This window comes from Doryrhamphus excisus, linkage group LG18 (genome assembly GCF_037039965.1).
Source record: "Doryrhamphus excisus strain RoL-2023G ecotype Guam linkage group LG18, RoL_Dexc_Guam_v1.1, whole genome shotgun sequence".
In the NCBI taxonomy this organism is placed as follows: Eukaryota; Metazoa; Chordata; class Actinopteri; order Syngnathiformes; family Syngnathidae; genus Doryrhamphus; species Doryrhamphus excisus.
Genome location: NC_136374.1, coordinates 1,691,328 through 1,928,082, shown reverse-complemented (window position 1 = coordinate 1,928,082; position 236,755 = coordinate 1,691,328). Strand labels below are relative to the sequence as shown.

The window sequence follows — 236,755 nt, the reverse complement described above, 5'->3', positions numbered from 1 at the left end:
TTCGTTAAAAAAAAAAAAAAAAAAACAGGAATGAAACTGACTGAAGTAAAACTGTAACAAGTCATGGAAAATAAATGTGATTGGCTGACCACCAGTCCAGGGTGGACCCCGCCTCTCGCCTGAAGTCAGCTGGGATAGGCTCCAGCATACTTTGTAACAAGTAATGAAAAATCTAATAAAAATAAAAATAATGAAATAAAATTACAGACAGTACCAATACAACGAATGGGGGAGGGGGGCGTGGTGTCAGCAGCCACGATGCTTGTTTTGGTCTGACTGCGTTGCCGTAATTGCAATGTAGGTCGTGATGCTCAATCCTTGCAGACGAGAACGTCTGGACGTCCATCACGCAAACACGCCACTGTGACCTGAGAAGAAGAATCCCGACATCAACCGTAAACATGTTCCAAACGCTCCCGTCGGAAGAGACGGCGGCTTCGAAGAGAGCGGAACAAGTCATTCGTAAGAAATGCAGTCTTGAAAAGAGGAATTGAAATGTTTTATTCTGACAGACAAGCATGTGCTGCACGTCAATGGACTCTTGATTAGGTACACCCACCTACACTTCTCATGACATCCACACAAAGAAAACTATTTATTATTGTAGATTGACGCCGTAATCCCTCCTTTATCCCTCCTGAGTGGGCTCCACCCCCCCAATGTGCTAAGTAGGATTCCTTATTTATGAATGGATGGATGTTTTTTTGGAGTTAGGGCATAATCGTTTGCCTTTATGACCTTCAAAATATGCCTTTTAACATTATGAGAGACCTGCAGACATGAAATAACACCCCTATAGTCACCTTTACACTCCTATTACCCAATAAGAGAAAATATCAAGACAAAAAAGTTGTAATAAGTCGTACTATTACAAGAATAAAATCATAATATTCTGAGGAAAAATAACATTTTAGTAGTGTAAAGTTTAAATATTTGAAATCTATTTTTTAAAGGATGTAATATTATGAGAAATAAAAAAAAACAAATAGATTGTAAAATTATGTTGGGAAAATGGTAAAAAAGTTACAAGAATAAAGTCAAAATATTCTGGATTTAAGTCAGGATTATGAGAAAAATTAAAAAAAATTATTGAAAGACAGGGAAAATAAAAAAAAACAGCAGAAATAGAGCAAGCCCAGCAGTAAGCTTTAAGAGGAAAAAGTCAAAACATTAAAAGTAAAAAGTTGTATTCTAACAGGAATAAAGTTGGAATATTATGAAAAAAAATAATTTTAATACATTTAGATCATAAAAAAAATATGTATTTTTAAGGGCATAATATAAAACAAACAAAACAAAATAAAGTTGTCATTTTTTTGAAAATTAGGTTGGAAAAAATTTAAAATGGAAATAAAGAATGTGAATAAAGTCAAAATATTATGAAATGAAGTCATAATTAAATGTACAAAAATAAAGGTCCGACATACAAAGTCTCAATTTTTACGAGCATAATGTTGTAATATGAGGAAAAGTTATGTCATTTTATGTCTATAGACTTTCAATAATTAGGGAAAATAATGTTTCAATATTACAAAACGAAAAAAAATAAAGTTGTCATCTTTTGAAAATTAAGGCAAAGAAAAAGTAGTAATATTATGGGAATAAAGTCATAATCTCACCAAAGGAAAAGTTATGAATATTATTTGAGAAGGATGTTGAAATATTTGGAAAATGCAACCCCCCCCAAGCAAAAACAATAAACAAAGAGTGAAGTTAATATTTATGATATCACAACTATATTAAAAGGGAAGTGCACTTTTTTTTGGAATATTACCCATCTTTCCTAATCCTTATGTGAAACATGAATATATATTTCTTAGCCTTTTCTGTGTATAATAACAAGTGAAAACTAGTTCATATAAGCTAGCTTACAATGCTATCATTGGGATACTTGTGTGCTTATGTGATTTTTCATATAAGGATTGGGAATGATGGGAAAAATTCCCAAGAGAGTAAAGGTCAGCGTTAAGACTGAGGAGATGCTGTCCATAAATGTGTCTCATAATTCTCAATATTGTGTTTGACATGGAATACAAAATGAAATATTAGACCCCCCCCACCCACCCCCGCCCACCCCCTCCCCCAGCCAACCGTGAAAAGAATGTGGCGTGATTATCCGTTTTACGGGAAGCTTGTCTTGGATGTCATTGGATTGTGAAGGTGTGCCTAACGCTGGGACTTGAGCGAGGCCTTCAGGTACAAGCTGTAAATATGAGCTTTTACGAGATTGAGGTGCAATAAAAAGGAGGGAAAATTGAAAAGAGTCAGGATGACGTGACAGACGAACACTGCATCGTCACTCCTCGCCGCCGCCACCCCCCAAAGGCTCCTCCCTCTTCTTCTCCTCCTCCAAAATTTCAGCATCTTCTCTATCCCCGCCCCCAGGGACCTCCTCCTCGTCCTCCTCCCCCCCTTCCCGCTCCTCGTCCTCCTGAGCCACGCCCAGCTCCTCGAAGGACGAGCCGCTGCCCAGCGACACGTCCGAGCTGGGCTCGCTGCCGTCTCGCCCGCGCTTGCCGTCTCCGTGCGCCGCGTCCATCACGTCCCTCAGCGGCAGGGACGAGGCCAAGGAGGCGGCGGTGGAGGCGGCCAGCGAGGTCTCACGGCTGTCCCAGGGCGCCCCCCCGCTGCCCGAGCTCACGTCGCTGTGGGAGTCGGCACCTGCAAACGTCACGTAGAAATGTCAACGAAAACGCTCGACTCCGCGGCTGGCCAAATGTCCTTTCACAATAAAAGCACGTCATAAAAACAGCACAGAAATCAGCATTTTTAAGAAATAAAGTCAAAATATCAAGATAAATAATCTTCAATATTTCAATATTAAAGAAAAAGGTGCTATTTTTTTTTAAATCCATATATTATCCAAAACAAAACGATGAATAAAGTTGTAGTTTTGGGACACTAGTTTGAGGCCCCCGCCTTGATATGAAAGTTTAATGTTTGATACGGATGCTGTATGGTATCATGTACCCAGAAAAAATTATTACGTTTGATTAATGTTCATGTTAAAGGTTAAATAACTGTTAATAGTTATCCTCCCTATCCGTGTGGAAGTGGTAAGTTTTTGGCTATTTAAGTTGAAAGGAAATAACTTGAAGGCTACCGTTTAGGTCGCTAGCTCTCTAGTTTGCGAGTTAGCATGTGTCTCAAGACCCTGCAGTTGCGCAATATGTTGTAAATAAAAAGAGTATAAATGTGACTATAGTCGTGTTTTGTCATGTCTACAGGGCTCTAATAATGCTTTGTTCATTTTAATATGAAAAATATCATTTGTCTACCCACCAACTATATGTGCTTTCTTAAGTTTTTATTATTATTATTATATTTATTACTGATTTATTCTTGATTTGTTTATTTATTTTTCATCTTATTTTGTGCAGAAAAAAAATTCAGATATTTGAGAAAAGTTTATTCATTTTTCTGTTTTTAATAAATGTGTTTTTTTGTTTTTTTTGGGAAACCAGTCTCACCCAGACCCTAGCTCCAGTGGCCCCCAAGTAAATTGAGTTTGAGACCCCTGCTTTAAATGATAAAAACAAAAAAGGCGACTAAAGGCTAAAAAAAAAAGAACAACGGCGTATGAATAATGCATACATATTTTTACATTTTGGTGGTGTAGAAAAGTCCCAGGCTGAGTGTGAGCTGTGTGGGCGGAAGGTGTGATGCCGTGTGAGTTGTTAAGTTGATTCTTGTCTCCTGCATGACATCTCTCTAAGGCTGTTTATGGTCGCTGCTAAGTACGACTATATTATGCACAGAGTACACACATAATACACCGACAGCAAGCCGGGTCGCCCCCGTCCCAGGTCAAAGGCCAATTAGCATGGGGTCGAGTGTGCCGGCATTAGCAATCCCATCACGCGGCGCTGCAAATCTGTCATCAATTAGGCTAACGTACGTTCTTCCCTGACGCTTTAGGCGTGGTCATTGGGTGACAAGGCTTCCGTGTTCCGGCAGCCATCAAGTCGCGCCCCTCCCACCCACCGTGAACATGATCTCATCCTTCCTAATCCCGCTGCCCCTGCCCGGAACCTCACGCTCCGCTTTATGGACATCTTATCTTGCTTACTTTTCACGTATTTATACCTCATTTTTCTCTTGCTGGGAATCACCAACTCCAACCACTTCTGCTTGAGCTTGCCTACTGGGAACCATAGCTAACAACCATAAACATAGCAAAGCTATCTGGCCTACAGTCTGTGCTCATTTAGGCAAGCCCGGCTCACTGTGATGTCACAGGGGGCCAGTGTCTTTCAGCTTCCAAAGCACATACCTCATTATCTGAAACTTGTCATGGTTTAACACCAGAATAAACCATTTATCTACATTTATAGGGCAGAAAAGTGGAAAAAGTATCATAGGTCCCTTTTAAATCTATTTTTAGACTGAAAATCGGCCATCGTCAACCACAAAACAGCGATCATTTCTTCATGAAATTATTTAATTCCAGCCATTTTCTAAAAGACAACCCCTTCAGTAGCGACCATTTTAGACCATTTTGACTGATCTTCCAAGGCACGTGGAATATTGTGTTCTACGGCTATATGAACATGGAAGCTAACATTTGTCATCAGAAAAACAAGCTTGTTTCTACCTCTTCCCGTTCTTCGGTAATCAGTAGTAGAACACAGGTAAGTTTCAGGAAAATATCAGTTCCCGACTAAAAAGGGATAAAATCAGTTTTTTTTTGTGAAAAATAAATTTCAAGCTTTCTTTCACTTTGACACAAAGATTGTCAGCAGGGCACATATAGACAAACAACCATTCACACTCACATTCATACCTATGGACAATTTGGAGTGGCTAATTAACCTAGCATGTTTTTGGAATGTCGGAGGAAACCGGAGTACCCGGAGAAAAGCCATGCATGTACGGGGAGAACATGCAAACTCCACGCAGAGATGGCCGAGGATGGAATTGAACTTGGGTCTCCTAGCTGTGAAGCCTGTGTGCTAACCACTTGTCCACTGCGCAGCACTGGTTCAGTATATTTTTCATCAAAATAGTAGTCATGCCAAAATGATGTGTTGCTGCTGGATGTTCACAGTATCTGAGTGATACTGTGGTGGGGGTGCTGGAGCCTATCCCAGCGGGGTACACCAAGGACTGGTCGCCAGCCAATCACAGGGCACATATAGACAAACAACCATTCACACTCACATTCATACCTATGGACAATTTGGAGTGGCTAATTAACCTAGCATGTTTTTTGGAATGTGGGAGGAAACCGGAGTACCCAAAAAAAACCCACACATGCACGGGGAGAACATGCAAACTCCACACAGAGATGGCCGAGGGTGGAATTGAACCCTAGTCTCCTAGCTGTGAGGTCTGCGCGCTAACCACTAGACCACCGTGCGGCCTGTTTAAAGACATGTCAAAGAAAAACGTAAAAGACATGTAAATACGTCCTTGGAATTGGGCATTCTTTGCATTCAATGTCATTCAATGCATCTTTGGCATTGAATGATGGACGACTGGATACGAAAGTATGAAAGTGGCCCCTAGCATCCAAGGATTATTGAGTATGCGGCCCCCATGTACACTATTTATTTATATCCTATATCCTAGGATCTTTGGATGTATTTTGTACAGTAAAAAGAAAATGACGTCAAAGACTGCCGTCCGTAACTCGAGTCTCTCTGCCGTAGTGCCGTGTTGCATTCACACTCCCAATCAATCCCATCGACACGGCGTGTCAAGTGCGTCATCTGGGAGCACGGTTGCGTCCAATAAACAACACGTCCGCGCCGCCACCTCTTAGGTCAACTCTTCACCCGTCATCCACTTCCATCTCACCGCCGCACAACAATCTAATTATCACATGGGGTCCTGTCGGCACACGTGCTCGTCTATACGGGGGGACCGTTGTGTGATTTGCGTAGGTACGGGCTGAGAAAATGTGGTGTTGATTAGTCAACAGGCCGAGACAGAAGCCTCATGGAGGTGCGAATGCAGATGACGTTGGAATACTTCTACAAAGCAAGGAAGGACATCATCCATAATCCGGACTATCCGGAATATTGGCAGTAGACAGTAAATAGCCAAAAACTTACCACTTCCACACGGATAGGGAGGATAACTATTAACAGTTATTTAACCTTTAACATGAACATTAATCAAATGTAATATTTTTTTCTGGGTACATGATACCATACAGCATCCATATCAAACATTAAACTTTGATATCAAACTAGTGTCCTGCGGGCCACGTGTTTGAGACCCCTACTTTAGACTGTAGTCTAAAGGCTCCGATCATACCTCACCAATCGTCAACAGTTTGTGTACATAAATAGCTGCTCCTCCTCCATAGCCCCTTTACCTCAAGGTGTTCCCCAAGGTTCGGTGCTTGGTCCTCTTCTCTTCATCCTCTACATCCTTCCACTTGGCAATATCATGCATCGACATGGCCTCAATTTCCATAGCTACGCCGATGATATTCAACTATACATTTCCATCATCTCCATCAACTCCAACATCTACTCCACCCTCACCAACTGCTTCACTGATATCAAAACTTGGACAGAACAAAATTTTCTTAAACTTAATAGTGACAAAACAGATATTACCATCATCAGCCTTGGTATCCTCCTGGACCCCCACCCTTTCATTTGAACCCCACATTAAAAAAATAATCTGGACTGCATTCTTCCATCTTAAGAACATAGCCCGACTCCGTCCATCACTTCCATTCTCTGCCGCTGAATCCCTGATCCATGCATTCATCCCAACCAGAACAGTATTCTCTATGGTACACCTCAATAAATACAATATATTATACAATATACAATACAATATATATACATGACTGATGTGCCCCGCTTTTACTTATGTTTTAACTGTGTATTAACTAATCAATGTTGCACTTTTATGTATCTTTTACTTGCTTTTATTCCATTTTTCTGTAAAGTGTCTTTGAGTATTTTGAAAAGCGCTATACAAATAAAATTTATTATTATTATTATTACATAAAGCTACATTGAGACTATGTATAACAACTTTAGACTCTATTCTTATATTAGAAAAAATTGTATCCAGCCTTTTTACATAGGGTGCCTTCAGGAAAAGCTAGAGAAAATCAGCCTTTTTTCTGTAGAGAAGCAAATTCAAGCAGAACGGTGACTGATATTGTCCATATTTTATGTTTTAGTGACGCCTCAAACATCTGAAGATGAAACAACAACACGGGAGAAAAAATACAAAACAGAAAAAAACGACATTCATTCACAGATTTAGAAGAAAATAATCATCTGTTTACAGATGTTTAGAGATAAACTGTTTATAGACAACGGCGCCACCTACATATTCCCTCACCCTTGGCGATGGCGATGGCGATGGCGATGGCGACACATCCCCAGCCAGACGTCTTACCAGACGCCAGTGTAAGAATCCTGTATTTTTGTCTGTGCTGGAATCGGCGACAGTCAATGAGTTAACATTGTTACGCCAAAGAACTACTTTACTGGCGTAGTGACACCTCGCCACAGGACAGCTAGCAACTAGCTTTAGCACACGCTCTCGCAATGCTTTTTGTTTTTGACGTTGGGTGTCGTGTTCCTTTCTATGTTGCTATGTGAAATCAATGAAAAATGACTAAAATACAGCAAAATGATCAGGAATATGTCTGTTATATACTCCCAGCATGGATGTAAAACCATAAGGAGGTGTTTTAATAGCGGGATTCGGAGGTGAAATCGGTGTGCCCTATTACATGCATGAATTAGCGGCCTGGTTTTATTGTTTTTATATCTTCAAAATACAGAGTGTTCAAGTCTCAGCTAAGGATTACGGATGGAAAAAGTGCACTTTTCCGTAATTGGGAGGTGCTGGAGCACACTGCATGAACCTCCAACCTCCTGCCCTCAAAGTGCAGCAGCCCCGGTTGAAGCCGCCCGGGCCTCTGAAAGTCTTTTAGATGAAATTTGCCTAAATTAGCTGCTAAATTGGGCCCATCGGGATTATTATAGCTGGGAATGGAGATGGTGTTCCTCCAAGTGTTGGAGCCAAAGGAGAGGATGCTTAAAGAGATAATTGGACATGAGGCAGCGGACCAGAGAGGAGAGAACATTGTAAATAGTGGAGTTTTACACATTGGAGGAGAAAGTGCTTTAGGATCGCAGAGATGGACTCCTTGCATTTGGTCTTCTTTGTGAGCACATCTCATCACTTCATGAAATCCAACTTGAAGTCCATAATAATGCTCATATTTCATATTTCATCCAACCAAAATATTAGAAAATGCACTCAGAAAGCTGCAGTGCAGTTCTTTCCTGTATTTTCAGCCATTTGTCAGCCATTTTTACTCAAGAAAATGTTAAAAACATTGAGTGGTTAGCGCGCAGACCTCACAGCAAGGAGACCAAGGTTCAATTCCACACTCGGCCATCTCTGTGTGGAGTTTGCATGTTCTCCCCGTGCATACGTGGGTTTTCTCCGGGTACTCCGGTTTCCTCCCACATTCCAAAAAACATGTCTATGAGTTTATTTAGCCATGTTTATACTTGCAAAAAACACTAAACTCATCACACAGTAACTTACCACTCCAAAGGTGCACGTAAAAATATACAAAGAAGTAACAATATGAGTTCTGAAGTTTCCCATTGTGTCTGAGCAACGCAGTTTATTGGAGTACATGCGGCATAGAAAGTGGTTAGCGCGCAGGCCACACAGCCGCAGGAGACCCGAGTTCGATTCCACCCTCGGCCATCTCTGTGTGGAGTTTGCATGAATGAATGCGGAAAAATACAGATAATACATTTAAATTACAGTTCAATGGTGTATCTTTCTTGTTGTTATTTTATTATGTTGTTTTTGTTTCTGTCTTTCTTTCGGCTTTTTCCTGATTACAGATTCCTGATTTTCTTATTTATTGATTCATTCATTTTCAACCGCTTATCCTCACGAGGGTCGCGGGGGTGCTGGAGTCTATCCCAGCCGTCTTTGGGCAAGAGGCGGGGTACACCCTGGACTGGTGGCCAGCCAATCACAGGGCACATATAGTCAAACAACCATTCACACTCACATTCATACCTATGGACAATTTGGTGTGGCTAATTAACCTAGCATGTTTTTGGAATGTGGGAGGAAACCGGAGTACCCACGCATGCATGGGGAGAACATGCAAACTCCACACAGAGATGTCCGAGGGTGGAATTGAACCTTGGTCTCCTAGCCGTGAGGTCTAATTTTTGTAAATTATTTCATTTATGGGCATGCATGCATGAATGCAGGACTTTAATTTGATCAAGTTTGTCTGTGAGTGGGAGAAAACTCGCGCTCTCTGCCCTTAAAATGCAGCAGCTGTACCTTTACACCAGCAGGGGCTGAATTTTTTGTGTGTGTTTTTTGGTCATTTTTGCATGGACATCCCTCGTGCAAAATTTTGGGCTGACCATGGATTGTGGGTCCCTGCGGGCAGCCCTAATTATCTCCATCAAAGTAGAGCTTTTGACGGTTGAGATGCTAACCTCACAATGTACGGCTCCCGTTGTGCACTCCAGCAATAATGATGCTCCCCGACCAAGCGCTTCTTCATCCTAACTATAAACAGAATGCGTCCAAGTGATGCCCACCAGCTCGCTCATTCACAAGGGGGGGGCTCATTTGTGTCATCCAAAAGACGAAGAAGCTTCTCGTAGCGCATCATTTTGGCGCCGTGCCGAACTACGTGTTTCCGCCGTCAAGGCGGTCTATAATGGGGCCGGTGGGCATGAAGGATGTGGAGGCGAAGGCTATCTCCCAGGTGAACCCACAGGGATTCCCACGGCTGGTCGTCAGACTAAAAGCTTAGCGGTGCTGATTGATGTGTACCACCAGTATATAAAGTACATAAAATACACGACTGCTTCATGACTAGAAGTTTTGTAGGTGGAATACAAGCTGGATGTAATTGCTTGTCACTTTAAGTCCATTTAAGTTGTCTCCACCAGCGAGCATGAAAGCTCCCTCTGTGCCCTCTTGTGAGCACTAAAAAGCTTGTGGAGTGTTTGGGAAAAAGGAGCATAAACGCCCAAATATGCCTTTACGAGCCACGAAGAGTCATGTGCAGTTGCTTCACCTAACTAACAGCCTCCAGTGGATTGTTTGGCTTAACACACGCTGGATGGAAAAATGCTAGAAATAACATGAATGACCGAAATACAACATATTTAAGTTAAACAAACAGCATATTACGACAAACAGCCAATTAAGCCCAGCTATTGAAATACATCATTAGCTGTTTGAGGTTGCTCTGTGGCTACATAAATAAAATAAAAAAAATAAGCTGGTGCTGCTCAGGGTGGCAATCGCTTTTTCCACACATGGCGCCATTAAAGTTTTCACACAAATAATAAAAAGTTTCCTTTAAAAACTGCATTTTGTGTTCACTTGTATTGTCATTGACTAATATTTACAATTAGGTTTTCATCAGAAACATTTAAAGTCATTTTGGGTCTTTTGAATTCAGTTGTGGGACTCTTATTTGATTTATTTTTATTTTAACTTTATTTAACTTGGCAAGCAATTTAAGAAAAATTCTTATTTACAAATGCAGCCTGAACAAAAAGCAAAAGCACTTTGAAAAAAATAAATAAATAAAAATGTTGGGCCCTTTGAATTCAGTTGTGGGACTCCTGTAGAGCAGTTTCATACAATAACCCGCACAGAAAGCTTTCTAAATCTTCCAGAATCTGCACCTATTCCATATGGATTTCCTTTGATTTCCAAAATGGTCTGTTTTAATTTAAATTTAGTTCAGAGCCATCTCAAAGTTCTTTCAGGACTGATTTCCCAATGCCAAATCTCATTACCTGAAACTTTGGCATTGTGTAAAAGTGGAAAAAAAAAACAAAACAGGTCCCCTTTAAGTGTGACAAACCTTCCACATAATAAGAAATCACGCTTTCACACCACGGTGGTTAGCATGTTAGCCACACAGTCAGGGGATTGGGAAGACCTGGGTTCGATTCTCCGCTTGGGCATCTCTGTGTGGAGTTTGCATGTTCTCCCCGGGTACTCCGGTTTCCTCCCACATTCCAAAAACATGCTAGGTTAATTAGCCACTCCAAATTGTCCATAGGTATGAATGTGAGTGTGAATGGTTGTTTGTCTATATGTGCCCTGTGATTGGCTGTACCCCGCCTCTCGCCCCAAGACAGCTGGGATAGGCTCCATTTTTGTATTCTCAGGGTATGAATGTGAATTTTTTATCGTATCGAGATGCTTTCTACAATCCTGGGAACAGTTTGGGCCAATTTTCCCAAGGACCAAACCTTTTCCCAATCATATGCTAGTGAGTCAACAAACCTGACAAAACGTGTGCAGTCATCGAAAACCAGGAGTTATTTGTAGTGTGTGCAAGGTTACCGACTCCTTCTAACGTCTAATGAAAAGCAGTCAGCCAATAGTGTTTCTTTCTTCAGCGATTTGTGGACAATGACAGTCCATCCAGCGGCCGTGCAACCGCTACCCCCGCCGTGCGCTCCGTCAGACATACTTGCAGCGACAGAACAATTACAAAGTCTCATCTATCTTCATGTCCTCGGCCATCACGGCCAAGAGCGCGAGCGCTGTTGTGTCAAGCATTTCTTCTGTTTCTTTGCAACCTGATGTGAGCCGTCGGCGCCGCCAGAGCAGAATCAAACCTCGCTCAGCATCACAAATAGCACAGATTAGTGCGTCTTAAGCGTGTAAACGGGAGTCGTGTATTACCTGTGATGTCAGTTCCTCTGTCTTCATCAGAGTCCTCTTCTTTCACGTCTGCTTTCACCTCATCCCTCACCTCCGGAACAAAGAAATCAGTCTGGCGGGACAGCGGCACCATGTAATGGGTGACAACCGACGCACAAATCTCAATAATTGGGAAGGCCGACAGCTTCCTCTCCTGTGAACACAGAGAAAGACGGAGGATGATTTCACGGCCTTCTTTAGATTAGCTCCGTTCTTTGGATGCTAGGTCAACGAAAGCAGCACTTTTTTTGGGGGGAAAAAGAGAAAATAACTTCAAGAACCTCTCAAGAAGTTCTTAAAACCGAACCAACTAACTAACTCAATGACTGACTGATGAACAAATGAATCGACTGACTAAGAAACAGACCGGTCAACTAACTGACAACTGACCAACCAAATAATTATACTCGCTAACTGACCGACTAAGGAGCAGACTGACCAACTAAATCATTGATTGACTGATTAATGGTCTCACTCATTGACTGACGAAGCAACTAAATAACTGACCCAACCAACTAATGAACTGACTACTGACAGACTAAGTAACAGACTGACCGTACAACAAAATCACAGACCGGGTCAACTGATACACTGACTGACTGACCAATTCATTAAATAACTGACAAACTAAATAATTATACTCGCTAACTGACCGACTAAGTAACAGACTGACCAACTAAATCAATTGTCTCACTCATTGACTAACGAAGCAACTAAATAACTGACCTAACCAACTAATGAATTGACTACTGACGGACTAAGTAACAGACTGACCGTACAACAAAGTCACCGACCGGGTCAACTGATCCGCTGACTGACTGACTGACCAATTCATTAAATAACTGACAAACTAAATAATTATACTCGCTAACTGACCGACTAAGTAACAGACTGACCAACTAAATCAATTGTCTCACTCATTGACTAACAAAGCAACTAAATAACTGACCCAACCAACTAATGAATTGACTACTGACGGACTAAGTAACAGACTGACCGTGCAACAAAATCACCGACCGGGTCAACAACCGATACGCTGACTGACTGACCAATTCATTAAATAACTGACAAACTAAATAATTATACTCGCTAACTGACCAACTAAGTAACAGACCGACCAACTAAATCATTGATTGACTGACTAATTGTCTCACTCATTGACTAACGAAGCAACTAAATAACTGACCGAACCAACTAATGAATTGACTACTGACGGACTAAGTAACAGACTGACCGTACAACAAAATCACAGACCGGGTCAACTGATACACTGACTGACTGACCAATTCATTAAATAACTGACAAACTAAATAATTATACTCGCTAACTGACCAACTAAGTAACAGACCGACCAACTAAATCATTGATTGACTGACTAATTGTCTCACTCATTGACTAACAAAGCAACTAAATAACTGACCGAACCAACTAATGAATTGACTACTGACGGACTAAGTAACAGACTGACCGTACAACAAAATCACCGACCGGGTCAACTGATACACTGACTGACTGACCAATTCATTAAGTAACTGACCAACTAAATAATTATACTCGCTAACTGACCTACTAAGTAACAGACCGACCAAACTAAATCATTGATTGACTGACTAATTGTCTCACTCATTGACTAACGAAGCAACAAAATAACTGACTAATCAAATATATGATAACTTCCACGTACATTAACCTTTAATCACCGACCGACTAAGCAACCAACCAACAAGCTAAAAAATGACTGACTGCATTTAGACTGAGCACTGGACTCACTAACTAACCATAGTAAGTGCCCGACTTACTGACTGAGCAGCTGTATAACTAACCAAATAGCTGACCAACTACCGGTCCAGAAAAACGTACTAACTAAACAACTAGTTTGTTAACTGACTGACTATGCAACAATCTTACTAACTGACCGAAATGTACTGACTGTACGTACTGTGCGTAATACTGACAAAGTGGCTGACCAATTGAGAAAATAACCAAATAACTGACTAACTACTGGCCAGCAAACTAATCAAGTAATAACTGGACAGACTGACGTAGTAAGCAGCTGGCTAACCGACGAGTTAACGAACTGCCTGACTCACAGACCAACTGACCGAGCTGAGCTGACTATTCAAATGACTTACAAATTGACCAAACAATCAACCGACTAAGTGACTGATTATCTGTCCGACTGGACTAACTATCTGGCCAACCGATGATTTGGCTGAATGACTGACTGATTGACTTGAACAAACAACCGACAAAGGCTAACGAAGCGCGTCAACAACTGATACGCTGACTGACTGACTGACCAATTCATTAAATAACTGACAAACTAAATAATTATGACGCTAGGCAAGGCTGCCGGCGCTTGGTGTGAAGAAGTGGCAGTCACGGTGAGTGGAAGACAGATGAGGTTCTAGAATTTGCAACACTTCCTGACAAAATGACAGCTAGCGATGGCTAAAGTGTACGAGACAGGAAGGGGAATATCACATTGTCATACATGCACTCGCTTTGCCGACATTAGCACCGCGTCTTTGACACGTTCATAGATGCATGTACTGCATGCGCTCCCATGTGAGGCCATTAAACTTGCATCACCATACGCATCCACGCGCCCGTCTACGTACCTACTCTCCTCTGCCATATAGAATGTGGGAGGTTTATAAATATTAGACCATATTTTCATCAAAATGGGACATTAACCTCGCATATTTCTCCTTCTTGCTCGAGGTTCTCAGATGGGACACGTACATTTCCCTTGGATGAGCAGATGTGGTCATCCAATGATTTAGTGCGAAGGTATGCAAAATCATTACATCAATCCCTGCAAAAGTATTAGGTCACAACTAGATTTTTTTTTCTAGTAAAGCGTATTGAGCCGCTAAGTCAGGGGTGTCCAAAATGCAGCCCAGGGGATATTTGCAGACGGTTCATTCATTAATTTTTGTACCGCTTATCCTCACGAGGGTCGCGCAGGGTGCTGGAGCCCATCCCAGCTGTCTTCAGGTGAGATTATTTTTGCAGAAAACGAATCACCTCTGGAGGAATCGTACTCACAACTTGTACATTTCTCAACTCAGGACAAGTCAGCACATTTGTGCTACTATCTACAGCACAAAAATTCACACTTTTCTCAACATGCAAATTTTTCCCAAATACTGAATGCCTTTGATCTGATCAGATCAATGCCTTTGGTCTAATAGTAATATAATAGTAAAGAGTTTCAATTAGATCAAAGAAACTCAACAAAATGGAATTGGAATGTTGGGAACTTTTATAATATGGAGAACATCACAAATGTCCTGAATGCCTTTGATCTGATCAGATCAATGCCTTTGGTCTAATCAGATCAATGCCTTTGGTCTAATCAGATCAAAGGCATTCAGGACATTTGTGATGTTCTCCATATTACAAAAGTTCCCAACATTCCAATTCCATATTGTTGAGTTTCTATTACGAAAAGAAAATTTCATTGAAGAAGAAAGTTGAAAAATGTATGAAAAACAGCAAAAATTGTGTAAAAGAGTGAAGTTTTCTTGAAGTGCAGTATACAGTATATAACTTTTTTTTATAACAGTATATAGCAGGGGTCTCAAACTCAATTTATCTGGGGGCCACTGGAGCTAGGGTCTGGGTGAGGCTGGGCCGCATCAGGTTTAACATTTTTTTTTATTAAAAACAGAAAAAAATAAACGGTCTTCAATGCTTTTGCTTCTGCTATAGCCTACACTTTTTCAGTGTTTTGGTTCCGGGTTTTCACAATAAAAGCTCTGATAAAACATTCCACTGTTCTTCAATATCTTAATTTTTTATTTTTCTATACAAAATAAGTAAAAAAAAATAAAAAATCAAGAATAAAATAAATAAATAAATAAATCAGTAATAAATAAATAAAATAATAATAAAACAGCAAATAAGAAAAATGTAAGAAACCACATATAGTTGGTGGGTAGACAAATTATTATTTTTCATATTCAAATGAACAGTATTAACAGTTATTTAACCGTTAACATGAACATTAATGAAACCTCATAATTTTACCCAATTAGCAAGTTAGCATCGTACTCGCTTCCATCTGGGAGCAGCGTCGTAACTTTGTATTTACACTTTTATTCCAAATCATTTCCTACATTTATTTGAACCCAGCGTCATAAGCCTTTAGCTTCACTGCTAATACAATGACTTAGCTTTAAGCTGTCGTTTCTGAGTACATGATACCATACAGCATCTATATGAAACATTAAACTTTCATATCAAGGCAGCGGGCCTCAAAGTAGCTTCCTGTGTGCCGCATTTGGCCCGCGGGCCGCGAGTTTGAGACCAATGGTATATAGCATGCGTGGCTTTACAAAATATCAAATATGATTATTTGGACATCCTTAGGCACTGGAATGAATCACCTGGCATCACACGCACACTCACATCAGCCCTGCGGCCCACTATGCAAATTAGCCCCCATCTCCTTGAACCTGCCTCCATAATGAGCAGACGAATCAAGACAGTTGACTACATTGTGGACACAAATACACGCACGTGTCAGGGATGTTGTCACAGATAAGAGAAAAGCGGAAGGCGAGCGCCAGCGTATGGCGACATTCCACCCGCTAAGCACTAACTTGTTCAGATTTATGGCGTCCCCTCGGCGTAAGACCCCACAGCTGCGAGGGCCCGCAGGTACAAATTCCCATCAGCCGCAACAGCCAATCATCTCGCTCGTTAGCGCGGCATCAACCGCTCATTGCCGCCTCCTATTGTCGTTAGAGTTAGAAAGCTCCAGGTGGCTCCGCACCTCCGTGGCTGACCTTGCATGCTGATGATTGCATTTGGCGGATATGCAGCACGGCCGCACGTGCAAAATGCCCTCGTATGGACCTCGGAAAATCATCAAAAAAGGTTTCCATTTAGGTTTCCGAGAGGCTGCTTCCCGTAGTTTAACGTTGTTCTGCAGTTTGCTGATGATTCCTATTTCATGTACAATTGCCGTAAATGGGAGACAGATAGAGATACTTTCACAAATTCACGCAAAAATGTCATTCATGCAGTCATTTTCTACCGCTTTTCCTCATGAGGGTCGCGGGGGGTGCTGGAGCCTATCCCAGCTGTATTCGAGCAAGACGCGGGGTACACTCTGGACTTGCGGCATAGATAGTGGTTAGTGCGCAGGCCACACAGCTAGGAGACCAGGGTTCAATTCCACCCTCGGCCATCTCTGTGTGGAGTTTGCATGTTCTCCCCGTGCATGCGTGGGTTTTCTCCGGGTACTCCGGTTTCCTCCCACATTCCAAAAACATGTCTATTATAGAAAACAACATGTCTATGAGTTTATTTAGGCATGTTTATGCTTGCAAAAAAAAAAACTAAACTCATCACACAGTAACTTACCACTCCAAAGGTGCACCTAGAAATATACAAAGAAGTAACAATATGAGTTTTGAAGTTTCCCATTCTGCATTGTGCCTGAGCAATTCATTGGAGTACATGCGGCATAGAAAGTGGTTAGTGCACAGGCCACACAGCTAGGAGACCAGGGTTCAATTCCACCCTCGGCCATCTCTGTGTGGAGTTTGCATGTTCTCCTCGTGCATGCGTGGGTTTTCTCCGGGTACTCCGGTTTCCTCCCACATTCCAAAAACATGCTAAAAACTCCAAATTGTCCATAGGTATGAATGTGAGTGTGAATGGTTGTTTGTCTATATGTGCCCTGTGATTGGCTGGCCACCGCCTCTTGCTCGAATACAGCTGGGATAGGCTCCAGAAAATGAATGAATGAATGAATCTATTAACCAATTCCACTAATAATATGCACATTAAAAATGTACAGTTGATCCAAGTGATTGGTATCAGTAAATATGGCTGCCAATTTGCGCCTTCGGCCTTTCTGACCATCGAACCGCCAACCTTACAGTTTCTGGACAACTCCACCTCTGCTCTACCTCCTGAGACACTTCCGCCCAGTTAACATAACATAGTGTAAAGGGTGTAAAGGTGACCATAGGGGTGTTATTTCTCATCTGGAGGGCTCTAATAATGTCAAAAAGTAAACAGGTTTTCTGTGTTCTAACTGTGAAAATATTCCGTTTAAGAAGGAATCAGAAATTGACATATCACAATAGGGTCTGGAACCATATAACCACCATAAACGAGGATTAATGTAATCAATCTATAGGAGAAGGGAGATCGATTACCTGTCCTGCCTTCATCAAAATTCGCCTCTTAGTGGAATGTTTTAATTATCCAACAAGAATGAGGAGCTGTGTTTCTTCCCAGCCATTTTGTTTTAGCTAAGCACGTGTTGCTAACATTCGTGTTCTTTGTATGGACACGTGTGTTACATAGTGCGTTTTGTAAAAAAAAAAAAAAAGGTGGCTTCGCTACGCATCTTAAAAATACAGCCTGGATCTCCTCCACCAATCCATTAGTCAGCTACAGACGTGGGAGCTGTGGGAGACATGGGAATTGTAGTTTTTTCTTTAAAGAGGGTGGAATGTTAGCACACTGTAGCTATGCTAGCATTGCTAACATTTATTTATCTTTCATGTGAAAAGCAGGTCAAGTGGGTAGCGCTTGCTGGAGACATACACGTACAGGTAGCTAGCCGCTTAGCATTAACGCGGTTGTATGCGGTTGTATGTCGGACACACTTTGTACAAATTTGAACTTCAGGTGGATTCCAACACTAAGGCATCGATTTTTATGTCTGCCAAGGGACTGGAATTTATTTGGCATCTTTTCAGTTTGCGTTTGTTACACTTTCTGCCGAGCGTATCAATAAGAATAGCTCAGGGTGTTAATAACTCAGGAAGTATCCATTTTCATATCGAGCTCCCTTCCCAATGTTTGCCGCCTCAGTGAATGTTAAACGGAGCGTGTAAACTACTCCAGTCACCATTTTCCAATGAATCCAGCCGTCATCTCGTTGAGGAAAACAACACATAGCGGCAATCAGAATATGTCGTTGACTTAATAAGCAAGTTAACGGGGGTGGCGGTCGGGGGGCAAGGGGGGGGAGAGAGCGCATCTGTGAGATCATTTAATGCACGGGAAGGCAAGTATTGCTCTAACCTCGTCTAAGTGAGCTTGACCCGTGAACTGCAATAATTCGCCAGTAAATCGATGAAAAGCATTATGGTCGGGAGTGCGCCCCCCCCCCAGCAGAAACCAAAATGAGCCTCATGCTATGTTGCTTTCCTCAGATGCTAACACATGTGATGAAAGATAAAGGAGAAATGAAATGATCAAGCAAAGTGATAGCACAGTGGGGTGGGGGTGTATGGAGGGGCACATATATAGAAGATGAAGGTCACGGTGTCATTGACCCGGAGCAGCTGCTCTGAGCACGTGCGGCATCATTTGAATTACCAATAGCAGAAAGATCGGCGCTATAGTAACTCCATTCACGAAACACAAGCACACTCGGCGTCGGAAATGAGGTCTACTTTTAAAACAGGAAGCTTTTTCACGGGTCTTTTTCGTCTCGGCGTCTGTGCATCGGCCAGCAGATTAGCGCTAGGAGACGTGCAAATATCATCGACAAAGAGTCAAGACATAAAAATGACAACGCCGGAGGACACGGTTTGACTTTGTTTGCATGAAATCTAATGGGAGCCGTAACTCTGACGACTGAGATGGTATCAATATACCCTGAATGCTTCCTCACTGCTCTCTAATAGGGTTGTATTTATAGATCTGCTTCTTTTTTATCATATCGGAAATATATAAATCACTTCAAACAACCTGGATTAGCTGTCCAGGCAATGCTTTCAGTAATATTTGAACTCTTAATTCTCGTACAAGAACAATTAACCACTGTCTAATCACAGTAAATAAAACTAAAATAGAGTAAAATAAAATGACTTGCCCTTTCAGGACACCTGATGAACAGATATTATTACTTTTTTCTTGGGTTCAGGCTAATAACGCGTGGAAAAATACTGGCAAATACACAATGGATGCATTATTCTCAGTCACACAAGCTTATCTTTCACTTCTACACAAAATTAACTTTCACTTTCTACAGAGTGCGACATATATGGACGATTTGTTCTTTCATTCTGGGCCCCTTCTTTGATTATCCTCTTTGTTGATATAGTTCAGCACTCGTAAAAAGTAGAGCTTTAAAATGCAAAAAGACAAAATGCTCCTTTTTCTACCCTTTGTATTGAGTTGTGGACTCCTATAGAGCAGCTACACATAATAACTCGCACAGAAAACTTTCTAGATTTTCAAGAATCTGCACCTATACCAGCTGTATTTCCTTGGATTTGTGCTTCCTGCCAAAAAAAAAACCTATTTATTAAAAACAGAAAAATATGCAAACTTTTTAAGTGCTTTGGTTACGATTTTCTGCAATAAAAGCTCTGATAAAACATTCCACTGTTCTCAAATATCTTAATTTTTATTTTTCTGCACAAAATAAGATGAAAAATAAATAAACAAATCAAGAATAAAGAAAATCAATCAGTAATAAATAAATAATAATAATAATAAAAACTTAAGAAAGCACATATAGTTGGTGGGTAGACAAATGATTTTTTTCATATTAAAATGAACAAAGCATTATTAGAGCCCTGTAGACATGACAAAACACGACTATAGTCACATTTATACTCTTTTTATTTACAACATATTGCGCAACTGCAGGGTCTTGAGACACATGCTAACTCGCAAACTAGACAGCTTGCGACCTAAACGGTAGCCTTCAAGTTATTTCCTTTCAACTTAAATATCCAAAAACTTACCACTTCCACACGGATAGGGAGGATAACTATTAACAGTTATTTAACCTTTAACATGAACATGAATCAAACGTAATAATTTTTTCTGGGTACATGATACCATACAGCATCCGTATCAAACTTGCGCGGGCCGCACTAACATTAAACTTTCATATCGAGGCGGGGGCCTCAAACTAGTGTCCTGCGGGCCACATTTGGCCCGCGGGCCGCATGTTTGAGACCCCTGGTATATAGCACGCGTGGCTTTACAAAATATCAAATATGATTATTTGGACATCCTTGCCTTAAGTCAGTTGGACTTGAGGGGACGAATGAAGGCGTAATAACAAACAAGTCGATTTCACTTTAATGCTACTTAGCAATAAATTGCGGACTCTAAATTTCTGTTTCGTGAGATGTGGTTCGGAGATGTGACAAAGCGTTCATGCATTCTCACTTTTGCATTTACAATGTCCGAGTAGAACGTGACTCACAGCAAGACGGAGACGCCGCGGCCTCTTCAATCACTACACGCCTCCTGCACACCAACATCTATTTTTAGGCTGGGTGATTTCTCATCATGTACAAAAAAAACTAGAAGACTCATGGTGACAATTGGTGACAGCCCCCCTGTGTTCACCACAACACCCCCCCCATCTCCCTTAAGTCTGTTTACTCCCAGTGCGCCATGACAGCCACACACACACACACACACACCGTAACCTCCATAGCCTTGGAATACACGGAAAGAGACAAAACACTACTTCACACACCTCTGCAGAGGTGTCCAATTTAGACTCTCCCTTGTGGTCACACACTCCCCTGAACACGGTCCTTTCATTCTGCCTGCAATTGAGCTATTTTTTGACATCCGTCCTCAGCAAGCCCGGGCCGAGTCCGTCCCCTGTGTGGAAAAAGAGCTCTCGCTGGGTCCACGAGCTGAAAATGGCATTGCTATATAAAAGCTGTGGTGCTGAAAGACAGGAAAACAAGATGCTGGGGGGGTGTTGCAACCTCTCCATGCACCCCCTGCAATCAATACATGCAGACTTGATAAGCTTGTGTACAAGTATATTGTCTCCGTCAGCAGCGGCTGCACTCTCCAGGGGGGCCACCCCCATCGATTTGGTTAACCGGGGCAATAAGAGCATCACCCGGACATGCAAAAAAAAGGTGCCCGTTAGAATTGAAAAGTAGACAAACTGAATGAGTATGACCCGCCTGCCAATACGTCTCCGGGTCTCCGTTAAAATGCTGGCTTCTTCTTCTTCTAAGAGGCTGGAGGCGACCATTTCAGCAGGAGCTTTTACGACTCTACCTGGCAGTCGGCTCATTATTTAATATTCATGACTCACGCTGGGCTTTCAATATTCAAAACTAATCCCCCTAAATTGGAAATGCCTGGTTGCCGCCGAGTGGAATGTGTCCCACTATGCATCCTCCAGATCAGAGGCTCTCAAACGGCGTGGCGGCAGTCTCCGTGCCAACGCAAATTGGGAAACTTCTCAAATGTCTTATATTTGGAGAGAGCGTTTCCAATAATGAGATGCTTCCCACTCTTTGTGATGTCATCTTACTTTTACTTACATTATTAGGTGTATTAGGTATTACGTGCATCATTTAAAAATAAAAACAAACCTTAAACTGTATTATGGAAAGCAGGAAGTGAACAAATGTAACAGTTACTGATTGTTTAAAATTAATATTAAAATTAAAATTAAAAAACAACCTTAAACTATATTATGAAAGCAGGAAGTGAACAAATGTAACAGTTACTGATAAAATTAAAATTAAAATTAAAATTAAAATTAAAATTAAAATTAAAATTAAAATTAAAATTAAAATTAAAATTAAAATTAAAATTAAAATTAAAATTAAAATTAAAATTAAAATTAAAATTAAAATTAAAAAAACAACCTTAAACTATATTAGGAAAGCAGGAAGTGAACAAATGTAACAGTTACTGAATTAAAATTAATAAATAGATAAATAATTAGATAAATAGATAAAGATAAATAGTTGGGCTGGTTTTTCATGTGGCAAACGAGGGACAAATTAAATTCTTCTGCGGCTCATTTATTTGCATACGCCGCATATGTTCCTCCGCCTATGGGCGGCTTGGCCGTCAGCTCATTTGGAAATGAAGAGGTTGTTTAAGTCATTATTTATTTATTGGTCATATCACCTCGTACTCGTACATGACAAAAATAAAATTAAAAAACAAAACAAAAAAAATCTTAAACTATATTAGGAAAGCAGGAAGTGAACAAATGTAACAGTTACTGATTGTAAAAGTACCAGATGGAGGGGTAGGATTTAATAAGCTTTGCTTCTTCCTACTTCTTTTGGACATGTGGAACTGGGAACTGATTATGGGATGCACTCAATTGGAATCTGATGCATGTTCAAATGAAATTAAACCATTACCAATCTTCTCCAGCAGATATCTGCAGCTGTGTGTCAAACGGGCAGCGAGTTAAGTCGGACGTAAGCATGGCACGCACCTCGTGGCGGCATAGCAAGCTAAAAGTACAGCCAAGAAGTACATTTACGGACAGTGCATAATAATAATAAACCATAATAAGTAGAATAATAAGAATAATACATAATAAGAAGATACAGCCCTGCCATGACATGTCACTCCCCCCGTGGTTTGTTGTCAAAAGCTTTAAATTACATGCTAGCATAAATTTAACACAGATAGGAACACAGTTTTATAATAATTAGACAAATGGTTAATGACTTTGCCGAGTCCAACATTTTGCTTGATGGCGGCCATGTTGTTTGACCAACCTTTGCTCACAATCGACACCTAAAAGGTGTGTGCCAAATTTGGTAATTCAGCCATTTATTTATGTAGCTGTACAAAGTAGGGATCGAACGATACGTTTTTTGGGGGGCTGATGCCGATACCGATTTTTTTCCATCACTCTTAGCCGATGGCCTATTTTGCTTGGGCTGATACTGCTTTTGCTTCCTCAATTTATATGAAAAAATGACAATGATAACAAATATTACAGGTCTCAAGTTTAAACAAATATTTATTAAAATTATTTATTATTTATTAAAAATTATTTATTAAAATTATTTATTAAAAATATTTATTAACAATTATTTTTTTTAAATTATTTTTTAAAAATTATTTATTAAAAATTATTTATTAAAAATTTATTTAAAAACTACACGGTAGTATTCAGCTTTCTTAAACAATCATTTGAACAGCATTATCAATTTTAAACGGAGTAAATATTCAACCATGTGCAACACATTTCTGTCGTAGTTGAAGTTTTATCTAGCATCGATTTGATGACTGCTCTTCCAATGTTTTGCACTCTCTCCGAATCCCAAATTAAAATACTATTGACATGTAGTATTTCTATACAAACCAACGTACTGTAATATAATTTCTCTGTTTTGAGAAGCACCGCCTTCCACAATTGGTCCATCTATTCCCAAACCAAAAAGGTTGCTATCAATTATTTTGCTTCAAGCGTCTTCAAGAGCGGTGACACGGAAGTTCTCTTGGTCGTCTGCACTACACGGACGACAAGCCCACAAGAGTGTGAGTGGTGGTCGGTTCGGAACAGAAAGACTGTAATTGAGATTCCAATCTGAGAGTCTAATGTGCGAGATGTTCAGGGCGCTACGCTAATGAGATACAATTAGCACGAGGAGGATATGTGGTGAACGGCGGCTGTGAGATGGACAAAGTTGACTTCATTTCCGTCCTCCGGCAGGCCTTTAATGGTTGGACCCCGAATACGGGGGCGGGCCTGTGCTCTAATGAGCGTCGATGCACTGCACTGGAAAAACCCGACGGTGCTGTGTGGCGCGAAGGAACCGAGCCGTGAGTCATCATCGCTCTTGTGTCGCGTGAGTCGGGCAACTGAGGTGGCATTTTGTTAATGATGAAGCTCCCGATCATTATTATCAGATTTGTGTCGCCGTTCCCTCCCTGATCTTTACTGTGCCCGTCAATTACATTAAAAACATCCTGAGGCTCGTGGAACTAAAAAGTCATGCGGTAAACCCCATTGGCTGTCCGTCAAGACATGGAACCATACTGGGCCCAAATTGAGGTTGGTACTGGTGCCGAGCCAAATGTGGCCCGCAGGACACTACTTTGAGACCCCCGCCTTGATATGAAAGTTTAATGTTTTGATATGGATGCTGTATGGTATCATGTACCCAGAAAAAATTAGTACATTTGATTCATGTTCATGTTAAAGGTTAAATAACTGTTAATAGTTATCCTCCCTATCCGTGTGGAAGTGGTAAGTTTTTGGCTATTTAAGTTGAAAGGAAATAACTTGAAGGCTACCGTTTAGGTTGCTAGCTCTCTAGTTTGCAAGTTAGCATGTGTCTCAAGACCCTGCAGTTGCGCAATATGTTGTAAATAAAAAGGACTAATTATTGTATTTTTTTATTATTTATTTTAACTGCATTTGTATAATTCTTTCAGTCTGTTTATATCATCTACAAGACCGAGGCAGTGCACCAAGTCCACAAGAGCACCGACGGCCCTGTTGAAATCACAGGCCGCCTATTAAAGCCTCTCCAGCGTGGCGTTAACGACGGCCTAATGGTAACAATTAACAGCACCTTCTGCTAACAGATCTCAGTTTAGCCCATTCCACGCCCTAACGACCGGGCTTATACGTACGTGTTGCAGTACACCACAAACGCAAAGCGAGACGTGGCTTCCGAGATGGAGGTTGGAAACCATCAACTAGAGATGGTTTGGAAAGAGGAATGGTCGAAAATACCTTCAACCAGAATCCAAACCCTTATACTAAATATTGATGTCATTTTTGGAATAAGAGTTATGTTTTTTGACTAACACGCTTTTGTCAAGTTTACCTTTCATTGTTTGGCAGCTCGGTTGTCCCCGAAGCAAACGAGCAAATCCCATTTAGTATTTATAGCATCTATAGAGCATAAATCCATCTGTTCAAGCAACTCGCGTAGAGATGATTTGTCTGGGCTAATATCGTCTTTCGATTTAGGTTTACAAAAAAAAAAATCATTTAAAAAAAGCATTTGCCCTCAAGTTAACGTCATCCCGTTAATTGGATTTGAGACAGAAAACATAAATATGCGATGATTCACAAGCAGCTTCTCTAAGCTGTGGACAAAAGCATCTTGGGAGGAGGCTTTTCAAGATAAATATACCAAGTATTTTCCGTTGGCGTGGTGGTTCACATGTGAGACTCACAGTCCAGAACTGCAGGTTAGAACGCATGTTTCCATAACTGTTTTTGTAACATTTGTAACATTTGCTTTCCTAATATAGTTTAAGGTTGTTTTTTTAAATTTTAATTTTAATTTTAATTTTAATTTTAATTTTAATTTTAATTTTAATTTTAATTTTAATTTTAATTTTAATTTTAATTTTAATTTTAATTTTAATTTTAATTTTAATTTTCAGTAACTGTTACATTTGTTCACTTCCTGCTTTCCTAATATAGTTTAAGGTTGTTTTTTAATTTTAATTTTAATTTTAATTTTAATTTTAATTTTAATTTTAATTTTAATTTTAATTTTAATTTTAATTTTAATTTTAATTTTAATTTTAATTTTAATTTTAATTTTAATTTTAATTTTAATTTTAATTTTAATTTTAATTTTAAGTAACTGTTACATTTGTTCACTTCCTGCTTTCCTAATATAGTTTAAGGTTGTTTTTTAATTTTAATTTTAATTTTAATTTTAATTTTAATTTTAATTTTAATTTTAATTTTAATTTTAATTTTAATTTTAATTTTAATTTTAATTTTAATTTTAACAATCAGTAACTGTTACATTTGTTCACTTCCTGCTTTTCTAATATAGTTTAAGGTTTTTAATTTTAATTTTAATTTTTTTATTTTATTTTATTTTATTTTATTTTATTTTATTTTATTTTAATTTTTTTATTTTATTTTATTTTATTTTATTTTATTTTATTTTATTTTATTTTATTTTAATTTTAATTTTAATTTTAATTTTCAGTAACTGTTACATTTGTTCACTTCCTGCTTTCCTAATATAGTTTAAGGTTGTTTTTTTAATTTTATTTTATTTTATTTTATTTTATTTTATTTTATTTTATTTTATTTTATTTTATTTTATTTTATTTTATTTTATTTTAATTTAATGTAATTTAATTTAATGTAATTTAATTTAATTTAATTTAATTTAATGTAATTTAATGTAATGTAATTTAATTTAATTTAATTTAATGTAATTTAATTTAATTTAATTTAATTTAATTTAATTTTAATTTTAATTTTAATTTTAATTTTAATTTTAATTTTAATTTTAATTTTAATTTTAATTTTAATTTTAATTTTAATTTTAATTTTAATTTTAATTTTAATTTTAATTTTAATTTTAATTTTAATTTTAATTTTAATTTTAATTTCAACAATCAGTAACTGTTACATTTGTTCACTTCCTGCTTTCCTAATATAGTTTAAGGGTTTTTTTGTTTGTGTTTTTAATTTTATTTTTGTCATGTACGAGTACGAGGTGATATGACCAATAAATAAATAATGACTTAAACAACCTCTTCATTTCCAAATGAGCTGAAGGCCAAGCCGCCCATAGGCGGAGGAACATATGCGGCGTATGCAAATAAATGAGCCGCAGAAGAAAATGTTAATTTGTCCCTCGTTTGCCACATGAAAAACCAGCCCAACTATTTATCTTCATTTTCAGCCCAATATGAAAAAGTTCCCCAGACACGAGGATATGGAGAAAAATCATCTGCCAACGAGTCTCGGGGGAACGAGGCTCCAAATGAAAGCATTCCTCATAGCTGATCTTGTGCTGCAGAGAGGACGCCCATCAATGAAAGCGTGGCAGATTGTGTTCAAAGAGGGAAACGTGTCGCTTCTCGCCCACTGCTTGATTAAAACTGCAGCTTCTGCGACGGGCGACATCACGTCTGTACATACCTGCACACATCTTCGCAAGTGAAGAGCCCATCTAAAAGTCAATTGCGGATTTCCACTTCACATGTAGAAAAAGAAAAAGTCTATTTATAGAATATTCACTTCAATTAGCAACACGACACCAGAGAATTCTATGGCCGACGACTAAAAGAGAAGGAGGCATGGTCCACACCACCTCCATTAAAATGGCTTAACAGTTTTTAATCTGGTAATTAAAATTTAAAACACACAGGGGGCTGCACGGCGGTCGAGTGGTTAGCGCGCAGGCCTCACAGCAAGGAGACCCAAGTTTAATTCCACCTTCGGGCATCTCTGAGTTTGCATGTTCAAACAAAAGTTTTTTTTGTTTTTATTTTTTAATTAAAAATTTGTAAATTATTATTTGAAAAAATAAATTATTATATAAATTATTAATTTTTAAAAATGAAAAAATAAAAATTATTAAAAAAAAATGTTTTTAATTATTTTTGGTTCCAGATGATATGAGCATCCAATGCCATAATGGGTACCATAGTAAGTGTCAATATAGTGATATATATAGCACATCATGACTGGTTCAAGACTCTTCATCCTTGTATTTAGCAAATTTATTTTATTTTTTAATTTATTTTATTAATTTTTTTTTAGTTTTTAACATTTTTTTTTATTTTTTTTTAATTTTTTGTCTTGTACCAAAGTACTCGGTGATATGAGCATCCAATGCCATAATGGGTACCATAGTAAGTGTCAATATAGTGATATATATAGCACATCATGACTGGTTCAAGACTCGTCATCCTTGTATTTAGCAAATTTATTTTATTTATAAATTTATTTTATTAATTGTTATTAATTTTGTTTTAGTTTTTAACATTTTTTTTAATTTTTTTAAATTTATTGTCTTGTACCAAAGTACTGGGTGATATGAGCATCCAATGCCATAATGGGTACCATAGTAAGTGTCAATATAGTGATATATATAGCACATCATGACTGGTTCAAGACTCTTCATCCTTGTATTTAGCAAATTTATTTTATTTTTTAATTTATTTTATTAATTTTTTTTTAGTTTTTAACATTTTTTTTAATTTTTTTTTTAATTTTTTGTCTTGTACCAAAGTACTCGGTGATATGAGCATCCAATGCCATAATGGGTACCATAGTAAGTGTCAATATAGTGATATATATAGCACATCATGACTGGTTCAAGACTCGTCATCCTTGTATTTAGCAAATTTATTTTATTTATAAATTTATTTTATTAATTGTTATTAATTTTGTTTTAGTTTTTAACATTTTTTTTAATTTTTTTAAATTTATTGTCTTGTACCAAAGTACTGGGTGATATGAGCATCCAATGCCATAATGGGTACCATAGTAAGTGTCAATATAGTGATATATATAGCACATCATGACTGGTTCAAGACTCTTCATCCTTGTATTTAGCAAATTTATTTTATTTATAAATGTATTTAATTAATTGTTATTAATTTTGTTTTAGTTTTTAACATTTTTTTTAATTTTTTTTTATTTTTTGTCTTGTACCAAAGTACTCGGTGATATGAGCATCCAATGCCATAATGTGTACCATAGTAAGTGTCAATATAGTGATATATATAGCACATCATGACTGGTTCAAGACTCTTCATCCTTGTATTTAGCAAATTTATTTTATTTATACATTTATTTAATTAATTGTTATTAATTTTTTTTTAGTTTTTAACATTTTTTTTAAAATTTTTTTAAATTTTTTGTCTTGTACCAAAGTACTCGGTGATATGAGCATCCAATGCCCTAATGGGTACCATAGTAAGTGTCAATATAGTGATATATATAGCACATCATGACTGGTTCAAGACTCTTCATCCTTGTATTTAGCAAACATCAACTGCTTGTATTGTTTCTTGAATTGGCTCATCGTTGTGCATTGTTTGATTTCCTTACTCAATCCATTCCATAGTTTGATTCCACATACTGAAATGCTATGGCTAGCATAACGTAGTCCTAGCATAGAAGTGTTTCAAATGTACTTCTTCCCTGAGATCATATTTCTCCTCTCTAGTAGAGAAGTATTGGATGACATTTTTAGATAATTGCTTATTTTGATAGATGAACTAAGTATTTGTGATTTTAGAAATAAGGAGTTAGTATGTTCTCTGTAGGCGGCATTATGAATTATCCTTACCGGCCTTTTTTGCAGTACATTTAGCCAGTGAAGATTGCTTGATTGAATGTGAGTGTGAATGGTTGTTTGTGTATATGCTGTGATTGGCTGGCCACCAGTCCAGGGTGTACCCCGCCTGTTGTGATGCACCCTACTGTACAAGATCATACTGACCACTCATCTACATGCAAGCGTGTCCTCCTCAAAAAGGACATCTACAGCACAGGAAGTCCACAGTCCGCATGGCGACAAGGACTCATGCGCATCCGGTCGCCTTCACCGCGCTCGAGTGAATCTCATCAAGTCCTGCTCAGCGGCGAGAAGAAGTTAGTGGTGTTTTCGCACCGGGCCCCGCTTGGCAGGGCTCCTCTGAGCGACGGATTCCCAAATGGAATTAATAAACGCAATGGTCCTGGTAAGTCCTCCCGGTCTGGTTCACGGCGGAACGAGAACTCAGTCATGAGCGACCCCGGGTCACGTGCGTATAATCCATGCGAGGAGATGTAGCAGCTGCCCATTGTGATCTTACGTCAACAAATATACATAAGAGTAAAAAATGTCGACATCATTTCATTTTACACGCTAGGAGCTTCTATTCCTGGTGTTTGTGTGATGGCGTGCCAAAGCGCGTCTCTTTCAAGCGCCACATGATGGTGATTGTCAAAGGATTATCCCGGACCTACCAGCGCTCGGGAGGGCGGCGGGGGAGGCAAGAGGATGAGGAAGGATATCATATCTGAAGAAAAGCCGTGCCCTCTCCGGATCTTCCCGTTGCAACGTCATCAAACACGCACGTCACGGCTGAGGGCCACCTCAAAGAAGCTCACCTAGGCTCCCCATTTTATACAAATGAAACCGAAAAATTGCCCATCGTTTGTGCTAGGTTTCTGAGTTAGAAAATATTATTCCAAATCTCAGATGAAGTTCATCCAACCTCCCACAAATAATCACAATTGCTTCATTTGTGCTGTTTGTGCTAGGTTTGTGCCGTTAAAATGACTGTTTGTGCTTTTTTGTTTTTGAGTTATTATATAATATTTTAGAGGTCAAAGCTCACCTAGGCTCCCCATTTTATACAAATTAAACCAAAAAAATGTCCATCGTTTGTGCTAAGTTTGTGCTAAATTGTGCCGTTAAGATGACCGTTTGTGCTTTTTTGTTTTTGGGTTATTAAATAATATTTTAGAGGTCAAAGCTCACCTAGGCTCCCCATTTTATACAAATTAAACAAAAAAAGTGCCCATTGTTTGTGCTAGGTTTGTGGTAGGTTAGTGCTAAATTGTGCTGTGAAAATGGCTGTTTGTGCTTTTTTGTTTTGGGTTATTAAATAATATTTTAGAGGTCAAAGCTCACCTAGGCTCCCCATTTTATACAAATTAAACCAAAAAGTGTCCATCGTTTGTGCTAGGTTTGTGCTAAATCGTGCCGTTAAGATGACCGTTTGTGCTTTTTGGTTTTTGAGTTATTAAATAATATTTTAGAGATCAAAGCTCACCTAGGCTCCCCATTTTATACAAATTAAACCAAAAAGTGTCCATCGTTTGTGCTAGGTTTGTGCTAAATTGTGCCATTAAAATGACTGTTTGTGCTTTTTTGTTTTTGAGTTATTAAATAATATGTTAAAAGGTCAAAGCTCACCTAGGCTCCCCATTTTATACAAATTAAACCAAAAAAGTGGCCATTGTTTGTGCTAGGTTTGTGCTAAATTGTGCCGTTAAGATGACCGTTTGTGCTTTTTGGTTTTTGAGTTATTAAATAATATTTTAAAAAGGTCAAAGCTCACCTAGGCTCCCCATTTTATACAAATTAAACCAAAAAATTGGCCATTGTTTGTGCTAGGTTTGTGCTAAATCGTGCCGTTAAAATGACTGTTTGTGCTTTTTTGTTTTTGAGTTATTAAATAATATTTTAAAAGGTCTAAGCTCACCTAGGCTCCCCCTTTTCTACAAATTAAACCAAAAACGTGGCCATTGTTTGTGCTAGGTTTGTGCTAGGTTTGTGCTAGGTTTGTGCTAAATCGTGTCGTTAAGATGACTGTTTGTGCTTTTTTGTTTTTGAGTTATTAAATAATATTTTAAAAAGTCTAAGCTCACCTAGGCTCCCCATTTTATACAAATTAAACCAAAAAAGTGGCCATTGTTTGTGCTAGGTTTGTGCTAAATCGTGCCGTTAAAATGATTGTTTGTGCTTTTTTGTTTTTGAGTTACTAAATAATATTTTAAAAGGTCAAAGCTCACCTAGGCTCCCCATTTTATACAAATTAAACCAAAAAAAGTGTCCATCGTTTGTGCTAGGTTTGTGCTAGGTTTGTGCTAAATTGTGCCGTTAAAATGACTGTTTGTGCTTTTTTGTTTTTGGGTTATGAAATAATATTTTAAAAAGGTCAAAGCTCACCTAGACTCCCCATTTTATACAAATTAAACCGAAAAAGTGTCCATCGTTTGTGCTAGGTTTGTGCTAAATCGTGCTGTTAAGATGACTGTTTGTGCTTTTTTGTTTTTGAGTTATTAAATAATATTTTAAAAGGTCAAAGCTCACCTAGGCTCCCCATTTTCTACAAATTAAACCAAAAAAGTGTCCATCGTTTGTGCTAGGTTTGTGCTAAATTGTGCCGTTAAGATGACTGTTTGTGCTTTTTTGTTTTTGGGTTATTAAATAATATTTTAAAAAGTCAAAGCTCACCTAGGCTCCCCATTTTATACAAATTAAACCAAAAAAATGTCCATCGTTTGTGCTAAGTTTGTGCTAAATTGTGCCGTTAACATGACTGTTTGTGCTTTTTTGTTTTTGAGTTATTAAATAATATTTTAAAAAGTCTAAGCTCACCTAGGCTCCCCATTTTATACAAATTAAACCAAAAAAGTGGCCATTGTTTGTGCTAGGTTTGTGCTAAATCGTGCCGTTAAAATGATTGTTTGTGCTTTTTTGTTTTTGAGTTACTAAATAATATTTTAAAAGGTCAAAGCTCACCTAGGCTCCCCATTTTATACAAATTAAACCAAAAAAAGTGTCCATCGTTTGTGCTAGGTTTGTGCTAAATTGTGCCGTTAAAATGACTGTTTGTGCTTTTTTGTTTTTGAGTTATTAAATAATATTTTAAAAAGTCTAAGCTCACCTAGGCTCCCCATTTTATACAAATTAAACCAAAAAAGTGGCCATTGTTTGTGCTAGGTTTGTGCTAAATCGTGCCGGTAAAATGATTGTTTGTGCTTTTTTGTTTTTGAGTTACTAAATAATATTTTAAAAGGTCAAAGCTCACCTAGGCTCCCCATTTTATACAAATTAAACCAAAAAAAGTGTCCATCGTTTGTGCTAGGTTTGTGCTAAATTGTGCCGTTAAAATGACTGTTTGTGCTTTTTTGTTTTTGAGTTATTAAATAATATTTTAAAAGGTCAAAGCTCACCTAGGCTCCCCATTTTATACAAATTAAACCAAAAACGTGGCCATCGTTTGTGCTAGGTTTGTGCTAGGTTTGTGCTAAATTGTGCCGTTAAGATGACTGTTTGTGCTTTTTTGTTTTTGGGTTATTAAATAATATTTTAAAAAGTCAAAGCTCACCTAGGCTCCCCATTTTATACAAATTAAACCAAAAAAAGTGTCCATCGTTTGTGCTAGGTTTGTGCTAAATTGTGCCGTTAAAATGACTGTTTGTGCTTTTTTGTTTTTGGGTTATGAAATAATATTTTAAAAAGGTCAAAGCTCACCTAGACTCCCCATTTTATACAAATTAAACCGAAAAAGTGTCCATCGTTTGTGCTAGGTTTGTGCTAAATCGTGCTGTTAAGATGACTGTTTGTGCTTTTTTGTTTTTGAGTTATTAAATAATATTTTAAAAGGTCAAAGCTCACCTAGGCTCCCCATTTTATACAAATTAAACCAAAAAGTGTCCATCGTTTGTGCTAGGTTTGTGCTAAATTGTGCCGTTAAGATGAGTGTTTGTGCTTTTTTGTTTTTGAGTTATTAAATAATATTTTAAAAGGTCAAAGCTCACCTAGGCTCCCCATTTTATACAAGTTAAACCAAAAAAGTGGCCATCGTTTGTGCTAGGTTTGTGCTAAATTGTGCTGTTAAGATGACTGTTTGTGCTTTTTTGTTTTTGAGTTATTAAGTAATATTTTAAAAGGTCAAAGCTCACCTAGGCTCCCCATTTTATACAAATTAAACCGAAAACGTGGCCATTGTTTGTGCTAGGTTTGTGCTAAATCGTGCCGTTAAAATGACTGTTTGTGCTTTTTGTTTTTGAGTTATTAAATAATATTTTAGATGTCAAAGCTCACCTAGGCTCCCCATTTTATACAAATTAAACCAAAAAGTGTCCATCGTTTGTGCTAGGTTTGTGCTAAATTGTGCCATTAAAATGACTGTTTGTGCTTTTTTGTTTTTGAGTTATTAAATAATATTTTAGATGTCAAAGCTCACCTAAGCTCCCCATTTTATACAAATTAAACCAAAAACGTGGCCATCGTTTGTGCTAGGTTTGTGCTAGGTTTGTGCTAAATCGTGCCGTTAAGATGACTGTTTGTGCTTTTTTTGTTTTTGAGTTATTAAATTATTACAGACAATATGCAACTTAAAATTGATTAATCATGTCATGGTCCCTTTAAATCCCATATGAGGTATATCTATATACTAACGAGGGTTAGTGGGGGGCTCGGGTTAAGGTTAGGGGTTGAGGTCGATGTTAGGGTTAGCGCTACATAAACGTCAAGCTGGATGATCTTTCAACAGGAGGAAGTAATGGATGAAGTGACGTTTTAGCTGATTACGTTTCACCTTCTTTCTTTCAAAACAGCCCATTTCCCGACCACCCCATAGGACAAGAATGGGCCCCGGACGGAAGCTCGGAGCGTCTCAGTAGGACACGTGGAAGTGTCAACGCCACGCAGCCGTAGGACGCGGCTTCAGACATGCTAATGTGACATTTGGCTTCAGTCAAGTGAATGCGGTGAGGTGCAATAGACATGGACAGCGGGCAGACTTGACCGCTGTTATCTGCACACCTTTCTTACTGCTCAGCTATCGTACTTGCAACCAGCGCAGCACTCGCTCTAACGGGCAGGCAGCACCGACTACAGACAAGAAACACAAACCTGCTTTGTGCTGTTTCTGAGTTTGAAATATTATTCCAAATCTCAGATGAAATTCACCCAACCTCCCGCAAATCACAATTGCCTCATTTGTGCTGTTTGTGCTAGGTTTGTGCTAAATTGTGCCGTTAAAATTACTGTTTGTGCTTTTTTGTTTTTGAGTTATTAAATAATATTTTAGAGGTCAAAGCTCACCTAGGCTCCCCATTTTCTACAAATTAAACCAAAAACGTGGCCATCGTTTGTGCTAGGTTTGTGCTAAATTGTGCCGTTAAAATGACTGTTTGTGCTTTTTTGTTTTTGAGGTATTAAATAATATTTTAGATGTCAAAGCTCACCTAGGCTCCCCATTTCATACAAATTAAAGAAAAAAATTGGCCATCGTTTGTGCTAGGTTTGTGCTAAATTGTGCCTTTAAAATGACTGTTTGTGCTTTTTTGTTTTGGGGTTATTAAATAATATTTTAGAGGTCAAAGCTCACCTAGGCTCCCCATTTTATACAAATTAAACCAAAAAAGTGGCCATCGTTTGTGCTAGGTTTGTGCTAAATTGTGCCAATAAAATGACTGTGCTTTTTTGTTTTGGGGTTAATAAATAATATTTTAGATGTCAAAGCTCACCTAGGCTCCCCATTTTATACAAATAAAACCAAAAAAGTGGCCATCGTTTGTGCTAGGTTTGTGCTAGGTTTGTGCTAAACTGTGCCGTTAAAATGACTATATGTGCTTTTTTGTTTTTGAGTTATTAAATAATATTTTAGAGGTCAAAGCTCACCTAGGCTCCCCATTTTATACAAATTAAACCAAAAAAGTGGCCATTGTTTGTGCTAGGTTTGTGCTAAACTGTGCCGTTAAAATGACTGTTTGTGCTTTTTTGTTTTTGAGTTATTAAATAATATTTTAGAGGTCAAAGCTCACCTAGGCTCCCAATTTTCTACAAATTAAAGGAAAAAATTGGCCATCGTTTGTGGTAGGTTTGTGCTAAATTGTGCCGTTAAAATGACTGTTTGTGCTTTTTTGTTTTTGGGTTATTAAATAATATTTTAGAAGTCAAAGCTCACCTAGGCTCCCCAGTTTATACAAATTAAAGGAAAAAATTGGCCATCGTTTGTGCTAGGTTTGTGCTAAATTGTGCTGTTAAAATGACTGTTTGTGCTTTTTTGTTTTTGGGTTATTAAATAATATTTTAGATGTCAAAGCTCACCTAGGCTCCCCAGTTTATACAAATTAAAGGAAAAAATTGGCCATCGTTTGTGCTAGGTTTGTGCTAAATTGTGCCGTTAAAATGATATTAAGTTATTATTTTGGAGTTATTGAAGATGACTTTGTAGGTGAAAGTTGAGCTCACCCCCATCTGCTGCTTGAAGCTGTGGTGAACACATGGAGAGCTTCTCTACAGGAAGTGTTGGTCATTCTTTAACTTTTATTGATCCCACCCCTCGGTGCGGTCCACCTGGCCGTTCCTGCTCAAACGACGGCCGCATTAATCCCAATCTGTAACATCAGCCGTAATGTGCGCAGCATTATCTGCTATTAGCGGCGCTTTCCGATGGAGACAACGACACACTTACAATCAATTTGCTGGTCTAATCTCATCAAGCGGCTCACACGCGTCCAGCGTGGAAGAAATACAGCGAGGCTAACATGGCCGACACCAGCTCTGCGCTAACACCGGAAAAGCCAATTTACTGTACATGCATTGGGGTCTTGTGTCTCACCCACACTCATCACACACTTCAGGCAAAGAGCCGACAAACGATTGGGCGGCACGGTCCCTTAATCAACACCTATTGTGTCTCCGCCATGACTTTAGCAGCTTCACCGGCAGGTGAGACGTGAGCCAGACGGCCACCAAATTCACACGGAGTACACCCCTCACCTTGCAGCTACACCCATCTGTTGTTATTGTTATTAATCATAGCGAGTATTACTAATTCATACATAAACATGATAGTAATGATATGAATATGAATGGTACGCAGGACACAACAATCTTCATAAAAAGGAATTATTTGGATTATTTATTATTATTATTATTGACTTTGATTCGCCGCTTGGGCGGAGTTTGTATGTTAAAAATTTTAAAATAATTTCTCTACCCACCGACTATATGTGGTTTCTTATTTTTTTCTTATTTTCTGTTTTATTATTATTTTATTTATTTATTACTGATTTAGTTATTTTCTTTATTCCTGATTTGTTTATTTTTTTATTTAATTTTTTTGTTTATTTGAGACCAGTGGAATGTTTTATCTTTTTTTTTTAAAGAATGAATGAATGAAAAATAATAATAATAATAATAACAAAAAAAAGGGCTGCACGGCAGTCGAGTGGTTAGCGCACAGCCCTCACAGCTAGGAGACCCGAGTTCAATTCCACCCTCGGCCATCTTTGTGTGGAGTTTGCATGTTCTCCCCGTGCATGCGTGGGTTTTCTCCGGGTACTCCGGTTTCCTCCCACATTCCAAAAAAATGCTAAGCTAATTAGTGACTCCAAATTGTCCATAGGTATGAATGTGAGTGTGAATGGTTGTTCGTCTATATGTGCCCTGGGATTGGCTGGCCACCAGTCCAGGGTGTACCCAGCCTCTCGCCCGGAAAGAAAGAATGAACGAATAAATGAAAAATAATAACAAAAAAGGGCTGCACGGTGGTTGAGTGGTTAGCGCACAGCCCTCACAGCTAGGAGACCCAAGTTCAATTCCACCCTCGGCCATCTTTGTGTGGAGTTTGCATGTTCTCCCTGTGCATGCGTGGGTTTTCTCCGGGTACTCCGGTTTCCTCCCACATTCCAAAAAAATGCTAAGCTAATTAGCGACTCCAAATTTTCCATTGGTATGAATGTGAGTGTGAATGGTTGTTTGTCTATATCAGGGGTGGGCAAACTTTTTGACTCGCGGGCCGCATTGATATGACAAAATTTACGGGTGGGGGGGGGGGGGGGCAGACTATATATTTTACACGTAACAGTCCACCTGGTATTATTGTATCTGTAAAATTGTCATGCAATCTGCTATTATTATTTATTATTTTATATTTATATTTAAATATTATATATAAAAATAATAAAATATTATAATAATTACAATAAAATAAAAATAATAATGATTATATTATTATTATGTAAAATATGCAAATATAACAATCAGCAACAGAAACAAAAACAGCAAACGCGGAAACCTGAGCTGCGCTGTAAAGAGAGTCGTGTTTAATGGAACATTCCGCGTCATCCATCACTTCTTCGCTCATTCGCTCGCTCTTGCTCGCCTGGCAGGGGCTGTTTCCTGCGTGAGTTGGCGGGACGGGAAGAGTGTGATACAAACACATCGTCCACGTGTGAGGGACACCTGCCTACAGTACACCTGCTGCGCTGTCAAACACACTCAGACGCTGCTTTTGATATCTGTCCATCAACTCGGGATGACAGGTGACAAAATGAGATGCCTCGTTTATGGTGGCTAATTGGTTCCAGACCCGACCACGATAAACGAATAACCGCAATAATAGATTCAGTGTTAATAAATGGAATATTTTCCTAGTGCAGAAAACCTGTTTATGACTTTCTAAATACACTTTTAACATTAATAGAGCCCTGTAGACATGAAATAGCACCCCTATAGTCACCTATTATACGATGTTTACAACACATTGCCTAACTCTTGTGCTGCAGGGACTTCTTATAAACTTGGTTTGTACAATAATATATAATATATATTATATATAATATAATATATATAAATATTCATATTATTATATATTAAGCAATTATTACATCATACCAATAAATCCAATTACCGATCATTTTAAAAAATTGTTGGTGAAAGCTGGTGCCATGAACTAAAAATGTCATTTTACCGTTCTTTCAAAACAAGTCAAACAATGTAGATCAGGGGTCTCAAACACGCGGCCCGCAGGCCAAGTGTGGCCCGCAGGACACTAGTTTGAGGCCCCCCTGCCTTGATATGAAAGTTTAATGTTTGATATGGATGCTGTATGGTATCATGTACCCAGAAAAAATTATTACGTTTGATTCATGTTCATGTTAAAGGTTAAATAACTGTTAATAGTTATCCTCCCTATCCATGTGGAAGTGGTAAGTTTTTGGCTATTTAAGTTGAAAGGAAATAACTTGAAGGCTACCGTTTAGGTCGCTAGCTCTCTAGTTTGCGAGTTAGCATGTGTCTCAAGACCCTGCAGTTGCGCAATATGTTGTAAATAAAAAGAGTATAAATGTGACTATAGTCGTGTTTTGTCATGTCTACAGGGCTCTAATAATGCTTTGTTCATTTTAATCTGAAAAAAATCATTTGTCTACCCACCAACTATATGTGCTTTCTTAAGTTTTTATTATTTGCTGTTTTATTTTTCATCTTATTTTGTGTAGAAAAATAAAAAGTAAGATATTTGAGAACAATGGAATGTTTTATCAGAGCTTTTATTGTAGAAAATTGGAACCAAAGCAAAGTTTATTCATTTTTCTGTTTTTAAAAAATGTGTTTTTTTATTTTTTGGAAAACCTGATGCGGCCCAGCGTCGCCCAGACCCTAGCTCCAGTGGCCCCCAAGTAAATTGAGTTTGAGACCCCTGATGTAGATCATAATTACAAACATATTTAAGCAAAGTTGATGAATGGTGTCGTGAACCCTGCTCAGTCCAGTACGTATGTATTTGTCATTTCCACATGATCATAATATCATCCATGCGATAGTAGAAGACTGACTTCCACGCCCCGTCATTAATCAGAGCAAATATTTATCCACATGGATGGCCAACATGGGCCCCACAGGGTGGAAGACAATAAACAGAATCAATATTAGCACCCATGCACCATTTCTCAAGACAAGCACAGCCCAAGAGGGGGGGGGGGCTCATCTCTTTTAATGAGGGATGTGGCGGAGCAGGCATCTTTAACACATAGATTGCCCCCCCCCCCACTGCTGCTGCGACATGCACTTTAAGTGTGGTCGGGGGGGGTGGGGGGGGGGGGGGTCTGATCCGAGGAGCTATGTTGTCTGGGGCTATAAGCCCCTGGTAGGGTCTCACAAGGCAAACAGGTCCGAGGTTTGCATCTAGTCCGGATGCCTCCCATACACCTCCCTGGTGAGGTGTTCTGGGCATGCCCAGCCAGGAAAAGGCAGACCTAGGACACGCATGAATTTTGTTTTTTTTTACATTTATTTTCATTAATTTTCAACCGCTTATCCTCACGAGGGTCGCGGGAGTGCTGGAGCCTATCCCAGCTGTCTTTGGGCGGGAGGCGGGGTACACTCTGGACTGGTGGCCAGCCAATCACAGGGCACATATAGACAAACAACCATTCACACTCACATTCATACCTATGGACAATTTGGAGTGGCTAATTAACCTAGCATGTTTTTGGAATGTGGGAAGAAACCGGAGTACCCGGAGAAAACCCACGCATGCACAGGGAGAACTCATATTGTTACCTCTTTGTATATTTTTAGGTGCACCTTTGGAGTGGTAAGTTACTGTGTGATGAGTTTAGTTTTTTTTTTTGCAAGCATAAACATGGCTAAATAAATTCATAGACATGTTGTTTTCTATAATAGACATGTTTTTGGAATGTGGGAGGAAACCGGAGTACCCGGAGAAAACCCACGCATGCACGGGGAGAACATGCAAACTCCACACAGAGATGGCCGAGGGTGGAATTGAACCCTGGTCTCCTAGCTGTGAGGTCTCCGTGCTAACCACTTGATCGTGTGTAACCATACTTAGGTTACGTTGGTATAATCATCCTATTGCTGTCCTACCATGTTGTCAGCCTCCTTTAATGGAAGGCGTCCATCTTTGTCGCTTGATCTCTGTCTGGTGCGTAGTACCCTTGACCCCCCAGGTCAACACACGTGTTCCGGTGCCCATCGATCCAATTCCTGTCCCTCAAGCCCGAAATGAAAAAGCCGCACTTTCTTTGCCGCCGCGGGCGAGCAAATATTAAATCCATGTCAGATTAGGCAGCACGACCCCTCCGGATTGAAGCGATGCCAGATTATCTCCTGGCGTTGTGGACGGCAGCAGAGGTGTCACATGACATCAGTTTGTGACATTTTCTGAAATGTGGTTTTGCTGCCTTTTTGATTCGCGGCTAAAAGCTCCAGGCTGTTTCCTTCTTGTGTCTGTGAGTTTGTTTTCCATGCGATGCCCACAAAGATAGCCGTCTTATGTAAGGTAGCCACGCTTTTCCTCAGGCACGGCAAAGGATGCATATCGCAGAGGACCTCATTTGCATATAGCGCTCTAGTATTATGTTGTGAACTTTCATGCAGAATATATTTGGCCCTTTTACGGGAGATAATGAAAGTAGTTTTTTTTTCCTTTTAAACTAACATCCTTAATCGTCACAACGTCATGAGAAACCAGGCTACGCTGGCACGCCTGCAGAGCGACATGGGAGTCATGATGGGGTCTTGTTTATGGCCGCCTGCCAGACATACGCTCTCTACGCTTGCCGCTTTTATGGCCTCCTTGTAAATTATGCAGATTTACTGCTCTCACCGTGCGCCATTTAGCCTTTTACACATGCTACTCATCAAAGCCGCGTTTGTACGCCGTGTTTTTGTTGGACTTGGATTCTTCTGCAAAACCAAAGAAAAGGAAAATAACTAAAAAAATTAATTATGACATGAAATGAATCACATTGACGTACACAGATAGCGATCAAATGAAATGACAAATTCAGAAAATTCTAAAAAAAAATCTAAATAAATGTGGACAAGTGGTTAGACCTCACAGCTAGGAGACCAGGATTCAATTCCACCCTTAGCCATCTCTGTGTAGAGTTTGCATGTGACCTGTGATTGGCTAGCCACCAGTCCAGGGTCTACTGTATGTCTACTATATTGGGTAGTACAAGTAGAAAAGTGACTATAGGGGTGCTATTTCATGTCTGGAGAGCTCTAATAATGCTAAAAACAAATTTGGTTCAAGATTATGTCTACTATATTGGGTAGTACAAGTAGAAAAGTGACTATAGGGGTGTTATTTCATGTTTGGAGGGCTCTAATAATGCTAAAAACAAATTTGGTTAAAGATTATGTCTGCTATATTGGGTAGTACAAGTAGAAAAGTGACTATAGGGGTGCTATTTCATGTTTGGAGGGCTCTAATAATGCTAAAAACAAATTTGGTTAAAGATTGTGTCTACTATATCGGGTAGTACAAGTAGAAAAGTGACTATAGGGGTGTTATTTCATGTCTGGAGGGCTCTAATAATGCTAAAAACAAATTTGGTTAAAGATTATGTCTACTATATCGGGTAGTACAAGTAGAAAAGTGACTATAGGGGTGTTATTTCATGTCTGGAGGGCTCTAATAATGCTAAAAACAAATTTGGTTCAAGATTATGTCTACTATATCGGGTAGTACAAGTAGAAAAGTGACTATAGGGGTGTTATTTCATGCCTGGAGGGCTCTAATAATGCTAAAAACAAATTTGGTTAAAGATTATGTCTACTATATCGGGTAGTACAAGTAGAAAAGTGACTATAGGGGTGTTATTTCATGTCTGGAGGGCTCTAATAATGCTAAAAACAAATTTGGTTCAAGATTATGTCTACTATATCGGGTAGTACAAGTAGAAAAGTGACTATAGGGGTGCTATTTCATGTCTGGAGGGCTCTAATAATGCTAAAAACAAATTTTGCTAAAGATTATGTCTACTATATTGGTAGTACAAGTAGAAAAGTGACTATAGGGGTGTTATTTCATGTCTGGAGGGCTCTAATAATGCTAAAAACAAATTTGGTTCAAGATTATGTCTACTATATCAGGTAGTACAAGTAGAAAAGTGACTATAGGGGTGTTATTTCATGTCTGGAGGGCTCTAATAATGCTAAAAACAAATTTGGTTAAAGATTATGTCTACTATATCGGGTAGTACAAGTAGAAAAGTGACTATAGGGGTGTTATTTCATGTCTGGAGGGCTCTAATAATGCTAAAAACAAATTTGGTTCAAGATTATGTCTACTATATTGGGTAGTACAAGTAGAAAAGTGACTATAGGGGTGTTATTTCATGCCTGGAGGGCTCTAATAATGCTAAAAACAAATTTGGTTAAAGATTATGTCTACTATATTGGGTAGTACAAGTAGAAAAGTGACTATAGGGTGCTATATCATGTCTGGAGGGCTCTAATAATGCTAAAAACAAATTTGGTTAAAGGTTATGTCTACTATATTGGGTAGTACAAGTAGAAAAGTGACTATAGGGGTGTTATTTCATGCCTGGAGGGCTCTAATAATGCTAAAAACAAATTTGGTTAAAGATTATGTCTACTATATCGGGTAGTACAAGTAGAAAAGTGACTATAGGGGTGCTATTTCATGCCTGGAGGGCTCTAATAATGCTAAAAACAAATTTGGTTAAAGATTATGTCTACTATATCGGGTAGTACAAGTAGAAAAGTGACTATAGGGGTGTTATTTCATGCCTGGAGGGCTCTAATAATGCTAAAAACAAATTTGGTTAAAGATTATGTCTACTATATCGGGTAGTACAAGTAGAAAAGTGACTATAGGGGTGTTATTTCATGTCTGGAGGGCTCTAATAATGCTAAAAACAAATTTGGTTCAAGATTATGTCTACTATATCGGGTAGTACAAGTAGAAAAGTGACTATAGGGGTGCTATTTCATGTCTGGAGGGCTCTAATAATGCTAAAAACAAATTTTGCTAAAGATTATGTCTACTATATTGGTAGTACAAGTAGAAAAGTGACTATAGGGGTGTTATTTCATGTCTGGAGGGCTCTAATAATGCTAAAAACAAATTTGGTTCAAGATTATGTCTACTATATCAGGTAGTACAAGTAGAAAAGTGACTATAGGGGTGTTATTTCATGTCTGGAGGGCTCTAATAATGCTAAAAACAAATTTGGTTAAAGATTATGTCTACTATATCGGGTAGTACAAGTAGAAAAGTGACTATAGGGGTGTTATTTCATGTCTGGAGGGCTCTAATAATGCTAAAAACAAATTTGGTTAAAGATTATGTCTACTATATCGGGTAGTACAAGTAGAAAAGTGACTATAGGGGTGTTATTTCATGTCTGGAGGGCTCTAATAATGCTAAAAACAAATTTGGTTAAAGATTATGTCTACTATATCGGGTAGTACAAGTAGAAAAGTGACTATAGGGGTGTTATTTCATGTCTGGAGGGCTCTAATAATGCTAAAAACAAATTTGGTTCAAGATTATGTCTACTATATCGGGTAGTACAAGTAGAAAAGTGACTATAGGGGTGTTATTTCATGCCTGGAGGGCTCTAATAATGCTAAAAACAAATTTGGTTAAAGATTATGTCTACTATATCGGGTAGTACAAGTAGAAAAGTGACTATAGGGGTGCTATTTCATGCCTGGAGGGCTCTAATAATGCTAAAAACAAATTTGGTTCAAGATTATGTCTACTATATCGGGTAGTACAAGTAGAAAAGTGACTATAGGGGTGTTATTTCATATCTGGAGGGCTCTAATAATGCTAAAAACAAATTTGGTTAAAGATTATGTCTACTATATCGGGTAGTACAAGTAGAAAAGTGACTATAGGGGTGTTATTTCATGTCTGGAGGGCTCTAATAATGCTAAAAACAAATTTGGTTCAAGATTATGTCTACTATATCGGGTAGTACAAGTAGAAAAGTGACTATAGGGGTGTTATTTCATGCCTGGAGGGCTCTAATAATGCTAAAAACAAATTTGGTTCAAGATTATGTCTACTATATTGGGTAGTACAAGTAGAAAAGTGACTATAGGGGTGCTATTTCATGTCTGGAGGGCTCTAATAATGCTAAAAAATTAATTTGGTTCAAGATTATGTCTACTATATCGGGTAGTACAAGTAGAAAAGTGACTATAGGGGTGCTATTTCATGTCTGGAGGGCTCTAATAATGCTAAAAACAAATTTGGTTAAAGATTATGTTTACTATATTGGTAGTACAAGTAGAAAAGTGACTATAGGGGTGCTATTTCATGTTTGGAGGGCTCTAATAATGCTAAAAACAAATTTGGTTAAAGATTGTGTCTACTATATTGGGTAGTACAAGTAGAAAAGTGACTATAGGGGTGTTGTTTCATGTCTGGAGGGCTCTAATAATGCTAAAAACCAACGTTTGGTTTGTTTGTTTTTTTATTTCCATCATATTTAGATTTTCACCCAATGTTATTGGGTTATTGTTTTGTTTGTTTCTAAAATGAACTTTTTTTGTCAACATTTTTTATTTATTTTCATAAATTACAGCTGTTTTTTTTCCATATCTGCTGTTCTCCTTTTTCTGTAACTTTTATCTTGTAAACTTCAATTATGGCTTCATAATTTCCAAAAATTAGCTTTTTTTTTTTACAATTTTCTCTAATATTTCATCTTTATGATAATAAAATCATAAAATTTTCCCTATTATATTACAACATTATCACAAAATGACAACTTTTTCTTTGAAACTTAAAATTTAGTTACAGTTAGAGTTTTTCCAGATCTGCTTTTGTTTTTTTGTTTTTTATTCCAACGTTCTACTTGTAAATTCTCTTCTGGTAAATATGACTTTATTTCCACAATATTCAGATTTTATTGTTGCAACAACTTTTTCTGCAACCTAATTTTCCAAAAATGATGCATTTTTTCTTTAATATTTCATCTTTATGCTACAAAAAATTAGCAATTTCCAATTATTTTTCCTCATAATATCCCAACATTGTCATGCGATTGAATTCCACGCACCAGGAGAAATGTAAATTCATCGCAAACTGCTGCACAATATAAATGTTTGGTTTATTTCTTCGTCCCCTCGCGGCAGCCATTTTGTCTCTAACAGCCTGCTGGCCGTGCTAAACTTGACTGCTTGCATGAGTACAACACATGAGTAATGTTGTTGGGGGGCCTGAATGTTCATTTATCCATCGACTGCACATGAAAAAACATGAGCCAACTCCAGAAAATCCCAAAGCTGGCATGCGAGATGAAGTTGACGCCAAACGACGTCACACGAGTGTCTCCCTCGTTTTCAAACCCCCCCCTTGCACGCCGCTAAACCTCCTCAATTAATCATAGAGGCCGTACATGCACACATTTCTGGCACAGTCGCGTGGCACCCTCGAAAACCCGGCTTCCATTATTCATGACGCTCGCTGGAGCCGCTGTACACGTATACGGTACACGGCGTCGCTTGCCAATCCGCCCGTCCAAACGGATGGAAGTGTGTTATTAGCCCGGCGAGTGTACACAAGTTGCTCCTTAGTGACCTGACACGGCGCTCAGGTCAGCTGATGGATAGTGACTGCACGTTGGAAACAGATGCTTGCTCTGCGGTGACATCAGCCACCTTGACGAGATATACACAGACGCTGCCTGGGGAGGAGCCTTAACTAGATGATCACTAGATTGGTCCACGTTGTCATTTATACTGTCTGACCCGCCCCGAGCTAGATGAGAACACTTTATCACAACTTCATTAGGCTTCGCTACACGTCTTAAAATGCAGCCTGGAGCTCTGGCAACTACTCGTTTGTGGGCGCTGATAGTTGGATCATTTTGGGTTTTTTCTCAAGCGAATAGGCAAAGCTAGTTGAAATGTTGCCGTTGAAAGGTAAGTCAAATGTTAGCATCATATAGCATGTAGCTGTGCCACATGCCACTTCTTAATGTTACCATGTTGTATATGATTGAAGCTTTATAACGTGCTTGGATAAACACAGCCCACGAACACGAACGCTACAGACACGCAACAAACTATCAATACTTATTTACAATTGCTCATCGTTATTTCGGAGGTTCATTAAGAGGTTCTACTGAAGTGCAAGCCCAGCTGCAACATCCAGCTCTAATTGCGAGATGTGTCGTGATGTAACAAGGACCAAAGATTCCTGGTAAATGATGATAAATTCATGGAATCTGTGATAAATGATGAATAATCAATGGTTCCTTGAGAAGTCGGTGTTACATAATTGAAAAAGGGGTCTTTGGTGTCCTTCCTAGAGCATCTCCTGTAACGAGCTCCTGGCAAAAAAAAAAACATCTCATCCTTGTGACGTACACATTGGAGTACTGTCACTGAATTATACTTCAATTCCAGGCTGTGGAGCTTCTCGCTCAGCCAGGCAGTAATCATATAGTATATCCTTGTTGGTGTGTGAGAAGAGGTGTGGGTGGAAGCGCCTCAGGGCCGCTGAAAGGAAGCAGCTGGTGACCACCAAAGAGACACGCGGTAGTCTATGGTGAATTTGACAGCGTGTGTCCATTTTTGGTTGACCCTTCCTACGACTGCAGAGTTCCGACGCCGTATCATACTGGTGTCGAGAAGTGATCGATATCGGTCTGAAAAAAAGACTAGTAAGTATAAACCAGAGTGCACCTCGCAGGGCCAGGTTCCAGTAAGTAACAGTTAATCAACTGTCTTTATTTAGCTTGTCTGTGTAGCACTATAGAGTGTGCATACAGGGAGCGGGGTTTCTAATAACCTGTTCCCAGCACAATCAGTGGCTCTACTCAAATTTTTTTTAAAACACTGATAGTGACCACATTACCGGTACCGATGCTGTAGACAACGCTAAAATGCTAAAGCTACTTACCATTGAGAAATGCCTTGAAGTAATCTCTTTTCTTAAGAAACTTCGGACTGTCTAGTCCAGGGGTGGGCATTGATATGACAAAATTTACGGGGGGGGAGGGGGGGGCAGACTATATATTTTACACGTAACAGTCCACCTGGTATTATTGTATCTGTAAAATTGTCATGCAATCTGCTATTATTATTTATTATTTTATATTTATATTTATATATTTTAAAAATAATAAAATATTATAATAATTAAAATACAATTAAAATAATAATTATTATATTATTATTATTATGTAAAATATGCAAATATAACAATAATATTATATAATTAATATAATAATTAGCATTAATATAATAATTATAATAATTATAATAATCTAATAATAATAATAATTATTATTATTATTATGTGCTTGTGTCCCTTTTTTCAGGAGCACTTTGTAAACAACAGACCATGTCAAAAAAGGAAATTGATAAAACCATCAAAAGGTTGGTTCAGGCCATGATGCCAGGTTGTATGTTGACTATAAATGAAATACTTTGGAAAGATTGAGCGGGCCGTATTCAAACACTTGGCGGGCCGGATGTGGCCCCCGGGCCGTAGTTTGCCCACCCCTGGTCTAGTCTCTACTTCCGCATCGGATTACTTGTCCAACACATATGGCTGCATGTTAAAAGCCGTTCATATCAACTCCTATAAAGTCGGCTCCGTAGCTAGCGGTACAACAAGTACAATGAATTTAAACAGTTTTAGCAGGAAGCACACATCCAAGGAATAGGTGGAATAGGTGCAGATTCTGGAAGATCTAGAAAGATTTGTGGGTTATTGTGTGTAGCTGCTCTATAGGAGCCTACAACTCAATTCAAAAATAAATGATAATGATAGGTACCCTTTAAAGATCCAACATATTGATGTAAAAACGGCGCCTTCTATAGTCCGGAAATTATGGTAATCTGTCACCTTTAGCGCAAAGTTGATTTAAATACATAAAAAAAAATTTTTTAGCATTTGTGAAAAATTTAAAATATCTGCATCCTTTGATTTTCCATGTGTTGCTTTTGGTAGAAAAGGTTTGGACACCCCTACTTAGATATCACGTACTCACCTCAATGTAGGACGTGAGCTTGGGGTAGACTCTGAAAGGTGCCAGAACGTACGACAGCGGTGTCGTGGCGGGGAAGCTGGTGGTCACGGCGTGGCTCACTTCTGGCAGAGAGAACACCTTGAAGCCAAACTTCTCGTAGAGCTTCTGCAGTTCTTCGTCCGGCTTCTCTTCCCCTTCACACAGAATGCTGCCTGCGACGTAGCGGCACTTTTGCGCAGGTTTCTGAAAGGACAGGAATGGCAGAATTCAGAGAGGGGGAAAAAAATATACATGTTTTTGATTGTTCTATACTATAGAACAATGTCGAGTGCATTATTGCCCACTTTTAATGCAGTTCAGCGCAGGATCGGATATATCGACAGTCCGGTTATATTGATATTTTTTCCGACTCCCGACAATATCGATATAACGAGACTTTACTGTAGCTTGCATGCAAGGAGACAAATCAAAAATGTTATATAATATATTAAAACCACAGTTGCGAGGGGAGGGTCAATCTCGTCATGAAGGGCAGACTCACATGCCCAGACACCAAAGACCACTTGAATCAGGTGATAAGCATGTGGAGGACTTGTTTTGGAGACTGGAGCATCTAACCATAGCAAGTCAGTGTGACATGAACATGTATCTTTGCACAAAAACACGTACTATGTTAGCACATAGCTACGAAGCAATATTACTCAAACCAAATATAACAATGGAGGCCAATCATTTTTATCAGTGCAATAAGAAAGCATATTTCAGGTAGGATGGATTTGACCTTGATAGAGGTTGAACGTGCTGTACAGACGGTCAGCACAATGCTCAAACCGCAGGAAGGTAAATATAGAAAGCCTTGATGTTAATTGGTGGAGACGTTGTACAATCACATAGGCTGGACTGTGAGTGGACCGGAGAGGTGCCGGCTCTGCAGAGCATCTCCCTGGAGACCACGGAAAGTTGGGTCACAATCTGGAGCACGGAAAAGTACATAGAGTACAGTGCCGCTAAGGACCAATTAGTTTTGACTGTCATGTCCGCATCTCGGTTAACAAGACGAGATTTTAAAGAGGAACTATTGTGCTCATTTTTCAGATAACACACACAGAAAACTTTCTAGATCTTCCAGAATCTGCACCTATTCCAGCTGTTTTCATTTATACCGCCCACGGCCCGCCTCCGGTGGTAACGTGGGTTGGCTTTCATTGTGTGTCCAACATTAATGCATCTTGCTGGGGATCACCAACTCCAACCACTCTTGCATGAGCTTGCCTCGTAGAAAGATTTTGATACGCTACTGCAATGATAACTAAATTAAATTTATCTAATGGAATATATCAATCTTGGAAATTATTTTATTCCAAAATATATATATATATATATATATATATAGAACAGGACATGTGACCGAAGGGGTGGGGGGTGGGGGGGTATCCATGGGTCAGCAGTGCCCATGGCTATTATCAAACGATAAAAGGGATGCTCAGGTGCCTTCTCCAGCTTCACCTTTTTTTTTTTTGCATCAACACCTTTGCATTCAGACGCGACACAACAGAATCACAATCACAACGCCGCTTGTCAGTCACGAGGCGATGTGACGCCACATCTCCCACTCGCGTCTGTTTGAGGCGTCGGCTTCCAAGTTGGAGCTGCTGTGAAAGGACTGCGCCTTTGTTGGAGCGTAGGCATCCATGTTGCTTACTTTACAAAAAAAAAAAACACACACCCACACCGTCTAGGAGCTGGGCAGGAGCTCAACTCTGCTTCAACTTTTTTTAAACAATAAACACATAAATACACCACGTGATGACAGATTTGCATATCTGCTTCCAAAACTGTTTACAGTTTTGGATGAATTTTTTTTTCTCTTGGTCCCTCGCCTTATTTTTTTGACATTTGTGGTGCCCCCTAAGTGTGACAAATATACAAAGTAATAGGAAATCAGGAAGGGGGGCTATGGATCCTAGATGTTATATTTGGAATATTTGGGAATGGGGGAGAATACACAAAGAGTGAAGTTGACATCAATACCTTTTTCACCTAATTCACAAAGCTGATATGCATTTTTCTTGAAATACAGTAAAGTCTCGTTATATCGATATCGGTTATAACGAATTACTGCTTATTACGATACTATTTTCATTTCCCGGCAAATTTCTAGTCTTTTATGATATAATTAGTTCTGTTAGTACGATACCCGGTTATTATGATAATCCGGTTACTACGATGCCCTTTTCATCTCCCGCCAGCCAATTTGGTCTGCTTATATCGATACAAAAGCAGCTTAAATCAATCTTTGCTTAAGGATTTCAATACCAAAAAAGAACACGGCGAACGGCTGCTTCCAGTCAACTTTATTTTTCACACTTCCACCACACATGCCTGCAACAGAAGAACCAACAAACGCCAGCATGTACATATGAAAAACAGTGATTATTGCAAGCGATAAAAAGATATCTGAATACAACACAATTAAATACATGTATTTGTACGCTTGTGTCTTCGTTGGAATAGGTGTGTATGCTATGTCAGTTGGTTCTTCTGTTGCAGGCATGTGTTTGGCCAGCTATGTGGGGCGGGTTGAGCATGACCTGTGAACCAGGAAGTGCAGGAATCGGTGTGTGTGCTGCGCTCTGGTGGTGGAAGTGTGAAAAATAAAGTTGACTGGAAGCAGCCGTTGGCCCACTTTTAATGCAGTTCGGCGCAGGATCGGATATATCGACAGTCCGGTTATATCGATATTTTTTCCGACTCCCGACAATATCGATATAACAAGACTTTACTGTATATCTAACTTCTTTGCATATTGCTTTACAAAATATGGAAGTGACCCAAAGGGTAGACTGCAGCGTATCATCCGCTCTGCAGAGAAGGTGATAGGCTGCAATCTGCCTCCCCTCCAGCATCTCCTGTACGCCTCCAGGACTCTGAAGCGTGCAGGAAAGATTGTGGCGGACCCCTCCAAGTCTGCTCACAAACTTTTACAATCACTCCCCTCTGACAGGAGGCTAACCACTGGGCCAGTGTGTGGCCCTATATTTAAAACAAATACAAAATAACTGAATCAATAAATAATGAATACATGCAGCTCTTTATGGAGTCTGATCCTGCAACTTATGCCAAAGACCCTAAGTAGCAAAAAAATACTGTCGCTAGTGGTTGGTCATTTTCTGTAGAAACTACAAGTTACATGTTTATTGGTTCCAGAATGTTGATATTCAACTTGATATATATTTTATTTACATTTTTGCAAATGGTGGTTGCAGCAGAATAATGTGTTTTTTTGGTTTGTTTTTTTTATTCTGTTAACTGATGGTTCTGTGGAGTAAACGTGAACTGTTCAGTTGTCCATTTGGTTGTCATTTTTGTAGCACTTTTGCGTGTAAAATTTTAATTATTGTCTAGAAAATGTGTTTTGTGTTTACAGTTTTGCGTGTCTGGAAGGGATGAATTGGATTTCCAATGAGGTGAAATTGCCTTGGTTAGAGTTCGTTTTGGTTTGAGTCAGGCCTTCTGGAACGGATTAATGACGTAAACTGAGGTACAGCAGAATACTCTGGTTATTTTGTGTTATTTTTATATTATAATGGTCTTGTGGGTTGTTTTTCCCCAACAAAACGAGGTAAACTGCGACGTTAAATGTTCAGTTGTCCATTCAGTTGTTATTTGTAATTATTTTTGCAGCACTTTCTGCATGTCAAATTAGAATTATTGTCTAGAAAATGTCTTTTGTGTTTACATTTTTGGGTGTCTAGAAGGGATGAATTGGATTTCCAATGAGGTGAAATTGCCTTGGTTAGAGTTCGTTTTGGTTTGAGTCAGGCCTTCTGGAACGGATTAATTATGTCAACTGCGGTACAGCAGATTATTTTATGGGTAGGTAAACGTGACGTTAAATGTTCAGTTGTTATTTGTAATTATTTTTGCAGCACTTTCTGCATGTCAAATTAGAATTATTATCTAGAAAATGTCTTTTGTGTTTACATTTTTGGGTGTCTAAAAGGGAAGAATTGGATTTACATTATATCCGATGAGGAAAAATTGCTTTGGTTAGAGTCGGTTTTGGTTTGAGTCAGACCATCCCTTCTGGAAAAACTGAACGATGCTAACCGAGGCACCAGCATACGTGCTAATAGTGTACAGTCTGTTACTTGTAGAAATGTTGTGGCAAGCCAAGAAGAAAGATGAAAATGACACGGAGTATAAAACCAACCCAGGCAGCAAATAAGAACGTCTCGAGCAAGCGCCGAGCTGCACGATGATCAATTGCAGATAAACATCACACTGGCGCAGACGTGGTTGAAATATGGATCAGCTTCAAATTAGGAGATAATCTCTCAGAGAGGCCACCCTTACCAAAAATAATAGATCAAAATGCTGGTTGCTGCTCGGTGACGGAGTCCGTCTGCGGAGGGTTGGCGCTGAGGGGGCACAGATGGGAGCCGCCATCACTCATCCACACGTTCCTGGCATCTCTGCATAATTATCACATCTCAACACCACAACCTTCTCTTATTTAACGTCTCATTTGGCACTCGCATTGTGCTGCTATTGCACTTTGAGTATACTCTACATACAGTGAAGTCGCATTTGATCATAATAATTCCACTCGCTGCCTCCGAGTGTGTCGGATGCGTCTTATCAACACGGATGTTGGAGTTTATAGCGTCACCTGGCAGAGAGCCCCCAGCATGTTCTACAGCCTTCTTCACCTGCTTTTGATGGTCAATTATTCATTGGAGACGGCGTGAAGACAGCGTGACACATCCTCACTCTATCAAGGGCTGTCTGCATTGTCAGACCGGAATATATCAGCCATGGTGTGTCTGATATAAAGGCCAACACGGTGCTCACAACAAGCTCTTGAAGGTCGCATATTATAAGATTTTTCTCCAATTTTAAATACATCTCAAAGGTGACACAACGGTGTCCAAAATCTAGCCTTGCTTCTGCAAATGTAGACTTTCTGAGTGTCTGTAGCTTTAATGCTAATGACCTGCGTTTGTCCCGGAGTGTCCTCCTCCAAGACGTCCACTTTAGCCACTTTTGATATTCTATACACTTGACGCATTTCCATCGAAATAGATGTCATATATCACATATAATTATTAACATTAAGGAGGACACAGACATCCCATGTCTGTAGCTGACTGATGGGAAGTTAGCAGAAATCCAGGCTTTTTTTATGATGTGTAGCAAAGCCTGCTTGTTTACTCAAAATAAAAAAGTGCCCCCATCAAGATAGGGGCGTGGAACAGGCTCTCGGGACAAGAGTTAGACGGTATGGACTTTAGCACTCTTTCACACAAGGCCATGGTGACTCATTGCAAGTTATCCCAAAGGCTTGATTGCAGTTGTTGCTGCTAAGGGTGACCCAACCACTTCTTAGCTTTAGGGGGCAATCACTCTTTCACACGAGGCTATGGAGACTCATTGCAAGTTACGCCAAAGGCTTGATTGCAGTTGTTGCTGCTAAGGGTGACCCAACCACTTCTTAGCTTTAGGGGGCAGTCACGCTTTCACATAATTCTATGGAGACTCATTGCAAGTTATCCCAAAGGCTTGATTGCAGTTGATGCTGCTAAGGGTGACCCAACCACTTCTTAGCTTTAGGGGGCAATCACTCTTTCACACGAGGCTATGGAGACTCATTGCAAGTTACGCCAAAGGCTTGATTGCAGTTGTTGCTGCTAAGGGTGACCCAACCACTTCTTAGCTTTAGGGGGCAATCACTCTTTCACACAAGGCTATGGAGACTCATTGCAAGTTATCTCAAAGGCTTGATTGCAGTTGCTGCTAAGGGTGACCCAACCACTTCTTAGCTTTAAGGGGCAATCACTCTTTCACACAAGGCCATGGTGACTCATTGCAAGTTATCCCAAAGGCTTGATTGCAGTTGTTGCCCGCTAAGGGTGACCCAACCACTTCTTAGCTTTAAGGGGCAATCACTCTTTCACACAAGGCCATGGTGACTCATTGCAAGTTATCCCAAAGGCTTGATTGCAGTTGTTGCTGCTCAGAGTGACCCAACCACTTCTTAGCTTGAGGGGGCAATCACTCTTTCACACAAGGCTATGGTGGCTCATTGCAAGTTATCCCAAAGGCTTGATTGCAGTTGTTGCTACTAAGGGTGACCCAACCACTTCTTAGCTTTAGGGGGCAGTCACGCTTTCACATAAGGCTATGGAGACTCATTGCAAGTTATCCCAAAGGCTTGATTGCAGTTGTTGCTACTAAGGGTGACCCAACCACTTCTTAGCTTTAGGGGGCAGTCACGCTTTCACATAAGGCTATGGAGACTCATTGCAAGTTATCCCAAAGGCTTGATTGCAGTTGTTGCTACTAAGGGTGACCCAAACACTTCTTAGCTTTAGGGGGCAATCACTCTTTCACACAAGGCTATGGAGACTCATTGCAAGTTATCCCAAAGGCTTGATTGCAGTTGTTGCTGCTAAGGGTGACCCAACCACTTCTTAGCTTTAGGGGGCAATCACTCTTTCACACGAGGCTATGGAGACTCATTGCAAGTTATCCCAAAGGCTTGATTGCAGTTGTTGCTACTAAGGGTGACCCAAACACTTCTTAGCTTTAGGGGGCAATCACTCTTTCACACAAGGCTATGGAGACTCATTGCAAGTTATCCCAAAGGCTTGATTGCAGTTGTTGCTGCTAAGGGTGACCCAACCACTTCTTAGCTTTAGGGGGCAATCACTCTTTCACACGAGGCTATGGAGACTCATTGCAAGTTATCCCAAAGGCTTGATTGCAGTTGATGCTGCTAACGGTGACCCAAACACTTCTTAGCTTTAGGGGGCAATCACTCGCGATCATCCTGCATATATTTCCCACCGCTAAGCCATCTCATTAAAGCCAGACGACAGGCTAAGTTTAGCATGACCCGTCAGCTTCTAAGACGGCTTACCCTCACATGGCGCCATTCCGGCCTCGACCTGATTCCCCTAAGCAATGTCTCCGAGGGTCTGTTGGGAGAAAAAGTCATTTCAAAAGCAATTCTTTGCCCGAGGCTACAAGGGCCATTCTGATGGATGAAGGCTCTCAAACAATAAAAAGGTACGGCTGACATCGGTAATTCTTTATTAGCAGACACGTAATGAGGATTTACTCTCTTCATCTTGCCTGCTCTTGCCTGCGTCTCTTCCCTCCTGGCTATCAGCACTCGATGGCGGGGGAATTGTTTGCTCACTGAAACACTCGTGCTACCGACCAACAGAAATTAGCATCATGCGGCTAACAATCTCACTTTTACATGTCATAGTGAGCGGCTCGACAAGCTCCGGATAGATGACTGGATTTCTTCCAACAATCTAACAGATGAGCGTGTGAATAACCGCCAGCGCTCCATGGCCTCGGAGTACCTCAGGGTTCTGTACTGGAGCCCTTGCTGTTCAATTTGTACATGCTTCTATTAGACGTGCCCCGAAAATCAATCAATCAATCAATTAATAATGACAATAAATCAAAATGACATGTACATGTGTGTTTTCCTACTCTCGACCTAACAGGGTGGATGACAAGAGAGTTCACTCTGTGCATCTGACTCAACACCTCGGCGTGTTGGTTCAATGGCGGAAAGAACGGAGAGAGCGAACCCTCCTGTCAGTCATTCGGTCTCTTTGTCCCAGTGGGGAGAGGCGGGGCGCTATGTTTTATCAGAGATTTTATTGTAGAAAATTGGAACCAAAGCAAAGTTTTTTTTTAAATTTTGTTTTTAATAAATGCGTTTTTTTTTTTTTTTTTGGAAAAACCTGATGCGGCCCAGTCTCACCCAGACCCTAGCTCCAGTGGCCCCCAGGTAAATTGAGTTTGAGACCCCTGCTCTAGATGGTACTCAAGTACGGTGAGAACATGCAAACTCCACACAGAGATGGCCTAGGGTGGGATTGAACTTGGGTCTCCTAGCTGTGAGGTGTGCGCGCTAACCACTCGACCGCCGTGCAACCCTAAAAATGACTTAACTGTAAAAAATGTATCAAAAACAATAATGAAAAATTAATGTAAATAAAAATTAAAAATTGTAAAGAACAAATTTGTACAAAATATTATAAATAAATAAAAATGAAGTGTGACTTAAATTCAAAATTTCAAAATTGTTGTTATTATTATTAGTGTGAAATGATGTCTTTAGAACGTGCTGTGGCCTAAATAAAGAAAAGCCACATTGTAGACATTTTTTGCAGCGTGGATGGCGCCAATGAAGAGACATCATGATGCCTCCTTTGCTTTACAGCCAAGCTCGATGCTCCATTGATTTCCACATGATGGTCAGGCATGACAAATCAATGCAGGAATGTATCAAGTCCACCTGGGCGATTGGGGCGCTAGGGTCTGGGCGGCCTCTCCTTTTGTTCATCCCTCTTCCCTTGAGGCAGCACTCGGGACCGGGTGGTAATTACACCTCCGTACATCCTGGGGGTCATGGCGTGTAGAATTACTGACATCGACGAGCACCCAGGCGGAGGCCCGAGAGCGGCCCTCCTTAAGCCAGATGTGCCAACGCCGAGTGCTGGTTCCAGTTGAAAAAATTGGTCCCCCCGCTAATGTTTACTTCTCGTCATCCGCGGTGATTCATTTGAGGCCGTGTCGTCCATTTCCCCGAGCATCGAAGCAAAAAACGATATGAGCCGGGGGAGACATGGCGTGAAAGATTTAGAGATTCTTCAGCATCTTGTTTCCCTGACGAATGGCGCTGATGTCTGCGTTGAAAACAGATGTAAGGCCAATCCTAAAGCGTGGCGGGGAAACAAGACGTAATGGCCGCGTGCTCACCGTAAACATTCCATGGCTTCTTTACGACAGCACGGCGTGCATGCCATGTGGAATAACACGGACCCCGTGTGTTTATCTCCCGTTTTACGACCCCGAGCCTTTTACGTCTTCACTAAAATGCTAATAAATTGGACCGGGAGTGAAGCAGGCGCTGGTTGCTGTGATCAGAAATTCCCGATTGATGAATTGGCGGGCGCCGCCACCCTCTCAAGGTGAGTCGGAGCAATTTCGACCTCAACTCATCCCTCAATGCCACTCCCACACGCCGACGTGGCCGAGCTTGCTTCCCTCTGCAAGAACAACACGGGCCTGGATGTGTGGACAAATATATATGGAACATACATGATGACATATACATATTGTATACGTATATCATAATTAGGGATGTCTCATATGCCCATATTGTCCAACTCTACATTTCTAATACCAGAATCAGCCGATACCGATACCGATACCTGTAATATGACATCTCCTGTGGTGGAAAAAAAATGATGGGGAAAGCCCATATCACATTTTAATGCTGATATGTGTGATGATTATTGGACATAATAAAAATAAAAATAAAAATAAAAATAAAAATAAAAATAAAAATAAAAATAAAAATAAAAATAAAAATAAAAATAAAAATAAAAATAAAAATAAATTTATTAGTAATTTATTATCATTTAAGGCTGTGACATTTTTAAAAATACAATTGACATTTTCACTGCATTTGTAATTTTGGAGATATTTAAACTTTAACTTGTCTGTTGTCTTAAAAAGCCTGTTTATTTGTACATTATTTTATTGGTTTAAGTAACTGCCTCCAAATTTCACTAAAAAATTTTCATTTTAAATTACATCGCACATACTTTTTATGTTTTTGGCCTTTTCATTTGTTTGCATTTTAATTGTGATTTCAGCTGACATTTGTCGTTTAATTTTTTTTAATGGCTTTACTGGTTTTAGTATTTTAGTAATATCATTTTATTTGTATTTTTTTGTATTTTTGCTTTAATTTATGCAGTTTTTAAAGTTCAATGTTTTATGATTATTTTATTGATATATTAATTTAATGTTAATATTGAAGTATATGTTTTTTTATTTTAGTTTAGTTTAAGTAATTTTTTAAGTGATTCTGTTGTGAACTGGTTCAATATAAAAATCTAATTATTTCTATGTTTTTCATTATTTTATTAATATCATTTTTATTTTATTTTAGTTATTGTAATTATAATGCTTGTTAATGAAAACATTTATTATGATTATTGATTTATTTTTGGGTTTTTTTTTTTTAAATGTGGCTCAATGAGCAGGACATTTTCCATTTTTCCTTTTATTTTTCTATTTTTCTGTTAGTGTGTAGAAAAATATTATTTTCTCAATTTTTAATTTCAATGGTTCCTCTTATTTTCTTAACATTATTTGAGTATGAAATGTTGCATTTGCTATGTCATCCAGTTGTGGACTTTGCTGACCTTATGGTTACACGTGTGCCAGTTGGTCAAGGCGGCAGGATGGCGGCGGTCAGCCGACTTCCGTTTGCGTCTCCAATCACAGGAAGGTTGGATGAGCGCTGAAAGAAGGTAGCTAAGTCGTAGCGTCCTTATCCGTATTTGCAAAAGACAAGAATCACAGATCGTCCATCTCTGCTGAATGTCGGCTTGCACCCACCCAGACGGCACACCCGAGCGCCCCCGCGCTCGGCCGCAACAAGAGCTTGTGTTGTTTACAGAGTGAAACCTCTGCTCCCAGGTTGTTAACAGTACCCTCCAATGTGTCTGATCTCCGCTTTGTTTGCCGAACGCCTCCATCCCCCTTGCAGGCATCTTAATCACCGCCGGCAATTAGAAGCAAACAGTCCCATGCATGGATGAGCATCCACTAGCAAATGACGGGATGCTGCACTAATTGGCCGTGTGGTCTTTAAGTGGTCCTAAAGTTGCCAGCAGAGGAATATTCAGCACATGGAGCACACTGCAGGCCTCAAAACCTGCCGCAACACTGCCCTCTGGTGGTTGCTCGAGGGCATGAAAATAAAAATGGTTGGCAAAGGTCATAAAAACTGAGTTCTGTATTTATTTCAGGTATTCTGTTTCCTACTTGGGTTGATTTTCCACAACAACACAAACACAGGTGAACTTGTATCAGTTAAGAATGTAAAAAAAACAAAAATAAACAATAAATGTCTTTGTACGCCTGAATGAAAGATTTAAATATCAACTTGTATGACAGTTGGGAGTTGCTAAATGTCCCGAAAAAAATCAACACTGTCAACGCTTTGACTCTGGAACAGATTCTTACTGCTTCCATTGTTTCCGATGCAGGGGGGGGCACAGTGACATCCCAACAAATCCTAAGTCTGTATTATAAATGTATTACAAACATGTTCTATATACACAGATTGGTCGCCGTGTTCTTGGTGCTGATGGCCGAAAACAAAAAAAAACAAAGTTTAGTGCAAAAATACGACACAATCCACCACCTATAACTTGTTGCACAATGTGTGTGTGTGTGTGTGTCAACAGGAATTTCCATCCAACAAACACAGCTGCCCCGTGCACACACCAAGGAAAGATCAGCATAGCATAGCTAGCATTGCAAGAACCCCCGCCCCACAAAATCTGGTCTGGCCGAGCACTATTCCCAAATATTTATACAAATGACAAGCTAATGAAGAGTGCATCAACCCTTTGTTTGCACGGTGCAGGCTGAAAAGGCAACAAGGTCTCAGTGAGTCACACCAGGCATCCAGGCAGGCAGCCGGACAGGCAGCCGGGGCCGGGCGGGCAGGCTGCACATGAGGGTGGAAAATCATCAACAGTGCAACGTGGCATTTAACAGCTGACTGCTTTCACCGTTGTCAAAAACACGATTAACCCCTACAGGTCGTACTTGCACATGCAAATGATGCAGACTTAAAGTTTGGGCTAAAAGTTGCCATTAAAGTAAAGCCAAAATAATTCCTGTCAAAGGCCAAACTTATTCTGTTCATGTGACAAATTAAGACTCAGCAAATTTTACTCTTATTATTAAATTGTAAATATTATTTTTATTTTACAGAAACATCAATTTAAAAAAAAAAAATGAGATGGCGCTATCTGCATCCAGCAGAGGGTGCTCTCTCGCAATTCAATTCACTCAACATTTTCCAGCAGGAAGATATTTAAACTTAAATTTGTCTGTTGTCTTCAAAAGTCAGTTTATTTGTACATTATTTTATTGGTTTAAGTAACTGCCTCCAAATTTCATTAAAAAATTTTATTTTAAATTACATCGCACATACTTTTTATGTTTTTGGCCTTTTCATTTGTTTGCATTTTAATTGTGATTTAATTTTAATTTTTGTGGTTTAATTTTTTTAATGGCTTTACTGGTTTTAGGAGTTTATTAATATCATTTTATTTGTATTTTTTATATTGATGTATTTTTGCTTTAATTTATGCATTTTTTAAGTTCAATGTTTTTATGATTATTTTATTGATATATTAATTTAATGTTAATATTGAAGTATATGTTTTTTTATTTTAGTTTAAGGAATTTTTAAATGATTCTTTTGTCCAATTTCCATGTTTTTCATTTAAATATTATTTTATTAATATCATTTTTATTTTATTTTAGTTATTGTAATTATAATGTTTGTTAATGAAAACATTTATTGTGATTATTTTGTTTGAATTTTTTTTTGTTTTGTTTTTTTAACGTGGCTCAATGAGCAGGACATTGCCTTTCTATTTTTCCGTTGATGTGCTGGCAAGATGTGGCGCTAAGTGGTAAGTGACGTGGTAAAAAAGGCTAGAAAAAGTTCATAGTTATGACAAATAAACCCTGTTAACCATCATTAGAGCCCCCCAGACGCAAAATAACACCCCTATAGCAATGTTACACTCCTATTATTCAAAATAGTCAACATAATCAGAAAAACTAAGTACTATTAGACATAAATACGACAACACAGACTCATGTGAGCAGCTTTTCTGATCTGCGTACTTCCTTGCGGCTTTAAATGGCTTAATAATCATAGTATCCAGTACAGTAGACAGAAAAAAAGTGAATAAGTCGTGTAAGACATGAACGAAGACTTAAACTCCTGCCCGAGCAGTGTCACAGTAAACATGCACCAAACAATTACTGACACCTAGTGGCCAAATTGATTACAGCAATCCAACATCCAAATGAACAAAACACACAAATATTCCACACAATTATCATATCCACACTCATTATTATTGCTACATATTTGATTGTTATGATTTTCATTTGGTGTTGTTTTACCATTTTACCAACACGTGTACACGAGTCAAGGTGCCAAGCACAAATTGGACCATTCATCTATTGTAGCCTTTGTTTTATGTTGCATGACACAAATACTTCCTGTCAAAACTGACAGAACAAGCACATTTAGCATGACAGATGAAGCTCTTTTTCATTTTTTTGAAATAATTTTTAATGTTTCATGTTTAAGAAATAGTAATGATGATGACAAAATAAATACAACAAATAATATATTTTAAATGTTTTTGAAAAATAACATATTTTTTATAAAACAAGAGTATTTTATATTTTTTATTTCCTTTTATTGAATATAATTTTAAAACAAAAGATATCAAAATGTAAAAAATATATATATATTAAAATTATGTTAAAAAGTCTGCTCTTTAATTTTAGGTGTCTTTTATTTTTTTAATTTATATACTTTTTAAAGTAAATTATATTATATGTACATACTGCTTATTTTTAAAGTCAAATAAAAAAATTATAAATGTCAAATTTATTTTTATATAAAATATATATATATACACATACATACATACGTACATACATACACATATACACATACATACATACGTACGTATATACATACATACATACATACATACATACGTACGTATATACATACATACATACATACATACATACATACATACATACATACATACATACATACATACATACGTATATACATACATACATACATACATACATACGTATATACATACATACATACGTATATACATACATACGTATATACATACATACATACGTATATACATACATACATACGTATATACATACATACATACGTATATACATACATACATACGTATATACATACATACATACATGCATACATACACATATGTATATACATACATACACATATACATATGTGTGTGTGTATATATATATATATATATATATATATATATATATATACACACACACACCACATAAATGATAATATTTTCTGTCTGTCAAAAACAATGTCAATATCCCTGAGAGAATCCCAAAGGGATTAACAAAGTATTCGGTCTGCAAACACACCACACACCACATGAAACGATATGGAGGGACCAAATCTGGTCCACGGGCCTTGAGTTTGACACCCAGTGCACTGTAAATAATAGCTTGGCTAGGAGTTCCGGTTTGTGTTATGAGAGAAGTTGTGTGCGCCTGCGTGTTTTTCCTTACCTGCTTGGGGTCATCGTAGTAGATACCGATGGTTCTCTGCTTGGGTCCGATGCTGCAAGGCTCGGCGAAAGCCGCCCCGCACTCGTTGTACGGTCCCTCTTTGAACTTGTAAGCAATGGTGACATTCGGTACCGGAGGCGGCCCGGTCTTTATCACCACGTCCGCCAGCAGGCCGGAATACACCAGGAAGCCCACCAGTGTGACCAGCAAACACACCAGGAGGACGACGATGAGGAGAAGCAGAATGGAATCAGACATGGTTTTTCTTGGCTTTTGGAGAAATTGTCCGACTTTAGACGTCCTCTTCCGGGTTCATACGACGGTTAAAAGAACGAGCGGTTCGGGGAGAAAAGTGTTGAGTTTGGTGACTGGTCGCAGTTGCCGTACAGGAGCCGAGAAATGACAAGTTTGTTTACGCTTACAAATAGTTGAATCAGCTTCCTGGTTAAACCATTCCGCTTCAACCTCAAGGGGTGTCGCGACACAGATTTCCTTCAACGACGTCATAAATATGCATAGTAATCCAATTAAATTAACGTAGTTAATTTCTAACAATATACGCCAATCTTTAACAAGCCTCGATGCTCATAAACATTTTATTTGGTCGCCTTCGGGTTACAAATTTACCATAAGCTGCACCGTGGTTGTGTATAATGGTTCAGTCCACGTCTATGAAACGGCATCTGTCATATATAGGTGGGCGGGGTTACTACAAGTCAATATATAGGTTCTGTGTTGCCATTGCCAATACTTTTAAAATTAAAACGGGATATTTATACTGTAATTGTTCCAACACAACAGATTAATTTCCACAATCTTACCTTTATGTGACCCTTTTGTTGCCTACAATGGTTTAAGCAAAAATACTGTAGTGAAAAGTAAATACAGAAAAGCAAAAACTAATAGGTTTTGGGAGTGTGTACAATATATTTAAACACAACAAAACACACAAAAATGTAAAATAATCAGAAGGGAACTGATAGAGATTCACGACAGTCCACCTGGTATTATTGTATCTGTAAAATTGTCATGCAATCTGCTATTATTATTTTTTATATTTATATTTAAATATTTTAAAAATAATAAAATATTATAATTACAATAAAATTGTAATAATAATTATTATATTATTATTATGTAAAATAGGCAAATATAACAATAATATTATATATAATTAATATAATAATTAGCATTAATATAATAATTATAATAATCATAATAGTTCTAATAATAATTATAATAATAATAATAATAATTATTATTATTATTATGTGCTTGTGTCCCTTTTTTCAGGAGCACTTTGTAAACAACAGACCATGTCAAAAAAGGAAATTGATAAAACCATCAAAAGGTTGGCTCAGGCCATGATGCCAGGTTGTATGTTGACTTTAAATGAAATACTTTGGAAAGATTGGGCGGGCCGTATTCAAACACTTGGCGGGCCGGATGTGGCCCCCGGGCCGTAGTTTGCCCACCCCTGGTATAGAGGGAGGGGAGCCACCTGGAGTGGCCCGGCAAGGTGCACTGTATCTGGCCACAAGCTCTGAGCATCTGGGGTGCCCTGATACGGAGGTCAGGAGACCCAGAATACAGGGGAGGGAGCCACCTGCTGCGGCCCAGGAAGGTGCATTGCATTCGGGCACACACGCCGAGCAGCCGGTGTGACGCCATGGAGGTCTCTGGCAAAGGTTTTGCACTTTTCAACGGCCATGGTGATGGCTTTTCATACGGTTTGATAAGATATTTTGTAAGCTTGATGGGGATTTTTTTCCTCAATTGTGGAGCATTTAATATACCTAGTTTGTTAAAGTGAATGTTTGTTTACAATTGAGCTCTGGGGAAGTTAGGACAGGCCGTCACGTCGATATTCTGGTAGCAAACATGTCAATAAAGAAACTTTCTAAGGTGAGTGTATTTGGGATTGGACTCGAGCATAAAAGCAGAATTCCATCCATTTTCATTTTGTTAGTGGAATCACACCCTAAGAATCATCAGAGTCACCCGTGTCCTCCTGCAGGTCATTCTCCTCGCTGCCAAGCTTCCTTTTTGCCTCGCCATCGCTGTCGCCGTCTCGACCCTGAGGGGGAAAACACAACTGCCGTTATGAAGCCGTTTGCATAACGCACCGTGAAGGCAAATCTCCTTCAACGAGAAGGACCGGGTGTGGGTCTCATCAGGCACGTCGCCCTGTTTCGCTTGCAGCGGCGGGCGGCTGTTATTCGTCCGTCTTCCCTCCTGCCAAACTTTTAAGCCCCCACGTTGCTTGCTTTGTGTCACGCTCACTTTTCCACTGGTGTATTCCGCTTGCCGAGGCTGAGTGTTTTCTTCCGTTTCCACGACCCCGTTCAGCTACGAGGCCTGGAATGTTAAGTCGCTCAGCTTGTACATAAAAAGTCACAACGGGTGTGCCCACTTTTTCCAGCGAGAGGCACACAGTGAAAAATAGCACTTTAATATGTTATGCTAGGTATACAGTATATACAGGATTTCAAAATAAAATTGCATTTCAGCTTTGTGAGGTGGAAAGGCTTATTAGTATCAACTTCCTTCTTTGCTCATTTTCCCCTTTTTTATTTTTTTTTCAACTTCATGATAAATATACTTTTCCACATGAGTATTTTGTGTAAAATTGTGAAGAATATAACTTTTTTCTCTTTTTTCCATTTTGACTATTCTTGTAAAATTATAGCTATTTTTTCTATTTATGCAGTTTTTTTCAACTATTTTAACTTTTTTCTTTTGAATTTTCTTCTTAGTTACGACTTTATTCTTAGAACTTTCTCCGCAAATTCTTGTCCAAAAATGACTTTTTTTTTTAAAATATGACTTAATAACAATTTTTTTGCTTGCAACTAAAAATCACATTATTATTCTTCATTGTATTACAAGTTTATTCTAGTAAAATTTAATTGATATTTTTCTTCTTTGTAGAAGAGGATATTTTTCCTTTAACCTTTTGTTTGTTCTCGTAGAATTACAACTTTTTAAAATCATTTATTCAGCTTTTTTTCCCTACCGTTTTAACTTTGTCATTTTTCTTGTCCTAGTTATGATTTTATTACCGTAATATTTGGACTTCATTCTCGTCACATTGGACCTTTTTCCTGTCACCTAACTATCCAAAAACAATACCTTTTTGTTGTTGTGTTTTTTATATGATGGATTAAAAACATATTTTTTGCTGTAATATTTCGAGTCAATGCAACAAAAAAATCAGCTTATTATTCTTCATAATATTACAAGTTTTATTGTTATAAAATTGCATATTTTCGTCTCTGTAGAAGAGGACATTTTTCTCTCAATATTTTGACTTTATTGGCGTAAAAATTCCAGCTATTTTTTTCATGATGCAATTTTTCTCAGGTCCGGCTAACTTCCTGGTAGCATCGGTAGCTGGATGACTACCACCCCAAGATGTCTAAAAAGTGTCCATTACCTCCTCCTCTGATTGGTCCTGTGGAGGCGGCTGCTCGTCTTCCTCCCGTTCCTCATCGTCCTCCTCACTTTCTTGTGACCTTTGAGAAAGAATCTCCTCACCCTGCAGAGCACATGATCCTTACACAGCAGACCGTACGCACGTATGGAGGATTACCCGGTCACACACGTCCGAGGTGAATACCTTCAGGTTGCGGTTCTTGAGGTTGCCCATCCAAAAGGCGCCCTGGCAGTTGTGGAGGGTGAGCATGGCCTTCACCCTGTACACAAACAGCTCCAGGCTCTTCTTCACGGCCGGCACGTGGTTGGTCAAGCTGGTATCCTGGTGAATCTGAGCCATCCATGACAAAGCCGCTCGGTTACGTTTCATTCACAGTCACATTATTAGAGCCCGGTAGACATGAAATAACACCCCTATAGTCACCCTTACAGTCCTATTACCCAATATAGTAGACATAAAAAGAGAAAACAAAGACATAGAAAACATGTTTACAGCCTTCTAAATACGCTTTTTTTAGCATTATTAGAGCCCTGTATCCATGAAATAACACCCCTATAGTAAGCCTTACAGTCCTATTACCCAAAATAGACATAAAAAGAGAGAATAAGACATAGAAAACATGTTTACAGCCTTCTAAATACGCTTTTTTAGCATTATTAGAGCCCTGTATCCATGAAATAACACCCCTATAGTCAGCCTTACAATCCTATTACCCAATATAGTAGACATAAAAAGAGAAAATAAGACATAGAAAACCTGTTTACAGCCTTCTAAATACGCTTTTTAACATTAGAGCCCTGTAGACATTAAATAACACCCCTATAGTCACCCTTACAGTCCTATTACCTAAAATAGACATAAAAAGAGAAAATAAGACATAGAAAACCTGTTTACAGCCTTCTAAATACGCTTTTCAACATTAGAGCCCTGTAGACATGAAATAACACCCCTATAGTCACCCTTACAGTCCTATTACCCAATAAAGTAGACATATAAAGAGAAAATAAGACATAGAAAACCTGTTTACATCCTTCTAAATACGCTTTTTAACATTATTAGAGCCCTGTAGACATGAAATAACACCCCTATAGTCACCTTTACCGTCCTGTTACCCAATATAGTAGGCATAAAAAAAGAAAATAAGACAGAGAAAACCTGTTTACAGCCTTCTAAATACGCTTTTTAACATTAGAGCCCTGTAGACATGAAATAACACCCCTATAGTCACCCTTACAGTCCTATTACCCAATAAAGTAGACATATAAAGAGAAAATAAGACATAGAAAACCTGTTTACAGCCTTCTAAATACGCTTTTTAACATTATTAGAGCCCTGTAGACATGAAATAACACCCCTATAGTCACCTTTACCGTCCTGTTACCCAATATAGTAGACATAAAAAAAGAAAATAAGACATAGAAAACCTGTTTACAGCCTTCTAAATACGCTTTTTAACATTAGAGCCCTGTAGACATGAAATAACACCCCTATAGTCACCCTTACAGTCCTATTACCTAAAATAGACATAAAAAGAGAAAATAAGACATAGAAAACCTGTTTACAGCCTTCTAAATACGCCCTTTTAGCATTATCAGAGCCCTGTATCCATGAAATAACACCCCTATAGTCACATTTACCATCCTGTTACCCAATAAAGTAGACATATAAAGAGAAAATAAGACATAGAAAACCTGTTTACAGCCTTCTAAATACGCTTTTTAACATTATTAGAGCCCTGTAGACATGAAATAACACCCCTATAGTCACCTTTACCGTCCTGTTACCCAATATAGTAGACATAAAAAAAGAAAATAAGAGAGAAAACCTGTTTACAGCCTTCTAAATACGCTTTTTAACATTAGAGCCCTGTAGACATTAAATAACACCCCTATAGTCACCCTTACAGTCCTATTACGTAAAATAGACATAAAAAGAGAAAATAAGACATAGAAAACCTGTTTACAGCCTTCTAAATACGCCTTTTTAGCATTATCAGAGCCCTGTATCCATGAAATAACACCCCTATAGTCACCTTTACCGTCCTGTTACCCAATATAGTAGACACATAAAGAGAAAATAAGACATAAAAAACCTGTTTACAGCCTTCTAAGTACACTTTTTAACATTATTAGAGCCCTGTAGACATGAAATAACACCCCTATAGTCACATTTACCGTCCTGTTACCCAATAAAGTAGACATATAAAGAGAAAATAAGACATAGAAAACCTTTTTACCGCCTTCTAAATACGCTTTAACATTATTAGAGCCCTGTAGACATGAAATAACACCCCTATAGTCACCCTTACAGTCCTATTACCCAATATAGTAGACATAAAAAGAGAATAAGACATAGAAAACATGTTTACAGCCTTCTAAATACGCTTTTTAACATTATTAGAGCCCCGTAGACATGAAATAACACCCCTATAGTCACCTTTACCATCCTGTTACCCAATAAAGTAGACATAAAAAGAGAATAAGACATAAAAAAAACCTGTTTACAGCCTTCTAAATACGCTTTTTTAGCATTACTAGAGCCCTGTAGACATGAAATAACACCCCTATAGTCACCTTTACCGTCCTGTTAAGATTACTGCCACCTAGTGAGCAGTGTGCAATACTACATATAATTTAGTCTTTGGATGCATCTTCTACTTCATTTTTATGCTTGCAAATGCTGTGTAAAACGTGCTTAATAGTGCATACTTTTTAGCCTGTATGGAAAGGGATCTACTGCAGACTAAAGGAAGTGTGTTTGTGTGTGATGGGCAGCAACCTTGGAGTGTCCACACATGTGATGGAGCTGGCGGGTGCTGAGCTGGAAGGTCTTCAACAGGTTCTGAACGTCCTCCTGAGAGAAGAAACGCAGCATGGTGGGTGCGCCAGGGATGCTTCATGTTGTGCTGGACGCACCCCACGGCTGTGGGGTCTTTCACGGTGCCTCACCTTGTGTCTTTTAAAACTCAGGTCCAGGAGCGGCATCCCCAACTTCAGGAAAGTCTCCAGGAAAAGGCGTCCATACTTGAAGCCATAAAGATAAAGAAGGTGTGATCGGGTTCAAAGTACAAACACACCTCGGCGTGCAGAGGAAAAAAAGGTACCTTAAGGCACACGTTGACCACAGGCCTGGAATCAAACACCTGCACAGCAGAGTGAGCTTCAGTTGAGACGATAAAGTGCAATAAAAGTCATAAAAAGAAACGTGGGAAGAGCCAACGGATGAAGACACCTTGACGAGGTTGACCAGGATGTGAAAGTCCCGCACCGCCAGGTTCCATGTCAGCAGCTTCTCCGTCTGAGCCTGAAGATGGGAGGACACACACGGAATGTCACAAAAACGTCTCCTGGAGGCATCTTGCTTTAATACTTATATTATATACTTATATTATTGCTTTTAATACTTATTACTTAGGTAATAGATATGTCAAAGTAACTATAGGGGTGCTATTTCATATCTGGAGGGCTCTAATAATGCGATAAAATGACCTTTAAAATGTCATTCATGTCTTATTTTCTCTTATAATGTCTACTATATTAGGTAATAAATATGTCAAAGTAACTATAGGGGTGCTATTTCATATCTGGAGGGCTCTAATAATGCAATAAAATGACCTTTAAAATGTCATTAATGTCTTATTTTCTCTTATAATATCTACCATATTAGGTAATAAATATGTCAAAGTAACTATAGGGGTGCTATTTCATATATGGAGGGCTCTAATGCGATAAAATGACCTTTAAAATGTCATTCATGTCTTATTTTCTCTTATAATATCTACCATATTAGGTAATAGATATGTCAAAGTTACTATAGGGGTGCTATTTCATATCTGGAGGGCTCTAATAATGCGATAAAATGACCTTTAAAATGTCATTAATGTCTTATTTTCTCTTATAATGTCTACTATATTAGGTAATAGATATGTCAAAGTAACTATAGGGGTGCTATTTCATATCTGGAGGGCTCTAATAATGCGATAAAATGACCTTAAAAATGTCATTAATGTCTTATTTTCTCTTATAATATCTACTATATTAGGTAATAGATATGTCAAAGTAACTATAGGGGTGCTATTTCATATCTGGAAGGCTCTAATAATGCGATAAAATGACCTTTAAAATGTCATTCATGTCTTATTTTCTCTTATAATATCTACCATATTAGGTAATAAATATGTCAAAGTTACTATAGGGGTGCTATTTCATATCTGGAGGGCTCTAATAATGCGATAAAATGACCTTAAAAATGTCATTGTCTTATTTTCTCTTATAATATCTACTATATTAGGTAATAGATATGCCAAAGTAACTATAGGGGTGCTATTTCATATCTGGAGGGCTCTAATAATGTGATAAAATGACCTTTAAAATGTTATGTCTTATTTTCTCTTATAATATCTACCATATTAGGTAATAGATATGTCAAAGTAACTATAGGGGTGCTATTTCATATCTGGAGGGCTCTAATAATGCGATAAAATGACCTTAAAAATGTCATTAATGTCTTATTTTCTCTTATAATGTCTACTATATTAGGTAATAAATATGTCAAAGTAACTATAGGGGTGCTATTTCATATCTGGAGGGCTCTAATAATGCGATAAAATGACCTTTAAAATGTCATTCATGTCTTATTTTCTCTTATAATATCTACCATATTAGGTATTAAATATGTCAAAGTAACTATAGGGGTGCTATTTCATATCTGGAGGGCTCTAATAATGCGATAAAATGACCTTTAAAATGTCATTAATGTCTTATTTTCTCTTATAATATCTACTATATTAGGTAATAGATATGTCAAAGTAACTATAGGGGTGCTATTTCATATCTGGAGGGCTCTAATAATGCAATAAAATGACCTTAAAAATGTCATTAATGTCTTATTTTCTCTTCTAATATCTACTATATTAGGTAATAGATATGTCAAAGTAACTATAGGGGTGCTATTTCATATCTGGAGGGCTCTAATAATGCGATAAAATGACCTTTAAAATGTTATTAATGTCTTATTTTCTCTTATAATATCTACCATATTAGGTAATAAATATGTCAAAATAACTATAGGGGTGCTATTTGGCTCTAATAATGCGATAAAATGACCTTCAAAAGGTCATTAATGTCTTATTTTCTCTTATAATATCTACTATATTAGGTAATAGATATGTAAAAGTAACTATAGGGGTGCTATCTCATATCTGGAGGGCTCTAATAATGCAATAAAATGACCTTTAAAGGTAATTGATGTCTTATTTTCTCTTATAATATCTACTATATTAGGTAATAGATATGTAAAAGTAACTATAGGGGTGCTATTTCATATCTGGAGGGCTCTAATAATGCGATAAAATGACCTTTAAAAGGTCATTGATGTCTTATTTTCTCTTATAATATCTACCATATTAGGTAATAGATATGTAAAAGTAACTATAGGGGTGTTATTTCATGAGTGGAGGGCTCTAATAATGTTAAAAAGTGTATTTAGAAGGTGGCAAGGTGAAAGTATCCCATATGTAAATATCATGGGAACTTCCTTATCACAGTTTGTCACGGTTGGGTCTGGAACCAATGAACCGCCATGACGGGATGAGGGATCACTGTATGAGCGGCACGGCCAACAAGGAGCATCTCTGGTTAGTTTGTTTAGGGTGACACCTAGTGGCAGACCTCACTGCTGTCGCTGCTTTTGCCCGATGGAATCCTTCGGATTGATTTTTCCAGCTCGGTCATCAGGACTTTATAGAATACCAGGAAGGTCTGCCTTTAAGGAAAAGGATGGATGACAGAATATGAGACAGAATCCAAGAGAGACACAACAATGATGATGATGATGGTGGGTTTACCTGGTCAGCGTCGGCCAAGCGGCAGAACTCTCATCTTTGGATGCATTGATAATCTGAGGGAAGCCTTCATTGGCGATTTCCTCCACTGCCTTTAAAACATCGTCAATGTTCCTCAGGTAGATGCTGCAGGAGGGAAAACAACGTTTTATTGGGAATGTTTTATTCAGGTTTATAAAAACATAAAAAGTTCAACTAAATTCAAATGCAAACCTTTCTGTTAGATTAAAAAAAAAAATCTTTGGTAATAAAGAAAGCAACGAGGGTTGATCGTGTTAACCTTAGGACAGTCTGAAGTGCTTCATTGAATTTGGTCCCTCGTTGCTTCTCTCCGTCGACCGTCAGCCATGGCTGCCTCAAGAAGCTCAGAGCGAGCGAAGCTAAATCCACAAAACAACAATTGACACTAAAGTGGGAGCGGGGGGGGGGAGTTGGGTATACTGTATCATGGCTAAAAAGTGTGAGGACCCACCAGCCGCTTCCCTGTACGCGGCAGGGTTCCCCCCTTTCTCCGACACGGCGGACAGAAGCTGACACAGGCACAGAGCCGAGCTGAGATTGGGAATGGTGCTGCGGAAGTTCAGCAGGTACTCCACGCTGGATCTGTCCACAAAGAAGATCAGCTGTGTGTCCACAAAAACTAAAAAAATATGGGATATTATTTGGAAGTCTTCTTACTTAACAACCAGCTCCAGGTTCAGCTCATCTCCTCCATCTTTCAGACGTCCTGCCAAAACACCCAAAGCCTTCTTCAGTAAGCTCCGATGGCCCGGCTGGCTGAATCCAGACCTGACATGTCAGAAGGACGCATACACTCAGCTGCTTCATCGTGGACAAAAAAGCCCGATGTGACGTAGCAGCCTTCTACCTACCAGCTGAAGACGGCGTTGAGGACCTGCAGGAGAAGGTGGCAGCATGATGATACCAGCTGATGCTCATGAGCGTCCACAGCGGGCCCGTCCACCATGCCGTCATTCTCGGAAAGCACCGTCTGAAGATGGAAAAGGGCGGGTGAGAGTTGAAACACAGATGGGCGTGGCAATCGTCCCGTACCTGGAAGCGGTTGTGGCAGTTCTCCAAGTGCGAGCAGAGGGCGGGCAGCAGCTGGACGCAGAAGGTGGCCACATCCTTGGGGCTCTTTTGCTGCAGGTGGGAGAAACCCACGCTCCTGTCGGCTCTGGCCTGTCGGGACGAAGATGGCAAGAAAGCTCCGATTTGTGTGCAGATCTAAGTCTGACTAATGAAATAGATTTTACTTTGAGGTCAGTCAGACATTTTGCATTATTTTTATTGTTTGATTAATTTTTTCTCCATTATTATGTTTTTAAATCTGACTTTATTTGTATTTTATTATAAATATAATTTTGTTAATTTTTATAAATTAATAATAATATTTTAATAGATTTTTAAAAAACATTTTCAACTTTTATTTTATTCGCGTATATTTGAAAAAAAGGTTTCCACCATTTTTTCTTTACTTTTAATTCAGACTTTTTTGCTATTAATTTTAAATATATTTTTGTAATTTTTATAAACAAAGCTGTCTGATTTGGACTGAGTGCTGCCGGTTCAGGTGTGTCAATATACGTGAATATGCTGCATGAATATACTACAAGAATAAAGTCGTAATATTATAGTAAAAAAAAGTCATTAATATCGGGGGAAACACTGAAATAGAATATAAAAAAGAATAAAATAAAAATTAAAATGTCTTAAAATGTCTTATTCTAATGAGAAAAAAATTCACAAATTTATCAGGAAAATAATGTCATTTTAGTAGTTAAAAAATGTAGCTAAATAGGTGTAGAGAGGTAGATGGGTAAGATTCATTGCACAATATTATATGAGTCATAAATCATAAGGTCATAAATATAAGGTTAAAATATGTTAGAGGAAAAAATACATTTTACAAAATAAAGGGAAATATTTTACGAGAATAAAACCGGAATATTGTGATTTTTTTATTTTAAAAAAATTGTTTTTTCTTCTTTTTTACGCATTATTTATTTCTTAAATGTAAATACATTTCAATGAATTGTGAAAATAAAATATATAAAAATATTTGTTTCATTATAAATAACAAAAACAATTTAAAAAAGAAATATATTTTAAAACTACAATAATAAATCTATAAACATGGGCATATGAAACATAAAACATAAAATAATAATTAAAAAAATAAAATGAGGTCTGGGCTTCCCCACTGAGACTGCTGCCCCCACGACCCGGACAAAATAATATGGTGGGCCAAATCTGGCCCTCTGGCCTTCAGTTTAACACCCAGGCGGCGTACCTTGAGGAATGGCGCTCTCTTGGCCGGGGCGGCTGTCAGACAAAACTCCAGCTTGCGTAGCATATCTTCCAGAAGGAAAATCAGCTCTGCTGAGCCCAACAGAACCTCTTCTCGTTTCTACGGGAGTTGTAAAAGGTCAAAGTGCATGTGCACACAAAACCCGTTCAATTCCAAGTGAAGAGGATGAATCTCAATTTCACCCAAGTGGTTTGAAATCTGGATTGGACCCTGACCATGACTCCACCATCTCACCTTGGTTTGAAGCTCAGAGTCCAGCAAGGAGCGAGACAGCAAGCCGCACTGAAGCACGCTGAGCACCTCCATGTCCAGCTCCCTGAAAAACGACCTGTAGGACGGCAGGTTGACTCCCTGCCGGGTCTCCTTCTCCGGTTCCTGCAACAACAAGAACGTCTCATCAACTACGCTACCATTTGAATGCAGACTGTATAAGACTCGGGACTCCTGCATTGAGGCCATTTTGTACGAGTAACTATTTAAAGTGAAGTGAGGTGCATTCAGGAACACCGCGTGTCGTTTATCTCTTGGGGATTTGATTTCATATTGGTGCATTTCTTATTGAATTTATTATTTATTACATTATTCATGTTATTGAAGCTTTTAAAATATTATTGTGATTGTGAGGGAGCTGCCAATCATCCCTCACTGATCAGGTGTATGCCCCACCTAGACACTGTCATGTTTCCTATTTGTGTATATAGCTGGCTTTTGTTATTTACACATATATTCTGGTTAGTACTTTAATTATATTTGTTTGCTATTTAACTTGTTTAATTGCCACTTTAGTTTAGTTTAGTTTAGCCATTTTTTTCCAACTTAAAATCTTACAGTGATAAAGAACATTGTGGGACAAAATTAGTTGTTTTTCTTGTTTTTGAGAACCAGCGCCATTTGAAAAGTAGCGTAAAATAAAAGTTAAATAAAAGTAAAATAAAGTAATGTAACATAGAGATATTTATCTGATTCATCACTGTTCAAATTAATCATGATTAATCACCATTAGTAGCTGTATTTTATGTACAGAAAGAGACAAATGGCAGGTTGAAGGTTGGTTTGTTTCTTTATGAGCAATTCTTTTTGCCCATTTATGCCACTATATTTAATGTTTCCATTTTAGGATTTGTTGTGTATTAACATAGAAAGTGAATGAACACATGAAAACTAATATAGTTATCATTGTGAATTACGATAAATAGAAGAAAATGATGATTGACGAGTTTCCTGAACGTTTCTTCGAATATTTCAAGCTCACAAAAGTATCGTGGTAACTTGGTAAAATCCATTATTGCATGTAAGAATCTAGCTTTCAGTCACTGAAGTTGATTTTTGTCCTGCAATTTTGTCCAGAATTATGACGCTGATATCGAATGTGATTGTATTCTTTCATTTTTCCCCTCAGCGGATGAACTGGGCTGACTTGTGTTTCTATGAAAGTCGCATCTCTAACTGATTTTTTTATTTTATTGCTCACCTGCTGGGTTTCATCTTCCTCCAGCTTGTCCTCCACCTGGGAGTTGCTTTCCGAGGAATTCTTTCCAGGCGCCTTCCTCTTCTTTCCTGAGCCATCTTAAAAAGATGAATTGATGTCATCTTTGAGTGCGATCCAAATATCTGCCGTGGTGCGTTTGGTTTACTTTTCTTTGTCTTATGAAGAGGAGCAGCGGTGCCAGATGATATCACGTCTGTGCTCTCTCCATCAAAGTTAGCCACAGGAGGAACGTAGCCAGGAGTTCCTGGACAAGACAAGAAGACGTGGATGCTGTGCATGTACGTTATGTACGGCCACGCTCACCTGCCAAAGCTCTCTCCAACAGGGTCTGGAGGTAGGTGATGTTCTGCAGACGGGTCATCACTTTCATCTTCATTTCTGGATCCTTCAGCCTGCAGAAGGCATTCACCAGCTGCCACAACACGGAAGAACTTTGCTCAGAAGATGCTAGTACACGACCCGCACCCGTGAGCTGTGAAGCTACCTCTCTGAACCAGTTGATGGTGTGAAAGAGTAAAGTGCAGAGGAACTCCTTCTCGACTTTGCACAGGCTCTCCATTTTCTCCACCACCTCCACGTCTGTTAGGATGAGGGGGCAGCCTGGACAAAACGGACACCCAGATGTTATCCGGCAGCCACACGGGGGAACAGCGACAGGAAGCGGCTTCTCCTCACCCAGCAAGGCATCGATCTCTTCTAGTTCTCCCTGGTTCTGCTTCTCCTCGCACAACCGGAGCAGGCGGAAGAACGGGGACAAACACAGAGGACTCCTGCAGATGGGAGAAGATAAAAAAAAGAGACATTGCAAAGTCACAAAGCAGACGAGTGTGAGGTGACTGACTTGTTGTCCTTCATGTCGCGACCACGCCGCTCTGCCTTGCGGTGGACGTCCTGGGCCAGCAGGGGCATCAGGTTGACGGCGATGCCCCCTTGGCTCTCCTCCTCGTCCAGGTCGTACATGACGCGAGCCGGGAAGGGGAAGGACCTGAGAGCGGAGAACGGGACGCCATTAGCTCATCAAGGCACTGACGTTGTTGGCTCCGACTGCCGCTCACCCACCCTTGGACGTCTGGACCCAGGTCCACAACAAAGTCACCCTGGAAGTCGTCCAAGACTCTCATGCTGATCTTCTCCTGTGCACGAGGACGTTTCATTTCATCACCTCACTCGTTTAAGCAGCACAGCTTCATCACACAATCAACTCTTCCTCATAATAAACTATTTTTCTCAAAGATCAACATATTTGGTTTTATAGTCTTGCCCATCTGAAGAAAAAATGCCACTAGAAAAATTGGCAGTATATAACTTGAATCATATTGGATTGGTTTTAATCTTTTACAAAATGAAAAATAGCAACAAAATATCAGCAAAAATGCACAAATACATTTATTGGGTTTTTCAGCAAACGTAAAATGATAGATACTTTATCCCCAAATTAATTCATTTCATGTTCAATGTTATGCTAACAGTTGACATATTAGCATGTTAGCATTTAAGCCATTTTCATATGTAGAAAAACTTCTATAGAAAGTAAGAGTAAGTGCTCCTATGCCGCGTGTTAGCATTGCTAACAGTTAGCATGTTAGCATTGCTAACAGTTAGCATGTCAGCATTGCTAACAGTTAGCATGTCAGCATTGCTAACAGTTAGCATGTCAGCATTGCTAACAGTTAGCATGTCAGCATTGCTAACAGTTAGCATGTCAGCATTGCTAACAGTTAGCATGTCAGCATTGCTAACAGTTAGCATGTCAGCATTGCTAACAGATAGCATGTCAGCATTGCTAACAGATAGCATGTCAGCATTGCTAACAGTTAGCATGTCAGCATTGCTAACAGTTAGCATGTCAGCATTGCTAACAGTTAGCATGTCAGCATTGCTAACAGTTAGCATGTCAGCATTGCTAACAGTTAGCATGTCAGCATTGCTAACAGTTAGCATGTCAGCATTGCTAACAGTTAGCATGTTAGCATTGCTAACAGTTAGCATGTTAGCATTGCTAACAAGTTAAAATTAGCATGTTCATGGGCCTTTAAAGTTATAAGCTTATATTGACCGTGTTTTTATGTTTAGTGTTAACATGTTACCAGCAACCATGTTAGCATTACTAGTAAATTAGCATTTAAAAATGCTAATTAAAAAAAATTAGCATGTTAGCTTTTTTCTGGGCCTTTAAAGTTATAAGCTTATATTGACCGTGTTTTTATGTTTAGTGTTAACATGTTACCAGCAACCATGTTAGCATTACTAGTAAATTAGTATTTAAAAATGCTAATTAAAAAAAATTAGCATGTTAGCTTTTTTCTGGGCCTTTAAGGTTGTAAGCTTATATTGACAGTGTTTTTATGTTTAGTGTTAACATGTTACCAGCAACCATGTTAGCATTACTAGTAAGGTAAATTAGCATATTGGATTTTTTTTGTGCTATTTTCAAAAGTACAAACTTACATAAACATTGGTTGCTGTGTTATTGTGTGACAGTGTATAAAAAAAAAATGTGTCCAGTAACGAGTTCCACAGTTTTTAACCGATTTTAACCACTGATGCATCAAAAACGGCTCATTTGTGAATAAGAAATCCTTTTGAGAGGCAATCCGCAGGTGTAGTACTGTACAAGTACTGTACTTTCATGGTCTCCCACCTGCACTTGCGGGTCCAGGGTGGAGGTCTGTATCAGATTAGCCAGCTCATCGTAGTAAAGAGCTGACGCTTCGGGCGAAGTCTCGCTGCTGGACTGCACCAGCTCCAAAAGAGCCGACAACTGCAACACAAACGTCTTACATGAGGTGGAAGAACCTGAAACGAAGACCAGAAGACCAGACAGTTTACCTGTCTGAACGTCTCGGGTGATAACGAGCCGTCGTGAGCATCTGTGTCATTTGGCCTGGATGGTGCAAAGGGCATGACGGAGAAATAAAAAAGACATGACAGAACATCAAGTGAGGGCGAGCCCCTACCTGAGCGCCCCCATGCTGCCTATGATCATCACGGCGCCGATGATCCCGATCCGTTTGTACTTGGGCACGGTGCTGGAGAGCTGCTTGCGAATCACAATGTGCATATCATCCTGAGGTGGGAAGTGAAAAACGGTGGTGTTAAAAAGGCCCCCCCAAACCCGCCCGAGGACAATAAAGAGTGAAATGATAGCGGGGACCTGGATGTGGGAGCCTTGCTGCGATCCAAACGCCAGCCTGCTCAGAAGATGGAAAAGTCTGCGAATCTGCTGTGGGGTGAGGTTGTCCAGGTAGTCCAAAATTCCCTGCAGGAAGGAATTCATTTTACGTATGAATGGTATGTCGTACGGCGGATTTGTTTCAGGCGTGCCTCACAAGTCACATGTTAACATTAGCATTATCCATCCTACCCTAAAAGGAGTAGGAAGAATCAGATAATAATCACAACCCGTGTCTGCATTTTGTCATGAAAGAAACAAAAAAACTCTGGCGTTCCCAACTGACCTTGACAAAAACGGCATAGGCCCCCATGGCTGAAGCTTGTTCCGTCACCAGGCCGCAGAGCAGCTCCAGGGCCATGTCCACCTCGCCGTCGACGCCGCTGCACACGTGGGTCACCAAGCAGCCCACCACCTCCTTGGAAAAAGCGCATGGCAGGTGTAAGGTAGGTGTTTAAAACCAAAGACCAGGCGATGCTGGTAGTTGGAATTGAACAGAACATCCACCTGCTGGCAGTAGGAATCAAAAGCAGAGAATGAATGTCGATACATGAGACCGCCAAACGGCACCACGCAGGGGTCCGGCGAACGCAGCAAGCTCTGAGCCAGCGCTAGGATGGAGGGGAAATACACTCTCAGGACCTGGAAGCCCAAGATCAGACATCAGACAAACCGTACGTGTCAATCATAAGTCACATCGCGGGAAAATGCGCTTGCCTGCGTGTTGTCCTTAAAGGTCTTCTGCAGCAGCGTCTCGGGGATCTGACCGCTCCGCACTTTAACCTTCAACACCCGTTCGGCCCCCCGTCGACTCTGGTTGGCGTTGGTGGAGTGGAGGATGAAGAGCACCAGCAGATCTATCACCTGATTGGTTGATTACCATGGAGGTATTCATTTAACAATTAGTTATCTCATGTAGCTTTGCTCTTCCAATGTTGCAGCTTCACCTTATTGTATTGCTAAAATAGATTCCTTATATATCATGCGGTGTAGTGGTTCAATTATTAGCCAAAAATATTAATATTTATGTGTGTATTTTATTGCCGAAATTGAGAATTTATATGCCTAAATGATGTAAAATGTATATATATATAAGGCATTGAAATATGTAGAATTCAACACTGGTCACTAGATGGCAGTAATGTAACAGTCATGTGACAATGACTACCGCAGGAAGTAAATTTAAAGTCATTTTCCCAAGAAAAAAAGTTGTGATTTCATGAGGAAAAAGTCATTTTTTTAGAATAAGGTTCTAATCACATGAGAGAAAAAAAATAACATCACTTTAGTACCATAAAGTTGACATCCTAAGTAAAAAAGTCGAAATCCTATTAAAAATACACAAAACAACAAATAAATTTGTGAAATTAGACTGCAGAAAAAGTCAACAAAGTCAAAATATTATGGCAATAAGTCATCATTAGGAGAAGCAAATTGACCGGAGGAAAGTTTAAATAGTTGGGAAACTTAACCGCGGAAGTGAAAAAAAAATAGCTGTAATTTTACAAGAATAAAGTCAAAATATTCTGGAAAAAAAGCAGAATTTCAGGAGAATGAAGCTGTAATATGATGATGACATTATAAGTCATTTCAAAGAGGTTGGGTGTTTTTTTTTTTGGAAAGTCCTAATATGAGAAAGAAAGAAAAAAAATTATTTGGGGAGATGAAAAAAACAAAAATTGTCGAAGGAAAAAACAAATAATTCATACTAGTAATACGCTTTTTATTAACCACCACCTCAAAGCTAAAATGCAGTTTTTCCCTTGAAATATATATAACTTAGCATATCTACATGTGTAGTTTCAAATACCCAGCAAGTCCAGCATCCTGAAGTCGCCGTTGAGATTTTTAAAAATAGGTTCAAGACCCATTTATTTAATTTAGCTTTTAACTCTTGCTCCTAGTATACTCTTTTTTTTTTTTTTTTTACTTTTGAACTTGACTTTTATCTAATGATTATTTTATACCCTATACCTTTTGTTTTGGATCTTAACCAAATGGAAAAAAAAAATGTGAAAGTGATCCCAAACTTTTGAGCGGTAGTGTATATTGGGTAATAGGAATGTACAGGTAACTATAGTGTTGTTATTCCATTTCTAGAGGGCTCTAATGTTAAAATGTGTATTCACAAGGTCATAAACAGGTGTTCTATGCTCTATCTACAAATGTATAAATGAAGAATTCCACTTCATGGAATTCACTTATCACTGTGGGGTCTAAGCCAGTCAAGCGTCATAAGTAAGGGATTATTGGGGTTATTTTTACCTTGGCTGTAGCACCGCATTATTAAAAAAAAAAAAAAGCCAAATCAATAAACTATGCAAACGTCACATGAAATTCACCTTGTGGTCCTCCACTTCTTCTACAGACTCGATCGCCTGTCAAAACAGCAACCAAGTCACTCAGACCGCTTTGTGTATAAAAGAGGGAGGGCATAAATCCCAATTGAGCACCTTGAGCCAGGCTTCAGACAGAGTCTTCTGGAAGCGCACTGCCGACTTGATGGCATCCACGACCAGCGTCACGACGTCCTGGCTGCCCTTGTTTGCTGTTGGGGACCTGGACCTGAAACACAGAACCGCACCGGTCCCGACTGTGCTCCCCATGACGAGTTCATCATCATGCATCCGTGCTTTGTACCGTTTACCCGTGATACCTACGCTGCTGCTACTTTGTTCTTCAGGCGGCTTTGGGACGCTTGGAGTACAGGAGGGAGAACACACTGCTCCAGTTCTAGTTTCTTACGAAGGCTACACACCACCTGTCCACACACACACATAACGGTGAGACACTGCAACGGCTCCCAGTACGAATGCCCACATTCCAAAAACATGCTAGGTTAATTAGCGACTCCAAATTGTCCATTGATTGGCTGGCCACCAGTCCAGGGTGTACCCCGCCTCTCGCCTGAAGACAGCTGGGATAGGCTCCAGCACCCCCGCGACCCTCATGAGGAATGAATGAATATGGTAGTGAAAATAGATACTTTATCTCCAAAAGAATTAATTTCATGTTCAATATTAGCATATTAACAGTTGACATATTAGCATGTTAGCATTTAAGCCATTTTCATATGTAGAAAAACTTATATAGAGAGTAAGAGTAAGTGCTCCTAAGTGTTAGCATGCTAACAGTTAGCATGTCAGCATTGCTAAAAAGTTAAAATTAGCATGTTAGCTTTTTTGGGGGCTTTTAAAGTTATAAGCTTATATTGACAGTGTTTTTAAGTTTAGTGTTAACATGTTACTAGCACCCATGTTAGCATTACTAGTAAATTAGCATTTAAAAATGCTAATTTAAAAAAATTAGCATGTTAGCTTTTTTGGGCCTTTAAAGTTATAAGCTTATATTGACAGTGTTTTTAAGTTTAGTGTTAACATGTTACCAGCAACCATGTTAGCATTACTAGTAAATTAGCATTTAAAAATGCTAATAAAAAAAAATTAGCATGTTAGCTTTTTGGGGCCTTTAAAGTTATAAGCTTATATTGACAGTGTTTTTAAGTTTAGTGTTAACATGTTACCAGCAACCATGTTAGCATTACTAGTAAATTAGCATTTAAAAATGCTAATAAAAAAAATTAGCATGTTAGCTTTTTTGGGCCTTTAAAGTTATAAGCTTATATTGACAGTGTTTTTATGTTTAGTGTTAACATGTTACCAGCAACCATGTTAGCATTACTAGTAAATTAGCATTTAAAAATGCTAATAAAAAAAAATTAGCATGTTAGCTTTTTGGGGCCTTTAAAGTTATAAGCTTATATTGACAGTGTTTTTAAGTTTAGTGTTAACATGTTACCAGCAACCATGTTAGCATTACTAGTAAATTAGCATTTAAAAATGCTAATAAAAAAAAATTAGCATGTTAGCTTTTTTGGGCCTTTAAAGTTATAAGCTTATATTGACAGTGTTTTTAAGTTTAGTGTTAACATGTTACCAGCAACCATGTTAGCATTACTAGTAAATTAGCATTTAAAAATGCTAATTAAAAAAAATTAGCATGTTAGCTTTTTTGGGCCTTTAAAGTTATAAGCTTATATTGACAGTGTTTTTAAGTTTAGTGTTAACATGTTACCAGCAACCATGTTAGCATTACTAGTAAATTAGCATTTAAAAATGCTAATAAAAAAAAATTAGCATGTTAGCTTTTTTGGGCCTTTAAAGTTATAAGCTTATATTGACAGTGTTTTTAAGTTTAGTGTTAACATGTTACCAGCAACCATGTTAGCATTACTAGTAAATTAGCATTTAAAAATGCTAATTAAAAAAAATTAGCATGTTAGCTTTTTTTGGGCCTTTAAAGTTATAAGCTTATATTGACAGTGTTTTTATGTTTAGTGTTAACATGTTACCAGCAACCATGTTAGCATTACTAGTAAATTAGCATTTAAAAAAATTAGCATGTTAGCTTTTTTCTGGGCCTTTAAAGTTATAAGCTTATATTGACCGTGTTTTATGTTTAGTGTTAACATGTTACCAGCAACCATGTTAGCAATACTAGTAAATTAGCATTTAAAAATGCTAATTTAAAAAAATTAGCATGTTAGCTTTTTTTGGGCGTTTAAAGTTATAAGCTTATATTGACAGTGTTTTTATGTTTAGTGTTAACATGTTACCAGCAACCATGTTAGCATTACCAGTAAGGTAAATTAGCATATTGGATTTTTTTTGTGCTATTTTCAAAAGCACAAACTTACATAAACATTGGTTGCTGTGTTATTGTGTTACAGCGTATAAAATTTTTTTGTCCAGTAACAAGTTCCACAGTTTTGAACCGATTTTAACCACTGATGCGTCCAGGGTGTACCCCGCCTCTCGCCCCAAGACAGCTGGGATAGGCTCCAGCACCCCCGCGAACTTTGTGAGGAAAAAGCGGTAGAAAATGATTGAATGAATTATTATCTTCATTGTCTGGTTTTGCTGTATTGAAACAATGTATTTTCTATGTAGGCTCTCCAATGGAACGGAGTATAAGAAATGTGAGAAATGTCCACGATTTGGCTGACTGTCTTTAAGGGGTGATGGCGGCTCCAATGAGCTAGATCCAATGAGCTAGAGCACGTTGTGGTGTTTCCACCGTCAACCATGTGACCGGAGATCACATCGGGGATGGCGTTTCATCAACAGACTACACAGACAGCATGCGCTAGGCGTGGTGCTCCTGACCTCATACGCATCAGAGGCTGAGACGGAGTGAAGGATGAACTTGACCACCACGGGAAGGTCTTCCAGCTGCACGGCAGCCACGGTGGACATCACTGCTCCGCGAACCTGAAACGATGGGAACAATACCGTATATTCATGCCTGATCAAAATGTCGAGACCAGTCGGAAAAATGCAAGAATGGACATTTTGTCCTGTTGGATCTTAAGGAGGGCTGCACGGCGGATAAGTGGTTAGCGCAAAACAAAGAATGAACGTAGTAAGAAAGCCATTCCAAACTTCTGAAAAAAGAAGTGAAGCTGAGGCTCAAGGAACAAAAGGACCATCCTCGGCCCAAATGAAGGTGGTGGCCAGTCAACAACCATCTGTCCATCTGTCATAAAAGGTTTTTAGAAGAAAAAAGCTCTTCATCGACGCCACAAAATTGGAATGTTTGGAATGAGCAGGAGAGCACCAAACATGGGACATTGAAAGGTGGAGGAAAGTTTTCTTCTCCCTGGACGGTCCTCATGGCTTCCAAGGAGATCCCACCTGAGATGTTTTCAACCATCATGATCCTTCAATGGAACAGTGGAGCTTCATGTGGTGCAGGGGCGTCAAACGGTGGCGGGGGCTGAAGGCCCTGGTCCAACACTTGACAAAGGACTTCTTCCAGAGGAATAAGCTGACTCTTTTAGACCATCCTGCATCTTCCCCTCATCTAAATCCAACGCATCTTCAGCACCTGGAGCAACATTCCCACTAGCCTCCTGGAAACGCTGGAATCATATTTTTCTGGAGGTTTAGTTTTTTTTAATTTTTCAGCTAATTTCTCTCTAATGCTTATTTGCAATACATTCCTCACTTACATTTTTTTATTCTTTTGTGTTTTGAAGTTCTACCAAGAACCTCCTGAAGATCCAACAATGCAAAAATGTACATTCTTGACATTTTTTTACTTCAAAATTTCACTCAGGAGGGTATAATGAAAACCTAATTGATGCCATTGTATAACATATATCAACCATTCATGTAAAAATGACTAACTCTACATCAGAGAGTTAAGAGTTAAGTACCTCAGTGAGTAATCCAGAGCTGAGGTTCAGGCTTGAAAGGGCATCCAAGATGGCCACCGTCAACCGAGTGCTCTCCTTCAGTAAAGACCTGCAGGGAAATGTTAATGATATGCACGTCTGCAAGCATGGCTGGTACTTGACGGCACATACTCGAGCTCCCGGGCGATGTCGTTGTGCAGGGAGTCTTCCAGTATCTCTGGCAGGCTGCTAATGATGTCACGCTGCACGTCCACGGGCGCCGCAGACAGCAGCTCCATGAGCTTGGCTGCCAGGTCCTGAGATATAGTAAGCACATGGACACGACGCTGAAGCCCACCGGAGGCCGTCAGCTGAAGAACGGACGATAAAGTACCTTGCAGTCCACAACTCTGTCCAGCCATTTGAGCTGGTTGATGATGAGACGTGGAATACTGAGCCCGGCCTCGTCCGTGCTGAGACACACATGAAGGCAACGTTACGTTGAAACAAATGTAACTGAACATGAAGTACTGACCTATTGAGCATATATTCAGGGAGTTTCTCAAGCAAGGTGTTAATGATCAGAGTCTACAAGCGGGGAAAAAGCAGATTATTATACATTATTCCAGAATAAAGTCCACTTTTTTAATTCTATTTTATTTGTATTCATCCTGGTACCTGAAGCATCTCAATCCCCAACAACATGCGCAGCAGGCTCTCCTGGAAGGAGCTGACGGAGCTGCAAATAGAAGAAAACATTCATAATTAAAAAAAAAAACTTCCTATGTCTTGAGTTTCGATGTGAATGACAGCTACTGTATACCTGGAATCTCCATCGGACAGTCTCGGGACACAAGGAAGCAGGCAATTCCGAAATCTGTCAGCATCCTCAATATACGACTCCAATCCACTGATGAATTCCTGCACAATCTGAGCAACGCCTTTGTTACTTAACAATAATATACGTATACTCCTATAATAGGGATGCGCCATAATTATTGGCCCAATATGAGGGAACTATGACATCATTCCAAAAAATATGATAACATTAAAAATAGCTCAGATAACCAATAACCAATATAACCAAGATTACTCATACTGCACGGGTGAGCGAATCAAGCGCTCCTTTCTCTCCTACCTGTGACGTTAACGGCCCATCCTAACGCCCCCTTAGCTGAGCTCAGCATTCACTTGCACAGCAATGAGGGGGGGAAAAAACTCATGGAGCACAAAAAAAAAACCTAACAGACTCCTGAAACAACCGTGCCGCAGCGTTTACAAAACCCAAAACGTTTGCCAGAGACCTCTGTGGCATCACACGGGCTACTTGGGGCGTGTGTCCGAATACAGTGCACCTTGCTGGGCCATACAAGGTCGCTCCCTGCCCTCTAAATTCTGGGTTTCCTGACCTCCATAGGGGCACACTGCCTGCTTGGAGCATGTGTCCGAATACGGTGCACCTTGCTGGGCCACACCAGGTGGCTCCCTCCCCTCTATACTCTGGTTCTCCAGACCCCCGTAGCGGCACAACGGCTGCTTGGAGTGTGTACCCAAATACAGTGCACCTTGCTGGGCCACACCAGGTGGCTCCCTCCCCTCTATACTCTGGTTCTCCAGACCCCCGTAGCGGCACAACGGCTGCTTGGAGTGTGTACCCAAATACAGTGCACCTTGCTGGGCCACACCAGGTGGCTCCCTCCCCTCTATACTCTGGTTCTCCAGACCCCCGTAGCGGCACAACGGCTGCTTGGAGTGTATACCCAAATACAGTGCACCTTGCTGGGCCACACCAGATGGCTCCCTCCCCTCTATACTCTGGTTCTCCAGACCCCCGTAGCGGCACAACGGCTGCTTGGAGTGTGTACCCAAATACAGTGCACCTTGCTGGGCCACACCAGGTGGCTCCCTCCCCTCTATACTCTGGTTCTCCAGACCCCCGTAGCGGCACAACGGCTGCTTGGAGTGTATACCCAAATACAGTGCACCTTGCTGGGCCACACCAGATGGCTCCCTCCCCTCTATACTCTGGTTCTCCAGACCCCCATAGCGGCACAACGGCTGCTTGGAGTGTGTACCCAAATACAGTGCACCTTGCGGGGCCACACCAAGTGGCTCCCTCCCCTCTATACTCTGGTTCTCATATCAATGTTGAGAAGCAGAAATCTTTCGGTATCGGTAAAGTAAAAAAAAAAAATAGCATCTCTAATATCTAATTTATATTTTTTCACCTCAAAAGGTGTGGTTTGTTTGTACAGTTTTCAACACTTAAAACTTATAATTAATATCAAATTTGAGAAGTATCATACCTTGTATATTGACACTAATTCAATGACCTACTTGACATGATTTTAAAAATGTGAATACATATACCTTTTTTTAAATTATACACTATACTGTATAAGGATGTATTATTTATATTTTTCAACTACTCTCTTAATGGAAATTACTCCTTGTTTTTTGCTATCCAATGTATTGTTTGTAAGCAGGGCTACAAGTTGTAATGGCAAAACCATCATCCTGATCTGATCCAGATCGCAGTACCGCGTACACCTAACATGTCCCACCAAGGGGTCCCACCTTGCTGACTTTTTTTTCCAATGACACTAGATCCCAGTGGGGCACTGTAGTATACTGCTTTTCATAAAATACTCCAGAAATCTAGGGCTAAATCATTCTTCTCCTCGTGGTCAATGCGCTCGTATCCCGCAGCATCCTTTTCCCCGACCGGGGTCAAGATTGGGCTTCAGTCCCCCCAAGTAAAAATCCGTAAATTACATAGTAGAGAAGTACGTATACTCACACCGGGGTATCTCGGGCTCTTCTGTAGCTTTTTCTGGATCCTCTTTTGAAACACCACCTGGTCAACAGCTGGACAGAGTAATACACACCAGCAGAAATGAACGGTGGATGACATTTATCCAAGAGTGTGTGTTTTTTAAAAACTCACCGATCTCGTTGGCTGTGCCGCCTCGTTTCAAGGTGACACCCGCCTCTCGTAGAAACACACTGAATACACTCTCCATGCTCTCGTCCGGTGCAGACGCCTTAGTCTGACGGCCACCTGTGCGACTCTTCTTCGCCTCTGTGAACGCATAGATTATGGCGTTCAAGATCATGTGTTTTTGTGCACCATTTCTTTCATGTTCTGGGCTTTGAGGGTGTGTGTTGCCATGTGCAGCATTTCCCACATTTATTTCATTGTGTTTATTTCTGACGTTTGTCCCATATGGGCCACCGTAGAGTCGGCTACTGTGAATGGTAAGGTATGACAGCTGGGATAGGCTCCAGCATTCCCGCGACCCTAGTGAGGGAAAACTGTAAAGAAAATGTATGGATGTTGTCTTACTGGCAGCAGCGGGGGCGTGGGCGTGTTTCTCTGCATTGTCCACAGTGGAGCTTCGCCTTTTCCGCATCATCTGATGAGATACAATGTTGGAAAGTTTATTTTCTACACCACGTGACCAGGTTAATAACAGCCACTACGGTACTGGTTCCAATGTGCTATTGCTAACGTTAGCTTTGAGACGACAGCAGCTTATAATGAGGGGGTGTCATAGCTTTAACAACTCTAAGTTTGTTACTCTTCTGGTTATCAAAACTGTTACAAACCCAGCCGCATTACGCACCGTTTAAAAGTTCCGGTGGACCCACACCAACAAGGATCACGCCGCCATACACTAGTTACTAAACATAATTTCGCGCCAATCTGTTGTACGTCATCGGTCAGCGTCCGGAGAGCGTCTGCATTTGGCTAACACCGTAAAACGTGAAATGACAAAACTAAAGGTAGTATACATGTGATAAACGTTGATTATCTCAGATTCACCGTTGTGAAATTTAAAAATCAATTTTAACATCAACAAGAAGTTTACTTAGAGACGGTTTCTAACTTAAAGGAGCGTACTTTATACACACTGTGCTTTTTGTTGGACGGTGCCTAATATTTAACCCTCCTGTAACCCAACCGGTACAGAGTGTTTTTAAGCAAGCATACCCACAACGAGATGACTATGGAAGGACATTGACGAGTAAAATAAAATGAAACATTAATTTCCATAATTATTAAGAACATTACATCTAATGTTACAATGTCAAAAGTTAATATACTCATCCCACAGTGGTGTCTACAAGCTAAGCAGGCATTAAGCGTCACTGCAGTGTTTAAGCAGTAAGCTATCTTGACAAGTAGAAGATCTTTGGCAAAGCCTCAAGGTTGCGTTCAGTTTCCCCAGAAGACGGTCAGTCATTTGCGGCACTCGGAAGATCAACAATGGCTAAGCGATTCTACGATCTGACGGCCAAACTCCTGACGGGGGAAACATTGAATTTCTCTTCGCTGCAGGGCAAAGTGGTCCTCATTGAGAACGTCGCGTCTCTATGAGGGACGACGACCAGGGATTACACCCAGATGAACGAGCTCCATGAGCGCTACGCCAGCAAGGGGCTCGTTATCCTGGGGGTGCCCTGCAACCAGTTCGGCCACCAGGTGAGCACAAGAACACAATAGTAGATACTCTTGGGACTTTTTACATCGTATTCCTGTTGTGACATTTTCACTCAAAGAAGGAATTTCAATTTTCAAACAATTGTTTTTACTACTTTGTTTCATAATACATGTTTTAAAATATTAGTTATGCCATAATGTATTTGTCATAGTATTCAAATTTCCCCTTTTTTTGAAGATGATTTATTATATACATTATATATATTATATATATATATATATATATATATATTATACTCAACTGCCAGTCAAAAGTTTGGACACACACTCAAACATGAGAAAAAAAAATTGTGTGTATGTTGTTTGTACTTTTGACAGTTTTCAGCTACACAACCAGTTCAACCTTTTTGACACACCCTCTCCTAAATACCATGGGAACTGTCGCTGGCAGAGTTCCCCATTTTAACTTCCCTGTGAAAGGTTATAAAAAGGCACTTCCAACCCTACATCTACTTATTCTCCATATATGATTAGATTGTACTCTGCTGTGGAATGAGGGGGTAGTTGCCTAACCGCCCATGACCGAGTGACACCATTAGTAACTCATTCATCGCAAAACACACACTTTCCAGTCAACAGCGTCGACGAATCGTGGGGCTTGAAGTTAAGCATGGTGTCATTCTCGTCATTCTGTGGCCGTTGTCTGGCTAATGGTGGAGTCAAGACTGTGGAGCTGCACGAGTGCCCGCCTGCACTGTGGAGCTGCGGTTCAGAGAAGGCAAAAACAGCAGCTGAAAAAATATTTGTCGTAATTGTTACTTTTTTTCTAATCGGAATACAATTTTTTTCTTTTTTTTTACAATTTTTTTCTCATAATATTTTGATTTTATTATTGTAAAATTGCAGCAATTTATTTGGTAAATGTTCTCATAATTATAATTTTATACTCATAATATTTTTACTTTATTCTTGTGATATGACTTTTCCCCACCCTAAGTTTTCCAAAAAATTACAACTTGGTTTTTCATATAACGACATAAATTTTTTTATATATTTTAAGCATATGCTACTAAAATACAGTATTATTTTTCTGAATATTGAGTGTTTATTCTAAATAATAAAAAGCAATTTTTGTCTTTCATATATAACTTTATGTAAAAATTTCAGTATTTCAACTTTCTTGTAATTTTCCTCAATTTTTTCTCTTATTTTTCTCAATATACTGAAAATGTTGGATTTGCATTTTTTTTGTGCTGCAGGCCCATAAAAAAACAGCCCCCTTCTATATTTTTGTCTTTCATATATAACTTTATGTAAAAATGTCAGTATTTCAACTTTCTTGTAATTTTCCTCATATTTTTTTCTTTTATTATTTTTCTCAATATACTGCAAATGTTGGATTTGCAGTTTTTTTGTGCTGCAGGCCCATAAAAAAACAGCCCCCTTCTATATTTTTGTCTTTCATATATAACTTTATGTAAAAATGTCAGTATTTCAACTTTCTTGTAATTTTCCTCATAATTTCAATATACTGAAAATGTTGGATTTGCAGTTTTTTTGTGCTGCAGGCCCATAAAAAAACAGCCCTTTTCTATATAGCAATAAAATACGTAAAATACATTTTCAGCTGCGCTGAAGGCCAAGCGCATGACAACATTTTCCTCTCCGTGCAGGAGAACTGCAAGAACCAGGAAATCCTGCCGTCATTAAAGTACGTGCGACCCGGCAACGGGTTTGAGCCAAAGTTCCAACTCCTGGAGAAGGTGGACGTGAACGGCAAGGACGCCCACCCCCTGTTTGCGTTCCTGCGGGAAACCCTCCCGTTCCCCAGCGACGAGCCCACCGCCCTGATGAGCGACCCCAAGTTCATCATCTGGAGCCCCGTGTGCAGGAACGACGTGTCCTGGAACTTTGAGAAGTTCCTAGTGGATGCCCAGGGCGTGCCCTTCAAACGCTACAGCCGCAGATTCCTCACCAGCGACGTGGAGGGCGACATTAAGAAGCTTCTCAGCCAGGCAAACTAACGCGTCTCCTCCGTGTGATGACGTACGTCGGGGGAACCTGTGCTCACTTGTGCACTCGTACGCTGTTTTGTGCTATCTTAACTCCATGAAGGCAACCTCTGAAACCAAAGCGTTTGTGGGGGGGTTACCAGATGCACTGTAAAGAAGCATGACGCCTCAGCTGTACATGAATACATGGCAAGCACAGAATAAATCAATATTAATAAATACATCATTTTTCCTTCATTGCCTCGTCCGCCTGCTTTACTGGCAAAACATAAACTTGGAAATCATATACAGTATATTTCAACAAAATACTGCGTCTCATCTTTGTTGTAGACTAGGTGAAAAGGTCTATTATTAATATCCACTTTGTTCATATTGTCCGAGTTTTTAAAAAAGTTCAACTTTCTTATCTAACCTTTGCAAAATGTTCTTGTAATATTATGACTTCATTACCTCCACTTATACGAACACTATCATGCTAGGTGTTCGTATGCTAACATAGTAGCAGTATAAACACCTTTGGCATGCTGGGTATATACCGTAAACACCACTATTCTGGTGTTAGCATGTTAAAGTTAGCATTGCAAGCTTGTATTAATATAGTAGCATTTCTGTTTTTTTCATAGGCACATCTATAAACACTTGAGAAAATTATGATTTAAGCATAATGTTAGCATTGCTAGCATGCTAAGGACTTTTTGTATAGGATTTTGGCCGAGTGGTTAGCACGTAGCCCTCACTGTAACATCGGGAAAACCTGTTTTTTTTTTGTCAACATGTGACCTGCGATTGGCGATTTTCCAGCCAAGCTAATTCCTTAAAAATTACTTTTCTCTGAATTGTTTACAACCTGTAAAAAAAAAAAATCAATGTATTCTTTCATCTTTCAACCCTAAGCTACTAAAATGACATGAATAAATCAATTAATAGCACCAGATAGAAGTTGATAGGGTAACGATATGACGATACGATAATAATATACAGTAAAGTCTCGTTATATCGATATCGGTTATATCGAAGTACTGCTTATTACGATACTATTTTCATTTCCCGGCAAATTTCTAGTCTTTTATGATATAATTAGTTCCGTTAGTACGATACCCGGTTATTATGATAATCCGGTTACTACGATGCCCTTTTCATCTCCCGCCAACCAATTTGGTCTGCTTATATCGATACAAAAGCAGCTTAAATCAATCTTTGCTTAAGGATTTCAATACCAAAAAAGAACACGGCCAACGGTTGCTTCCAGTCAACTTTATTTTTCACACTTCCACCACCACCACACGTTGGCCGTGTTCTTTTTTGGTATTGAAATCCTTAAGCAAAGATTGATTTAAGCTGCTCGACATTGTTCTATACTATAGAACAATGTCGAGTGCATTATTGCCCACTTTTAATGCAGTTCGGCGTAGGATCGGATATATCGACAGTCCGGTTATATCGATATTTTTTTCGACTCCCGACAATATCGATATAACGAGACTTTACTGTATTGCTTCACGGGAAGGGAAAGTAGAACAGTACAATGGCGTTGAGGCATCCATTCTTTATTGTAGATACTTTCCCATTTAAGAACAAATCCTGTAGATACCAGCATGATAAATATGAGGACAAGAATGTTTACACCTATTTAAAATAGTGTGATTATTTACATCTCTTCAGTTAGGTTGGATTTATTTATATGGGCTTTTTTTTGTTTGTTTTGGATTGCTGTCATGATGGCGGGGGGGACGTTTGCTGCCTACCGACGTGTCGAGGCGTGACGCACAGCGTGAAATGGTACTGGCATTCCGTGACGACGGTAATTGTCCAACTGGGATGGCAAAGCAGGGCATTCTCTACATGAGGCATCATTTTACGTCCTTTTAACTGTCATTGGCTGGATGCTGCTAGCCCCGCCTCCATCTGACCAGGAAACGTGCACATCATCCACAATCATTATATGAGACATGAAAACTTGTTCTAAAAGATAGAAAAATAACTAAAAAGAGGCAGCTAATTAATGCACGTAATGGGACACATCTATTATTAGTAAACTTTCCCAAAATATAAACAGCAGCAGTGTGTGCTAGTACGTGGCAAAGCTAGTCACTAGCTTGCCAATAGCTAACTGGTGTGTTGTGGCGAGGTGTTACTACGCCGGTAAAGTAGTTCTTTGGCGTCACAATGTTAATAACGTCATCAAATGATGGGAATGGATGTTTATAGTCGGAATAGATGCCTCCCATTACCGGCATTCTTAGCTCCCTTTTTAGCTGTTTTATTATCTTTAGAAACACAGAAACCCGTGTGTGTTTTTTCTGTGCGCTTCTCCTTTTGGTAAAGCCCCATTTTTTCGCTATTTTATTTTTACTAGCTCAGGCGCGCTCCGTAGGATAGAAGGCCCGGGATGCTCCGAGGGAGAGAGAGCCATGAGAGTTTGATCTACGCTCGCAACAGGCTGCATGCTGCAATAGTACGAGCCACAGGTGATCGGCTTTGAAAGGCATTGATCGGCATATGACAGGGATGGTCCAACTGCTGCCCTCGTTTTTTTTTTTTTTTTTTTTTTTTTTTAAGGCATTCACCTGGAAGTGTATCTGGCCAAAAAGTGTATCTGTACAAAATATTGTACAGAAAAGCCATCCAAACAACACAAAGTAACGCACCATGTGGGAATACCAATACCCGTGTATGCACACATACATATATTCCCACCGCAAGGCATGCTGGGCAGCTTATGGTAGTCTTTCTCCCAACAGTTTGTTTGCAAAATATGCTGAGATCTTAACAGACATAAACAAGGGGAGTTAACATACTCTTGGCATCCAATTTATTGTTCATAGTTCATTCTGTGACTACCCAGCATGCCTTGTGGGTGTTTAGAAATAACAGAGGAAGTATGTGGTTTTGTTTCATAGTGGACAGGCGGCCCACTCCGCCAAATTGTTTAACCTCCTGCAGCCCAAGAGTCCAAAAGTTTGCCCATCCCTGGCGTATGCCCATCACAGGCTGTCTCACAGAACTTGTCCGATTTGGACGGGAGCATCCCGACAGACAACGTAACCATTTCAGCAGATTGGTGTTCGTAATCAGGGAGGCGTGAAGGTTTGGAAATGTCGGCCAGATGCCCCGCTGCTGTATTCATCAACAATTCAATGAGTCAGGCTGTGTTTGCATGTCGTCATACATACCTTGGCGAGCCGAGCGTCTATTTGGATTTTAAACTTTCCGCCCGTCCATATTTGTCCTCCTGGTTTCGAACTGATTCACAACAACCCACCCTCCCCCTCCTATAAATCAGAAAGGATATTGTTATGGCGGACTAATATGGATTTGTCTGGCGGCCTTTGTCTCTAAAGCAGCGTCTGCACGTCTATTGGCTTTTCCTTCAGTTTGTGTCCATGTGGTCGTCGGCAGCGTCGGGGGCTCCTCCCAGCGAGGCGGACGGCGGCGTTTTGGAGGAGTGTCCTTCCTCTTCTCTGCGCTGATAGAACAGCACGTAGGCTGCTTTAGTCTGTCGAGGGACGGCACAGATAGGGTTACACCACAAAATACGGGTCACTCGACACCGAGGTGGGAGATGCGAGATGGAATGCGCACTAACATACGCCCCAACAAAACGAGGACGCTGAATTGAAGCTTACCACAATCTGGTCCTCTGAGGAAGACGACACGCTGCTGTCGTCAAAGTAATACCACTTCCCGTCCACTTTATTCTTGCCGAAAGCTGTGTCTGTCAAACAGAGGGGAGACGAAGGTTAAGAGCGGATGCCGGGCGCAATTCCTAAATGCAGGATGCACACTACCCGGCTTGGCACGGGAACTATGCCCATAACTATACCCTAAAATGCTCATTTTGGTGTTTATTTCATATGTATAATATGGAAGCTCATTCAAAGCTGATGTATTGGAATCCTCCAACTCAATTGACACTTACATATACAGGAATATTTATATTTGGTTCCAGACCAAACATCAATTTCCACAAAGTAGGATTCCTCCGCCATATTTTTTTTTACATGAAAAAGGCTTTCAGTTCTATACAGGGTTTCTCCCAGGATTTTTGGAAGCTGTGGTGGTGGGCTGCATGTATATATGTGTATAAATGTATAAATCTAATTGGGTATAAAACTGTGTTTTATGTTTAATATAGCTGCTTTCAAAACCTAAAATATATCAAATGACACTTTCAAAAGTGAGTGAGTGACAGAGAGGGAGGGGCCGTGCAAGAGAGCAAGATAGTGACACTTTAGAAAAAGTTGTGCTGATCGATGATTGATTTATCACAAGAAGATAATAGTAGGCAGCCATGGAAGTGGAAAAGGGAGCGTATAAAGCGACTTACAGTGGCCTCCTCCCATGCCTCCGTAGTGGTTGGACACCGCAATGAGGTCGTAAGTGTGAGGCCCAGCCTTGGGGTCGCATAAAAACTCAGACATGTTCAAATCCCTGGAAGGTAAAAAAAAAAAATAAAGGAAGATACAAACATTACAGACATGGAACCTGCACTCGCCAACATCGCAGAAATGTGCAACGTTAAAAACTTAGTAGGCGAGATAAAACGATAGATTGTCATTCAGAGTGGCTGGACAGGAAGGCCAACTGCTTAAAAGCATGACTCAGCATTTAGGCAGGGTTAGTTCCTCTCCACCGAGGCACAAGAGGAAATGGCTTGCACCACAAACACTGAAACAACTTCTCTTTTTTTTTTTTTTTGAAAGGTTGCCTGAGCTGGAAAAATGGAGCGACATAGATATATAGACAATAGATACACATTGTTGCTTAGAGATGTTGGCCGTCTCGGATGACAGTTCATTTCCCAAAAGGGCAAAAAGAAACTTCCTCATTCTAAATTCTAAAGTTTGGAAGCCATCTATTGGCAACAATGACAACCACTTTGACACTTTCTGCCTGCAGACCTGATGGGAAAATCCACCACGGTGTCCAGTTTGTCCCTCCAGCATCTGTTGTAGGAGAAGCGCTTGAGGTGAACGACCAGAATGCGCGGCAAGGACCACAGGTCGAACTTTTTTGTGGCCTGCTGGTGTTTCTTGCACGTGGGACAGTACCTGCAAAATCAAATCATAATAAGAAACGTGACCAGGGTGGCCGGGAGGTGCAGGGTTAGAAAGGAAGCCGGGCTACGGTGGTGATGCTTTACCACGGATCGTGTTCGCCAAGCGTCTCCATGGTGGTGAAGAGCTCGATGCATTCTCTCAGAGCCACTGTGGCTTTCTTTTTTTGAGGCTGGAGCATGCTTTCGTGTTTCTCATAAGCCTGAGGAGCACATGAAGATGAAATACAATGCTTTTCACTTTGACAATAAATACAAATATCCCAAACCTCTGCTTCCTGTTCATCGTAACACATCTTCTTAGACTCAGAGTCCCAATCGATGGCCACAGTGGAATGCGCTGCAAAGAGAAACCACATCAGAACAAACCCTTCCAACAAAACAACTATGGGCGTGACTACAACTAACGATTAAGTTTGAGGACGTTTCCGTCACACGGCAGCGCGCTGATGTTAGCCGTTCCGTACGAGTTGACCACACTGAACGTGAAGAGCTTGGCCGGTAAGGAGCCCGGCTTGCCCTCGCCCTCTTTCGACCCATTCTCCAAGTCAGACGTCTCCTCCTCCTCTTCAGACTGGCCGTTTTCTGGCTCTGGGCTCACCTGGTGGTCCATGGCCTCCTCCTCCTCCCCTGGGAACATTTTAAAAAGCCCAAATTTGGTCCATAGAACAGGGCAATGAACAGAGTGAGACCTTTAGTCAGTTATACAGTCTCTTTGTCTAGGTGGGTGGAGGCGGGGCCGCGAGCATTCACACAGACCGCACAAGAGTTGAGTAGAAATTAAATTAGCAGAGTTCCTTGTACTTTTAATAGTACTGTTAAAATCTCGCCTTATCTTGTAGAACCAGTCCCGTCTACAGTTAGTTTCGTAACGCCTCTACCATTCACATAAAATTAAATACATAAAATTTCCCATCATTGGGCCTGAAAGTTTCCCAGTGGCAGCTTATATTGATGCAAAAATTGGAGTTTATGGTCTGAAAAAATGCTATGATGTCGACTGAAAAAGGACAGTAATTCCTCGCCTTTTGCGCTTCACTCTATCACGTTTTTAAAAAATGTATATAAATTAAGACATCTTTGCTCGATCTTGGTTGAATGCCGCCTACTATCAAAATATCCTAATTTAAGAAAATTGTACAAATATTTTGCCTAAATTAAACATTTTGAAGTATAAAAACGTTGAAGGTAAAATACAAATATAATATGTAGAGATATGTAGTATTCTGCAATGGTAACCATGTGTCTCCATTGTTATTATGAGACTAGTCTAAAAAAAAATTGATGTCTTAATACGTCTTATTTTGTCTACTATATTGGGTAATTGGAGTGTAAAGGTAACAATAGGGGTGTTATGTAAATTACAGAGGGCTCTAATAATGTTAAAACCTGTATTTAGAAGGTCCTTAACATATTTTACATGCTCCAACCATGAAAATACTCCATTTATAAAGAAGAAGTCCAATTCCGGAGATTCACTTATCACAGTTGGGTCTGGAAACAATTAAGCACAAAAAACGAGGGGGACCCAAATTGCAGAAATGTTTCAACTCAAATATATCAGATCTCTTACATTTAAAGAAAAGACTGTTTTTTGAATTTGACGCAGTGCAAAACAACACAGTGGGTTTACCCAGCATGCCTTGTGAGTTGTATGTGCGTCTACAGTTGGATCAGGCTGCCGGCCATGCGCACCTACAATGTTGACGATCAATAAGACAGCTAAGCTTACCATCATATAGGCCGTTAGTTTCAGTGCAGGCCCCAGAGTGGTTGCTGCCGTTACTAGAGCTGGCGCCGCAGGAGACCCTCTCCGACAAGGGACTACCGCAGCCGCCCAGACTGGCGCAGACACTCGATGATGTGGAACATTCAGGAACTTGACTGCAGCTGGCGACGGTGGCTGAAGCCGAGGCTCTGCTCTCGCTCCCTGCGCTCTGCGGCCGTTTTACATAACGTCTGCCAGAAGAGATAAACCAGATAAGTTCAATAAGTCACGCAGCCGGGCCTGCTTTTCTGGTTATCAGCAGTGTGGAGTATGTTCTCACCCGATCCTCTGTAGAACCCTGTCATAAAGGACGTCTGCGATGAGGTTTTGCTTGGGCACAGTGATGAGTAAAGGCTGGCCAAACAGCATGGTGCTGGTGGAGCTTCCGGCGTGCTTGGAGTGTCGCTCCCTGAAATACACGGGCAGGTTCATCCTCTCGCTGTCCTCCTCCTGCACCTCGTACCTGCAACGATGGCAACCACAAGCTATCACACAGCAACCACAATCACAGGGATTGTTGGATTAAGAAAAAGGCTTACACAAAGATGTCATCCTTTTCCATGATTTGATTGAGACCATCGTCCCGTCTATAAATTTTATGGAAGCGATGATTATAAACATCAGCCACCACCATCTAAGAAGAGAAAGACCATTTGACCACAAGTCATAAATATACTGTGATATGTGATGAAGGTGTACAGTCCACATGAATAAAAAAAAAAAAGTCAAGTCTAACATTTTCTGGAGGAATTCCACAGAGTCTGGACAAGGCGCTGCATAAGTCCATCACCGTACCCAGCTTGGGAACAACAACCCGATACTGTCAGAAGAGAAAAGTGCAACACAGAGCTGGGAATTATACATTGTAATGCAGGATTATGGTCATATTGTATCATTTTTAAACATATGCATCTATACCTATTTTGCAATTTTACATATTTTGTGACTAACAGTAATATTTTGATGCACAAAAACATCTCAATGAACTAAAGTGCAAATACTAGGCATTCAGACGACACATTGTACTCATGCATTCAAAGACATAGGCCTGAGTACGTGTATCAACGTACCATCAGAATCAAACGAGTTGCATTATTTTCACGGGTTATCATCACAGGTTAGTTTTCGTACAAACTGTGTGTAATTATAATGTACAAGTACGTATTGTTACTACATAAGTGTACTAAATTTAAAAAAAAAACAAGCTAGGGTGTGTTTGTGATATGTAGTATTCCACACTGCACACTAGGTGTCAGTAAAGTTACACTGACGAGCCAATAGCCACTCAGGAAGTACTATACAGGAAGAGCATGTAAGAACAGAACCAGCAACTCTCCCAATGCTAACAGGTGTCCGTCGATATTATGTCATGTGTACCATACTGGGTAACTATAGGGATGTTATTTGATGTCTACAGGGCTCTAATGTTAAAAAAACATCAATAAAAATGACATTAACAAATAAGGATGCCTACTTAGCAGAAGTTCAATAATCAATCGTCGCAATAAACAAAGGATCTCAAAATTCTTACTAGAAATGCTATATTAAAAACGCTATAATCCAGCAAGATTATGATGGTCAAAAGAGCGAGCTTATGTTCCTATTTTAACCTTGGTAATCTCACCTGTGTGGGTCTGGACTGCGGGTCTGATCGCACCAAAAAGACCTCCATGGTTCGATCTTTCTTCATGGGCAGGGGCAGAGTGAGGTAGCAGAAGGGATCGAAGGTCACCGACACCTTAGAGCACTCAGGACACACCAAAGTGGATTTGAAGAGGCCGTGAAAGATGTCAACGATCACAGAGTCGTTGCGCAAGCGATGGTTTTTCCAGGCCTCCTTGGCGACAATCTGGAAGGAAACGCGACAACGTGTGGTCATCTTTAGTCGTATGATCAGACACACGCAACCCGGTCATTTCTGCACCTCATCAGGACGGCCCTCAGCATCCCTTTGGGCCAGATAAGGCTTCTTTTTGACGCGGTTCAGATCTTCGTGGAGCCCGTCCAGTAAGAAGGCCAGCAGCTCTTGGGAGTCCTGCTGCTGATACCCCGAAAACTGAGGGGCAAAGCGGCCGACCTGGGTCTGGAAGCACAAACGCAGACGTTAGGATACTCTGTGTGGAATGCCGGGAATCTTTGACTTACCTTGAAGGTGCGCGGAGCCACAGAGCTGCTGCGGTTGAGCCACATCTGCTTCACCAGGTCAGCGTAGGCCTCTGCAATCTCACCCCTCATTCCCAGCGGATTCCCTCGGTTAATTTCCGCCTCGTACTGGTCGTTGAGGAAATACTCTGTGAGCGGCGACGCGTTGCTCAGGCACTGTGAGAGCAAATATAACCCAAGGGTGCGTGATGTCAACAGGAAATACACACATACTGTATTCCTCACATACACATTGAAGTTGTACCTGGAGAGCAGAGTTCATGAAGCACGTGTTGCCGAGATTACTGAGACCACACAGGCCAGGCTGCGACTGCGACTCTCTGTAGTTATAGGAGGAGCTGTACGAATTATAGCCCCCTAGTCTGTTGGGGGGAAAAAAAAGTGTTTAGCCCCTTCCTGATTTCCTGCACGTTTGTCACGCTTGCATGTTTCATAGCATCACACAAATGTCAATATTAGTCCATTTTTGTGTGCTTGGGATGATTTAGTCAAGTATGGTGTCAAATACTGACTCTTGCCTGCTGCCAGAGGTGGCGCTGTTGTTGAGCGTGTAACCAGCGCTACAGCTGCTGTTTCCATTGATGACTGCCGAGGAGATACTGGCTGACGAGTTGGAGGAGAGCTTCGGCGAGGTGGTGAAAGCCCTGGATGGCGTCGTACTGGACCTGGGGGACAAAAGCAGGAGTAAATGCATATCCACAATTAAGCGACAATAAAGTGAGGCTACTTGTTTACTTGGAATGGGAGGCTTGCCTGGGCCACGTCCCGTCGTCATTCTTACGCTCAATGACAAGCACCTGAAGGGGAAAAGAAGCTTGTTCACATATACCAAACCCGCACGGTGGTTTAGCGGTTAGAAAGTTCTGAATATCTGTGTGTTGGCCGCACTAATTATGTATGTGGGGTGAACGCGTGGCACATAAGGAGTCCACAAGTGCAACGAACCAAAAGAACTGACATTTTGGCCAAACCTAAAAAACACAGGAACGACATTGGCCATACAGACAACAAAGATGTATAAAGTGCATGCCCACAGCTGGTCTTGAGCATTTTTACTTGCTTAAGCAGCTCAGGTAGCTGGCGTTAGCCCATACATTGAACAAACAACATGACCTGAATTGAAGAGGGTGGGATTACCTGCCCCTGGAAGAGGCCAGCATCCTGTACAGTGCTATCGGGCTTGTTCAGCTGCTCATAGGTGTTGCTCATGTACTTGTTCCACAGCCGTATCTCCTTCTCTGGCGGAATATTGAACAATGTCCTCATCTCTTTCTCTATGGTATCTGTGGGCGGGGGGGGATATACAAAATATATTAATTCAAAGGAAGTGCACTTTTTAAAAAACTTTATTGTTATTTTGTCCATCATCCACAATCTTTATGTATTTATCTTTATGTTCAAAAGATATAAAAACAGAAAAAAAGAGGCAGGCGATCAATATACTTACTGGCACGTACTGGGGCAGTTAATCCACCCATGTAGTAAAACGCACATTGACTCCAGTATAACTTCCTTCCTGGGTGCACTCATTTCACATAACAACACAAAAAGGAACGCTACACCTAGCGCGACCTGGTATTATTGTATCTGTAAAATTGTCATGCAATCTGCTATTATTATTTATTATTTTATATTTATGTTTAAATATTTTAAAAATAATAAAATATTATAATAATTACAATAAAATTAAAATAATTATTATATTATTATTATGTAAAATATGCAAATATAACAATAATATTATATATAATTAATATAATAATTAGCATTAATATAATAATTATAATAATCATAATAGTTCTAATAATAATTATAATAATAATAATTATTATTATTATGTGCTTGTGTCCCTTTTTTCAGGAGCACTTTGTAAACAACAGACCATGTCAAAAAAGGAAATTGATAAAACCATCAAAAGGTTGGCTCAGGCCATGATGCCAGGTTGTATGTTGACTTTAAATGAAATACTTTGGAAAGATTGGGCGGGCCGTATTCAAACACTTGGCGGGCCGGATGTGGCCCCCGGGCCGTAGTTTGCCCACCCCTGCTCTAGCGTCACTACACCATAACGTAGTTCTGGGATGTACAATACTTAACATAATAATAAGAGCGTAGCTGTAGCTTGGTTAAGATGCAGCTCATATGGATGGAAATGAAGTGGAATAGGTGCAACCCATTGCATGCATTCTTAGCTGCCTCTTTTTACCTGTTTTTCTGTGTTTGCGACACATTGAAAAGAGAAAGACACGTGTGTGTGTCCTTGCCTCACACAATGACTGTGGATGGTGGTTTAAAAGTAGATTTCCTTCAACATCTTGCTGCCATCTAGAGGCGAAGCCAGTCGGTGTCTTACCAATAGTGTCGGCTTTACTGAAGTGGCGTGTGACCACATTGTCCATGTTGTCGTTCTCACACAGGTTGAGCTCCAGCAGGTAGACCTCCACTTTGCAGTGTTTGACAAACATGCCATGTTCAACAACCTTGAGGGGGGGGGGGGGGTCCAAAAAGAATCAAAATAGAAGCAAAAGTAAAAGCAGAGGCAAGAGTAAAGAGTAAAATTTACCTTCCTGACAATGGGTCTCTGGCCCTCAAGGCAGCCGTACCAGCTGACAAGCTTATTCCACGCCTCAGTGGGAACGAGGAGATAGTCCAGCTCATCTATCAGGTGCTCTTTCAAGACCTGCGTTTCCTGATCTTTTTAAAAAAAAGGGGGGGATGACTTCTAGAGAAGCAACACCTCATGCTTATGGATTCCACAGAAAGGAGACGACATACGACTGCGATTGGCAAAACTCATCGTCAGTTGCAGTCAGTTGATATCAGGCTGTCGGATGAGATGAAATTTGGGGGTATCAAAGTTGATCGTGCTCGCTTGTACCGGATCTTGTTCATATTGAAGATGAACTTAAGCCAAGGTCACAAGCGGTGGTGCGGGTTCCTATGGCAGGTCTACGTACTTTATAGCTGTAGACTGGCCACAGAGGTTCTTTGTCATATCAAAGAACCTCTAGGGGCGCTTATGTTTTATCTTATGGACTGTGTATGTCTTAGCGTGTCCTTCATACGGTCAACGTTGTGTCTTTTGTACTGCTGATGCCAGGTTTGGGCAAAATGTACATTTATTCATATGGCTCACTTTACAGAATCCTTTTCTGTTCATGTTTATTTTTTGTGTAGCTGAATAACCATTGTGTTTTTCTACCTAATTATGCATTTTTGGATTGTGCGACTTATAGTCCAGAAAATACGGTGTGTGTGTGTATATATACATATATATATATATAGCAATACGCAGTTATTTATGTGAATGGGTGTGACCTACAGTATACGTCTGTGGTGCATCTGTGCATGGTCACGGTTGGTGAATAAAGATGATCTACATTCTGGTCAAGTCTTTTATAAGTGTCACTAAGGAAAATAACCCACAATATATTACACATATGATATCGCAGCACGTGGCGTCGCGGGAGCTCTTGTGGTAAAAAACTGTGAAAAGTGGAAGTGACGTAGGTCTCTTGCATATTCAGAACCCACCATGTTTCCTACGTAAGATACGTACGTATCTTACGTGGTCAGCACGCACAATTTAGAGCTCACACGTCCAGTTGTGACCTAGGCTTTCCAGTACACAAATGTCCGTGTATATGAATGGAAGCTTACCGTAAAGATGATTTTTTTCTTAATACAGCTCTGTATTATTATATTTTAAATACACGCACAAATTTCCCGTGTTGATTGGCTGGATGGAGACTCGTGATAACGGCACTGCCACGCATCTTCCATTGAAAATGAATGGAGTAGCAGCGACGTCGCCTCCTGTGTGTGGCGCCCATTACCTGAGAACAGCCCCGAGTTGTCAATAGGTCCTGGATGGAGGCTGCGCTCGCCAACGTTGTACATGTCCCAGCTGTCGAAGCCCACGTATTTCTTCCACTGTTTGAACCATCGGCTGTCCACAAGATACCTATGGAAAACAACACGCACTCAAGTGGCTGGTAACCCACACGGATAGAGACAATCACAGAAGACTATATTACGATAGAGTCAATTCCCTTGACATTTGTGGATATCTACACATCTTGAGCTCATCCCCGTCATAAATCTGCTTTGCTTAAGAAGCGAGCGGGAAAGATGATCTGAGCCGGAGCCTATCCCTGCTGACTTTGGATGAGAGGTGTGATGCACGCTGAACTGGTCGGAGTTCACACCTACGGGTAATTTAGAGACAGTTGAACGGCAGGGAGAACATGCAAACTCCACAGATTCTAAGCCGGACCTCCTGACTGTGACGTGCTAACTAACTACTACCTCACAGTGCTGTTGCACTTTATCTCATCCGTTGACGTGCAACATTGCAGGGCCTGTAGCTGACGCTTCTAATTCAGGGCATGAAATAGGCTGACACATTCAATAATTGCTTGTATGTCTGATTAGATTAGAATTCTTTAACAGGACAAAGGACAAGGAGGGGTAACCTTCACTAATGGCTACATAATATACAATAGCACTGTCAGGTATACAATAACTCGGAGTCTTCTTGGCTCATCAACCGACTGATGGATGGACCCAGAATCCGGAAAGCAGGGCCCGTACTAGGAACCAGTGAGAAACGTGATCAAATGACTAGAATCAACGGCGATTTCTCACTAAAATACAAACAAGATAACGGTTACATGGGTGTAAATATGCTAGCCACCTTGTTAGTGGAGTATCATTTACTGACTAAAGCCATTAACGTTCTTAAAGGTTTTAACGCCGATTAAGAACATTAGAGACGGGCTACCTAGCGATAAACAAATTATACATATTGTGACAAAATTCAGTGGTACAGTAATGTTTCGTTACAGAGTATGAACTATAAGCGGTGTTAGCTTTCGTGTGGTAGCGAGTTAGCATTTCCGGTTTGGAGCTTAGCTAGTGGCTAGCAAGCTCTCGCCGAGGCGGTGTAGTCGGCCGCCGGCTAGAAATCCTCACCATTCATCGCCCTTTCTCAGAGTAGTTTTCACCAGCGAGCCGATAGTCTGTTTTTGGTTTTCGGTGGACGCGGCGGGCATTTGTGCGGCAACCGGCTCCGAGTCGGAGTCAGCCGCGCCGCCCGAGTCGGGTCCGCCTCCCTCGGCCATCATGCAGCGAATGTGCCGGTAATCGGGAGGAAGGGCTGGCTAGCTAGCAGCAGTGTGGGCGAGGGGAGCGTTCTTCCTCTACGGAAGCTGCGCGGCGGAAAGCAGCTGATCATCGCCGCTGTGTCGTCGCCTCCTTGACACCACAGAGGGAAATTATGCCCCGTGTGTTTGTTTGTTTTTTTAATTAACGTCATGTTTTGACATAAGTTCAACTCAAGGTACAACGTGCAAAACTCAAGTAATGCTATGTTCACACCGACGCCGAATCGATGGCGAATTAAATCGGCGAGCAAAGCGGCGGCAAAGCGTAACAAAGCTTAATGAAAGCGTAAAGACCGTAATACAGCATAAGAAAAGTTTGAGCAATTCGGGACATTCGGCAAGAGCGCCAAAAATGTTTAAACTGTTTAAAAATTTGAGGCGATCTGTCACGAATTGCGTAAAGCGGGGAGAGCGTATTAGAGCTTATCAAAGCGTCACAAAGCTTATCAAAGCTTTGCTCAAAGCGTAGGAAAGCTTAACAGAGCTTGGTTCAAAGGATCTGCTGCATCTTTATATATGCTCTGGATCAAAGGCGGGATGGAGTCGGGATCTCGAAATTTTCCATTGCTTAACAGAGCTTAACAGAGCCTATCAATGCACAAGAGAGCTTGATAATCGTATCAGAGCGTTATTTAAAGCGTGATAAGCGCACCAAAGCTTATCAATGAGTATTAAAGCGTATCAAAGCGTGATTTAAAGCGTAACAAATCCTGATCAATCGGCATCAAAGCGTGAGTTGCCGTAGCGATTCGGGAAATAATTTGTCGCCTAAAGCGGGAACGAATATCGTATCAGAGCTTATCAGAGCTTATCAGAGCATAAACATATCTGAGGAGATCGTGAGATTTTTTGAAAAATGACGCCGAATTCGTCGCCGATTCAAAGCGTGACATTCGGCGTCGGTGTGAACGTAGCATAAATGCTGTGCTATCTTTTTTCCATTTCCAGCTTTACACTAAGACTTCTTGTTCAGAGCGAAATAAGCTTCAAAATAAAGGCAATTCCACCGCTACGACAGAGCATTTCGTACAGCTCACACACAAAATGAACCCCTAATCGGATTGATACTAAAATATTCAGTATCTCAGGTAGTTTGTTTTGCTTTTCATGTTTTTATCTCCCAGCATAATTATGCTAATTAGACCATGACATCACCAACACTGCCACAAATAGATAGCAGTCCTGCTGGGAATAATGAATATGCACCGTAACAGATGAAGGTCACTTTCATCCAAACAGATTTTACTGTACAAAACAAACACAAGAGGGTGTTACAAATTAAAAAAAAACTTTTTACACAACATTAAAAATGACACAAACTGGTTGATGTGCCATACGCATACTGAAGAAGGTTAAATTAAACATCATTGCGGTATTCAAGTTGTAAGCTATCGTTGGTTGAACCTAAAGGTACAAACGAAATACAAGAAAAGCATAGTGAATAGGTCACATTGTTTGCACCTACTGACTGTTTAGCAAGCTATTTATAATGCATCTCACTATGTTCAACATCCATTGTTTTCAGTAGTGGAAAGTTAGTACAATTTGAAAAAAAAACAAAAACAGAATGTAAACATTGCATAAGATGCAGGGATTTGTTCAATTGGAAACAAAAACAGATCCCTGCATTGAAAGCCCCTCCTGCCCACACCCCACTGGTGGAAACTAGCAGGGACTCAGAAGATCCCGGTTGGCAGCTCCTTGCTGAACATGCCATCAAAGTTCAGCTCCAGACCCATGAGCTCCTCCTCTACACTCTCCAGCGCCCACTGGTGGTCGGTAAGTTCCAGTGCCTCCCATTCCGCCTGAAGATTGCAGACAAAAAAATCCCATTGAAAGCACAGTAGCCCATGTTTACATTATCCTAAAGATAAAAGTTATAACTATGGGATAGGAAAGCCATAATCATGAGATAGAAAGTCCTAATTATGAGATAAAAACTGAATAAAAATAAAGTAAAAATCACAACATAAAAAGTAACAATAATGAAAAAAAAGTCAAAGTTATCATTATTATTATGATAAAGTCATAATCATCAGATAAAAAGTCCAAATTGCAATATAATAGTCATAATCGAGATAGAATAGTCATAATTACAAGATAAAAAGTAAAAATTAAGGCAGTGTTTTTCAACCTTTTTGGAGCCACGGCACGTTTTTTTTTTTTACATTGGAAAAATCTTGCGGGACACAACGAACCAAAAATGTTACAAAATGCCACCACAACCTCTCACGTGCATCAATAAGTCTATTGGAGGAACGAAGCAATCAGGTACGCATTTCCACACGCAACAATATTACATTGTTCTGCCTGTCTTTACACCGCGGACAATATTTGCAGAAAACAATTAATAAATGTTAATTAAAAAAAAAAAGTGATATTGAATAATGCTGCCCCCACGGCCCGGACTTGGATAAGTGGAGGAAAATGGATATATATTTTTTTAATCAGTATTTATATCTTTAGAACACACAGAAAAGAGAAAGAGTTGTGATCTTGTCTCACATCAGGACGTACGAAGAACGTGAGTGTATGGTGATAACCTACCTTGAAAGCTTTATTTGTATCGGCGGGCATGGCCATGGCCGCCCCACTCATCTGCTCCTGCATGATCCGTGACTGGTCCGCGCCTGTTGGGACAGCAGCACACGAAAACTACTGACAACCACTAAAGGTAAACGCCAACACCGTCTACGCTGCTTTATTACCATTGTCTTGGCCCAGGATTAACGAGTACATGCTGCGCAGTCCGAAGACGTTCAGGAAGTACCACGACGCCGAGCTCACCCTGGGTGGCAAAAACACACATTAGGACAATAAACGGCCATGACAATCGATAAATAATGATGATTTCGTATCTTACCAGGAGGCGTCCAATGACAGCAGCTCTATTCCTTGTTGCAGCATGGGCTTGAAGCGCAGCGTCAGAGGGAAGGGGACCTTGGCTGGATAAAAGAAGCATAAAGATATCTCGTCTTGGACATCCGAGGGTCATTTGTTGACAAAAATCAATAATCTAACAAAATAAATACTAAAAATCAACAGTAATGGGGTGAAAATATTGAGAGAAAAAAGTTGCAATCTAACAAGAACGTCATAATTTGGCGAGAATTTTAAAAAAACATAATTTTAGTCTCATTAACTTATTAAAAAAACATGGTTGTTTTTAAGTCTGAATATTGTGAAATGGAAAATTTTATTGCGGGGAAAATTCCAAAATATGTGAATAAAGTCAAAATATAAAGTCAAAATAAAAAGTTTAAAATCAAATCAAAATTAAGATATTTTAAATTAAGAGAAAAAAATACACATTTTAACAAGACAAAAGTAGTAATTTGATGGGTATAAACTACTAATAAATTTGGGAAATATAATGTCATTTTAATAGCATAGGTTTGAAATATAAAAAAAAAGTAATTGGGGGAAAAGTCCTAATATTACAAGAATAAAGTCAAAATATTATGGATATAAAGTCATAATTAAGAGAAGAACATTTTTTAAAAATTGAAAAAGATTAAATGAAGAGAGTGTGCTGCTTTAGAAAATATCAACACCCCCGCCATTCTGCCATGGGTCGGTAATGCGCGGAATGAAAGTCAAATGATTTGATGTCCTTACTGGTTACAAATCCTGAGAAGGTCCAGTTGATCCAGCCCCCAATCAGGATCATGGGGAGCACGTTGGTCACGTTTCCTTTCATCATGTCCGTCAACATGCTGGGATCTGCCACAGTCAATCATTTAAAAAAAAGTGCCTAATCAATCATTACCATACATTAATCATACACAATTAATCATTCAACGTTCTGTTTCTTTACTAAATGAAACTACTGTCTATCATCACTTACAATAATGTAATGTAATAAAGAGTACTACATGTACTACATTCTATATATCTACACATTGACCCAATTACAAGACAAACCCTCTTTTTTGACGAAAATATTTTTCCGTGTGTGAAATAACATTGCAAGAAAATGAAATGTATATTTCTTAGCTTTATTGATCCCGACTGTTTATCTTAAAACTAGATATCTGGCAACAAGTCAAAAACCTGCGTACGATCTAAACACACTTTTTAACACTATTAGAGCGCTCTAGGCATGAACTAACACCCCTATAGTCACCTTTACGCTCCTTTCCACACAATATAGTAGACATAATGAGAGAAAATTAGGCATACATAAGACTTGTGCTTGTGTGTGTTGCTGTAAATGATTGGGAGAAAGCAGACAGGAAGTGACGTTTGGGACTCTCAATGAAAGCCTACTGTTCCACCCACCAAGTCTGGTGCTTGTGTGTCTCACCCAACATCAGAATAAATAATCCCTCATCATTATCAATAAGACACATACAACAGGGCAGTTTTACTGACACCTTGTGACCAATGTAGAGTACTACATATCATCACAACGTCTTTGAATGCATCTTCTGAATGCCATAGGTTTTACTTCCGTACCATTTTTATCCTCGAGGATGCTTTATTTATGTAAAAAATAATAGAATAGAGTAAAGCCATGAAATTTACAACACAAATGATTACTGTAATACAGTATGAATAATAATAATAATAGTAAAGCAAAAAGGCTCAATAAATATCAAAGAAATAGGAATTACCAGTCATAGGCGAGGGTGGAACCACCTTCCTTTTGGTTTTCTTGAAAAATCCATCTTCTTGATTATTGAAGTAAAACTTCCTCATTAAAAAGGACTGAAAGAAGGAAATATGATTTTATTATTGATGCAGCAGCCTTTACAAAGACAACCCTCTAAATACACATTTTAACATTATTAGAGACCCCTAGACATGAAATAACACCCCTATAGTCACCTTTACACTCCTATTACCCAATATAACCTTCTATCTACACTTAATGACATTATTAGAGCCCTCTAGACATAAACAAACACCCCTACAGTCGCCTTTACAACCCTATAGCCCAACAGAGAAGATAAAATCAGAGATAATCAGACATATTAGACATAAATAGAAAAATAGACGCACACATTTTTTTCTGTATTCTAATGGTATATAGTCCTGCTGGAGCGGTACCCAATCAGGAGTACACGTACCCACAATGGTACGCAAGCAAATTGCAGGGGGTCCGTGGAAACATTTAATTTCTAAGACGATGAGTAAATATTCTTTGTCGTTACATATTAGGAGGCTGCACAGCGGTCGAGTGGTTAGCACGCAGACCTCACAGCTAGGAGACCCGTGTTCAATCCCACCCTCGGCCATCTCTGCGTCGAGATTTATTATTCATTGGTAGTTTCCCAAAAAATACACAACAGAGTGAGGGAGTGATGTTTGAACCGCAACACAGGGAGGTATGATATACATTGATGTCATACAGAAAGCACAAATGAAAATAGCTTACTTGTTTAGGAATGTACTTCCCATTTTCTCTGAGGATTCTGCTCCGGATGAGTACCTGGCTGCAATGAGAGGCGCATCATCTCATATTGCAGTATGAAAAAAAAAAAAACACGATAATCGCATCTGGTCCTCACAGTTCCTGCTGAAAGAAATTCTGCCCTCCTAGACAAATGTAGTTGATGACCCCTGTCATATTCTTAGCTAGCAGGGGTGTCACAAGACACCACAAGATTAAAAAGTGACAATATTTCTCATTGTTGTGGGTAATAAATCTATGAATTAATCACACAATAAATTAAAAATGAGCTTGATAATGTGTGTCAGTTTTCCTTGTCTCGGGGCCATTTACAGCCCTTGGCTGTTTTTATTGGCCCTGGACATATTCTGAAAGTACAGTTAAACAAAAAAAACTAAAAAAAAAAAAAAAACACAGCAGCAAAAATTGATATTATTCATAATATATATATATATATATATATACATATAATTATATATAATATTATATAAAATATTAGGAAAACTAAGTCATAATATCAAGAAAAAATTGTATAATGTGTAAATATTAACAACCAAATTATGTCACTTTTTTAAAAGTTGCAATATTATGAGAAACAAAGAAAACAAAAATAAAGTTGCAATTTTGGAAAAATTTGGTTGGGTAAAAAATATAATATTACGAAATAATTTTTATAATGCGTAAATATTAACAACCAAATTATGTCACTTTTTTTAAAAGTTGCAATATTATGGGAAACAAAGAAAACAAAAATAAAGTTGCAATTTTAGAAAAATTTGGTTGGGTAAAAATATAATATTGCAAAAAAATTGTATAATGCGTAAATATTAACAACAAAATTATGTCACTTTTTTTTTAAGTTGCAATATTATGAGAAACAAAGAAAACAAAAATAAAGTTGCAATTTTAGAAAAATTTGGTTGGGTAAAAAATATAATATTACAAAAAAATTGTATAATGCGTAAATATTAACAACAAAATTATGTCACTTTTTTTTAAAGTTGCAATATTATGAGAAACAAAGAAAACAAAAATAAAGTTGCAATTTTAGAAAAATTTGGTTGGGTAAAAAATATAATATTACAATAATGAAGTCAAAATATTACAAATGCAAAATTTTTAAAAAAGGAAGGAAGAACAAAAATTAGTAATTGTAATTTTACAGGAGTAAAGACTAAATATTAGGAAAAAAATGTCACAATATTAAGACAAAATAGCATTAGCAGTTGGCATATTAAAGACGAAAAGCCCATCTTGTCCATCTATTAATTTTCTATGCCGCTTATCCTTACTAGGTCCCGGGGAGATGTTGGAGCCTATCCCAGCTGACTTCTTGTGACACCCTAAATAGCAGACCTCGGTCCGGATAGGGACCCATCGCCATTGTGAATGTGAACTATACTATAATCATATTAACATAAAACCATAAAAGAAGTGTAGCGATCGCAGTGGCAGATTGCGTGCGTAATGACTTCAGTTATTACGGTAATCTGACGGCAATTTAAATCAAAATGAAATACGGACCTGAAAAAATGTGCCCAAACGGACCTTACTCATTTCGAACTGAAGAGCCCTTATCTAGTGTAACGAACCGCAGTTGTTTGTCGTATTGTGTTGAGGCTGCGACGCCTTACCTGTCTGACACCTGCTCTAAAGTCAGCTTCTTGTCACTTTGAAGAAGAATGGACACATAATGACGTATGACCCCCACGAGGAAGGTGATGAAGACAATGGGTAACACCACCCAGAGTCGAATGTTGGAGTCCAGGAGGAGCTCCGGCTCAGCCATTCAGCCTGCTTACCGTCTCTGGCGAATGCGAAGGACACAGAAAAGGGATACGGAATTGAAAGGTGGACTTACATTTTCACAAACGTAAATTTAAAGTGGTCAAACCCCGGCATGGCTGGTGCATGAAGCTAGCAAGCAGCGTCAGCAACAACAACACAGATGATGCTAACAGTGTGCTAACATTAGCCAACCTTTCTATGCTTCCTGGTGACGGTTGCTTTATTGTCGAGTAGTCTTGACGCGGCAAACTCCACTGGTGACGTTTCTCGGTTATGAAATGTACAAAGCGTAAAGCAGTGGAATAATTTGTTTTGTAAAAACATCTACAACCTTTGACAGATTCCTAATGCCATTGCGGCTGAAGACAGTTTTCTGCTTCTACAAAGCAATCCGCATCTTGCTAGCTGCAGCACAGCGACACCCCGCGGTGATGGAGTAAATGTGCGCCCGGATCACGGTGTACTAGCAGGTTAAATCTTTTAAATCCTCAACAATGACACCCATCTATGTGTATATTTAACATTTTTTATCAAAACTAAACATTTATATATTTTAAAGGCATTCTTACATATCTTATTGTAGGTATCATTTAATTGCACGTGTACCTTTAAGCGTAATTTCCTGCAATATGCTCTTGCCCAGTAGGCGGTGATAGCGAGCATGCAATCTGCATACAGGTCAGAAGTAGACTTCCGCTCTTCAGACCGGAAGTGTAGTTGCTGCGTTTAAATCGTACATTTATTGAAAGAGGGATTGTGAGGGATTGAAGAGAAAATGAATTTATCGCGGACCCTAATAATTATGATAAGAAAATGTCAAAATGACAAATGACAAAAATGACAAAAGAAAAGAAAAAAGTTTAAATATTTGGAAAATAAAAAAACAACTCTAATTTTACAGTTCCAAAATATTACGAAAAAAACGTGGGATTTAAAAGAGGAAAAAATACATACTTCATGGCAATAAACATGATGAGGATAAATAATGCTATTTTAGTAGCATAGAGTTTAAGAAAAAAATATTTTTTTTAGTCGTAATGATAAACAAACAAATAAATAAATAATGTCATTTTGTTGGCATTAAGTTGTTGCAAGAGTAAAGTCATATTGGAAGCGAGTCATTACAATAAGAAAAATGATAACATAAAACAGCTGCAAAAATGTAAAAAAAAAACCAGCTGTATTTTTACAAGATTACAGTCAAAATATTATGAGAAAAACGAGATACTCCAACGAGAAAAAAGTTAGCATTTTATGAGAATAAACACATAATACCATGAGGAGAAATAGTGCAGTTTCAGTAGCATAGACTTGAAATATTCAAGAAAAAATATAGTAGGGATGTCCCATAATTATTACAGATAATTATCAGCATAAAAATGCAATATCGGTTGATATGCTGTATGTTGTATACAACAGCACAGGAGTTATGTCATATTACACATATTGGTATCAGCATATCAGTTTTCAGCAAAAAAAAAAAAAAAAAGCCAATATCAGACATCCCTATTTTTAGTTGCGATACAAAATAAAGTTGTGACCACTCCTGGGTGCACAGCTGGGATAGGCTCCAGCATAACCCTGCGACCCTAGTAAGGAGAGGTGCCCTAGAAAATGGATGGATGGAATAAAGTTGTGATTTTTGAAAAAAGGAAGTTAGGCAATAAGTTGTACCAAATGCTGCGCTGACGTTTGAAAAGTGTAATAGGTTTGCCAGAGACCCTAAAAAAAAAAGAAAATTGACATAAATGATCATGATTGCTTCCTCTCTACAGACTGACTCAGCGGCTTCATCTGTTAAAGTGAACTCGCATCCATATTCCACATATGCCACATCCGACAGAGACAAAGACCTCAAGGAGGGTGAAAGCGTTAAAATCACAGATTGGATCAAAATGGTTTTTTTTTTTTCATGACCTTCACAAGGTGATGAAGAGACACAGCAGGTGACGTGCAAGGTGTCATGAATATTCAGAGCATCGCCATCTGTTCACGTCTACCGGGTGGAATGATGAATGCTAGATGTACTGTACAGGAGGTCCAAAGACAGCCCAGGAACCCTTGTGCTATTTCTACCAGGGCTCCTACGTAAGTACAGTATGTCAGGTACGTCTGGAATAGTGTGGACAATGGGAAAATATTCACGTTTTGCTGGACATAATTGTCCTACAAATTATTACCCGTAAACGATATTATTGTTTATTATTATATTTACATGAAGAACATTGTAGTTCCGCTGCAGAGTGGATGTTTGCATTGAAACTTCTACTTAAAGGGGAACTGCACTTTTTTTTAAAATCATGCCCGACTTTGATGTTTTAAAACACTAGTCAAATTTCTTTCCTGGGTGCATTGATACACATACGTATGCTAGCTAAGTCAACAACAGCAGCATAGATACCGCCACAACACTTCCGATGTCCGCTCTCCTTGGAATGGCTGTGTCTTCCAGCACAAGACGTGCGCTCCAATCCTCAGGTCAGAAAATGCTGACTGCAACAGATGTCATGGGAATGACCTATTTTGACACTTTCATTTACATAACTGACTTGTATATTAGCCATGTTATTGCTGTAGCAGCTAACATTATTATCTGGCGGCCTAACGTCACGCGTACTCACCGCTCGTCTCAGCGTCATTCCCAGACGGAAAAGTGGATAGCTAGGTCTCCATTTTGCTACAGACTCAACAAGGTGCATTGTTAGCTAACTCATATTAAGTCTTTTTCTTGTGTTGTAATGCAAAGAAAAGGGAAAGAAATATGTGTTCATGTTTTGCATAAGGACTGGGAATGATGGGCAAAATTTAAAAAAAAATGCGCACTTCCCCTTTAAAAGCAACTTGCAACTCTTACAAAATGTACATATATATTTTTGAATTAATATTTCACCTTTATGCTATATATGTATATTTTTTCTTGATATCATGACTTTATTTTGCAAATAATTTTGTCTATCATTTTTTTCTGGAAGGCAAAGGTCTGAGGCGCCATCGCCAAGACTGTTCCCATCATGTTGAGTTCGTCCTGTCGACTCTCTGCACAGATGTCGGATGGCGGGTGTCGGCCTCTTCTCATTCCCTCACAAGGCAATTAGCGTGGCGACCTGGAGGCTGCTGCCGTGTGCACGCCACCTCCTCTCCTAACGTCTCCTTCACGTCTCCTCGCAGGCTTTTGGAAGTAATTTAAGTATATTTGGAAAAAGCACTGTCTCTCCAAATGGCAATATGAGTCTGCACATTATATACACCAGTGGTTCTCATTCCGTGGGTTACAGTTCCATTCTGGGTGGGTTGCAGAAAAAAAGTCCAAACTTGCATTAAAATATGGAATATTATCCCCATAACCCTAGTGAGGATAAGCAGCATAGAAGATGGATGGATGGATGGAATATTATACTCGTGTGTGACTTGAAGTGGAATTGTGGTCTTTTTGATATTTCATTTGAATTTATGCATTATGTGTATGCATGCACTTAGCATTTTTTCCAGACTAAATACCCTCATAAATGATTTCAATAAAAGTGTAAACAATAAAACTGACGAGTGTAAAAAAAAAAGTATAATAAAATAAATACAAATAAGAATGCCTTAAATAAAAGTGTAAAAAATAAATACAATGACAATAACTAAAGTGTGAAAAAATAAAAAAAATAAATTACTTTAAAATAACAAATAAAAGTAAGAGTAAAAACATTAAAATTATTAAATTAAGTGTAAAAATAATACTTTAATCAAATAAAATTGACTGAAATAAAAATGTTAAAAATAATAACATAAAAAAACAATATAAATTATGTCAACAAACCTGACCTAAATTTGCTTGTTTCTATAAAAGTGTAAAAAAAACGTAAATAAAATGAATAGAAATAAGAATGACTAATAAAGGTCTAAAAAAAAATTATTAAAATATAACTTTTAAGTGTATTTTTTAAAGAAATGAAAATGGATATAAAAATATAAATAATATTGTGAAATAGCTTAAAATAACTTCAGCGCCCGAGTGGTTAGCGTGCATGCCACACAGCTAGGACACCAGAGTTTGATTCTACCTTCGGCCTTGAATGAATGAATGAATGATTTTCAATGAAAGTGTAAAATCAAAATTCTTTAAAACAAAAGAAAATAATAAAACCGAACTACATAAAAGTGTAATCTGACCTAAATTCAAGTGTAAAAATAAAAATGATAAAGATGAGAATATGACATTTCACCTGTGAAGTATCCCTAATGGACTAACCGGAGCCAGTATAAGAGTTGTACCAAACCAAAATGATAGAGTTGATTGGATTGTTTGGGTGTGCCTAATGTTGTGACTCTCCTAGAAGACAAAGTCCAAGATGTCGTGTACCTTCATCGTGTGTCCCAAGAGGGCAGCATGACTTCTACTGTAGTCATCAAGCTTCCGCCAGAAACCAATAAGATTACATGCTCCACTTTGCAAACTGAGTGTAAGGTGAGTATAATTATGTTATTCCACTTGTATTAATTTCTACTCATTCCTATTATTTTGGTGCCATGCTCCTCGGCAACAGCCGTGTTTTAATGCATCTTCTCCCATCTTAAAGGAGCACACGGGCAGGATGGAGGAGGCCCATGCAGAATGGGACCAGGGAGACCCCCGTCTCCCTGTCTCTCTGTGGTCTGTGTGAAAAGTGTAGGCCTAGTGGTTTCCAAAGTGGACCAGTTCTATGGACTAGATATGACTATATAATATGAAAACAGAGAACTGTACCTTTACTGCATTTTCAGAAATGGAATCAGAAGCTAACTTCAGTGTCAACACTTGTCTATGCTGACTGGCTTTTCAAGCATGGCACCGCCTCAGCTTAGCAGAATCTGTGCCACTTGACTAAGCCGTTTTGCATAACAGCCTTGTCCCCGAGCAAACTGTACGGCACTGTACTGCATGGCGTTTGGCATCCATACTGTGGGGCATGTAGCCAAGGGACAGAATGGGGTCGGGTGCTGCCTTTACATCCCAGAAAGAAATCAAAATATGTTCCAGTATGCACGGTGGTTGAGTGGTTAGGGCGCAGGCCTCACAGCTAGGAGACTCAGAGTTCAATCCCACCGCGTGGAGTTTGCATGCGTGGGTTTTCTCCGGGTACTCCGGTTTCCTCCCACATTCCAAAAACATGCTAGGTTAATTAGCCACTCCAAATTGTCCATAGGTATGAATGTGAGTGTGAATGGTTGTTTGTCTATATGTGCCCTGTGATTGGCTGGCCACCAGTCCAGGGTGTACCCCGCTTCTCCCCCGAAAAGAAAGAATGAATGAATGAAAAATAATAATAATAATAATAACAAAAAAAGGGCTGCACGGCGGTTGAGTGGTTAGCGCACAGCTAGGAGACCCGAGTTCAATTCTACCCTCGGCCATCTCTGTGTGGAGTTTGCATGTGTGGGTTTTCTCCGGGTACTCCGCTTTCCTCCCACATTCCAAAAACATGCTAGGTTAATTAGCCACTCCAAATTGTCCATAGGTATGAATGTGAGTGTGAATGGTTGTTTGTCTATATGTGCCCTGTGATTGGCTGGCCACCAGTCCAGTGTGTACCCCGCTTCTCCCCCGAAAAGAAAGAATGAACGAATGAAAAATAATAATAATAATAATAACAAAAAAAGGGCTGCACGGCGGTTGAGTGGTTAGCGCACAGCCCTCGCAGCTAGAGACCAGGGTTCAATTCCATCCTCGGCCGTCTCTGTGTGGAGTTTGCATGTGTGGGTTTTCTCCGGGTATTCCGGTTTCCTCCCACATTCCAAAAACATGCTAGCTTAATTAGCCACTCCAAATTGTCCATAGGTATGAATGTGAGTGTGAATGGTTGTTTGTCTATATGTGCCCTGTGATTGGCTGGCCACCAGTCCAGGGTGTACCCCGCCTCTCTGGGATAGGCTCCAGCACCCTTGTGAGGATAATCAATTAATGAATGAATGAATGAAACTACAAGGCAGATCCTTATAAGCAGCTGGTGGCAAACCTCCTGAAGTCCTACAAAGCCCTTGACTGCAATATGTCACTTGGGATACACTTTTTTGCATTCCTGTCAAGATTTCTTGCCTTTCGAGTGTTGAGAAGTAAATGATGAGCACGGGGAAGGATCACAATCACTTTTTCACTTTCATGAGTAACATTTCATAAGTAGATTTATCCCAGGTCATTATGTAGTATATTATGTGCAGATGGTAGGATAGCGTAGCTGTCGGCATGATGTTTTCATAGGAATGCTGTGAAACGATCACTTGAGGTTGTGAGAAAAAAAAAGTATTATTATATATTATCAAGAGTGTGCAGCTGTTATGCAATCAGGGTGTTTGTGAGGCGTTTATCACAAGGAGACATCTGCCATACCACAGGGAGAATGCTGTTTGTTTTTCTCTCCAGGCTTCAATCATATGGGAATTTTTTTTTTTTTAAGTTCACAATGTGTGCGGGCCTCCTGTCCGGCCTTTTCTTTTAGCATCAAGGAAACACACACACACTTAATAACACATGGGGCATCTCATCTCAGCAGGAGGAATTCCCTGAAGGAGGTGACTCGACCTTCTAGGAGACACACCGAGGCCCAGAGAGAGAGAGAGGAAAATGGGATGTGTACAAGAGAAGAAAAAAGGGGGACACTTTTGGACAAAGGCAAAGAATATGAGCCTCTGGCACGGGACCATCCTGGGTCCAAATGAAGGTTAGTACTCGTGCTCGGTGTAGGCCCATAACCATCAGACATCTGCCAGATAAGAAACATCTCCAAAGGCCTGGTCTCCTTCAAGGTTTGGAATGAGCAGGAGAGCACCAAACATGGGACATTGAAAGGTGGAAGGAAGTTTTCTTCTCCCCAAAAATGACATTTGTCATTTATTAAAATACTTCATATTAATATATTTTATATTAACATTTATATATTTATATATATATACATTATATATTAACATTTTTATATTAAAATATTTGATATTAAAAATTTCAACTTTATTTTTATTATTATTATTTATTCTTTTAATACTGTGATTGGCTGGCCACCAGTTCAGGGTGTACCCCCCCTGTCGCCCGAAGACAGCTGGGATAGGCTCCAGCACCCCCGTGACCCTCGTGAGGATAAGCGGTAGAAAATGAATTAATGAATGAATTTATATATACACATTATATATTAACATTTTTATATTAAAATATTTATTTATTTTTTTGCTTTGTTTTTCATAATTTGATAACTTTAGAAAATATTTTTTTCCTGAATATGTCAACCTTAATTTTGCATTAATTATTTATTTATGATTTTTATAGATATGTTTTATCCCCATAATACTATGACTTAATTCTCCTAATATTCATTTGTAGTTGATGTTTTTATTTTATATTAATTTTTATATTTATCTATTCTTTTAATACTGTGATTGGCTGGCGACCAGTTCAGGGTGTACCCCGCCTCTTGCCCAAAGACAGCTGGGATAGGCTCCAGCACCCCCGTGACCCATGTGAGGATAAGCGGTAGAAAATGAATGAATGAATATTCTTTTAATAATGAGGATTTTCCTTATGAGAAATGTATTCTCATAATAGGATTTTTTTTCTCACAATATTACAACTTTATGCTCATGATGTTATGACTTTATTCTCACAATAAGTAACTTTAATTTTATTTGTTATTTGTATTTATGTATTATTTAAAAAAATGTCTTTTTCTTGATAATATTATGACTTTATTCTCATAATAGTTTTATTATTTTTTATTATTTATTCCCATAAAACAAATAGCTTTATTTTTGTAAAAAAAAAAAGATTTTGTTCACTTTCATGTGCCTTGGGCCAGTAAAAAAAAGCATGGCCCGCAAATGACCCCCGGGCAGCACTTTGGACACCCCTGCATTAGACAGTGTCCTCTCACATGAAAACAGCCTCATCCTCACTAAGTAAAGACAAGTAAGTAAAATACATTTTGTGCAAATTAAGGTGAATTTATGGATATTATTTTCAGATCAGGCGGCCATGAGCAGGGGTGCAGCCAGCAATTTTGCTTTTATAGTTATTAGCCCATATTTCCACAATTATCAAAACCACTTGTCAAAAACACTTTGAAAAATGTACTTTATTCACTCCAGTCATATCGGAATATTTTGACCTTCGGGTTTGTGACATCTGACCAAGTGACATGACGGCGGGTGACTCATGCTCGCAGCTCCCGAGGCGGCATGTCAAGTGTCCGCGTTGTCAGCCGATGGCGTACAAACATGACTCAGCAATTCACCATCTTTGGCCCGAGCTGGGAAAAATTGCATAAGGGCATCACTTCCGCAGCGTGGCGTTTCCACTTGTTGCACAGGACTTGGCAGACCTGCGCCACATGATGAATGTCCCTTGACCTTAATGAAGTGCATCTTCCACCACGCTCAGCAGAAGTGAATGGGTGTAGTGGTCTGTGATGAGACGTTCAATGGCCACCTTCAGAGACGCATGATCAGACAGCCGCTTGATGCCAAGAAACATGCTCCATGGAACCCTCCTTTGAAGGTTTTAATCTACTTAGTTTGCAGTTATGAGCTCTCTTGCTGACTGACCGCCCAGAAGCTACAAGCGCTCTTTGTTTCCTACAACCTGGTGCTGCCTTCATGGTCATGTGTGCCTCTCGCCTCAATGCACTGCTTACTGACTACGAGAGGTGCATGGCAATTATATCAGGAAATTATGAGTGGTTAGCGCACAGGCCACACAGCTAGGAGACCCGAGTTCCAATTCCGCCTCTCCCCCGACAGCTGGGATAGGCTCTGGCACCCCCGCAACCCTTGTGAGGATAAGCGGTAGAAAATGAATGAATGATAGCCAGTAACTTGAGGAAAGAATACCCTTATTGTGCAGGTGAGCAAATCAAGTGCTCCTTTTTTCTCTTCCCTTAAGCTCCCTTGTAAACAAACATTCATTTTCAGAGTTACTTGTGCCAAATTCCCAGCGGTGAGAAGAAAAAACAACCACACAAAAAAACGTTATCAGCCACCTGACACTTCAACGCCTCAACGTTTAAAAAGTGTAAAAGGTTTGCCAGAGACCTCCGTGACGTCACACCGGCTGCTTGGAGTGTGTGTCCGAATACAGTGCACCGACCTGGGCCACGCCAGGTGGCTCCTTCCCCCCTATACACTGGTTTTCCTGGTGATACTGATACTGGATTCGGACAAATAAACAGGTACACTTGATCAAATCCTTTATCTCCACGTGTGCACAAAATACACTTAAATTGAAATTTTAAAAAAAGTAAATAATTAACAATTAACATTTAACTTTATTTTAGTCCAACGGCCAATACTGGTGGGTCTTTCTCCTCCTGTGGGAGCTTTTTGTGATGTTCATTTGTGTGGAAATGTGTGGAAATATGGGCTAATAACTATAAAAGCAATCTTCACTGGCTAAATGTACTGCAAAAAAGGCCAGTAAGGATAATTCATAATGCCGCCTACAGAGAACATACTAACTCCTTATTTCTAAAATCACAAATACTTCAACTTGCTGATATAGTTCTTCTTCATCTGGAATGGATTGAGTAAGGAAATCAGCAAGGTGTACTGTATTCAGGCATATGCTCCGAGCAGCCGGCCTCTGGCAAACCCTTTCGACTTTTTGTTTAGTTTGTAAAAGTCAATGTTTGTTTACAAACTAGTATTGTTTTTTAGTCTTGTTTACAAGTGAGTTCAGGGGAAGTGAAAACAAGCCGGCAAAAGGAGCGCTTGATTTACTGACCTGCACAGTACAGGTAATCTCGCCCCATTAGAGCTACTTGGAGCTTCCTTATGAGGGTCACAGGGGGTGCTGGAGCCTATCCCAGCTGTCTTTGAGCGAGAGGTGGGGACTGGTGGCCAGCCAATCACAGGGCACATATAGACAAACAACCATTCACACTCACATTCATACCTATGGACAATTTGGAGTCATGTTTTTGGAATGTGGGAGGAAACCGGAGTACCCGGAGAAAACCCACACATGCACGGGGAGAACATGCAAACTCCACACAGAGATGGCCGAGGGTGGAATTGAACCCTGGTCTCCTAGCTGTGAGGTCTGCGCGCTCACTAATTAACGGTCTGATCATTATCGTGCACCAACAGTTTTTAATAAATATTTGGGAGTGCGTTTGCAACCCCATGTTACACCTGTTCACCAGTACCGGATACAAGTGCGGACATTGAACGCACCCTTAGAGTGTGTGATGTTTTTTAATGTCAATTTTTTTTTAAAGATTCAAGCATTCATGAGTTGCTTGTTCATAAATGAGCACACTTTAGGTCACGTGTTTCTCCATGATTGGGGGCGGGGTGCAGTTATTCTTGCAGGTGCGTGTTTTCCGTGACGAGCCGAGAGAACGGACTCAATAAAAATCCCCGGAGCTGCGCGTGCATGCTGACCTAGAAATGGAGCACATAGGGCGCGTGCATAGGAAGCGTGTGGGTGGGTGGGCACTGTGAACGTTGTTGATTGCGTAGCGCGTCAAGACGTCGCAATTGGGATTTAAAGGGCAAGTTTAAATCAATCGCACGTTGCGATTATCGCGCGTTATCACCAAGCATCGCGTTATTTGATGACCTTTCAACCTGTCAGCTCTATCAATGTGTCATTAGGATCAGCATTGATAAACCATTAGAAAGGCGCGCGGCGCGCGTGGCAAACGGAGGTGGGAGGGGTGCGCGTGGTCGTGTCCTCCATCAACATTCCCAACAATCATCTTTTTTCTTTTATTGGAGTGGTCCGCCGTGCGTGTGTGAGAGCGATAGGCGGACCTCTGTCCTCTTCACATCCCACTTTGGAGAAGATTACAGCCGCCATAGAGTAAAAAGGTTGGGGGGGGGGCACATGACATTAACGCAGGGGACGTTGGACGGGCAGGACCACACGCCACTGGCTCGAGGCGGAGGAAGCTCTCGTGTGGACATATTCCACAGTTGGAGGACACTTGGACTTCTCCGGTAAGACACCGACGAGCTGACTGTAAGTGTGTACACCCTGACGTCATGCCACGGGTCTTCGAATTAGGGACACGAATGCCATTTGTGGCCATTTTCTATCACGAGGTCGGAAAAGAAAATGTTTGCGAAAGACTCGCACGAGGACAAAGTTGACCGGAAGCCTTGACCTTATAAGGACCGTTAATGCTGCTAATGTGTTGTTCCAATGTCAGAAATGGGTTACAACAAGCGGGAGTTTATGTTCCTCAGGATGAAATACACACAATTGTTAGACAAGGTCACATTTTGTCATGTGGAAAACCACCGTTTTACCAGGGGTTTTCAAAGTGTGGCGCGGGGGTCATTTGGTGCCCGACAGTTTATTTGATATTATTATTTTTTTATTGTAGAAATAAAATTCAAGCAAAAAATTCAGCATCACACCAAAAATGGGCCAAATAGAGCAAAGATTAATAATGTAAAGACAAAAACCAGGAATGTTTTTACTAATTAAAAAAAATGAAGCTTTTTGACTGAATCAAAAATATATTTATATAAATATTATACGTTATTATATTAATTATTTCATATTGTCACATTACATATTATATATTATGAACTGTGATGCACAGTTGCGGTTGATACATTTTTATTTTATTTTATTTTATTTTATTTTATTTTATTTTATTTTATTTTATTTTATTTTATTTTATTTTATTTTATTTTATTTTATTTTATTTTATTTTATTTTATTTTATTTTATTTTATTTTATTTTCATTCATTCATTTTCTACTGCTTTTTCCTCACGAGGGTTGCGGGGGTGCTGGAGCCTATCCCAGCTATCTTCGGGCGAGAGGCGGGGTACACCCTGGACTGGTCGCCAGCCAATCACAGGGCACATATAGACAAACAACCATTCACACTCACATTCATACCTATGGACAATTTGGAGTGGCTAATTAACCTAGCATGTTTTTGGAATGTGGGAGGAAACCGGAGTACCCGGAGAAAACCCACGCATGCACGGGGAGAACATGCAAACTCCACACAGAGATGGCCGAGGGTGGAATTGAACCCTGGTCCTCCTAGCTGTGAGGTCTGCGCGCTAACCACTCGACCGCCGTGCCGACCTTTATTTCATTTTATTTTATTTTATTTAAAAATTTCTTGTAGATATATAAATCAACCAAAAAAGTATGCTAAAACACGAACTTTAAAAATATACAACTTTTTAAACCCTTTAACAAAAAAGTCTACATTTAGAAAAGTCCTTTAACATTAAAAGTTTTAAAAATAAAAGTTTTAGACACCCCTGCTTTTACCGTACTAATGAGCCATTGTAGCAGTGATGTGAGGATCGATACTGAAATATCGATACTTCCGATACCAGCTTGTTATGCGCCGAAATCAAAATAGTGAATTTTCACACTCCTCCACACTCATCCTCCTCACTTCCTTCTTCCTGTCACATGTGATTCCTGTCAAATGTACTTCTGCCACCTTGTGGCCCTTTCATGGCATAAAAGTGCTCTGAAATGTTAAAGGGGTCCTATTATGCTCATTTTTGGCCCTTTTTATATTGAGTTGTGGACTCCTATAGAGCAGCTACACTCAATAACCACCACCACAGAAAGCTTTCTAGATCTTCCAGAGTCTGTGCAGCTTCCTGTAGTGTTTCCTTGGGTTCAGGTACACCTCAGTTTGCATGTTCTCCCTGTGCATGTGTAGGTTTTCTCCGGGTACTCCGGTTTAATTAGCCACTCCAAATTGCCCATAGGTATGAATGTGAGTGTGAATGGTTGTTTGTCTATATGTGCCCTGTGATTGGCTGGCCACCAGTCCAGGCTGTTTTTCACTTTGCACCATGTTTGCTTTTGTAACTGTTGAGAATGAATCAACAGGCCCTCTGCTGGTTGCAGTGTGGAAGTGCAGTCCGTTTTGCTTCCATTCATTCATTTTCTACCAGTTATTCTCACAAGGGGGTGCTGGAGCTTATCCCAGCTGTCTTCTGGCAACTTCCTTACTGAAAACTGGGAAAAAAAGATGTGTACCGTTTCTTTCTAGAAATCTTTTGATTTAATTTCTGCTCCAGTCTCGATGGTGATGCAAGTCGTTGTTTATGCGGCAAGGTCAAGCAGTCTCCTCGATGCTTGACAGCCCTGAGGGGCCGAGGAGGCACCTGTAGCAGACAAAGTCCTCCAGTCCTGCCGGATGAGTCAGATGAGGGCCCTGAGGGCAGCAGGTGGCTGCTAGACTTGACATGCTGAGCCAGAGCCAGAGCCTCGTCTCTGTGGCTTCTCATGGTTTCTCCCTGTGTCGCCCCCACCCAACGTGAAAGAAAAAAAACCCAGAAGGAGTTTGTCATGTAAACAGGCTGATCCAGTCTCAGCTGGCATCAAGCGGGTGATTTATGTCTTGATTGGTGGGGTTTAGGCCTTTTCCACGCAAAAGTGGACTTTTCTTATGATCAAATGATCTTTAACAAAAACAAACAAAATAGCTGCAATGGCACACGATTAATGTATGTATACATAAATAGAAATCAAACCTCACTATAATGACTTCTATTTCATGTCAGGGAGTTGTGTACAGTACAGTATAGTACAGTTCTTCCTCAATTGGTTCCAGACCCAACCATGAAGTAGGATTCAATGTTCATGAAAGTGGCTGAACCGGACCGTCATGGTGGAAGGCAAAGCTCTCCATTTTCCGGTTGATCTATGTTCCCACTCTCACCTATGGTCATGAGGTTTGGGTCGGGACCGGAAGAACGGCTGAAAGGTGTTTCCTCCTTAGAGTGGCTGGACTCACCCTAAGACAAGGGTCTCAAACTCAATTTACTTGGGGGCCACTGGAGCTAGGGTCTGGGCGAGACTGGGCCGCATCAGGTTTTTGCATTTATTAAAAACAGAAAAATAAATAAACTTTGCTTTGGTTCCAATTTTCTACAAGAAAAACTCTGATAAAACATTCCACTGTTCTCAAATATCTTACTTTTATTTTTCTACACAAAATAAGATGAAAAATAAATAAACAAATCAAGAATAAAGAAAATCAATCAGTAATAAATAAATATAATAATAATAATAAAAACTTAAGAAAGCACATATAGTTGGTGGTTAGACAAATGATTTTTTTCAGATTAAAATGAACAAAGCATTATTAGAGCCCTGTAGACATGACAAAACACGACTATAGTCACATTTATACTCTTTTTATTTACAACATATTGCGCAACTGCAGGGTCTTGAGACACATGCTAACTCGCAAACCAGTGAGCTAGCGACCTAAACGGTAGCCTTCAAGTTATTTCCTTTCAACTTAAATAGCCAAAAACTTACCACTTCCACACGGATAGGGAGGATAGTTATTTAACCTTTAACATGAACATGAATCAAACGTAGTAATTTTTTCTGGGTACATGATACCATACAGTATCCATATCAAAACATTAAACTTTCATATCAAGGCGGGGGCCTCAAACTAGTGTCCTGCGGGCCACATTTGGCCCGCGGGCCGCGTGTTTGAGGCCCCTGGCTTAGAGTGACGGCCGTATTTCTGATTGCCGCATACGTCTGATTGGCTAGCAGATGTTTTTGTGTCTTATGGCTCAGCAACCACTTAACCACCGTGCAGCCTGATTGCTGAGAATGTTGACCACAAATTCAGAAAATCAGGAAAATCTGGGTTTGATTCTGCGCTTGGGCATCTCTGTGTAGACTTTGCATGTTCTCCCCTTGTGGGCGTGGGTTTTCCCACGGTATCATCTTCAACCTTGGCCAGATTTTAAAGATTGAGTCTGCTTGTTTCCTCCATCTCTTTCACTGTTCTCAGGGCTGTGATGGAGGGATGACACTTGGAGTTGTTACTGACCTTTGCTTTAATGGAGTCCCATTATGTTCTGGGAGTCTTTATGTTGTCCATATATTGCATCTATTACCCAGAAATGTCTTTAGTTTCATTTTAAGGAAGCTTTTCAACTGTGATTGAATCTGTTCTATCTTAGGCAGTGACCCACCCGGGTGCTAAGTCACTAATTCACGCTCTTTGGGACTAACTTGGTCCACTATTGTCACTTGGCTGCAGGATGTCTACATGGAAGCAGAAAGATTGTTCAAGATTGTTCATTCTATGAATGAAAGTCAACCTGTAACCATGCAGGTCTCTTGAGGTAAATTGGTGGGGATTCGCACGAGGGTGAGCGTGTTTACCCGCCAACCTCACATAGGGTGTGGCATGCACCCAAAGGTGTGTTTAATAGACCTGAGGGCTGTTGGAACTTGGGCACATTTTCACATTCACACAAGCGTCTTTACATATGTAAACAATCTGTCTTGACGTCGGACTTGACAGCTGATGGATACGTTTACATTCAGATCTGGTTTGGTGCGTGGAGACGTTTTGGTACCAGAGTGGGGAAGGTAGGTGATTTTTAAAATCAGAGGTTTTCAGCGTTTTCAACTTGATGGAAATAAAACATCTTTTTCAAACTAGCTAAGCCAGGGGTCGGCAACCCGCAGGGGGGGGAAGGTTGAAGGCTCCCTTTGAAATGCTGAAACGCCCAAGTGAGGAAAATGTTCATTTTTTGAAAAGAGTTAAAAATATCTGACTTTCTGTAAGACTGTGAATGTATCATAGTTGATTTATGACTGCTCACCGGATGAGCGCTAGGAAGGGACGGGTCATAAATAACTTTTTCCACCGCGGTCGGCGAACCATTCATTTATCCACAAAAAAGAAACATCTCAGAATGACTTCTGTTAGGGATGTTCTGATCAAGATTTTATGCTGCTGATACCGATCCCGATATTCCATGGGTGAAATTGAGCGATACCAATAGGGATCCCATAGATGCAGTGTAAATGTTTACATGTACTGCTAGCTATATTAGGGTCGCCAAGGTTATTTCCTGTGAGAGATACTTTTACAAAATGAAAATGGCCAACATTTATTTTCATAGCTTATTTCAAGCCAAACAAAGCCAATATTCTGGTTTTACCAGGACACTAGACATGCCGGTATCCACAACTCACCTTTTTGTATTCATTTCTATTCTTCTACACACGACCAAAGTTCCTCCTGCATGCTCCCGAATCCGTACTGAGGTGGTACCCATCCCCAAAGTACAGGGGCAGTACCAGGCCTTTATAGCTGCTGCCTGATGGATGAGACTCACCACACCCTGCCAAGTGCTCAACAATCTACAGCTTTTCAAAGCACCACCACGGGTGCTATGATGGGATCTGCATTTTAAAACAAGTATCATCCGATACTGATACAGATACCGTCCTTTTTCACTGATACTGGTGGCCGATTGATCGCAGCAGCCCTAAATTCTGCCATACAGTGAGTACATTATAGAGGCTAACTAGTTAGCTCATTCATCCCTGCAGAGATCCCGTAGTCTGTGCAATGTGATATAAAAAAGAATAATAATGTATAAAAGTGACTGTAGGGGTGTTATTTCATGTCCACAGGGCTCTAATAATGGTGAAAGGTAAACGTGAAGTCATAAACAGGTTTTCTATGCTGTAACTATGGAAAAATATTTTGTTGATTAGTATTGAATTCTAGTTGGTGGAAATTCACTTACCACAGTGGGGTCTGGAACCAATGAACCGCCATAAAGGAGGGGTTTGCTTGTCAGTGGGAGGTGAACCCAAACACTGGTAAATAGTCTTCCACTCATCGTGACTGATCATGACTCATTATGACTGATCATGACTAATCATGACTGATCATGACTGGCCATAACTCATTATGACTGATCATGACTAATCATGACTGATCATGACTCATCATGACTGATCATGACTGATCATGACTGGTCATGACTCATTATGACTGATCATGATTGATCATGACTCATTATGACTGATCATGACTGATCATGACTGATCCTGACTCATTATGACTCATCATGACTCATCATGACTCATCATGACTCATTATGACTGACTGATCATGACTCATCATGGCTGATCATGACTCATCGTGACTCATCATGACTGATCGTGACTGATCATGACCTATTATGACTGACTCATCATGACTCATCATGACTCATCATGACTGATTATGACTGATCATGACTCATCATGACTGATCATGACTCATCACAATTGATCATGACTCATTATGACTGATCATGACTCATTATGACTGATCATGACTCATTATGACTGATCATGACTGATCATGACTCATTATGACTGATCATGACTCATCACGATTGATCATGACTCATTATGACTGATCATGACTCATCATGACTCACCATGACTCATCACAATTGATCATGACTCATTATGACTGATCATGACTCATCATGACTGATCATGACTCATCATGACTGATCATGACTCATTATGACTGATCATGACGGATCATGACTCATTATGACTGATCATGACTCATCACAATTGATCATGACTCATTATGACTGATCATGACTCATTATGACTGATCATGAATCATCATGACTGATTATGACTGATCATGACTGATTATGACTGATCATGACTCATTATTACTGATCATGACTCATCATGACTGATCATGACTCATCACAATTGATCATGACTGATCATGACTCATTATGACTGATCATGAATCATCATGACTGATCATGACTCATCATGACTGGTCATGACTCATTATTACTGATCATGACTCATCATGACTGATCATGACTCATCATGACTGATCATGACTCATCATGACTGATCATGACTGATCATGACTGATCATGACTCATTATGACTGATCATGACTGATCATGACTGATCATGACTCATCATGACTGATCATGACTCATTATGACTGATCATGACTCATCATGACTGATCATGACTGAGTCTTTGCCATCTCAAGATGTTTTATGATGCTGGAGGTGCTTCCTTCCTTCGTGTGAACATAAAGCATCTCTGCAATGCCTGTGCTAAATGGAATTAGCTGATGAGAATCATGGGGTCAAAGGTCACAGCTCCCTCACAAAGGCTACACCCCCAGTGCACTCAAACAAACGCACAATGATTACCGTTAATATCCACTAGCTTCATATCAGTCACGGATTAGGGGACCCCCCCCCCCACGTGACAACCAGGCCAGGTCCCACACTGTGCTTCCATCGCCCCCATCGTGCACCCTTTCTTCTTCTTGCATGCGTGCGATGAGCGGGGGGGACCAGCGGTGGATGCCAACAGAGGGTGGCGCTTTGTTTTGGGTGCACATGACTGAGAGAGGACAGCTCTGGTATTACGCAACAGTTGGCAGGTTAAAAGCTCCCCCATTGTTGTGGCTAATACTTTCCTCTGTGGCTGTCACTGCTTTCCTTTGTGTCGACTCGCTGGTCATGCAGCCTTTGTCTTCGCTTCGCAACCTGGGCTCAGAGGACCACGTGGAGGAAACAGTTGCTTCTGTTGTTTTTGGTGGCCCTCAGGGCTCCAACAAGGGCTATCTTCAGTGTTGTGCTTTCCAGCGATGCTGTAAGGTATGATCTTGGCACACCTATGGCAGCTAATGGGGTCCAACGTGCGGCCCTGGGGCCACTTCTGACCTGCAGCTTGTTTTTCATTCACCATGGGAACGCATAAATTCATATTATAGGAAAATTCATTTACCTTTTTGTAGCATAGAGTTTAAAAACAGCAATCATTTTATAAGAATAAAGTTCAAATATAAAGGCAAAATATTGTAAAAAGACGTTGAAAAAAGTTTAAAATTAAAATTTTAATTTTACCAGAATAACCCCAGCCACCAGAAGAAAAAAAAACAGCTGTAATTTTTATGGGCATAAAGTCCAAATATTATGGAATAATATTATATAATATTATGGGAAAAAATTATTAGGAAAAACTGATGAATGAACAAAAGTGGAGGACAGCGCCCTGGGTTTGAACCTCTAGCCCGCGGACATGTGAGATTGGAGGCTTTTGAATGCGGAGAAGTAACCTTTGAGCTAAACCTCCACTCCCGTGTTGGTAATCAGTGATTAGCTTAAACACGCTCACGATCGCAACGCCACGCCTCATGTGTCACCAGGCAGCATAGGCAGATGCGCCACGCGTGGCCTCCCGGGGGCGCCAAAAAGTCTGGAAAAAGTTCACCTTCTGTATAATTACTGTATTAACTTTTCTAATGGAAAAGCTCACAATGATACAAATATAAAGCAATGCCCAATTAATATTACAGAAATCCTCTGTTTAAGGCACTTCATTGGTTCGACTAGAAAAACAGACCCCCACCAAGCACCATAGTTGCCCCCCATATACGCACATGCATGTTTCGTTCATATTTTGCACAACCTGATGGAAACTTGTCCTGAATTTTTTTTTTCCCAAGTGTTCTGACATTTTTTTGTAGAGTTATATGCACAAATGCCCTAAATGGTCTGATCTCAATGCAATGTTAAAGAATTGTTAAAAAATTCCTGGTTCCAGATCCGGATCACTCCCAAAATGTTGTCACTTCTTCATCCCATTTCCAAAGATTCCTGAAAAATTCATCCAAATCCATTCCAAACTTTTGTAGTTATTTTGAATACAAACAATCATTCATTCATTTTCTACCACTTTTTCCTCACGAGGGTTGCGGGGGTGCTGGAGCCTATCCCAGCTGTCTTCAGGCGAGAGGCGGGGTACACCCTGGACTGGTGGCCAGCCAATCACAGGGCACATATAGACAAACAACCATTCACACTCACATTCATACCTATGGACAATTTGGAGAAACCGGAAAACCTGGAGAAAACCCACGCATGCACGGGGAGAACATGCAAACTCCACACAGAGATGGCCGAGGGTGGAATTGAACCCTGGTCTCCTAGCTGTGAGGTCTGTGCGCTAACCACTATACCGCCGTGCCGCCCTACAAACAATCAGACAGGCAAAATTAATAACGTAATATCTTTGTTGTGAGAGCGCAGAAAATCTGTTTGACTTTCTCAATATGGTTTTTGACATTATTAGAGCCCGGTAGACATGAAGTAGCACCCCTATAATCACCTTTATATTCCTATTATTTACTGTTTGTTTACATCCAATTGTGCAGGCAATGGGATCACTGCAAGGACATGAGGAAGAAGAAAACTTTTACCACTTCCACACAGAGGAGAACCTTTTTTCACTCAACCTCAGCCATAGCATGTGGGCTCGGCAGGTTCGGTAGACAAACATAGTGAGGTAGCTATTTTATTTAGTTTTGTGTAGTTATTTTACTGTATAAAAATGTACCTTTTGTGTTTATTTATTAGTATTTTGTATTGTTATCATGTGCAAACTGGGGTTTCAGTCTAAATGGTTGTATATGTATTACATTCATTCCAAGTTTTAGCATATTTCCACAGCATTTCAGTCCAGCTTCGGCTTCCGAACAGCTCCTGTGTTCATTCTAAAGTGTTTCAGTTTCGTTTTGGCTTTTCAGCATTCACATGTAATATCTGATTTATTTATTTTTTAGATTGTATGTTGTACAAATTTTATTTTACTTTGGTCATGATGTAAATGGTCGATCGGTTTGAGTGCTCCGTGATGTACGTTCTCCCTGGCGGGAAGAATCATCAGACTGGAGTGTTGCCTGTTGATGTCAAGCGACTGCAGCGTTCATTAGCACATCCTTTGTGTGCGACACGTCGTGGCGTTAAAGCCAGGCTCGTCGCTCGCTTGTTGCTATTTTTGGTACACAAGAGATGCATCTTAATCTGATCAGCTCTTATCACCCAGAGCGTGCAGGTCTACGGTTTGAAGCCGGCGTTTTGCAATAAAAGGGAATATTCCCTGATGGATTCGATTAGCTGCTCATCAGTCAAATGGTGACCGTGTTTAATCTCTTAATCTGCAGGAAATCTCTTTCTGATCAGAGGCAGGAATTTGCACGAGTTGCCGTTTGGCGTCAGAACACTTTGGCGACTGTAGCGCCGTTCACAAATCTATTATCGGAATCGCAGGTGTCTGACTTGCGTCTGATTTGTCGTCCATCCAACGACAACAACAACAACAGCAATCAGCGATTGTCGTCATGCGTCCAGTGGGAACAGTCGTAATTTGATGATTGTCTTTGGAAGACCACACAGGATGAATCACAGTCTGCTCAGGTATCACTTGAGGAATAACAATCAACAAAACCGCCCCGGAGCTGACGTCTCTCAGCACAATAGCTTGCGTCATCAGGCCAAAATCGAAATGCGCTGGCAAACCCGAGTGAGGATTTGGATCACGGGGCTCGCCTGCTGCCATGAAAAGACTTTTTACTCCCACAAACGCCGTCACACCGTGTGGTTTACTCACCAAGGGAGAACACTGAAAGACCAGCTTTAGGATTTGGTGATGGAAAGGAGGTCATTGGGGTTGTCTCCTATTGGCTTGTGGGCCACAAATGCACGGCTGAGGAAGATTTATGCTCATCCTGTCAGTCTGCTTGTGTTCCGCAGCGTTCGATGACGCATTTAGAAAAGAAAACAGAGAATGACACAGAGAGAGAAAGAGAGAATGAGTGATCTTGGCAACAAGTTCCTGCAGACGTGCACGCATTTTAATCTCCACTAATCATTTGGTGCATTACAGATTTGCATTTAAATCACATACAGTCGTCCCTTATTGAAGTAGGATTCAATATTACATAGAAAACCCATTTATGACTTGCTAAATGCAAATTTTAACATTATCAGAGCCGCCCAAAATTACCACTTCCACATGAAATGAGAGAATTTTTTTTTTTTTTACTTAATTTCAGTCATCTCCGCTTGTTGTTGTTTCCTAACATTGCTGATGCCTAGTGACCACAATCCGACATACAACTTGTCTTTATTTATCTTTGTACAAATAATAGCGTAAAATAACCACCTGGTTTCCTTGTCATTTTCTGGAAAAATTAGGTTGATGAAAAAGTTCCAATATTAAAATCTTACAAAAAGAGAATAATTTAAAAGGGTCATATTATGCTAATTGGGTTGTGAACTTCTTTAGAGCAGCTACACATAATAACCCGCACAGAAAGCTTTCTAGATCTTCTAGAACAGGGGCCACATCAGGTTTTCCAAAAAAAAAACAAAAAAAAAACGCATTTATTAAAAACAATTTTTTTTTAAAAAACTTAGCTTTGGTTCCAATTTTCTACATGAAAAGCTCTGATAAAACATTCCACTGTTCTCAAATATCTTACTTTTTATTTTTCTACACAAAATAAGATGAAAAATAAATAAACAAATCAAGAATAAAGAAAATCAATCAATCAGTAATAAATAAATATAATAATAATAATAAAAACTTAAGAAAGCACATATAGTTGGTGGGTAGACAAATGATTTTTTTCATATTAAAATGAACAAAGCATTATTAGAGCCCTGTAGACATGACAAAACACGACTATAGTCACATTTATACTCTTTTTATTTACAACATATTGCGCAACTGCAGGGTCTTGAGACACATGCTAACTCGCAAACTAGAGAGCTAGCGACCTAAACGGTAGCCTTCAAGTTATTTCCTTTCAACTTAAATAGCCAAAAACTTACCACTTCCACACGGATAGGGAGGATAACTATTAACAGTTATTTAACCTTTAACATGAACATGAATCAAACGTAATAATTTTTTCTGGGTACATGATACCATACAGCATCCATATCAAACATTAAACTTTCATATCAAGGCGGGGGCCTCAAACTAGTGTCCTGCGGGCCACATGTGGCCCGCAGGCCGCGTGTTTGAGACCCCTGTTTTAGAATGAACACCGATTCCAGCTGTATTTCCCTGGATATCCAAAATTTATTCCACTCTTATTATGTCTACTATATAGGGTTATAGGGGTGCTATTTCATATCTTGAGAGCTCTAATAATGTTAGAAGGGCCTAAGCAGGTTTTCTATGAAAATCTATAAATAAGGAATTCAATTTTTTTAAATTGTACTTATGACGGTACCAAAAAAAGGGATTACTGCAACTTTAGAGTAGTCGTCAAAGTCGTCAAAACAAGCGAGTAGCAAGATAAATGCAGTCAAGCACGGTGGTGCGGGGTGCACGAGTGCTGGCGGAACTGCGGTTCATTGCGAGAAAGATGGATTCCATAAAATGTGAGACTTGTCATGGTGTAGGATGACGAGAGAGGCGTAAATAAATACCTGGCACGCACGCCAACCCGAGTGGCCGCGTCCTTACGGGTGAGTGACAGGTCAAGTATATGCCCGTAGGAGCTATGAGCCCCACCAATCAAGCTGTGTCGCCGGGGGGGCCATTGAGGTGGCACCTTGTCGCCGGACGGCCCATCGACTATTGTCCCGGAGCGGCCTCCCCTCCTCTTTCTGAGATTTGTAGACCCTGTGAGTGGCAGCGTGGTTCTGTGCTGTGATTTGTCCCGTGTGGGGGGGGGGGCATCGCTGGCGTCAGCAACTCCGTGAAAAAGAACCGTGGCATTTGCTGAGTCCAAGGTGGCGGCTTTTCAATTAGAGCCCAGCAAAATATTTTTTTTTTTTTCCGCTCTGGAGTGGCCATGCAAACCACAGCCAAAAGGGGGCCCCCGGCGGTATAATGATGCCTGGCACAATAGTACCACTGTTACCCAACCTGTTCCCAGGAAACGGCACAACATGCGCTATTGTGCCCTGTGCTTTGCCGCTCCACCACGTTGCCCGGGTTGAACCGCAGACACGGCGATCCTTGGCGATGCCTGGCGATCCCTGGCGATCCCTGGCTGTGCAGCACCGCGGTCGGTGGGACGCATTTGCAGGAATGATAAATGAAGCCTCGCTTGTATTCAGGTTTGCTGTGCTAATATTACACAAAGATACATTAAAGCAAATTCTGTGGAGCGGAAGAACCCCGCAGTGGCAAAGACGGCTGAGTGCTTGCCAGGAATGGTGCTACAGACCCCCCCTCCATTTATTCTTGCGACGTCGAACCCCTCCTCTATAAACAAGAGGACCTAGAGAAAAGCGTCAAGCGTAAAGACAAAGCGGAGACAGCTGAAACTGGTTGGTAGCTGGTCCTAGCTGGTTCTCCTCTTCGTGGGTGGGTGGGTGGGTGAGGGTGTGTGGGGGGGGTGGCCTTCAGGAGTGCTTATACAGCACACAGCAAAGGCTCCATTCAGTGGTAGCCAGCTGGGGGGGGGGCTGTGGTGTGAAGCCTGCAGGAGAAGCATGTCAGAGGAGCCTTTCTGAGCCCCACCAAGACACCCCCCGCGGGGCCCCCAGGAAATAGCCGACTTAAGTCAAAGTCTCTTCTTCCGTCTTGTCACTTGACATGTCAATTAGGATTGTATTTCTCTCTTTTTTCATGCTGATAAATCATTTTCATAAGGAAATACGTTTTGCTAGCTATGTCCATCCATATCCATCCATTTTCCTCCCTCTGGGTCCGGGAAGCCCAGACTTCCCGGTCCCCGGCCACCTCCTCCAGCTCCACCTGTAGGACACCAAGGCGTTCCCAGGCCAAGTTTTCCTATGAAAGTTTGTTATAGCGCTTTTCAAAATACTCAAAGACACTTTACAGGTTTCAAACTTGCGGCCCGCGGGCCAAATGCAGCACACAGGACGCTACTTTGAGGCCCCCCGCCTTGATATGAAGGTTTAATGTTTCATATAGATGCTGTATGGTATCATGTACCCAGAAACGACAGCTTAAAGCCAAGTCATTGTATTAGCATGTGTATGCGGCACTCTGCTCCCTGCACACCTTGCAATCCAACCTAACTTGGTGTTCCCGGCTTTAGCAACATTGTCGCTATGTCAACCAAGTGAAAGATTTGAGATTTGTCACGAAAGCAAAAAAATATTTGTGTCAAAGTGAAAGTTATGCTTGAAATGTATCTTTTCGCATATGCTTCTTTTTGTTGGGAGCTGATATTTCCCTGAAACTTATCTATGTTCTACTGCTGATTACTTTCTGATTAGGCGGCTTTGTTTTGGTAGGTTCCATGTTTTCATTTCCATAGAAGACAAAGATCAGTCAAAATGGTCTAAAGTGGAATATAATATTTCCAAGTAATTGCATTTGAAATGATTATTTTCTTCATCCAGCTAATTTGATCATTTTGCTCTCCCAGATCTCCCAGCTCCAACTGAAAGGGGTTTCTGCAGCCACCTCCTTTGCGTCCAAAGACATCCAGGCGGCAGAGAAGACGAGAAGATGAGTGAGGACAAACCTGCCGAGAGTGCGGAAAGCTCCCCTGCTGAGATGAACGCCATTCCTAACGGGAAAGGTCACGAGACGGGGGATGAGATCGCCGCTTTGGCCAAAACATCACCTGCAGAAGATGGACCCAAGTGAGTACGCGTCAGGGTCACGTGTGGGTCGGCTTATGATGCAGCCTCGTCACTATAGCAACCGGCAGGGTGTAGGGCATAAACCCTGGAAGAGTGAATACTGGATGATGGAACTGGGGGGCGTGCCTTTAAGTGATGATTAACCTTCCCAACGCACACTGATCGGAAACAGATAAGGGGTATTTACACCTTTTTTTCTTTTTTTTCAACTCTATGCTACTAAAATGACATCATTTTCCCTCATAATATACACATCTTTTCTTCTAAAATTACGACTCTTTTCTTGGTATATAACATTTTTTTATATGTACACTTTATTCTCGTAAAAATACAGCACTTCCCACTGATTTAAGTCAGTAAGACAAGTCCCAAGTCTTTAATTACAAGTCTCAAGTCAAGGCACAAGTCTTTAATTGCAAATCTCAAGTCAGGTCTCAAGTCTTTAATCGCAAGTCTCAAGTCAAGTCACAAGTCTTTAATTGCAAATCTCAAGTCAGGTCCCAAGTCTTTAATCGCAAGTCTCAAGTCAAGTCACAAGTCTTTGCAGATCTCAAGTCAGGTCTCAAGTCTTTAATCGCAAGTCTTTATATCATGACTATCATTATATCATGACTATCATTGTATCATGACTGCCATTGTATCATGACTATCATTATATCATGACTATCATTATATCATGACTATCATTATATCATGACTGCCATTGTATGATGACTGTCATTGTATCATGACTATCATTATATCATGACTGTCATTATATCATGACTATCATTATATCATGACTATCATTATATCATGACTATCATTATATCATGACTGTCATTATATCGTGACTATCATTATATCATGACAGTCATTATATCGTGACTATCATTATATCATGACAGTCATTATATCATGACTGTCATTATATCATGGCTGTCATTGTATCATGACTATCATTGTATCATGACTATCATTATATCATGACTGCCATTGTATGATGACTGTCATTGTATCATGACTATCATTATATCATGACTGTCATTATATCATGACTATCATTATATCATGACTATCATTATATCATGACTGTCATTATATCGTGACTATCATTATATCATGACAGTCATTATATCATGACTGTCATTATATCATGGCTGTCATTATATCATGGCTGTCATTGTATCATGACTATCATTGTATCATGACTATCATTATATCATGACTATCATTATATCATGACTATCATTATATCATGACTGTCATTATATCATGACTATCATTATATCATGACTGTCATTATATCATGACTGTCATTATATCATGACTGCCATTGTATGATGACTGTCATTATATCATGACTGTCATTATATCATGACTGCCATTGTATGATGACTGTCATTATATCATGACTATCATTATATCATGACTGTCATTATATCATGGCTGTCATTATATCATGGCTGTCATTGTATCATGACTATCATTGTATCATGACTATCATTATATCGTGACTATCATTATATCATGACTGTCATTATATCGTGACTATCATTATATCATGACTGTCATTATATCGTGACTATCATTATATCATGACTGTCATTATATCGTGACTATCATTATATCATGACAGTCATTATATCATGACTGTCATTATATCATGGCTGTCATTGTATCATGACTATCATTGTATCATGACTATCATTATATCATGACTATCATTATATCATGACTATCATTATATCATGACTGTCATTATATCATGACTGTCATTATATCATGACTGCCATTGTATGATGACTGTCATTATATCATGACTATCATTATATCGTGACTGTCATTATATCATGACTATCATTATATCGTGACTATCATTATATCATGACTGTCATTATATCGTGACTATCATTATATCATGACTGTCATTATATCGTGACTATCATTATATCATGACTGTCATTATATCGTGACTATCATTATATCATGACAGTCATTATATCATGACTGTCATTATATCATGGCTGTCATTGTATCATGACTATCATTGTATCATGACTATCATTATATCATGACTATCATTATATCATGACTATCATTATATCATGACTGTCATTATATCATGACTATCATTATATCATGACTGTCATTATATCATGACTGTCATTATATCATGACTATCATTATATCATGACTATCATTGTATCATGACTGTCATTATATCATGACTGTCATTATATCATGACTGTCATTATATCATGACTATCATTATATCATGACTGTCATTATATCATGACTATCATTATATCATGACTGTCATTATATCATGACTATCATTATATCATGACTGTCATTATATCATGACTATCATTATATCATGACTATCATTATATCATGACTATCATTATATCATGACTGTCATTATATCATGACTATCATTATATCATGACTGTCATTATATCATGACTATCATTATATCATGACTATCATTATATCATGACTGTCATTATATCATGGCTGTCATTGTATCATGACTATCATTGTATCATGACTATCATTATATCATGACTATCATTATATCATGACTGTCATTATATCATGACTGTCATTATATCATGACTGTCATTGTATCATGACTGTCATTATATCATGACTATCATTGTATCATGACTGTCATTATATCATGACTGTCATTATATCATGACTGTCATTATATCATGACTGTCATTATATCATGACTATCATTATATCATGACTGTCATTATATCATGACTGTCATTATATCATGACTGTCATTATATCATGACTGTCCAGAGAGATTCCCAACCGTTCCTTATTTCCTCCCTGACCTCCACACAGAAGCGAGAACACGGAGGCCAACCTCCCAGAGGGCCAGGAGTGCTTATCAGGCGGTGACAGTAAGAACACCACAACATTTACCGATGTAAGGTGGTCAGAGAGTTGAGTCAAGTCCAAGTCCAAGTCCAACACATGCGTGTTGCATCACCGGTTGTGTTGTCCCCTTCTTCTAGTTTGAGGGGAAAACCTCATTCGGGATGTCCGTCTTCAATTTGGGCAACGCTATCATGGGAAGCGGAATCCTGGGATTGGCGTACGCCATGGCCAACACGGGAGTGGTTCTCTTTTTGTAAGTATGTTTGGTCTTTAAGATCTATTTAAGGACTATTTAAGATGCTACGTTAGGTCATCATACGGGAGTTTGAGTTTTGAGGTTAGGAATGCAGTGTGTCGGAACGCTACGAGCCGGACAATAGCGACCCGAGTGTGTGAGATTGTCAGCTGATCTGTTCTCCCACTGCCACTCCACCCACTAAAGTCCTGCACCTCAAGTCGGCCCGGCATTCCTCCACTTTGACCCGCACGGAAATAACAAACTGTTGATTGTCTCAGCGTCCCTTACAGACAATAAGGACCGTGTTGATATTTCGGACTGCCTAGCATGCTATTTATAACCATTGGGTCCGCAATACACAATCAGCCCCTGGTGGTGTAAAGGTACAGCTGCTGCCTTTTGAGGCACAGGGACAGGTTTGGCGACATAGGTGGAACCGACTTAAGTGACTTCCAGTTTGTATGGAAATATATAACATGTTTACCACCATGCTAAATATATTTTGAACATTATTAGAGCCCTCTAGACATGAAGTAACACCCCTACAGTCACTTTTACACCCGTATTACTCAATGTAATAGACACAATAAGCATATTAGGCATTATAACTTGTTTGCCACCTTACAAAATACATTTCTAACATTATTAGAGCCCTCTAGACATGAAGTAACACCCCTACAGTCATTGAGTAACACCTGTATTACTCAATGTAGTAGACACAATAAGCATATTAGGCATTATAACTTGGCAACCACCTTACTAAATGCATTTCTAACATTATTAGAGCCCTCTACACATGAAGTAACACCCCTACAGTCACCTTTACACCCGTATTACTCAATGTAGTAGACACAATAACACACATTAGGCATTTTAACTTGTTTACCACCTTACTAAATATATTTCTAACATTATTAGAGCCCTCTAGACAGAAAGTAACACCCCTACAGTCACCTTTACACCCCAATTACTCAATATAGTAGACACAATAACACACATTAGGCATTATAACTTGTTTGCCACCTTACAAAATACATTTCTAACATTATTAGAGCCCTCTAGACATGAAGTAACACCCCTACAGTCACCTTTACACCCGTATTACTCAATGTAGTAGACACAATAACACACATTAGGCATTATAACTTGTTTGCCACCTTACAAAATACATTTCTAACATTATTAGAGCCCTTTAGACATGAAGTAACACCCCTACAGTCATTGAGTAACACCCGTATTACTCAATGTAGTAGACACAATAAGCATATTAGGCATTATAACTTGGTAACCACCTTACTAAATATATTTCTAACATTATTAGAGCCCTCTAGACATGAAGTAACACCCCTACAGTCACCTTTACACCTGTATTACTCAATATAGTAGACAAACTAACACACATTAGGCATTTTAGCTTGTTTACCACCTTACTAAATATATTTCTAAAATTATTAGAGCCCTCTAGACAGGAAGTAACACCCCTACAGTCACCTTTACACCCCTATTACTCAATATAGTAGACACAATAACACACATTAGGCATTTTAACTTGTTTACCACCTCATCAAATATATTTTGAACATTATTAGAGCCCTGTAGACATGAAGTAACACCCCTACAGTCACCTTTGCACCCATATTACTCAATATAGTAGACACAATAACACACATTAGGCATTATAACTTGTTTACTACCTTACTAAATAGTATTTTTTTTACATTATTAAAGCCCTCTAGACATGAAATAACACCCCTACAGTCACATTTACACCCCTATTATTCAATGTAGTAGACACAATAACACACATTAGGCATTATAACTTGGTAACCGCCTTACTAAGTACATTTTTAACATTATTAGAGCCCTCTAGACATGAAATAACACCCCTATAGTCACATTTACACTCCTATTACTCAATATAATAGACACAATAACACACATTAGGCATTATAACTTGGTAACCACCTTACTAAGTACATTTCTAACATTATTAGAGCCCTCTAGACATGAAATAACACCCCTATAGTCACATTTACACTCCTATTACTCAATATAATAGACACAATAACACACAATAGGCATTATAACTTGTTTGCCACCTTACAAAATACATTTCTAACATTATTAGAGCCCTCTAGACATGAAGTAGCACCCCTACAGTCACCTTTACACCCATATTACTCAATATAGTAGACACAATAACACACATTTGGCATTATAACTTGTTTACCACCTTACAAAATACATTTCTAACATTATTAGAGCCCTCTAGACATGAAATAACACCCCTACAGTAACATTTACACCCGTATTACTCAATGTAGTAGACACAATAAGCATATTAGGCATTATAACTTGGTAACCACCTTACTAAATATATTTCTAACATTATTAGAGCCCTCTAGACATGAAATAACACCCCTACAGTCACCTTTACACCTGTATTACTCAATATAGTAGACAAACTAACACACATTAGGCATTTTAGCTTGTTTACCACCTTACTAAATATATTTCTAAAATTATTAGAGCCCTCTAGACAGGAAGTAACACCCCTACAGTCACCTTTACACCCCAATTACTCAATATAGTAGACACAATAACACACATTAGGCATTATAACTTGTTTGCCACCTTACAAAATACATTTCTAACATTATTAGAGCCCTCTACACATGAAGTAACACCCCTACAGTCACCTTTACACCCGTATTACTCAATGTAGTAGACACAATAACGCACATTAGGCATTTTAACTTGTTTACCACCTTACTAAATACATTTCTAACATTATTAGAGCCCTCTAGACATGAAGTAGCACCCCTACAGTCACCTTTACACCCGTATTACTCAATGTAGTAGACACAATAAGCATATTATGCATCATACAGTACAGCTGTCCAATGCAAGCCAGTCAAATCGTGAATCAGTAAAAGATGGCCGCAGGTTGGGATGGCGCATAGAGGAGGAGGAAGATTACACTTGGATTTTCCTGTCAATCTCGGCGTTGCATGCGGGTTCCTTTTGAAAAGGTCCATCTGCCGTGCGAGGTTGACAATCCAAAGATAAAGGCGATCCGCCCTTGGGGGTGGGGTGGGGGGGGCGCGGGGCTTCCACAGCTGCGTCAATAGCCGACACGGCCAAGCGCGGTGCTGGCAGAGACGTACAGTACATGTGTCACGTTAGCGATGCTAACAATTCTCTTCCTTCTTTGTCTGTTTCAGGGTTCTCCTTACGGGGGTGGCCCTACTTTCCTCATATTCCATTCATTTACTGCTCAAGTCTTCCGGTATTGTAGGTATGTCTGTTTCCTGTTTGCTGCATCCTTCCTCTGACATCAGAAGATGAAAGGTTCAAAAAAATAAAGGCGGGGTACACCTTGGACTGGTGGCCAGCCAATCACAGGGCACATATAGACAAACAACCATTCACACTCACATTCATACCTATGGACAATTTGGAGTGGCTAATTAACCTAGCATGTTTTTGAAATGTGGGAGGAAACCGGAGTACCCGTAGAAAACCCACACATGCACGGGGAGAACATACTAACTCCACACAGAGATGGCCGAGGATGGAATTGAACTTGGGTCTCCGAGCTGTGAAGCCTGTGTACTAACCACCCATCCACTATGCAGCCGTGGTTCAGTGTATTTTTCATCAAAATAGTAGTCATGCCAAAATGTTGTGTTGCTGCTGGATGTTCACAGTATCCGAGTGATACTTTCATGGGGGTGCTGGAGCCTATCCCAGCTGTCTTCAGGGGAGAGGCGGGGTACACCCTAGACTGGTGGCCAGCCAATCACAGGGCACATATAGACAAACAACCATTCACACTCACATTTTGGAGTGGCTAATTAACCTAGCATGTTTTTGGAATAGGGGAGGAAACCCACACACAGGGAGAACATGCAAAGATGGAATTGAACTCGGGTCTCCGAGCTGTGAGGCCTGCGTGATAACCACTCAAACACTGTGCAGCCCAGAAAGCATATTTATACATAAAAATATATATTAATACTTCATATTGTAAACTAACCTTTAAATGTTCTGTGCAAAATAGCATTTCATGTTTACAAAAAATTTTTTAGAAGGGAACTTGTTTTAGTGGAGGGGTTTTCAAAGTCTGACGCAAGCTTTTCCCGGAAGATTCCAGGGAAGGCCGAGCAACCAGATGGAAAAATAACAAAAAAAAGTCTCCAAAAGTCATCTATTGCTAGAACATTTTTACAACTAAGAACTACGTTACTGGTGTAGTGACACCTCGCCACACCATAGCGGCTAGCTACTAGCCGTAACGCTGCATATTGTTGTGTAGCGTTCCTGTTTATGTTGCTATGTGAAATCAATGCACTTGGGAATGAAGTTTAGCTAATGCTTAAAATTAAAAACAAACTTCATAGCTGAAATGGGTCATCCCATTATGATCCTACTGGGCTAAATACCGGAAAAGTGGTACATTTCCATGTATTTGACGGCTAAACTGTGTTAAAGGTATCCGTGCTTATGAGCAGCTGGGCTACCGAGCGTTTGGCACTCCCGGGAAGATGGCGGCAGGCATCGCTATCACGCTGCAGAACATCGGAGGTGAGGTCACACACCTTTTAAAAACGTTCCTCCGGTTCTATCCCACCCTTCACCGTGCGCCTGTTCCCATTCCGCAGCCATGTCCAGTTATCTGTACATCGTCAAGTACGAGTTCCCGCTGGTCATTCAGGCCTTCCTCAAGGTGGACAAGCCTGCAGGGTGAGTAAAGAACCGTTGTTAGTTAGCATTTTGGCTAGTAGCATCACGCGGTGAACACCTCGCGACTTGTCCACGGGTGCGGAATGTAAACCGTAGGATGTCCCCGACTGTACGCGGGTGACCGTGCACGCAAACAAAATGGCGTCTGTTTCACTCTCGGCCCACTTAAAGCTCTGCTGGGCTCATCACACACAGTACACAAGCGTAGTACTAGGCTTCAACCACTAGAGGCGCTCTTGATTGGGTCTAGCTCTCAAGTACAGTGTATACAGTGTAGTATTCTACACTGACCACTAGGTGTCAGTAATATCACTGTAATGTTGAATGATTGAGACGAGCACAAACCATCCTAAAACTCAACGTGTTCGTAGACAACACGATGTCCGCAGCGGGAATGCCTTGGCACCACTTCTCCGGGCAGCATTCTTCTGCTCAGTATACGCCGCCGCCGTGGAAACAGGAGTTCAGAACATCACAAGTTTTCCCGTAAATGAAAAAGAACATTTAAGCCGTGGACTAGCCCAGTCTAGTGGTGGTAAGAGTTCAAGAAAGCAGTTGATTTAATACCGGAATACTGGAATTCTGGAATACTGGAAGTATCAGGCATGTATGTTTGAATCTGTGTTTTTATCACACGTTCTAGCCTTGTGTGTGTGTGTGTGGTGTAATCAGTGAAAGATTGTGTCCCTGGACCAGATGGCCAGAGGGCAGGATGTCAACGGGATAGATGAGCCTCCATGTTTTGGAGACATACACACACATGTGTGTGTGTGTGTGTGTGTGTGTGCACAGCAGAGACAAGATGGCGAGAGGCCAACAGATGTTGTATCTATGCAATTTTCCCACTCGGTAGAGAAGAAGAATGAATCACCCCCCCCCCCTCCAAGTGACGCAATCTAAAAATACCCCCTTGTTGGCAGCAACTGGTGCCACTTTGTGCCAAACGTTCCTTTTCCCTCCAAATGTTTAAAAGTGGAAGCTTTATTGGGTCTAGCTCTAGTGGATGCTTTAGTCAGACACGGTGTTTGTATTCCCGGGGGTCTTTGTCTTTGTGTGTCTCTCCAGGGAATGGTACCTGAACGGGAACTACCTTGTGGTCATCATATCTGTGGCTGTCATCTTGCCGCTGGCGCTCATGAAGCAGCTGGGTGAGTCGTCCAACACGCCATCACGGCGCACGCTTGCCTCCATCATGGAGGACAAACGGAAGGATGCAACGATGCAACGTTGACGCGTTCATATTTTGGACACACGCTAAGAAGTTAGATGCTGTAGATTTTATCTATTTATTTATATGCTGTAGATTTTATTTATTCCTATACTCTTATGACTTTATTCCCATTGTATTACGACTTTATTCCCATAATATTACAACTTTATTCCTATACTGTTGTGACTTTATTCCCATTGTATTACGACTTTATTCCCATAATATTACAACTTTATTCCCATAATATTACAACTTTATTCCTATACTGTTGTGACTTTATTCCCATTGTATTACGACTTTATTCCCATAATATTACAACTTTATTCCCATAATATTACAACTTTATTCCTATACTGTTATGACTTTATTCCCATTGTATTACGACTTTATTCCCATAATATTACAACTTTATTCCTATACTGTTGTGACTTTATTCCCATTGTATTACGACCTTATTCCCATAATATTACAACTTTATTCCTATACTGTTGTGACTTTATTCCCATTGTATTACGACTTTATTCCCATAATATTACAACTTTATTCCTATACTGTTGTGACTTTATTCCCATTGTATTACGACTTTATTCCCATAATATTACAATTTTATTCCTATACTGTTGTGACTTTATTCCTATTGTATTACGACTTTATTCCCATAATATTACAACTTTATTCCTTTACTGTTATGACTTTATTCCCATTGTATTACGACTTTATTCCCATAATATTACAACTTTATGCCTTTACTGTTATGACTTTATTCCCATTGTATTACGACTTTATTCCCATAATATTACAACTTTATTCCTATACTGTTGTGACTTTATTCCCATTGTATTACGACTTTATTCCCATAATATTACAACTTTATTCCTATACTGTTGTGACTTTATTCCTATTGTATTACGACTTTATTCCCATAATATTACAACTTTATTCCTTTACTGTTATGACTTTATTCCCATTGTATTATGACTTTATTCCCATAATATTACAACTTTATGCCTTTACTGTTATGACTTTATTCCCATTGTATTACGACTTTATTCCCATAATATTACAACTTTATTCCTATACTGTTGTGACTTTATTTCCATTGTATTACGACTTTATTCCCATAATATTACAACTTTATTCCTATACTGTTATGACTTTATTCCCATTGTATTACGACTTTATTCCCATAATATTACAACTTTATTCCTATACTGTTATGACTTTATTCCCATTGTATTACGACTTTATTCCCATAGTATTACGACTTTATTCCTGTAATATTACGACTTTATTCCCATAATATTACGACTTTATTCCCATAATATTCAGACTTTTTTCCCATTGTATTCAGACTTCATTCTTATAATATTACAACTTTATTCCTATACTATTACGACTTTATTCCCATAATATTACTAATATTACTAATTATAATATTATCCCGTCTTCTTTCTCCAAGAACTATGTAGGACAAGGTCATGTTGTGGTGAGCTAACGAGTTGGGAATGGAAGGTTCCGTGATCCTTGCTGTCAGACATTGAAGGAAACAGCAGGCCGCAGACTAGCAAAGTAGCACGTAGTAACATGTAGTAAAGCGTAGTAAGACGTAGTAAAGTGTAGTAAGACGTAGTAAGGCGTAGCAGAGCTAACAGAGCGTCTTGTCCTGTTTCAGGGTACCTGGGCTACACCAGCGGCTTCTCCCTGAGCTGCATGGTCTTCTTCCTCATCTCGGTGAGTCCACTTAGGACTCTGACATCTTTAAGCAGACATGGAGGACCAACACTGGTCTTGGCATCCACGTGGAATGTTGTCTTCTTCATGTCGTCTTTCATTCATTATTTCATCTGGTTCTTTAGATCATATTCATTCATTCATTCATTTTCTACCGCTTTTCCTCACGAGGGTCACAGGGGTGCTGGAGCCTATTCCAGCTGTCTTGGGGCGAGAGGCGGGGTACACCCTGGACTGGTGGCCAGCCAATCACAGGGCACATATAGACAAACAACCATTCACACTCACATTCATACCTATGGACGATTTGGAGTGGCTAATTAACTTGAATGAATGTATTTATTTATTATTTTTTACACTTTCATTTGTATTTTTTAAGGTCATTTTAAATTTTATTATGCTTTTGTTTACTCTGTCATTTTTATTTTTATTTTTAATTTTGTATTTATCTACACAAGTCATTTTTAGATGATATATTGATATATTGATATATTGATATATTGATATATTGACATATTGATATATTGATATATTGATATATTGACATATTGATATATTGATATATTGACATATTGATATATTGATATATTGATATATTGATATATTGATATTCATGAGGATAAGTGGTAAAAAATGGATGAATGAATGAATATTGGCCATGACAAGAAAATGACACACATGAGTCAATAATTAAATATTTTGAATGAATGAATGTTTGATTGAATATTTAATTATGATTTCACTGAATATAATTGTAAAAAAATTAAATAAATAAATTAAATAAATGACATACTTTAATTATTTAATTATATTAATTGACTCTCACTCTTTAAGTAATTAATTTCTGTCATGAAAATAAGGTGAACACATGAATGAAATATTGCGCCAATTGGAATAAGTCATTTTCCACGCGTGTCATGGAAATGAATGACTTGAATAAATGGAATAAATAAAATGAGATCATAAATAAAATAAATTTATTTAAAAAAAATTATAAAAATAAAATTAGATAATAAATAAATGTGAGATCTTCGGGATGAATGTATTTGTTTGTGATATTATCTTTTTCATGAAAGTAAATAAATCATTTCCTCATCTTCCTTTCATGCTTGCCTCTGGTCCGCTTCTGGTCCACCTCTGGTCCGCTTCTGGTCCTCCTCTGGTCCGCCTCTGGTCCACCTCTGGTCCTCCTCTGCAGGTCATCTACAAGAAGTTCAACACGCCCTGTCCCTTTGTGGACTTCGCCATCAACGGCACGGCTGCCGGGATCAACGTCACGCTTCCCGGCGGGGAGGACGACCCCGCCTGCCTTCCCAAAATGGCCAACCTCAACTCGCAAGTAGGTTCGGGCGCTCACGGCCCGCCACCCTCGCCCGCCAATGAGCATGCCGCCGGCGACGGTCACAGCCCGAGCATGCTCACGCTTGGCTTCGAACACGCTCACACCCGACGTCAGACGCCACTTAGATGGGTTGAGGTCGTACAAAAATAGGGTCAGCTGACCTTCCGGTCCCTACGTCCATTTGGACACGTGATGGCGGCCTTTCTATCGACCCATGGGGACGAGACCGCGGTTTATACTTTCTATTTGGATACCACTACTTCATACTACTTGGTCCTCATCAGTATTTTACAGTTTTTCAATAAAATAAGTCAGATTTTTCTCATAAATTGCAAATATTTTTTTAAAACTACTAACTACTAAAATAATTTGTGTTATTTGAAATGTATTCATTTTATTTGACTTTATTTACCGCTAAATTAAATTAAATTAAATTACATTAAATATTATAAATTTATAAATTATGCTTTAAAATGCTTATAAATTATCAACTATTTTTTAAAACTACTCACTGCTAAAATAATTTGTTATTTGAAATATATTCATTTTATTCGACTTTATGTACCACTAAATTAAATTAAATTACATTAAATATTATAAATCTATAAATTATGCTTTAAAAAATGCTTATAAATTATCAACTATTTTTTAAAACTACTCACTACTAAAATAATTTGTTATTTGAAATATATTCATTTTATTCGACTTTATTTACCACTAAATTAAATTAAATTACATTAAATATTATAAATCTATAAATTATGCTTTAAAAAATGCTTATAAATTATCAACTACTTTTTAAAACTACTAACTACTAAAATAATTTGTGTTATTTGAAATGTATGCATTTTATTCAACTTTATTTACCACTAAATTAAATGAAATTATATTAAATATTATACATGAAAGCCTTGTAATTAATCAAACAAGAAGTTAAACTTCATATATTGTAAATGTTCAGTAAAATAAGTCAATATTGTATATGTTTTTCTCATAAAAATGTAAATTATTTTAAAATTATTTTTATTGCATTTTCTAAAATTATTCGCATTATTATAAATTGTATTGGATTTTATGTATTTACCACTAAATGGTAAATTAATTAATTAATTTTAATTAATTTTAAAATATTTTTGTAATCAATTGAACAAGAAATGTATTCATATTTTCAGCAAAATAAGTCAATATTTGACATGAAATTGTTTTTTTAGTAGAATCCTTTTCATGACATTTAAGGTCATTTTATTTTAATTAATTTATTGACATACATTTTACTCATTTTTTTAATCATGAATGTATTTCTTAATATTATTATGAATGGATTTAATACATGTATTTTTATTTTATTATATTATTTGTATTTAAAAACATCAGTCATTTAAAAAAAAGGTTGTATTTATTATTATTATTTATATTTTTATATATTTTATAATAATTATTATAATTTAAATACTGAATTATTATCATTTTCAAAAATTAATACATGCATTTTAATGTTCTGATATTAATTGTTTTTATTACAAATGTAAAAATAAAAAATGGAAACTATGAGAAATGATAAAAAATAACCAATAAATGAAAAATAAAAATGTAAATAATTCATTACTTTACTTATTACTTTCATGATTTTTTTTAAATGAAATAATGAAATTTACTTATTTTCTATTAAATTGCGAACAGGGAAGTCCAACCTAAGCTCGGGTCCAAAGGGGGTCCAAAGAGGGTCCACTGTACTTACCTATATTGGGGTGGGCGTGGCTTAGTTCCACACAAACAGGAATTTTGTGAGCCAGTGTGGGCAGACCAGGTCTTTCTGAGGACTTCACACAAATAGCTCCCTGTCTGGTGTCTGGCGGCATACCTGATGGCCGAAAAAGAGCGAGGTTGCTGGGCGAGACGCCCGGCCGGGACGGCGCCGCTGTATCCATGGTGACCTTTTGGGGTTGATTTTCAGACCGCCTACACCATCCCCATCCTGGCCTTTGCCTTTGTGTGCCACCCTGAGGTCCTGCCCATCTACACCGAGCTACGCAAGTATGTGCTTACCGATGCCGATGCCACTGTCCCGTTTTGGCTGACACCCACACCCCCACACCCCCACACCCCCACACCCGTCCCAGCACTTTACTTCGGCGCTCCTTGAATGATGTACTAGCATGATGGCTTCAAAGCAGCGTTGCCAGTAAATGTACTCACTACTTGTGTACTACGTGTTGGTATTTTCAGCCCCACCAAGAAAAAAATGCAGCATGTGGCCAACATCTCCATCGCCGTCATGTACATCATGTACTTCCTGGCTGCTCTCTTTGGATACCTCACCTTCTACGGTAAGGCTGCCTGCCTGTGGCCATCACTGCCCTCTAGCGGCCATGCAGTCAACATGCCTGAAGATTCACCCGCTTATGACTTCACCCTTTTTCCCCGCCTTAAAAATAGTCACCAAAGGATGAACCGTGGAAATGATCGTTTAGAGCCGAGTGCTCGCCAACTGTAAAAACTTTGAATTATTATTATTATGAATTATTTAAATTATTTGTACAAATTACTGTTTACGCTGTACATTGTTGTTCATATCTGATTCTCTTCTGATTTATTATTTCTGATTTATTATTTATTATTTATTATTTATTATTTATTATTTATTATTTATTATTTATTATTTATTATTTATTATTTATTATTTATTATTTATTATTTATTATTTATTATTTATTATTTATTATTTATTATTTATTATTTATTATTTATTGTTTATTATTTATTATTTATTATTTATTATTTATTATTTATTATTAGAGCCAGGCAATGACATCTATCTATCCATCCATCCATCCATCCATCATCTATCCATCATCTATCCATCCATCCATCATCCATCTATCCATCCATCCATCCATCCATCCATCTATCCATCATCTATCCATCCATCCATCTATCCATCTATCCATCCATCCATCTATCCATCCATCCATCTATCCATCCATCCATCTATCCATTCATCCATTCATCCATCCATCCATCCATCTATCCATCTATCCATCTATCCATCTATCCCTCTCTCTCTTTCTATCTATCTATCCATCTATCCATCTATCCATCTATCCATCTATCCATCCATCCCTCTCTCTCTTTCTATCCATCTATCCATCTATCCATCTATCCATCTATCCATCTATCCATCTATCCATCCATCCCTCTCTCTCTTTCTATCCATCTATCCATCTATCCATCTATCCATCCATCCATCTATCCATCTATCCATCTATCCATCTATCCATCCATCCCTCTCTCTCTTTCTATCCATCTATCCATCTATCCATCCATCCCTCTCTCTCATTCTATCCATCTATCCATCTATCCATCTATCCATCTATCCATCTATCCATCTATCCATCTATCCATCTATCCATCTATCCCTCTCTCTCTTTCTATCTATCTATCCATCTATCCATCTATCCATCTATCCATCTATCCATCTATCCATCTATCCATCTATCCATCTATCCATCCATCCCTCTCTCTCTTTCTATCCATCTATCCATCTATCCATCTATCCATCTATCCATCTATCCATCTATCCATCTATCCATCTATCCATCTATCCATCTATCCATCCATCCCTCTCTCTCTTTCTATCCATCTATCCATCTATCCATCTATCCATCTATCCATCTATCCATCTATCCATCTATCCATCCATCCCTCTCTCTCTTTCTATCCATCTATCCATCTATCCATCTATCCATCTATCCATCCATCCCTCTCTCTCTTTCTATCCATCTATCCATCCATCCCTCTCTCTCTTCCTATCCATCTATCCATCTATCCATCTATCCATCTATCCATCTATCCATCCATCCATCTATCCATCTATCCATCTATCCATCTATCCATCCATCCCTCTCTCTCTTTCTATCCATCTATCCATCTATCCATCCATCCCTCTCTCTCATTCTATCCATCTATCCATCTATCCATCTATCCATCTATCCATCTATCCATCCATCCCTCTCTCTCTTTCTATCCATCTATCCATCTATCCATCCATCCCTCTCTCTCATTCTATCCATCTATCCATCTATCCATCTATCCATCTATCCATCTATCCATCTATCCATCTATCCATCCATCCCTCTCTCTCTTTCTATCCATCTATCCATCTATCCATCTATCCATCTATCCATCTATCCATCTATCCATCTATCCATCCATCCCTCTCTCTCTTTCTATCCATCTATCCATCTATCCATCTATCCATCTATCCATCCATCCCTCTCTCTCTTTCTATCCATCTATCCATCCATCCCTCTCTCTCTTCCTATCCATCTATCCATCTATCCATCTATCCATCTATCCATCTATCCATCCATCCATCTATCCATCTATCCATCTATCCATCTATCCATCCATCCCTCTCTCTCTTTCTATCCATCTATCCATCTATCCATCCATCCCTCTCTCTCATTCTATCCATCTATCCATCTATCCATCTATCCATCTATCCATCCATCTATCCATCTATCCATCTATCCATCTATCCATCTATCCATCCATCCCTCTCTCTCTTTCTATCCATCTATCCATCTATCCATCCATCCCTCTCTCTCTTTCTATCCATCTATCCATCTATCCATCCATCCATCCATCCATCCATCTTAGTATTTTTTAAAGCCTTTTGTGAAATCAGAGCTGGTAGGAAGAGCAGAAAATCATTTCCATAATCAACTCCTAAGACGGCATTATACTTAAAAAAATGGTGACATTTTCTTTCCTTTTTTGTCGTCATCTTTTGACTTTATTGTCCTAAAATGACGGCTGTTTTTTCCCCAATTTTGCAAATTTATTTTCCAACTCTTACAACTTGTTCCTTGATTCCCCTGATATTTGACTTGAATATTTCAACTTAATTTAATACTACTAAAACTAGGATATTTTTCCTTATAATATTATGAAGTTATTCTTGTAAAAAATGTTGCTGATTTTTCTAATTTTTTGCAGTTTTTTTCTTGTTAAAATGTTTAGAATGTGCTTGAATGTTACACATATCGGTATCTGTATCGGCTGATATCGGAAATTGGTAGTTGGACAATGTGGTTTTTTTCTGCCAAAAAGCCAATATGGGACATAACCGATTGTCCCTACCGGGGGTGATACGGTATTTGATTTCTCCGATATTTCCTGATGTGTGTGACGTTTTCCCATCACAGGTGAAGTGGAGGCGGAGCTTCTTCACACGTACAGTCGCATCGACCCGTACGACCCGCTGATTCTGTGTGTGCGAGTTGCCGTCCTCACCGCCGTCACGCTGACCGTGCCCATCGTGCTCTTTCCCGTACGTACCGTTGGCATCCCGCCGGAAAGACACACGGAAAATAAATGGTGGGATGATTTGCAGGTGCGGAGGGCCATCCAGCAGATGATGTTTCCCAACAAGACCTTCAACTGGCCGCGCCACATCGCCATCGCCTTCACTCTTCTCACCTTCATCAACCTGCTGGTCATCTTCGCCCCCAACATCCTGGGCATCTTTGGGGTCATAGGTTCGCCTCAGCCGGCCCGGAAAACGCCAACACGCCGGTGTGGCCTTCATTCATCAACCGACGTGTGTTTCAGGTGCCACATCCGCGCCTTGCCTCATCTTCATCTTCCCTGCTGTCTTCTACATTCGTATCGTACCCAAAGAGGAGGAGCCGCTGCACTCCACCCCCAAAGTCACGGTGAGACGCCCCGTTCCCGACGGGAATTCTTCGTATCCAGTATGTCTGGTCCAGGACGCTTCCATTGTTTCTAATCTTTGTTTTGGAACGTTTCAATTATTTTTAACACATTTATTGAAACCGTTCTTATTTGGAATTATTTTTACATTTTTTATTTTATTTGGAATTGTTTTTACATTTTTTATTTTATTTGGAATTATTTTTACATTTTTTATTTTATTTGGAATTATTTTTACATTTTTTATTTTTATTTTACTTCATTTATTTTTGTTAATTTTTTTAAACATAATTTGTTATGCCTTTAAGTCGTGTTTGTTTTGAAATATTTCAATTATTTTTAGCACATTTATTTAAACTGTTCTTATTTGGAATTATTTTTACATTTTTTATTTTTATTTTACTTCATTTATTTTTGTTAGTTTTTAAACACAATTTGTTATGCCTTTAAGTCATGTTTGTTTTGAAATATTTCAATTATTTTTAGCACATTTATTTCAACTATTCTTATTTGGAATTATTTTTAGAGTTTTTATTTTATTTTAGTTAAATTCTTTTTATTAGTTTTTAAAATTATTTCTTATGCCTTTAAGTCATGTTTGTTTCGAAATATTTCTATTATTTTTAACCCATTTATTTAAACCGTTCTTATTTGGAATTATTTTTACATTTTTTATTTTATTTGAAATTATTTTTACATTTTTTATTTTTTTTTTACTTCATTTATTTTTGTTGGTTTTTAAACATAATTTTTTTATGCCTTTAAGTCGTGTTTGTTTTGAAATATTTCAATTATTTTTAGCACATTTATTTCAACTATTCTTATTTGGAATTATTTTTAGAGTTTTTATTTTATTTTAGTTAAATTCTTTATATTAGTTTTTAAAATTATTTGTTATGCCTTTAAGTCATGTTTGTTTTGAAATATTTCCATTATTTTTAACACATTTATTTAAACTATTCTTATTTGTAATTATTTTTAGAGTTTTTATTTTATTTTAGTTAAATTCTTTTTATTAGTTTTTAAAATTATTTCTTATGCCTTTAAGTCATGTTTGTTTCGAAATATTTCTATTATTTTTAACCCATTTATTTAAACCGTTCTTATTTGGAATTATTTTTAAAAAAATTTATTTTATTTTAGTTGATTTATTTTTATTATTTTTTTTAAAATAATTTCTTATGCCTTTAAGTCATGTTTGTTTTAAAATATTCCAATTATTTTTAACACATTTATTTAAACTGTTCTTATTTGGAATTATTTTTATTGTTTTTATTGTATTTTAGTTCATTTATTTTTATTATTTTTTAAAAATAATTTCTTATGCCTTTAAGTCATGTTTGTTTTGAAATATTTCAATTATTAACACATTTTTTTAAACTGTTCTTCTGTGTAATTATTTTGTATTTAATTTTGTTATTTAATTTTGTTATTTTGTTCATTTTATTTATTTTTCAGTATTATTGTATTTGTATTATTCAATTTTTATTTGTATTTATTTTTATATTATTTTGCGCACTGTTATGTTAGTAATTTTTATTTTTCTTGTATTTTTTGTGCACATATATTAATTGAATATTTATTATTTGTTTCAAAATTCTCTCTCTCTCTCTCTCTATATATATATACTATTTGATCACGTTGTAGAACTAAGATTAAACAAAAAAAAGCAAAAAAAAAAGGAAGAATTGAGCAAAAAGGCCATTTTTAATAGCTTTTTTACAAAATGAAAAAATACATAAAATGGTAAAAAAAATATATAAAATTGAAAACTCTATAAAACAAAAAGTGGGCCCACATCCTTTAGTTTTCAAGATAAAATATAGTAATATTGCTGTGGTACATATGGTGTATATATATACATATAAATGTGATATATTCTCTCTTTCCTCCAGGCGGCGTGCTTTGCCGGGATCGGCTTCCTGTTTATGATCATGAGTCTCAGCTTTATCATCATTGACTGGACTTCAGGCACCAGCCAAGCCGGCGGGGGCCACTAACCGGCCAGGCCCCCATCCAGGCCTCCGTCCTCGCCCTGGTCCTCGACTCGTCTTTGTTTTAGCCGTTCCGTTTGGTGTTGATGGTTTGACTCCGGGTCACGTTCTATCTTCCATAGAGGAATCAGGCGGTGAGTTTAGGAAGACTCGGCGTCCCTGCACATGCAACTTTGTACTTTGTACTTTGTACTATGTACATTGTACTTTGTACTGTACGTCTCAGCACATGGCTCTAGTGGATAAAGATGAGGAGCCGCTGCCTAAAAGCAACAATGTAGGAAGCTGCTGTCTTTATGCACCCGTCACTGTGCTGGATGGCTAGTCATGCAATACTCTTAGCGTCCAAACCTGATCATGCTACCGCTACTACTGCTACTACTACTACTACTACTACTACTACTACTAAGCCACATCTTCCATCCAAGCACTCGTGTAGCACAACTTGGAAATACATTCCACAAGACATCAGCGATACCTGCCAAAAACAAACATGTCTGGCGTGTGGAAGTGGTCCACCGACATGTCGACATGTCACCGACAATATCTGGCGAGGTTAGCAAACATTTTGTCTTATATACGGTAGCTGGAAAGGCCGATTATTAATATCAACTTTGCTGTTTGATTTTTTTTTTTTAATATTTCAATATTTGGTAATATTATGACTCCAATAATTCCTATATAATAAGGAATTCCAATATAATTGCAATTGCAAATATATTCCAATTATATAAGCCAGCCTAATTTTCCAATTTTATTTCGTTTTTTCTTTAATATTCAATCTCCATGCTAGTAAAATGACATTATTATTCCTGGGAGTATGACGCGTTTATTCTGGGAAAATATGACTTTTTTCACATTTTTTCCCCACTTCCGCTAATTTATTTTTAATGTCAACATTCTTCTCTTAATTACTCCTAGAATATTTTGACTTTATTCGCATCAAATTAGAACTTTTTCGGCAACCTAATCATCTAAAACTGACAACTTTTGTTTTGATATTGAAAAATTTGAATTTTTAGCGGTTTGATTATCTTTTTAATTTCCAATAATGACCTATTTTTGGGGCTCCCTGACAGTCAGGGGACCTTGAAATTGGTATCGGAGCAATGGGAGGATCCCTATCCATTTTTGGGTCCGTCCTCCATTCAGGGTTGTCTTATATTCAGGCCATTACGGTACTACTTCAGATGAATACCTAATAGTAGTGTGTTTTTATTATAAATATTATTATGTTTGCATCTCCTGAAGACCTCAAGAAAAGTACCTCTGAGTGTTCCTAGTCCTTTTGGATTTTTTTGTGTCTCTGAGATTTTGGGTCTCGGCTGCCGTGGTGACGCTCGAACACAAACGGATCCAGAACCAAAACACACAAGCGGCATTTGCAACATGCTTAGCGTTTGCGTGGCCTGTCAGGCACCACACGTCCCTCATGTTGACATCCTGAGCAATAGACTGGATAGGAAATCTTGGAATCGTTAGCATCAGCACTTTCTTTGACAAAGCACAACTTGTAGCCGTTTTTTTTTGGGAAAAGTGGACTTTGTTTTGGAGTTTTTTGCCCATCAATGAGCACATGTCTTTCTCTGTCCTGTATGTTATAAAGATATAAAAACAGATAAAGCATCGTGAGCGAGTGTGTGGTGAAGCTAGCCCGGCTAGTAGCTAGCCGTTGTGCTGTGTTCTAATAATAATAATAACAATGTCGCTGTAGCGCTGTCGATATGCGGATCACATTATGGAAATGGGGTCTTGTCGCTGCTTTTTGGAGTTTTGTTTTGAATGGTTGCGTCCCATGACGGCTACTAATTAGCTGCCTCTTTTTATCTGCTTAAAGATTAAGGATTGTGTATGATGGGCAAATATTCTAAAAAGTGCAGTTTTCCTTGAAGTTTTTACCGTTCAAAAACCAATGTTGCGCTATAAAGTCGTCCCTCGCTATATTGCGTTTTTTTCCAAAAATGATTGAATGAATGAATGACGGCTGTTATCAGTGGGCAGGAATGACGCATAGCTAAAAACGTCAGCCATGACTTTTCCCACAGGATAGTGGAAAAGGGCTGTCCTCCCATTCCATGTGGAAGTGGTTTTTCTTCTTTTTTTTCCTTTTTTAGTTACTTCAATTTATGACCTTTTTCTCATAAATGTACCACTTTACTCTCAAAAATATATGACTTATCCTCATAAATTGACAATTTTTTTCTGCAGATATGAGTTTTTTCTCGTTCTCATAAATGTAGAACTTTATTTCTCATAATTATATGACTTATTTTTTATTGTGAATTTGAGACTTTATTCTCGTTGTATTACCAGTTTTTTGTGTAAATGCGCGACTTTATTCTCGTAAATTTACTCATTTTTACTCATAAATTTATGACTGTATTCTTGGAATATTGAAAGTTTTTTCTCGTAAATTTCCGACCTTTTTTCTTGACTTTATTCTCATAAATGTGCGACTTTGTTCTCGTAATATTACATTTTGTCTTTTAAATTTATGACTTTATTTTCATAAATGTATGACTTTTTTCCCTCATAAATTCACATAAGTTTAAAACTTTATTCTTGTAAGTTTATGACTTCATTCTCATAAATTTATGACTTTATTCTTGTGCTGTTACAATTTTTCTTGTAAGTTTATGACTTTATTCTCATAATTTTTTTTTCTCGTAAACGCACAATTTGATCATTTTGACTGTAAATTTACAGCTTTATTCTCATAATATGACAACATTTTTCTTATAAATTCATGATTTTATTCTTGTAGTGTTATGTACGACTTTTTTTCTCATATATGAAAGTTTTATTAGACCTTTTCTCATATATTTAAACATTTATTGTCATAAATTGATGGCTTTATTCTTATAACATTAGAACTTTTTTTGTAAATTTACGACTTTATTCTTGTAATATTACGACTTAATTCTCGTACATTTATGACTTTTATACTAGAAATCTTCCTGAATGTGGAGTAAGAACCAATTACCGCGATATAAACGAGGGACGACTGTATTCAAAAGGAAGTGTCTAGCACTAGGACCATGCGGGACAACGGCCGCCCAAGATGAAGCCTGGTTTCACTTTAAACTCCCCCCAAGCTCATCGATTGAAGCTCATCGATTGGCTTAACCTTTAAAATGTTTTTTTTGGGAGGGGGCGTGGTTCTAACGTGATTGGCTTTTCCCACTCTTGGACTTGAACGCGCGTTTTTTTTGTTCGCAGTTCGTCATCATCTTGCACTTTTGTAACTGTGCCTGTGTGCGCATGCGTACGTGTGTTTGGTCTCCCCTTCCCCTCCTCCAGGTACATTGTCATTTCCGTCATATTGGAATTCCCTGCGTGCACGTGCACCGTCAATGACTTCCTGTTCCTGATCGACTGTAGGTGTTGTAGTACGATGTGTTATCTTTTACGAACACAAACATTGATCATGTTTTTATGTTCAATACAGACGTAATTCCACTCCAAAAAGACAAGTACAATACTAATAACCGTGTGAAATATTGTGTGTCGATGCAAAATGACCTCTATATGAACCGTGACGTCACATCTCAGTGAGCCTCTTTGTGATTGGACATATTGGCCTGCGTTTATAAATAAATGTAAATACATGTATACCCTTTATATTCTATACGCATATCTAGTTTGTATAATGTACATAGCCGTTGTAGTTATTGTCCTATCAAATAAAATAAAAACTATATATGTTTAATAATTTTCAAAGTGCTTTTAAACCTTTTGTCCTTCAATTGGTGTCTATTTTTCTCTCTATTTTAATATGTCGCTGGCAGTATTGTACTGTAAACAGTGTTGCAATAAAGATAATGACGTCACACGTGTATTTCTTGTCTCCTGTGTATGAGAACTGGATCAACAATTTGGCTTTTTTATAGTTGCATTACTTGTATTAAAAATGTAGCACGTAAACATGCAATACTTACATACTGCAATACTTGAATATTTAAACAATATACATATTAACCGTAAACTGCCACCCCAAGTCATCAGTAATAATAAATACATTTATTTTTTTTATTTAAACCCTTTCACAGTATTGTTCACACTTGTTTATTTTGTTAGTGTAAATAGGCCAAAAAATCAACGAATGTAAAAAAATAATTAACACAAACAAAATATAATACAATATAAGTTGTAACAACACAATACAATATAATACAAAACCAAGAATAATAATAAAACTAAATATAACATTATTTATAAATAAATAATACTTTTTATTTATTTCATAAATGATAAATAAATTCTATTTATGAATAAATACGGACCTAATTTTACTCGAAAATAAATATTTATTTTATAAATGATAAATAAATTATATTTATGAATAATTATGGACCTTATTTTACTCGAAATAAATACATTTGCAAGCTGCAGTCAATCGGACTGCTGCTATGTAGAATTGTGTCCACTAGATGACACTAGAGAGCTATAGGACATTGCCATGTACTTACAGTATAGATTTTTATGTGTTTTTATGTTTCTGAGTATTAATCAAATAGAATCACATTTTTCGTGTAAGAATATGGCATAGAATCATCATACTGATTAATATTAGCGCCAATAATTTACTTTAGGGTGAGTATTTACCACGGAATGGTGCTACCAAAGCGGGGAGCGGGAACCGAGTGTGTATGACTACGTTTCCCATGAAACACCGCGCAAACCAAGGGGGCGTGGTGCATGTTTCTTGCCTTTTTTTCTTTTTCAGTGTGTGTGTGCGTGTGCGTCCACGGCTGAAGGCTGTCTCTGTTGAGTGGACGGTGACGCCGCTGCTTGTTGGTCTCGGCTGGAGGGGAACTTGACGGCGGCCCCGGGTGTGGCTTCAAAATCTGACAAATCTCCGAGAAAGAATGCCCGGAAGGACATTTGGACACATTTTGTGAAAGATCGTGAAGTAGGTGTGGAGTCGCTTTGACTAACCACATTCTCTCTTTTTCGACAGCTTTTACTTTTTCTTTTATTTTCTTTTCCCCATCTAGCGTCGTTTCCGTCACTTTATCATGCGTTGAAGGGATTTGTGCAACGTAAACCACCAGAAAGTTGTTGGACTTGCCAAGAGGCTCTCATGCCACTTGTGTGACCGCAAGTCGCTTGTTTTCTCGGCACAAATCAAGTTTTTTGGAAGAGTTCACTCCTGACTCAACCCCCCCCCCCCAAAAAACGGGAAGTCGCTTTACTTCACTTTTTCATTTTTTTTTGTCTTTCCAAGGGCTTGGAACCTTGTATTTTTTCCCAGGTGATTTTTAGCACTAAAGCAGCAGTCCTGAAGCGAGCACTGGGAAACATGGGCTGCACCGTGAGCCAGGAGGATAAAGCCGCGGCCGAGCGGTCCAAAATGATTGACAAGAACCTGCGAGAAGATGGCGAGAAGGCGGCCAGAGAAGTGAAACTGCTGCTGCTCGGTGAGTAGACCAAATTAGGGCCTCCCATTTTGAAACAGAACCCTAATTGGACACCGATTGCCAGATTTACAACCGTCATTCCTGTCCTTAAACGCCTCACCATTGATGGCAGTGCTTTTTGTGTTGGTAATCAGATGGCGACGGAGTGCCACCTTCACACTTGTGCTTTATGAGCTGCAATTGACATTTGACCCTCCATTGGTGGCCTTTGTGTGGTTGGGGAAGTGCTCTTACATGTCCATCTCTGGACGTGATGGAAAGTAGGACTCCATTGCAATGGGAGAGTTTCCCGATACAGTCGTCCCTCCTTTATAGCAATTAGCGTTTATTCCGCCAAATAAATTCCTTAATAAATGTAATATTTTCACATTCATTGCATATACACTTGTTTGTGACTTTATGAATTGGGGTTTTAACATTATTGTACCCCTTTAGACATGAAATAACACCTCCATAGCCACTTTTTTTTATCGTGTCATTAATTGTTTTCAACACATTGCACAACTCTTTCGACCGCTAGCTTGCAAGCTAACCAGTTAGCCTCGAATTTATTTCCTCTAAACTTAAGAAGCCATGTTGTTTTGGACTTTCTAAACATGTTTTCAAACATTATTAGATGCCTGTAGACATGAAATAAAACCGCTATAGCCACTTTTATAGCATATCATTCATTGTTTTCTACACATTGCACAACTCTTACAACCGCTAGCTTGTAAGCTAACCAGTTAGCCTCAAATTTATTTCCTCTAAACTTAAGAAGCCATGTTGTTTTGGACTTTCTAAACACATTTTCAAACATTATTAGAGGCCTGTAGACATGAAATAACACCCCCATAGCCACTTTTATATCATATTCATTGTTTTCAACACATTGCACAACTCTTACGGCCGCTAGCTTGCAAGCTAACCAGTTAGCCTCGAATTTATTTCCTCTAAACTTAAGAAACCATGTTGTTTTGGACTTTCTAAACATGTTTTCAAACATTATTAGAGGCCTGTAGACATGAAATAACACCCCCATAGCCACTTTTATATCATATCATTCATTGTTTTCAACACATTGCACAACTCTTACAGCCGCTAGCTTGCAAGCTAACCAGTTAGCCTCGAATTTATTTCCTCTAAACTTAGGAAGCCATGTTGTTTTAGACTTTCTAAACATGTTTTCAAACATTAGTAGAGGCCCGTAGACATGAAATAACACCCCCATAGCCACTTTTATATCATATCATTCATTGTTTTCTACACATTGCACAACTCTTACAACCGCTAGCTTGCAAGCTAACCAGTTAGCCTCAAATTTATTTCCTCTAAACTTAAGAAGCCATGTTGTTTTAGACTTTTTAAACATGTTTTCAAACATTATTAGAGGCCCGTAGACATGAAATAAAACCGCTATAGCCACTTTTATAGCATATCATTCATTGTTTTCAACACATTGCACAACTCTTACGACCGCTAGCTTGCAAGCTAACCAGTTAGCCTCGAATTTATTTCCTCTAAACTTAAGAAGCCATGTTGTTTTGGACTTTCTAAACACGTTTTCAAACATTATTAGAGGCCTGTAGACATGAAATAACACCCCCATAGCCACTTTTATATCATATCATTCATTGTTTTCAGCACATTGCACAACTCTTACAGCCGCTAGCTTGCAAGCTAACCAGTTAGCCTCGAATTTATTTCCTCTAAACTTAAGAAACCATGTTGTTTTGGACTTTCTAAACATGTTTTCAAACATTATTAGAGGCCTGTAGACATGAAATAACACCCCTATAGCCACTTTTATAGCATATCATTGTTTATTGTAGCTCGCAAGCTAACCAAATTTAGTTTCCCTAAATTTAAGAAGCCAAAAAACGTCCCGCTTTCACATGGAATAGGAGAAGCTATTTTAGACTTCAAATTATATTTGTAAACATTATTAGAGACCTCTAGACATGAAATAACACCCCTATAGTCACTCTTGTATCATATTCTTCATTGTTTACAAGACATTGCACAACTATTATGCTGCAGGGACTCGAGACGGTCGTTAGCTAGCTAACGAGTTAACCTCAAATTTATGTCATTATAACTTAAGAATCGCACAACTTACCACTTCCACATGGAACATGTGAACTTGTTTATGACTCACTGAATGCGGCTTTTAACATCAGTAGAGCCCTGCAGACATGAAATAACACCCCTATAGTCACGTTTACACTCCTATTATTCATTGTTTACAGTATATTTCACAACTCTTAAGCTGCAGGGACTTGAGACAGCCTCTGGCTAGCGAGCAAGCTAGAAAGCTAAGCAGTAGCCTCAAATTTATAACCTTGTAACAAAATGTACCACTTCCACTCAGAATGGGAGAACATGTTTATGACTTTGTGAATATGTTTTTTAACATCATTAGAGCCCCGTAGACGTGAAATAACACCCCCTTATTATTCGTTGTTTACAAGACATTGCTCAACTCTTATGCTACAAGGGACACGATACAGCCGCTAGCTAGCTAGCGCTACATATCATGTGTATTTACATGCGTTTTGACGTGACAAAGTTCTTTAATCTCTCACTTTTTGTTCCACTTGTGATGTTTCCTTTTGAAAGGAAAAGCACCTTGCTCGTGGATGATGCCGCCTTTGACTCACCCCGAGCTAGATGAGTCTGCCCCGTGTGTATGGGCAAGCCAGAAAACAAGCCAGGCTTTGCTACACGTCTTGAAATCATACTCTGCTAACTATCAGCTTCAGGCAGCATTTTCTGCAGGGAATATTCAAAGCTAAAATGGACGCACTTCCAACAGGCCATACTGCACCATGGGGCGTTGGAATAAAAGCTCCCTGGTTTGGGGCCAGAATGGGTGCCTCCCGGCAGGCGGGTCAGACAGGACAAGGTCTGCTTGATAATGAGTGTGGGCTGTTGTTTGGACAGAGGGCGAACAGCTCTGACGCTTCCCAGAACCGGCTCCGGAACGCCAGTCAAAACAAGTCAAAACGTGACGAGCGGCTTTGCTTTTCAGCTTTTTTTTTGTTGCTCATTTGCATGACGCCACGCTGCGCTCCGTCGTGTTCGGTCATCCTGATATGTCTCGTTAGCGCTCCCCCCACCGCTTCAAAGTTAATGCCTCGTGTCGCCTTGAATCTCACGCTCTCTACTTCAAGGGTTCATGACGTAACAACCGTGGGACATTCTGCTCATCGACACCCGAACACAACATTTCCTTGGATTGTATCCAATCCAGGAATTATGAGGATGGTGAAGTTATTGTGTCCGTTTCAAGCGTCAGGGGCACGTGCAGCTGGACTACCCAGCATACCTTGTGGGTCAGTGGCAGTTAAAGCTGTTGTGCTGTTTATTCTTTTGTGATTGTACAGCCAGTAACGTTGTTGTTGTTGTTACGTTGGATGATTGCGAAGTACGGAAGTATTGATACTTCCGATACCAGCTCTAAAATTGATCCCCGACTCCATAAACTGTATGGATACTTTTCATACTTTTCATGTCATTTTGAGTTATTTTGTCTGTTGAAATGTTGACCGATCGTTAACGGAGCCATGTGTGAATTGTGAATAAAGTTTTCAATCTCATAGTAGTTCTTGATTATTAATCATTTATTTTAATGATTTTATTATTTATGATTTTATTGCTTATTAGTTAAATTAACATATTAATAAGTCATTTAAATTGAGAATTTATATAAATGACTTTAAAAAATAAATAACTTAAATTAATAATGTATTTAAATCAATAATTTATTTAATATTTAAATTAAATAACAATTTAGCTTAAATTAATTATCACATTAATAATGTATTTAAATCAAACATTTATCTAACTTAATATAAATAAATAACTTAAATTGTTAAATTAAAATTTATTTTAAAAATGTGGTTACATTATTTAATATTTTAATTAAATAACTATATAGCCTAAAATAATTATCATATTAATAATCTATTTAAATCAAGAATTTATGAGGACAAAAAGTTGAAATGTAGACTTTTTTTTTGTCAAAATATCATGAAAAACAAAAAAAACAAATAAGCTGAGGTTGCAGAAAAAGTTTTAATGTTATGGGAATAAAGTACAAATATTATGGGAGTGAAGTCATGATAATGAGAAGCAAATTTGCTGAAGTTGGAAAATTAAAAAAATGCCCAATTTATAAAATTAGGTTGGGGCAAAAGTTATATTCATTCATTCATTTATTAATTTTCTACCGCTTATCCTCACAAGGGTCACGGAGGTGCTGGAGCCTATCCCAGCTGTCTTGGAGCGAGAGGCGGGGTACACCCTGGACTGGTGGCCAGCCAATCACAGGGCACATATAGACAAACAACCATTCACACTCACATTCATACCTATGGACAATTTGGAGTGGCTAATTAACCTAGCATGTTTTTGGAATGTGGGAGGAAACCAGAGTATAAAGGGGGCATATAAGTTGAAATATTAAAGAAGACATTTTTTCAGTTGTAATTTTGGCAATACATTCCTAACAATACAAAGAAAATGTATGAAAATATTGAAAATGTAAATAGAAATATTTGAAAAAAAACCCAAAGTAGAAATATTAAAGGAAAATTTTCAAGTCGTTTTCAAGTTTTCTCTAAATATTTTGACTTTGTTCTTGTAAGAATTATTGTCGATTGTTTCTTTCTTAAATTGTATTTTTAGAATGCGCCGCTGGCCAACAATAGAACATCTGTGGGCCTGAAACGGCCCACGGGCCGCAGTGTGGACACCCACTGAAACAAATGAGTACCTCAAGGCTCCATTGTCATGGTAACATGTTAGCATGTGTGTTGACACTCCCTGTTGCCGCCGCCGCCGCCTCCTGGAGTTGTGCTTTTAGCCACGACCGTTCACCAGAGTGTTGATCACAGCTTCACTAATGTGATTAGTCATCTTCTCGGCCAGGAGGAACTACGTCTTCCTAGAATGGATTTGGGGGGTGGTGACACCGATCAGGCTAGTTAAGTCACGCCCCCCAGGTCAGAAGGCTAATTATTCGGCATTTCATATCAGCCATTACTAAGCAGCACTGGGAGGGATTACACAGGAGCTCTGGAAGACGTTCACCTTCCAAACATGATCTTGGACTGGCGCTTCCAGGACGGATGTGGACTTGGGGTGAACTCGTGTAGCAGCGAGTGTGCTTAGAAGTGTGACATCCCTCCGAGGTGTGACATCACACCCCGGGGTACTTCTCTCGGACACCTTTTAGCGTCCGGTGAAGCTGCTGAAAGAAGTCTCACTTCTTCCTTTTCCGTGGCCACGCCGTCGTTATCGTCGTCACCTGACGAGATGCTGATGTGGGACTTTACAAAAACGTCGGATGCTCATTTTCTTCATCAACACAAATCCATCCAGTGACTCGTTTCTCAACTGGGGATGGATTGTTGTTGGATTTGGATCGTTTCACCTCAATTGGTGACAAAAATATAAATCACTTCAATAAATGTTAGAGCAATAATTAAAGCTCTCTTGAGATAACATAACAACCCTATAGTCACCTTTACACTCCTATTATCCAATATAGTAGACATAATAACAGAAAATAAGACAAATAAAACCTGTTTATAATGTTCTCTATACACAAACACTAGAGCTCTCTAGAAATAACATAACAACCCTATAGTCACCTTCACACTCCTATTATCCAATATAGTAGACATAATAACATAAAGACATAGAAAACCTGTTTAAAACGTTCTCCATACACATAAACATTAGAGCTCTCTTGGGATAACATAACAACCCTATAGTCACCTTTACACTCCAGTCTAATTTGCATAAACTGACCATGATGCATGTGCATGTATTGTATTTCTGGAGCTATAAGGGCTACTGCATTGGGCAGTAGGAGTGTCAAGGTGACTATAGGGTTGTCATTTCATCTCTAGAGGGCTCTAATAATGTTAATGTGTATAGAGAACATTTTAAACAGGTTTTATTTGTCTTATTTTCTGTTATTATGTCTACTATATTGGATAATAGGAGTGTGAAGGTGACTATAGGGTTGTTATGTTATCTAAGAGAGCTCTAATGTTTATGTGTATAGAGAACATTGTAAACAGGTCTTCTATGTCTTATTTTCTGTTATTATGTCTACTATAGTGGATAATAGGAGTGTAAAGGTGACTCTAGGGTTGTTATGTTATATAAGAGAGCTCTAATGTTTATGTGTATAGAGAACATTGTAAACAGGTTTTCTATGTCTTATTTTTTGTTATTATGTCTACTATATTGGATAATAGGAGTGTAAGGGTGACTATAGGGTTGTTATATTATCTCTAGAGAGCTCTAATTATTGCTCTAACACTTATTGAAGTGATTCATATTTTTATTTACTTTAATTTCAACTTTTATGTAAGTCGGTTTATTTTTATTTCACATTTTTAGCACTTATTGAAGTCATTTTAATAAAATATTTTATTTGAAGTAATATTCATTTAATTATTACAATTTTATATTCATTTTTACTTGAATAATGTTTTACACTTTTATTTAAATAATGTATTTTAAATGATTTTTTACACATAATTTTTAAGTTGTAAATATTTTTGACACTTTTGTTTTATTTATGCCTTCATCAAATGTATTTATTTGTTCCGAAACATGGATCCATGTCATTCCGTGTGCATTTAAGAGGAATTTATGAAGGGATTTTGTCAGGAAAGTGAGGAAGAGCATAACTACATGCATACAAATAATGCATTCATTCCAATTCAATAAAGTTGCATTCAATGACATTCACCCACCCAGAATTGGCCCGCGAGCCACCAGTCGGGAGCCCCCGTCCGAAAGCCAGTCGGTTCCGATGTTGACACTGAATGTCATGGCGTGCCGGTTGTAAACAAAGGAAAGCAATCCTACTCTCATGATTACACCGAGCCACCACAAAGGCCAGCGGAGAAAGTCATTAGTTAATGTAACGGGGGGGCCGTTGGAGACATTCAGGCTTAACCCCCGCCCCCATTAACAGGTGACGTGCCTCGCTGCTACTTCCTTTAAATGTCACTTCATCTCCTCCCACTCCGCAGCAAAGCGCTTACGTCTCACTTCTGTGGATTTTCTCACGAGCTCTTTGGCTCGCTGTCATCCTGTTCCCGTTTGGCATACACCAAACGTTCCCTGGCAAGCACGCCGCGCTCAAACTGTGAAGCCCGTTTTTTTTTTTTTTGTCTTTTTTGCATAATGCACTGTACACATCAATGTTGATTCTCCACAAACACGTCAGTGCAGAGATTTGACAGGCAGCGCCGCTATGCAAATATGTTGGCCTGCATCTCGTCTGTGGGCACCGTAACAAAGAGACACAAATACAGACATGCTAAAAGTGTGCAGTGATCCTTCCTTTATGGCGGCTCTTTGGTTCCGGACAAGACCGTGATGAGGGACTTTCCATAAGTAGGATTCAGTATCATATTTTGGGAGTTATTATTTATTAGAGCCCTCAAGACTTGACATAACACCCCTATAGTCATCCAATATAGTAGATATAACAGAGACGTTAGCAGTGCCTTGTTTTTTTAACTTCCGGCATATTTTTACTCAATTTTGTCTACAAAATGAAAGTAAATAAAACTACCACAGTTCCCTAGGGTGCCATCTTTCAAAGTGTTGCGACGTAGTTAAGTATGCATGCTGTGAACTTCTCTGCCAAATTGCCGGGGGGCCGTGTTTTCTGGTGGGTGGTCCCGGTGAGAAGCTGTGATCTGGGCCGCTATTTCACGTATTAGCTTCCTTCGTCACAAACAAACAGTTGCAGCTAAACAACACGGATAGTGGTACTCAAACTGGTTACAGCCCTTTTTATTACAAATGTTGATCCGAAATCGGTGGAGAAGCGCTAAGAAAGGGCTTAAGAAACTTGACTTACTGCCGGGTGGCAACGGGTGTGGCTCGTCACGCTACCAGGAAGACGGAAAAGGAATGTGTCAATGCGCTTAAGGAAATAGGTCCAATAGGTTCTCAAATGGCTCGTTTGTTGTTAAAGGTTGCCGACCCCTGGGGTAGCATCTAGCGAGGTGGTGGAGGGGGGCGGGTCACATCAGGCCTGCCAAGCGTAGCTGGCAACTAAATTAATTGGCGACTTCAAATTGTCCATAGGTATGAATGTGAGTGTGAATGGTTGTTTGTCTATATGTGCCCTGTGATTGGCTGGCCACCAGTACCCCGCCTCTCGCCCATCCCGAAGACAGCTGGCTCCAGAAAATGAATGAATGAATGAAGCTGAGCTACCCAGCATGCCTTGCGGGCATTCGGAAGTAACCGTCTTAAGTGTTATGTTTAGCGCTTAATTGTTGATTAATTGTTGGGATTTTGTTTTTCGTTGCACCGTGAACAAGTATGTTGTTCTGCTTGACGCCACCTATATATAGACAGAAATATGCCCACCCCTGGTTTAGTGTGTGGTGCATGTATGACTGAACACTGACACCTAGTGGCCAATGTAGAATACGGCATTACATTCACTGTTAGAATGTGTCTTCTGCCTTGTGTTTCTATTTTAGCTCATTTTTATGCTTCATTTCGGCCAGGAATGAGTAGAATTTGCTTAAATATTCACGTTTTATTGCTAATAGGCCAGTGGAGCAAACACAGCTCCAAGTTGCATGCACTAACCAAAGATCTTACTTTTTTTTTGGTCAGTGAAGGGAGCACCAGCCCGTCCATTCAAAGAAACCATTCTGCCAAGTTGTGATGCATGGAGGTGGATAAAAAAAAAAGTCGGGATGAGGGTGAGGGGGGGGCAACACATTTTGCAGTCATCACCTGCTTTTCAGACGTTGGCTTGGTGACACGTGACCCCACCCCCACCCCCACCCCCCCCACGCCAAGCTTGATGGCTACAAAAGCTGACACATTCTTCGACTCATCGACTCTTGAGTTCCGCGGTTTATTAAAGTGAGCGGTTGCCAGACGCAATAAGAGCAGTCTGCTTTCGGAGGAGGCATTTCGCTTGGTAAAATAAGCCACGCCCACTTGCCAACGAGGACGCTTTATGAGTCTCCCCAGAAATGTCATTCCAGCCACTTTGAGGCACATTTTCAGCCATTTCCGCCGTGGCCAAGTGGCCCAAAGCTGATCAAATAAGCCCATGCCTCGTGTTTTCAACCTTGTTTACTCAACAAACGGTGCCACAGTGCTGCACAATTAGTTGAATGACGCACAGGATAGCAGACGAGCGAGTGTGAATGTGCCAGGCTTGGATATCCTGCAATTACAGAGCAAGAGCCCTGAAGATAAAGGCTGCTCCTGCACAATATGAAGTATTAGTGCGAGTCCACAGGGAGCCTCTTCTCATTCACCTCATTCACGTATTTATTCCAGCTCTTCTGCTTGGATTCGTGCCCCTTCCATGCTGTTGGCGGTCACCGGGAGCTGAGGTCTTACGACTCTTGAGTCGCATTCGCCGTGCCTGTGCCCTTTTACCTCTGAAAATAAACGTAAGAAGAGGAAGCGGACACTTTAGCGTGCAAGCTTGCAGACAGGCCGTGTACAGAGACAGGAACTGTCGCAAGATGGAGAAGCTGCTACGACACCCAGACACCCTCCGATATTGTTCCATGACGCTGCTTGACTTCCAAGTTGTTCCAATGCAGAGGCTATTTTCCCACAGGAAATCATGCAAAGTGACTCAAATTGCCGCCATCATAAAAAATCATATTGACATATTGGAACAATGTCTATGTAGTAGGGGTGCAGCCATACATGTATCTGGGTCCAACCGTAACCGTCTACATCCGTCCAACCATGCTGCACACCCCCTCCAGCAAGGGGCCACTGGGCAGATGCAAGGAAAAACTACACTATTAGTACCAACAAATTGGCTTTTTCTTTGTTTTTAATCATTTTCATAAAATAAATAAGAATTAATTTTCTTCTTAATTATTCCCTTATTATAAGTTTTCCTTTATTTGGGACTTTTGGGAAAACTTATTTGGTTTTGTATGTTTCTATGGTTATGTTTAGGACTATATATATAATATATGTCTTAACTGGACATAGTACATAGTGTAAGTGGTGGTTATGTTTCGGGCGTATATAAACTATGTCTTAAATCAGGGGTCTCAAACTTGCGGCCCACGGGCCAAATGCGGCCCGCGAGACGCTACTTTGAGGCCCCCACCTTGATACCAAAGTTTGATGTTGAAATGCTCCCAGACGGAACTGAGTACGATGCTAACTTGCTAATTGGGTCAAATTATTAAGTTTCATTAATGTTCATGTTAAAGGTTAAATAAGTGTTAATACTGTACATTTGAATCTGAAAAAAAAAATTCTCCACCAACTGTATGTGGTTTCTTACGTTTTTCTTATTTGATGTTTTATATTATTTTACTTATTTATTACTGATTGATTTATTGTCTTTATTCTTAATTAGTTTTTTTTTTATCTTTTTTTGTGTATAGAAAAATAAAAAATTAAGATGTTTTATCAGATATTTTGGTGTGGAAAACTGGAACCAAAGTACTGAAAAAGTGTAGCATATAGCAGAAGCAAAAGCATTGAAAGTTTTTTTATTGATTTTTTTTCCAGTTTTTAATAAATGCGTTTTAAAAAAAAAAAACTGATGCGGCCCGGCTTCACCCAAAACCTAGTTCCGGTGGCCCCCGGGTAAATTGAGCTTGAGACACCCGTCTTAAATGGACATAGTATGTAGTGTAGGTGGTATACTATATATATCAAGGTATTGGAATTATCCAAATAATCGTTGCAGCCCTGCTAATATCACACGTGTATCCTTGTAAAATTGTCTTTTTCTCTTAATATTTTGACTTTATTCTTGTGACAGTACTTTTTCCCCAACCTAATTTTTCAAAGAATTGCAACTTTATTCCTTTTTTCCCCTCATGTTAAGACTGAAATAATTATATTTTATGATATCATATAAACTAATGTAATATTTCAAACTTATGCTATATATGTTATTTTTCATCATAGTAGTATGACGTTATTCTTGTAAAATTATGACTTTTTCTCGCTGGATGACAAGCTTCTTCTCTTAATATTTACTTTATTCCTGCTGATTTTTTTTCATTTTTGCTTGCATTTTTTTTTTCATGGTAAATTCTATTTTTAGAATGTTTGGACTTTTGGAATGTTGGACACCTTGGACAAGTTGCAAATGACAAACATCGGTTTTCTGACATGAAAATCTCCTAGCCCAGAGGGAGGCTGATATCATCGCAGTGCCCAGAGTTATATTTTTCCCCCATTTTAAACCGGTATTGGTACATGTTTGTATCTTTCCCAGGTATACCTTTTGAGTGTTAAGTTGCTGCGTGATGGGGCTGTGATTTTTACATTGTTATACTTTTTGAGATTTATGATGACTTGACAAGGTGGTGAGCGCACTGATACCTCGTAGTTGAGTATGGAAATCATTAGTAGCTGCACAATATTAATTTCAGTAAACTACAAATGTAAAAAAGGCATGAAAAGTATTGACGCGTGAATACTGTGCGTTGTTGCGCCCTTGCTCCTTAAGTGTATTTACGTTAGCATGCGCTTGGTAACATTGATCTGTTTATGCAATTAATTGTGTTGCTTATATTGCACGGGGCAGCCAAAAGCTTTTCAATGTCAGCAACGCTTTGGAGTCGCTCTTTTAGAAGTCTCATGAGATTTGCTGACGTGATTCTTTTTCTTTTTCAGCACATTTTTGGATGAAGTCCAAATCATACAACTCGGTTTGCCACAAGAATTACGCCCGTACAACTAGTTTTTGTTTTAACTTTATTCCCTGGTGCAACAAAGCCATCCAACTTGTTTATCTGCGTCGGCAATCGGAGCCTCCAGCTCAGATGTTTCACAGGATTAGAATTAGCTTAAACATTTCAACATAATAGTTATGGGCTTGCTCAGTAATGCAAGCCCATATTGTTATTCCTTGTGATGTTTAGCTATTATTATATCTTAATCTTCCCGTTTTTTATAGACACATGGCATGATGTAGGAAGGTTATAGGACAACCGTGGCACTTTCTAAACTTGAGGCTCTCTTGCTAGGTGCTAGCATAATGACTGTTAGCATGTTAGCATTTGAGCTAATTTACTCATTTCTAAAGGCAAATAGACACATGGCATGATGTAGGAAGGTTATAGGACAACCGTGGCACTTTCTAAACTTGAGGCTTTCTTGCTAGGTGCTAGCATGATGACTGTTAGCATGTTAGCATTTGAGCTAATTTACTCATTTCTAAAGGCAAATAGACACATGGCATGATGTAGGAAGGTTATAGGACAACCGTGGCACTTTCTAAACTTGAGGCTCTCTTGCTAGGTGCTAGCATGATGACTGTTAGCATGTTAGCATTTTAGCTAATTTACTCATTTCTAAAGGCAAATACACACATGGCATGATGTACGAAGGTTATAGGACAACCGTGGCACTTTCTAAACTTGAGGCCCTCTTGCTAGGTGCTAGCATAATGACTGTTAGCATGTTAGCATTTGAGCTAATTTACTCATTTCTAAAGGCAAATAGACACATGGCATGATGTAGGAAGGTTATAGGACAACCGTGCCACTTTCTAAACTTGAGGCCCTCTTGCTAGGTGTTAGCATGATGACTGTTAGCATGTTAGCATTTTAGCTAATTTACTCATTTCTAAAGGCAAATACACACATGGCATGATGTAGGAAGGTTATAGGACAACCGTGGCACTTTCTAAACTTGAGGCTTTCTTGCTAGGTGCTAGCATGATGACTGTTAGCATGTTAGCATTTTAGCTAATTTACTCATTTCTAAAGGCAAATACACACATGGCATGATGTACGAAGGTTATAGGACAACCGTGGCACTTTCTAAACTTGAGGCCCTCTTGCTAGGTGCTAGCATAATGACTGTTAGCATGTTAGCATTTGAGCTAATTTACTCATTTCTAAAGGCAAATAGACACATGGCATGATGTAGGAAGGTTATAGGACAACCGTGGCACTTTCTAAACTTGAGGCTTTCTTGCTAGGTGCTAGCATGATGACTGTTAGCATGTTAGCATTTGAGCTAATTTACTCATTTCTAAAGGCAAATAGACACATGGCATGATGTAGGAAGGTTATAGGACAACCGTGGCACTTTCTAAACTTGAGGCTCTCTTGCTAGGTGCTAGCATAATGACTGTTAGCATGTTAGCATTTGAGCTAATTTACTCATTTCTAAAGGCAAATAGACACATGGCATGATGTAGGAAGGTTATAGGACAACCGTGGCACTTTCTAAACTTGAGGCTTTCTTGCTAGGTGCTAGCATGATGACTGTTAGCATGTTAGCATTTGAGCTAATTTACTCATTTCTAAAGGCAAATAGACACATGGCATGATGTAGGAAGGTTATAGGACAACCGTGGCACTTTCTAAACTTGAGGCTTTCTTGCTAGGTGCTAGCATGATGACTGTTAGCATGTTAGCATTTGAGCTAATTTACTCATTTCTAAAGGCAAATAGACACATGGCATGATGTAGGAAGGTTATAGGACAACCGTGGCACTTTCTAAACTTGAGGCTTTCTTGCTAGGTGCTAGCATGATGACTGTTAGCATGTTAGCATTTGAGCTAATTTACTCATTTCTAAAGGCAAATAGACACATGGCATGATGTAGGAAGGTTATAGGACAACCTTGGCACTTTCTAAACTTGAGGCCCTCTTGCTAGGTGCTAGCATGATGACTGTTAGCATGTTAGCATTTTAGCTAATTTACTCATTTCTAAAGGCAAATACACACATGGCATGATGTAGGAAGGTTATAGGACAACCGTGGCACTTTCTAAACTTGAGGCCCTCTTGCTAGGTGCTAGCATGATGACTGTTAGCATGTTGGCATTTTAGCTAATTTACTCATTTCTAAAGGCAAATAGACACATGGCATGATGTAGGAAGGTTATAGGACAACCTTGGCACTTTCTAAACTTGAGGCCCTCTTGCTAGGTGCTAGCATGATGACTGTTAGCATGTTAGCATTTTAGCTAATTTACTCATTTCTAAAGGCAAATAGACACATGGCATGATGTAGGAAGGTTATAGGACAACCTTGGCACTTTCTAAACTTGAGGCCCTCTTGCTAGGTGCTAGCATGATGACTGTTAGCATGTTAGCATTTTAGCTAATTTACTCATTTCTAAAGGCAAATACACACATGGCATGATGTACGAAGGTTATAGGACAACCGTGGCACTTTCTAAACTTGAGGCTCTCTTGCTAGGTGCTAGCATGATGACTGTTAGCATGTTAGCATTTTAGCTAATTTACTCATTTCTAAAGGCAAATACACACATGGCATGATGTACGAAGGTTATAGGACAACCGTGGCACTTTCTAAACTTGAGGCTCTCTTGCTAGGTGCTAGCATGATGACTGTTAGCATGTTAGCATTTTAGCTAATTTACTCATTTCTAAAGGCAAATAGACACATGGCATGATGTGGGGACACTATGGGACTTTTTGGAACCTTTTCGGTACTTGAGGCTGTCTTGCTAGGTGCTAGCACGGTAGCCGTTGGCGCACCGGGCCCGAGGTTCACAGCACAGGTGGCAAGCCCATCAAAATTTCCGCGGGAATTTTCTAGTTGAACTTAAAACTTAAAATTGATAATAAAAGGAAACAAATGAAATGGAGCATTTGTTTACATGCGTTTATGTGCCCGGACATCATCCTCTGAGATTGGAACCCCCCCCCCGCCGTGTCCCTCTGACGTCATTGCACCGGCGTAGGAGATGTGATGATGAATTCTTTCTTGTTTTTTGGAAGTGTTGACTCCTTGACGGCCGTCGGTGCGTTTGTTCATTCCTTGGTCTTCTGTAGTTCACCCCAGGGCCGGATAAACTATTTGGCTTTCAGTTTCCGCTCTCAACGAGATGGACATTGTGTGAAGTTAATGCAGCACTCCCCGCCACGCTGTTTATTTGAGCTAAAACATAACTCGCTAGTTCACGTCCTCTATTGCGTCGCCACACAATACAAAGTCCAAGCCCCGCCCCCCCAAATATGCTATGATGCTTACATAGTCTCGTTCCTTTGGGAAATTTGGCTTTCGGGCCTTTCTTTGTGTGATCATATCACTAAACGCATACTGTAGACCATTATCCTCACTCACCCCTCCCTGAGTCCATTTCCTTCTTGCCATTATAGGAAATGAGCTCACTTGCCCCCCCCCGCCCCTCATCCTCGTTGGTTTATCCTGTCGTTGTCTGCTTCGGAAAGCCTGGCGCTCCTGGGCTCCCCTTGGGGCCTGCACTCTCACACACAGCTGACACCAAGTACACCAAAATGGTCCAAGCCATGGTGCTCGGCGGCGGCGGGAAACACCTTACGCCTAAGTTGAGGGCAGTGGTTGTAGTCAATCAGTAATAAATAAATATAATAATAATAATAATAAAAACTTAAGAAAGCACATATAGTTGGTGGGTAGACAAATGATTTTTTTCATATTAAAATGAACAAAGCATTATTAGAGCCCTGTAGACATGACAAAACACGACTATAGTCACATTTATACTCTTTTTATTTACAACATATTGCGCAACTGCAGGGTCTTGAGACATGCTAACTCGCAAACTAGAGAGCTAGCGACCTAAACGGTAGCCTTCAAGTTATTTCCTTTCAACTTAAATAGCCAAAAACTTACCACTTCCACATGGATAGGGAGGATAACTATTAACAGTTATTTAACCTTTAACATGAACATGAATCAAATGTAATAATTTTTTCTGGGTACATGATACCATACAGTATCCATATCAAACATTAAACTTTCATATCAAGGCGGGGGCCTCAAACTAGTGTCCTGCGGGCCACATTTGGCCCGCGGGCCATGTGTTTGAGTCCCCTGATTTAAGGCCTTTTCGAGGTTGGGACTCACTTTTTCTTCCCCGTTCTGTTGAAAGTTGTTGCCGTCGGACGTATTCCACTTTGCTTGCTTCTGTGTAAACGACACGGGCGAGTAAATGGTTCCAAGTCTTTCCTGACCATTTTGCAGGGTGTCTGTGTGAAAGTAGTAATGCTGCTGTTGTTGTTGTCAGATGCCGGTGGGAAGGCGGGAATGTCGACTGGCAAAAGCCGGTACTATTTCTTGTACCTGATCAGTCAGGTTTCTCAGCGTGGCGAGCCGAACCGCTTCCAATTGCTCGGCAGAATTGTCATTACCGTGTCAACATTGCCAGAAATGGCAACTATAAACACGCATGCTATTGTTAGCGCTAACAACTATTTGGGTCACAACCGGTCCCACGGGCTCCTACGGTCGGTCTATGTCGACGTACATCCAAGAAACTCCTATAAAGTTTTGTTTCGGCAGCGATCTGCAAGTCCTCATGAGCACTTGGTAGTGTGACCGCCTGGAATACCTGGAATCAGGCCGTGGGTGGAATAAAGTAAAATTTTAAACAAAAACTTGTCACGGGATGCTCAAAATCCACGAAATACAGCTGAATAAGTAAAGATTCTGGAAGATCTAGAAAGCTTTCTGTGATGGTTATTGTGTGCAGCTGCTCTGTAGGAGTCCACAACTCTATACATTCATTCATTCATTTTCTACCGCTGTTCCTCATGAGGGTCGCAGGGGGTACTGGAGCCTATCCCAGCGGTCCACCCTGGACTGGTGGCCAGCCAATCACAGGGCACATATAGACAAACAACCATTCACACTCACATTCATACCTATGGACAATTTGGAGTGGCTAATTAACCTAGCATGTTTTTGGAATGTGGGAGGAAACCGGAGTACCCGGAGAAAACCCACGCATGCACGGGGAGAACATGCAAACTCCACACAGAGATGGCCGAGGGTGGAGTTGAACCCTGGTCTCTTAGCTGTGAGGTCTGCGCGCTAACCACTCGACCACCGTGCCGCCCAACTCGATACAATGGGCCAAAAAATGTGTGTAATAGATCCACTTTTAGGGAATGCATGTTTTTTAATTTTTTATTTTTTATTTTTTATTTTTTATTTTTTATTTTTTATTTTTTATTTTTTATTTTTTATTTTTTATTTTTTATTTTTTATTTTTTATTTTTTATTTTTTATTTTTTATTTATTAGTATTATTATCACAAGATTAAATGTGACAGGATTTCTCGTTCAGGAAAGTCTGGGATTATGAGAAATGAATGAATGACTTAATGACAAAATAATTGAAAATGAATCCAATCATTTTTCCGGTATCAGTATATTGCCATATGTGGCCATTTGTGGAACTCCGAAAATCGCGTGGACAGGAAGTGGTACCATTCGATCATGCCGGTTCTAATTCATCGAGTAATCTGCTCGGCCCTAAACGGACCAAATCAATATGAACCAAACACTTATTGGTTTGGTCAGCAACATACCAGAATGCCAAAATAACTGCCTATTAATTAATCATTGATTAATCATTGAGTCATTGTTAGTTAGATCCTCAGTTGCAGGATCAAATCTTAAAAAATAGAAACAAATCAACCGTCTTTGTTGCAGTCGGTGGTCTACGGTACTGTAGTGAAGTAAACGTAGGCGAGGAGAAAAAAACCAAGCAGAGTCTCCTTGCAGAGAGAAAGGGAGGGGGGGCTCTGAGCTGCGAGACACAAGCGAGGTGCCTAACATAACTGCAACAGCGGGGGCCCGTGCGGGGGTGATAGATGGTGGGAATAGTTTAGATGTCACACGGGGTAAAGTGTGTTTTTTTTCCCAAGGGGGGGGTTGAAGTGGGGGCTTGGGCGTGATGGCGTTGTGACAGCTGCACTAATTGAATTGTCCCACTTCGGCGACGACTTGAACCGGTGTTTTTAAATAAACGATCATTTGGCAACAATCTGGCAACGTCACTCTCTCACTTTGTAGCGCGATGCTGACCTTTATGGGTGCACCGGGTATAATCGGGGGCTCGAGAGAATCACATTTTGTTTTAAAATTGACATCACAATTCTCTGAGATGATTGCTTTCACACACACACACACACACACACACACACACACACACACACACACACACACACACACACACACACACACATAATGTTCAGGGCCACATGCTTATGTTTTAATCACACTGTTTTTATTATCACCATTATTATTCCATTATTATTATTATTCTCCTTCCAAGCGGTAGAAGATGCATGGATGGATTGTTTGACATCTCGTTGTGTTGTTTCGCTTTAAAGCAGGGGTCTCAAACTCAATTTACCTGGGGGCCACTGGAGCTAGGGTCTGGGCAAGGCTGGGCCGCATCAGGTTTTCCAAAAAAAAAAAAAAAAATTATTAAAAACAGAAAAATATACAAACTTTTTCAGTGCTTTGGTTCCGATTTTCTACAATAAAAGCTCTGATAAAATATTCCACTGTTCTCAAATATTTTAATTTTTATACAAGATGAAAATAAATAAATAAATAAAAATAAAAAATAAATAAAAATCAATCAATCAGTAATAAATAATTATAATAATAATAAAAACTTAAGAAAGCACATATAGTTGGTGGGTAGACAAATGATTTTTTTCATATTAAAATGAACAAAGCATTATTAGAGCCCTGTAGACATGACAAAACACAACTATAGTCACATTTATACTCTTTTTATTTACAACATATTGCGCAACTGCAGGGTCTTGAGACACATGCTAACTCGCAAACTAGACAGCTAGCGACCTAAACGGTAGCCTTCAAGTTATTTCCTTTCAACTTAAATAGCCAAAAACTTACCACTTCCACACGGATAGGGAGGATAACTATTAACAGTTATTTAACCTTTAACATGAACATGAATCAAACGTAATAATTTTTTCTGGGTACATGATACCATACAGCATCCATATCAAACATTAAACTTTCATATCAAGACGGGGGGGCCTCAAACTAGTGTCCTGCGGGCCACATTCACATTCATGCATCAGATTCCAATTGAGTGCATCCCATAATCAGTTCCCAGTTCCACATGTCCAAAAGGAGTAGGAAGAAGCAAAGCTTATTAAATCCTACCCCTCCATCTGGTACTTTTACAATCACTAACTGCTACATTTGTCCACTTCCTGCTTTCCATAACATTGGATGGAAAGACTGAACCTTTTTAAGAAAGGGGACCGGAGTGTGTGTTCCAACTATTCCTCAGCCTCCTTGGTTAAGGTCTGTTCAGGAGTTCTGGAGAGGAGGAGCCACCGAATAGTTGAATCTTGGTTTCAGGAGGAGCGGTGTGGTTTTTGTCCCAATCGTGGAACTGCGGACCAGGTCTGCACTCTCAGCCGGGTCCTTGAGGGTACGTGGGGGATGGACAGAATTTCTCGGTGCAGCGACGGCGTTGAGGGAATTGGTTTGGTGACTGCAGGATTGGGTGTCTGCTTTTTGCAGATGATGTGGTTCTGTTGGCTTCATCGAGCATATTTAGCATCTTAGCATGTTCCCAGTTGCCAGTGAAGCCGATGGGCCTATGCCTACAGTTCAACCGAAATAGTTAACAACAGTGACACCCCCCCGGCCCCGCCCTCCCTCTGTTGTCCTCGTCAGTATTCCCCGACTAAAAAGAGCCTCAGTGTGGGAGCGCACCAAACTGAGGCCCCACAGAAAAACCACATAATTACAAATCACAATAAAGCCCTCAGTGCTGTGTGACTGCCAGCGACTCAGCTGCATCCAAGCACCCCCCCCCCCCCCCTCCGACTCCATCCTCCATCACCCCGCCTTACTTCACCACTTTCTTTCAGTGCGCTCACCCATGGCCTCTTTCCCTCCCGCACTCTCGTCCCTGCTGTAAATCTATTCTCTTCACACGTTGCTTTTGTCCAAATCTGCCATAGCTTGTCCTCAACTCCGGGCACAGCGAAAAACCAAATCATTGTTGACCCACTAAGACAGCTAAGCTAGACTCGTAGGGCATTTCTCTACTGCATCTCCAGTCTTGTCGTAATGACATACACAGGAAGAAGGCTTAGTGAATCGACTCCTCCATCATTTATTCTTGAGCATAAAGACCAGGGGTCTCAAACACGTGGGCCAAATGTGGCCCGCAGGACACTAGTTTGAGGCCCCCGCCTTGATATGAAAGTTTAATGTTTGATATGGATGCTGTATGGTATCATGTACCCAGAAAAAATGATTACGTTTGATTCATGTTCATGTTAAAGGTTAAATAACTGTTAATAGTTATCCTCCCTATCCGTGTGGAAGTGGTAAGTTTTTGGCTATTTAAGTTGAAAGGAAATAACTTGAAGGCTACCGTTTAGGTCGCTAGCTCTCTAGTTTGCGAGTTAGCATGTGTCTCAAATACACGGCCCACGGGCCGAATGTGGCCCGCAGGACACTAGTTTGAGGCCCCCGCCTTCATATGAAAGTTTAATGTCAGTGCGGCCCGCGCAAGTTTGATATGAATGCTGTATGGTATCATGTACCCAGAAAAAATTATTACGTTTGATTAATGTTCATGTTAAAGGTTAAATAACTGTTAAGTTATCCTCCCTATCCGTGTGGAAGTGGTAAGTTTTTGGCTATTTAAGTTGAAAGGAAATAACTTGAAGGCTACCGTTTAGGTCGCTAGCTCTCTAGTTTGCGAGTTAGCATGTCTCAAGACTCTGCAGTTGCGCAATATGTTGTAAATAAAAAGAGTATAAATGTGACTATAGTCGTGTTTTGTCATGTCTACAGGGCTCTAATAATACTTTGTTCATTTTAATCTGAAAAAAATCATTTGTCTACCCACCAACTATATGTGCTTACTTAAATTTTTATTATTATTATTATATTTATTTATTACTGATTGATTTTCTTTATTCTTGATTTGTTTATTTATTTTTCATCTTATTTTGTGCAGAAAAATAAAAATAAGATATTTGAGAACATCCTAGGTGCCACATGGACATGTGGAACTGGGAACTGATTATGGGATGCACTCAATTGGAATCTGATGCATGTTCAAATGAAATAAAACTATTTCATTGTTGTCTTAAACCTCCCTGTTTTGGAAAAGTAAACAAACTTGCAGTATCCTTCGGCTACTGTGAGCATCCAGCAGCAACACGACATTTTGACACGACTGCTGTTTTGTGCTAATAAACACAACAGGGAGCTAAACTGGCTTTAGCTGTTTGTTCCATTCAAGTCGTGTTTTCAATGAAGACAAAAAAAAAAAACTCTTGCTAAACACGGCAGCCATTGTAAGCGAGCGCCTGCTAAATGACTTAAATGAATAATGAGCAGAAACGCCACGCCGCTAAAGGCTGTTATTAGCCCAAGACTGTTGCTCGGGCGGTACACTAATACAGACGTTAAGCTGCAGCTTTCAGCAAACTAATGTAAGCCAATCATTAAGCTCCATACAAACTGATGGGATAAATCACCTCCCTGTATATTAGAGGATAATCCTGGTCAATTACTCCACTGGTGTTGTGACTTGACGGTAGCCTAAGAATAAAGTTAATGAGGTATAATTAATGGTTCTTTGGTTCACATTGTCCCAACTGACTTAGGGGTACACCCTGGACTGGTGGCCAGCCAATCCCAGGGCACATATAGACAAACAACCATTCACACTCACATTCATACTTTGGACAATTTGGATTTGCCAATGAAGCTAACATTCATGTTCTGGGAATGTCAAATGACGTCTTGAAGTACAGTAAAGTCTCGTTATATCGATATCGGTTATAACGAATTACTGCTTATTACGATACTATTTTCATTTCCCGGCAAATTTCTAGTATTTTATGATATAATTAGTTCCGTTAGTACGATACCCGGTTATTATGATAATCCGGTTACTACGATGCCCTTTTCATCTCCCGCCAGCCAATTTGGTCTGCTTATATCGATACAAAAGCAGCTTAAATCAATCTTTGCTTAAGGATTTCAATACCAAAAAAGAACACGGCGAACGGCTGCTTCCAGTCAACTTTATTTTTCACACTTCCACCACCAGAGCGCAGCACACACACCGATTCCCGCACTTCCTGGTTCACAGGTCATGCTCAACCCGCCCCACATAGCTGGCCAAACACATGCCTGCAACAGAAGAACCAACTGACATAGCATACACACCTATTCCAACGAAGACACAAGCGTACAAATACATGTATTTAATTGTGTTGTATTCAGATATCTTTTTATCGCTTGCAATAATCACTGTTTTTCATATGTACATGCTGGCGTTCGTGGTTTCTCTCGTGTGTATAGATTCTATACACACGAGAGAAACCACGAACGCAGTTGGTTCTTCTGTCCTTAAGCAAAGATTGATTTAAGCTGCTCGACATTGTTCTATACTATAGAACAATGTCGAGTGCATTATTGCCCACTTTTAATGCAGTTCAGCGCAGGATCGGATATATGGATAGTCCGGTTATATCGATATTTTTTCCGACTCCCGACAATATCGATATAACGAGACTTTACTGTAACTTCTTTTCTTGAGAAACTTCAGATTGTCCAGTCTCTGTTTTGAGATCGGGGATCCAACACATATATCTGGATGTTAAAAGCGGACATTTTAAAAAAAAGATAAATCGCAGTTTATTATCAACTCTTATAAAGTTTGCTTTCGGCAGCGATCTGCAAGTCCTCAGGAGCACTTGGTAGTGTGACCAACCACATTGAAGTGGGCATACCTGGAATCAGGCCGTGGGGTGGAATAAAGTAAAATTTTAAACAAAAACATTTCACAAGATGCACAAAATCCAAGAAATACAGCTGAATAGGTGAAGATTCTGGAAGATCTAGAAAGCTTTGTGTGCAGCTGCTCTGTAGGAGTCCACAACTCGATACAATGGGCCAAAAAATGTGTGTAATTAGGGAATACACGTTTAAATCATGAGATTAATATCCATTTGAATATGGAGAGGAATAAACAAGCTTGATGTATTTCGGAGCTCTTAAAGCGTTTCGACAACCGAAACAGAAAACTAATCTTAGTCAAGGCGAGATGTGTAAAGTATGTCATTTCCATGTTTCACCCCTCATTGTGAATCGTGAAAGCCAAACTGTCAAAATCACACAGCGAAACACTCTAATTAATAACATCGTCAGTCAGAGAAACCCGTAGTTGACAGGAAACGTTTAGTTTCCGACACACAAACACCAAATGCCTGACTTCTCTGCAGATGAGAAGCAGGAAAGTACCACAAGACAGGCGCGCTGGTTTCCTACAGCCGGTTTACTTCTGTCTAAAGTGCAGCCAAGTCAAAAAAAAGGAAGTGGCAGATGAGCGGGGGTGAGTGGCAAAACAGGAAATGACATCAATTCCAACGGATAATAACAAATAAGGGTGAAATAGTGTGCAATGTTCAAGTCCAATGAAGGGGGGGGGGCAACTAATTTCATGCATTTAATCGATTTAACTCTCACAACTTCAAGGGTCCCTTGAAATGTGATATGTACTGTATTATTTTGTAATTCTACTTCAAAATAATATTTGTAGTTAATGGCGCCTGAATGTTTATGTGATTATGGCAAATATTTGAGCCATGTGTCAATACTTTTAGAAGACGAAGAAACATTTAGAAATGGAATACAGGACGTCCAGAACATGGACTAACATGGACATGAAGAATGGCCGCCTTCAAAACAACAACATTACTCTGGAGTTGCTTATCCTTTAATTATCGTTTAAATGGGCCTCTTAATGAGAGTAAAGGGCTCTTTATAGCCTGTTTGGTTGTATACATGGCCGTCAGCGCCGCCCCCACCCCTCTGGAGGCGGGATGTGGGTGGAATAAATTAAAACAACCGCGGGCCGCATTGATATGACAAAATTTACGGGTAACAGTCCACCTGGTATTATTGTATCTGTAAAATTGTCATGCAATCTGCTATTATTATTTATTATTTTATATTTATATTTAAATATTTTAAAAATAATAAAATATTATAATAATTACAATAAAATTAAAATAATAATTATTATATTATTATTATGTAAAATATGCAAATATAACAATATTATATATAATTAATATAATAATTAGCATTAATATAATAATTATAACAATCATAATAGTTCTAATAATAATTATAATAATCTAATAATAATCTAATAATAATAATTATTATTATTATGTGCTTGTGTCCCTTTTTTCAGGAGCACTTTGTAAACAACAGACGAAAAAAAAAAAATGAAATTGATAAAACCATCAAAAGGTTGGCTCAGGCCATGATGCCAGGTTGTATGTTGACTTTAAATGAAATACTTTGGAAAGATTGGGCGGGCCGTATTCAAACACTTGGCGGGCCGGATGTGGCCCCCGGGCCGTAGTTTGCCCACCCCTGGCCTAGCTGCTATCGCGGAACGCTGTTTAGTAGCCCTTATGTAAACAAAACATGAGTTATTATCTTGTGCCAACCTTCATGTAGTGGTCCTTCTTTATTGTTTTGATGTTTTTCCTGGATAGGATCCTATTTCCAAATGTGTTTACACTCTACTTTCAAGCCAAATGCTTCTCGTTGAGGCAATCATCGGTGAAATGATCACTGCAAAGAACTGCACTTCCTTCATCCACTTATCTTAAACCTTCCTCCTTTTGAAAAAATGACGTACAAAATACAGCATCACTCTCATACGATGAACATCCAGCAGCAACACGGTGTTTTGGCATGACAATAATTTTACAGAACAGTCCATCTCCCTTAAGACGCATTGTTTACTTGGCTTTAGTGATGACATCACTTCCGGGTGTGAGGCTAAAATGCGAGCTAGTTTACCATTTGCTTTCAAAAATCAAGCAATGTAGAGCACACTGTAATTAAAAACAATAATTCACACATTTAAGCAAAGTTGAATCGTGTCAGGGACCCTTTTAAGCTACTATATCTGAACCAGGCAGGGGTCGGCAACCTGCGGCTCTGGAGTCACATTTCTGCATCCAGCTGCAGCTGCAGTCGAGTTTTGCGTCTGCGTATTGCGTTAGATCAGGGGCCTCAAACACGCAGCCCGTGGGCCAATTGTGGCCCGCAGGACACTACTTTGAGGCCCCCGCCTTGATATGAAAGTTTAATGTTTGATATGGATGCTGTATGGTATCATGTACCCAGAAAAAAATATTACATTTGATTAATGTTCATGTTAAAGGTTAAATAACTGTTAATAGTTATCCTCCCTATCCGTGTGGAAGTGGTAAGTTTTTGGCTATTTAAGTTGAAAGGAAATAACTTGAAGGCTACCGTTTAGGTGGCTAGCTCTCTAATTTGCGAGTTAGCATGTGTCTCAAGACCCTGCAGTTGCGCAATATGTTGTAAATAAAAAGAGTATAAATGTGACTATAGTCGTGTTTTGTCATGTCTACAGGGCTCTAATAATGCTTTGTTCATTTTTAATATGAAAAAAATCATTTGTCTACCCACCAACTATATGTGAAAAAATGTGTATATTTTTCTGTTTTTAATAAATGCGTTGTTTTTTTTGGGGGGGGAAAACTGATGTGGCCCAGTCTCACCAGACCCTAGCTCCAGTGGCCCCCAGGTAAATTGAGTTTGAGACCCCTGCGTTAGATGAATAGGCTTTCTGACTGATTAGTCATTGAATAAATAAAGCCATCCAAAAATAACAGGGTAAAACCCACAACTCCACCTAGTGGGGTATCAAGTTGGTTAGCATGCTTGAAACCCAAAATAAATGAAGTGTGCCAAAAAAGTGACACATCAATTGGCCTCACCTCTTTCCAAAATAGCACATGGTTTCGGTTGTTACCACAGCTCTCACGGCGCCAACGGCTTCTGTTGCAGGCATTACACATTACACAATTTAGGGCATTCTGCTTTTCTATTAATGTATTTTTTATTGGTGGATTTCTAGTAAAACCACCCGGGCTTTCTCTTCAGACCTTAGAACAGGTCTGGCCTGGTTGACAGTGACTCGAAACATTCCTCCAAGGTCACTTCTGCATTCTTAAGGAAGAACAAGGTCAAAGCAAAAGAGTTAAGCAGGTCACCTGACACCACTGAGCACCGCCATCAGGGGTCATTGCAGCTGCACTCAATTATTTGATTCAAAATCACAAACTTTATTCGCTTTTATAGATATTTCTTAAACTTAACTTACACAAACTCGTCACTCCATCAGAGGAGTATTCCCATAAATTCATGACCTCTCCTTTTTACATCGAGGTAGCGAGCGTGTCATGCTTTTTGACTTGATGGATTATTTTCTTTATCATTATCCGGGGTGGAGTCACGGGGGCGGCAGCTTATGCAGGGGGGCCCAGACTACCCTCTCACCCGTATCAGGAGACGCTTCCAGGCCAGTTGAGAAACACCCCAGGGAGGACAGTTTTTTACTAAAACGAATGTTTGTACGGTATATGATCATTTTGTGTAAGCTAACTCTTCTACTCCTGAATCGCTACACAAAAAAATGAAAATTAGTCAAAACACCATCCCCAAATTTCAGCTTAAGAATACTGTAATACCTCGAGGGGAATGACAAACACAAAAAATTGAGTAAGATTTGGTAAAAAAAATGGCCGCTGTCAAATAAAGCATTGGCATTGGTCCGTAGTGATGACATTTTCGAGAATTCGAGACACCGCAGTCATTGTCGGCTTGTGCGTGTTTACAACAGTTGCGTATGAAGCCCCTGGTGAACGATGCGTAGAAAAGTAGACCAATAAAGTACAGTAAAGTCTCGTTATATCGATATTCTCGGGAGTCGGAAAAAATACCGATATAACCGGACTATCCATATATCCGATCCTGCGTTGAACTGCATTAAAAGTGGGCAATAATGCACTCGACATTGTTCTATAGTATAGAACAATGTCGAGATTGATTTAAGCTGCTTTTGTATCGATATAAGCAGACCAAATTGGCTGGCGGGAGATGAAAAGGATATCGTAGTAACCGGATTATCATAATAACCGGGTATCGTACTAACGGAACTAATTATATCATAAAAGACTAGAAATTTGCCGGGAAATGAAAATAGTATCGTAATAAGCAGTAATTCGTTATAACCGATATCGATATAACGAGACTTTACTGTACCTCCATACATTGTCCGTTGACCACAAAGCACTGCCTTGGAATTGGCCTGCTAAATGAATCTGTCAGGAAAGTGAGGGATGCGTCGCGTCGCTCGCTCGCCTATCACTCAGCGTCTAAAATGTGTCCGTTAAGTTGACTGGAAAGGACAGCCGCTCGCTTCTGTCTTACGTCGGCATGTCACTTTAATTGTTAATCGCCCGACACCACACGTCGGAAATAGCCCTAGATGTTTTCCCGTGGTTTAGGCAGGATGTTATGTGAACAATAAGTCATTTTTGTACGTTTTTGGACCAGACGCTTGTGTGTGCTTATTGATCAGTCCTTTTAGAGTCTGCCCTTTTTAAAGCCTGCTGAGCCAAATGCAGAAGGCTTCATATTGATTCCAACCTGCCCACGAAGACTACCAGCCGCAGCCGCTTGATTTCCTGTTTTTCCGACGCTACCCTGTGACACGCGATGAAATGCCATTCTCCCATTGAAGCGATAAATAACTTTCCCTTACACTTGGTGCAGCATCAGCTCCGGAACAATGCAGGATTCCGGACAACGGCAGCTTTGGGGAGGGCCTCCGGCGTCTCAAAGGGGGTCTCTGTGTAAATACAGTTCCTGTCTTTAGCTGAAGCCATCACTTCCTTAATTACAGCATAGCTGAGCGCAACCGCATGTGTAATCATGATGTTTCCCGAGCCCTTTCATTGGCTCACCCCTGTGTTGTGGTTGGAAGGCACGGATTGGACTGGAGGTAGAGTACAGGCTGAGAAGTGTGAAGCACATCAGAGGAGAGCATCTAGCACGGATATGGTGTTTCTTCACGTCACATTTCACATCCAAAGCATGCATATATACCAGGCGGCACGGCGGTCGAGTGTTTAGCGCGCAGACCTCACAGCTAGGAGACCAGGGTTCAATTCCACTCTCCACCCTCGGTCATCTCTGTGTGGAGTTTGCATGTTATCTCCGGGTACTCCGGTTTCCTCCTTCAGGCTCCAGCTTACCCCCGCCACCCCAGTGAGGATAAGTGGCATAGGGAATGGATATATGGATATGGATATATGTTATAAACCCATCATCATACTTTTTTAGACAATTTTCTCAGACAGGCATGAACATTTTCTCATATTTCTGTCTTGTTTAAACACTCAAAAAAGTTCAAACCTTTGTTAGAATTTGAGTGATTAACCTATGAGGTTGGACACAAGAAACTGGATATGGATCAACTGATCACATTTTGAGGGTGATCCAAATTTGGATTCAGACTTTTCCCACATCAACTAATAAAACTAATAAAATACATATTTTGTTATGATAAAAAGATGTATTGTATATGCATTGTACATATGTAACCACTTGGTACTATCATGCTAGGTGTTAGCAATGCTAACATGCCAAAATGTCAAATCACAAAACGGGGGTCAAGTGTCGAGTAGCATTGCTAGGTGTTAGCAATGCTAGCATGCTAGCATGCTAACATGCCAAAATGTAAAATCACAAAACGGGGGTCAAGTGTTGAGTAGCATTGCTAGGTGTTAGCAATGCTAGCATGCTAGCATGCTAACATGCCAAAATGTAAAATCACAAAACGGGGGTCAAGTGTCGAGTAGCATTGCTAGGTGTTAGCAATGCTAGCATGCTAACATGCCAAAATGTAAAATCACAAAACGGGGGTCAAGTGTTGAGTAGCATTGCGAGGTGTTAGCAATGTTAGCATGCTAACACCTAGCAATGCTAGCATCCTAACATGCCAAAAGGTAAAATCACAAAACGGGGGTCAAGTGTCGAGTAGCATTGCAATTTGTTAGCAATGCTAACATGCTAACACCTAGCAATGCTAGCATCCTAACATGCCAAAATGTAAAATCACAAAACGGGGGTCAAGTGTCGAGTAGCATTGCTAGGTGTTAGCAATGCTAGCATGCTAACATGCCAAAATGTAAAATCACAAAACGGGGGTCAAGTGTTGAGTAGCATTGCTAGGTGTTAGCAATGCTAGCATGCTAGCATGCTAACATGCCAAAATGTAAAATCACAAAACGGGGATCAAGTGTTGAGTAGCATTGCTAGGTGTTAGCAATGCTAGCATGCTAACACCTAGCATGCTAGCATCCTAACATGCCAAAATGTAAAATCACAAAACGGGGGTCAAATGTCGAGTAGCATTGCTAGGTGTTAGCAATGCTAGCATGCTAACATGCCAAAATGTAAAATCACAAAACGGGGGTCAAGTGTTGAGTAGCATTGCTAGGTGTTAGCAATGCTAGCATGCTAGCATGCTAACATGCCAAAATGTAAAATCACAAAACGTGGGTCAAGTGTCGAGTAGCATTGCTAGGTGTTAGCAATGCTAGCATGCTAACACCTAGCAATGCTAGCATCCTAACATGCCAAAATGTAAAATCACAAAACGGGGGTCCAGTGTCGAGTAGCATTGCTAGGTGTTAGCAATGCTAGCATGCTAACATGCCAAAATGTAAAATCACAAAACGGGGGTCAAGTGTTGAGTAGCATTGCGAGGTGTTAGCAATGTTAGCATGCTAACACCTAGCAATGCTAGCATCCTAACATGCCAAAATGTAAAATCACAAAATGGGGGTCAAGTGTCGAGTAGCATTGCTAGGTGTTAGCAATGCTAACATGCTAACACCTAGCAATGCTAGCATCCTAACATGCCAAAATGTAAAATCACAAAACGGGGGTCCAGTGTCGAGTAGCATTGCTAGGTGTTAGCAATGCTAGCATGCTAACATGCCAAAATGTAAAATCACAAAACGGGGGTCAAGTGTTGAGTAGCATTGTGAGGTGTTAGCAATGTTAGCATGCTAACACCTAGCAATGCTAGCATCCTAACATGCCAAAATGTAAAATCACAAAACGGGGGTCAAGTGTCGAGTAGCATTGCTAGGTGTTAGCAATGCTAACATGCTAACACCTAGCAATGCTAGCATCCTAACATGCCAAAATGTAAAATCACAAAACGGGGGTCCAGTGTCGAGTAGCATTGCTAGGTGTTAGCAATGCTAGCATGCTAACATGCCAAAATGTAAAATCACAAAACGGGGGTCAAGTGTTGAGTAGCATTGCGAGGTGTTAGCAATGTTAGCATGCTAACACCTAGCAATGCTAGCATCCTAACATGCCAAAATGTAAAATCACAAAACGGGGGTCAAGTGTCGAGTAGCATTGCTAGGTGTTAGCAATGCTAGCATGTTAACATGCCAAAATGTAAAATCACAAAACGGGGGTCCAGTGTCGAGTAGCATTGCTAGGTGTTAGCAATGCTAGCATGCTAACATGCCAAAATGTAAAATCACAAAACGGGGGTCAAGTGTTGAGTAGCATTGCGAGGTGTTAGCAATGTTAGCATGCTAACACCTAGCAATGCTAGCATCCTAACATGCCAAAATGTAAAATCACAAAACGGGGGTCAAGTGTCGAGTAGCATTGCTAGGTGTTAGCAGTGCTAGCATGCTAGCATGCTAACATGCCAAAATGTAAAATCACAAAATGGGGGTCAAGTGTCGAGTAGCATTGCTAGGTGTTAGCAATGCTAGCATGCTAGCATGCTAACATGCCAAAATGTAAAATCACAAAACGGGGGTCAAGTGTCGAGTAGCATTGCTAGGTGTTAGCAATGCTAGCATGCTAACACCTAGCAATGCTAGCATCCTAACATGCCAAAATGTAAAATCACAAAACGGGGGTCAAGTGTCGAGTAGCATTGCTAGGTGTTAGCAATGCTAGCATGCTAACATGCCAAAATGTAAAATCACAAAACGGGGGTCAAGTGTCGAATAGCATTGCTAGGTGTTAGCAATGCTAACATGCTAACACCTAGCATGCTAGCATCCTAACATGCCAAAATGTAAAATCACAAAACGGGGGTCAAGTGTCGAGTAGCATTGCTAGGTGTTAGCAATGCTAGCATGCTAACATGCCAAAATGTAAAATCACAAAACGGGGGTCAAGTGTCGAGTAGCATTGCTAGGTGTTAGCAATGCTAGCATGTTAACATCTAGCATGATAGTACCAAGTGGTTACATGCTAGCGTTGCCAGTGTTAACATGCTAGCAATGCTTGCAGTGCTCATACTAGCATACTAGCATTTTTAGCCATTTCCATAGGTAGACACTTGAGCATGAGCACTTGCTAGCATGCTAACATTAGCATATCTTTATTAATAATAATAATATTATTATTATTATCATCACAGTCCCTTAGCCAATCCAGCAAACTGATGGAGTTCTTTTTAGTCATCATGCAATTAATTAGTTTTAGCGGGTAATGGATTAATTACGTTATCCAAGGCACCACTGTACAATAAATTTTAATTACAGAAAACGTCATACTTGCAGTATTATTATACTATATATTATACTTCTGATCCCCTGCAATTGTAGAGTAGAGCAATGGCGTCGCTACGAAGCAGCCGCACGCCGAAGCGGAGTGCATGTGTGAATAGGGAACAGGAAGGGCAGGGCTGGGTCTGTGCAGTGTGTTTCCTGTGAGGCAGGAAGTGAGCCGGGTCACACCGCAGAAGCGTTGTGAGTTATTGCTCTGAGCTGCCGGTGCTACTGCTGCTAAAATATCCCAAATAAACAGTCCAGTGGACCCTGACCCCCCAACCCCAATCTGATGTCCATGCTTTATTCTGATGAGACGCTCATAGATTGAACAAATCAGACTCGTGCATTTCTACGTTCTACGGTTGCCTGCTTGTTTAAAAAAAAAAAAAATTATCGGGAGGTCACCTCACAGACGGAACGAGCCTTCGATGTTGGTGCATCATGGGGGAGGGCGGAAACCTTCATTTTCAAACGGTGACCTTTTTACATAAAAAGACACGGTATATGACTCATCCTTTCATATTCACGCGTGCGACGTCGTTTATTCGCTAATCTTTAGTGCGAGTGGGCAGCTGGACCAACCACGCATTTATTTGTGGCGGTCCATTAGGAAAAGTGGCAAACAAGGCAACTTTTGATGGACCGAGTGTTTTTATACTCCTAAAACACGCCGTATGTGCAAGATGAGTAAAGCCCTGATGGCAAAGCACATATTCAGATCAGGACTTCAAACTGTGACAGCTGGGTTCACTGTGCCCCAGTTTTTGCCTCGGAGCGCTCCTTATTAACTCTGGATTGGAAGTAGGCAAATTGACCTAATATTAGAACTTCTGCTCCACTGTCGCCGGTGTCACAATAAAGCTGACACGACCTCTCCGTTCTCTCAAAAACCTTTACAACAGCGCACGCTCTTTTTATGCTTTGCAAGTTTTTTCAAAATGTTGAGGATTTGTATCCCTATAAGACATGGTCAGGTAAACCTTGCAATGTTTCCTAAGCACCCCGAGCTCGACACTTGATCCCGTTTGGTGATTGTTTTTATTTTTTACATGCTTTGTGCTGCTTGTAAAAATGTAGAGGTCTTTTTTTTAATCCCACAAGAAATGATCAGTCAAACCTTGCAATGTTTACAAAACACGACAGTCGTAGGCTACTCGACACTTGACCCCGTTTTGTGATTTTACATTTTGGCATACTTTATGATGCTTATAAAAATGTTTAGGTTTTTTTCATCCCCACAATAAATGATCAGTCAAACCTTGCAATGTTTACAAAGCACGACAGTAGTAGGCTACGTACACGTTGAGTTTTATCAACTTCTGAGGTGACCTTGAGCTACTCGACTCTTTCCATTTTGGTATATATACTTATAAAAATGTTTAGTTTTTTTTCATCCCCACAATAAATGATAAGTCAAACCTTGCAATGTTTACAAAGCACGACAGTAGTAGGCTATGTACACGTTAAGTTTTATCAACTTCTGAGGTGACCTTGAGCTACTCGACACTTTCCATTTTGGTATATATACTTATAAAAATGTTTAGGTTTTTTTCATCCCCACAATAAATGATCAGTCAAACCTTGCAATGTTTACAAAGCAGTGGCAGCAGGCTATGTACAGGTTCTGCTGCATGGACTTATGAAGTGCCCCTGAGCTTGACACTTGATCCCGTTTTGTGATTGTTTTTATTTTTTACATGCTTTATGCTGCTTGTAAAGATGTAGAGTTTTTTTATTTTAATCCCACAAGAAGTGATCAGTGAAACCTTGCAATGTTTACAAAGCAGTGGCAGTAGTAGGCTACGTACATGTGTAGTTTTATGAACTTTTGAGGTGACCTTGAGCTACTTGACACTTGACCCCGTTTTGTGATTTTACATTTTGGCATACTTAATGATGCTTATAAAAAAATTTTTAATCCCCCAAGAAATGATCAGTGAAACCTTGCAATGTTTACAAAGCACGACAGTAGTAGGCTACGTACACGTTGAGTTTTATCAACTTCTGAGGTGACCTTGAGCTACTCGACACTTGACCCCGTTTTGTGATTTTACATTTTGGCATACTTTATGATGCTTATAAAAATGTTTTTTCATCCCCACAATAAATGATCAGTGAAACCTTGCAATGTTTACAAAGCAGTGGCAGCAGTAGGCTACGTACACATTTTGTTTTATCAACTTCTGAGGTGCCCTTGAGCTCGACACTTGACCCTGTTTTGTTGTTTTTATTTGATGCTGCTTGTAAAAGTGTTGTGGATTTTTATCAGTCAGTCAAACATTGCAATGTTTCAAAGCAGCAGTGGTGGTAGTAGTAGTGGCAGTAGTAGTAGTAGTCGGAGAGGTATGTACAGGTTCTGCTGCATATGAGCTTCTGAGGTGCTCTTGAGCTCAACACTTGATCTCTTGGCCAGGGCGATTAATTGATCTCGCCGTGGCTCCAAAGGGCAATCCAGCGTCATGGAGGAGCAGGACGTTCATGCTCATTGACTCTGGAGGCAAGGAGAGCAAAAGAGTCAACAGCCGTCTGCACTCGGCAACAAGACCTTATCTACATCTTTTCATTCCGCCATCAAGCGGCCGTGCTGGCCGAGGCGTGTCGCTAAGGAAGCATTGTCTTGTCGACGAGCGCTCATATTTATTCCCTAGTATCAGTACGTCAGCTCCAGCTAACTGTGTCTTTTAGACCCTGATAGTTTAGGGTTTCAGATCCGCCGTTTCCATAGCGATTATCACTTGGACTGTGTGTGTGTGTGTGTTTTGAAAGCAAACAGGTCTGTTTTGACACTACAGTATAAGCAGCAGTTAGGGCTAACCAGACTGGAGGCGAGTGGGAGCATGCCGCTTTTTAATGGAAGAGTCTTATTACTAAGACCTTCAAGCCCTATGACCTATGACCTATGACCTGGTATTCAGTCTTAGCAGGAAAACTGGCAGTGATTGCATCACTGATGTCACAATCAAGTTGGGACTTCGGTGTGTCCCAGTTTCCCACAGCTGTGGGTTTGGGGTGAGGGAGTGGTGTATCATTGGCGTCGTTGTCTCATTTGTATAAATTATTATTATTGCCATACCCGAACTTCTGGAAATACCTGGAGGAAACCCACGCATGCACGGGGAGAACATGCAAACTCCACACAGGGTGGAATTGAACTTGGGTCTCCTAGCTGTGAAGCCTGTGTGCTAACCATCCGGCCGCTGTGCAGCCCTGTTTCAGTGTATTTTTCATCAAAATAGTAGTCATGCCAAAATGTTGTGTTGCTGCTGGATGTTCACAGTATCCGAGTGATACTGTCGTGGGGGTGCTGGAGCCTATCCCAGCTGTCTTGGGGCGAGAGGCGGGGTACACCCTGGACTGGTGGCCAGCCAATCACAGGGCACATATAGACAAACAACCATTCACACTCACATTCATACCTATGGACAATTTGGAGTGGCTAATTATTAACCTAGCATGTTTTTGGAATGTGGGAGGAAACCGGAGTACCTGGAGAAAACCCACGCATGCACGGGGAGAACATGCAAACTCCACACAGACTTGACCGAAGGTGGAATTGAACTTGGGTCTCCTAGCTGTGAGGCCTGCACTCTAACCACTTGTCCACCGTGCATTCCCGGATTCCGTATTAATAAATGAAATATTTTCATAGAGCATGGAAAACCTGTTTGGCATTCTAAATGCGCTAATGTGCAGGCTATGGGTTCATTGCAGGGACATAACAGATGGTCATAGCTGTAAGCATAGCATGTTAGCGAGCTAACTAGTTAGCATCCAATATGTTGTTTTTTCTAAACTTAAGGGTTTCAAACGGAGTGGTGAGGAAGGACAGTCAAAAGAAGTGAGACAGTGAGAAGTGAGTCAAAAATGTACCACTTCCACACGGAATGGGAGGAGAACTTATTTTCATTTTTCGGACACGCCATTGTTGACTCCATGCGATGTCAAAGTGACGGGATTGGTCTCATCACTAGCATCGCTACCGTATCTCTATACTTGGTATACTCAGCAGCCATGTTGCAAAGTTGGCACCGCTGATCCCTCCTGCTACATATTCTTATTCTGTGGCAAGGAAAATGTGTATGAAGTGTGTTAGCAAGCGAAGTTACATAAGCGAGGGCGAACAGGTAGATCCAAATCTATAAAAGAATGTATGGGGGTAAGGGGGGGGGGGACTGGTCTTAATCTTGTGTTTAAGTCACTGATTCAACTTCTGTCGGCCTCATTGGCTGCTACTTCTGGAACGTCGCTGCAGTCAGCTGCAAAGGAAGCGGAATAAACAAAGAGCTAGCCAAACAAAGCTGCAACAGGACTTTGGTTAGCTCCACCGGTTGGGGTGGGGGGGGGGGTGCACAGTGTCCTCCCACAAAGAGCTCTCTGTCAGAGGGTGACCACTCCGTATTCCTGGAGAGTACACACTGAGTCACACACACTCAAAGCGTAGGCAGAAAGTTTGGATCCCGCTCACGTCAAAGAAACGATAAGTCAACATGTCCGCATATAAGACGGCTTCATCGATGGCATCCTGACTCCGCTGTTGGCTCACATCTTCATCATCTCCCAGCGGGCGTCCGCATGTTGCAGCCGCATTTTATCCATGTCACTGATGTGTGACTGACGGGAAGAAAAGCTCTCATTTGGCGCCCCCAGTTGGTTTAAATATGAGACACACAAGCACCAGATTGGTAGGCTGACTGTACGGGTGTTATTTTATGTCTCGAGGGGCTCTAATGTTAAAAACCATATCGGTTGCAGGTTATTTCAAAGTAAAATTCACCAATATTTTGTCAGTATTCTCCTCCTTAGCATTTGATGATAGCAGAGTTAGTGAAGTAAAATATCAGATTTTCTGGTTTTATTTATTTTTTTTGTTATTTATGCATTATTTGTATGCATGCAGATGTCATGTTCTTCCTCATTTCCTTGACAAAATGTCTTATGAATTCCTTTAAATTGCACTTTGGACATAACTTCAAAGTAAACAACAACAAATAAAATGATTATAAATAGAATATTTAGATGCTCATATCACCTCCTACTTTGGTACATGACAAAAATAAAATAAAAAAACAAACAAAAAACCTTAAACTATATTAGGAAAGCAGGAAGTGAACAAATGTAACAGTTACTGATTGTTAAAATTAAAATTAAAATTAAAATTAAAATTAAAATTAAAATTAAAATTAAAATTAAAATTAAAATTAAAATTAAAATTAAAATTAAAATTACAAAAATTACAAAAATTACAAAAATTACAAAAATTTAAAAATTAAAATTAAAAAATTACAAAAATTAAAATTAAAATTAAAAAATTACAAAAATTAAAATTAAAATTAAAAAATTACAAAAATTAAAATTAAAAAATTACAAAAATTAAAATTAAAAAATTACAAAAATTAAAATTAAAAAATTACAAAAATTAAAATTAAAAAATGACAATTAAAAATTAAACAATACAATAATTAAAATTAAACAATACAATAATTAAAATTTAAAAATGACAATTATTAAAATTAAAATCTAAATTTTAATTTAAAAATGACTTATTAAAATTAAAATCTACATTTTAATTTAAAAATTGCAATTATTAAAATTATAATTATTAAAATTAAAATCAAAATTTTAGAAATAAAATTATTAAAATTACAGAACTTCATAAAAAAATGTTTGACATTAGGAATGCAGTAAGTGAACAAATGTAATTTACTGAAATGTAAATTACTGATTGTAAAAGTACCAGATGGAGGGGTAGGATTTAATAAACTTTGCTTCTTCCTACTCCTTTTGGACATGTGGAACTGGGAACTGATTGTGGGATGCACTCAATTGGAATCTGATGCATGTTCAAATGAAATAAAACCATTACCATTACCATAAAATGACAAGTGTAAAAATAAAGATGTGGAAAAAAAGAATGGAAAACGACTAGTGAGTCGTGATGTAATGACCGCTGGGAAATATGGCTCCCAGGTTGTGAGCATTTGAGAATAAACTAAAAGATGCTAAATAAGGATTTCTACTTCGCGGAAACCCGCGTATCACTGTCTGACTGTCATGAGTGAAATTGGAGTGAAAGAGACGCTCTGTGACTGAACGGGCCTGAAGTGTTTTATCAATCTGCTGTGGGAAGATCCACAGTGTCACGCAAGCCTCCCTGCTGTTTAGTCCCGTCTTCCACGGCGTCATGCAGTGTTTTGATGGACATCCGCTCACGGTTGTGCGGTCGGCTCAAGGTCGTCATCGGACCGCTATCAGTTGTTGTCAGACCCGTTAGCGTTAGGGAAGTGGCTCGTCTGTTGCTTCAGGTCATGCGGCTTCTTAGAGTGATGTGAATTGAACGGACAGGAGAAAGCAACACGCAAGAAAGGCTGCTGCGTTTTCATGTACACGAACTATACGAGTGGTTCGGGCGCTCGGACTGATGTGGCCCATTTTTCAAGGAATCAAGAGTCAGTTTGGACTTGACGTGGCGTTTACAGACGACTCCGAGATGTGTAATTCCAAGTAGTTTGAGCCAACTGCAAACTACAAGCACCGCTATGTTTATTTACCTACATTTATCTTCCGATATGTCAGCAAACACGTGGCCCGCGGGCCAAATGTGGCACGCAGGACACTAGTTTGAGGCCCCCGCCTTGATATGAAAGTTTAATGTAAAGTTTGATACGGATGCTGTATGGTATCATGTACCCAGAAAAAATTATTACGTTTGATTAATGTTCATGTTAAAGGTTAAATAACTGTTAATAGTTATCCTCCCTATCCGTGTGGAAGTGGTAAGTTTTTGGCTATTTAAGTTGAAAGGAAATAACTTGAAGGCTACCGTTTAGGTCGCTAGCTCTCTAGTTTGCGAGTTAGCATGTGTCTCAAATACACGGCCCACGGGCCGAATGTGGCCCGCAGGACACTAGTTTGAGGCCCCCGCCTTGATATGAAAGTTTAATGTTAGTGCGGCCCGTGCAAGTTTGATATGGATGCTGTATGGTATCATGTACCCAGAAAAAATTATTACGTTTGATTCATGTTCATGTTAAAGGTTAAATAACTGTTAATAGTTATCCTCCCTATTTGTGTGGAAGTGGTAAGTTTTTGGCTATTTAAGTTGAAAGGAAATAACTTGAAGGCTACCGTTTAGGTCGCTAGCTGTCTAGTTTGCGAGTTAGCATGTGTCTCAAGACCCTGCAGTTGCGCAATATGTTGTAAATAAAAAGAGTATAAATGTGACTATAGTCGTGTTTTGTCATGTCTACAGGGCTCTAATAATGCTTTGTTCATTTTAATCTGAAAAAAATCATTTGTCTACCCACCAACTATATGTGCTTTCTTAAGTTTTTACGTTACCTCGGTTAACATCCGCCCTAGTTAGCATGTTTTTCAGTTAACATCATTTTCCCATTGTGAACTTGCCGATACTTTTGGCTTGCAAATACGACTCCAAAGGCCATAAGTCGGGACTCAAAGTCTCCCTTTTATAGAATCAGAAAAGCAATCTAGTGAGTCTTGAGGAAAACGTGCAAACTGTTGAGAAACCTCTAATTTTCACTCCCCCTCCCCTTTTTTTCATTTCCTGTACCAGCTTACAAGTTGAAGTTGCCGTAGTGAGAAAGAGGAAGACTTAACTCGTGTTTCCTGTGGTTAAGCGTTGCCTCTTTCTTCATTCAACTCATCTTGCACACTTTGTTTTTTTTTAAGATAATAGCTAACACACATGCTACGTGTTCGCTAGGCATGATGAGAGAAACATATTATGTATTGGTACTACTGCAGTAGACTGAATTCTTCAGTTCCGGCGACCGGAGTCACGTTTTGGAATGGTAAACCCCAACGGGGGTTTGAGTTTCCAGTGTGGGGTGTGTGGGTTGGATAGCAGCGTCATCATCTGCCAATGAATTTAACAAAAAAGATTCATTTTTTTTTATCAGAAGACAAGCTTTTTAAGAAAACAGCACAATTTATGTTCTTCATTTCTATGCGTAGGTGACGATTCACTGTTAAGCCATTGCCAGGACGGCAACTGTACCCGTACAGCACCCCCGTTATGCAAAAATGGCAGCAATATGTGTCCTGAGAGCCTGTTTATGAGCAGCATCTTACTTCCTGTTTGCTCCCTTTCGGAGAAAAAGGCACTCAAACTAAACGTACATGATAATTACAAGGGAATGATGTCGCACAGATAAATCAAATAACATTAAAAATAGCTCAGATAACTGATAATTCCAAAAAATGCTCCAATCAGATTAATCACACCTTAAGAGGAAGGACGTTGCACCAAATGCTCCGCCATGAGGGGAGCAAATAAACCTTATCGGCCACCGGAAACGCTGTTTGAAAAGTGTAAAAGAAGACCTCCAGGGCGTCACATGGGGCTGGTCGGAGCGTGTGCCCGAATACACTGCACCTTGCTGGGCTACAGCAGGGGATTCCTCCCCTTGATACTCTGGTTCTCCTGGTAGTAGTGATGTGGTGTCAGGATATTTGATTAGGACAAATGAACGGGTACACTCGGTCAAATCCTAATTGGTTCCAGTCCTTTTTACCTCCAGGTGAGCACAAAGTACACTTCCATCGGAATAAAACAAAGTTGTCAGTATTATATGGGCTTGGGAAGCAGAACGTTATTTCAGTACGATATTGTGTAAATATATATAAAATGTATAACCAAGGGAGGAATGATGGCCATATAAGTCCTGGTTTAATTAGATCAGGGGTCTCAAACATGCGGCCCGCGGGCCAAATGTGGCCCGCAGGACACTACTTTGAGGCCCCCGCCTTGATATGAAAGTTTAATGTTTGATATGGATACTGTATGGTATCATGTACCCAGAAAAAATTATTATGTTTGATTCATGTTCATGTTAAAGGTTAAATAACTGTTAATAGTTATCCTCCCTATCTGTGTGGAAGTGGTAAGTTTTTGGCTATTTAAGTTGAAAGGAAATAACTTGAAGGCTACCGATTAGGTCGCTAGCTCTAGTTTGCGAGTTAGCATGTGTCTCAAGACCCTGCAGTTGCGCAATATGTTGTAAATAAAAAGAGTATAAATGTGACTATAGTCGTGTTTTGTCATGTCTACAGGGCTCTAATAATGCTTTGTTCATTTTAATATGAAAAAAATCATTTGTCTACCCACCAACTATATGTGGTTTCTTAAGTTTTTATTATTATTATTATATTTATTTATTACGGATTAATTGATTTTCTTTATTTTTGATTTGTTTATTTATTTTTCATCTTATTTTGTGTAGAAAAATAAAAAGTAAGATATTTGAGAACAGTGGAATGTTTTATCAGAGCTTTTCTTGTAGAAAATTGGAACCAAAGCGAAGTTTTTTTAATTTTTTAGTTTTTAATAAATGCATTTTTTGTTTTTTGTTTTTGGAAATTAGATGCTAACATATGGAATTGTGCCTTGAAGTGAAGTCAAAGCATATTTTTTATCAGATATGGAATTCAAAGTCCCAGGCATTTACCTGAGCGATGTGCAAAAAACACGGAACCATGACTGGCGTGACCTCGCCCGGTCTATCGGGTCCTTTCATGTCCACAGACTTCAAGGCCGCAACAACCTCTTGATTTTTCGGCCTGTCAGAAAGAGGACGGTCATCACAAGCAGCCTCGGTCGCCTCGCTGGCGCTTTGATGGATGGCCTTTTCAGTCGCGGTAATTATGGCGGTCTGAACCGGCGTGCTGGTGACTTTGTGCAACTTACTGCTGTTCTCTTTTGGAGCCAAAGGTCTCGCGTTCACAAATACATTGGAATGTCAGATGGATGAATCGCTCTCGTGGTGAGCAGTCTGTGATTAATTTGTCCGACGTCATCTCTTATCTCCTACTCTTTTGTTTTCAGAACTTTTCACCAAAGCCAATCACATGCTGTCACATTACTGTAATATTCCAGCCAAGTATGATCATAATGGAGTCATCTTTACTCTGACCCTTGTTCATTTCCTAGTTGCCTTTTCTCCCTTCTATTCTGAAGACCCCAATCTATTATTCAGTGCACCTCCTCCTGTGTCCATGTCAACATGTCCATGAGCGTGCACGAGTACAATCGTAGTCAGATGGGTTGGGGGGGGAGTGGTTGCAAATGGCCATACTGTATATATTATGCATCAGCGATACATTTGCAGCCTTTCATAGTTCATGATGCAGCAAGAAATAACCATAACTGACACGTCAACGACTACATCAGACCATGTTTACTTCTTCTTGCACGGGCGGCCAACACTCACAATCAGCCCACATACACCCAGAAAGGGTCACCGTGTTAAAACCTGTTGAAATGTACATTTTGTACTGTTGGATCTTAAGGAGGTTCCAAGTAGAGATTTTTTGGCAATTTTTTTTTTTGGCAATTGCACATTTTCTGAAATTTTACAAAAGTTTATGTGTGAGGTGGCACCCCTAAAACTCAATGAATTTCCTCAAAACTTTACAAAAGACATTTTTATGTTCATTAGAAAAAAAAATGGAATTCCAGCCAAATTGATATTATGAATTAAAAATTTCCCATTCAAATTTGATGCACCCTAATATAAATATAATATACATATAACAATAGGGGGAGACACTCATCACCAGAACCGCCTTTCAAACCTAAAACTGGTTCCCATGAAGACATCCATCCCTTCGCCAATCCTAATCAGGAGGACACAGCAGACAAAATAAATGCTACAGATTGGCGTTCAGCATCACCACATCCTGTCCGTGGCCATCAATGGCGGTTTTTCCTCAAACGTTTATTTTTTACACAAGAGCGATGCGATGCAGTGCAAGTGCATAATCCATTGTGTGTCGCACGCAGAGAGAGATTAGCTTTCAGTGATCTCCATGCATATGTGCGTCTCGGCCGAGGCGTGCTCCATCATGTCGGGACAGGTCAGAGGTCATGTAACACAATCTCAACCCTGACCTCGCCAGATGCTTGCGAGCCGTGATTAAACGGTAAGAGGAGGGGAAGGTGTGAAAGTGGAGCGAGGTTACTGGGGCGGATAAATGCACATGTTACGGGCTACTACGGGCAGATACTGTAAATCAGGGGTCTCAAACTCAATTTAAATGGGGGGCACTGGAGCTAGGGTCTGGGCAAGGCTGGGCCGCATCAGGTTTTCCAAAAAAAAAAAAAACACATTTATTAAAAACAGAAAAATATACAAACTTTTTTGACCGATATTGATTTTTTATACATCAAGATGCACAATATATTCTTTGAATATTATTGCTTTTCAAGACCAATATGGCTTTTTTTTTTTAAATATTTGCATTTAAAACTTCCATTCAAGTGTAGTTTGTTCACACCAGGAGGTAAGAAGGACTCGAGGAAGGACAAATGAGGATTTGATAAGTGTACCTGTTGGTTTGTCCTAATCCGATATCATTACTAAGACCACATGACCACGATCAGGAAAACGTAGAGGGAATGGTGCCACCCAGCTTGGCCCAGCAGGGTGCACTGTATTCGGGCACATGCTCCGAGCAGCCGCTGTGGCGCTACGGAGGTCTGCGTTTGTGTTGCGTAGATTTAAAAAGCTACTGAAGGTTGTCTTTTGACAAAAGATTGGAATTGAACGAGTTAGCCACCATAAAGGTTTTGTAGTGTTTGACTTTGGGGGGGTCCCTTGTATGAGTTTTAGCTCTATTTTCTCTGAAATGGCAGCTTTTTGTGTGGATTACTGGTTTAAATTGAAGCATTCCATCAGAATTAAAGAGGACAATTACAGAAAACTGGACATGAAATCCAAATAAGTGACTTTGCTTGAGCACCCTGGAATGGGGGGGTGCATTTTGCGTGGGTCGGGGTGCCTCTCGTGGCCAAAGTTGTACTGCCGAATGTGCCAAGGCCAAATGCTTCCAGACACTAATTTGATTCCAAATAGCTGAGAGGACTGCAGAGTTTCCTCCCCTGAATATGAATCTGCAGTGCGTCCAAGGCCACCGCCCGGGCCACTGATTTGGCTCCCCCCGCACCCCCATGCGTCCCATCAGGGTGTCTCCTTCACCTCTCATCCTCCTCATCCCCTCCACTGTCTCCGTAGATGAATGGCCTGCTGTCTCGCTCATCACAGGTTCCCATTGCCGTCTTCTCCCTCAGCTGATTTCCCTGACCCTCACTGTCCCTCGTCTTGGCCCCACCCCCCCCTTTGCCCCACCCTGCCCCACAGATATGTGTAACAATGCACCACTTTGCCTCTAATTTTAACTCTGGCTGCTATCAATTATTCAAGCTCGTCTCTTGCACTAAAGCACATTACTTTTCAAGTCAGCTGATGTCAATAATAAATGTGGACGCTTTTTACCACGACTGGGGCTTCATCATCATGTCTGCACCAGATGTGTGTAGTATCATGTATAATGAGGGAATTTACTGTGTGGTACGCATCTAAATACACGGGTTATGGCACCATTAAAAAAAAAAAATAAAAAAAAATGGGTGACTTACTCCAGTTCAGTGGTTCCCAAAGTGGGATACATCCATTACCATAGGGGGTACGTTCATAACTATATTGACACTTACTATGGTACCCATTATGGCATTGGATGCTCATATCACCCAGTACTTTGGTACAAGACAAAAAATAAAAAAAAAAAAAAAAAATTTTTAAGACTTAAAAAAAAATTAATACAAATTAATAAAATAAATTAAAAAATAAAATAAATTTGCTAAATCCAAGGATGAAGAGTCTTGAACCAGTCATGATGTGCTATATATATCACTATATTGACACTTACTATGGTACCCATTATGGCATTGGATGCTCATATCACCCAGTACTTTGGTACAAGACAAAAAAAAAAAAAAAATTTAAAAAATTTAAAAAACTAAAAAAAAATTAATACAAATTAATAAAATTAATTTATAAATAAAATAAATTTGCTAAATACAAGGATGAAGAGTCTTGAACCAGTCATGATGTGCTATATATATCACTATATTGACACTTACTATGGTACCCATTATGTCATTGGATGCTCATATCACCCAGTACTTTGGTACGAGGTACATTATTAAAAACAACAACAACAAAAAAAACTAAACTGTATTATGGAAAGCAGGAAGTGAACAAATGTAACAGTTAGTGATTGTAAAAGTACCAGATGGAGGGGTAGGATGTGGAACTGGGAACTGATTATGGGATGCACTCAATTGGAATCTGATGCATGTTAAAATGAAATTAAACCATTACCATAACACTCAAAATGACGAGTGTGCCTGAACACCTCACAGTGCAAGGAGATCGTAGCAGGAAGGAGACAGTGGCAAATTGTTGAAGATGCCATTTATGTTATTGATGATTGTATGTATTTTGTGTATTTTCGATATTATTAAGAAGTGGGACACCATGGACAGATTATTTTAGAGTTGGGACACCATGGACAGATTCCTGTCAGATCACGGACATGTCATATTCAACAGGCGGTGCTGCTCAAGCTTTTTCGAAAATGCTGCATTCAGGTGCATCACATTCCTCGTAAATCACAGCAAACACAGCCACACGTTCATCCCAAAGTAGGTAATATTTACCAAGGCACGTTGCAAATACAATAATAAGACAATTTTAGAAAATGTTCTACTTCTAAGAGACATGAACGTTAAACAAATCTTTGGACAGATGCTGCTTCATCATGATTGGTCAGCTTTCTTCTTTAGTTTTCAGACTTAAACCATAGCCATCCTGAGTGGACTAAAAAGTGGTGCCTGACGTCAGGCCCAATAATATAATATTAATAATCGTCATCATCATAACACAGCTAAAACTCAAGTCTGAATCCCTGACATCACTTCCTGTCCAAACATCTCTTTATACACACGAGCACTTCTTATTTATGTCTAAAATAGCTTTTTAAAAAATGATTACACCACATCGACCATATTGGGGAATATAAGGTGACTATAGGGGTGTTACACAGATGTCTAGAAGGCTCTAATAATGGTAAGTTGTGTATGGTTTTTAGAAAAGAGTTTTTTTACGCTCTAAAAGAAATGTTCAGTTTATTCATGTTGAATCCTACTTTGTGGAAATTCACTTATCACAGTCGGATCCCTTTTGGAAGGGAATAAAGTTTGGGTTTTCCAATTGTATTTCCAAGATGATTGCAAAAAAAAGAAAGGAGCTACTTGCGTGGTTCCCAAGTGTGCAGGTCCCCTAAAAGTGCACGGCTCGTATACATCAGCAGCAGCTTGCTTATGAGTCAGAGTCTGAGGTAAATATTTTTAGAGAGGGCGACAGCCTGTGTGGATATCGGAGGCGCTTGCAAAATCCCGTGAGCCTTATTATCAGGACGATGTTTCTCAGGCATCGTGTTGAAATATGTCTCGCCCTTCTCTTGTTTTCCTTTTCTGCCTCAAATCGACTCTTGCCTCAGCAACACGTTTGCCTTCGAGGGCGGCGGATGATTGTTTTTTTTAATCAAACTTTGACCGTATTGTAGATGTGTAAAATACACTAAATGTTGATGAATAGTCTGCATGTCATAGTGGGATCGGCTGGTTGGTTTTAGTGCCTTTGAGCATGCATACAATGTTACTTTGGATTGAAGTACAGCACATGTTTCCACTTTCAGAATTCTACATTCCAAACAGGAGCAGGAAGAAGCCCATCTTATTTAATCCTATCACAGCAATCACTGATACTTTCTTGTGTTAAATATACAAACATAAAGGTTTTTGCACCCCTTGCTTAGATTTGAAATACAGTTGAAAAGCCGCTAAGATCCAGTTGGATTCATCTGTTTTGTTAAAGCAGGGGTCTCAAACTCAATTTACTTGGGGGCCACTGGAGCTAGGGTCTGGGTGAGACTGGTTTTCCAAAAAAAAAACGAACAAAAAAAAAAAACGCTTTTATTAAAAACAGAAAAATGAATAAACTTTGCTTTGGTTTCGATTTTCTACAATAAAATCTCTGATAAAACATTCCACTGTTCTCAAATATCTTAATTTTTATTTTTCTGCACAAAATAAGATGAAAAATAAATAAATCAAGAATAAAGAAAACCAATCAAAATCCAAAAACATACCACTTCCACACAGATAGGGAGGATAACTATTAACAGTTATTTAACCTTTAACATGAACATGAATCAAACGTAATAATTTTTTCTGGGTACATGATACCATACAGCATTCATATCAAACTTGCGCGGGCCACATTTGGCCCGCAGGCCGCGTGTTTGAGACCCGTGTGTTAAAGACTGAAATTGAAAGCAACTAAATTAAACTCACAGAAAGCTGGGGGTGTCGGACCCCCTGGCGAAACACTAGGCCTCCCCACAAGGAGCCCAACTCCAGCTCCCTGAGACCAGGACCAGACCCAACCATCGACAATCCGATGGAGCCGTGTGGCTCTTCCCGGTTGGCTTTTCCTACGATCTTTTGGAAGGGATTAACGTATGGGAAATGGGAATAAGCGTGGTATCCACTTGGCTGTGTACACCACCGCCATCTGCAGGGCTGGAGTGGAACCCAGTCCGATCCGTGGCTGCTGGAGCTGGGTCTCTTTTGGTAAGACGTGGTCTTCCACGCTGCTCTTGATCTGTCGTTCAAAAGTCGATGTCTCTTTGGCAGCAGTTGTCGGTACGCCGTCCAGACATGCTCTTCGCCCGAGGCATCGGGACCATCTGTTGGAGAAGACTCGATGTCTTTGTCCCAAAACCTTGGTGTGAAAACTGCGTCTGTTTCCTCCTTTTGGTTTGGAAAATGAGCCTGATTGGTTTATTGAGTGAAAAATGGCATTTCTCTCAACGGTGCAAATAAGGAGGTTTTGATGATGTCATCGCCTAATTTGCATACACAAAGCAATACAATGGGAGGTGTAGCGTTATTGCTCCTCCTGTAAGACTTCCTGTCCCGCCACTGATTCTTGGCACGACATCAGCTCATCGCCATGATCATGAGTGGAATTACCCCAATTACCCAATCCCTCCCACTACATTAGAGACTCCTGCATTCATATCAAGTCTCCATGTCCTTCTTTCACTTATGGCTCGGTTCATAAATAAAAAGTGTGCCCGCCCCTTCCGGACCCCACAACGCTTGTGTTATTAAAGCCTGAGCGCTCGTCGGGAGCCTTTTTACTCAAGTATGAAATATTCACACCGCATACATCAGCACTGGACTGCTACTCGCCTCTCTACACAGAAAAATTGTATTCAAAATTCAAATTTTGAATAATTATTAAAATAATAATTATTAAAAAAAAATTTTAATAATAATCTGAGATTTTGAGAATGAAGTCGGAAAATTTTCAGAATGTCAAATAATTTTCTCATAAATTTTTGAGAAAAAAATGTGTACATTTGATAGCGAAAAAGTCTTTATTCCCATAAAATTCACTGTTAATTTTCTTCTTACTGTCCTAATTTCCATAATATATTCACTCTATTTGTTGTCTATTTAACCTAATTTTCCAAAAATGTATTTAGTTTTTTCCGCATGATATTAAGACTTTTAGAAACAAATAATTTTTTATTTAACATCTTAAGTCCATGCTCGTAAATTGACATTATGTATTGTCATAATGTTAATATTAATGAGTGTATGCTCATAAAATGTTTCTTACTATTTTGAATGTATTCCCCTAAAATCATATATGTGGTAGTATCGTCACGCAGCCGCGGTAACGCCACAAAAACATGGCAACATGAGATTGAAGTCATAGTAAAGTTCTCCTCATATCCCGTGTGGAAGTGGTCAGGTTTTGGCTTCTGAAGTTTACAAAACGTAAATTCAAGGCAAACTGGTTAGCTCGTTAGCAACTGTCTGTCTAAGGTCCATGCAGCATACAAGTCGTAGTATAATGTAAACAATGAATAGTAAGTGTGTAAGTGCCAGCAACCACAATAAGGAAATGTCCCAATGCTAATGTGTAATCTATGTTGTCCTATTTTCTTTTATTATGTCTACTCTATTGAGTGGTAGGAGTGTAAAGGTGAATATAGGGGTGTTACTTTATGTCTGGAGGGCTCTAATGAAGGGTTTTGCATGCTCTACCAACACCTTCCATTTTTAGCATAACATAAAGAATCCTATGTTGTGGAAATGGACTTATGAGATAAATGAGGGATAATTATCGTGCATATTAGGTTCAATTCCTTTGACTTTTTGCATGTTGTAGACGCAGGCGCTGACAGCTGTACGTGCAAGCCTGTTCCTAGCCACAATCCACAGAAGGACTTTACCCCGGGCTAGTGCACTGACGGCCACCACTGTGTGTGTGTGTGTGGTGTTAGATTCCTAGTAGCAGATGAGCTCGCTGTGCTCGCCTCAGGCTGTCAGAATAAACATAGCAGAGGGTAAGGAAAGCCCTGCCAGTGTGAGGCTTCTCCATTCAAATGTTCCAAATGATAAAGTGACTTGTCATAAATGAATAATCATAAAAAAAAGCACAATAAGTGGACGGGGGCTTGGTTGTACATAAGCTCCCAGCAACTATGTTATGTTCAAGGACCGCCCAACAAAGTGCAAAATCTTAACGCTTGTACAGACTCAGAGTGGTGGTCTTTAGTTCTTAGTTTTTGCATGCTCATCATCCAACAAATGTAAATATTAGTCCATGACAACACAACTTATAAAGCCATTTCTGAAGCTTTGGGACTCCAGCCGAACACAGCGAGAGCGGTTATCGTCAATTTTCCACCATTTTTTTCTGGAAATTTTGTTTTTGTAAATTTGCAACTTTTTCCCTCATACATTTAAAATCTCTCGCCAAATATTTACAACATTAATTGACTGCCTCATTGTGGTAACTTTACACCTATTTTCTGGTAAATTCATGGTAACGGTACAATAAGGTGGTGGTAGTGTGGTGGTCTGGGGCCAATTAGTGTGTTTTCTGCAGGTTTTTAAAGTATAAAATGTAAAATAATAAATAACGTAAGATGATCCATGAACAGATGGAACTTGAGTCACGGTATAAAAAAGTTAAATTTTTACGCTGCTCAGAATGGTTAGGATTTTCCACCATTTTTTCTGGAAATTTTGTTTTTGTAAATTTGCTACTTTTTCCCTCATACATTTAAAATCTCTCGCCAAATTTTTACAACATTAATTGACTACCTCATTGTGGTAACTTTACACCTATTTTCTGGTAAATTAATGGTAACGGTACAATAAGGTGGTGGTAGTGTGGTGGTCTGGGGCCAATTAGTGTGTTTTCTGCAGGTTTTTAAAGTATAAAATGTAAAATAATAAATAACGTAAGATGATCCATGAACAGGTGGAACTTGAGTCACGGTATAAAAAAGTTAAATTTTTACGCTGCTCAGCATGGTTAGGATTTTCCACCATTTTTTTCTGGAAATTTTGTTTTTATAAATTTGCTACTTTTTCCCTCATACATTTAAAATCTCTTCCCAAGTATTCACAACATAAATTGACTGCCTCATTGTGGTAACTTTACACCTATTTACTGGTAAATTAATGGTAACGGTACAATAAGGTGGTGGTAGTGTGGTGGTCTGCGGCCAATTAGTGTGTTTTCTGCAGCATTTTAAAGTATAAAATGTAAAATAATAAATGATAACGTAAGATGATCCATGAACAGGTGGAACCACGGTATAAAAAAAGTTCAATTTTTACGCTGCTCAGCATGGTTAGGATTTTCCACCGTGGACTTGGAGCTCAATCCCGTCCATAAAATACGGAGTCGGGCTGACGGAGACGGAGCTTCCAGATGTGAGGAGGCCTCCCGGGCGGACTGTTTACATTTCCCGTCCCACAGGAGCGTATTTTTAACCTCTGCCTGTTTTTGTTCTCCATGCAGGTGCTGGGGAGTCTGGCAAGAGCACCATTGTCAAGCAGATGAAGTGAGTGGCTTTTCTCTTCCCTCCGAGCTCACACTCCATAATTAAAGCCTTGAAGTGTACAAGCGTGGACGTGTAGGAATACCTGCTTTTATGTCTTTGAGTGGGGAGGGAATCCTACACAAATACTCATTAAACAACATCAAAGGAAGACTTCAATACTGTCATACTTGCTTCGCTTTGTACTTTTTATGTCACAAGACTTAAAAAGTACTATCAAACATACATATATATTGCAATATATTGCAATCTACTGATTGAATTTCTACTATGTCCCTACTACATTTCAGGCCCCGCCTCCACACATTTATTATTATTATTTCATAGGAGGCATAAACTAATGATATCGCTAATCTATGTTGGGTAGTATGAGTGGAAATTTAACTATAGGGATGTTATTTCATGTCAAGAGGGCTCTAATCATTCATTTATTTTCCAGCCAATCCCAGGGCACATATAGACAAACAACCATTCACACTCACATTCATACCTATGGACAATTTGGAGTCGCTAATTAACCTAGCATGTTTTTGGAATGTGGGAGGAAACCGGAGTAAACCCTATATTTTCTCTTATTATGGCTACTATGTTGGGTAATTGGAGTGTAAAAGTGACTATAGGGGTGTTATTTTATGTCTAGAGGGCTCTAATTGTGTTAAAACTGTATTTAGAAGATGCGAGGCAGGTTTTCTATTATATATTTTCTCATCTACTTTATTGGGTAATATGATTGTAAATGTGACTATAGGGGTGTTATTTCATGTCTAGAGGGCTCTAATAGTGTTAAAACTGTATTGGGAAGGTGCGAAGCGGGTTTTCTATTCTATATTTTCTCTTATTCCATCTAGTATATTGGGTAATAGGACTGTAAATGTGACTATAGGGGTGTTATTTTATGTCTAGAGGGCTCTTATGAGGTTAAAAACTGTATTTCAAAAGTGTGAAGCGATTTTATGTGATATATTTTCTCCTATTATGGCTACTATGTTGGGTAATAGGAGTGTGAAGGTGACTATAGGGGTGTTATTTTATGTCTAGAGGGCTCTAATATTGTTAAAACTGTATTTAGAAGGTGCGAAGCAGGTTTTCTATTATATGTTATTTTCTCTTATTACATCTACTTTATTGGGTAATAGGACTGTAAATGTTACTATAGGGGTGTTATTTTATGTCTAGAGGGCTCTAATAGTGTTAAAGCTGTATTTAGAAGGTGCTAAGCAGGTTTTCTATTATTATTTTCTCTTATTACATCTACTTTATTGGGTAGTAGTACTGTAAATGTGACTATAGGGGTGTTATTTCCTGTCCAGAGGGCTCTAATGTGAAAAGGTTATTTAGAAGGTGGACGTCAGGTTTTCTATGCTCTAGCTATGAATATAAATATTCCTTTTATAGCTAAGGAACGGTAATTGTCATCGGTTGAGTCTGGAAGCAATTAGTCGCCATAAACGAGGGAGTATTCTTGGTGTCAACGTCTATCATAATTCTCCAACAAATATGCTAATGCTGCAGGGTTTGAAGCCTTAGATTGAAGTGTTCATGGCTCATCATGTGAAGGAACGTCCCCTCCAGGGAATAATTGCTTTCCTAAGTGCTCATATATGAGGTAAATTGCAGCCTGCAGGAGAGTTATTCACATAAGAGGCTAAGAAAGTGTTGTGGAGAAATAGTTTGCATCCACGGTTGATGCAGTGGAGTCCTGCTGCCTTTCATTGACTCTTTTGTTTGTGTTGGTTTTTGCGCTTGTGGGTGGATCCATAAAACAAATAGAATGCTTCAGCCCGACAAGGATCTCCGAGGACGTAATGGCTGCCAGTTTGCTTCCCAATCAAGCAAATCAAAGCTCCAATTTTTCAAAGCATTGTTTGCACAAGGAGGGAACAGTGGGGGCTTTCAATCTTCTCAGCGGGCTGGCTTGCATTTTAATGAGCTCTCATTTAGCACATCGCTCACCATCCGCCATTCCGCCAGCGCCCCCGACCGCTCTCTGGTCCATGACGAGCAAAGCCGGGGGAGACGCTTGGTGCACAGCCAGGAAAGCTCCCGTCTCCCCCCCCTCCGCCTTTTACAAATTCACAACCTTTTCTTCTTGTAAATTTGATTTTTTTTTCTTTTAAAAATCATAAATCTATGAATGTTTCTCATAACTTTTTGACTTGTTTCTTTATTCTCATAATGTTACTTTTTTTCTGGAAATGCACAGCTTTTTCCCTCAAACATTGAAAATTTCTCGTGAATTTTCTTGTAATTTATCTTGTAAATTTACTTGTAATATTAAGAATTTTATATTAATATTATATAATATATATTATAATAATTACATATACTATTCAAGACTTTTCTTCTCAGAAATTTGGAACTTCTGGTTAATTTATGACATCTTTTCTTTTAAATGTATGACCTTTTCTCCTAAATTTTCGACATTTTTTCTTGTAAATGTACAACTTTATTCTCGTAAAGTTCCAACTTTTGTTCTTGTAAATTTGCAACTTTTTTCCTCATACACTTAAAATCTCTTCCCATGTATTCACAACATCAGTTTACTGCCTCAATGTGGTAACTTTACACCCATTTTCTGGTAAATTTATGAGAATAAAATTGTACATTTACAAGAAAAAAAAGTCATATTTTCCATCTGACTCGTACGACACCATGACTCAGCATAATGTAAATTTACCACTTTATTTTTCTAATATTATGATTTTTTTTTCCTCATGAATTTGCCCTTTTTTTTGTAAATTTCTGACTTTTTTCTCATGAATTTTGAACGTTTTTCTCATAAATTGCGGACTTTATTCTGTAAATGCTACGGCGCCAATAAAGCCGTCATAAATGATAAAAAACGGTGCGTAAATTTACCACTTTATTCTTGTAATATTACAACTTTTTTTCTCATGAATTTGCCTTTTTTTTGTAAATTTCTGACTTTTTTTCTCATGAATTTTGAACGTTTTTCTCATAAATTGCGGACTTTATTCTGTAAATGCTACGGCGCCAATAAAGCCGTCATAAATGATAAAAAACGGTGCGTAAATTTACCACTTTATTCTTGTAATATTACAACTTTTTTTCTCATGAATTTGCCTTTTTTTGTAAATTTCTCACTTTTTTCTCATAAATTTTGGACATTTTTCTCATAAATTCCGGACTTTATTCTGTAAATGCTACAGCGCCAATAAAGCCCTCATAAATAATAAAAAACGGTGCGTAAATTTACCAATTTATTCTTGTAATATTACAACTTTTTTTCTCATGAATTTGCCTTTTTTTTGTAAATTTCTGACTTTTTTTTGTTAAATTTCTGACTTTTTTCTCATAAATTTCAGACATTTTTCTCATAAATTCCGGACTTTATTCTGTAAATGCTACGGCACCAATAAAGCCCTCATAAATGATAAAAAACGGTGTATAAATTTACCACTTTATTCTTGTAATATTATGACTTTTTTCCTCATGAATTTGCCTTTTTTTGTAAATTTCTGACTTTTTTCTCATGAATTTCTGATTTTTTTCTCATAAATTCCGGACTTTATTCTGTAAATGCTACGGCTACGGCGCCAATAAAGCCCTCATAAATGATAAAAAAATGGTGCGTAAATTTACCACTTTCTTGTAATATTACGACTTTTTTCTCATGAATTTGCGACTTTTTTCTTATAAATTTCTGATGTTTTTTTCTCATAAATTCCGGACTTTATTCTGTAAATGCTACAGCGCCAATAAAGCCCTCATAAATGATAAAAAACGGTGCGTAAATTTACCACTTTATTCTTGTAATATTACAACTTTTTTTCTCATGAATTTGCCTTTTTTAGTAAATTTCTGACATTTTTCTCATACATTTCTGACTTTCTTGTATTTCTTCAGGATCATCCACGAGGACGGCTACTCAGAAGACGAGTGCAAGCAGTACAGAGCGGTGGTGTACAGCAACACCATCCAGTCCATCATGGCCATCATCAAAGCCATGGCCAACCTGAAGATCGACTACGAGGAGGCTGGCAGGCCGGTATGTCGACGCCAATCAATCGCTGACCTGTCATGTAAATCTTCAGGGGATCCGCTTATCTGCTCCTCCGGGTGATACCATCTCTTCTCCTCGCCATCAAAGCCGCTACGTTGCTTTAACATCTTTAACACCCGGACGGCGCCCGGAGGATTTTCCTGCAGTGGAATTTATTTATATCTGGGGTGAAACATGACGATTCTCCGTGTCGAGTGCTCTTTCTCCATCTATTTATCAATTCCACCATCGTAATGTGGAAATATTGATACAATTCAGCAAACAAATGATTAGAATGGATGTAAAAGATGCTAGCTTGATGTAGCGTCTCATCAGCCCGGGTGAATGTGCCGCTCCCGCCGCTCCCGCCGCTCCCGCCGCTCCCGCCGCTCCCTGGCCGCCAATCTGAAGCATCCGATGTCTGCCTTTGTGTTGCCAGGATGACGCCCGCCAACTCTTTGCGCTGTCTGCGCCGGCCGAGGAGCAAGGCATCCTGCCGGAGGACCTGTCCAACGTCATCCAGAGACTGTGGGCCGACGGCGGCGTCCAGAGCTGCTTCACACGAGCCCGAGAGTATCAGCTCAATGACTCGGCTGCCTAGTGAGTGTCCGATATCGTCATCATCGTCATCATCATCTTTTTGTACACTTTAATTGCTAACGTGCATCAACACGACACATTTTACAGGCATAAAGTCAAACTATGAAATTGAAAAAAAGTCTACTCTACCAGCAAAAAAGTTCTCATTATATGAGAAGAATCTCATACGAGAAAAAAAAGATGTTGTTTTAGGAGCATCAAGTTGAAATATCAACACATTTCATATTCTTGACATATGAAACGCTAACAAAACAACAAATAAAGTTGGCATTTTTGGACAATTCACCACTAACGTATGAGGAAAAAAATGGAAAAAGTTGTCAATTTTAGAGATTAAAGTCAAAATATTCTGAGAAAAAAATCATTTTTTTAACTTAAATTAATGTAAATTTCTCACTTTTTTCTCATGAATTTCTGATGTTTTTCTCATAAATTCCGGACTTTATTCTGTAAATGCTATGGCGCCAATAAAGCCCTCATAAATGATAAAAAAAAACAGTGGGTAAATTTACCACTTTATTCTTGTAATATTACGACTTTTTTTCCTCATGAATTTGCTCTTTTTTTGTAAATTTCTGACTTTTTTTCTCATGAATTTCCGACGTTTTTCTCCTAAATTCCAGACTTTATTCTGTAAATGATACGGCGCCAATAAAGCCCTCATAAATGATAAAAAAACGGTGCATAAATTTACCACTTTATTCTTGTAATATTAGAACTTTTTTTCTCATGAATTTGCCTTTTTTTGTAAATTTCTGACATTTTTCTCATAAATTTCAGACATTTTTCTCATAAATTCCAGACTTTATTCTGTAAATGATACGGCGCCAATAAAGCCCTCATTAATGATAAAAAACGGTGCGTAAATTTACCACTTCATTCTTGTAATATTACGACTTTTTTTCTCATGAATTTGCCTTTTTTTTGTAAATTTCTGACATTTTTCTCATAAATTTCAGACATTTTTCTCATAAATTCCGGACTTTATTCTGTAAATGCTACGGCGCCAATAAAGCCCTCATGAATGATGAAAAAACTGCATAAATTTACCACTTTATTCTTGTAATATTATGACTTTTTTTTCTCATGATTTTGCCTTTTTTGTAAATGTCTGACTTTTTTTCTCATGAATTTCCGACGTTTTTCTCCTAAATTCCAGACTTTATTCTGTAAATGATACGGCGCCAATAAAGCCCTCATAAATGATAAAAAACGGTGCGTAAATTTACCACTTTATTCTTGTAATATTACAACTTTTTTTCTCATGAATTTGCCTTTTTTTGTAAATTTCTGACTTTTTTCTCATAAATTTCTGACTTTTTTCTCATAAATTTCAGACTTTTTTCTCATAAATTTCAGACATTTTTCTCATAAATTTCTGACTTTTTTCTCATAAATTTCTGACTTTTTTCTCATAAATTTCAGACTTTTTTCTCATAAATTCCGGACTTTATTCTGTAAATGCTACGGCACGAATAAAGCCCTCATAAATGATGAAAAAACGGTGCGTAAATGTACCACTTTATTCTTGTAAAAAATCATTTCCCCAAGCTTCAAGTCATATTGTAGTTAGAGAAATGCAATTTTACCAGACTAAACTCCAAATATTTTTATGTCAGTTATGTCATTTTAGTAGCATGAAGTTGAAATATGAAAGAAAAAAATGTTTGTTTTTAAAGGAAACCTATTATGCTAATTTTTTTAATCCTTTTGTATTGACTTGTGGTCTCCTGTAGAGCAAGCTACACACAATAACCAGCACAGAAAGTTTTCAAGATTTTCCCGAATCTGCACCTATTCCAGATAGATTTCTTTGGATTTTGTGGTTCCTGTGAAAATGGTCTGTTTTAATGTATTCCACCCACGGCCCCGCCTCCAGACACACCCACTCCACTCCCGAGTGCTTAGAAGGACTTCCAGTTTGTGTCGCTAAATTTAAAGGACTTGATAATAAAAGGTGATGCCAACGTTCTGCCAGCATTGCGGCCCAGCCAGCAGCAGATACGTCCCCCCCCCGTTTGGCCATTCCGCTTCACCTGAACGTAGCATTTCTATCTCCCCTTTTAGCTACTTGAACGACCTGGAGAGGATAGCCAAGCCCGATTACATCCCCACGCAGCAGGACGTGCTGAGAACCCGAGTCAAGACCACGGGCATCGTGGAAACGCACTTCACCTTCAAAGACCTGCACTTCAAGTAAGAGTCCGGACCACGTGTGTTGGTCCAAGTCATCCATGATCCCCTGACTGGCCAACCACCCGCAGACAGAGACGGTAGAAGACACGCCCATGAAAGCGTGTCAGTGTCCCAACCATGGCTTACTCCTGTGAAGCTAATCAATGGTGTCAAAAGTGCTGAGCGTGAAGAATGTGGCCCCGCCCACCTGGGTAAATAAGTCAAAGTGGTCGAAAGGCAGCTTGCGTGTCTTTGAACGCAGCGTGTGATTCCCTCTCCTCACCAGGATGTCTGGACAAAGAAAGGGCAACCTGGAAGACGTCTTTTGTCTTTGTTGTCCTTCCTGACTTTTCCCAAACTTCAATTATGTGTGTTTGTGTTTGTGTTTATGTGTGTCCGTGTGTCTGTGTGTGTCTGTGTGTGTCCGTGTGTGTTTGCGTACACAGGATGTTTGATGTGGGAGGCCAGCGCTCCGAGAGGAAGAAGTGGATCCACTGTTTTGAGGGCGTGACGGCCATCATCTTCTGTGTGGCCATGAGCGCCTACGACCTGGTCCTGGCTGAAGATGAGGAGATGGTGAGTTGACAGGGAGGGAGGAAGGAAGGAAGGGAGGAAGGGAGGAAGGAAGGGAAGGGGCAGAGGAAGGAAGGAAGGACAGATGGATGGATGAAAGGAAGGAAGGAAGAAAGGGAAGGGAGGGAGGAAGAAGGAAGAAAGGGTGGAAGGGTGGAAGGGTGGAAGGAAGGAAGGACAGATGGATGGAAGGAAGGAAGGAAGGAAGGAAGGAAGGAAGGAAGGAAGGGACGGAGGAAGGGAGGAAGGAAGGGAAGGGACGGAGGAAGGGAGGAAGGAAGGAAGGACAGATGGATGGATGAAAGGAAGGAAGGAAGGAAGGAAGGAAGGAAGGAAGGAAGGAAGGAAGGAAGGAAGGAAGGAAGGAAGGGAAGGGATGGAGGAAGGAAGGGAAGGGATGGAGGAAGGAAGGAAGCATGGAAGGAAGGAAGGGAGGGAGAGAGGGAGGAAGGAAGGAGGGAAGGAAGAAAGGGAGGAAGGAAGGTAGGAAGGGAGGAAGGAAGGTAGGAAGTAAGAAAGGGAAGGGACGGAGGGAAGGAGGAAGGGGGAAGGAAGGAAGGAATGGCAGATGGATGGATGGAGGGAAGGAAGGAAGAAAGGGAAGGGACGGAGGAAGAGAGGGAGGGAGGGAAGGAGGAAGAAGAAAGGAAGGGAGGAAGGAAGGAAGGAAGGGAAGGGGCAGAGGAAGGAAGGAAGGACAGATGGATGGATGAAAGGAAGGAAGGAAGAAAGGGAAGAAAGGGTGGAAGGAAGGAAGGAAGGAAGGAAGAAAGGAAGGAAGGAAGGAAAGGTGGAAGGAAGGAAGGAAGGACAGATGGATGGAAGGAAGGAAGGACAGATCGATGGAAGGAAGGAAGGGAGGAAGGGAGGAAGGAAGGAAGGACAGATGGATGGATGAAAGGAAGGAAGGAAGGAAGGAAGGAAGGAAGGAAGGAAGGAAGGAAGGAAGGAAGGAAGGAAGGAAGGGAAGGGATGGAGGAAGGAAGGAAGCATGGAAGGAAGGAAGGAGGGAAGGAAGAAAGGGAGGAAGGAAGGTAGGAAGTAAGAAAGGGAAGGGACGGAGGGAAGGAGGAAGGGGGAAGGAAGGAAGGAAGGAAGGAAGGAATGACAGATGGATGGATGGAGGGAAGGAAGGAAGAAAGGGAAGGGACGGAGGAAGAGAGGGAGGGAGGGAAGGAGGAAGAAGAAAGAAAGGGAGGAAGGAAGGAAAGGTGGAAGGAAGAAAGGAAGGAAGGAAGGAAGGAAGGAAGGAAGGAAGGACGGATGGATGGATGGAAGGAAGAAAGGAAGGAAGAAAGGGAAGGGACGGAGGAAGGGAGGAAGGAAGGTAGGAAGTAAGAAAGGGAAGGGATGGAGGGAGGGAGGGATGGAGGGAGGGAGGGAGGGAGGAAGAAGGAAGAAAGGGAGGAAGGAAGAAAGGAAGGAAGGGAGGGAGGGAGTAGGGAGGAAGGAAGAAAGGAAGGAAGGGAGGGAGGGAGTAAGAAGGAAGAAAGGGAGGAAGGAAGGAAGGGAGGGAGGAAGGAAGGAAGGACAGATGGATGGAAGGAAGGAAGGAAGAAAGGGAAGGGACGAAGGAAGGAAGAAAGGAAGGGACGAAAGGAAGGAAGAAGGAAGGAAGGAAGCCACCTGGCGACCTGCCCCCCCCATAATCCACTTGTCCAGATTGTAGCCACGTGCTGGTAGTCATGACGATATGTCAGATCCGGACCAATCCATCCGATGCTGAGCCGTTGCGGCGACTGTCCCCCCCCCAGAACCGGATGCACGAGAGCATGAAGCTGTTTGACTCCATCTGCAACAACAAGTGGTTCACCGAGACGTCCATCATCCTGTTCCTCAACAAGAAGGACCTGTTCCAGGAGAAGATCAGCCACAGCCCCCTCACCATCTGCTTCCCCGAGTACACTGGTCAGTACCGGCATCAACACTGGCCTTGGGTCTCCTCCGTGACACACAGTAGCCTCGTCCTCCTCTTACCCTTCCTCTGAAATATATTCATCCATAAAGCATATTTTCTTTGACACAACTACTAGTCAAACACATTCAAAGATGTTGTGATGGTGTAGTATTCTACTTTGGCCACTAGGTGGCACTCATGTTACATTTATGCTCTTATTTATGTCTAAGGTATCTTATTTTCTCTTAATATGTCTGCTAGATTTTGGCATGAGAGTAAAGGCCATGTAAAGGTGACTATAGGGGTGTTATTTCCTGTATAGAGGGCTCTAATAATGTAATTAGACGCTTGTAAACAGGTTTTCTATGACTTAAATGTCTTATTTTCTCTTAATATGTCGACTATTTGGGTAATAGGAGTGTAAAGGCCAGTATGGGGGTGTTATTTCATAAGTGTAGTTACATGTTTTTTGTGGTTTATTTGTCTTATTTTCTTTTAATATGTCTACTATATTGGGTAATAGCAGTATCATAAATGTTTTTTATTACACGTAAAATACATTCTCAGAAAATGATTTAAATCTATTTCTGAAAGGTCTTAAAAACATTAAAAAACCGATGAGGCCTCCCTGCTTAACCAAGCTTCCTTGTGGCCCCTCCAGGCCCCAACAAGTACGAGGAGGCCCAGGCGTACATCCAGACCAAATTCGAGGACCTGAACAAGAAGAAGGACACCAAGGAGATCTACACCCACTTCACGTGCGCCACCGACACCAAGAACGTGCAGTTTGTGTTTGACGCCGTCACCGACGTCATCATCAAGAACAACCTGAAGGACTGCGGCCTCTTCTGAGCAGGTGAGCGTCACACACCCAAACAGCAGGATGACGGGATGACTGACCTGTTTCATCCCAGCAGGGGGCGCCGTGGACCGCGTCGGGAAGGACCGCAATGGCCGCCCACCATCGTCCCTTCCATACGCTTTTTCTAAAGAAAAGAAACAAGAATCCAGAGACTGCCAACCCGTCCAGCCTTGCAGACCCCCTCCTCAGCATTTATTCTTCTTACCCCCCCCCCTATGTAGAGGAGACAAAAGGCTTGAAAGGTTAAAATAAATAAATATCCGCTTTCCTTAGACTTTTCCAAACTGTTGGACTTTTAATCACACAAACGGACGCCGCCCACATGTACGCTTTTATTGTCTTAATCACGTTTACACAGGTTGCCCATTCATAGCCGGACCTCGCATCGTCGTGCATGACTCGACTATTAACGCTCGCTAGTAATCCGCACCAATCAGCTAACATTCCTACGAAAGACAAAACACGCCCGTCTTCTTACTCACCCTTCGGTTTGGCCAACTAACCTGACGTCATCTTGGACGCCCTTCTTCCTTCCTTCTCTCTCTCTCTCTCTCTCTCTCTTTTTGTGTTTACAGCTTTGTTTTCCTTTCCTTTGACTGCCTTGCATCTTAGAATATTTAGTGATGATTAATGACAGACAAATATCTAATTTTACAAAATGTTAGTGTTTTTTTTTCCTCTCTTTTATTTTGGTAAATATTAAAAGTGCTTTAAAGTCATTGATTTAATTTAAATAAAAGTACCCATCACTTGATTTGACTCGAGCCTTCTTTTTACCCCCCTCTCTCACAGTACGATTGTTTATTCATTATTCATTATTAACTTACCAGAAAATAGTTTATTTATATAGTATTTAATAGTATTCTCATGTCATCACAATACAATCATACATTCACAAAAAAAGTGTACTTTTATTACAAAAAAAAATCACAATTTACGAGTATAAAGTTGTAAATTTATAAGAAAAAATGTGAACGAGAGCAAAGTCGTAGTATTACGAGGAAAAAACAGTCATATATTTAAGAGAATAAGTCATACATTTATCAGAACAGTCAGAAAAAGGTAAACATTTACAAGAAAAACTATGTAAATTTACCAGATGAAGTTGTACTATGACAAAAATAAAATAGGAAATTTACACCAAAAAGTCTTAAATTTAGGCGAAAAACAGTCTGAAATGTAGGAGAGTTACTTTTACACATTTACAGAGAAAAGCTGTAGAAAATTTTTTTTTGAATAATATTATGAGAAATGTATGAGAATTACTTCTACATTTAAGAGAAAAATTGTACATTTACAAGAAAAAATCTGTAAATGTACAAAGTTGTAATATTAAGAGAAATTTTAAACATTTAAATACAAATAAATAAATAAATAAATAAAATAGGAGGTTTACAAGAAAAACTTGTACATTTACAAGAAAAACAGTTGTCAATTTACAGGGGAAGGAATTTACAGGGGAAAATATAATATATATAAAATATATAAAAGTTGTATAATATTATGAGAAATTTACGAGAAGTCCTGAACTTACGAGAATAAAAGTAATATGAGGAAAAAGTCATAGTATGACAAGAATAACGTTTTAAATCTGCATCAATCCGCATCAGCATTTTACAATATATATGCAAATCATATGCAAATCATACGATGACGTCATCTAGTGACCTCTGGCCACTTATAGGGCAGCCAATAGCAACTTTTCGTACTGAAAAGTGGTCGGAATGGAACAATTCCCGGAAGTAGTAAACACGGTCAAATCTGACTTTAGATTAGGGGAGTATTTGGGTGTATTATGGGTGTATTTTCAATTGTATACATGTTTGTTAGGTAGATTACTCGTCCTCTTTAGTTTCAGATATTTCAGATATGATTTACGAGTGTTGGACAACGAGTCATACCAAGGCTTCCAATATGAAGTCCAACTTTAACTCATGGACTCTTGGAGCTTCAGGGACAAGATAAAAGGTATGTAGGATATTTATTCACTTAAATAACTATCTGTAGATGAAACGTATTTCAAATCTGATGCAAAATATGTTCATTCACTGTGCATGCAATTTGTAGTGTGACGTAGAACCAATACAGCGTAATGTAGTATGAAGTCGTAATATTAAGAGAAATAACACTACAAAGTTGTCATTTTTAGAAAATGAGCTCTGAATTACCCTTTATCAGAGCTACTTTTTATTCCCTCATATAGGCCCGATAATTATTGTGCACAGCTAAAACAAACAGTCAGGATATTAGAATGATGCAAAGCAACGAATACAAGCTTACTTTTGGCGCCATCTGCTGGACACTTTAAGTACTGCATATAGTGTCATAGCTTAATACTTAGGGGTCATATTGGACCAAAACAACAAAAAACAAAAATGTCTAGAGCCGCAAAAAATGAAAAGCCTTGTATAAGCCTTATAATGACGGAAACACATGCTGTATTTGTCTATATTAGCTATATTAGCCTGCTATCAGTTAGCCAACTACTATAAGTTGGCTACAAATGATGAAATGTTTATTTTCCCTGCAGCACATCCTGTAGGGTATGACGCACCACGTGACTACTGTTTTAAGATTTAAGATCACGTAAGATGAATGCAAATGATTGCAAATGATTGGGTCCGAGAAACGTTTAATCCTCTGTTCTCCTCAGTTATTTTTCTCTTTTTCCCTTTGGGATCCTTGGCCCATCACACAACCGCCGGTTTGTTTACAACAGCCACCTACCTGGCATCCCGCCCTGCTGATAGAAACGTGTGTCGCAGGCTATGACGCAAATCTTTGTTGACAGAAATGTAATATTTACTCTACACATTTTCACAGCATTGGAAAACGTTAAGAATGTTTGTGTCATGTTTGTCCTTTTACCGAAACCATATTAAAACAAAAAATATATTTCCCTCCCCCATCTCTAGAGCCGCGGGTTGCCAACCCCCGGCTTAGGTTCACAGTTGGAACAATTCTTCTGAAAAAACAACAACACATGCAGAAGGTAAACATGCTTTATTTGAAGTTAACTATACTACATTTATGCTGCATGGGGTCCGAGTGGTTAGGAGACCCGAGTTCAATTCCACCCTCCGCCATCTCGGCATGGCTTTTGCATGTTCTCCCGGTGCCTGCATGGAAATATGTTGGAATGTTTTTATTGGGGCTTTATATTCTTTCCATAATGCCATTTTAGAGTTGTGGAAGCATGTGTTGTGATGCACTTTCTTGGTAAAGCTTGGCCTTTCCGCTAGGGGGCAGTAAAGTTCCATGACGACCAAGGTTGTATTAGCCACATGTGTGCCTAATATTTCTGTGGAGTTAAAACATATGGAGACAACTCCTGCACTGTTTATCCATATGAGTGATGCAGATTTACATTAAATAACTATGAAATAACTGTGAAATAACTATGAAATAACTATGAAATAACTATGAAATAACTAAATAACATCAATCTCGGTTTATTTTGTGTTTTATCAAGCAGCTGCAGGTTGTTTGTTTAGCTGCTGTCTTTAATTGTGACTTTTATTATGGACATGTTTTCATACACGCTTTCGAAGGACACTGCAATCACGTCCATCCAAGGCGTGCAGATACATGTCGGCGTAAACATTCCATGCCATGCTAATGTTGGCCATCACATTTGGATGAGGGCGAAGTGTTGTCCATCACATTAGCATGAAGACTGAACCGGTGAATAAATTATGTGCAAAACACTCCTCCTCCAATTAAGGTGCAGATTTGAGCATTTCTCTACACTTGAATGACAAAGAGCTGTGACTACTGCATTTTGGAAGTAAAACAAAACTAAACTACAGAACAGGGCTCCTGTTTGTTGCATTGTAGGCCGCATTGTGCTGTTTTTATGAAGTGGTGCAGAAAGTGTAGAAAGCATTGAGCGTTTAACAAGGACAGCCATTTTATACACACGTTTAGTGCTTTAAAAGTTGTGAATTTGAATGATGTGTGTAGTAAATCTGACATTTAAAAATTAGGTGTGCCTAATGAAGTGGCCAACGAGTGTTTGAGAATGAGCTCCAACATTAACTTAATTTCTACTACTTTTAGAAAGATATATAATAATGCAGAATTTCAATGGAAAAAATAGTTTTTTTATTGGGTGCTTGAGAAAGGCGGTGGCGTCCACTGTTAAAGAGCGCCCACTAGTGGAGAGAAATGTAACCTATCGTTTACGTCACAGACCGCTTCTTTTAGGATTTTCAAAGCTGAAATACACGTCAGATATTTCCCGTGTATGATTATGTCACATATCTACAGTTTAAAGCTACAAATTTTCATCAATAGAGAAGCTAATTCTCAAAAAAAAAACAGCTAACTTTCCTGATGGCACCATGCTAACGAGCATGCTGCGCTCTGATTGGCTGCCAGGGGCATGGCTCGCCCTGATTGGCTGTTTGTGGCCCCGCGCTGCAAAGACCCAACAGGACGCGACGTCTCACTCAGCAGCACATCTGCACTCCGTGGCGCAGCTGGGGGGCAGGACAGGGGGACACCATAAGTACATTTGTTTCTCTAAATAAACTTCCACATGGCGCTATTTGTTTGACTTGGAGGCAGGATCCCGTGGAAGGAGGTGCTCCCGTTTTAAAGTGCTCCACTTCGACCCATTCTTGTACGGGAAGGGGAGTCAACGACATGGTGAGATTTGTCTTTGTGTTCATTTGATTTTATTCTACCTGTCTTTACATGAATTGATATGTTATAGCTTTATTTAGCATGTATGTCCGTGTTTTACATTTAACTTCCCTCCGTTTTCTTCACACACTCGCACGCGCAGCATCACATGATCCCTCATGTGTCGGCCAATCAGAGAGAGGAAACTGTGGTATTAAATTGTCACGCCGGCGAAGCTGCTTTTAAAAAAGCGTCGTGGAGCTAAATTAAGATCCACGGTCTTATTTGACACGCCGCAGCTGTTTTCACTTTTTGCAGCCTCCGTTCCAAATGAGTCCACATCTGCTCGGATTTTCCCTGGAATCACTCCAGACTTAAAGGAAAAGTGCACTTTTAAGGGGGGGGGGGGTCATCCACAATCCTTATGTTAGAAATAAACCATTTTTTATTTTTTGTACGTTTTTTTTGGTACGTGTGCATGTTTTATTGCATTATTTTTCACATCGAAAAATAATGAAGTGGTGTTGTTTTGCTAAATATTGTGGTAGAATCCAGGTTTACTTTTATTTGAAGCTTACTTTGCACTGAACACGACATCACTGCGTGCATGTTTTAATGGTAGCATCTGTGGTAGCATCCAGACCTATACTGCCATGCATTGCTTTGAACCTTACTTTGCACTGAACAGGAAGTCACTATAATATTTCACCTATAATATTTAGTATTATAGTATTTTGTCATATTTTAAGCAGTAGCGGAACTTCCTTCCTGAGCGCATTGAAGTGATGCTACACACAGCAGCAGTGCGGTATGAAGTGGAGTCCGGTTCTCTTATGTTTTTAGAGCTCATAATAAAGAGAAAAACATGTGTTCATGTCTTACATAACGATTGTGGAAAATGGGTAAAATCACCCCCCCCCAAAAAAAACGCACTTTGCAAGAAAACAACAAAAAGTGAGTGTGTGTTGGCTCTTGGTTGTCGACTGACCTTACTGTTATTAGAGAGCAGAGTTAGCTCATTAAAAGCATTCAAACTTTCCATGACTCTTTCAACAGATGAGCCTGCAATTGTGCCCGGGGTTCAGCATGCTTGCGCTCGAAAAAAATCTCATAAAATCTCCATCAACCACACTATTAGCATTTTTTCCCTAAATTCCATTTCCTGTTCCAAAAAATGACTGGTGATTCATTCTAAAACTCTAAAACAAAAGACTATTTAGCATCTAGTAGGCACACAGGACAGGGGAAACTTTTCCCAACATCCTATTTGCTCAAATTTAGGACCAATTCTCACCGTTGGAAAGAATGCAAGCAAAGACGCTGTCTGTTCCTGGGTGAAACTGTGACCCACGGCAGACTTCATAGGGCACCATTGTTACTGCCCCACTGGACAATGAAAACATCCACACCATCTCGGCTCCCGTGTGTGGGATTTAAAATATTCAATGGAATTGCTGATATTCTTTAAATTGGATGGTCCTTGCTCGGCACATTTTATGGGGCGCTATTGTTACTGCCCCTTTTGGCTAATTAAAACATAATCAAGCCACAGCCCTGTCTTTATTTTGGACTTCAGAAAAAACAAAAAATTCTCAAAAAAGTGAGTCCTTTTAATGTGTGGAAGTTCAACCGGAAATGTAGGGAACAGGTTTTTTCTTGTTCAAGTTCAGAAGTTTTCCCATCTACAGCACATGTTGCTAGGCAGACTTCATAGGGCAACATCGTTACTGCCCCGCTGGCCAATGAAAACATCCACATCCTTTAGGCTTACTTATGTAGGACTTATGAGTTTGTTTGTTTGAGGTGGACGGTCCACGTGTTGCTAGGCAGAGTTCACGGGGCACTGTTGTTACCGCCCCGTTGGACAATAAAAACATAATCAAATGCGGGATTACGGGATAAGTTTATTGTACATTTAATATCAGATTTTTCGATTGATGTTGAACAGAATTATTGAGGGAGTTTGACAGTCCACCCGTAGCTAGATGGAGTCGATGGGGCACGGTTATACCTGCCCCACCGGCCAATGCAAACATTAGGCTGGTTACGAAAACACACTCATGTATTTGTACATGTTCCTTTCTCTGTGTTATGTGTACATTTGAAATGTCCTGCCTCCCACCTAAAAGTTGTTTATTCCCCCCCCAGCCTTGTCTGCGGGACTCAGGCGACTGTTTGAGGGACAACATGCACTACATGATGCGGTCCCTCCAAGACCTGAAGCAGCTAAGGAGGACCTGTCCCGCAGCATGCAGACACCCACGGCCTCCTGTCCCGTCAGCTGGCGCCGTGATTGGCCCGTCTGCGGCCGCTCACGTTGTGTGCCGACCCAGAGAGCTACGCCCCCGTCTCAGGATGTCCAGCGCCAGCACGGCCAGCACCTACGACTCGGCCTGCTGCCTCGCCACCCCCCTGGAGGAGGACGAGGAGGACGACGATGGATCCAGCAGTCGCCTCGGCTTCAACTCGCCCAGCAGTCACAAGAGTTTGGACTTGGATTCCGGATACTCTGAGGCATCGTGGCGGGACGAAGGGGTGGTGCTCAGGAGGACGAGGAACGTACGGGTGTCGTCCTCGGCGTGCCTCCGCACCAACAGGGCGCCAAGTGGACGCGTTCGGCCTAAATCCACCTCGGACGCCTGTCTGGAGAGGTGGACGTCCTTTGACGACCCCGAGGACTGGGCCAACTCGTTGCTGACTAGAGGACGCAACCGCCAACCTCTGGTTCTCGGCGACAACAGTTTTGCTGACTTGGTACAGAACTGGATGGATCTTCCAGATTGTCCCGAACCGCCCGAACTGAAAGCAAAGCCGAGACGCCGACTGGGGAGAAGCCTTTTTGGCAACATGAGGAGGAAACTGGCCGGCTTGTCGAAGAGCGTGGAGGAGAGGGTGAAGATGAGGGCCACAGACGCTCACCTTAGCAGAGACGCTTCAAAACGTCTCTCGTGTCCCGTCGTAGCGTCAGAAGCAAAAGCCCCCTTTTTCCACCAGTCCCACTCCGCCATCCATGAACTGGACACAGACTTTTACCACTTTGCTGCACTCATGAAGTCAGGCAGCAGGCAGCCAATCATATGCAAGGACATCATGGGCTACGTCTGATGCACGTGGCTTCCCTGGACTTGGCATCAAGTCATGAAGTCCTCCTATTTAAACTGGCGTAACAGAACTAAACGTACGCAAGATGTTTGTACCCTTACACTGCAAATGGTTGACAATAAAACCTTCAAACCAACACATCTGTCACATGTTCACTGTTGTATGTGTGTGTGCCTCTGGTTTACTTTGCACCCAACAGGAAGTCACTTTGTGCATGTTTTACATTCATAGTCTGGTAGCTCACAATATGAAAAACAACTACATTTTGTGACTTCCTGTGGTAGAATCCAGGTTAATACTGCCGTGCCTTACTTTAAATACTTTTTTTACACTGAACAGGAAGTCACCGTGTGCATGTTTTAATGCTTCTAGTGGCTAACAAGCTCGGAAAATAATTCAGTGGGTGTTCCTTCTTCAACACTGTGGTACGATCCAGGTTTATGCTGCCATGCTTTTATTTGAAGCTTACTTTACACTGAACAGGACATCACTATGTGCATGTTTTATTGCTCCCTGATGCTAACAATCTAAAAAAAACACAAAAAATTAGTGCATTTTGTTAGTTGCTTTGGTCGAATCCAGGTTAATACTGCCATGCCTTACTTTAAATCTTACTTTACACTGAACAGGAAGTCATTGTGTGCATGTTTTAATGCTTCTAGTGGCTTACAAGCTCGGAAAATAATTCAGTGGGTGCTCCTTCAACACTGTGGTATGATCCAGGTTTATGCTGCCGTGCTTTTATTTGAAGCTTACTTTACACTGAACAGGACATCACTATGTGCACGTTTTATTGCTCCCTGATGCTAACAATCTAATAAAAACCACAACAAATGAGTGCATTTTGTTAGTTGCTGTGGTAGAATCCAGGTTAATACTGCCATGCCTTACTTTAAATCTTACTTTACACTGAACAGGAAGTCATTGTGTGCATGTTTTAATGCTTCCAGTGGCTAACGAGCTCAGAAAATAATTCAGTTGGTGCTCCTTTTTCAACACTGTGGTATGATCCAGGTTTATGCTGCCATGCTTTTTATTTGAAGCTTACTTTACACTGAATAGGACATCACTATGTACACGTTTTATTTCTCCCTAATGCTAACAATCTAATAAAAAACACAACAAATGAGTGCATTTTGTTAGTTGCTGTGGTAGAATCCAGGTTAATACTGCCATGCCTTACTTTAAATCTTACTTTACACTGAACAGGAAGTCACTGTGTGCATGTTTTAATGCTTCCAGTGGCTAACGAGCTCAGAAAATAATTCAGTTGGTGCTCCTTTTTCAACACTGTGGTATGATCCAGGTTTATGCTGCCATGCTTTTTATTTGAAGCTTACTTTACACTGAATAGGACATCACTATGTACACGTTTTATTTCTCCCTAATGCTAACAATCTAATAAAAACCACAACAAATGAGTGCATTTTGTTAGTTGCTGTGGTAGAATCCAGGTTAATACTGCCATGCCTTACTTTAAATCTTTTTTTACACTGAACAGGAAGTCACCGTGTGCATGTTTTAATGCTTCCAGTGGCTTACGAGCTCGGAAAATAATTCAGTGGGTGTTCCTTCTTCAACACTGTGGTATGATCCAGGTTTATGCTGCCATGCTTTTATTTGAAGCTTACTTTACACTGAACAGGACATCACTATGTACACGTTTTATTTCTCCCTAATGCTAACAATCTAATAAAAACCACAACAAATGAGTGCATTTTGTTAGTTGCTGTGGTAGAATCCAGGTTAATACTGCCATGCCTTACTTTAAATCTTACTTTACACTGAACAGGAAGTCACTGTGTGCATGTTTTAATGCTTCCAGTGGCTAACGAGCTCAGAAAATAATTCAGTTGGTGCTCCTTTTTCAACACTGTGGTATGATCCAGGTTTATGCTGCCATGCTTTTTATTTGAAGCTTACTTTACACTGAATAGGACATCACTATGTACACGTTTTATTTCTCCCTAATGCTAACAATCTAATAAAAAACACAACAAATGAGTGCATTTTGTTAGTTGCTGTGGTAGAATCCAGGTTAATACTGCCATGCCTTACTTTAAATCTTTTTTTACACTGAACAGGAAGTCACCGTGTGCATGTTTTAATGCTTCTAGTGGCTAACAAGCTCGGAAAATAATTCAGTGGATGCTCCTTCTTCAACACTGTGGTATGATCCAGGTTTATGCTGCCATGTTTTTTATTTGAAGCTTACTTTACACTGAACAGGACATCACTATGTGCATGTTTTATTGCTCCCTGATGCTAACAATCTAAAAAAACACAAAAAATGAGTGCATTTTGTTAGTTGCTGTGGTAGAATCCAGTTTTATACTGCTACGGTTTTATTTTAAGCTTACTTTGCACTGAACAGGACACCACTGTGCATGTTTTAATGCTTTTGGTGGCGAGCAGGCGCAAAAAATAATTCATTGGTTGCTCTTTTTTAAATGCTGTGGTATATTCCAGGTTTATTCTGCCATGCTTTCATTTGAAGCTTGCTTTGCACTGAACAAGACATGACATGTGCATGTTTTAATGCTCACTGATCCTAACAATCTAAAGAAAAACAAACAGATGAGTGCATTTTGTAAGTTGATGGAGTCCAGTCCAAATCCAGGTTTATCCTCCCATGCTTTATTTTGAAGCTTATTTTGCACTGAACAGGAAGCCACTGTGTGCATGTTTTAATGCAAACAATTCAATGGGTGCATTTTGTTCCCGCACTCCGACTGAGGATAAGCGGCATAGAAGATGGATGGACAGGTTGCTGTCGTAGAATCCGGGTGAATACTGCCATGCTTTATTGTGAAGCTTAGTTTTACTGAACAGGAAGTGTGTGCGCATGGTTTAATGCTGTTACCTTGTTGTCGTTTCACTCAATGAGGATAAGCAGTCACTCATAAAAGAAGCTCGGTGGACCAGGACTTAATGAGTCGGTCAACATGAAGAATAATTCCCGATTCAGCAGTCGTTTGAAAACATTGCAGTATTTCTGCTCTTACTCCAAAAGCAGTTTGGTGAGACTTTATCCAGAGAGATGCTTGCTGAGGTCATCTCCCTCGTGGCAGCACTGGGGGCCGGAGAGAGGGGGTGAAAAGAGACGAGAGGCATGCATCAAACTGACTTTATGGAGCATAACGTGTCGCAGCGCCTCATTTCACACAAGCCTCCTTGTTATTTCACACGGCGGCTGCACATCATGTACGCGGCGCATGTGTAATTGCAGGAAAGAAGACCTCCTACACAATAGGACACCGATACAGGGGGAGTGACATCTGCTCCCAGATAAGCTAATGATCACTTCACCTTTGCCTGTTCACGTGAATCCAGTGAGAAATAGCTGCAGACATGATGGAGATAAGGAGAAACTATTCTCATGCTCCTTGCCTTCATATCCTTCCATCATAGCCAGACTTTAATAAGCTCTTATCGGGTCGCAGCAATGAGTGAAAGCGTGTTGGCTTGGGCGACTCAGAGGTTAGTCAGATGAGTCCAGAACTGTCAGTTAGTGCTTGCAATTAGACTAACTAGAGGACCTATTATGCTAATTTTCGGCCCTTTGTATTGAGATGTGGACTCCTATAGAACAGCGACACACCATAACTTGCACAGAAAGCTTCTTAGATCTTCCAGAATCTGCACCCATTCCAGCTGGATTTTCCTCCTCCCGCTAGGAAGCAGGAGAAAATGGCCTGCAACTTTGCCTTAAAAGAACATTATGCAGCAACCAGGAAGTGAAAAGGCTTGGATCCGTGTTGAACAAACGAGGTTACGCAAACACGCGCAGTTCAGTTGCAAATATGAAAATTGGAATGGCTAAATTTGTGTCAAATTTAAATTTTAATTTTTTTGCTGAAACTTTCCTATTATGCTGAGTACTAAAGATTTTTTTTTTGATGAAAGATGGTATTTTGGTATATACTGTACCATGCCTATACATATAGCCCAAGAAGACAATATTCTATGTGTGTGTTCTAGAGTGTTGGGCATGTTATGTTAAAAAAGTAATTAGTTATATTTACTAGTTAATTCTAGTAACAGTTAAAGTAAAAGTAACTAGTTACCAGTAAAAGTAACTATTGCATTACTCGCCCCCTGCTACACCATTAGTAACGCCTTTTATTTTAACGCTGTTATTCCGATATACAGTAAACCTCGGATATATCGGATTCAATTGTTCCCACTGGTTTTGTCCGATATATTGGTTTTATATCCGGTATATGCGTAAATCGGATTTTATCCGTTATAAAAAGGCACTTCCTTGACTATGTTTCCAATGTACCTGGACGCACAGGCAACGCTGCAAATGACGTCGTATAGCGGCCTGTCACGATTCGGCGAATCGGAGCGCCACGATGCGGCCATCCGATATATGCGAGGGAAATTTAATGGAAATGCATTGGAACGGGACTGGAGATTTTGTCCGAAATAGGCGAAATCCGTTATAAAAAATCCGATGTATGCAATGAATTTTTATAGGAAATGCATTACAGAAAAATCGGTTCTTTTTTATATGTCCGTTGTGAGCGAATTTCCGATATATCCGAGTCCGATATATCCGAGGTTTACTGTATATGGTATTTGATCACAATCATCAAATATGGCCGCTATTGAGAGGGACGGCTTTGAATGAGTTAATTGGATGAGTTAATGGGGTGTAACATTTTGTCAGAGTTTGGTGAAAGTATGTGTTTTGTATGCAGCAAAAATGCAGTTCCAGCACTTATTTCATAGTTTTTGTGGCATACAGTACTTTTTCATGTCCCAAAATGATATCATATGGCGTTTGATATTTTGGATTGTCTAGCAAACAACACACACAGCTAGCAAGTGCACACTCGCTAGCGCCCTGCTTCCCCCCCTACTGGGACAAAGAGACCCCCTGACTGACAGGAGGGTTCATTGACTCGGTTCATTCTGCTATCGAACCAACACGCCCAGGTTGACACAGAGTGAAGCCTCTTGTCATCCAGCCTGTTTGATTTATTGATGGTTGTGGTAGCTTGTAATGTTAGCACGTTAGCTGGCATAGCTGTACGTTTATTGGAGTACGTTGTTGCATATGGCATCTACTACACAGGAAAAACATGGATCAAGGATGCAATATGGCTTCTTGTGTACACAGATTGTGTTGTTGTAACGCGTCAATTGTGTGTATTATTGTGGCATGAATGACAAACTAGTGACTTCCCACCATAAAGTGGAGCCCGGTGGAGTTTCACGGGAATGATAACAGTCGGGATGACCCACTCCAAACATTCCATGACTTTTTTTTTTTTTGCTTTGGTTCTCATGGCCTCCTGGGTCAGCACCCACTTCCTGTGGCCTTACAAGCATCCCCCTCGTCCGGTCGTGTCAACAGTAGGACCCAATTGGATGCTCAGATACAGTATGGACATTTCTGGAGGAGGTTTGGATCCATTGAGCAAGGCAGACGAAGATGTTAATACATCAACAGTGGAATGTGGTGCTAATGTTTGTCATCTGTTTATTGTGGGAGCCACATGTTGGCCAACCCAGCAGTAAGACCATGCAAAAACCAAAATGCCTTTAGTATCACGCTTCTTTCAAACATAAACAACTGCTGTTTTGTCATGTAATGTAATGTAAAATTATTTTTAATGCTTATAAGAAAACTGACAAACACAGGGTTTGCTATTTGTTATGTCCTATTTTCTCTTGTTGTGTCTACTATAGTAAAGTGAGTGTAA

General features: G+C 39.6%; 8 protein-coding genes and 1 long non-coding RNA gene across 13 annotated transcripts; 5 read left to right on the top strand and 4 right to left on the bottom strand.

Moving 5' to 3' along the window:
• Nucleotides 1–2,087: 2,087 nt before the first annotated feature.
• tex264a (testis expressed 264, ER-phagy receptor a) lies at nt 2,088–62,916 on the bottom strand. Its single transcript, XM_058055787.2, has 4 exons — nt 62,477–62,916; nt 48,260–48,481; nt 11,692–11,863; nt 2,088–2,661 (listed from the first exon to the last, which is right to left on the bottom strand). Exons 1-4 carry the CDS (start codon nt 62,732–62,734, stop codon nt 2,297–2,299), a joined length of 1,017 nt encoding a protein of 338 aa, XP_057911770.2. The 5' UTR covers nt 62,735–62,916; the 3' UTR covers nt 2,088–2,296.
• An 880-nt stretch (nt 62,917–63,796) lies between these two features.
• On the bottom strand, nt 63,797–88,693 carry fancd2 (FA complementation group D2). Its single transcript, XM_078798530.1, has 44 exons — nt 88,528–88,693; nt 88,248–88,317; nt 87,849–87,983; nt 87,702–87,769; nt 85,725–85,831; nt 85,580–85,640; nt 85,437–85,489; nt 85,296–85,374; nt 85,094–85,218; nt 84,944–85,031; nt 83,892–83,996; nt 81,387–81,487; nt 81,180–81,291; nt 81,069–81,104; nt 79,444–79,590; nt 79,234–79,368; nt 79,013–79,144; nt 78,709–78,813; nt 78,512–78,621; nt 78,384–78,438; nt 78,196–78,315; nt 76,614–76,687; nt 76,396–76,539; nt 76,230–76,324; nt 76,039–76,154; nt 75,858–75,966; nt 75,700–75,798; nt 75,537–75,631; nt 74,300–74,440; nt 74,048–74,164; nt 72,808–72,936; nt 72,627–72,745; nt 72,433–72,543; nt 72,227–72,357; nt 72,035–72,134; nt 71,758–71,880; nt 71,582–71,675; nt 69,144–69,215; nt 69,016–69,054; nt 68,861–68,935; nt 68,691–68,765; nt 66,096–66,242; nt 65,913–66,014; nt 63,797–64,553 (listed from the first exon to the last, which is right to left on the bottom strand). Exons 2-44 carry the CDS (start codon nt 88,315–88,317, stop codon nt 64,458–64,460), a joined length of 4,347 nt encoding a protein of 1,448 aa, XP_078654656.1. The 5' UTR covers nt 88,528–88,693; the 3' UTR covers nt 63,797–64,457.
• Nucleotides 88,694–89,125: 432 nt separating this feature from the next.
• On the top strand, nt 89,126–91,578 carry gpx1b (glutathione peroxidase 1b). The gene is made up of 2 exons (XM_058055789.2): nt 89,126–89,387; nt 91,019–91,578. Exons 1-2 carry the CDS (start codon nt 89,172–89,174, stop codon nt 91,367–91,369), a joined length of 567 nt encoding a protein of 188 aa, XP_057911772.2. The 5' UTR covers nt 89,126–89,171; the 3' UTR covers nt 91,370–91,578.
• A 1,310-nt stretch (nt 91,579–92,888) lies between these two features.
• usp4 (ubiquitin specific peptidase 4) lies at nt 92,889–105,561 on the bottom strand. Its single transcript, XM_058055775.2, has 22 exons — nt 105,319–105,561; nt 104,181–104,308; nt 102,908–103,038; nt 102,698–102,824; nt 101,482–101,627; nt 101,080–101,141; nt 100,857–101,009; nt 100,589–100,706; nt 100,327–100,500; nt 100,106–100,264; nt 99,806–100,030; nt 98,918–99,001; nt 98,721–98,815; nt 98,462–98,644; nt 98,146–98,372; nt 96,822–97,043; nt 96,683–96,753; nt 96,501–96,616; nt 96,259–96,408; nt 95,685–95,788; nt 94,984–95,072; nt 92,889–94,853 (listed from the first exon to the last, which is right to left on the bottom strand). The coding sequence occupies exons 1-22, from the start codon at nt 105,468–105,470 to the stop codon at nt 94,728–94,730; spliced, it is 3,042 nt and encodes a 1,013-aa protein (XP_057911758.2). The 5' UTR covers nt 105,471–105,561; the 3' UTR covers nt 92,889–94,727.
• Nucleotides 105,562–106,661: 1,100 nt separating this feature from the next.
• emc3 (ER membrane protein complex subunit 3) lies at nt 106,662–113,114 on the bottom strand. Its single transcript, XM_058055788.2, has 9 exons — nt 112,885–113,114; nt 112,539–112,711; nt 110,890–110,947; nt 110,126–110,219; nt 109,128–109,232; nt 108,373–108,454; nt 108,218–108,297; nt 108,057–108,139; nt 106,662–107,314 (listed from the first exon to the last, which is right to left on the bottom strand). Exons 2-9 carry the CDS (start codon nt 112,691–112,693, stop codon nt 107,186–107,188), a joined length of 786 nt encoding a protein of 261 aa, XP_057911771.1. The 5' UTR covers nt 112,694–112,711; nt 112,885–113,114; the 3' UTR covers nt 106,662–107,185.
• Nucleotides 112,456–117,477, top strand: LOC131106585 (uncharacterized). Its single transcript, XR_013630285.1, has 4 exons — nt 112,456–112,755; nt 114,468–114,555; nt 114,619–114,780; nt 115,665–117,477. It is a non-coding gene; the product is annotated as an uncharacterized LOC131106585 (long non-coding RNA).
• A 5,884-nt stretch (nt 117,478–123,361) lies between these two features.
• Nucleotides 123,362–161,556, top strand: LOC131106578 (sodium-coupled neutral amino acid transporter 3-like). 2 transcript variants are annotated; one of them, XM_058055779.2, is made up of 16 exons: nt 123,362–123,658; nt 137,654–137,873; nt 140,715–140,799; nt 140,888–141,003; nt 144,213–144,286; nt 145,483–145,575; nt 145,653–145,734; nt 146,800–146,882; nt 148,617–148,675; nt 149,874–150,014; nt 151,972–152,051; nt 152,244–152,344; nt 155,225–155,349; nt 155,413–155,557; nt 155,631–155,734; nt 157,628–161,556. In XM_058055779.2, the coding sequence occupies exons 2-16, from the start codon at nt 137,737–137,739 to the stop codon at nt 157,730–157,732; spliced, it is 1,530 nt and encodes a 509-aa protein (XP_057911762.2). In that variant the 5' UTR covers nt 123,362–123,658; nt 137,654–137,736; the 3' UTR covers nt 157,733–161,556. The 2 variants fall into 2 exon arrangements, with proteins under 2 accessions (XP_057911762.2, XP_057911761.2); XM_058055778.2 differs by having other exon boundaries at nt 123,363–123,636.
• Nucleotides 161,557–162,459: 903 nt separating this feature from the next.
• On the top strand, nt 162,460–224,067 carry LOC131106579 (guanine nucleotide-binding protein G(i) subunit alpha-2-like). 3 transcript variants are annotated; one of them, XM_058055781.2, is made up of 10 exons: nt 162,460–162,638; nt 162,724–163,146; nt 213,164–213,206; nt 217,071–217,212; nt 217,646–217,806; nt 219,874–220,002; nt 220,428–220,557; nt 222,309–222,462; nt 223,113–223,307; nt 223,369–224,067. In XM_058055781.2, the coding sequence occupies exons 2-9, from the start codon at nt 163,029–163,031 to the stop codon at nt 223,301–223,303; spliced, it is 1,068 nt and encodes a 355-aa protein (XP_057911764.1). In that variant the 5' UTR covers nt 162,460–162,638; nt 162,724–163,028; the 3' UTR covers nt 223,304–223,307; nt 223,369–224,067. The 3 variants fall into 3 exon arrangements, with proteins under 3 accessions (XP_057911764.1, XP_078654461.1, XP_057911763.1); XM_078798335.1 differs by having other exon boundaries at nt 162,460–163,146; XM_058055780.2 differs by having other exon boundaries at nt 162,460–163,146; nt 223,366–224,067.
• Nucleotides 224,068–226,204: 2,137 nt separating this feature from the next.
• Nucleotides 226,205–231,177, top strand: LOC131106580 (PAK4-inhibitor inka2-like). Of its 2 annotated transcripts, none has more exons than XM_078798461.1 (3): nt 226,205–226,305; nt 227,883–227,963; nt 230,088–231,177. In XM_078798461.1, exons 1-3 carry the CDS (start codon nt 226,297–226,299, stop codon nt 231,042–231,044), a joined length of 1,047 nt encoding a protein of 348 aa, XP_078654587.1. In that variant the 5' UTR covers nt 226,205–226,296; the 3' UTR covers nt 231,045–231,177. The 2 variants fall into 2 exon arrangements, with proteins under 2 accessions (XP_078654587.1, XP_078654588.1); XM_078798462.1 differs by having other exon boundaries at nt 227,879–227,963.
• Nucleotides 231,178–236,755: the final 5,578 nt, after the last annotated feature.

Excerpts from the sequence above, each read along its gene's own strand:
- usp4 (XM_058055775.2), bottom strand. The coding sequence starts at position 105,470 with ATGATGGCCGAGGGAGGCGGACCCGACTCGGGCGGCGCGGCTGACTCC. Across the intron at positions 101,628-102,697 it reads CAGTAAAGCCGACACTATTG|ATACCATAGAGAAAGAGATG; the intron begins GTAAGACACCGA and ends CCCCGCCCACAG. Across the intron at positions 96,409-96,500 it reads CTTGGCGAACACGATCCGTG|GTACTGTCCCACGTGCAAGA; the intron begins GTAAAGCATCAC and ends TTGATTTTGCAG.
- emc3 (XM_058055788.2), bottom strand. The coding sequence starts at position 112,693 with ATGGCTGAGCCGGAGCTCCTCCTGGACTCCAACATTCGACTCTGGGTG. Across the intron at positions 110,948-112,538 it reads TTAGAGCAGGTGTCAGACAG|CCAGGTACTCATCCGGAGCA; the intron begins GTAAGGCGTCGC and ends CTCTCATTGCAG. Across the intron at positions 108,298-108,372 it reads CTGTCATTGGACGCCTCCTG|GGTGAGCTCGGCGTCGTGGT; the intron begins GTAAGATACGAA and ends TTTGCCACCCAG.
- tex264a (XM_058055787.2), bottom strand. The coding sequence starts at position 62,734 with ATGTCTGATTCCATTCTGCTTCTCCTCATCGTCGTCCTCCTGGTGTGT. Across the intron at positions 11,864-48,259 it reads AGCTCACGTCCTACATTGAG|GAGAGGAAGCTGTCGGCCTT; the intron begins GTGAGTACGTGA and ends CTGTGTTCACAG. Across the intron at positions 2,662-11,691 it reads CAGAGGAACTGACATCACAG|GTGCCGACTCCCACAGCGAC; the intron begins GTAATACACGAC and ends TGACGTTTGCAG.
- LOC131106579 (XM_058055781.2), top strand. The coding sequence starts at position 163,029 with ATGGGCTGCACCGTGAGCCAGGAGGATAAAGCCGCGGCCGAGCGGTCC. Across the intron at positions 213,207-217,070 it reads ACCATTGTCAAGCAGATGAA|GATCATCCACGAGGACGGCT; the intron begins GTGAGTGGCTTT and ends GTATTTCTTCAG. Across the intron at positions 220,003-220,427 it reads TTCAAAGACCTGCACTTCAA|GATGTTTGATGTGGGAGGCC; the intron begins GTAAGAGTCCGG and ends TTGCGTACACAG.
- fancd2 (XM_078798530.1), bottom strand. The coding sequence starts at position 88,317 with ATGATGCGGAAAAGGCGAAGCTCCACTGTGGACAATGCAGAGAAACAC. Across the intron at positions 85,641-85,724 it reads CTGTCCGATGGAGATTCCAG|CTCCGTCAGCTCCTTCCAGG; the intron begins GTATACAGTAGC and ends TTCTATTTGCAG. Across the intron at positions 68,766-68,860 it reads TGAGTTTTAAAAGACACAAG|GAGGACGTTCAGAACCTGTT; the intron begins GTGAGGCACCGT and ends TTCTTCTCTCAG.
- LOC131106580 (XM_078798461.1), top strand. Across the intron at positions 227,964-230,087 it reads GAAGGGGAGTCAACGACATG|CCTTGTCTGCGGGACTCAGG; the intron begins GTGAGATTTGTC and ends TTCCCCCCCCAG.
- LOC131106578 (XM_058055779.2), top strand. The coding sequence starts at position 137,737 with ATGAGTGAGGACAAACCTGCCGAGAGTGCGGAAAGCTCCCCTGCTGAG. Across the intron at positions 140,800-140,887 it reads ACACCACAACATTTACCGAT|TTTGAGGGGAAAACCTCATT; the intron begins GTAAGGTGGTCA and ends CCCTTCTTCTAG. Across the intron at positions 145,576-145,652 it reads CACGCTGCAGAACATCGGAG|CCATGTCCAGTTATCTGTAC; the intron begins GTGAGGTCACAC and ends CCCATTCCGCAG.